Raw genomic sequence first — 217375 nt, forward strand, 5'->3', positions numbered from 1 at the left:
TGCGCTGCTGGATCTTTCAGTCGTTTATCTCTGAGGCAGCAGAGTCTCGCCGTGCAGAGATAAAGCTCTCAGCATCTCTGTCTCTGCAGTACCGGCTTTTCACTGCGTGATTTTGACTTTCATGTACTTCAACTTATCCCCTCTGTCTGAGCTGTGTGTGCTCAACCTCAGGAGGTATGTAGATGATAAACACTGGAGAGATTTGATGTTTGACTGTAGGTTCCCCCGGTTGTGCAACAAGAATTTAATTTTAACATTTTATTCTTTCACAACAGGAACGGTACATGTAAGAGCTGCCTGGCATATTTCTGAACACTGAGCACTTCTTGTATGAGAACATCATTTTTATCATTAAAAAGAGCTGCTGTGCAAATTTCTGTTCGAAAACCATCTCTAGGCGTTTCATTACACCTCCTGCCTCTTCCTATTTAAAATCACGCACATGTCATCATGCTTATCACCCACTTTACCAGGTGACTGATAACCACTGTATTGCTATTTGCACCCAGAGCAAGCCATTTCCATTGAGACACTTCTAGTAATAATGGTGTATCATATTCTCTCCTTAGGCATGAATTATATGTATGAAGTCTTGCCAAACTTAAATTGGACTGACTGAAGCGATTGTTGAAATGTCTCTCCATTTCAGTCAGTAGTCTTATTGGTGGAAGATAATTATGTCTATGTAATGGGTCTATATGCAAAGCAAAAAACAAGCTGTTGGAAGTTACAAGAAATCCTCACATAGTATTTTCTTGTATCTTCTTCACAGATAGTCATATAGATCATTTCATAAGTTCTGGCCTCAAGGTGGAAACTGGAGATTCAGGTTCTTGCGCCTGCTGAGCATGATACTGAGCCCCTGCCAACTTTTCATTATTAGATACCCTTTGGCTCTCACGTCATGCTTCGGTAAACACAACAATGAGCCGATAATACTTGAAAAACAAACATGATTACAAAAGGTTTGATGAAACTGTTGAGTTGGAATAATGTCTTCAGGTGTCTTATTCAACGCAACTCTTGAAATGCCAACGTGAAACTCAAGATAAGTAGCTAAACCTTAATTTTATGAGCTTATAGAAAGTGGAATTAATCTAATTTATGTTATTTTGTTGCATAAACTCTGCAGCCTGTTCTGTTTACTTGACGTTCCTCATTACAAGAAAAAGGAAGTTGAAAGAAATAAACAGTCAGTGTCTTAATAATGTGGTTAAAATTTATTCATCATCATTTTACACATTAATCACAGATACATTGTCCCAGTACAACCTGCATTCGCTGCACTATTGCAAAGGATATATTTATTATTAACAGAACACATTTATATTACAGCACAGCTTGAGGATCACAGTTGAAAAATAAATGTCCTGAATAATTTAATTTGTCAGAACTCATATACCTTGGAAAGGTTGATATAATGGGATGCATCAGCCTTTGGGAAAAGGTCTCGACCGAATATTAACAATGTCATATGATATCATTTCATGTTAAAGGGTTTAGACAAGCTTCGCCCTTGCCTTCTAAAGACATTGGTCAGTGGACATAAGTAAAAAAAACCAAACACTTTAAATATAAAACTCAACAGGCCTTGTGAATAATTTCCATTTGTTGTCTTTGTCAGGTGTGGCATCGGCCACCCGACATAATCTAAAAATGATTAAAAAGTTATATTAAAGGTGCAGTATGTAAGAATTTTACTTTAATTATCAACAGAACATGAAGACACAACAGTTTTGACGTCTATGTATTTTGTTGCAGAAGTATCTACTGAAGTAGCATGCTAACCAGCTAGACCTGTGCCTTGGTCCGAAGCTCTTGTGCAAGTGGTGTAAAACACCAATACTCCCCAGGTAGTCTGGCTAACTACACTGCTAACTGCGCTACATGTAACTTGTTAGCAGTTACTCTGGTGATATGCTGCCCTTATTTATTGGCAGTATTAATTCAACAGGAAGCCACTTTTTACATATTGCAACTTTAAGTCACCATTACCGCTTCGAATCAGAGAGCAAGAAGCAGAAGGAGCCTGAGGTGCAGCACCACTCTGTCGGCATATTAATTCAGACTCCCTGAGGTGAAGTTCTGGTCTCTTCCTAAATCTCTTTATTCATCCGCATCTAATTACTGTTAAAACATTTCCAAGAAAAATAAGGACAGTTTAAATTTAGATGTTTGGACACGTGACAAAGACAACATACGGCACACCCTTATTTTTGCGCTCTGAAGACGGTGTAATTGGACGGGCATGACTTACAAAGAAACGTCGTCATGCGGCCGAATGCCGAGCAATCTAGATAGAAATCAGCTTTGATTGCTGGGTGATGACATCTGCACTAGTCATGCAGCTCATTTCTCACTTGAGATGCAGCAGCAAGATACAAATGGAGTTTATGGAAACACTGCATGTCTTTTCACTTCATTAGGATCATAAATGTTGATTCAGAGTTGATCATTAATGATAGAGTATTTACAGAAGTCACATTAGCAATTCAGTCAAAGTAAAGAAAAGATCCCACTCCACCAAGAATCTTTGATATTAGTTCTACTCTATTTTATGTGCATTTAAATTGTCGATACAATTTGATTATTAGTGTAAACACCACAGTTGTTAAATAGTCTATATACAGTAGATTTTTGCACACAGCGTCTTGCACAATTTCATTTTATTTAATCAATCAGGCGGTATGAGGAAAAATGTTTCCGTAAAACATTCGCCGCTTGCTTCCTCCTAGAGACAACTTTTGAGAACAAACATCTTATCTACAGTAAACACAACACACAATGAGCTAAAGATATCATGACTCATGCTCTGTAAAAACAGCAAGTCATTGTATACACAAGGAGCGCTTTGCAGCTCAAATGCATTTGAACTGTGAGTCACTGTGTGAGATTAAATATCCTTCATTTGCACTTTGGGCTCTACTAGGCTTTAAATAGACTAAAGTAGAAGAGTGACAGATTAGTAAGAACTGGCCACAGCCCTAGGAAAATACTGCCAGTTGTCTGAAGTGTCGATACATGGTACAAACCACCATCCACAGAAAGGAAGTCTCGTCCCTAACGGTCAGTTCGCAGTCAGTCGCTGCAGAGACCGTTTGGCGAGTGCAGAGGCCGACATCCACGTTGACGCAGGATGGTCACTTTCACCTGAAAAGAGAGATCGTTTACCTCTCATGATTTCATCACGTATTCATCAATGCATGCAAACAGCTGTATAATATCACAGACGCCGACGTCGTGAGCGTACCTCATTCTTGAGAGACTTGCTGAGATACATGTTGAACTCGTCCACGCTGCCGGTGTGCAAGTCATTGATTGCCAGCATCTGGTCTCCTTTGTGGAACAGGCACACTGACTGTGGCTGGCCGGTCCAACCAGACACACTGTAACACACCCACACACACAGATACACTTTATAATGACCATCATTAACAAATTGTCCATTTCTAGTTAATTAAACTTTAGTTAATAGTTATTATAGTAACAAGCAATTACATGTTTCTAAACCATTTATTAAACAATTTTAAAGTTTTATAACCATCAGTGAAACTTAAATAATGCCCATCAAAATAATGTTTATAGATTAACTACACAGTATTTATTAACCATTTACAATTAGTTGTAACTTTAAAATAAACAACTGCTTGATAAATGATTCATTCTGTGGCTCTCTCTCACATACTATTTGATATTTGCATATGTTGGGTAAAGTTTGGATCTAGTGTGGATCCAATATTATTCCTGTGAAGACACAGACAGTCTCAGTCATCCAGGTGTTGTATATAGTAAGTCAGAGGCAGCTGTGCTTGAATGCGTCCTGTGTAGATGCTGACGAAGGACTTAAGCTGCTGCTCTTGTTACCTTCACTACACAGCCTGTGTTTATAACAACTTAAAGACTAGTTTTCTATAAAAAGGTGTGTGTATCATAGCAACAAAGACGTGAACCAGTGTTTTTTCAACGTCTTAGGATGAGAATTTGGACTTTTTGCCAAATTAAACCAATAAATGCAAAGCGCATTAACCAAATCTCAGTATGAACCAGTGCAACTTATTGCTTAATGGATGCAATCAAGCACTCCAATATGTAAGACTTTTAACAGCGAGGTAGATATGTGGTCCTATTTCATAGACAGACTCACCATGGCTTCCCCTCCACTTCTGTTAATGTCAGGTGTTTTTTCAAATCTGCCTGCTTGACCTCAATATCTCTCTCCTCTGGGATGATGGTGTCAAGGCTGAGAAAGAAAAACAAACAACAGCAAACGCTTTATTGAATGGTGTTGTGTTTATTTTGACGTGCTGCAGAGAACCACATCTCAATCTTGACAGCTGAACTTGAAGGATCGTCCTAAAAAAAGTTATTGTTTGTTTCTCATATTGATTTCAGGAAATCTTGTGTTTATTTAAGAAACCACCCTCCGTGATTCAAAGGTGTGAAATGCCAGCAAATGGCGAAAACGATAGAAAGCTTTTGTTCTACAGATGAAATTTCATCCGCTTGGAATGTGGCGAACAAGCACACAAACAACAAAGCAGAGGTTTATGGTTATTAAGGCCTCCTTCCTCCATTATAGTGGGCTGAGTGTCTGCATAGATAAGGACTTCTAATTTTCTCTGAACAACTCATTTAAATTCTGGTGGGAAAGTCACCTGAGTTACTGATGTTTCATGTCGAGTATTGCTCATCATTATTCAGCTATCATTGCACCACCGACTGCTGGCAGAAACCTCCAGAAACCACTCTAACCAGTCCAGCAACATGTCAGCGCCGGTACCGGCATTCTTTTATGGCTATTTATTTGACTTAGTCACCTTTCTTTTTTTATTTGCTCTGTGTAACCAAAGCTGTTTCTGACTATTTGATTTGACAGCACAGGAGGTGCCACAGTGTGTGTTTTACATCACATTACAAACAATAGGGCCAAGTCGTCTGGATTCAGGGTCAGCTTCTATCACCTTTCAGTGGAGCTTTGTTTGTCCGGTCTGAGCCCGTTCGCTCTCGCCAGCATCTTAACAGGAGAGCTGGCGCCGTTGTCACTGGAGCTGCTGCTGAAGTCTGAAGTCGGACGCTTTTCCTTCCTGCAAGAACAAGAAACAGCATGAGGGATCATAACGTCAGATCTCTGCGCATGTGTCGAATGTCTTGTTTAAACACTCTCGTGCAGCAGGAGCCAAGGTCAGTGCTTTAATTATGAAAGAATGCCCTCTGAATGTGCCTGCACAGTGGAGGGGCGTGACCCACATACAGATTTTTGGCACTGTATAAGAAGCCTTGGATGCCAAACAGTCCGCATTGGGCCATTTACCAGATGATCATGACAGTTAAAGGTGCAACATGTAAGATTTTTTGTTTAATATGAAACTAAATTATCAACAGACTGTGAAAAAAAAGGTTTTGATGCATTTCTAAGACTTCTTGTGTTAAGGAGATTTCCACTGCCTGTCCCGACCCATCTCATAATACAACAGCTATCTGCGCTAGCTAGCTAACGTCATCTTAAGTTGGAGTATGGATTCAAGAGGTGGCCAATTCTAACATATTGCACCTTTAAAGGAAGACTTGGTTGATAAAGGGTAAAAGGGCGTTGTAGAATCCAAAAACAGAAAGAGGTTTCTCTCAGTTATACAGAAAGGGGACCAGATGTCTTGAGATTTTTTAAAAATAGCTCATAAAAACAGCATGGGAGAAGCAAATAGTTCCCAAATCACTGCAGAGGCTCGAGAGGAATCCTAATTAAGAAGCACTTAAGAGACGAGCCTCTTGACCCATATGCCAAATGCAGTAGAGAGGATGTTCTTCTGTGTGGCGGCACAGCAGTTGGCCACTTAGAAAGAAATCAGTGTGAGAGGCAGAATTCACAAACATTTCGCAGACTAACTGCAGACAGGAAGATTTTACGCATGAACCAGCTGGAAGAGGCACGATTTTAGGTGACCGCCTGCTGTATTAGTGATCAACACAATGATCTTGGCAAACAAGAAGGTCAAACCGGCTCTCCTTCAGACGCTGTAGGAATAAGAAGGTCGAACATGCAACAGAGATCGAAAGCCCAGTTCAAACGTTTAACATTGTGAGCATTGTGAGGGCTTGCTAGGCTGACTTTTTGTCATTTCTTTGATTGCAAATATCATCCAAGCTTAGATGTAAGCGTGATGTAATTTTTGATGCATGTATGCACCAAACGTGAGTAATCAGACGTGTAGTGCATTGTTCTAAATGCCGCAACCTTGTAGCAAGACAGTGTCGGCTCTGAAAGAGGAAACAGGACACAATGAAGACTTCATTCCTCAGAAATAAAACACACCCAGTCTACTACACACAGGGATTTTCCATCTACAGCTTGACTTGGTCTGGTATCACTGTTAGCTTATGGTGGCTAATGTTAGCTAACATCAGCTACTATCAACCAATATTTGTTAAGTGAACAAACAAAGATAATGTTTTATATCATTACCATTATCAATTTTACCATTATCACATAATCTGCTGTTTTAGCACAAGGGCACATCATTTTACTTTCAATAATTAAAGGGAATGTTCACCCCAAAATCAAAAATACATATTTTTCCTCTTTCCTGTAGTGCTATTTATTCTGCCAGGTTGTTTTGTTGTGAGATGCTGAGTTTTGGAGATATCAACTGTATAGATGTGTGCCTTCTTTCTATAGACGATTAAAATACAGTTACATGTCTATCAACCTGCAAAAATAAGCATGCATCTGCTTGTGGACAAAAACTCATGCAAGTGACAGCGCAGGATGTAAACATTAATAGTGTCCTTCTTGGCTGAGCTGTAACAGACCTGTCCTCTTCCTACCAAACTACAGCAGCTAACGTTTCAGTTCATCCAAGTATTTATGTTCATTTATGTTTACATCCTGTGCTGTCACTTGAGAAAATAGTTCTGTGGGTTATCTTGAGTAACCGGGTCATGATTTCTGGATAGAGACTGTTGAGTTTTTCAAATGTATTTGTTTGGCACTTTGAGCGGCACAAACCATCTAAGTGCCATCTTGTTCCATTATATTCAGGAGAAAGCACACATCTTTTGGGCAGATATCTCCAAAACTCTGCATTTCACACCAACAAAAACTACTTGGATAAATACCACTACAGGTGAGAGGAAAAATATGAATTTGTCATGAACTGTCCCTTTAACATAGCACACATGCGTTACAATCAAATCAAATCAAATGTGCCTGCATGAGCAACATATATTTTTTTACTTACTGTACAGCTAATCATTTTAAGATCATAAGCAGTCATACCTGAACTGTAAAACCAAGTTCAGTTTATACAAGGTCTGAATAATCTGTCACCCCATGCATTTTAAACTGTATATAAATCTGGAGAGATGATCAGTGCCATCTTGCACGGGTATAACATCGCACATGAGATGTGTCATCAAGTCAAGCGCACAAGTAGCTGAACCGGTTCTGAGGGGCTGCCCGTCTTAGATTCCTGACTGGTCCTGGAGTGTCAACAGTTTCTTAAAAATAACACCCTCTTTGTTGCCAGTGTAGATGTTTGAGCCACACGCAGTTGCAGTTGCGTCTGATGAGTGAACTATTTTGGTATCTAGGGCACTGACAAAACACGCTACACAGAGGGCATAGGGCAGTGACGCCAAAGACTAAGTGAAAAGTCAAAAACACGCACATGGCACACAAAAACAGAAAACGACCCTGCATTTAATCTGAGATCTTTACCTGTCTTCACCTATCTCCTCACTGAATGTAGGGAGTGGAGAAATCCGTGTCTTCAGCCGGTCATACACCTGAGTGACAGACCTCATCAGGGTAGCCTGGTCAACTTCACAGTCCCTGAAAGGATGTGGCACAATGAGCTTCTTTCAATTTGAACAATAATTAGTGATTATTTATGCTTACTAAATTTTTTTTAAAGGGGCAATATGTAGTTTGGGAAAAGAAACTCAAACTCTATGATATTAATGAGGTAATAATACAAACTCAGAAATATTTATGTTTCCCATAACTGAATAAACAAGCTGTTCTCAGAGGAAATTAAGGTCCCCGCAACACTGTTTGAAGCTAGAAAGGTGGCAGGGTCTGCCAATATAAACAAAGTAAAACAGTATGAAGTTGTGTCGTACTTTAAGGTCAGTTTGTTTATTCAGTCATGAAAACAAATAAAGATCGTTTATTTAGTTATATAAAAATCAAACTTACGCTGCCTGAGACACCTGTTCATTAATTCTCAGTTGAATTTCCGTCATCGATTCATATCTACAAGAGACGGACAAACAAATAATATGAAGTAGAAATTAGGGGCAAAAATTCCAGCATGTGCTATTTGAAAAAAAGTTAAAATAAAGCCAGTGAGGATCAATTTAGCAAATAGATGCATCAGATCAATACATTGTCACTCACACTGAGTCCAAGCTTTTGCGACGAGTGTCACCATTTTCTCCAGTCTTTTTCCACATTATTTATGAAGAAAAAAAAAACTATTATTATTATTTTTTGTTGCAGTACATCACAATTTAGAAGCTAAGATAGATACATTCAACAAATTATTTCATTTTTCTCTATTTTTTAAATATTTAATAGACACAATTATTTGTTGAATAATGAATCAATATTGAAGATGATTGTAAGTCGTAGCCCTACTTGTATTTGTCTTTGGTAGGATCTTGGATAGTCGTAGATCGGCTCTGATGCTCGTCTTTTGGCATCTTCTTCCTGCTGGCCAATCAGAAAGCAATAAGACACTCTAAAAGTAAAGTCACGTCCAATCACCCAAACTAAATGTTTGAATCATATTTGTGTTTACTAATCACAAACTGTCAAATCAAGAAGTTGCACCTTTGATTTCTTAATATTATCCAAAGCGTTTGAGGACGGATCAGACATGGACCGACCTTTGAACTCTTGCTGAAAAAGAAAAAAAAATCCCACACAACAAAATTAGACAGTCTCAGTGAAAATGTACAATGTTTATGTTGCTTTCAGCCCCTTCAGCTCAATGTCCCTGGGTTGGATGCACTGTCCATGTTATTTATGCGTATAAATAATAAAGTTGGGTGTATTGGCATATGAAGATACACAAAAGTGTCATTTAACAGTGAGTATATAAAGGACACTATTTGACATTTTATATACAGATAAAAAGTGAGGATACAGGCATTCACATGCACAAAAAGAACACACGGAGCAATTAGAAACACAGATTGAACTAATCCATGCAGAGCTTTACGGACCAACCTTTTCAGCCATAATGGAGGAAGTCCTTCTCCACAGAACGGGTTTTGATACCTGGTCAAGCAGGAAGAGATGAAGAGTTGACTGATAAGAATGGTTAAAGCATCTGTACAGTGGTCGGGACGCTGTGGGAACTATGACTGAGAATTTGAAGTGTAATAATGGAGGCAGATGATTATTATTATTATTCGATGATAAACGGATTATAAAATACTTGCTTTCTTTCCAAGAGTCAGATAAGAGGACTGATATCGCTCTGATGTTTGTGCGGTAAATAGGCCTATGTAGCCACAACCAGCAGTCTGTTAGCTTAGCTTAGTTTAGCTTATCACGATGACTAGAAACAAGGGGGAATAGCTAGCCTAGCTCTGTTTAAAGATAACAAAATCTTGTGACAGCTCACTGACACAGTGAATAAATTAATTTTCCAAAATGTTGAACTATCTCTTTAAAGTGCCTTGTGGTCAACAGATGAGGAAAAGACATATGTATTATTATACAAATATTTACCTCAGTTGCTGACGGCCCATTAGACATTTCCTTTAGCAGAAAAAAGAGATTGTCAGTGACAGCGACAAAGCAAGTCAACAAATATGATGGATTGATGGAAAACTCAAATCTAAATGTACCTCTGAGGTCATCACTGTATATGGCCTGTTTTTCAGGGCTTCAAACAAGTCAGAGAACCAGCCGTCTGCATCCTCGCTAAAGACAAGAGGAGCATATGAAAGACTTAAAAAAAAAACACTAATCTTACACAAATTACAGCCATTACATTTACTTTAAAATTCAATTCCAAAATCCAAATATCAAGTGGAAATAGTGACGTGCAGCGACAGATTGGTGCGAGCAGAGTGGGGTGAAAAAAAGCCATTTCTCAGCTGATTGACCGTTATTAACAAACTGGAGAACAACATCATCATTTCTTCCTGATTGATACATCTCCAAAAATAGCAGGTGTTGTAAAGGGTGGAGGGAAGTGTTTTATGAGGCACCGTGAAAGTGTCAGTGGGGCCTTGAGAGGACTGACAACCCAGCTGTGAACTGTAATCACAGGCTTTCAAATTTGAATGTAATAAATGTATCTGCGACTGTTTATCTTCTCATTGCCGTTACTGAAGAAATCCACAACCAAACTCTTTTGAAAACTATATATACTGATTTAAATGGCTGCATTTATGTCACGGTTTTGGGTTTTAAATTAGTTGTTTGCTCCTCGAGCCTACGTTTGTTGCTTCTGTGCCTCGTGCTGTCCTGGTTTGTATTTAGTTTAGTCTGTTGCTTCTTGCTTTTTTTGCCTGCCTTTTGTTTTTTGGATTCAGCTTGTTGTTTTACCTCGTTTTTCGAACTACTGCCTGGCCAGAGCGTTGTATTTGGGTCAATTTTTACTAAACAAAATAATTTATGCAGAATAAACTAGTTTTAGTGACAGAAAAATGGTTCGCGATTGAACTTTATTTTGAAAAATACACTGCTTACTGTGATCAGATATGCAGAGAACTGATTACAGGCCAACCAGTTTGGGGAGTTATGGTGGAATGTATCCAAATGACAAAATAATTGTAATGTATTATTCAATTACAGTTACTTATCAAAAGATAGGTGCTTGCAAAGGGTTACACCTGATTATATTCTTTTCAGTAAAAGAGCTTATATAGAATATAACATTCATTCAGTTCCTTTGCATATTTTTGTCTCAGAGGAACACCTTTTTTTCATACTTCCAGAAAAGGTGGGTCAGCAAAGCCATTGGGACAATTTCGAATGCCACGTTATCAGGGGGAAGGCTTACAATGAGCTGTCTCTACATCAAGTGGCTTGGTCTCAAGACCGCTTTTTGAAGGTCTCTGTCTTATCTCTGAATCGACCCCATTTTTACTCGGTCTCAGACAAAGAGGACTCTGGAATTTATTTCAAGAGCAGTTAAGACCACCACTGCAGAGATGTCACTGTATTGAATTATAGTTTGATTCAAAAATGTACTTAATGATGGTTTCTATGGGAAGACAAGCAACCTGATGCCTGCACAAACAATTGTATTCTGTTATAGGCTGAAGATAAAACATCCCACACATAAAATTCACCTCTGCAATACTTTTATAATCTTATCTTATCAGTTTGTCTTCCAGAGGATTTGTCTCCTGTGGGTGTTTTAAGGGTTGATTGTTTTTTTTATTTTTTATTGGTCGTTAGAATTTGCATCTTCTCTTGTCTGACAACCAAACAAATGCGCATTGCTCCAGGCAACCTTAGTCGGCCATTACTGCACCCCGGCCGACTACATCGAGGAAATCAGGAAAGGGCTCTAACATCACCGTCCAGTGTAAAGCTTGGTTATCAGCGCTGAAAATGCTTTCAACACCAACATGACTTACTGCTGATCAAACATTTGTTAGAAAAGTTATCAAATGTACAGCTCCTCTTATTTAACACTCATTTCAGTCTTTTTGTACAGTAAAAAGACATTCTTGTGTATCTATCCTGAGGGCGATATGTCAGGAGTTTTTATAGTACAGTGTAGTAAAATGCATGGAAGTCAATGAGAAGCTGTAAATTCCATCTCAGTGCTTTATATCTCCTGTAAATACCAGCTGCCTCACCTGCTCTCCCCGAGGAGGAAGTAGTCCCGGTTGGAAACCTTGATGAAGAGCACAGAGGACGGAGAGCACTTGAAGCTCTTCTGGATCCATCCCCATTTCTGGTGTTGTTGAGGGCTCACGTACAAAAGTGAGACCCTGACGATGGGACACAAATGACACAACATTTAGTGATAGAGGGCATCTACGCTAAAAAACAAAGCTGGTATAACTGAAGAGCTATTGATTATATATTCATAGGCTCATAAAGAGACATTGGGAAAGTTAAAAAATGTTGCTTCATGTGCTTTGTGGGGACATACTGTGCTAAGTCTATCCCTCCGAGCGGCCTGTCCTTCGTCTCTGGACTCCTGAAGTACTTCAGTTGGTGTTCTTCTTCACTGATTTTGAACAGCACAAAATACCGCTTCTTCCACGATTTCTGCAAGAGAAACATGATAAAATAAAAAAAATGAACTGTGATTTACAACATAAAAAGCTGAAAATATATTGCCCACACTGAATATAGTGCAAAGTCTGTTACCTCTGACTTAAACCGTTTCGGTGGAGGAGACTTGAACAGGTATCCTGATCTGATCTCTGTCGCAACTGCAGCTGGTGTGTAGAACACCGCACTTCCACCTGTGTGCAAAAGAAAAGCCTATTGTTCTGTAATTGTTTACTTAAACCATCTTTGTTTACATAAATCTCCATTCTATGTCCCTGGAGCTGCTCTTTGGGAAACTAGCAAAGGATTAAAAATGCGAGAATGAACAAGTTATGAGGAACTGTGGTTTAAACAAAGGATTTAAACTCCCCAAAGTACTTATCGGATCAGATAAGCAGATTGCAGGTTTCTTCGAATCTTTTATCATTTAACAGGTTTTTTTCCATAAGCTGCACCAAACTACTGGTAAACAACGACAAACACCTTCATCAAACCATAAATCAGATTTCCAGATGTGAAACTCTACCTGTGTTCTTCATGGTCTTATGCATCGTGACACCACACCTAAACAAAAACCAACGCAGGACAATAATCAATCAATCAATCTCTGGCCAACCAAACAGCATAAAAACATCTAGATGGCAATAGTTTACCTTTTAGACAAACAATTTAGGATTTTTAAAAAAAGGGTTCATGCCTCAAAGCAGAGCATGAAATACAGCTGTTACATACAAACAAAAGCCACATGAAGAAAAGAATTCAGATTTTATTTTCATACTTATTACTGGTTTAAAGAGCTGTAAAGGCATGTGTGCAGTGATGAAAAAATAATAAACCTGCAGCATCTCAGCAATGTTAAAACTCATTGTTCTCTTCGTACCGTGCCATTGTTAACACTCACTAAGACAGAGCCAAACATGTGTCAGCTCGAGGAATGAGCATTACATTTTGTATCGAATCAAAAGTAAAAGACTAATAATCAAACTAATAAACGAGTCACTAAATACACTAGATCCAAACAGAAGAATAATCTTACCTGTGGAGCACCTGTTCAGAGACTCTGTTCACCTCTGTCTCTCTTACAATGAGGGTTGCTTTGTGAGAAAGCGGGAAGTTACGCTGCACAATAACAAGACAATCACACTGCGAACTGGTGTTTCTGGTTCCATGGTTCAATTGCTCTTAAGGTCTACCTGATGTGTTGTGTAGCTGCAGAATTCCCCACAGCTTCTCCGGGAAAGTGATGCACCTGGAAAACACCGGAAAATATTCACTCTTTCATTGACTTAAAAAAATAATAATAAAAAAATAAGTAATATGGCATGATCGGGTTGAATACACAATACAGTGTTGTGTATAAAGTCCCAGTTCTGAGAGGTTTGGAGTTGTGAGCTTATAAAATATTTTGAAATCACATTAAAAAAACTCACATTAATGCACACATGACTGTTTTCTTTTCAGTTTTACAAGAGAAAATGTGTGTAAGGTTGGCCGGGGTCCAATTTAGTGCACCACTTTCGAAAAGCTCTGGAGACAAAAGAAAAGACTGATGCCAACTTTTGACAGATGATTTATAGGTTGATGAAGACTGATGAGGGAAGCTGAGCTTTAAATGTGCAATATGTAAGAATTGGTCAACTGTCAATTCATACTCAAAAACCCAAAGAGGACTGCATATCGCCAGAGTAACCACTAACTACTAACTGTGGCTGCCCTTAGCTAGTTAGCTCAGTTAGCCATGCAGCTAGTAGTTCTGACTGGGAGCTCCGGTAACAGGGTGTGCTAGTGTTTATGGTTACAGGACCTTTGGACCGGGATGGGGATAGCTATGTTTTCAACTAAAATTCTTACATATTGCCCCTTTTGATACTTTAGCACCATATGACCATTGAATAAGTGGTTTATAACACACTATAATGTAATTACAAGCAGGGATAAGGGTATTTTTTAATTTATTTTTTGTTTATTAATGTCCCATGTTTGTCAACAGTTATAACTTATCTTTTGAGGAAATTCACAGCATTGCAAGTCCCCATCTACTTCAGTTGTTTAGGAGAATGCCACAACGCTTTATTGCAGTGAAGCTCCAGAAATGTTTTGTGGACTATGACGTCAATGGAGGTGAGTCAGCCGCCTTTGTTGCATTTCACTTCTCTCTCCTTGCACATATGCACCTGCCGTTTGTGCTGCGCATGGAAAAGGTCACCTGGGTCGGAGTAAACATTTTGAACAGGCATCAGCTGGGACAAATTTAACTGCCTCAGGGACAAAGATGCGACACACTCTTAAATCACTCTGTGCACTTGGCATTTTTGTGAAAAAGCACTGAGTCTGAATTGTCTATGAGCTTCAAAAGTGCCATCAGTGTCTCATAAACTTCCTCAAATGTGCATGTAGGCCACGAGCACACACACACACACACACACACGTACATCAAGGCCAGTGTCAGGTGGGTATAAATAGATCTCTTGTTTAGTAGGACGTGGAATAACTCTTCCTCAGGTCTGACAACTTGCCCATCCATTTGCCCTTCTCTGCCTCGTTCATGTCTTCAAAGTTCACATTCATGTTCACTCCTTAATAAAACAAGGCACGTGCTTCCAAGAGCACCAGGACAGATATAACAAGGCCGCTGTGCTCTCCCCCTCCCTCCTACGACAAAGCCTTCACATCTGACACAGGCCTATAAAAGCCCCTCGTGGTCGTGTTGACACCGGTTAGTGGAGTTTAATCTACACAGCTCTACAGAAAATGTATGGTAAGGTAGGAGGGAAGGCCACAAATGAAGTAAGCACTTCCACTTTGTTTTATTGAGAAGAAAAGCCAATGACACTATTGATCCACCACCTTTAGCTTTTGTTCCTTTTACCTGCGGTTCGTGATCTGTTTCTTTTGATTCTCTTCATGTTTTCTGCCCGTTTCAAAGGAAATGCTCTTGAAACATCAGCAGCACCTGCAGAGACAAAGAGATGCCGTCGCCTACAGGATGAAAAAGCTGGCAGCTAAGCAGGTGGATATAACAGTAAGTCCATCACAAAGTGTTCTGCTGTGTATACAGATTGTCCTCTGGCATCTGTCATTCTTCTGAAAAAGCTACATGGTGGGACCACATGCTGGAAATCTTGATGATCAGGAGTCTGTATGCCTTGTAAAACTCAGGGTCATGATGAAATTGAATAAATGTTGGCAGGGACAGTCTGAATTTGAGTGTATTAAATAAACAAACAGGATACTTGGTCCACGTTGTTCCATCAGTGTCTGTTGTTCATTTCAGCCGACAGTGGTGGAACACAGAGTATGTCCTTGTGCCGCTGTGGCACATTTACCTCAAGGTTAAATGAGTTATGAATTCCTGAAACGCACTTTTGAACAGCTCTTATTCTGCCCATCCCTCCTGCACTGCTGTGGCTTGCCGTTTTCTGTGCTCTCCCATCAAAAAAAGCATTTTCTGTGCTCCACATAAAATGGGCTTGTTTTTGTTTTTTATGTAGAATTAGTGCTCTCAACTCATTTTGTCGATATTTTAACTGTTGAGTATTGGCCTAACATAATGTTCTCGAGTCCTGAAACAATACAATTTCAATCGATTCGTTTCTTGGCAGGAAATTAATCTGCAAGGCAATTCACCTGAAAATCAAAAACAGATTCCATGCCACAGCTTCAAAGCGAGACTATGTCCGTTTTGAAAGAGGAAATAGGACATCAATCCCTTTTTCAATTGAAGAGCTCTCTCCGTAAAACACACCCTTTCTCGGTTGATTACACGCAGGGATTTTCCGTCTACAGCCTGACTTGGTCAGTAGCTTATGGTGGCTAATGTTAGCTCACATTAGCTAATACTAAATAATGTTTGCTAAAGTTACAAAGACAGATTGTTTTTTTTTAATAATGGACATCAGTGAGTTAGTTTGCTGACTTTATAACTTTGCCTTACATGTGTTATTGTGACGCTGCGTTTTAGCGTTTACCATCATCATGTTTTGATGTGAGTTGCAGAGTTTTGGAGGTATCAGCTGTAGAGATGTCTGCTCTTTTCGCCAGTATAATGGAACTAGATAGCACCCGGCCTGTGGTACTCTAAGCACCAAAAAATAGGCTGCAACAGCAATGTCTCTTTCCAGAAATCTTGACCCTCAAGATAATCCACAAACCTAATTTAAACAGTTTAATGTAGGATCTATTTTCTTTCTGTATCACTGTGCAGAAAGTCATTTTTTAAGCAAAAAATTTCACACATTTCCTAGTGCCAATTTTTTTATTGAGAGGATTTACTGTTTTAGTCAATAGTTGTCAGTGGATTATAGTTTGACTGCTGTATTTGTTGCCCATGACATTGTAACAACACCTGTTCCTCAACTTTTCATCTGGCCATATGCCGTAGCATGCTCTTACAAATTAATTTTTAACCCCCATGATCCTTCAACCTCAGCAAAAAACCAACGCAGTGAAGGAAAAAATCACAAAGAAGTATGAGGACATGAAGCGGGTTCTAGATGAGGATCTTCGGATCACACTGACTCAGCTGGACGCGGAGCACGAGGCCATAGAGAAGTTGGTGGAGGAGAGGATAGAGGACTGCTACCACCTCACACAGGAGCTGGACCAGGAGCTGTCCAACATCGGTGCCCAGGTGAAAAAACAGGAAACTGACATTCAGGTAAACATGAGGATATTCAAAAGTTCTGATTTCAACCTACAGTAGGGCATTTAATCAATATTTCTGTTTGTCTAAATCTGTTCTCTCAGTGGTACTAATCAGTTGTTATGTGTTCTTGTCATGTCTTCTACAGAATGTTGACACAGAAAAAAGGTATGAACATATTGCAGCTTTCTACGTGTGCGTGAGGTTCCACAAATAAACTTACAACAGATCTGAGGGCATTAAGAGATACAAGACATACCAAACATTCTTCTCAAGTCGCGTCGTTTGTCTCGAACACCTCATTTACCGCTCGTAGTCTGTTTCTCATTTACGGATATCTACTGATATGTTGTTTTGATAAGCAATACTTCCTTGTCCATCAGAAGGACAAAATGAAAACAGGTTATTACGCTTAAAGCACGGGTTTTTATGGTTAACTAAAACTGGCTAACATAAAAACTTGACTTTAGACAAAAATGAAAACTGAAACTATATTGTGGATTATTTAACCGAAATAAAATAAAAATGTTGTTGTCTATTAGGTCAAATTTGTCAACACAACAGGCATCATATGTTTATCGAGACTGGGATGTCTACATGACTGTGATTGTGTTTGTATTGCAATACTGTTCCTATTTCCTATTCTCTGAAAAATACCCCCATCTAAATATTATTTTCATTGTTGAATAATCTGTTGATTATTTTCAAAATGTCAGAAAATGGTTAAAAAGTCTGTAAGTGATTCCTGAAGTTCAAGATGACATCCTCAAATGTCTTATCTTGTCAACAACCTGAAGATATTCAGTTTACAGAAACCAGAAAACATATTTTTAGAAGCTGGAATCAGAGGATTTAAACTTTTTTTCCTAAAAAAAGAACTCATATCAATAAATCAATTATCAAAATAGTTGCCAATTAATGTAATAGTTGACATCTAATCGATTAGTCAATGAATCATTGCAGCTCTAACTAAAACTAATGAAGAATTTAAAAAAATAAATGAACATTAACAGTTAACTAAACTGAAGTGAGATGTATAATAGCTCTGTTTCATACATATTTTCCTAATATAATGTGTTGTTAGGACATTTATATAATGTGTAGCACTGTCATTTTCATTTGAATATAGTGTATAGATTAGTACTTATTAATACTACTGAAATCTGTCACAACATGGGTTATTGTTGCTTAAAAAACATTCTTTCAGTCTGAGGTATCAACTGTTCGTTGTGTCTGAAATCAGAATATCTGAGACTCTGAAGGTGACCGACCCTGACCTGATTCAGGTGGATGACTTCAAGAACAAACAACTGCTGAGTCTCACCATCAACCTCTTGCTGTTCATCAGATCCCAGGTCCCTGTCACCAAGAAACTGTTTCAGAGCTGTGAGTTCACCCAAAATGACAGGTAGATTGACATGTGCTCCTAGCTGTGTCAAGGGTTGTAATCACTGCCAACTAGGGCATGACATTTACGTCAAGTGTCTGTAAACTCATCTGTAAAATCTCTCACACAAGACACTGAATGTTTCTGATGTCTCTCACACAGATGCTGCAGATGTTGTCCTTGATGCCAACACTGCCCACCCCAAGCTGATCATCTCTCCCAAAGGTGACTCAGCCACCTACACAGACACCTGGCAGGATGTACCAGAGACTCCCTCCCGCTTTGACACCACCCTAAATGTAGTCAGCCAGCAAGGCTTCAGCGAGGGCCACCAGTACTGGGAGGTGGAGGTGGGTGGGAAGACCTACTGGGAGCTGGGGCTCACCTACCCGAGCATCCCACGCAAGGGCCGCGAGGAGGACTCCTGGCTGGGCCGGGGCAAAGAGTCTTGGTGTGTGGAATACTTTAATGGAGACTACACAGCCTGGCACGGTGGCGTCCAGCATGCGCTGCCTCTGCTGGCAGGAAAGTCGTTCACTCGTATTGGGGTGTTCTGCAGCTTCCCCGGGGGTTTGGTGTGCTTTGTAGGAGCTGATACTATGACCCCCCTCCATTGCTTCTGCACTGGGACCTTCACTGACAACCTGCATCAAGCATTGTGTCCTGGTCATGACAATGAAGGCACAAACTGGAAGTCCCTTAAGATCTGCGATGCCTCCCGATCGGCTCCTGTTCTCTGAGGTGGGGCGGGAATGCCTCAGGGGTGGGAAGGATGGGGCAGAAACGATCAGGAATGTGCTGCGCTGAGGGGCATGCGCATCGCCTGATCTGACATTCTTAACTCGTAACACAACATCAGCTCTGGGTGCTTTGCGTGTCAGGCTAAATTTGCCTGAAGGAATTTTTAGTGTTTCTATTTTAGATCAACAGGTCATGCATCTTATTTTCAGTCCACGTTGTCTTTATAGTCAACACACAAAAGGTAACATGACCTTCATACTGTAGCATAGCATTTATTTTTACAAGGTTGTTTATTTGTAATGCTCTGATTAATCAGAATACCCAGATGAGGGGTTGCAAAAGAGAGTAGATGAGTGGGTGGAGAAAGTAAGTGGCAACATACCCCGGCCCCCCTCTTTATGATTTACATCATAATGATATCCTGAAGCAGAAAACTTGTCTATTGCCAGTTTAATTAAAAAATAATAAGTAATTATCTTTAATTTGGGAAGATAAATCTGTCAACCATTTATTAGAAAATTGAACCTTTACCTGTATGATTAATTCATTGTTGGTCTTTGTCGTTTTCTTGATATTTGCTAAACATAACAAAATATAGAATATAGCCAACCTAATCCTTAAAGGGTTGACAGAAAGCTGAAGATATTAGCCTGGATGATCAAACCTGACAGCGACTATATTAGGTATGTTTTTACAAAAAATTCTAAAGAGCGAAGGTTTCTGTGTTCCTAAAAGGTAACACCTTACAGTAAGGATACATTATTTAACATTAGTTAATGCAGCAATACACATTACCTAACAATTAAGTAACAAACATTTGTTAACAGTTGCTTAAGGGATGCTTATTACTACATTAACTGTTAATAACATCTATATAATGCATTGAATGTATAATTAATATTGTAGTTAACATACATTAACACCATTAGTAAATTATTACGACAGTAGTCATCTGTTACTTAACTTTTAGTGAATGCTTATTACAGCATTAACTAATGTTAATCAATGTACCCATATTGTAAAGCTGATCAAAGTGTTTTCATTACCATGTTACAAACGTCTTCCTTGTCTTAAAAAAACAGCAGTGTTTCAATCTGTGTTTACAAATGTGCAAGAAAAATGACACACAACTCGTTACACAATAAATTCTTCATGTTTAATACAATAAAATGTTTACAATAAGCATTCCTCTGTTTTTGTTAAGTTATTTAAACAAGGTATTGCCCCAAATAAAAAATAAAAAATTGGGCCAGATTATACTTTCAATGTAATTCATTCATTCATTCATTTTTCCAAATCTTTTCAAATATATTCCTGAGGACAACAGCATTTAACACCGGAAAGCATTTAAAATTTTACCCATAAAAATAAAATTTTCCCTTCTTCAATTCCATTCCAAAACAAGTGGAGCAAACACTCCTTTCAGCACAGGTTGGGCACCACATCACTGATCAGAGATCCATGTGTCGACAGGATTCAAGAGTTGTGGCTGTATTGAACAAGTGCACTGGTTGTAGAATGGGACATGTCTTTAACTTAAGCCAGTATTGATTACACTTTGGCATTTATAAATAATATGAAAGAGTGTAATTAAAAAAAAAAAAAACTGATAAAAAGAAATACAAGGAGTGAAACGGGAAAAATAGAGTGACAAATTAAAGCTATTGCTGAACCTTTCCCCTAAGTTACTGACACATGCAATCATGTGAACAATGTAAAAACATTGCAGCAACAGTGAGAGTGTATTGCGGACATGTGGATTGTGTATGTTCAGACTTGTCACCACCAGTAATAGCTGCCTCTGTGATTGACAGACTTTAGGACCATAACACAGCGAAATTGCAGAAACAGACTTAGTGTAAGTTGTAATGACCTTCAGCAAATGTCTATCATATTCAAAATATGTATCTTAGATTTCACCATATAACTCAATGATATGATCTATAACCTAAATTATTACATTATTGTTTTTAAAAAACTAAGTGCTTAAAATAATGTATAAAAGCAATCAATATGTTTTTTATTTTGAAATTTGGGATTTTAAATCTTTCTAAATCAAAAATCTATTTTAAAAAAAAAACAATAGGAAGACTTTGCTGGGTAGTTCTTACAGTGTAGTGTATGTAATGACAATATACAACACTAATATACAGTGAAAGGATGTGGCATTTGTGCTTTGGGCCCTCGTCCAGCTTTACAATATGATATTTCCCAAATTTATGACACAGTTTTTGACATTCTTCAGTTCTTTCTGGTGTAAAAATCCTACAGCATGTATCCTATTATCTATCAAAGGTATCAAAGTGGAATGTCTAACTTTAAAGATTAAAAAAGGGAAATTCATAAACTGATTTGTTGGACCCTGACTAATAAGACGAGTGCGTAATTTTGATCATGTGCAAATACATGAACTTCACTCGCTCTCGGTTGAACAACGTGCAAGTGAAGTCTCCAACATCACACTGAGAAATCTGGCAAATTGCAAATAATCCTTGGTGGACTATATACTACGCATTTGACCTGAAATCTCATATAACTAAGCACTACACAGCAAAAGATCACACCTTCCTAGCCTTACGTATATGACAGTCTTTAACATTACATTTACCCACTTCATGGGACATTAAAGAACCTGAGGATGCCAGCGTGCTGCTACCAACTTAAACTTGCTAGGAAGGCTGAGACACTGAGCCTTTGGCAAAAAGCACCGTCACATGTCTCTGCTCAGAGGAGTGTTGTCTTTTTGTTTAGTCGCTTATTTTGGACAATTGACAGCTGAAAACATTAAAACACAGATAGCTGAAAATGATCTGATCCATTTTCCAGATGTTGTTTTTCCCATCTCACCATACGTCTCTCCTATAGCAATCGCAATCACTCTATTCAGGATTTCTATTGACTGACTAGTGCATCTCGAAAGACCCCTCACTTGCGCCGTTTTTGCAAAATCATATAAAACAAATCAAAGGATAGGATTGATTCAAGAAGGCTATTAAAAAAATTCAATTTATTTTACTGTGTAATAGTGAGTATTGTATACTGTCTGAATGTATTAGAGTGTGTTTGACTGGTTTATCTGTTCCTGGAGAGACTTCTCTCAGAACATCGAATGTCAATTATTTTAGTCAGCCATGCAATATATCCAAGAACCAAGTTTAGCCTGAAGACTTCTGTCCACTCTAATCAGTTCCTTTCAACGTCTACTGCAAATGCTGGGAAAATGGAGGGACACATATTCAGATATGATTCCCCGAGCCCACAAAAACTGGCAGCAAATTTTCCGGGCTGGTAGAATAACATGGATATTTCACAATGCCTGTCAAAAAAATAGAGATCAGATCAAATGTGACGCCATTATTCTGAAGAATAACCTGAAGAAGAAGAAGTTTCACCATCAACACATGAACGAGGAGTGCCACTGTAAATATTTTAACGGAGTTGCTTGTTTTCGGGCCCAACTACACATGCAAAATGTCATATGTGCTCCAAATGTGCAGTGTCCTGCTGGGCCTGAGTCATCCCTGAAGGCTTTGACCGCATCGTCGCTACCTGAAACAGTCCAGTCAGTCAGTCAGTCAGTCAGTCAGTCAGTCTGTGGTCTCATATAGTACGGTCAGTTAGGCTGGCGGTCAGTTGAAATAAAGTTCTTTCGTCAGCATAGAGACCACGCAGGGAATCTGCTTCTTCTCACTGAAGCGGGGGTCTTCAGACCAGGACTCAAAGCTGGTGGCCACCATGTAGTTGACCCGCGTAAGGATCTGCATTATCTCCAGTTGCTTGCCAAACTCATTGAGGACGTTGCAGAGCGCCTGGACAAACCAGGAGCCACGCCCAGGGTTCCTCCATGAGTAATATCCTGAAAATCAGCATGAGTCAGCAGTGAAACTGACCTGTCTTATCACTGATGCATCCTGCACAGGTTACAGATACCAAAAATGCTTTCACTTCATTTATGTCAATGATATGCACCAATCAGCCACAACATTTAAACCACTGATGGGTGAAGGGAGTAACATTGATCGTCTCGTTACAATGCAACATTCAGCTGGAAAACCTTGGGTCCTGGCACTCATGGTGAAGCCACAATGAATCAGAATTGACTCTAACGATTTGAGGCATGCCAACAGGACCTTTTGGAGGTGTCCTGTGGTGTCCATTGATGGGATTGTGGTCTGGGAAATTTGGCAGCCAGCGCCTTGCCCTTTGTCCTTTTCCTTGGGCCCTTTCTGAGCAGTTTTTGCAGTATAGTCTTGCTAGGGTGGGCACTGCCACTGGGGAGTACAGTTGTCATGAGGAGGTATTTTTGGGCCCAAATCCAATTTCTATATAGCACACAGAAAACAATCGCCACTAGTTTGCTGATGTCATGGCAGCTAATTAGCTAACTAACTAACCTTGCATTGTTATTGATGATTTGTGCATGACAGCCCTGCATGTTTGATGTATTTCCCCCCTTTGATGGCATTCTGTTTACAGAAATGCCACCAATGACAACTGATGACATATGAGGGTCTTGAAGGGTTTTCCTATTCCATAAGGAGAGATTTCAACTACTACCTCTTGTTACTCTGTTCTGAGGGGCAAGGGTGCACTCAAAAAAGAGGGGTAGGGGTAAAGATTGGAAATGGTACTGTGCCTTGGTTTGCAACAATGTTTGGTTGCATCGTACGTGTCAAAGTGCAGAACATTGCTTTGTAACAAGATGATTGATGTTATTGACTTCACCTGTCTGTGGTTTTAATGTTGTGGCTGATACTTTTAAATGAAAACTGTGGTTTACCTGGCACAGTGGAGTAGGCAAACAGGAAATCTGCCTCTACAGGGATCTTATGTCTTGGATTAGCATCTGTCTCCAGGGTATCGTTTGGCGGACCTGAATCTGTCTGTATACCATCATCAAATTCGGAACCCCGACAAGCCTGGTGAAGTAAATGAAATGACATTTCATTGTGATCCTGAGTAGCTTTCTCAACGATGACCTGGTGAAGCAATTAAAAATTAACTTTTTTTAAAAGCTGAGATGGGCAAAATTTTACACAATAACTATCATCTGTCCGTGGGGAGCTACTGAAAGCTATTTTAATCCATCTTCTCAACAAAGACAACCCTCAATGTTACATTTTTTGGGGTCCATTTGGGTCCCAAGTGGTGAACTTGACAAAAATCTAAAAGTTAACTAACAACTATAACATTGTTGCTACAGTTTTCATACCACACTGTCATGAAAAATGAATGTCTTTAGGACTTCGTACCTGGATGAAGAAGAGTTTTGGCTTTCCAACTAAGCTTTTGCACATGTCCCCCCTGAACATTGAGGTCATGGTCTTGATGGGCATGGCTCCGTCTGTTCCGTAGATCATGCCCTCCTCGCCATGGCTTAGCAGGATACAGGCGAAACACGAGCTGTCACTATGGTCTTCCTCCGAGGCTGACCCATACACACACAAACAAAACTCAACTCTTAGCTCGGCTCAGGCCTCAATAAATTTCTAAATTACTGAGCAATATCAGCAACTGGTCCAGTCTGGAGCTGATTTTAGTCCTTCGGATTCTTGAGGTTGCAGCTGAATTATAAACTTAATTTTGAGTAACTGAGAATTAATTACGGTTAATTCTAAATCTTAAAATATTACAGTAATAGTTTAAAATATGCAGTTTCTTGATAGTTTCCTCAGAGGAATACTCAGAGGAATAACTATAACCCTCAGCATGTCGCTTGACACAATCACACAGCGATGTTCATCCCTTTAGGAGTGTAAATTTGCTAAGGAATTTCAATGGCAAGTTGCCAATGACATATATTTTGTGTGTCAACTTGACATGTTAGCCGGAGGGTTGCACTGGGGAAAGTGCTGACGTGCTGATTAAGCTACATGCCAATTTGTTTGTCAGATTTTGATATCTCTTGTGTAATAATGGGAAATTCTAGCCTGATACTGATACCAAAATAATTATGATTTATCCGAAGGGGACCATAAATAGCTGTACCAAATTCCATGGCATCTACAGTGTAGTTGTAAGGGAATCCTTCTTTGGGTGCAATGTTGAATCAAGATGTGTGCAAACTACACAGAGAAGCAGCCTTTAAAATGTTGTATCATATCTTCCGCAGGGCATATGACCTGAGAAGTGACTTGTACATCTTGTAAGGAAATCCAGCCAGTGGACCTGCACGTTCCTGGATCAGTGGCACCACAAATATGAACTGGTGGCCACTTGAGTAGGGTTAATGTAATTACTTTTACAACAGCACCTCCTGCTGTCTCACCTGGCAGTTTCAAGAAACAAGCATAGTCATGAAGAACCTTGAATGTAACTTCACCATGTACATCACGCAAGTTAACGGGGAATCAATTTCACATAACACTTCTGTACATGTATGAACTTGATAGCTAATCTACAGTAAAACAATCTTTCCGTCGGGCAATGAGATTCTTACCTTTAAATCAAAGAACACATTCCCTCCATCAATAAAATAGTGTAACAGATTACTATTCCAAAAACTACACTATTATTACACTCAGTTGCCCGTTTATAAGATACACCTGACTTAAATTAAAGAAGTCAAATCCAAAAGCCTGACTACAAATCTTACCTAGACATATAAAAAGTCTGCAATTGTGGTGATGCTGAATTGTATTGTGTTATACTGAGAGGTGTTTATCCATGTCTAGACAAAGACTAGACTGTGTTTCCATCTTATTGTCAAGTGAGTTTGAAGCACACTTTTGAAATTTCACAAAAAGGCAAAAACCACCTCAAGCAAGCTCGAAAATTTGTTTTAGTAATCAAAATATTGCCATTTCCATTAACCTTCTTATGTCATGCTTCAAAATAATCATAGAAATATGTTGAGGAAACCACAGACAAAGTGGTTAGTTACACAATCCAACTGAACAGCACCACAAACTAAAGCCTCTTTCATGACCACAAGTCTAAAATAAGTTTAACAAAAGCTAAAGGTAGGATTAATTGCAGGACAGTTGGATTAGACTGCATTCGTTTTGGCTTTGTGTACCTTGGCCAATAAATGTTTATGGCGTGACTAGACGCGAGGATGAGTGTATGAGAAAAGAAACCTGGCATTCAGAAAAATCTTCCATGGTGTTTCCAAAAGGTTTCCCTATATATAAATAGTTTAACAGTCTTACGTCCCTCCAAGATAGAACAATAAAACTGTGGGTGTTTTTAGCATCGACACAGTATGAAGAAGGATTTCACTACTTACCCTCTCTGAGAAGACGCTCCATCTTCTCACATGTCTGATCATTGTAGATGAAGACATCGAAGCCCAGGCTCTTGAAGCATTTGAACAGCTCACCAGCGTCTCGGTCTGTGCCGTTGCGTACATTCATCCCTGCCAAGACAATCTGTTTAGAATACACTCTACTTGTATAGTAAATTGAATTAGGTACACAATGTGCTTGTAACACAACCGCCTTACCTGTCTTCTCATCAAAGTTTTTGTTGTTGATGATGATACACTTGCCCACTCGCTGGTGGCTCATCTTATACTGGAATGTTGGTGAAACAATTCTGTAATGGCTTTCAGAAGAGTAGTCCTGCTCCCGCGTCTGTCCATCCTTATTCTTCTTACTAACAAAATAAGAAAGAAACAGAATATCAAGGATAGTTAACACCTCATGGTAGCATTGTTTAGAATTCAACCTTTCCCCCAAACACCTGAAAGACTATCAACTTTTAAGCTGTACCTAATGCAGAATGTTTTAAGTTTAGTTGATCAATTGAACAACTGCTACCTGTGTGCTACTTGTACTGTTATAAAGGCTGGAATCACCTGCCACAAAAGCTTGATGAGAGAGAACCATTTAGTTGTATTTAAGGCTTTTAGGTTGTAGTAATTCCTATTTACAAATGTTATTTATAGATGTCATTCCAATGTTAATTGGTAAGAGGGGTTTGCAAAAAAGAAGTAACAAAATGCTGTACAATAGTTCAACCAGACAGACAATTAAAAGGGCAGAAAGAGACAAAGAAACCTATGAGCAAAAGTTAAATAGGGATATGAATATGGTAAGCTTTGCATCAAAATCTGTGCATATTTCAATTGAAATAGGTTCCTGTTTCAGGTTCAAGTACACAGTAATGCCTATAACAAACTGGATTTAACACACGTGTTACTAGCAAAGCTATTCTTAAAACTTGAAACAGAGGGTCAGTCTAGGGTTAGCACTGTTGGAAGTGGATCTTGGAATCTCAGTTGATCATACTATAGACTGACAAATCTCATTTGAAACTCCTTTAACCAAACCCATTGAGTAGACGACAAAAGGCCCAAAGAAAAATGGTATTCCAAAATATTTAGAGCCCAGCGGCACTGTTGGGGTTTTGTGGAGCAGAAAACAAATTCAAAATTGTAGGTTATTTGGAGGAAAAATGGTTACAACAGTAAAACACAGACTGAAAGGTAGTTTTAATCATTTCATTATTCTTCAAAACTATTCCAAAGGTAAATAATACATTTGGTGTCTAAATTAAACTGTTTTTATCTATGTCAAAATAACCATTGTTAAAGGAAAGGAAAAAAGCATCAATAAAAAAGGCAATTCCAAACATTTGAACAGGATTGCAAACAATACAGACAAATCACATCTAAAACAATATTCCTACAATACTGTCTTTTAGACCCAACAACACACATAAACATAATAATAATAATAATAATAATAATAATAATAATAATAATAATAAGACCAAGCCAAACGTAACCCCTTTGATGTAAAAATAAAAACCTTCTTATCTTCAAGTCAGCCCATAAGCGCAGTTGAAACTTCAGCAATACAAACTCTTACCTTACACGGCCGTGTCTTGTAGGCAAAAAGTTTTCAAGAAAATATTCTTGAATCTTACACAACATGACAGTATCTTTTAAGCCAAAACGTTCCTACAAATAGCAGTTCCCTCAATGTCAAGGAAAACTTACATTAAACTGAAAACACTCGGAACCACTTACTCATCAATCAAAGAGTACATACATTCTCAAATAAGGCATTAATGTCACAGCCAAATTTGGTCGCAGTAATCCACCGTCTGGTCAAAGAAGAAACTAGAACATTTTTGCTTAACGTGGGTATTAAAAAATCGTAACCGCATCAATGTAGATTGAGCGAGAGGAAAACTTCCAACCGTGCCAATTCTCACAGACCTGTCATATTTCCATTCTTCAAAAGATCCATCCAGATAGCTAAGCCAACAGTTGCCCATTGGGGCTTCGAAAATCCAGGCTTGTTCCAGAAGAGCCTAGTCATCAACTTACTCAAGCACAGGAACAATACACAGCAATGCGCACTAACAGTCTCATACACTCACAGGCAGCCCAGCCATATTCTAATAAACATGTGATCCAGAACTTTTTGAGCCCCCCTCCCACCTCCAAATTGTGCCAACATACCGTACCAAACAATTGCGCGAGGGTGGGCAAAGAGCTGCAACTCTGTTTTCCTGTGGGCTGGGCATGGCAGAAAGAGGAGCAGGCAGGATGACGGATGAAGAGGAATATGAGGCGGCTGTGTCCGTCTTACCTGGGTTCGTCATTAAGCGCTACGCCACTCTGCATCTGAAATGCGTTGGTTTTGTCTCGTTTCTTTTCTTTTCCCCCAAAAGAGTACGTTTCTCCAGACCTGGCAGCTTATTTTTTGGCTGTGTGCTAGGATACTGACATGCTCTCTGTACTGGATGGACACCTGACTGGGCTGAGGTGCTGAGGACAGGGGCGGCGCACTGTGAGCCCCCTGAGTCAGCAGCCTCGCCACCACACCAGTGCTTTCTAAAGGCCTATTCACACATGGCCCCAGCGCCTCGCTCCCTGCTGAGGTCAGACAGGGCAACAAGTTGCTCCTCTGCTGACAGGCACATAATCCACCTGTACCGACATACATACTGTGAGTGCCTCATCACCTCAACTTAGAAGGGGTACAACTGAAAAACACTGATCATTAAGAAATAACCGCTTTGCTCAACATCTTAACATACTACAAATAACCAAAGGGATATTAATCATTCTAATTTCTGCCTTTAGGGCTTCAACTAACAATATTTTTTCTTGTTGTAATCTGTCGATTATTTTCTTGATTAATCAATAAGAAATTGTTATTTTTAGCCTGTAAATTGTCAGGAAATGGTGAAAAATGTCAGTGTTCACCAATGTCAAAGACGAAATCTTCATTCTTCATCAAAACATTCACAATTAGGAAGTTGAAATCAAAGAATTTTGACTTTTTTTTTTTCTCTTAAAAAAAAATCACTCAAACTGATTTCAGGGCTGCAACTAAAGATTATTTTCATTATCGATAAATCTGACGATTTTCACGTTTAACTGACTAATTGATTAGTCTTTAAAATGTCAAAAATTGTGAAAAATGCAGATCACAATTTCGAAGAGCCCAAAGTGACATCTATAAATGTAATGCTTTGTCCAACCAACAGTCCAAAACCCAAAAGACTCTTAATTTTCATAATTGACAATATCAATAACAACTTTATCACATTATACGCAATTCCTTTACAGCCGACAAGGCATGAAAGGCCTGACTTAAGCGGCAGCACCACAGTTGTTTGCCAATGCTTTCTTCCAATGAAAAAGACATACATCCAAGTACTGTAGATAAGGTGGTGTCAGTTTTACATAACACTTCTAAAAATGGTGGTTATGTTTGCTATCAAGCAGCCATGACAAAGTGGCAAAACACATAGCATTCAGCAGATTAAGCATACAGCAACATTAAATGCTTACTACACTGTTAGGTTTTGTCTTGAAACAAATCAGCCTGCTTTAAAAATCACTTTAATTGGTTTAAAATGTGAAATCGAGGAAAGTTACTTTTCTTATATTATGTTCTTTTTAAAATAACAAAAAACATTAAAAACTGTCCATTGTTATCCTGACAGTTTGGGGTAAAAATTCTAAATGCCACACAGGCATTTTGTTCGATCACCAGTGTCTGGGAGAAACACAGCTGACACATGTTTTCCCCCTCTACAAAGGCTCGCAGTGCCACCTTGTGCATCAGACTGGAATAAACAGAGGCTACTCCCTCATGTGAGTCAGTGTCACACTTTTAAAAGACACAGTGAGATACTGTATAAGACACTGTCAAAGGGCCCATATTCAACGATGTCATGCTGAATATCCCTGATTTAAGTCTCTGCTGGAGTACAACCTAATTGTGAGCAGCCACTTGAGGAACGACTTCAGAACCAAAATTGAGTTTAAGATTGCTTTCACATGCCTCGACTTATTACAGTAAGTAGGCTATCCAAAACTGGGCTGCAGTGTCAAATCAAGGGGAATACATTTTATCATTGTAAAAGTTTTGATTGGTTGAGATATAAGCGGAACCAGTGCCACAATCTCTTCTCACTGTAACGTATATCGTCACACAAGGTCATGCTCATTTAGTTTATTTTGAGCACAGCATTAGTTTTACTGCAAGCTTTAGCTGCAAAACACATACGCCATGTGTATCTGGTTATAAGGATGCACAATAGGAAATTCTCAGCTGATACGATTAGATAATTTCACATTTTTGTCTTTTAGAAAGAAGTTTATAACCTGTAGTTGTAGTGTATGCACACCTGATGGTAAGAAAGGCTAAGATGTAGCACTGAGAGACAGATGATTTAATATATGTTAGCACCAATAAGATTTGTTGTGCTTGTTCTTCTTGCCGTTCTTTTTCTTCTGTGTGTTTCATCTCTATTTATATTTATATTTGTATTATATCTTTCAACTATTTTCAGTATTGTTTACTGTTTTGCACAGCAAATTCCTTGTATGTGAAAACTTACTTGTCAATAAAAACGATTCTGATTCTGAGTGTGTAGATGCAATGCTTGCTAAGTCTATGAAAGCAATTAGGCTTCATATTCTCGTCTGTATTTATCTGATATCATTTCACTGCTGCCGATAAATAGCCGATTATAAGAAATTCCCAATTTCTTGCATGCGTAACTGGTTGCGCACAGATTTTTCAATACCCCACAAATGAATTAGAACAAATGGAAAAATGGCATCAGCAGCAAAGTATGAACAACAAAAACACAACAGTTTTAATAGGAGCCCTTTCTTGTTGTGATGAACCTTCTGTAGTGAGATGACACAGTTCTCATAAACTAGGTTGAGTGGGGAGGGAATAATAATGAAACTGAAAGTTATAGTAAAATATGAACATTCTTACACAGGATCTACTAAAGTGAACTTGAACACGAATTCAATTATGGCCCACATATATGATTTTCACCTCATGGATTTAAGGGATTTCCCTCTGCAGATACAGTACAGTAAATAATGTAACAATGAAAGGAAATCACCTCCCAAAAAGCAGAAATCTTCCTCTGCGGTCAGGTTTGGCGTCTGTTTCGTCTCCAGACAGCTTCCCTTCATCAACTTCACCTCCAAGTTCAGCTGGTCCAACAGGTTCTCCAGCCATCTGTAGTTAAAACACACATTTAGCACTTTAGCTTTACTTTACGTTACATTATACTGTTGCTACGTTACTGCTATGGCTAACGTGAACATTACTATTTCCTTATCCTCCATCACTGATACGTCAACACTACTCGGTTTTAAACCAGTATAAACATTAATTTACCATTAAGAGCTAGTTTAGTCGCCAGTTTAATACTTTAAATTATTAAATCAAACGCGTAAGCTAGCTACATGTCCAATTAGCATACAAATTAGTTAGCCAAAACTCGTCAGCGAAAAAGTTACTATTTTCAACTTACTGTCGTGCGGTTACTTCAGCGTGAACTTACACTCTGTTGTTCGTGTGTTTTGCAATGACAGCTTCGCTACTCCACACAAGTTTCCTGCAGTTTGTTTCTCTTTCTCCACAGTTTTCACCGAGTTTCTGTTCCGCAGAAAACTTGAGAAAGCGAAAGTATCTTCAGATTGAAGTGTTGACAGTAAGGAGCGTAACTACGTCACAGCGCTGCGTCACTCAGGTCTGCCACGTTTAATATTCATGTAGGACCATTACAGTCACATTTAAGTCAGTCCCCACTTCTTATCTTGACACAACCTGTGACTTGACTTGAAAAATGAGTTTATACTTGCTTGTGACTTGGACCAAATGAGTTGAGTCACATCTCTGGTACATATTACCATAATGTTAATCTATAAGCAGACTGTATAATGTCCAAGCCATACACTATTTACTCCAGGATCACTCATTCTAATGGATCTGACAGTGTTGTGACACACAAAGATGCAACTGACGCAAATGTAGACAATCCGTATCCATAAAATGTAATTAATTCCCCAAGAAGTCAAGGCACATTGCTTTGTCAAGGTACAAAAGTTAAAAAGGTCTTTGTTATAGTGGCTGCATGATTTAAAAACAAGACAAGCATGTGATGAACGCACACTGTTCTTCCTTAGGCTCGATACAGCTTTAATCCTGAGGAACGTTTTTTAGGATTTTATATATGCCTTTTTAGAGGATGAAGCTGTAACTCCCATATCTAAATATTTCTTCCTGCTCACTTGTCCTCAGCTCTTTTCTGTGATTATACGGAGAGTGACTAAAAACCAATGTCAGCGTACTTAGATGATGACGCTAATTAAGACCAAGTAAAACTATTACTCAGTGAAATGTTTTACGCTTTTATGTCAGAGCGTCATGGCGAGATGCCCAAAGTTGAACCAGCTGTCCAACTCAGGATCATGACACATATACAGTGACATCTGAACTCTCTGTCTCTCTCTCTCCTCCTGCAGACAGACAGCTGGTCTCAACCAGTCCTCTAGCGTGATACAGGAAAGGGGGTTGGTCCATCATGGGACATGGTGTCAAGTAAGAGAGAGTTTCAAAGTTGGACAGACACAGAGCTAAGTTTACCACCAACAGAGACGCACTATCACGGCTGTCTGGGAGTCACTGACAGTTCCTCCACTAAACTGTTAACTGCCTGACCGACCTGACTCTTCTGACCATTTTCACATCAGTTCACGTCTTCTGATATTTTTTCCTGAAGGTTTTTTGGCCTTTTGTCCTTTGACAAGGATTCATCATGCAGTCCTGTGCCAGGTGTGGGTTTGTGGTCTACCCAGCCGAGAAGATCAACTGCATTGACCAGGTAACACAGAAACAATGTGATCCAAAGACAGTTTCTACTAAGTTTAATCTGAAACGTGTTTTAACAGCTGTGAAAGTAACAAAAAAAGTCAGTATTCACATCAATGTGAATACAAACTTTCAAAATATTGGTGGTATTTTGTATTTTTCAATCAACACATTAGTCAAAGGAGGAAATTGTAGGTGAATTGAGGCATGTGTAGATGTTTTATAATAACAATCAACCTAAGTGCATGAGATTTATCACAGAAAAACACAAACAACCTACATATGGCAACCCATTCCAAGTGTCAGCATTACCAGTAACCCATGGTTCAGTGGGCAAAGAGGTTACTTTAATGAAATGCAGCATCTGCCAGAAACTACACTTTAGAAAATACAAAAACTGTATGTAAAATTACATGTCTTAATGTTAAGTTTTGAGTATGCTGTGGATCTGAGTTCAGACTCGTAACAATGCGTTCCCACAGAAAGATCACTGTTGTAGCATGTTTTACTGATTGCTGCGTTATGGCAAACATCCCTCTGACTGGTTGCTTCATGTTAGACAGAAAACAAGACGTCTACAGTTTAAGAGTCACATAAAAGCTATATTTGAGAACAAGTCAACGAGTCCAGTTAGAAGATCACGTTGTGATTCCTGTCTTTATTTTGGGCCTTATCTTATTAATTTAATTTTCTTTTTCTGTCTTCACGTGATAACCTGTCGTGAATTTCGAGTTTAATTGTAAGAGCCCTATAAAATAATGTGATTTCAATTTTTCTCTGACAGAACTGGCATAAGGCATGTTTTCACTGTGACGTCTGTAAGATGGTCCTCACTGCCAACAACTTTGTCAGCCACAAGAAGAGGCCATACTGCTCCGTGTAAGTGCTGCAAAATCCCAGAAACTGCTCAAAAACCTATATTCAGCGGCCGTTTTCCCTTTTTTCCCATGTGTTTCCCAGAAATTGGTGTAATTGTAAAATTGTTTCCCATCCCTCCAGACACAATCCAAGAAACAACACATTCACAAGTGTCTACGAGACGCCCGTCAACATCAATGCAAAGAAGCAGAGCAAGGCGAGCAGTGAGGTAAGATGATGCAAAAACATGCAAGCAGCAACACGAGACAAAGTATTCAGCCTTGATCTGAGTGAAGGTGTATTGTTGACAGGCTGACATAAGTCACCATCTATGCCATGAGTTATGTGACCATTTATCACTGGCTTTGTCATGACTGGGTTTACTATGGAGATTACTATTCATAGTGATCATTGTGTTGGTTTAGATCATCTCTAAAGGGACTGATGCATGCATTACAACTCAATTTAAATAGACCTACAAGTATTGCTGGTATCCCCACGGATGACTCAGATCTATTAACCTACAAACACACATACAGTCAGAAAGCTCCAAATCTGACTCTAAACAGACGTATCCATCCCACTGTTGGATCAAAAATGTCTCATTCCCTCTCTTACGCGTGGAAGAGAGAGAAAAGGTGGACGACGGCTGCTTTGAGTCCCGGGTGACGGCAGCGGTGAGGAATGGAAAGCGCTGTTCAGGTTATTTCTATCCTGTGACAGAGGCAAGAGACACCCTCTCTGCTTAGCCCACTTTATGCTCCAGGGGGCTAAAATTATACGTAAGGAAAAACAGCCCCACATCCCTTCCTCTCCTCTGCCCCGCCACCTGCTCCTGTCTGTCTGTGTCCGTCTGTGTCTACGAGTTCATGCAATGCTCTGATGCTTATATCAGCAGTGGGCTAGCAAGCTCATCAGCTACTGCTTTATGCCACTAGAAAGCCATAGAGACTTTACTTGTTGATATTTGATATGAGGGCTCAGACCAGGCAGAGTGACCCTCAACCCCATCCACTGGACATTTTGACAACATGCAGAGTTTTTGTTTTGATAAGTTTCTTGATGATACTTGTTGCGTTATTACATGTTGCTAATGCTAACAGTTTACCCTGAAAAAGTTGTTTCATATGTGTATTATTAGCCCTTTACACTGTTAACTAAAGTAAAATGTCACAATAAGAAATGTTCAAGAATAGCTGAAATATAATGAAAAATCAATTTCAATTACAGTGTGATTCAAGTTTTTTTAAAAAGAAGAAAAGTATATTATCTGTATTATATAATCCATATTGCTTATTTTTTTAAAAACTTGAATCTTAAAAATATTTTTCATTATTTGGTTGCTTGAAACTCAAATGGTTGCAATTGAAAATATCAAATGATTAAATGCTAGTCACAATGATAAGTGTTCTCAAGAATTCTTTAAATACAGAAACTTTTGTTTGTAAAGATTCACAGTTTTCTAAAGAAGAAAAATAAATCATCTCAGTTTGACTTGAGACACTTGCCTTTTTGTTATGTTTTTTGAACAGTGGCAACCATGATCCTCCGTAGGTCACTCTTCCCCCTGCAACACAGCTATTCTTATATTAGTTTTAAATGTTTCTACGCCTTAAAGGATGATTAGCAAACAGCTCAGAGTTTCATCACTCAGTGCTCCATTCTGGATCTTTCTTGGCAGGTCCAGCTTCATCTTGATTGGAACATATTAATAATAGCTCTCTAATATTACCCCTCCATTTTCATGCGTGCAAGCTCAGGTTATTGGGTTTGACAGTATAAGAATAGAGTGCTGTTTGGCTCTGTGGAAATGAAGTCGCATCTGGCTACCAAAGTGTTCATGTCTAGTGTGCGCATGTGCAAATGTGTGCTGGCCTTGGCTTAATGCTTGTCGTCTATGTGCACTTGTAGCTGAAGTATCGCGAAGATGGCGAGCGCTTTTTGTCCACCTTCCACCAGGACATGCGGTCCATGGAGCTGGAGAGGGTTCGCCTAGCCAATCAGATGGCCAGCCAGGTGAGCTCCCGGTAGAGCAACTGGCCAGTGTACCCAGTTAAAGGGAGTTCCAGCCCAAACTCTGATCTCTTCTCCAATAACATGAAACAATCCCACTTTACCGTTTCATTCCTGGTACCCTTGACCCTGAAGTTATCGGACGCAGTGATCCCAGGTCTATCTACAGTCATGGAAAAAATTATTAGACCACCCTTGTTTTCTTCAATTTCTTGTTCATTTTAATGCCTGGTTCAACTAAAGGTACATTTGTTTGGACAAATATAATGATAACAACAAAAATAGCTCGTAAGAGTTTAATTTAAGAGCTGATATCTAGCCATTTTCCATGGTTTTCTTGATAGTAACCAAAATCACTTAAGTTCTTACATCAATAGCTATGGCACTGTACTGCCAAAAACACTGCTTTTAAGCATTCCATGTTTTCTTTTCTGTTTGCTTTAAACACATGATACACACAGGAGTTAGTACTTGATTGCGTAACCATTGTTTTTGATGACTGAAGCCATGCGTCTTGGCATGCTCTCCACCAGCTTCTGACATTGTTCTGCTGTCACAGCAGCCCATTCCTGTTGCACAAATTCAAACAAATTTGCTTTGTTTTTGGGCTTGTGGTTCTCCATTTTGAGTTTGATGATTTTCCATAGGTTTTCAACTGGATTCAGATCTGGTGATTGAGCAGGCCAAGGCATGGTGCGAATGTTGTGGTTCTCCATCCAGGCTTTAACTGACCTTGCTGTGTGGCAAGGGGCATTGTCTTGTTGGAAAATCCAGTCATTCGAGGCAGGAAAGAGTTTTCCAGCTGATGGAAGAAGACTGTTTTCAAGAGTAGCCCTGTACATGACCTGGTTCATTCGCCCTTCACACAATTGCATTTGCCCTGTTCCACTCATACTGAAACAACCCCAGATCATCACTGATCCACCCCCATGTTTTACTGTAGGGGCAAGACAGTCTGGTTTGTAGGCTTCTCCAGGCCTCCTCCTAACCAGTGAGTTAGCTGGAGTGGGCATCAACTCAAAATTGGATTCATCACTGAAGAGAACCTTAGCCCAATCATCAACAGTCCAATCCTTGTGATCCCTAGCAAAGAGTAACCGGGCCTTCCTGTGCCTTTCGTTGATGAAGGGCTTCTTCCGTGCTCTGTGTGACTTCAGACCAGCTTCAACAAGTCGGTTTCGAACTGTCCTTGCCGAACAAGTCACATTTCTCGACAGTGCCCACTCATTTTTAAGGTCCCTGGAGGTCTGACGACGATTCCTGACACGGGAACGGACGAGTGCACGGTCATCTCGTGGGGTAGAGAGATGTTTCCTGCCGCGGCCAGGTAGCAATTTGGTAGTGCCGTGTTCGGCTTGTTTTTTCTTGTTGTAATGAACAGCTGTCTTGGAGATCTTTAGTTTTTTTGCTACCTGTCTCTCACTCATGCCAATTTCCAGCAGTGCCAAGATGGCTGCCTTTGTGGCTTCACATAATTCTTTTGTTTTAGGCATTATGTGAGAGCTGACAACTTCTGAGTTGTGCTATGGCTTGAATGTAAGCAGGAAACCACTCTAAGCCTTTGCATGTGCAGTGCTGCTTATGACATGAAATGGCCTCTTATATACCCTGGGAATACAATTAAGCTTAAGAATGTCAAATAGGACATAAAGTATTATGTGATCAGCTGCATTTTTTGTCGTGTTCATTGTATTATACCTTTAGTGGTACCAGGTATTAAAATGAACAAGAAATTGAAGAAAACAAGGGTGGTCTAATAATTTTTTCCATGACTGTACAAATAATTAGAGGTTCAGTGTGTAAGATTTAGGGAAATTTAGAAAGATGAGTTGGCAGAAATGGAACATAATATTCAAAATTATGTTTTCATTGGTGTATAATCACCTGAAACTAAGCCTCGTTGTGTTTTTGTGACCTTAGAATGAGCCCTTTATATCTACAGAGGGAGTCATCTTCCAAGGAGTCCGTCTGGTTTCTACAGTAGCCCAGAATGGACAAACCAAACACCAGCTCTAGAGTTCAACCATATTTGGTGTTTTTTTGCCTTTTTAGCAGAAACCTCTTGATGCCACTAAATCCTACACACTGGACCTTTAATATAAAGATGTATATGTGGAAATGATGGAGACTGTGAGATTTCAGTGATCATGGAGGAGAGTAGTAAAGTAACTTATCTGCTGCCACAACACCACTTCATAGACTCTAAGTAAAGCAGGGAAGAACTATTTTACAATGTCCTAAAGCCATGAAAGGTCAAGTATTAACTGCGTTGTGAATGTTTGTAAACTAGATTTGTCTTCCATATTCCAAACAGGCCTTTCAGTCTAAGTCTGAGTTCTCACAGCAGCAGACTTTTTACTCAAACATGGTGACCAACCAGCAGATAACGACAATGTCTCAGGCCCAGCAGAATATCAGCGATGTGAGTATACATCCCTCTCTTATTTAATAAAACCAAAATGTGGGATGATTGAACTGAAGGCTTATAATAAATGAAAATTAAACTCTGATTGGTTTTGTGTTTTGTGACAGGTGAAGTACACAGAGGAATATGAGCAGTCAAAAGGAAAAGGCAGCTTCCCTGCCATGATCACTCCAGGTTACCAGGCAGCTAAACAAGCCAATACTTTGGCCAGTAGTGTAAGTTCTTTTTTTCTTGTACCAAAATTGCAACTTGAATAATTCACATCAGCCAATTCCTTTAAAATTGTTTTCTTTCTCTCCAGCTGGAATATAAAAAAGGACACGAGGAAAGAGTTTCAAAGTACACCACGTTTGTCGACCCCCCAGAGGTGCTTCTGGCCAAGAAACAAGGACAAATTGTCAGCGATGTAAGCTTTAAGCCTTCAGTGATGATTTCACGTTATTTCATTTATCTGAAGAGAATTAAGCATTAAGCTGACTTTTTCATTTAACTCTATTTACTTAAAAATCATATTTTTTCTTCCTCCAGTACGCCTACACAGAAGAGTATGAGCAGCAGAGAGGTAAAGGCAGTTTTCCTGCACATCTTACACCTGGATACAAGATGTCAAAGAAGGCCAGTGAGCAGGCCAGTGAGGTAAGTAGACAATATAAAAAAAATACACATACATTCATACAAAGACTGTTGCAGACCCCTGATCTTTGGTTGCTTTTCATGCTTTACCAGATTAAGTATCGTCAGATGTATGAACAGGAGATGAAGGGTAAAGCCAGCACTGAGGCAGCGGTGGCTGAAGCTGTGCACGCCAGAGAAAATGCAGGGAACTTCAGCCAGGTAAGGAATTTATTCTCACAGCTTTATTAACAAGTTTTAATGCAACTACAACTACAACAATTCCAACTACATATACGATGTCAAAATGCTTATATGCTGTCTAAAGTTTTTTTTTATTTAATCAATAGAAGAATTATAAAAAAAAATTATACCTTGTCACCTGGACACATCTTTTATTTGGAAGATTTTCATAGTTTCATGGTCATGAAGATAGATTTACACCTAGCAGCAGAATTTACATGCCCTGTGTTAAGGAAACTGTTGTAGATGAATGGAGAGCAATGTAAATGTTGAATACTTAGGAATTGTAAATGCAGCTATGGTATGGTGTGTTTTGTTCCTTTTGTGAATTTATGTTTGAGAGCAACAGCAGCTAACATTAGGACAACAGAGCCCCTTTAATATGCATTTATCTTCCTATATATCATGTATATGTTTATATTATCATGCTGGATATTTGTAAGTATGCAAACATGATTTTTTTTCTTTTCTTTTGCTTTTTTTTTATAAAAAGTTGAAAACTCAATAACAATTTGTTGAAAAATAAAAGGATTTTCATAGTTTTAGATTCAGACCCAGGATGTTTCCAATCCAGGAAAAGCTTTTAGAATAATAGAAAAGGTTCACAGCACTATATGAATTATTTGTATTACTTAAGTTATAGTTAGCATTAAATAAGTTATCCTCTGTTTGCAGATTGCCTATACTGAGGAGTATGAGCAGCAACGAGGCAAAGGAAGTTTCCCCGCCATGATCACTCCTGGTTATTATCTTGCAAAGAAGGCTCAGGAAAACGCCAGTGATGTGAGTATAACTCTTGAGTCTGACATTAAAGTAGTTGAAAGGTCATTCTCTTTGTTTTGCAGTTAAAAACAGAGCCTGTGTCAGTTGTGAACCCTTTTGTGAACTGGTTGTAAATGCTGTCCAAACAATACAAAGTGTAGAGTGTAAGATCTTTGGCTTTCATCCATCATCTGTCCCTGTCATCACCGGGCAGAATGACAAAGCCTCACCATGTTGTCATTGTTTAAACTCTCCACCCTGACTAAATTAGACTGTGTGTGTGTGTGTGTGTGTGTGTGTGTGTGTGTGTGTGTGTGCATGTGTGTACATACCGCTAATCTCCTGATCCTACAGAAATACAACATGTGCTCCTCCTATATACTCTCAATCATCTTTCATCCCTTTGCAGCTAAAATACAAGAAGGACTTAGGCAAGATGAAGGGCACCTCACACTTCCACAGTCTGACATCCGAGGACAATCTGGCTCTAAAGAACGCCCGAAAGATCAACAAGCTTGTCAGCGAGGTGAGACAAGACCTCCATGTAGGACATTTGCCTCAATTTATTTCTTTATTTCTTTTTTTAATTGTTTTGAAAGGGACAGAGAACGTTCACATAAGTATTTAAATACAAGATGTACACATGCCTTATTTTAGCAAAAATGCTACTCAGTAAGTTGTTATTCATAAATACTATTCAATGTACGCTTAAGTCTATGACAAAGAATTTTCAGATACAGTGTTGCTGCTCAGTGTGCGTGTGTGTGTGTGTGTGTGTGTGTGTGTGTGTGTGTGTGTTCAAGTGCTGGAAATATGGGGCATACTGTGTCAGTTTCCAGCAGACACGCAGCCACCCAACTTGCATTTTCAACATCCCTGACATGCCTGTCCGCTGGGGTTATAGCTTACCTCCAAGGCCACGGGACATCCCGTCAGACTAATGTTACCTCACACAGTGCTTCCCTATTCTGAGCCTCAGGAATATGACTTATAAATGTTCACTATTAGCATCTATTCTGAGCCCTGCCTTCACCCCAAACCCATGCTGAGACATTATTCACACATAATAGCTTTTGGGTGTCTGTGAGCAATGTTGCGATGTAGCTTGAATGTGTAAAGGTGACAAAATTCCCCATGTGTGGCATTTCAGTGGCAAAGTTAAATGGTGCCATGCTGTCATTGGTAAGCTCAGCGACGCATATTTAAGATTAAAGGTTAGCCTCGGGGTGTCAGTGATGGTGACTGATTAGTTGCAGGCACTTTATATTTAGCACATAACAAGGTGCCACAAAGGATCAACTCTGACTGTTCAAGAGCAAAAAAAAAAAGCGGTTTGAAATGAAAAATGTTGCAGAGCAGCTGCTGTGATTGTCCATATTTTCTAACAGGTGGAGTACAAGAAGGACTTGGAGAACACCAAAGGTCACAGCATCAATTTCTGTGAGACGCCACAGTTTCAAAATGCTGCTAAAGTCGCCAAGTTCACAAGTGATGTAAGTATGAGGAGCAGCGTTTTCTGTGGGAGAGAGGAGCTTCTGTTGGTGCAGACTTTGACCTTTTAAACTTTCAAGATCTATTGCATGCAGAAGAACCTGTATAAAACACTGAAGGAAAGGAAAAAAACCCGAAAAAGGATAACATGTCTCCTTTCAGGGCAAATTTGTGGATGTCATTGTTTTATTTATGTTTCCTGCATTCTGATTTTTCTTTATCTTTCTATATTTTTAAAAGAACAAGTACAAAGAGAAGTACACCAGCAATATGAAGGGCCACTATGAAGACTCGGGCATCGATAAGAAGACCATGCACGCAATGAAAGCCAGGAAACTGGCCAGTGATGTAAGTCTTAGAAAGAGAGAAATGACATTTGTTCATGCAAATTCTTAACGTCCCACATTGGTGATGATGAATAAGTTATAAAACATGTTGTGCCTGTAATATTACTAATATAGTCTTGTAAATTCCAGATTTCTTATAAACAAGGCTGTGAGATGGAGCAGGGTGAATACAACTACCCAGCCACCCTCACACCAGGCTACCAAAGCCAAAGGAAACTGGACCCACTGAAAGATGTGAGTTCTTTCAAACCAAATCCGAGCCTCAAGTGTTACAGTACTAAGTCAATAAGTAAAACAAATATTCATGTAGAGAGCCATTCATTAATTGTAATAATTGTTTCCTGTATGAGTGCAGAAGAACTACAGACAACACATTGACCAGGTGAAGTACCATCCAGTGACAGACACACCTGAGATTATTTTAGCGAAGAAGAACGCCCAGCTTGTTAGCAAAGTAAGTAAACTTCAAGCATTGACAATGATCACACCGAGTTTATCAGCTGCAAACTGTGTGAGCGCTGAGTTTCAATGTGTTGTCATGTGTGTTTTAGCAAAACTACAAAGCCGACTATGAGAAGACCAAACACCAGTACACACTATCCCAGGACCTGCCCCAAATCAAGAAGGCCAAAGCCAACGCTGAATTGTGCAGTGACGTGAGTTCACACACAGACACTTTCTCTCATTTTCAGCTCACACAGTCACAGGTGATCACTTCTCATTCCTCGTTTGAATTTATCGCTGCAGATCAAATATAAGGAGGAGTGGCAGAAAACCAAGTCTAAAGCCTGCGACATCGGCGTGGACGACCTGAGTGTCAGAGCAGCTAAGGCTTCCCGGGACCTCGCCAGTGATGTAAGCAAACACACGCTCTTCCCTGCTACGAGGGGATACAGCACTAATGTCTGACAGAAAACCTAAGTGGGCTTCGTGGAATATGATAATTAAATCAGATGGGCATGTGTTTCAGATTAAATACAAAGAAACCTACATGAAGGACAAGGAAAAGGCAGTGGGGATCAACATGAGCGACTCTAAGACTCTGCACTCTCTTCAGGTGGCCAAGATGAGCAGTGATGTAAGCAGAAGTCATTTTGATCAGTAATAACAGGCATTAAAATACTTTTTTTTCACTCATTAACAATGAAGTCAACAACTCCCATGATTCCACGCTACCTAAAGGAAAAGTTCACCCAAAGCTCCAGGAATGTTTTGTGGACTACAAAACATCCCTTGACTTTCCTTTGGCATGGGTTTGAGTAGATAATGACTGAATTTATCATTAACTGTTTTTATTTAACGTCACCGCTTCAGATTGCGTACAAGAAGGGCTCCAAGGAGAGCCAGGCCAACTTCACCCTTTCTCATGACATGATCAACCTGAGTCACGCCAAAAAGGCCCAGGCCCTCGCAAGTGACCTGGAATATCGCACAAAGCTGCACGACTACACCGTCATGCCTGACGACATCAAGGTCCAGCAGGCCAAAAAGGCTTATTCCCTGCAAAGCGAGGTGAGAGATCTAAGGAAAGGTTAAGCCCTGCTATGTTGTTTAAATGGTAATGAAAGTATATCACCTGGTTTTGAATTTTCCCCTTTTGTTGCTCCACAGAACCAGTATCGCTCGGACCTGAACTGGATGAAAGGAGTGGGCTGGGAGGCAGAAGGATGTATGAACATCACACAGGCCAAGAAAGCTGGAGAGCTGCTGAGTGATGTCAGTACAATGATGTGTTTGTGTCTACATATTTAAGTTTTTCAATGAGCTTTACATCATACAAGGCACACTGTTTATCTACCGCCCTTTTTCTCACAGACTAAATACCGTCAGAAGGCAGACAGCATCAGGTTCACCCAGGTGGCGGACGATCTATCCATCAAACACGCCAAGAAGAGCCAGGAACTGCAGAGCGACGTAAGGCCTTCACTCTGAAGCTGTAATCCTGTACATTTGAATTATTTTGTGCACTCTCACATCATGTGTCTGCCTGATTCTGATTTTCAGCTGGCGTACAAAGCAAACACCGAGCAGATGATACACCAGTACACCATGACAAAAGACGAGCCCCTTTTCAGACAAGCGAAGGCTAACGCTGACCTTCTCAGTGGGGTAAGTTCACTGAATTTCACACTGGTGTTTACAACAGCTTCATAATGTATCTTATATTTATAACAATATGAACCAGGATATTAAATTAAATATTCTACAAATAATAAATGTTGGTCACCTCTTGTAGAGCAATTTATTTGCACTATAATCTAGCCCACATTTTCATCTATGCCATATAATCGCCGATGTTTCAGAGGAAACGTGAATGCTGAATGCTCGCCTTTACATTAAAATAGAGGCTATACGGTATGTGTACACTCTTCAGCTCTTTCCTGTCAGTGAAGGACATGTTGTTCAGGTCTGCTGCATTATATGTGGTGTTCCTCGGGGCTCAGTGTTAAATCCGCTAATGTGTTTGTTTGAGTTTATCTATGAAGAGAATACAGTCAGGAATTTCATCAGTGAAGCCTAACGTAATGTACATCCTATAAAGAACAGTAGCAGTAGTAGTAAAGCACACTCACTGCTGGTTCAACACGGTCCATTCTCAGAAAGATTAAGTGGACATCGTCCATTAAATAGACATTAGGAAAATTAGATTAGTATTACAAATCAATCAATCGTTTAGAGGTTTAATTGGCATTAGGCCCTCGACGTTTAATTGGCATTAGGCCCCCGACGTTTGAAACAAAAAGGTCATTCATGGCCAGTTTCCTTTGCATGCAGCATGTGGTGCCCTCAAGAAGTAGTGTGCAACTTTATATTCTGTTTTCAGAGGAGCACAGCATGTCATGTTGCAACATGTCAAGTCATGTCATGTCTTGTGACTTGAGAAGCAAAAATACTCATATTCATTAACTGATATCCCTTGTGTTTATGATAGCTGTGTTTAAGAATATGTCATCCTTACATCTTTTTTTTTTTCCAGAAAAAAATTAAAAGCAAAAATGATGAATTAAACCTATTTTTGAGATATGTCTTAGTTGAGGAGGTTTCTGTCTGGAGGTAAAAACAGATTAAAATTTGTTTTTTAGAAAGTGTACAAGAGCAACTGGGAGAAGCAGAGGGAAAAGGGCTTCGAGCTGAGCCTGGACTCTCTCTCCATACTCACCGCTAAAGCCAAAAGAGACCTGGCCAGTGATGTGAGTTTCACTAAAATCAGTGTTAATGTATATTTTATTTTAATTTGAATATTTATGTGAGTACATACCTGCAGAAAAGTTGTTGTTATTATGCAATAAACTAACGCAGATTGCTGTAATTTCTTGTCTTATGGCAGGTCAAATACAAGGAGAAGTATGAGAAGAACAAAGGAAAGGTGATTGGCATCAAGTCGGTCAGTGATGACTCTCAGATGGCCCACTCTGCTCTGGCCACCAAACTACAGAGTGGCCGCCACTACAAGAAGGACTATGAGGACACTAAGACCAAATACAGGTGAGGTTTGTAACCTTGATGAGGCCTTTTTAACACTTCAGACAAGATCCAAATTGAGTGGGTACAACTACCTGCAATTATAAAGCTGTTAAGATAAACAGTCAATCACTGAATGTCTGATTTAAAGCTAGTTTAATGTCAAAGCAGACAAAAGTGTGAAACTTTAATTTGCTATTGATTTTACTGATTTCCATGTCACATTGCCTTCTTTAGCAAATTAATAAAAGATGCCATGTTTTATGAGCTTTAAAATATCAAAATAGGATTTTATTCAACATTCAGGCTCATTTTCGGAGTGTAAACAGTGACTTAAAATCATGGATATCTTCTTAAAACATGGATGGTTACATGCTACAGGTTATATCTGCATTCCTAGCAAATTCTTCACCACATTGTGACCAATAACCTGCTTCACTCTCATGCCAGCAGTCATTTTAAAAGGTTACAAGCACATAGATAGAAAATCCAAGGCATGGGCGATGATTTTTGGGTTGATGCCGGGGACGCATCCCTCCCCAACAATGAAAACATGAATGAAAGAAGTGAAGGACTTTTCTTTTGAAAAAATATATAGGACCCACACTTGTGCCACACCGCCAATGTTGAAACATACCTACGCCTTTGGTCCAAAGTGAGATAAAGTGTGTTAGTATCCTTTTTTAGTGGGAATGACCCAAATACCCAAAGAGCACTGATTCATCATAATACAACGAGAACTGGCTGTACATCTTCTGTCATACTGGAACAAAACGCTTCATTAACTGCATGAAAATGAATCTCGTCCCCAGTCTTAATCTGGACATGATAAACATCAGCCACGCCAAGAAGGCTCAAGACCTGGCAACCGAGACCAACTACAGGACTTTCCTCCACGAGTATACGACTCTGCCAACCGACATGAACGTTGCCCAGGCTAAGAAGGCCTACGGACTGCAGAGCGATGTAAGTCTTGTTGTCAGGCATCAGAATAACATCTTGTTTCATGTGAGAGAAAAAGGAATTTGAAAGATAATTCTGTGTGTTTCCGTATTCAGAAACAGTACAGGTCTGATCTGAACTGGATGAAGGGCGTCGGCTGGGAGGCCTCAAAATCTCTGGATGTCCAGCAGGCGAAGAAAGCCGGAGAGCTCGTCAGTGAGGTAACCTAGGACCCAGAATGCATTGCTGCAGGCTAAGGGATGAAATAGTCGGGGAAATTGAATTAGAAAAGAGAAACATCTAAAAGCTTACCCACATCAGCAGTGTGTTTCCATCTTTAAACTTCATTAGCATTTCCCTCGTTAATAGTAATTGTATTGGAACTCAAATGTAATTTTAACCAATTATAATGCATGCATGATTAACCACACTTGAGTGCTATTAATAACTACAGAAATATGTGGGTGAATTAGCACGGAGAGCATGAGAAAGCGATAAGCACGACTGTGTTACATGTGGCTGGAAGGCACACATCTAGGTTTACGGCTCAGGTCAGGATGTATTTAGAGAGCCGGGGACCATTCCTGTTCTCTAGAAACTGGGTTAAGTACGCAGACTGCACCCGGCTGCAACAAGAGAGCAGGTTATAGTAACTGAAGCTGTCACATATTAATACGACTCAACTTCACTAATTAGGGCTCCCCAATTTCTTTCTCTTCACCTGATTAATTAGGTTTGTGGGGCCGGATTGCTTACTTTGAAATATAATATCACAGATTTTAAGAACGGTAGATCAGGAAACAGGATGCACTGACGTATGTCATTTGTGCCATTCAGACCTTCTAAGGGAAAGATGTGAAGCATCCAGGGGCGCCCCAAGAAATCTTTTATGGGGGGGGGGGTAAATCATTGTTGATTTACTGTAAATAAGTAGTACCCAATGTAAAACATCAGGTACTATTTAGCACATTATGCATACAGTACTCATTATTGAGAAGAATATTACACATATGCAACTCACTTGAGGAGGAGGGGCTCTCACAAGTGGGATGGCCAACATTTGTATCAAGGGAACCATGGCCCCCCCTGGCCCCCTTTTCGGGACGCCACTGGAAGCATCCCTCGTTAACAACAAGTGTCGAGTTTCTTAAAAGCTCCTTGGTGCTCAGATCTTATTTCGGTGTGTGCATGATTTGGAGACTGACTTCTAGATAACTGATGACTTACAAGTCTGTTAAATCTCTACAGCTAACTTAAAACAAGAGTGAAACACCCGTCTTATCCATAGACACTTTTTACACTTTATTTCTGTGATCTAATGCAGACTGGCTCTTCCAGACTCTAAACATAACCTCTTCATAAGCAGCCACTTATTTAAAGTGTCGTTCCAGTCAGCGTTACCAACATTAGACCATGAAATGATTGACTGTACATAAATAGAACAGAGTTCCTCCTGAGCAGACTTCTATCTATCCACGTGTCAGTTATGTATTTGTCTATCTTACAAAAAATGTTTTTAAAAAAAACCACCAGTTTCACTTTGTTTCACTTTGCCAGGCAAGTTATATGTCCGCACAATTAGTTATGTTGTATTGCGCCCTCTACTGTTCATCACATGCACATGCACTAGTTTGTTTATGGCATTTTAATGTGTTTTGTTTCCTTTAATCTAGAAAAAGTACCGTCAGAATGTGAGTAATCTGAGGTTTACAAGTGTTGAAGACACTCCAGAGATGGTTCAGGCCAAAGTCAGCAACAAACTGGCCGTTGATGTAAGTTCAGACTTTGCAACTACAATGAACAAAACTGATATATTAGGATTTTTACATCTTGCTAAACTGTCTGCTTGTGATTTTTTGGGGGGCTGAAATCTCCACTGATGGCCTCTCATAAATACTGTAAATATTAGGTGTATAAAATAGACATCAGAAGCTTACAATGCCTTGCTTTCGTCTCTACAGAGGTTGTACAGGGAGAAGGGTGAGAACATGAAGCACAACTACACACTGACTGGAGAGCTGCCTGAGATGGTTCAGGCCAAGATCAATGCTGTGAACATCAGCGAGGTAAAACCACTCACACATGTAATCCATCACACAGCCAATCAATCCATCCAGTCAGCCGCCTCTGTGAGTGAGCCTGAACATCTGCCGTGTGCATTTTCAGAGCTCTTACAAGCAATCTTGGACGAAGATACGTGATGGCGGTTACAAGCTGCGTCTGGACGCCATTCCTTTCCAGTCTGCCAAAGTATCTGGAGAGATCCTCAGCGATGTGAGCTTGCAACTTGCGCTTCTTGTTATCATGTCATGTCATTTTCACTGAGGGGAAGAAATTTTCAGTTCCTCAGTTACTTCAGTAAAAGTACTAATTCCACAGTCTAAAACTACTCCTACTACTCCTACATTTAAAATCTCACCAAAATAAAAGTACAGGAATAATCATACTTAACGTAATAAAGGCAGAATTTATGCAGCAACATGTTCTCTGTGCCTGATATATATTATTATGTATAACATTATTAGAGACTTAGTGTAACAGAGTAAGATATATGTTATTTTCTTCCAAAACTTAGTGGAGAAGTATAAAGTAGCATAAGATATTCAAGTAAAGAACAAGTACCTCAGAAGTTCATTTCACACAGCATCTCACTTTTCTTATCCTGCTGCAGCGTCTTGAAAGTGACTGATTTGTCATTTCAGCAAAAGTACAGAGCAGATTTTGAGAAGACTAAAGGGAAGATGATCGGACTGAAGGGACTGCAGGACGACATGAACATCGCTCACTCTGTCCAGGCCAGCAGGCTACAGAGTGATGTAAGTTCTCCTTTAGTGTAACACAGCTGACAAAAAATAAACCTTAATATTAAATATCTAATACTTTCTCCCTCTTCCCATTGTTTCTCTCCAGCTTAAGTACAAGCAGGACTCGGCGATGCAGCTCTCGAAGTTCAACCTCCCCATGGACATGATGGAGGTCGCTCACGCTAAAAAGGCCCAGTCACTGGTCAGTGATCAGGACTACAGGCTCACCCTGCATCAGTACACCTCACTGGCTGATGACATGACGGTGCAGGCGGCCAAGAAAGCGTACGCTCTGCAGAGCGAGGTGAGATAGACAGCAGGCTGCTGCAGACAGCTTCTCTCATAATTACTCAGCACTGCTAAGATTTTTGATATAATACATACAGTATTTCTCATTAGTAAATTGTTGTGAATTATAGTTTTTGTTGTGTTTATTACTGAAAGATTTGAGAAGCAATTACTCCAACTAGATATTTGAAGTTGAAAAGAAAAAAATATTTCATTAAAAATATGTATTTCCATGTGTGTGTTTGTTACAGAACGTATATCGTGCCGACCTGAATTACCTGCGTGGTGCAGCCTGGATCGCCACGGGGGCTCTGCAGATTGAAGGCTCCAAGAGGGCCACGGACCTCATCAGTGATGTAGGACATCTTCTTTTCTTTTGTTTTTTATTCCTTTTTCTGTGTATAGTGTTAATACAATGCTTAAAGTTCCTTAATTTCTTTTATCACACAAACACATGAAAAAAATGTGTTTCATGAGTGAAAAAGTGTAAAAAAAAATGTCACTTGGCTTCCACATATAGAAAAAAAATTCTCTCCTTTGTTTTTTTCTCCGCAACAGAAAAAGTACCGTCAGCAGCCGTACAACTTCAAGCACACCTCTGTCACTGACTCTCCAGATATCATCCATGCCAAAACCAGTGGACAGATCACAAATGAGGTGAGATGATGAGCTTGTTCAAGTAACGTTCAACCATTTTTCTAATTGGCTGCATTTCGTTTTCTCCATTAAGACCTTAAATTATGTGTTTTATCCTTCTCTACCAGCGCTTGTACAAAGAGAAAGGGGTGAATGACCAGCACAACTACACCATAACATCTGAGAGACCGGAGATTACACAAGCAAAGATCAACGCAGCCAACTTTAGTGAGGTAGTGACCTGTACACCATGCAACATACTGTAAACATCTGTGACTGTTACTTTAAGGTTAATGATCGTTGGTTGCTTGTCTCTCTGCTCCAGATCAAGTACAGAGAGTCCTGGCACACTCTGAGGGCTCAGGGCTACAAACTCACCATGCAGGACATCCCCTTCCAGGCTGCCAAGAGCTCCACAGGCATCGCCAGTGATGTAAATTCATAGTAGACTTAAAATATATTGTTACTGTCTGTTGTAGATGATATTCATCAGAAATATCCACCTGAATAGAGACAGCATGAACATATTGTAATATAAGAAAATAATGCAACCAAAAAAGTAGGATTTGTTGCAGGGCAATTACATTGAATTGAATAAAAACGTATACATGCTACATGCTATTGAGAATATAGAGTAGGGTTTGCCTTACATAATGTCCAGATACACTAAACTACAGCTATTACTTGTGTGTTTCTGCAGATCAACTACAAACACAACCACCTGATGGAAAAAGGGAAGCACATCGGCGCCAAAACCGTCATGGACGACCCGCGTCTCATGCACTGCCTGCAGGCCGGCCGGCTGGCCAGCGACCAGGAGTACCGCAAGGACGCTCTGACGACCAGCGGGCAGTACCACCTCACCCCAGACATGATTCACCTGGTGACTGCTAAGAACGCCCAGGCCCTCGCCAGCGAGCAGGACTACAGGAAGAAACTGCACGAGTACACAGTGCTTCCCGACGACATGAAGGTCAAGTGGGCCAAAACGGCTTACAACCTGCAGAGTGAGGTGAGAGATGAGGAAAGGATGGAAGCAAATAAAAAACATTACTTTATAATTCAGCTTGACTGATGTGTTTTATTTCCTTGTGTCTAGAAACTCTACAAGGCAGACCTCAATTTCATGAAAGGAGTGGCCTGGGACGGTGTGGGTGCACCTCAGCTGGAGTCGGCTAAGAAGGCTGGAGAACTTATAAGTGATGTGAGTACATGTGGCACATGGTTTTAGTTAAGACCAGGGTTTTATTTAAGGAAATACTAATTTTACTGTTTACTGCCGCTGATATCTTTGTTGACTTATTACTTTGTTGGCCTAAAAATTGTTCAGTCAACAGCTGCTGCATCATTTTCCACCAACTGTACCTATTTATCCAAGTTCACAAAATAAAAACTTTAGTCCATTTCTCTCTAAACACAACTTCTCTTAACACAAGTCTAACCGATCTGTATTTCCTGCCGTTAAAGTATGTCTGTGTTGCTCCTTCATGCAGAAGAAGTATCGTCAGCCGTCAGACAGGCTGAGGTTCACCTCAGTGGCCGACTCTCCTGATATCGTCCACGCTAAGACAAGCTATCAGCAGTGCAGTGAGGTGAGAATAAAAGACAAACATGCTTCAGAAATGATAGTCTTATTGTGCTTCAAGGAACTTCTGTAAAATCGGTAATAAAACTGATGACGTGCTCTGCCATTGACAACCCTGTTCATGTTATATCACAGAGGCTGTACAAATCTGGAAAGAATGACGACATGCACAAGTACACTTTACACTCAGATGATCCAGACTTTGTCAGAGCCAAAGTCAACGCCCAGCAGATAAGCGATGTAAGTCAGCTTCTCACAATCCCAGATACAAGCAAACGATTCTCAAACCGCATGGGAAAGTATATGAAAGCCACAATCACTTTGTGACATGTTTAAAATTCTTTTCCCATGAAGAAAGTTTACAAAGCGTCTGGGGAGCAAGTGAAGACATCGGGCTATGACCTGAGGCTGGATGCTATTCCCTTCCAAACTGCCAAGGCCTCCAGAGAAATTGCCAGTGATGTGAGTTCATGTGATTCAGTTCAGTTGGTCACAACATTTGAGTCCCTTCAGTTGCATTTTTGATGCATAAGTTAGATTGTATTAGCAGCTCTTCCTGTATATTTTTTTTGAGTGCATAATAATGTGGTGAATAAACAGTTAAGCCTCTTCATGATGAACTTTCACCTCTGACTTAATGCTTAATTTATCTACAGAATGTTATTGCCAACATTTTACGTCTCCCTTTTCATTGCAGCACAAAAACAATTGACTATGGAAAGTTTAGCTCACGTCTTCTGGATGCAAAACACTTGGCACAATCAAAGCATTTCACTCATGAGAATAAGGCAGACCTGCATGTCATTTTAATCCATGGTTAGCCTTAAACCACAAAACTAAATTTAGTCACTGCAACTATTGAAAACAATCTCTGTGCCTCCCACAGTTCCGCTACAAAGAGTCCCATGTGAAGGAGAAGGGCCAGCAGGTGGGGCTGCGCTGCGTGGAGGACGACCCTAAGATGGTGCACTCTCTGGCAGCCAGCAAACTCCAGAGCAACCTGGAGTACAAACGCCAGTCCAAGGAGGACCGGGCCCACTACAAAATCCATGCCGACCAGCCCGAGTTCCTGCAGGCCAAAAAGAGTCAGGCTCAGGCCAGTGACCTCACCTACCGCAGCAAGCTCCATGACTACACCTGTGACCCCGAGCAGCTCAATGTCAAGCATGCCAAGCAGGCCTACAAGCTGCAGAGTGATGTAAGTCACAATTTGGTTTTCAAATGGCTCTTCTGCAGCCAGTGTCATCGTTTAATTGACATTTATTCACTCTATGTACGTCATTTCTGTATATTATTCTATTTATATGGAGGGCTGAAACTGCCAAAATCAGATATTTCTTATTATAATATGGTTAAAATATGTCGAAATTTGATTCCTACAATATTGATGCACCACTCTTTTCTCGCAGGTGAACTACAAGTCTGACCTGAACTGGATGAAAGGAGTGGGCTGGACCCCTCCCGGCTCCCACAAGGCCCAGCTCGCCCGCCGGGCTGCAGAGCTGGGGTTGGCTGAGGGAGTCACCACTGACGAGGCTATCGCAAAGTATCAGCACATGATGATGGTGAGGGAACACTAAAGATCTACAACTCATATATAATATAGTGTACAGCTTCTTTTTAAATGAACTTTCTCTGCATTCCCTTTTTTTAGCTGCACCACCACCAGCAGATGGAGCAGCAGCAGCAGCAGATGGAGCAGCAGCAGCAGCAACAGACTTCAGAGCAGGTGGAGACCAGCGAGGAGATTCAACAAGGCATCAACATGGACGCCATGGAGGTCCTTCATGTCAAGAGGAAGAAGACCATCCAGACCGTCCAGAAAAAGTCCACCACCACCACAACCTCGTTCAAATCAATGGAAAAGAAGTCCAGCACCACCTCCTCCTCCTCCACCTCCTCATCGGCTGCCCTCCAGAACACAGTTAACATGTCTAGTAAAGCTGCTGCGATAGAAAATGCGTAAATTTAAAGTGTGGTTAAAATGATGACGAAAGGAGATGAAGCATGTTGAATCAGGACGGGACTTGACAAGTTAGTTGAAAGGGTTGTCGATGTATGTGATAGGAAAAAGGGAATTCAGAGAGAAACTTTATTTTCAGATTGAATGCAAGATGTGATTGGGTTTAATTGCCTATAAAAGGACCATGTTCAACACTAGTACAAGCAAAAACATCGAGGAAACTGAATGCAGGTTGTTTCAGGACAAAAGTAATATTGTATGAAATATCAAATGGGAAGTTTGCATTTGTCTTTTGTATATTAAGTGTGTTTAGAAGATATGAAGCAGAGGACTTTTTTCATCATTTGTATTTTTAATCTTTAGAGAAAAAAACATGCATCAAATTCAAGAAACAAAACCTTGTTGTTACCGTCTGCTATTCTCGTGCACTTTGAGCAAGGCTCAGTAAGAAGAAGTATAGGCCTACTGAAATGATGTGTGACCTACATTTTGTCTGGCAGGTTCAGCTTTGTGAGTTTGTATCGGTGCTCCTTTTAACTCAAAGCTGGGCTGGGAGTAAATGCTTGGTTTTATCGCTGATGAAATAAACTGTTGTTGTTTTTTTCAAGCCAAGCAAAGATGAAGTCTGTTTTATTTCCACAAACAAAAATTATTTAACATTACAGTGATTAAATTCACTTGACTAGTGTAGTTCAGTTCATCTTGCTTTTGATCCAGTCGGTAAATGCGCTGACGTTGGCGTAGACACCAGGCTTGTCCCTCACACCACAGCCGTGGCCCCAGCTCACCACACCGCTGATATAGTGTACTCCATTATCCTGACACACCAAGGGTCCACCTGAGTCGCCCTGCAGAGTTAGAAAGAGCAGGTTAAGAATATAATACTTTCTGTTGAGGGCCACTGACACGTCTAATACAAATTGATCCCAAAAAATGTATTTTAACATTTGATTCTTCTTTCTCTTCCTCTTATACAAACTGATTGCTTGAAGGCAGATGTGTGGTTGTATCAACAGCACTTGCATGAGCACTTTGCATGCAAATTCTTCACATTCATAAATATACACACCTGACAGGAGTCGGTACCCCCCTGCATGATCCCTGCACAGAACATGCTGCTGTCCAGCACACTTCCATAGACCTCACGAGCTTTGCATCGCGCGTCAGAGATCAGGAACACACGAGCGTTCAACAGCTGGCGGCTGTACCTCTCTGAAAAGTAAGCAAATATGAACAACAGTGAGAAACAAGCTAACAATAAGAACTAAATGAGGGTCTAGTAAAAGATTATTATCATCCCATTGTATTATGGGAAATGTAGGATCCAGTGTCTTTGGAGGTACAAGTTGGGATATCTTGGCCTCTTGACTATTCTGTCTCTTACAACTCCCACAACTTTATGGAAATACTGAATCATTATTTCATCAAAATGTAATCTGTTTGCATGACATGAAAGGGACTTTGATAAATAGTAAATTACGTGTTTCAGTGGCTCCCCATCCAGAGATCACGCACTCCTTGCCAGCTGCGAAGGCCTGGTCTGGTAGACACGCTGACTTCACAAAGCGGGTCTCCTTGGCACAGTAAGGGCTGTCCGTGACTTTGAGTTTAAGTAGAGCTGCACAAGAAATTAACACAAAGTGACGATCATTAGATTGATAGACTAATCAAATCACTTTTCCATTAACAAGTCTATATTGCTAATGCATTATCATAATTAAAAAGTGATATAAACAAAATAAATATTGTAAAATTAATAAATAAATGACTTGAAAGTTTGAATCAAAGTAATATAAGTTTAAAGGTCCCATACTGTACTCATTTCGAGGTTCATACTTTTATTGTGGTCTGCCAGAAAATGTTTACACGCTTTAATATTCTGAAAACACAATATTTTTTCTTATACTGTCCATTGCTGCAGCACCTCTATTCACTCTCTTTTCTCTTTAATGCTCCCCTCCCGAAAACCCCAGTCTGCTCTGATTGGTCAGCTCTCACAGGCCTGAGCAGGCACTGCCCACTGTGTATCTGCATCATTTCTCCCTGGGTTGAGCGTTTTGATACCGTCACAGTATTTATATGGCACTTTATAAATTCGATAAATGTGACAAACCGATGTCGTTGTAAAGAGCGCTTCCAGTGTCCCTGTAGTTCTCATGAACAATCGTTTGTATTACTGGGATGGTCTGATCCATCTCCTCCCGTTTCTCTATGTTCACGCCTCCCAGTACCACTTGGTATTCGCTAGCAGCTGAACTGGACAACAAAAACAAAATAAACATCAGCTTATTTTATAAAAATATAAACATATTTAATTGGAAGTTTCGTACAAGTTAAATACAACACCTACATGCAGTGGGCGGCAGTAAGGACCCAGCAGGACGACAGGAGGATTCCACCACACGTGTGCTGAAACTCAAAGCTTGAGCGTTTGGGTCTGGCCTGCAGGGACACCTGCCAGGGGTGGGCGCCGGGGAAAGACTTGCTGCCCCCAAAAATCCTGCTGGTGCGAGACTGAGATCTGCCACACTGGGAGAACTGGGTAGATTCTGGCACTGTTGTGACTGGTTTGACTGGCGGTGGAGTGGTTGGGACTGAGACGTATCAGATAAGAATGAGCACAGTGCGGACATACAGTACATACTGAATATATATAATGTGTGTGTGTGTATGTGTGTGTGTGTGTGTGTGTGTGTGTTAGATCACCTTGAGAGCACTTCTTGACATTGCAGTAGTCCCATTCCAGTTTGTTTTGTTTTTTAATAAAACACCAGGGCTTGCTATCCCCATCTGGGTTCCTAAAATTTGGAATAAATATTACAACTATTAGACAAGAAAAGAAAGAGAAAGGAATAACCGGAGAGGGGACATAGAGAAGTTTGCTGATATAAAGGGACAGTTAGTTTTATATATTTTAAGCAATTTGTTATCAATAATCATTTTAAAAGGCTGTATAGCCCACACATCCTCATTTGGGAATAAAAACTGGTGGCTGCAGGTGTAGATTGGGAAACTTCTGTCTTTGGTTCCCCCCAGTGGTAAGATTCCCCCTCTCGCACAGGGAATCTACAGAAGCCCTGAGAGGCAAGTGAGAAAAAACAACCAAAAAAATCTGTCTGATCTAAAAAGTCTGCTGTATTTATGACTTAACTTTAGGTTAAGTTACTTAATTTTGTTATATTTGTGAAACCGGTGAACTTGTTTTGAAGCAAACCTTTTTCTTTTCACCAAAAAACTGTTTTTTTCACCTGTTACACAGCTGAAAACAAAAGCTTTAAATTACTTAAATGTTACAAACTTTTTTTTCACCTGTGCTTCAGTCATAAACAGGAGAGAAAAAAATTTAGACTTAGAAAATGATCAGCAGTAGTAGTAGCAGTATTTTTTTAATCATTATTATTATTTTATTTTTGCTTATCAGGGCTTCCGTAGCTCCTCCTTAAACAAACAGGCTGACAACATCTAATCAATATTTTCAGCAAAATTACAATACCAGAATAATTTCAAAGATGCTAAAATTGCATAAATGGTACACATACTGATTTCAAATAACAGAAATGATAGCTAGATAGTGAAATTATAATTTGTTGATACCTGCAGTAGTTATTATCCAGTCCATTAAAGTCTGCGAACACAGAAGAAGGATCGTCCCCATTCAGCATGATGAAATTGGACTTCCAGTCCAGACACTCCAGCCCGTCTTCTGTCGTACTGACAGCACCCCTGTATGTCTCTCCATTTCCGCTATAACAGTCAGTAGGAGCTATAGAGGAAGGATTGTGTCAGAAGACAATTCAAAATGAGCTTAAAATCACACAAGATGCCACTTTTTACATGAGGTTGGTTCTATCAGTCAGGGTGATAAACACAGTATCCTTTTTAAAGTCTTTACCAGCTTCACAGAATTTCCCAGCAAATCCAGCAGGACAAGCGCAGCGGAAACGGCGGTTCCCTTTGATGCAAGAGCCTCCGTTCTGGCAGGGGTTGGGCTCACAGGGCGAGGTTGGCACTGATGCAGACGAGAAATAAACAAGTTATATGTACAATTGTAGGGGTGTAGCAAGGGATTCAAAGAATATTGGCAAACCCAGTTCGTTTGTTTGTTTGTTTGTTTACAACCCAATGTAATATCCCACTTAATTTGTCAAAAGATTAAGTAAAAGATGGGGTATGGGATACTCACAGGTCTTGCAGTCGGGGCCTTGGAAGGGTGGTCTGCACTTGCACTCATAAAATGGAGGTTTGTTTAGGTTGACGACACAGTCACCACGGCCACACTTGATGTTCTGGCAAACGTTTCTCACTAAATAATCAAAGTTATCAAAAGCAAAAGTTAGCACCACGTGAGCCATGTGCATAAACATTAATAGGATATAGAAATAAGCTTTAATAACCTCGAAGGAGACCACTGTAATCGACCAAAACAATGTAGTAACTGAGAGTTAAAACTGAATCCATGCTGGGGATTCCTACCTTTTTGACACCTCTTGCCAACGTAAGGCTCAGGACAAGTGCATGTGAATCTTGTATCAGATGTACTTCGGCACGAGCCACCATTGAAACAAGGGTTTGGATCACAGGAATCTGTAAATAAAGGGACAAAGTGTGAGTGTATGTGCAGAGAGGGGAGATGGAGACACAATGTAGCTCGAATCACACAGAAACTTCTGGTGCCACTTACTGTCCTCCAGGAGGTCAAACAGCCAGTCGTCAAAATTGAAAACTCTGTCAGGAGCGTCGGTGCCTGCGTAATCTCCATAATCTATGTCTGCAAGAAGAGATAGCTGTTCAAACACCGCAGTTGTGTAACAAAAAGCGGTCCGTACAGACATTTATCAGAATGATTGTGCAAATTAAAAAAATGGATTTTCAGCTGAGAAACAATAGAAAAGAACAAAATTCTAAGATGGATGATTAGTTTAAATGATAACCCTCATGATTATATTAAATACATTATTCAATTATAGAGGTGTTGAAAGTATTATAGATATTGTAAGAAATAAAAAGAGCAACAAAACCTTTAAATAATTAACAGAATGAAAGCAGGACTCAAAAGGATTAACTGTGATTGAGGGAAAACGTCTCAAAACTACAATATTTTGCACATTATAATCATCCATATCTCCGTCAATAAGATTAAACTACTTTCTGTGATTGACTACTGTGATTGAGGCAAAACGTCTCAAAACTACAATATTTTGCACATTATAATCATCCATATCTCCGTCAATAAGATTAAACTACTTTCTATACATGTTAAAAAGATTAAATTAAGACACAACATATAAATCAAATGTACATTAGGAAAGATTCTTACAAGAAGCGTCCAGCTGAAATGACAAAATCACAGAAGAGGACAGATCAGCAAGCTTACTAATAATAATAATAATAATAACTAAATCATTTCACCATTTATTCATCGAGATGTTGAGAAACTTACAGTCGGGTCTTGTCCGTGGACACTTAACAGACTCAGGCTTATGAGCAAGGCCGCTGCAGCCAGCATGGTGCTGTGTGTGAGTCTCAGCACAATGTAGACGACTGAAGATCCAGTGATCGACTTTAATCCCCCAGACCTCGCTGACGTCCCCCTCACACATATTAATCTTTAGCCAGATGCATTGATTCTGCGGGAGTTTGTGTGTTTTAGGACATTGTCGTCGTTTCAGTTTTTTGACCTCGTCTTATTTACTGTCATTCTGCACTTGTCGGTTTCAACTTTAACCTCTCTGTCAGCACTTTTTCACGTTGCCTCCACGCAGTCATTCTTTTGTAGATATCAGACCAAGAAAAGCTAAACTAGGGTTGGAATATCATTGATTACGACGCAACATAACCAGATGAAGGAAATGTCAATTAAAAATTGGCCACATGTTGAATTAATAATGAAGAAATGGGCAGCAGCATATCGCCAGAGTAAACTACTGTCAACTGTTGCTGCCGTTAGCTAGTTAGCTGAGTTAGCCATGCAGCTAGCAGTCCAGAATGGGCGCTTGAATGGGGCTAGCTGGTTTGCACGCTAGATATGCTTTAACACACAATACATAAACGTCATTCCTTCACATTTGTTGATCATTTTAGTTCAGTTTTGAGCGTTTTCACCCATAATTGTCTTATCATCTAACATTATAGGATAATACAGCAAGACAGACAGATAAAAGAACCCATGTTACAAAACTCTCAATGAAAATGTACACAACCTGTTGGTTATGTCACAACACAAACAGAGATACTCTTCCAACAGCCCCCTGGGTCCCTGAGCTCCCAGTCCGGACCACTAGCTGCATGGCTACCTGAGCTAACCTGCCAACAGTTAGCAGCAGTTAGCAGCTAGTCCAGTGATATTTGTCTTTTGAGTATGAATTTGACAGATGGCCACTTCTAACATATTGCACCTTTAATATTCTGTATAGATATTATTCCCTATTCTCTATTCCTCAGACAGTTTGGGTTAAAGATAATAAATGTTGGAAACGTAACAAGCCTTTGGATTGTCCCTTGATACTGCCTTTTTGGAGAGATGTGCTAAAACATGTCGAAGAGTGACTTAAACAACCTCTACAAGAATACCCAGAAATGTGTTTGTGTCCGGGATTAACATCACAACCTACCACGGCTGTTTGAGCTGGCACAGGTTTTATCATAGCAGCCAGGGTTATTCTATGTAACCAGAGATACAGAGATATACAGAGGCTGTGTTTTTTCTTAAAACAGAGTCAGAGTCTAAGGATGCATCATCTTATGGAGAGTTTGTGATATTAATTTAAAGAATATGAGACTGTTGGCTGCTTTTCTTTCTTTTCTTATTTGCATCATCTAGATGTTTGTTTTTTCCTGTGATCTTTGGTCTCCAGAGGACTGTGTCCAAATGAAAGATACAAGTTTGTATTGGCAATTGTTGTGCAATGTCAAAACCAGAACAACAAACAGAAAAAAACATATCTTGGTCTGACAATGCATCGCCAATCATCGGAAATTACCACAAAGTATACCTATCGCTTTTAATATGAACCCATACGAGTCACAAATTAGTGATAAACGTCGGTTTAAAGGAGTCACTCAGAAGTATACTTTACAGTTGTCTTTATTAACAGTTGCTCCAAGCATGCTTACAAAAAGTAGGTGGAACCTTAGTATTGTAACATAAAAACAGCGACTTAAAGTTGCAACACAGTATGTGAGAAATTAAGTTCAAAACATTCAAAAATTAACTAATATTATGAACAGAATGTGTAGAAATAACATCTATGTATCCTGTAGTAGAGATAACTACTGAAGCTAGCATGCTAACCAGCTAGCCGAAGGCCTGAAAACCTCTTTCCCTGCAGGTCCAAAGCTCAAAAACACCAACACTCAGCTGGTAGTCCTGCTAGCTGCACAGCTAACTGAACTAATAAGCTAACAGTAGCGACAGTCATGGATGAATAAAAAGAAGTGATTACTCTGGTGATACAGTGGCCAATTCTTACATACTGCACCTTTAAAACACTAATACATATGAGTTAATGTGTCATTCCGGGGATGGAGTGACAACTTTCACAAACTTTTTCTGACAAAAGGAAAGTGTGTTATTGATACAAGAGGACAGTACAGAGTTAGCGGCAGTGTGTCTGGAGGTCACACACACAGCACTTTATGATCACGTGCATCCTCATGAGATTAACTGAGAAGCAATCCAGTCAGTAAATCTGCGGACGTTGGCGTAGACACCAGGCTTGTACTTCTTTCCGCAGCCATCGCCCCAGCTCACCACACCGACAACGTAGTGGGTCCCGTTACGCTCACACACCAGGGGGCCACCAGAGTCACCCTGCAGGGACACAGAAGAGGTGTTTTTATCAGGGTTCTCTCCTTATTTATTCTCATGAATAGAGAAAAATATGTGTCTCACAGACCTGGCAGGAGTCAACGCCTCCTTTCATGTTGCCTGCACAGAACATGCTGTCGTCCAGCGAGCCTCCGTAGACGTGGGGAGCTTTACATTTCTCCTGGGAGATCAGGAGGACGCGAGCATCCAGCAGCTGGTTGGTACCGTACTTCTCTGAGACAGGAAGAGAGTCACTTCAGCTGTAATGTTTAAATTTATTCAGTGGTACATTTAGTCAAGTCTTACAGGATAACTCACAGTGGCTGAGGTGCATTGTGGGTAATGTAGGAACCAGGTTTTGAAAAATAGTCCACTTTCTACACTACCTATTGCAATTTATTTTATTTTACTTTTTGTATTTTGTTTTGTGACATTTAAAAAAATCAATTAAAAAAATCACCTGAAATGACACACTTTGAAATAAGAAATACATTACCCTGTTTTCCGATGTAAATGCGTGCTAGTGGTGAACTGGATGAATATCCATGAGCTGCCAAAGTTCAAAACATTTCCCATTTTATTGGTTTAATCTCAGAACTGTGCTGTTCCTTTTGGTTTTAATGATCTTACAATTACTTGTTCTGCGTAGCTCAGTCGCTTTATCTCAACTCAAATAGAGTTTAAATCCTTTTGACTAATTATGACCATCAATTTGACCCCATTAAAGGTGCAATATGTAAGAGTTGACCACCTGTCGAATTCAAAACAAATAGGGGCCAGCTTATTGCTGGAGTAACTGCTAACTGCTACCCGGGGAGTGTTGGTGTTTACACTGCAAGCACAGGGGCTTTGGACCGGGATGGGTCGGGGCTAGCTGGTTAGCATGCTAACTTCAGTAGGCTATATATCTTTGCGACACAATACATAGGTATAATAATAATAATGTCATAATAATCTCAGAATTGTTATTTTCTACATATTCAGTTGATCATTTTTGAATGTTTTTGACAAAATTCTTACGTACTGCACATTTAACTCGTACTGATCTGAGTGATTTTGACAGTGCAGACTGAAATGATGCTTACGTGTTTCAGTCACGCCCCACCCTGAGATCACACACTCGGTCCCATTGGTGAAGTGCACGTTTGGCAGACAGACTGTCTTTACAAAGCGTGTTTCTTTGGCACAGTACGGTTTGTCCGTCACTTTCAGCTGAAGCATGGCTGCACAGGAGAGACAGGAAGTCAGAAAATTAGACAGAACAGGTTTTCATTCTAATTATATTTCATTGAATAATAGTGAATAAAGCCATTTTTGCACCTCACCGACATCATTATGAAGAGCAAAGGGGCTCTCCCTATATTCCTCATGCACAATGGCCTTCTCCACTTGAATGACCTGATCGTACACTTCATCCTTCTCTATGTCCACTCCCCCCAGCACCACCTGAATTTCCTCTCCGCTTTTTCTGTTACAAACAAACCCCACAAGAGAATTAAATAAAGCCGAGGTGAGCTTGTCCACATCGACCAGTCTGGAAAACACGTACTTACATGCAGTGTGCAGCAGTGAGCACCCAGCAGGACTCGATGAGGACGCCTCCACAGATGTGGCTGAAGGGCCTGGAGGAGCCTTTGGGTCTGGTCTGCAGGGAAACCTGCCACGGATGAGCTCCAGGAAGAGACTTCTTCCCACCGAAGATTCGGGCCGAGCGGCCGGGCTGCGGCTTCCCACACTGGGAGAACTGGGCAGCGGAGGTGTCTGGCTTGGCTGGAGTTGGAACTGTTTGTGGAGCTGGCAGGAAAGGGGAATCAAAATGAGCAAATGAAACTTGTAGCGGCCAGTATCTTTCTGTGTGTGTTTGTGTGTGTGTGTTTTACCTTCAGAACATTTCCTAACTTTACAGTAGTTCCACTTCAGTTTGTTATCTTTGTTAATGAAGCACCAGGGCTGATCGTCTCCATCAGGGTTCCTTGAATACACATGTCAAATCAAGTACTGTAAGGGCAATGTCAACATATTTATAGATCTTTTCTGTGGTTTCAAGTCCATATACTTGTACTGTATGCACGTATGAGCACAAACATGTTTTTGTCAACAGTAACGTGCAATGTTTACACAAGATGGCTCCTCACCTGCAGTAGTTGTGCGGCCCGATTCCATCGAAGCCTGCGTACTCTTGGAAGGGATCGCTGCCTTTCTGCACGATGAAATAGGAATTCCAGTCCAGACACTCTTCTCCTTCCACTGTCTCGCTCACCATGCCAAGGTAAGACTCACCGTTGTCTTGGTAGCAGTCGTTTCGTCCTGGAAAAAAAAAAAAAAAGTTTCTCTTTAACCAGGTAATATGTACAGTATGCGGTTTTTAAGGTCCGGTATTGTCCATTGCTGCAGCACCTCTATTCACCCTCTGTCTGAACACTCTGCTTTAGTGCCTGTGTCTTTAAAGCCTCCCTCCCGAAAGACAGGTCTGCTATGATTGGTCAGCTCTCCCAGGCCTGAGCAGGCACGGCCCACCATGTTTCCGCATCAGCTCTGCCGGTGTTTTTGCCGGAGGTAACTATATAGCTGTGATGTCACAACGTTACAGAAGTCCTGACGCCTCAGTGTCTGAATACAGGCTGGGTGCATTTCTCTGTGGATCGAGCATCTTGATACTTTCAGAATATTTATATGGCACCTTGACTTGCTTTATGATCAAAAAGGCAATATGGAACCTTTACCATGTGGACTTCTATTTTGGACGATGATGTATTTGTATTTACCGACTTCGCAGAACTTTCCGCTGTATCCACCGGGGCAGGAACACTGGACGGAGGAGCGTTTGGGACCCTTCGTGCAAGAGCCTCCATTCTGACAGGGATTGGGCCTGCAGGGAGATGCTGTGAATGCAGGCGAGAAGATCACTGACTGATGTCCAGTGCAAATGAGACAAGAAATTAAGATTGACTAGAAAAAATCAGTAGAATAACATATACATAACAACAGACCCTTCTTGCAGTTGGGTGGCCTGTATGGAGGCTTGCACTTGCACTCGTAGAACGGAGCAGTCGTGGTGACGACACAGCTTCCACGGCCACAGTTCACGTTCTTGCAAACATCTTTCACTGAGAAAACACAAGGTTCATTAATTTTATTTCTTTTCAGTCCATTATAGTATTCTATGTATTTATTGTGGTATTATTCATTAGTAAAATAATTCTATTTTATTTGGTGTGCAATATTTTACTGTGTATTTTCTATGATTTTAGTTTTTATATAATTCTTAGTGTGTACCTTTTCTATATAGTGTCTATGTTCCTACTTTTTTGTGTTTTCCGCTCCTCTTACTGCCTTTCTTTGCCTTTTCTTATTTTAAGCTGACTCCCAGAGACACGCACAAGAATTCCAGCGTACCTGTACTGACCTGTTTCTGTGCAAAAGGCAATAAAAATCTATTCTAATCTAAAGACCTTAATGTCAACATGCTTATTTGACCTGTGAAACTGCTTTTCCGTTTTTGTGCTGCACACAGCTTGGAACATTTTACGGCGCAGATTAAAACTTAACACGATGGTAATTTAAAACCATGATTACAATTATGTCGCTCTTGAATGTAAATGTTTCTAACTTTCTCATGAATCATTTTTGTGTGTATTTATTCATTTTTAATTGTACTCTCAACATCACTTGGAAATAAGGTCATGCCCTCAATGATTCTTTGACATTTATTTAACTCAAAAACTACATCCAAATTAAGTTTTTGTTCATCAGAGCTACATATATTTGTGTTTCTAGCACTGGGGGGCACCAAAGTTATATTTTTTCCAATCCTACACAAAGTAGTTTTAAATTGAAAACTGAAAAAATGCAAGAACAGTTATTAAGATATATCATATCATTGTACTCTAGGAATTATAATGCCTTTACTGAGCCTTTGAAAAAACATTTGCAACCTCTGAGTAATATAAATAATAGCTTTTTATAATAGCTTTATTTATATAGCACCTTTAAAAACAGGGTTTACAAAGTGCTTTGACAAACAAAGCAGAAGCAGGATACTCAGGAACAATTAAGACAAACAGAGCAATAAAGTGCAATAAAAACATTTCATATAAGAGCAATGGAAACATATAAGAAATGGTAGATCATTAAGTAATTATATAGAGTAAAATACAGAGAATACAAACAAAACTGGGAAGATAAAAATAAATGAATAAATAAAGAAGTGATAAAATGAAACTTAAAATTAAATGAAGCTCTGATTTACCTGATCTTGTAAAACTTAGAAAAATAGGTAGTTTAGGGAAAATACATATTAGCTAGTCATCCCCTATGTCAATTGCTGCAGATTAATGAGCACACTCGTACCTGTCTGACACCTTTTTCCTGTGTAACGCTCGGGGCACACACATAAGAAGCCGCCATCAGCAGCAGTGTCACAGGAGCCCCCGTTCAAACATGGGTTTGGATCACACTCATCTAAATGAAGACAAGAAAAAACAGTCAGGAGCAGAGTGCAATAGATTGTAAGGATGTCTTGATCAATCTTGCATGCATTCACGTATCATAAACCCTCATATGTGCTGTTTTTGCCAGAAGTTGTTTACCTGTCATATCCAGGAGCTCATACAACCAGTCATCTAGAGTCAAATCAGCCTCTTCTGCAGGGATTTCAGTGGGGAAATCGTAATAATAATACTCATATTCTGTGAGGGGAAAAAGAGGTATTTAAGCATTCTAGTCATGAAGGACTGATAAAGTCAAGTTTTAGTTAACTGGAAAGTGAGTGAGTGTTTTTACCAGTAAGGTCATCTGTTTCTGTGATTGCCTGTCACAAAATATATCGATTATTTACCAAGCTTTGCATGTTTTCCAGAATATTAATACAACTTAAGATTCCATGATTCATACTTACATGGAAGTCTTGTCCAAACGCAGTGAGTGCACATAGTTGTATGAGTAAAGCTATCAAGCAGCCCATGTTGCTGTAGACCCTGGCCATGATGGGACCAGTCTAAGGTTTTTTGCTGAGATGCGCGTCCTAAATAACACGGAGACCCCGCAAACACTACACCCCCCTGTTAATCATTAGGACCCTGCATTGATTTGACAGACGTTACATGTGACTCAAAACTTTGTCTTTTTTTGCCCTGTGCCCCTTTATTTCTGTCGAGGTCATCAAAAGTAAAAGCAGCAAGCACGTAGCTCTGTGTAAAGTTCTCCCACAAAATCTTTAAAATCTTTTTGTGCTCGTCAGGTCTTCTTTGTCAACATTCCTGAGTGATCTGAAGTTTCTCAATATTAAAGAGCATTTAACCTTTAGCTCGTTAGCTCATCTGACATTACATTTGACAATACTGTTACAGAAACCTGGGATATGTATTTACGACAGTGGTGTTGTCCTTAGAAACCAAGGAGTGCCAAATCCCACAAAATACCAATTCCTACATAATGTTGCTTTAACAAAATAATGCATAAAAATGAGCTTGCACAGATTTGCAGCGTGTCATAGTTAAACGCCTTGAACGGGCAATAGACACGTTTTTTTGCTTCATCGTGTCATAAAGTAAATGTTGATTGCACAATGTTATGGCTACAGAATAGAGACACCATCACTTCCACTTTGCTATGTTGTCTGTCACCAGGCTTGAAGTCTTCTGGGAAAATGAAGCCAGGCTGGTGATCCAGTCTGGCGGCCTGGCATCATTTTCATGTATTCATGTACTTTCATGTCTCTATTGCAGACTAAATGACAAAAAGAAAACTTGTGTTTTGTCCTGTGTTGTTGATTGTGGCTACAATGAGGCAAACAGAAGCAACCGTCTTTGCAATAGTACCGCTTGGAAATGCATTATTGTTGTATGACGACAGTTTAAAGAAAAGATTGATTTCAAAAGTCTCTCTCTCTATGTGGTGTGTTCATGTGCTGTGGGGAAGTTGTGACATCTAATGATGACAGATTGCATCTTTTTGTGGTCTGTTGTTAGAAACCCTTATGTAGGGGTTTTGCAATGTACAGATATTGGCATGATAACCGTGACATTTAAAAATGAAATACTGACTTTGTGTTAATACAGATTTTATCGTAAAAATAACATGCCTTTAAATTATTTCTTTCCGCTCTTGCTTTGTCATGGCGGTAAGCATATTTGTTCCTTTTGTACATTTATGGTTACAGACTCTCTCTCCACCTCCTTACACATGCATTTTGTGTGCAGTTCATTTGGATAAAAAAAAAATTCTTCAGGTCGTGATAATCATGTAGTCCAAATCTGATATTGTGACCAGCCCTAATGTAACACGATGATGATCTTACACCACAAAGGAAAAACGAAAAAAGGACACTGTCATTATTTGTCAGCTGAGCTGTTTTTTATTCAAACAGTGATCACTTTACAGTGGGAGCAATATCATATACTCAATATACAGCTCTATATATAATGTACATGGGGAGTATGTGGAGAAATCAGAGTAAAGATCAGACCACTATCTCTCTCTCCCTGTTCGTTAACCTCTGACAGGTTAAAGGGTCATCACCTGTTTGCACAGTGTCAACCCAGTTCAAAAGTGTATTCAGGTTACTGACGAGGGGGAGTGCTTGTAAACCATATATATAATATGCCATTCAACTTTGTCCATGCTTTTAATTCATTTCATACAACACTCCACATTCTTGTTGATGGCTCCACAGACACTTCAAAACCAGCAACCAGTGGATAATCATCCTAAGTGCCTCAATCCTTGATTGTTGAACAGTACGGCGTAAATGCATCTAATGTTCATGCATAATTCTAGTGGTGTAATAAACCACATGCAGAATACAATTCATTAACACAGTGTTTAGGCCAGTCTGTCTCTATACCACTTGATGTTTGCTTAGAAGAACCAGTCTGAACCCAAATTATTCACATTTCCATTGCAATCTCCCAATGTGCTAACCTTTAAGACTGTTATCTTAAAAACGTACAATTCATTGTCTTCAGCTCCAGAGAATATGGCAAAAATCTGGTGCAATTCACAGGTTTTCTGCTGGAAACAACAGAATGTAAAAATAATATAAAAAGTCTATAAATATAGGCATATAATGCTAACTTTAAGGAGCAGAGTCAGCAGCAACAGTCAGTCCTTCTCACTACCAAACTCCATGAAAACAGATCAAAAATAAGTCACAGCGTGTCCAGATGGTCGTTTGTCTATTTGTTCTGTCCGCTCGCAGCCTTCTCCGGTCCAAATACAGTCTCAGGTATCATCCGCTTGTTCATGTGTATTCTGATTTGCGGATGTAGTTGGAAGGCACATAGCCCCGCCGGCCTCCTGCTTCTCCCAGCCACCAGTCGCTGTTGCCGTTCATGTCCTGGAACTCCAGAATCCGCAGCTGCTGGTTGGCTGAGATGCTCAGTTCATTGGCACAACGGGCATCGAAGGAGTAGAGAGCGTAGTAAATCTAAAGACAAATACAGATCAAAAAGTTAAAACAATGTCATAGTTAGTTTGTGTTTTTTCCAGCTTTAAAGCAGTTTTTATTCAAGATTTTGACCCTTTGATGGCAGCGGAAGAAGCCGTAATCATAACATTGACATAAAATCACCTTGTAAGGTTGTTATGGTTGACATCTTAACAAACAAGAGTCCTGTTTCTAGCCCCCAACGAATTTATAGCCAATTTTCACTCTCATTTTAGCTCCGTTTTTGGTCTCCACCATCTCTTTAGCTGCTAAAAACTCCACTTATTCCCCAGATAGCTGCTGACTTTTCTTGTTGTGTGGTGCTGTACAGGTAGTGCACAGAGTTTATGAGAAATTGCCATCAGAATAACTGAAACACTTTGTTTTATCACGTAATGATGTCTTAAAGTCTCATAACAGTGAAACAAAGTCTCACCTGATGACCATCTCCTTCACTCTCGTCTACTGGTTCTGGTTCTGGTTCTGGTTCTGGTTCTGGCTCTGGCTCTGGTTCTGGCTCTGGTTCTGGCTCTGGCTCGATGTACTCATCTCTGGAGTACGCAGACCTCTTCTGGCCGCCATTATCTCCATTTCTCCACTGGTATGAACTGTAGCTTTTGTCTGTGTGTCCATACCGCTGTGAGCGGTTGTTTCTGAGTGAAGAATACGACTCCGTCTCCGAGAGGTCTGACATCTCCTTCTGGCTGCTCCTACTTCCATAACTCGTATCGTACATGTCTCTGTGATTGCCCGAATGCCGGTAAGAAGGCTCTGTGTCTCTGTGACCGTGAGAGTTTCGGTGTGGTGGGTCTGAGAACTCCCTGCGGTTTGAGAGATTTCGGGGCGAGGAGTTTATGGAGTTGCTCTGACTGGCACAGTCAGGGTTGGGTGCATCTCTGTGGTGACTCCTACGGGATGAAGCAGAGTCCAGAGATGGGTGTGGCGATGAATGACTCGGTGGCTGCGATGTGGAGAAGCTGACGGTGGCTGTTTCCTGGTTAAAGGTCAGCGTGCTGTTGCTGTTTTGGCGGGAGAAAACAGGGGAGGAGCCGCCGTACCCTGACTCATTGGAGGACTGGCTCTCGATGGACACATCTGACTGGCTCCTGCGTGGGTTGTAGGGTTTGAGGAAGGAGCTGTACACAAAACCCTTGGTGACTGCAAATAAAGAAACACAAGAAAAGAAATGGAATAACATTATATTGCTTGCACTCCAAAATATGTGGCTGGTTTGTTTAACTACTGGCATACTTGGCTGTCATTCAATACAAACTGGAATAAATAAGCAGAATCTGAACACAGAAGTACAAAAATACTTACCTCCATTATCAATTAGCCAGCGGTTGTTGCTTCCCATGGGGTCCTGCTGCTTGATCACACCCACAAGGTCTCCCTCTTGTATAGACACGTCCAGATCCTGAGCTGCATTAAAGTTTCTCTCTGCCTGGAAAAGTTTCTCAGGACCGTAGCGTACCAGAAGTCCTGCACGGTGCTCATCCGTCTGTGTGGTGGACGTGGGCTGAAAGGAACCAGGACAAGACTCGTCGTCAGATCATGTTACAGCATGTTTTAAAATATGTTATGGCAAAAATGGGTTGAGTTAAACTCACAGCTCCGGGCAGTTGTTTTTTAGAGGTCGGTTTCTCCAGAGTCTTCTTCTCGAAGGGCTTTTTTGCAGTGGTGGCTGGAGGCAGGTTCTCCGGGCAGAAGCTGAAGCCCTGCAGAAGCTGGAGAACTCGTCCGTACTCTTCTTGGAACTGTGCGATCAGGTTACCCTCCGTGCCAACTTTGCTAGAAAACTGGAGACAAAGAAAAAGTCTGAGTTAATAAAAGAAACAAGCACAACTACATTGTGATTTGTTTTCTGTAATTGTCCCGCTTCCTTCAACACTCACAACCTGTAGGAGGGGCTTCAGCTCTCCCATTGTCGTCTTCATGAAGTGCTTCTGAGCTTGAGCGAAAGCCTTCACGCAGCCAGTAAACAGCTCCTGCGCTGCGATGTGGAACTTGGGGAGCTCGTCCAGAAGTTGGGCGTTGAGCGCCTCGTAGTTGTTGCGTGCCGCCTGCAGCTCGTCCTGGACGCGGCGGTCCTTGAGGCGGTCGGCGCGCTCCTTGCAGTTGTCGTAGTCCAGCAGCTTGTCGAAGCGCTTCTGGATGAGTTTGTGCGGCCCGGCAAACATGAGGAGGAGCTGGGTGAGAGGGTTGATGACTAAGGCCTCTGTGCGCTCCTTCTGCTCAGGGAATGAGGGAATGGGGTTGAAAGATGATAGGATGCGATCAGAGGTCAATCCCAATGTACTTTTACAGTGACTAAGTGAGGCTAAAGAGAGGTAGAGGACTTACAAACTGTGTGAACTGCTTGTCACTGATGCAGCGGTGAGCTCTCTGGAAGCGCTCTGGATCGAGGATGCTGCGCTCGGTGTAGATGTCACAGAAACTGATGGCTGCCAAAACCTTCACAGATGCTGATTCCTAAAGAAATTGTTACACTATATTAATATAATAATACTGAATGTATAAAATATGATGTTATTTTAACATCTTTAAGCTCAAGCACATACAGGGGTTTATTTTATCCCTGTGCTTTGGGAATTACACAGTTTCATTTTGTCTTATTTGTGCTGGCTGTGCAATCGCTCAGCTTGTGTTTCATGTGATTTTGGTAAGTGGTTCATACCCTTATATGTTGCAGGTACAAGGAAATGTCCCTGATAAAAGACTTGATGAGTCTCTCCTGTAGCCTGAACCTCTTCTCCGCCTCGTCAAATGCTTCATCTTTAATCTGGCAAAAAGACAGTAAAATGAAGAGCGATCAGAACAAACACGATTTTATTGACAAGATACAGCAGTTTTCCCTCCACTTAGTTTAGGAAACTTGGCTCAGCGCAGTGATGTACCTGGGGTGAAATTCCTGTGAGGTGTTTGAGGTGGCTGCTGACTCGGTTGGACTTCTTGATAATGGAGTGCATGCTCAGCTTGGAGATCTTGTCAATGAACGTGTCCTCGTCACCTTTCCTGTACTTCACCACTGTGGAAGTCAGAGGGACAACAGTTTAAATGGTGTTCTGGATAAAAGTAACAAAAGAAGACTAAACTCAAACTGGCTTTAAGCGATTTTTACCAAGATCTTTCCTGCGCTTGTACTCGTTGATGTTCACGTTGATCTCTTTGACGGCCTGCAGAGCCTGAGTCAGGTGGAGCCGGTCGTGGTGGCTCTCCGGTGTGGCCCCCAGCAGCTCCATCAGCAGCAGAGGGTAACGCATCACCCGCTGCACCGGCTTGATTAAGAAAGAGCCGAGGTTGATGTAGTTTGTTTTCCCCCTGAAAGAGTGACAGAGAGAGCAGACAGGGTTTGGTCGAAGGGAAAATGACAGTGTCGTAGCGTTACACCCACCATCACAGCCACAGCTATTGCATTATGTTGACAAGAAATGTTTCTTCCCATGTTCATGTAGCACATGTCTCTGTATCATGTGGATTGTATGATCCAATGATATGCAACCATCGTCACATATACTGAAGGTATATTCTGATGATGACCAATGCAAGTTTTGGGAGACATGAATGAACAGGGAAGGCAGAGGAAAAAAATACATCAACAAATATTGATTTGCTTGATTTTAATGCGATCTAGAGGACAAATTCATTCAGGAACTGCAACCAGTATAACTGCATGATTAGTCTTTTTGTTGGAAGCCAATCACTTGAATCTAAAAACAAAAATCTTTCCTCATTATTATATTATTTCCTGTTACTGAACAAAAAAAATATTATGTAAAACAAGATAATCTCATATTTTCAAATCTTTTATTTATAATGATGACTTACAATTGGAATATTTTTTTAATCAAGCTTAATCTTCACTTTATTTTATTTTCTTTGCTGTAAATGGACCATAGTTTTTGGTTACAAAAGAGATAAAAACAAAAAACAACCTCATAATATTGAGAAAAGATCTTATAACTGTTGTTTTTTAAAACAATATTGACTGAATCTGTTAACTGTAAATTGCAGTTGCTGTTTTTGTCCAGAAGATGGCATTAGATGCATTTCCCACGATCAACAATGACATCGTTTATCCACAGAAGAGGAGAACAGGAGGAATCATGGACATGTTGAATATTTCTCCTCAGAACAATATCACAGTATTCACATGCACATGCAAACACCAACAATAAAAGATGAATTAATCCATCTCAGTCCAGGAAAGGAAATTGAAACGCAAGCACAGATGTTTTTAGAGCCTTCCACACTGAGCGCACAACTTTTTTTAAAAATTTGTTTTCTGCTATCACACAGGGTCAGCAAGCACATACACACACACACAGTCCGGGGGGGTTAGAGAGCAAAACGCATGCGGTCAAGATGATTTCATGCTGGAAATCATGGCGTTCTGGAGACTTACCACTCGCGATATATGGCCCTGTTGAGAGGAAGGTTGGAAAGAGATAGAAAGTGACAAAAACAGGATTTATAAACCTATGAGCTCATGATAACTTACATGAAAGTTAAATATATACAGTACTCAAAGTACACATTTGCCTCTGCATAGAGTAAATCCACACAGTTTCACTTCAACTTTAAAAAAGTCAATAAAACATTCAAGCTGACTGCACCGGCGGTTGTTATGGTTTTGTTTCGTGAATTCTCTTAAAGTTGGACAGAGACCAAGGTTGGCTGTAAAACTTGGCAGTTTCTAGAAGGTGGCAGAACATGTGACCTTTTTAAAAGCTGAATAGGTTACCAAAGACACACACACACTTTAGAAAAGAGTATTTTTTTCCTGACAAGGCAGTCAGCTTTACAGTAAACTTAGAAAAATGACAAGAAAAACTGTAATTCGGAGGATAAACAACTGTATGTCAACAAGGGATTGGCAGCGTGCACTTTCTTCTTGGAAACAGCGCCCTTTTCTTTTTTAAAGCTTCCGGTCTGATAAAAACCCGTGTTTATCTTCAAACACAGATGGATGACTGTATTTTACAGCAGTGCCAACTCAAGTGTCTGAGTCACTGATGGTGAAACCAGACAGGTGAAACCAGGTAGGCAGCATTTCTTTGACTGCGCAACACATGACTGAGCAACAGGAACACTCTCAGGTGGTGTATTCACACAGCAGGAGTGGGGTAAGGTAAAGGGACAGTTCACCTCGCTCACTGAAATCAAAAATATATACATCTTTGCTCTTATCTCTAGTAATATTTATCCAGCTAGATTGTTTTCTGTGTGAGTTGCCAAGTTTTGGAGATAGATGTCTGCCTTTTCTTGAATATAACTGAACTACATGGCACTCAACTTGTGGTTCTCAAAGCACAAAAAAAATAATAAAAAAAATACATTTGAAGAACTCAACATCAACGTCTCTTCCCAGAAATCATGACCTGGTTACTCAAGATAATCTACAGACCTTGATGTGAGCAGATGTAAACATCACAACAAGATCTGTGCATTACTTTGAGTAATCGGGTCATGATTTCTGGAGACAGCCTTTTCTGATGAGCTTTTCAAATTCATTTTTTGGCTTTGAGCACCACAAGCTCAGTGCCATCTTGCTTCATTATATTGGAGAGATATACATCTTCGGCTGGCATCTCCAAAACTCGGCAAGAGGAAAAATATGTATTTTTAATTTGGGGTGAACTGGCCCTTTAAGTGCAGTTATCTGTCACTTATAAAGTTTTTCTTCTGTTTAAAGATTTACTGCTCTCCTTTGTCACAACTCACCCATGAGTCAAAGTTCAAAGTCTGCTAACGAAACCCTATCATAAATTAATTCCATTACAGGAAACCTTGCTGCAGCTTTGAACTTTTTCAAAACATACACTATGACAACAGAAAATCTGAACCCCGTAGGTGTCTACACTCCATTTTGAAATTATCATTCTACTGGAAAACCTACTGAAGTTTAATGTGTGCTGATCCAGTTATATTTTCACTTACTGGCCTCTACAAACAATAAATGATCAACAAACATTTACAGTTAATGTTTTACTCAAACTGTACATTTCTATTAGTGGTCACTCTTGTTTCCATGTTTTCATGCTTTTACACACGTACATGCACATTTTTGGCCACACCCGTGCAACATTTTTTTAAAAAGTCAAACACGCAGGTCAAAGCTGAAATCTGAAACTTTGATGACTCCATTTTCAGATGTTTTTTTCCTCCTTTCGGTGACTCACCTCAGTCTCTCCAGACACTCCAGCACATGGCGCTGGATGTGTTCGTCTTTCTCGTAGCTCTCCAGCAGAGAGATGGCATCGTCGTGGTTCTGGCAGTAGATCTTGTACACCTCCTCCAGCTCAGCTTTGAAGTCCAGAAATACCTTTCCTGAGAGAACAGAGGGTACAGAAACATATGGTCATGTGTTCATTGAAAATTGGAAACAGGAAAGGAAGAAGGAGGAAATGTTTTACTCACATGGAAAATTACACCAAAACACACAAAAAGTTGGAAAGACAGAAATGTGAGCTGTAACCGATAACTTAAAAAAGGATCTCTGTAATGATTTGTTTCAACTTTCGACTCAACACAACAATAAAATCAATCATTACTTCACATTTGCATCCTTTAGTTTACGTCCTCTAACAGTAGCTATTTTCAAACTGTGTTCAAAGTCTTACTCAGCCAATAACATTTGATCAGGTGACGGTTTATGGTTGAAACATAAATAGAGTACAGAGTATACGTGCAGATGGAAGCTGCCTGATTGGATACTAAGATGTGCATCTTTTAAAAACTGGCTTCTTACCAATAGAGTCCGTGTCCTGTAGGGTATCAAGCAGGCGCTGTGACAGGTCGATCACAGAGCTGATGTTGCCAAAGAGCCCATCAAAGTCCACGTTTTTAACCTGCAGAAAATACAGAGAGGAAGTGTTAAAACAAGGTAAAAATTCATGTTGGGTTTTAACTGAATTACACAGAGCAAAAACACTAATCTAATGGTTATGATTGTTTTTCGTTTTTGGAGTATTTCCAATTATGGTTATGGTATCAATATTCTTGATCCAGAAACCTAGAAAAAAATGTAGTCGGCATCATCGAAACTAGCCGGAGCACTCGGATATGAACAATGATACTGTGTAAGCACCTTATCCAAGTTTCTGATCTTTCTCTGCTATCTTCTTCACTCAAGTTATATGGGAGTTCACCGATAAAACAAACATTAATTTTAATTAATAAAAGTTTAACACAGACAAAAGATTATATGATGAAGGTACGTTAAACCCAGCAAAGAGGTAGAAGCAGTGGTGTACACTCAGGTATACAGAAAGGTGAATAACCAGGCTTCTCTGCAGCATGTTCCTATCCACGATATGATCAAAATGTACTAAAAGACTCTGCCTCCATTCTCTGTAAAACTCAGAATTGTTCCATTAAAGCTGAATAATGTTTTTAATGTTTCCTGCAGGCACCCACACTTGCCAACCCTCCTGATTTTCCTCTGGAGACTCCCATTCCTCACTGCTCTCTCCCAGTTTCCTCTCAGGGTCACAATACCACCGATTTTTCTGGTTTCCACTCCACCTCCTCTCCTACTGACATCCATTTTGTCTTCTGTTTGCTTGTAAGTGCTTCGGTCTCTGTCGATTTCAGCTGCAAAACGCTTACCTGCTTCTTCTGCAGCGGCTCGATGATCTCCTCCACACACATCCGCAGGTCTTTGTTGTAGTCCTTCTCCGTCTGCAGCAGCTCCTCGATGACCTTTGACCTTTTTTCCAGCATCCTCAGCTCGGGATCCTCGGTGCCAGTGCCGGCTGTGGCAGGCGAGTCCCCGGTCGGGGTGGATTCCAGGGACTTGGGTTGGGATGACAGGAGTGTCATCTCTGCAAAGACGGGGGAGAAGATTTAGTTTAGATCTCATTCATACTGCCACTTCTCTTTTATTAAGAACTATTCATTGGAATAGTTTTGAGTGAACAGTTTTTAAGCCCAAGCTATGAATTTCTTCTCATAAATGATTCATTTTCTGCTCATTATTTTCCATGAAATTGGCATGAACCCAAAGCTTGTTGTAGCAAAAACGTGACACAAAGGGGTTATTCGAGATGACAAAGTCCAAAAAGGGAAAGAGCAAAGAGGAAAACGTTCCCAGCCCATGTCTCCATTCACTGAATCCAAACATCCTCCTGCCCACCCACCCATTCGCTCCACCCTTTACTCTTCGTCTTGTCTGAGCAGCTTTTGATCAATGTCTCTGCTATCACTACCAGAGGGATGATCTCTAGGGGGGCCTGGGACTGGAGGGAGAGCCTGGTTCATGCACCACTGCTTTTTATGAATGGACCCAAAACTGGAGTGGACTCAGGCTCTTTGTGTGTGGCACAATGGTCTGTGACAGCAACTACAGACATACAGTCTCTCAGGGACGGGGCAGATATTAAAGAAGAGGCAGTTAGAGGGGGACTGAGGGAAGAGCGATAACTGTACTGGAGACTGATGATACTTGTTGGACAAAATTTTCTAAATCTGACAAAGAGAATTGGAATTTTCCTTCAAATATCTTTAACCACACGATTACTTTTATTCTCGATTAATTTGCAGATTATTCTCATGATCAATCGATAGATCATTTAGCCTAAAGTGATGTCTTCAAATTGCTTCTTTTGTCCAACAAACAGCCCAAAACCCAAAGACTCTTCATTTGCTGACAAATGACAAAGAAAAGCAACAAATCCTCACATTTAAGAAGCTCGAACTGGCAAATGTTTGACATTTCTGCTTCATAAATGATGAATCAATTCTCAATATAGTTAAGACAGTTATTCTTCTTAAATGTGAGGATTTGCTTCTTCTATTTGTCATTTATGATAGTAAATGAAGAGACTTTGGGTTTTAGACTATTGGCTGGATAAAAGACGCAACCTGAAGACATCATTTTGGGTTCTGGGAAATTGGGATGAGCATTTTTTTTTAGTTGCAGCCGGATTATTACCAGCATTATCCTGTAAGTGTGACTCTGAGATGTTGTGCAGGAAAAGCATTTATTATTATTATTATTATTATTATTATTATTATTATTATTATTATTATTATAAACCTCAGGGGAAACACTGCTGTCTTTGGAGGTGGTGTGTATTTTAAAGACATACCAGTGGGGGGAAGATGTAGCATGTGTTGCGCTGTGTTGAGGGATGAGGGTGACGTCACCCTCGCTCCTCGAACAGATGCTGTCAGAGGCTAATGAAGTTAACTCTGCTTACCCTCATGTCACCCCATGCACTTGAGAATAGTTTGTGCCACACACACACACACACACACACACACACACACACACACACACACACACACACACACACACACACACACACACACACACACACACACACACACACACACACACACAGAGCCAGACTTCTGCAGCATCACAGTTTTGTTTAAATCACACAAAAGCAGTAACAACAAAAAGTTTATCCAAATTGTGACTGCTTTCATGATAAACACACACTTTTCAACTGAGTATTGATTCACAAGCTTTCTAAATGAACATTTAATAAAATATTAAAACTTGTTGAACCTTGTGTGATCCTCGGCCACCTGCCTTTTGTCTTCCTCCCTCCCTGACCTCATTCCTCTCTCTCTTCACGTGACTTGGCTAAAGCTCGACTCAAGGAGCTTTTCTCATCGCTTTGCACTGCATCTCCCCTCTATCATCCGCCACGGCTGCTCTGCCAACTGCCACAGCAGCCGGGCATTTCCCCGCTGATGAGAAAGCACCTCGCTAATGGGTTTGAAAAGTCATGCAGCAACATAATACACAAGAGAGACTGAAAACAAAAGACTGCGAGTTTTAATTGGAATCAATCGGCTTATTCCCACGTTTGATCCTCCACGCACACACACACACACACGCGCGCGCACTCTCAACAACAACATCATATGCTCCACTTCACAGGGTTAAATACGAAGCTATTTCCACCATAAGCAACCTGTGAAACGGCATTAGCAGATTTTGACCCACTTCTGTGGAATTCCACTTTGCTTTGTTCTGAGAAGTGTTGAGGGTGAAGAGAGTGCAGGCATTGTACAGTTGTTTGCACGATTGCACAAACACACAGCATTTATTCTAAAAACTTCTATATCTGGCTATTTTATTCAACAATTAAAAAATTGCATGGATTGTCAAACACACAATCAGAGGTGTAACGTGGGTTAGGGTTAGCACATCAGCATGTGGAACAGGACTTGCCTGTGTCACGCAGTCTGCAGGTATGTCCAGGAAACACCCACATAACAATCACTTAGTATCTACTCAATCACACACCTGTTGAAGAGACTACAACCTGCTGCTGAAAACAACAATATGGCATCAAGCCAGTCAGATCAAAGAGTTTTCTTGCTGTTGTCTGACTGTAAACACCTGTTGATTGTCAATTCAATATCTGTAATATGGCAACCAATAGCAGACCTGCTGTATCTGTAAGATAGATGCTAAATAATTATACAAAACACAGCCCATATTATACTTAATTAAACCTATGTAGAGCACTTTAGGGGGGTGACACAGGTTTAGGAAAAAGACAAAAAGTACGCCTTGGGTGTAGACAGTATATCTTAACACTCTTTGTGGGAAGCAAACATCTAGACAGCTCTGCAGGGAGCCGGGGGTCTCTGTACAGAAACCCAGCAGCATGAGGGTTTGTAAATGAGTTGTATTCAAACCATGACCTGGTTGCACATATTAGAGGGTATGGGAAATAAAACAAAGACTGCCTATGTAATCTCTTGAACTATATAGGCTTATTATGGGTTATTTGGGCTAATGAAGGCAGAGGAACTGTTCTCCTTTGATTCCATCTCTCCGCTATAAATGTCTCCTGATCCGCCTGGACAAGAACTGATAAAGGATTTTAATTCTTTGTTCTCATCAAAAGTTTGGTGGAAAAATGACAAGTCTGATAGACTAGTTTTGTTTTTTTGCTCTTTTTGGAGTAAAAACTGAGCTGCCTTTTTGAAAAGAACGCCAAAAGCATGTTACAGGAAAGAGCAGAAGAAGAAGAACCTAAATAAAAATAAATTTGACAACATTTGTCACAGGAAAAAAGAAATTCAGAAGGACACCAGTGAGGCTCTGATGTTAAAAAATGCAACGAACAAGAGCTTTGAGTCAGTCTTCGTAATGCCCAGGCATCAACAGGTGGAATCGATAGTGTCTGACAGAGCTGGGCCTGTTTCCAAAAAGCAGGTTCGCTGATTCATCTGGACATCTTCGCACAGTAAAACCTGGAACAGATCTTACAGCAAATGTTTCAGATTTGAGAAAAGATTTGAAGATTTACTCAGCAAGAACTCAGTGAACCCGCATCTTCAGTAGCCTGAACGCTTCACAGGAATCAGACAATTTGTCAAGTCGGAAACGAGCTCTTGATTTCCATTTCAACACCTTATGAATCACGTTCAGCGCTGAGCTTACAGTTATAAATACACCGCAGACTGGATTTCTGTGGCAACAGGGAGTGTCCTTCAGAGTCAGACTAGATCTCTCAGTAAACCACACCTTCTATCTTCAGACAGTCACAGCAGCGATCACAGCTGATACATGAGCACAGGCAATCAAGGATTTAACAAAAACAGTAGCAGCAGTAGATATCAGGTGGCAATGCCCAAAGATGACAGGAGTGAATTCCTGAGGATCACACTATGATTCATGGTTAATATGCATTCGCTCGTGTATAAAATCTGGTGTTTTTCCAACTTTTTTGTTTGTTTGTCTTTTGAAAGTTTCACCTCAACCAAAGAGTAAGAAGATTCAAATTTACAGAAAAACTGATTTAGTGCAACAATGTCCATCTGGGAATGCTTTCAGTTTTGGATAGGCAAAAATAGGTCAAATGCACAATAATGTTTTTTGAACGACTTATCAATGCTTTGCCAATAAATTAAGTAAAAAATATTAAAGGTCCCACTTAAATCTCAGCTGTAACAAACACAAAACAAACAAGTTCAGTGATTCATTCTCTCCATTGCACTATATTTTGGCTGCCTCGTCCACAGACGAAAAAGAGAGCAAGAGGGAGAAAGGAGAAGAGGCTTCACCCACCTGCTGCTCGCAACTTTCTTCGAACCACTTCAAAAACAAGCACACACACCCCCCCGCTTCGCACACGAACACACACACACTGGTTCAAACAACGCCACCCATTCTACGATAGTCCATTGTCAATCTGAAGTCCAGCTCCTGAGCCCCGTAGAGGACTGCGCGTCCCGCTGCAAAAACTCCATTCCAGACCTCCAATTACCATGAGAATGGATGGGAACCCACCATCATTAAACACAAACACAGACACACACACACACACACACACCAGGGAGGACGACCACTCTGGCAGATAATAAAACCCGGAGCTGGACTCAAGCCGTTTGCTGCTGAGAATGAAGTGTCCTGCTTCAATAACTCTTACTAATCATTATGATTTACTGTGCTAGCAGTACACAAAAATATCAACATATGTACAATACATGTGTCAAATGTGAGTCAGGAACTTTGGCAAGCTACTTTTAATTAACTCAACTTGACAGAGACAACAAAGATTTAATACTTTGCTCTTTCAGCACCACCCTCAATCTGTTTAATTATTATCCAGCTGTTAACAGCTGACTAGAGGAGAGTTCATCAGCAGCGTGCTTAAAATTTAGTTTGATATTGTGTTGAGTGAACTTTATTTTGTCACTTCTCTTGTGTGAATACACTGCATACTCTTAGCTTCAGTCTTTTGTGTGGTGTTTTTACCTTTATAACTCTTTTCACGGCAGACATTTTGACTTGTCAAAGCAGGACAAGTACAGCTGTGTCCAATAACATTAATGTTGACTCCTTTCCATTAAGTGTCCCAGTAAGCCGTGCCAGTCAGTGAGCATGCGCAAGTCAAAATGTCCGCCATGATAAGGGTCTGTTTGGGCAGTCTGAGAGCTACAGTTACAGCAGTGTTTTTCAATCCTGGTCCTGTTGGCCCCTCTGCCCTGCATGTTTTAGATGTTTCCCTGCTCCAACACACCTGATTCAAATGATGAGCTTGTCATCATGCTCTGCTGAAGCCTGACAACAACCCATTCACTTGAATCATGTGTGTTGGGACAGGGGGCAAGCAGGATCAGGATTAAGAAAAACACTGGCTGAGAGGGAGACAAGAAATCGGCAAAGTTGCGATTATGTGGCCTGTGCAGTAACCGTTCAGCTCCCAAAGTGCTCTGATGACAAATGTTTTTGCTGGGGTTAACTTTCTATTCTGAATGCACTTGATTTCTGTCCTTCACATGTTTATTAAGTCAGATGTCACATGACATTCATTAAGATTATTGAGCTTTATTTGTACTTTCTTAAAAAACATCTGACTGAATTTTATATATATTCATATATTTTATATGTTATATGACCTTATTTATACCCCCTCTTTATCTGGTCATGTCTCCTTTAAATTTTAATGCTGCTTTTTAAGTTTTTACACCTCATGAACTCATAGTTGTGTACTGCAACATTTATTAGGAAGTCTGCAATGTAGGATGGGGTCAAGTCCAGTGAAGTGTGGTCCAGTTCTGTGATGAGTCTGGTTCATGTTTCACGGTCTGCCGACACCTGACCGGGCTCCTCCTCTGACAGGCTGAATTCTATCAAAATGATGAAGCCTTGATTCGCAATCTCCCCCCTTCAGTCCTCCAAAGTGATCTTACACTTAGGGATATTTTTAACTCTTTTACACAATCTACAAATCCATCCAAGTAAACTCGAAGAATATTCTTTCTTTGTGTCTCTTAAACAAATCACTCTGTTTTGCAGATCCGTAACTTTGTGACACAACTGCAGCAAATTCAGTTTTCAAGTAATACTTCTCTGAATACATGCTCTGTTGTCCCTGTGCCGCACTAATAGCTGTGCAAAGTCAAAAGTTTGCCCTGCACACAGCAGCTCTAAGGTCAGACACAATCGGCGCTGTGTGTGTTCACAGCAGATTGCACGGTCGCCGTGGCAACGAGAATAGCGGGGGCCCTCCTAATATCAAGCCAAGTTTTGGAGAGCCGGGAGTGGCTTTGCTGAAATGATCACATGGGAAACTCTGCATGTGTGTGCGTGTGTTTGTGTTCAGTCGGGACATGAAGCCTACTTGAGAATAAGTTCACACAAGCAAGCAGACTCTTGGAAATGCCAACACTAGCAACAGTATTTACCTAACAACCTGCGAGCCGTGACTTGCAATTGATACTGGATGTATTTAAAAAAATCCATGACGCTGGTACCTGGCTTAAAGATATCCATGTTAGCACAGGCAGGGTAAATATTACCAAGACTCTGTGGCTCTTTCACACATTAACTTTGAGTGTTTGGTGTTAATTTCTCTGCAGAAACAAACAAAATTGCTAATTTTAAGCATCTTTTTGAAACATCCAACTGAGGAAGCACACCAGGGCTTTTTTTTGGCTATATCCCCGGCCTTTTGTCCTAACTCGTCCCACCAACTGTCGCACCAGGTAGAAGGTCACTTAAAAAATGGAGAAAGGAGAGTTTATTCAGTGACATACCATCCTGTTTATCTCTTTGAGGGGTCAAATGTCAGAGAGGTCACATTCCAGCTCCTGCCCGAATCTCACAGCAAACCTTTATGTACCATTGTTGGGAATTCCTGGTAATTACAGCCCTCTATTCAAATCACACGAGCCATTTTAAAAGCAGGGCATGTACTGATACATGTAGCATCCAGAATGTGATTTTCTCCAGACTTAATCCTGTGTTTGGTGTCTGCTATTGGACACCAAGTGATACAACTCATCTTGTTTCCAGGTGGATAAGGCTACAGTCTAATTAACAAGTTGAATAATAAGTTGCGACAACGCTTCAAGGCAAATTGGACCAAGACTGTGATCTCTGGCTGCCTTGGAATTTCTCATTACGTCTCATGTCTATGATAAACAATGTCCAATTACCTCAAGAGACCATCAGTTTTGCATATGTGCAGAGAGAGCTTTGGGAAAACCATGAAGTGAGGGACCTATTCAACCAAAAAAATCTTCAAGTTAATGGCAAGTAAAGGAGAGGACAATGGGTCTATTGGGTCCAACAGGTGCTTCGGTGATACGCTTTTTTAAATTATTGTGGATCTAAATGCTAAGCAAAAACGGTCTATACAGCGTATACAGCCTGCATGGGAAAATGTTTGTTCTTTCAGTACAACCTGTGTGCGAGAACTACCTGGTGACTGATACGAACGAACTTGCAGCATTAAACATGTTGCTTATTGTCAGACAAGTAAAGACAAAGATCAGCCCTTAGGGCTTTATGAGATTTTCCCACAACCAAATAAGAGAAATGAGTTCAACTGTTCTGTGCACTGCACTGGGTGATGAAACGTTTTCTTTATATAACTTAAAATACAAACCCACATTTAACATCATTGGTAAAGACAAAAAGAAAGCTTCTTCACGTAAACAACCTCTTAGAGTATAAACCAATATTGGTGACAAGATGGTTTTACTAAAACTATGTTTATTGCTCTGTGAAACTGTAATGTCCAATAAACTGAACTGAATGCTTCTATTAAAATCCAATAAAAACCTAATCATATACACACACAGGAGCTCAATTTGCATGGGACCAGTAATAATGTGCTTTCAAATGGGATAAGTCCGTATTTGACTTGCACTTACTGACATTATTCCCTGGATATGATGTGCCACATTAACGATATAGTTAAGAGTTGTTTTGCCCACTCTCTGCCTGTGTTACACACATAAATACACATTTACATCATGTTTAGATCAAGTAATGGATAATTTGTAGTTGGATTTGAGTATGACAACATTTGTTGGCCCTTACCTTCTTTGTCCTCACTTTTAAACTTCAATATAGCCGATCTTACAGCACAGATGATGACTGCTGTGCTACAAAGTATAAGCCGTGATCAAATTGTATACATTTTTAGTCACCTGACAACAGAAATAAAATAAATATAAAAGAGGACGACTCCAAACACAGAGAAGACAACTAATATTATCGTGTGACCTTTGTGAAATACGATTTCAAAAACTTTTAATACCGGTCCAGTGTGAATAGGGATCTGTTCATACAGCCAATGTTTGAGATTGTCTGTAAGACTATATACACAGAGGACAGTCAAATAATCACTGTATGTATGAGCAAATAAATGAATCCACTAAGCTAATGTCATAATAGCAAAGATCAACACCTGTAACCACTGTGACAAATACAGTACGCATCAAATATAACAACTGCGGAAGCCTTGACCACAAATTAACATTCAAACAAGTTAATTTGTTTAAGCTTGTTTATGGAACCGCGACATAACAAAACTGCCAACGATTTTACGGCACTGACAAACAGAGGCTTTTTATGTAAAACAACTCTAAGGAAATGACTGTCTATGAGTTAATGGAGGTCACTGACAACACAGTGATCCGACAGGCAAAACATGTTCAGAAGCGAGTGGTGTGATGACAAACTAGTTGTCCTGTTGAAGGCAATAACTCTAGTTTCCAAATACGCCTCTCATTTGTAGTTAAACTGCTTCTGTCCATGACTCACACATGACGAAGACATCTATAAAGACTGACTTTATGACCATTCCCGTATCACTACTCCTGAAGGAAAAGGGAATGTCCACAAGGTCAGATATTTAGTCGACTGTCTTTTCCCACACTTCTGTCTAAAAGGTACAGATAATATCAGCCATCTTCCTTCTGCAGCTACCAGTAACATGCAGAGACGTCAACACAGTTCAGTTCATTATTATGATAATGAAGATTACTATGTTTCCCTGGTACAGAACAGGGACTAAATAACAAAAACAACAAAAAATCAGCACCGGCTGTTGGCCAAATGGTTCTTTCAGAATTGTACCAGGATTTCACAATCGCTGCTTCACTTGAATATAAAGCTCCTTATGAAGCAACTCTAAGCTTCTTCCAGTATGACAAGACAACCATTGTTGTGAAACTCAACATTAACCAAAGAAATGTTAATCAAAACTAATTGCACTGGAAATTTTAACAGCCTCAAATAATAAATCTAGATGACACTTACACAACTATAAGTAATGACTTAACTAGGCTCTAATGAGATAATCTAGCTACAAAACACTTTAAGGAGGACTGATGTTTAAACCAAAAACCTCCACTCATGGAGACTTTTTGACTGGTGAACCAAGTCATTTTTTGCCAACTGACTTTTTCGCTTGCCAACAGTGAGATAAGACCTCTTTAGAGCGATGTTGTCAGACAATTTGGAGATCTTGTCCAAAGATTTCCTGTCTTAACTCCTTACTCCCCCCCCTACCTCCTACCCGCTGCCCACCAATGGCAGCAACTCCTCAAGGATTACAGAAGACAACAGAGCATACGCTGCCAGATCATAGCTGGATGACGACACATTACTCACACACAGACGCTCAAACACTGCCCATACAGCAGGAGACGTAATCTAAAAGTTCAAAAGTGCGACCATAGACAGAAATCTAAGTGCATACTACAGGAGCGCGATTATTCGAGTTGAAATCACAATATGGCAAGTGCAATACCAACCAGACCTTCAACAGTAATAGTGGCATGTATGTCAGATAAAACATCTATTAGTTACTGATGTTTACTAGACTATAGATTTTTCATACCAAGGGAGAGGTCTTATATCTACTACTGGATTACGGAGAACAAAGGCCCTTCTAAATGCTTAAGGCCCATCTCAAAAAGCCTCGGCCATCACCTCAATGTCACCAAGTCACAGCGTAAACCAATAAGCGCTGCAACAATATGGTCTAATGTTTTTAGCCATGCAATCAAATGCTTTACCCGGGGCAAACCCCTGACAGAGCTGAAACAGTTTAACAAGATTAAAGGATGACAGGACACTGCAGAAGCAAGAGTGCATGTGTGTGTTTTGAAAAATGGCGTCATCTCTCAAATAAGCTTCAACGCACACACACACATGCACACACACTAAGTATCAGTCTCGTCTTGCAGTGAAGGAGTCAGCCCAGTGCTGGCCACCGCCTGGCACCAGACAGACCCCCGCCATCCACTCACCATGCTGACGCTAGGGATTAATACCCGGACTCCCGAAAGGGATGTGAGGTGGGGGCCGATGTGGATGCTGAGTGTGTGTGGGGTCGTGCGTGTGCGTGTGTTTCTAGGTGGCTGGGGGAGGGGTCATGGGGCGCCACCTGCTTCTTCTCAGACACAATGAAGTTAGTCCAGAGAGTGCTCCATCTTTCTTCGATTCCTCATGAAACACACTGGCACACGCACACATGCACACCTACTGTTGTATTAGTTGTCTTCTTTGTGTTTACAGACTATGACTATACCAAGGGAAACCTATTTCTCCCAACACTCCATGTTCACAACTATCCCTTAAGGTCCAATACTCCATATTGTACTTTTGAACCATTCCCAGTGTCAACAGGTGATAACAACGTCATTGGGCTGTGTTTTTAACCTCTAAACTTTGAGTGCTGACCAGAGCTGCACAATCAGTCGATTAATTGACTAGTTCAGATAGTCTCAGTCATTTTTTAAAACAAAAATGTCAGATGTTTTGCTGGTTCTATCTTCTTAAATGTAAGGATTTGCTGTTTTTCTTTGTAATTTATGATAGTAAGTGAAAAGTCTTTGGGTTTTGGACCGTTGTAGCAATTTGAGGACATCACATTAGACTCTGGGAAATTGTGACGGCCATTTTTCACAGTTTTTTGACAGTTAATAGACTGAACAATTAATCGATTAATTGTGAAAATAATCTGTAGATTAATAGATAATGAAAATAATTGGAGGTTGTTGGTTGAATTCTCGGGCATGTTAACTTATTCTTTGGCAGATCTTTTTTTACTGTACTTTATGTTATTGCCCCCTATAGACCTAGATTTTACATTTTGGTCAGGGTTTGTCTTTCTATTTTCAATACATGACTCACAAAGTCCAAAGTTTGGTTAAAATAACTACTGTAAGCTAAGCTGACAGTCTGCAGATTTTGGTAAATTGGTGGGTTTTGTAACATTTAAAGAAAGATATGGTTTGCATGTACACCAACCATTGTTGAAATTACCAGGGATGCTTCAAGATGAATTTTACGCCTTTATAGAGTGAGATTTTTAGTGTATCCCTATCTGAAGAAAACATCCAAGACAATGAGACACTGACTCAGTCATTCAAGAAGTGAAGAGACTACATATGTGTGCACATAGCATTAGTGATGCAAAGTATGTCAGAAAACTTCAGACAGGGAGAATGACAGCAACAAAAACCCAAGAGCCCACAAAACCTGTTCTCCAGGTTCCTACGCCTACAAATACCTGACAGTTCACTTTCCTGTGAGATAGATGATACTGATACAGACACACACACACACACACACAGGTTCCAACACACACTTTCTAAGGAGGTGAGTCTGACTAGTCAGCACTTTGAAGCCCCCAGCATTGATTAGAAGAGCACCTTTGGAGGTCACCAATGATAAGAATTGTGACACCAAAGAATTACGACCTCTCCACCCTGTTTTATCTGCAGGGGTTGGGAATGACAAGAATACCTTCAATGTGTCCTCTTTTGTTTTTTAAGATCTGATTAGTGAAGTACCTGAGCCTTTCATCTCACTGTTGATGAACTATAGACAAATTGCTCTGAGCCCTTGCAAAAGTAGATCAAGAAATGATCACACTAACACAGTTTAAGTACCTCATATTATGTACCTGAGTACCTTCTCTCACATGACAGTGTCCTTGTGTTTACCTTGCTTTTGTTTCCTGATGGTGGCAAACTGGGACTTTCGCAGGGAGCTTGGAGCTGTCTTCCTGTAGAAGCTGTTACGATCTAGCGAGCCCACATAAACAGGCTTGCGACCCCGTTTCGACCCAGTACTCCCAGCACTCGACTCATATCCCTTTTCCTGCTCGTCATTGTGCTGGTATATAACGGGATCCTCAAAAGAGTGCATTTCCCTGAGTGCCAACTTCTGGTTCTGCTGCTCAACCCATTCCTCACAGTGAGTCTTGCGGTCTTTTTTAGGGTATTCCTCATAAGGCGAATCCATTGATATCGAGCGTAAATCTCGGTATCTGTCTCTGGACTTGTAGTTGGAATCTCTGGATTCATAGTGGTCTTGGTTCTCATGGTCATAATGGTCCACCGGCCTCCGGTCATAGTGGTCCACCGGCCTCTGGTCATAGTGGTCCGCCGGCCTCCGGTCATAGTGGTCCGCCGGCCTCCGCTCATAGTGGTCCGCTGGCCTCCGCTCATAATGCTCCCTTTCTTTGTAGTGGTCCCTCCTTCTGTGGTCCTCATCTCTCCGGTCACCACCTATTTCCTTGTACCTGTTGTAGTGGTCCTTCTCCCTATAACCAGAAGGCTCGTCCAGTTCAGAGTCATACTGGCCCCTTCCTTTACTGGTGTAAGTTTCCTCACCCCTTCGATTATAGACATCTCTGTCTTTGTAGTTATCTTCTCTACGATCCTCTGCATAGTGGTCCTTGCGTTTTCGCTCATCACAGAAGCGTTCTTCCTCTCTTCGCTGGTAGTATTCCTTTTCTCTATAGCGATGACTCTCTTTGGAGTCATAATAATCTCTGTCACGGTCATAGTAGGGATCACTGTCCCTATAATTGTCTCTGCGAGCATACCTGTCTTTATTATCATAGTAGTCTTCATACTCACTGTTGTAACTGTCGTGTTCTCTGGGATCGGGTTTACGGTTCTTCCTGGTGTCGTAATATTGCTGCTCTCTGCTGTCATAGCGCTCATTGTGTTTCCTGTCATAATGATCCCTGTACCTGTATTTGTCCCTATGATCATACTCCTCCAAGTCTTTGGGACTCCTATGGTCATACCGTTCAGCATTATGGTCATTTTCTCTGAGCTGATTGTCCCTTCTTCTTCTGTCCTCGTCCGCTTTACCATACCCTTCTTGAGTTCTGTAGTCACCACTGTCTTTTTCTTGTGGCACTCTGTTGTAGTCCTGGTGGCTGTTATCCTCAGGGCCCTGGTAAAAACAATGTTTGCCTTTCCATTCAGATATCCTCACATCTATGTGACCATCCTGTGAACCAGGGTGGAAGTAAACGTTCTGGCCTTGAGGCCTCTTCTCGTCGAAAGCTGCCTTGTTCCGGTCATCATATTCCCAACCAGGTTGGTGGCACACATTGGCCTGTCTAATTTGGGCTTGATTCTCCCATTGTACTGGCCATGGAGCAGGCACATGCACCGGAGGTGGCATTGGCCCACCCACAGGCACCATCATACCTCCATGTACTGGCATAGGGAAGCCTTGAGGTGGAACTGGGTCAACAGGGCTTGCTACCATGACCGGTCCATGTGGCTGTCCTGGAGGAGCTACTCCATACCCAGGATATCCAACCTGTTGCTGCTGAAGCTGCAGTTGGTGTAGTTGTTGTAAATGTTGCAGATGGGCCATCCTCTCCCTCTCTTTGGCCCAGCCAGCATCCCCCAGCTCCTCCACACTCTTCCCTCTCCTTACCAGAGCACCAGCTGGATGGTTCCAATCCACTGGACCAAACATGACTGGGTTGCCATAAACCACCGGGCTCTTCATGGCTCTTGCTGTTTATATCAGCCTACCCGGTGCTGATACAGTTTCTTGCTCAACGTGGCTGATTTCCTCTTTCCAAAGTCCTGCATTCCATAACAAAGCGCTGTGGGAGACTCCACCTGTCAGGCATATTGTCTGTAACTCTCCCACTTGTTTTCTCTGTCTTCTCTCCACTGCCTCAGCAGGACTGCCTGGCCCAAGCACCTCCCAGCCGTCAGTGTAACCGAATCGCACCCTCCCCGCAGCTATCTCAGCGAATCGTGGAAGGAGGTGGGGGTGGGGTTACTGAAGGAGGGGCCTCCTTGGGTTAATGATTCAGTGGAGTCACATGAGTGGAGGATTAGCCCAACAGCCCCTCCCATTGTGTCAATTGGCTAGTACCTCTGTTTGCAGCAAAACAGACTGCCTGGAGATTTTTTTCTGATGGAAGATGTAGACAAACTTCAGTCTGCCTTTGAGGGGCTGCAGACTTTGGCACTAACTGTTTTGTTTATCACTGCCATGAACAATCCTCCATCCTTCCTTGTATCCTGTTTTCATTGTTTTTGCTATTTCCTGTGAGTTTCACTGGTATGGTCATTAATACAGCCTGTAGTGACAAAACCTAATATGCAACTCATTCCTGCATGCTTTCAACCAGCTCTAACATTCAACACTGATATTTGTTGGTAAACTGAAACTGAGTGAGAAACTGACCTCAGTCTGTCAGTTTGACTTTGACCCTACATTTCACGGAGGTGCAATTACTTACACATGAAGTCAGCCACGTGAGTGCAAAGTTGAAAACAAGTGAAAGGAAAGATCTAAGAGAAAGAGAGTTATTATATTCAGATATTTGGAGTAATTCAACGAGTGTGGAGAGGGGCAGATTTTTGAGAGTGTACAGCCTGATTAGGCCAGAGCAGCTACTGAAAAAGTAGCTGCTGGTGTGTACAATGAGCTATTGTTGAGGACTGTCCCCACTCGCAGTAGAGACACGATCCTTTAGTGTGAGAAAAAACTCAAGCCTATTCATAAAGCTGGAGTATAATATATCCCTCCCCCCCTTAGCTCTCCATGAAAGAGGCAGGTTTAAAGGACTTGCATACACTCAAGTGCACGTGGTACACACAGACACACACATGTGGGGTAGTGTCAATTTACCATCAATTCAAACAAACTAAAATGTAATTAGAAGCTACTAGAACTTGTGTGTTCTTTCAATACCAAAGCTTTTTTCCCCTGGTTTGATTAAACTGGTGTCAAGCAAGCCCGATTGCGATAAACCTTTTCACAAACCAGGACATAAAATGTACTTAACTTGGATGAAACGCTTTACAAACGTTACATATAAAGAGCCAAAATAAGCCAAAATAACAGATTTGACACAAGTAGGGATACATGTAAACAAAGCCTTTAGATTCTGTGTATACACTACAAAATACACTCTTACTGGATGATTTTATCTTCCAATCTTTTTGCATCTTGTTTACAACAAAATAAGTGAAAATCTGCAAGTAATCTTGCTTGATCCAGGGAAATTTACTACAAAACAATTTAAAATTGCGACAAGAATCTCTGTTTTGTAAAGAAAAAGAATCGTTAGGATGAACAGCAGGCCAAAACCCATATTTCAGACACACAGTTTCACAAGGCAAGGCTGAGCTTGGAAATCTTACTTTGACATTGTTCTCCTCTTACATAAGGCTGTTTAATTATCAGTGTTCAACATCTCAGCTTTCAGTAGCAGTACACAACCGAAACTGTGTGTTTGTGTACATGTGTCAACTGCAGGAATGTCAAATACAACATTCCTCTCTGTGGCTGTGTGAGCTTATGTAGCTGAAAGTGTCAAGGACTTCGACATTCAACACTTCTACAAAAAGTGGTTGCGATGTCCAGAAATAAGGTCATAGTCTCCGAGTTTGTGGAGAAAGGAAAGGAGAGGAAACCTGAAGCTGAAACAGATCCTCAAAACAGTAGATCAGATCACAGATCAGGCTGTGGAGTCATGGAAGCTGATGGGGGGTGTTTTAATGATGGGTTTGAAGAATTAAAAGAGGCTGAAGGTCAAAGAGCTTAAACAAGAAAAGAGGATGCACAAAGAGGTGGTGGGGACAGAAAAAACTGCACTAGTGTGAGAGAAAAAGGACGACCAGCTCCAAGCACACTGTAAACTGCTTTACACAGGCCTCATCATATTATAGTACCCAATTAATGTCAGTCATGATATAATGCATTCTTGGGGAAAGGATACCTGACAAACTAATACAATGCACGTGCAGCATAATATGTTCAGTAATTCCATTTGGATGCACAGATGAATATATTTTGCAACTTTGTGCCAAAGAATATTACACATAAACACTATATTTTTTGGTCCCAAATCATCATCACATATACAGGCATGTAGGGCTGGACAACAAGCCAGTATTATTATACACTGACAGCAGAAGTGTATCTTGATTTAAAGATCTGATCGAGTTATAATTTTTCAAAATGTGGTTGTCCAAAATAATGATTCTGAACAATTTTGATACAAATATAACACAACATGTACACTTGTGTAAAGATTGTTCAGATGTAATGAGAAACAGTTCAATGCAGCTTATAATCAGACAGAAAGCCGTCACTTTGATTCTCTTTTGCATGTACAGAAAACGTCTTGAACAAAAAGGTGTCCAGAGATATCCAACACACTCTGTAAGCATATAATCGATTCTTTCTGTTTTCAGTTTCAGTCTACGCCTCTTTCAGCTTCTCTGAGGACTTTGAACTGGCCTCTGCACAGTAAAGTGCAGGCAGAGCCCAGTGTTGAAATTACTCCCTGCCTTACAACAATAAGCCGCCATTGTCTTTCAAACGTCACACTCAGGAACACACCCTGTAAAAGCACGGAAAACACTCACTCCTGGGCAAGTGTGTGTGTTCATGTGTGTGTGGACACATAGCAATAGGATGACAACACGTTTTTTGCAACAAAAGCCATGAGACTTTGCTTGATGTCGGTAAGATAAGGATTAAATGGGAAAACAAAGGGAAACATAATATCCTATTAACAAATCCTACTATAAGCTTTAGTATCAGACTAATGTGTTGATAATTAGCATATCATACATTATGCAAAGGGGGTGTGTGCTTGCTATTTCTTTCCACGAGCTGAATTTCAACTCTTGCAAATCATGTCACCATCTTAGTCCATTTCCACATCTAAGAGTGTGACAAATAACAAAGGAAAAACAGAGATTGAAAATCAGATTTTATTACTGTGAAAGGAAGGTGTGAGAACTCCTGTAATATGAAGAGTGAATGGAAACTATGTGATTGCATGACCCTTAGAGGCACCTGTAGCCAGTGGAACGTGTTCCTGCCCTCAGGCTGATTCTTCTCATTGGCAGACATAAAGATCACCAATTCACTCATTGAAGAGGTATTGAAGAATGATAGACACAATCAAACAGGATGTGAATCATTTCAATACAACAAAAATAGAAACAATTAACAGGCATTTACCGATTCTGAGCTTGCAGGTATAAATACAAACAGGATTAAAGCTGGTATTCAATTAGAATTCAATGAAATCATGAACGTTTATCAGTTTTTGATCAATGATCATTAAGAAACTTCATCTATAAGAATGAAATAGAACTGAAACTTTTTTGACTTCAGTGGAAAATGAGACACATTAACATTACAAAGAAGCCTGGTTGTTGGCAGTAATTACAGAGAAACCCCAAATTTTACAGAGGAATTTATCATTGCCGTGAATTGTTAGATAAGCATCACCAAACACATTCATCACTCAGGTGTCGTCTGCATGATTTAGGGTAATTTTACTCTCAGGCTGGACCAATCAGAGCAGAGCTAGATAATGCTGTCTGATACTCCCTAATAGGGGGCAAAACATACCCCTATGTCTCAAGGGGACATTTTGAATCCAATCAGTGACTTTAAACTGATAGCTACAAATTTATATCATGGTAAACATTGTAATATCACCCTCAGAATGATCATTCCTTTTCTGTTTTTATTACCAAGTTTTAATAATTAACAACAACACATCATGTTTCTAACACAATCATAAATAAAAAATACAGAACAGTTTACGACTCACTCATCTTAACACCCTGCTTCATAAGAAGTTGAATCCATGCCAGTGAGTAATGTGGAAACATTCTCAACAACTACTGCCATTTCCCTCGAGCAAGGCACTAACACAGAACCCCTAACTGCTGCACTGACTCAATGACCACTGCGTAGAATACTGCAGCTGTAACAAGGGCTATTCGCATAAGTGATGTAGAAAAACAGCAGCAATGTTCTGTCCACACAACACCGTCTGTCAAACAGCACAGCAGTCTGACTGATAACCTGTTGAGTTCAAGCCTACCTGCTACTCTGTTGGACCTGGCCTGCCGAGCGAGTCCAAACAGTGTGGAGAAGTGTGCCACGGGCCATGTCACAGCTCGCCACAACCACACTCCGGGTCCCGCTCTAAAGTGGGCCATGCTGTCTCCACTACCTCAAAAAATCCCCAAAACCACATCCAATGTATTCCCACTGCTCCCTCGTTTTTAAAAGGAACAGATGATGGAGGAAAAAGGATGAAAGGTGTGGAGTGAGGAAACTGTGAGGACATTTGGATAGAGAGACAGAGAGGGGACTAAAAGAAAGAGAAGGGGTGGAAAAAGAGACAGAGGCCCATGTGCCTTGCTTGCCCTCTCACTATGTGCAGGAATGCACCTCGTACCTATGTGAAAAAGTGCTGGGCTGCCAAAGACAGCACCGTGCACTCAGACAGTATGAGATGGCAAATCTAGTATATAACTATTGTTTTTGAAATATGTAAACATACTAGAGAATACTGTGTTACATTTGATACCTCACTTTCAGGTTAATCAGACTTTAAAAATGCAGTTGTAACGATTAACTGTGGTTTCAAAAGGATAAGTCATGCCAAATAAGATGTGAAAGCCATTAACTATATACACTTTTTAAACCTAATTACACTCAAACAGCACCAGACAAAACTTACTTAAAAACCAGACAAATTAATTTCCCTTTACTCCACATAAACCCTGCAGAGACATCCTTGTTCTGCCACATTTGCTTTATTTTTCCAAACGAACAGCGCAGTGGGACAAAGCAAATTCCCACAATATGCACACACACATGGACGCACACACATTGTTATGATAACTCTTAATTTAAATACACAATCCTCCTTCCGCTGATCGTTGTGGACGGTAAATAGGGATGTCTTGTTTGCATAGTTCACAGCGGAATTTAAATAACTAGTGTTCGTGTGTGTGTGTGTGTGTGTGTGTGTGTGTGTGTGTGTGTGTGTGTCGGGAGAGGAAATCTGGTAAGCACCGACGGCTCGTTTTTAGATTCCTGCTATATTACATTTTGTCTTCAGTGAATTGGTATTACTTTATGAGCTAACCTGCAGGCGACAGGGCCTCAGAAGAGAACTATGACATCAAGCAAAAGAAATTCTGCTTTATTTGTCTTCTCTTTCTCTTTCTCTTTCTCTGTCTTCTGTCTTCACTCTCTGCTACAGTAGCTAACTGACTTGTAAATTGAAGGAAAAAAACAGGAAAACCAAAGGAAAATATTAAGGCTGCAACACTACAGCGTTCATAGTGAAAAAAGTGTCACACACTCTGGCTCTATATGCAGTTTACTTTAATTAGATAACGTTTCGACCCTCGGGCCTTCTTTAAGATCAAACAGAGTCTTGACTTTCTCTCTGGCAGTGATCAGCACCTCATTAAAGACATTGCTGAATGTTACCTCTGTATGAACTGCAAGCAGTGAATGTTTGGCATTTCTTCTGTGAAAAATTACTAAAATTTTAAATTGATGAAGACAGTTACAGATTAATATCCTGTTGATCGAGGAATTTGTTAAATCGACAAACTACTGCAGCTGTAGTCAGCTCAGATTTTTTTGGGGGGGAATTTCTTGAGCTACTTGTTAGCATAAACTCTGGCACTTATGACGCCAAAAACTACTCAACCAGGGTTGAGTGAGGAATCAAACCGACCTTGTCTCAAATTCCCATCAGTTCTATGATGTTATCATCTAGAGCATCCAAGTTTGGGTTTAACCAAAGACTCCCAATCCCAGAGGTCCCTGGTGGTTTTTGGTTCTAAGGCCATTGATCACAACAACTACACAGTTGATTCCTGACTGGAATCTTTGCTGCAAGTTAATCCAATGTCTCTACTGTTGTGTATCTAATAAAAGCATAAAATGCCCCAAAATACTCAATCCAATGTCTGATAGTCTTACCTTGTAGCTGCTGCTGCTCCAGGGCCAGTGTCTCCAGCGTGTAGTTGCAGAACTCCAGATTCTCCATGGCTTGCATGCGGGCCGTCTCATCTTCCTCCTCCTCCAACATGGTCCTGAGTTCCTCCGCTGTGTGCGCGTATGCCTCCATGTCATGCTCTACCTCTTGTAGACGTAGCAGCAGCTGATACCTTTCCTCCTCTTCCTGCTGTCTCTGACTCTCCAACTCCATCTCTCTCTCCAGCTCTTTCTCGGCTTCCAGTTGCCGCTGGATTTCATGTTCCTGGGCAGCTGCGAGGTCACCAAACTCATCCTGGTCGTGGATGTTTATAGCCGGTTCGTCAGGGGTGTAGAAGATCTGGCTGCTGGATGGAGGAGCAGTATTTTGTCTCGGGCAACGAGGAGGAGGACGTGGAGCAGGGCGGGCCGGTTTGTATGCAGCTGGGGCCGGCGGACGATGAGCTCTAGGACGAGGAGGAGGAGGGCGAAGGGTCCTGCGCCTCTCAAGTGAGGAAGAGGCCGAGTTCGACTGCAAGTGTTGGGACACTGGTGAGTGTATGGAGCCTCGGATAATATCGCTTTCATCACTGAAGTCCAGGATGGAAAAGTGGCGTGAGATACGGGAATCCTGGCTCAGGTCACCTACAGGCGACATGTCCCTGGTAGCATCTGAACTCATGTCAGTATCACTGTATGAAGTAGTCAAACTTTTCTCAAATTCGAAAAGCTGCTGGGTCAGCTTGGCCTCCAGGTCACTGGCTGAGGTTGCCAGGGCATCTAAGGTGATGGATGTTGGCGTTAAACCATTGGAGCCACGCATCGTCTGGGAACGCCGTGTCTCAGCGCTGCCCATCATCATATCCGCATCACTGACACTTGCGTGGCGCGTTAGCTTCTTCTGTTTATGGGCCTGAGCAAGTTTAAATAATGCCTGACCAAGACTGGGACCTCTGGTATTGGTGGTGGCACCATCCGTTGGTGAACTCTGGTAGTATCTGCTGTCTTTAGACCAACCAGAGTGAGTGCTAGGGAGGGTTAGGCTATGGCTTAGTTTGGACTGTAAAGATCGAGAGCTACCATTCGTATACTTAGACTGATTGGTGCCAGTTGATGGGCTATGGTGTCTATGGCTACGTGCAGGCAGGCTAGGCCGAGATGGGAGTCTGGGCCTCGCGGGAGGAGTGGATTTGGGTCTCTCAGGCCTTCTCTGTGCTGGGGCGACAGGTCTACGTGGCTGAGAGTCAGGCCTGTTACCTTCATGTCCTCGTCCTCTATTGGTAGTTTGAGTTTCAGTTCTGTTGTTTTCATTTTGACACCTCTGCTGCTCAGTCTTTTCAAAGTAGTCCAAGTCCCATACTGTATGATCCTCATATGTCCTCCATTCGGGCTCATTCTCTGGCCCATTGGGACATACCTGGTCTGAGCTGTATTCAGAGGTACAGCTGTTCTCTTTGTCTCCTTCTGGTTCGACAACATGTGATTCATCTGAAGCCTTTTGTCCGTCATCGTCTATTTTGACAAAACGATGAGGAAAAATACCACGTCGCCCTCGCAGCTGACCCTCCAGCCAACCATCTTCCAAAGTGCTTATAACACGTATGCGATCTCCCATATCAAAGTCCAACTCACCTGGTTCCATGGCCCGAAACTCATACAGTGCCACTGCATACACACCACCCTCCTCCTCCTCTTCTTCTTCTACTACAACAACCTCCTTCTGCTCCTCTTCCTCTCTCCCAAAAATCTCTCCTTCTTCTACACCTTCCTCCTCGGTCCCCTCTCCTGCATCGTATGGGTCCTCGTAGCTAAATTCAGAATCATTGTTCAAATACTGGCAGTCCACAGGTTCTTGAGGTGATCGAAGGGGACCAAGGAGCTCCACAAACCCCTCCGGGAAGATGCCCCTGCGGCCCTCCAGCTCCCCCTGGAACCAGCCCGGCTCAGGCAGGCCGGTGATGATGATCAAATCCCCCTCGCGGAAGTCCAGCTCCTCATTGAGCTGCGCATGGAGGCTCATAAGGGCTCGAGCCTGGCCGAGGGCGTAAGGTGGGAGCTCTGAAGCCTGGGCTTGAGCTGAGCGTTCAGACAGCTGCCTGGAGCGTCCGGAGAGGTTCAGCTCCTTTACACATGAAGTGGGGAAGAGACCACGGACGCCCAAAGCATTACAACCACGCTGCCAGATTTCTCCGAGGTTCATGGACCCTCCTGCCTCTCCAATTACCACATCACCTAGAGAGACAAAGAATAAAGAAATGCTTTAAGTCACAGTTAAATGCTAAATAAAAAGTGACACCTGTTCTTGTCCTTAGGTGTTATGTTAAGAGGGGAATTGTAAGCACTGCGATACTAAGAATGTGCTAAGAGACAAAACGGGAAAGTTTCAGGGTATAAAGGTAAGGAGAGCAAACAAGGGCTGTCCTGCCTGTTGCTCTAATCAATCTACAGTCTTTGCAGGTTTTTCCCTACCATTATAAGGTTTAGGTGTAGCACCCAAGCCATTTTGGGCACCGTCTATGCGGGCAGAATGTAAAGATTTGGAGATCATCGAAACAAACTGACTTGTTCCAGATCTCATGGTTGTAGCTAGTCCTCAGTCCCTCAGAGATTGATTTACTTGAGAAAGTTGAGGTGTTTTAATGTTGACAAATCACTCTTAAAAATGTTTTATTTATCTTTTATTAGGCTAATTTTAACTTTCACAATGATCTGTTGTTTATCAAGTCAGAGCCACTCGGAGAGTGAAGGCAATTTTGGCAGACCCTCATCACCATCTCCTGCCAGAGTTTTCACTCCTGCCATCAGGGAGGAGGTATACTTTCCCTAACAGGGCCAAATCAAACGGATAGTTGAGATAATTTGTTTCATCAGGTGTTGGGTTTTTAAACAAGCTGTAGGCCTTGTTGCTATTGCTACAAACAAAGGACTGATGTACTCTTAGAGCTTTATTTTTTATTTACCACATCAATATTATTATGATGACCTCCTGCATGTTATATGTATTATGTCTCCATTATTTTTTTAGGCCTTTCAAATTCAATACAATCCAATCAGTGGGCTTTATTAGCAGGTTTTATCATTAAGTTTCTTGGGTGTTGTTCATTTATAATCTGCTTTTCCAACTTTGTGTACACAGATATGTTAAAATATTGGTCCAAAATGATGTGAAATCGCATATATATTTTATCAAAAAATGTAAAACATCCTTTTAGAGGAGGACCCACAAATCCCCCACCAAATACATGCATGCAAGTCTTCCACAAATCTACGGAAAACACGGATATGTACATTGTTTATATTCCTTTGGTTCTCTAATCCTGTAATTAGACAATTAATTACACAAGAACAACCCTATATTTGCTGCTTGTGAGACAGAGAACTCGTGGGCCTGGCAGAGAGTTTGGTAGCTGATTTGTTTTTTTTATTGGTCCGTTTTGCAATGTTTGTGAGAAATACTTTAATTGAATCAAACTGAACTGAGCAGAATTGAACTGACTGCACCTGACATGAATGGAATTAGAAGAACTGTGTATTTTAGACATTTTTGTCCAGTTTTTTGACAGCATTCAGGTAGCCCTGATCACATTACATCTTTATTATATACACTTCATTATTGCATTCCTAATAACTGTACTGGGATCAGCCCTGCTGTTAATATATCTGGAGAATCAGGGATAACAGGAATGTTGACTGGTCAGTCATAAGTCACGGGGGTCACATTCCAAAGACCTGCGGCTCCACCTCCCATTGTGTCTGCGACCATAACTGGCACACCGCCAATAGGGACCATGGAAATTCATACTGGAAATGAACATTTCAACTCTCAGACGGCCAGATTGTTTCCTCTGATCCGGGAAGTGTTATTTATCTCTGACAATACAAAAATATCTTGTAATACTGTTGTTGATTAAATGTGGGTTATGAGTTTAAACAAAATCAGATTAAAACAAAGTAATAAATATGTAATTATGGTAATGAGACACAGTGAAATGATGATTAATTATTTTACATAGTTTATAGTGACTTCTCATTGTATATTTTACAAACTTAAACGTAATCTAGTGTCCAACTGGATTAATTTTAAAGTTTTAATTTATCAAAATTAACTTTTCCATTAAAGTCCAACTACTACTATGACTACAACTACCACTAGCAATTCTACTGATATTAAAAAAATAACATATAAAAAAGTTTTACCAATGTAAAAGACCTCTGCAAACATCTGTGAGAGTGTTGTGAATGACAGATGAGAAAAAAAACAGCAAAACAATGAATGTAATCATGTAAGGCAATTCAGGAATGTAATAAGAGAACAAAAAAAGCCTGTGGCAGTCAGTCTCTGTGGGTTTCAGGTGGACTCTGGGGACATCTAGTGGGGAGTTTTAGTAAAAGACGTTGTGTGTTTAATGTGTCTACACTGGCTGTGTTTCTGTCAGATAGCTGCTATACAATAAAATCCCATGGAGGAATCCACCATGGTTATTTATCAAATTATTATTAGGTTAGGTATCATATCATCAGGCTATATTATCAACCAGGTAGAGAGGCCTTCATGCTTTGCTCAAGAGAACACAACAATCAGGAATTACAGTAGAAAATCCCCAAATTTTAATAATTTGCAGATAAATATCTATCATCTTATAGCTCTTTTGGATGTATGGACCATGTATATCACAGAACAGGAAATCAGAGGACAAAACAGACATGTTCTTACTTTGAAAATGAATCTCTTTCTTTATCTAAATACCATTCATCCATTTAAAAGATCAATAAAGGACCCCATCAATAAAGAGCTGATCAATTTGATTTCACAAAATGAATATAGGAGAATAACAAATAAAATGAATTAATACATATTGGGTTAATAGGATAGCATTGGCATTGAACTAAACAGTTCTTATGAATGTAAGCGCTTTTCCAAACTAGAAAACAATCATTACACAATCAGATGCAAACCTGTGTCTGTAATTGACTGTGTACAGTATATGAGACTTGGTGTGTAGGGTTTCTTTACTTTTTATTCCTTCATGGAGGTATCAGTTCTAACTTGTCTTTAGAAAGTCCCTTACGCTGTAGTGTGATCTTTTACTTTCGTTCTGAACCAAATTTCTAGAGAGGCTCCACCAGACATTGCAGCAGAGTGACACCACAGGTTTGAGCCATGGCTTCTTTCCATGAAAAAAACAGCGCCTTGTCTCCATTCCATATAGTCAATCTTTTTATTACATTACGATTTGTAGAAAGAATTAAGCTTTTTACTAATTTTCTTTTACAGTTATTCGTATATAAAATCGAATGCTGCACAAAAACCATAGTTTGATTTTTGCAACATTCAATTTCCCGGTTTGTGGCAGTGGAGACAAGACGTCAGGTCACAACATTCAACACGACACAGCCACACTACAACACAACACAATTTACCTGAGCACAGCGACATCAACACGTTAAGCTAAGTGAGAAAACCATCAGAGTTAATGGAAGCACTTTTCAAAACCACAGTTTGGCTCGTGTTACACCCAGTATCCTGTTCAAAACATCTACTCACACATAACATATAACAAAGCCCTTGTGTGTGCTGAAGTCTTCATGTTTTATGACTAAGAGTCATAAAGACAAGGAGGGATTCATACTACAATCATTACTGGAAATGTATGTGTGTATTCAGTGTGTCTGTACCTCTCTTTAGTGACAGGTTGCCCGACTCTGCTGAGCTGTAATCATTGATGCACACATACAGTCTGTCTCCAGGCTTGGTGCTGGGAATGGTGACCTCTTCCACAAAGGTGCTGGGAAACTGACCTGAAGACGGGAGACAGAACAAGAACACGACTGAATAACTGCAGTAAAGGCAGTGAAAAACAGCCCCTACATAAGTCTGATTTCCTCAAGACAATGACAACAATGACTGCTGTAACTCACAGACATGTACATTGTTGTCCAGGTGTAGTATCTTCATCCTAATATCAATGCAAACTGACAAAAAAGTTGTATCGTATCGTATCGTATCGTATCATATCGTATCATATCGTATCGTCTCGTATCGTATCATGCCGTATCGTGTTGAATCGTATTGTATAGTATCGTATTGCATCATATCATATCATATTTTATTGTATCATGGGGGGCCAACTCTGGCATTAAATCTGCTAAATCCTAGCTAGAGAACATGTAACAACTGCTAGCTTGTTTATGTTCGTGCTGTTAGCAACCAGGTTATGGTCCGTGTTAACTTGCCTTTTACAGCGTAAAGTTTGCTACCTAGGAGGTTGTTTCCCATAGAGAAGTGGATTTTCGCACAGTTAGCGGAGGGTGAAGACTGAAATAGTCAGCCAATCACAGACCAAACCACAGTCTACATCCAGTGATTCAGACTGTACCAGTATAGGGAGAGGGAAGTGTCATTTTCATGAACTTTAAAATGTGCAGATTTAAGTTGCTGAATAAAACAATTTGTTTTTATAGGCTGAACTAACAAGCCTACTGTTTTACTGTAGTTTGCAATTAAAATCTATGTGGAAATAATGATATGTGTACTATCAACAGATTAAGAACCTTTGATTGTTATTTAGTGTAAATGAAGAGAGCGAGACAGAGAGCCCTTACTGTAATCCATATGTGCATTTCTTTGAACTTCACTTCTGTAAGTGTACGTCACTAAGGCAGTTTTTATCTTTCCAAGGAAGTCATGTCGTCAAAATACTGATATCATCTGTGTTTTCATGGAGCAAGCCACTACACTGACTTCCTATCTGCACTTCCCCTCTGAAGGAATCCCCTTTCTCATCTTATCCCTTCGACTCTTGGAAAACTTAAGTGGATTTCTGTGCGCTCGACCCTTCAAGGGCAGAGAAAGCGAGGGGACAGTGATATGCTTTTCAAGGGCAAATCTTTGGTTCCTCTGCAAAATACAGGGATTTGATACACAACACATATAATGTGTAAGAGCTTATTTATGAAAAATAGTTATCATTGATTTTTCCCAATTATCAAACCTGCTTATGAACAAGAATGTTTGATTTTTAATCCTCTGAACCCCTCAAACCGATACTCCTTATTCCACAATATCCTATCTTGCACATATGATGTAATGCATTACAAAACTCCTAGAGGATTGCTTGGCTGTATATATTGACTGTAATCTGTCTTGGTTTGTCCAGTTCTTCTGTATGCACTGGGATTCAACAGTGACCCTTCCTCTTGCACGAACTCAGAGTGTTTGGGGTAAGACAGAGAATGATGATGTTATTTTATCACAAGTTTATTTCATTAAGGAATATAAGCTTGGTTCAGTGACACATCAGTCAAGTTAAAATCACAAATAAACAGACTGGTCCACACAGCAATGAAATTGATGGGGGTGGGGGAACATCGCTCCCTCTCTGCTCTTTGCAAAGAATATAGTTAAACCTGCTAAGGAAATTATAGCTGACCCCTTGCGTGCCCTGTATTCAGAGGGTGTGAAGTGAGCTGTGTTGCATGTATTTGAATGCACTTGTCTGTGCTATGCACTTAATGTCTGTAACTGCACTATAACCACATGTATCTTTATGTGGCAGCCATTATGTCCATGACAAATTTCCCTCAAGCGATATAAAGTTATATTTAATCTTCAACCAGAGCATGTCAACAATTATTTGTGGAAAGACAAACCAAGACTTTGTTGGTGAGTTTTATTTAGTTGATGTCAATTTTGGATGAGGTGTGTTTTACGAGGAGTTGACACCTTACCTGTGACGCCATCTTTGTTACCAAGCAACCAGAACTCATCCAGGACGCTGAGCACCTCGATAACATCACCAGTGAAGAGTGGCAGCTCCTCAGAGACGCTGGGGAGAAACTCGAACACGGCACGCACCACCGATCCTGCTTCCATTACTCATAACCTGCAGAGGTTAAAATAAAAAAAGAGAGAGACAGAGAGATTAAGAGATAATTCCCACACTGTTTTATATCAAAATGCATGAAAAGAATCACAACGAAATGCTGAAAGTGCAAAACTTTAATAAGATATTGAGAGATTGAAGATGCAGAAGGCTAAGTTTTCTTGAACAGGCACACTGGCGCTATTCAAAATGCTCACCATGCAAATCAACAAATGCCTCATTCGAGTTTGTGAAACAACACCAGCTGAAAGGGGAAGCGAGAGCATGAGAAAAGCCACAATAAAAAGGAGAGAGAAAAGAACGAGAAAAGCAAAAGAGAGAGGGCTGTACTTAAGAAGGCTGAAGGACATTCCTCAACACTCTTCGATCCTTCTCCTGTTTCTCTGCCACCTCATGAGGTAGGGATGTACACTCCTTTGTGTTATTCTGACCACTGAGCCTCTCAATCTTACACTGTCTTAACATTTCTCGTCACTTGTTTCACATGATGAAAATCCAATTCAGTGGTCGATCATATTTCTTACATGAGCATACAGCTCATCCAATTGTAGTTAAATCCTCTAATTTCTGGATTTTTCTTGGAAACAGATAAGATATTTGGATGAATGGGTGTGATTTCACACTATGTTCTTCTGTGCATGTGTTTGCAATTGCTGATAACCGGCATGCAAGACATTAAAATGTGCAGGAATGTGATCAAAATATAATTAAGTGTGCAAGGGAAGCCATATATTTGGAAACCAACTGCTTTAAGGCGCATGAAACAAAAGAAATGTCTAAGTCAATTATAAGCAAAATAAGAAAACACACATACAAAGATTGGTTTTGATTAGTATTTTACAGGCCCTTGTGTATCATTATCTGGAGACAGACTAACCACAGGTGGGGATGGACACGCTCAAAGAGAGGGGAAACGAGAGAAGAGGGCTGTAGTTTGCCTCAGTCAATGGGGCCTCTGTTAAGTTGGCCGAGGGGGAGAGGAACAGGACTGTAGCCTAGTTCAGTGACACTGTCTCTGGGGAGAGACTCAGGTTATCCTGGACGTGGTGGTGGTGGAGGTAGATACGGTGGACAGATGATCAGCATTAACAGAAAGAAAGAGCATCGAATGTGTGTGTGTTTGGGCGGCTGCCTGTGGTAAAGGTTAAGCAGAACTGTTTTGCTTAACAAAAGCAGTTAGTGGTCACTTTTCAGTGAAGTACGGGAAGGTTGTGAAGTACCGGAGGTTGGGAACTCAACACCACATAGTGTTGGAGCCACAGTGAAACCAGAGCCACCACATTAACTAATGCAAACCAACAGGAGGTGTCCAAGAAGAGGGAAAGAGCACAGACAGGCTGTGTATCCATTCATTCAATGGAACGGAAGCCATGTTGTTTATTTTGTTCATTTTTATGTTCTGTTGTCATCAGTGGATCTGATCCCTCCATAAAAAATGAATAAAATGTGATGGATTATTAATGTCCTTTGGATTAGAGCAGGATGAACAACATGAAGCACACTGTTAATCACATTTCTGCTTATCCTCAGTTCAAAGGAAACAATGGCTGCCTGTTAGACACCAATAGCAAATTAATCAAGTCCTGACACGCACACAGGTGAACTCATATCATCCATCTTTGAGGACCGGTTTCCATGAAACAGTGATCTGATAATGATCTACCCAACAACTTACAGCCTGACCTGACGTGTCTTAGTTTATTTAACAGTTTCCTGTAAACAGACACACATTTCAGAAGGAGACAGGTTGAACCAGAACACTTGAACTTGCAGGTGTGCTAATAAATTGTACTTGAAGCTACAGTGTGGAGCACTTTTTCCATGTTTGTCTTTTTGACAACTAATCACAAATAAAAGTAAAGTGCACCAAAACTGGACAGATTTGTGTGATTTTGGAAAGAACTTCTTCTCAGCATCAAACAAATAATGTCTTGCTCTCCAACCTTATACAGTGAGAAAGGGTTCTGCCAGAAAATGTTGTGCAAAGAATTAAAAAGAGCTTGAAAAACAGCAGAAAAGCACAACAAACCACCAGCCCAAATTAAAACAGAAATATCTATTTGTCACATTTTCTGAATTAATCAATGCCTTTTTATTTTTACATTATTTTAGGTAAATTTCAAGGTCCAATTTAAAGGATTTCAGGGGATCCATTTACAAAAATGTCATATTAATATTCGTAATGTGTTCATTAGTGTCTATCCTCTGAAACTGTACCTTAGAATGAGCCTTTAATATCTACAGAGGGAGTGAGTCCTGTTCCACAGTCTGCCATGTAGCACCAACATTTTTCTACAGTAGCCCAGAATGGACAAACCAAAAACTGGCTCAAGAGAGGTCCTTTCACATTGCAACCTCACAGCTAGATGCCACTAAATTCTATACACTGCACCTTTACTGGCATATCCATTTATTTATTATTATTATTATCATTAATCATTTACTTTTGGCAGTTCTGGTCCCGCATAAATCTAGTAGTAAAAATATCACTTCTGGTGTACAACTGGGCTTTACAAAGCTCTGCGATTTTGAATTGTGTTTTTTAAGTGATCTAAATAAATATTGACCCTTATTGGATGACCGTGGTTTTGTTTCCTCGAACGTCAACTGCTCTCTGCTAAATAGTGTTGTAAGAAATATTTCATTAGGACTCCATCTTGTCTTCCTGTGTGATGTGGTAACACAATGTCTACTTCACTGTATGTGAAATCCATGCGTAGATTACAGTCTTCTCTGCATAGGCATCATTTGTTCAGATTGATAATATTAATGTCAACTAATGTCTCAAACTTAATTCTGAAAAATCTACAGTACATGAATTCATTTAACCACTTTCCACCTCTTGACTGAGCATTTCCGGCCTGCCTCCCACAGCTGAGCTTATGTTCAACACCCAGGAAAATAAACCTCTTTCCACACCTGACCACGCTGCCAGGACCTGTGAAGTGTCACTGGGCGGCTGCAGCTTTCTTCATGTTAATCCTCAGATCTGCATACAGCCAGACAAGCTCCTTAGTGTTATTTATGGTCCTGTCAGTGTGTCAATGGCCCCTGTGCTCGGTGACTTTTACACCCTGCTCTGGCAGATGATGACACAAGCTGCCTGGCAAAAACACTGTTTAGTTTTCCAGTGAGGCCGAGGTCCCGTACAGTAGTTGAACATGGTTGGCACAAATTTTTACAGGACAGCTGACATAAAAATAGGCCCATATCATTTATATGGTCAACATAATAGCTGCAGTTAAGCGCTGAATCATTCTAGTTCTCAAAATAAATAAACTCATGGTGGGCGGATGAACTGTAATAACTCTGGTGATAATTTCTTTTCAACACGAGAATAACATTTCTGACGCAAAGTGAAATATGTCAACAACTCCTGGATGTTATGACGAGAAATTGCCACAGATGTTCAAATGACTTCAGTGATACTTTGACATTTTCTCTAGCGCCGCTATCGGATCAGAATTTATGACCAAATACCTGAAAAGCTAATGAAATTAACATCAGCCTTAGCTTTATCACATGCACCATCACATAATTTATGTCACCTAAATGCATGTTTTTCTTCATTTTAAAAAGGTGCAATATGGAAGAATTTCAGTTGAAAACATTTAAAAAGTAACTAAAATTATCAACATAATGTGAAGAAATAACAGTTATGACATCTATATATTGTGCTGCAGAGATATCTACTGAAGTTAGCATGCTAAGCAGCTAGCAACAGCCTGTTCTGCTTCCAACATTCCTGTGCTAGTGGTGTAAACACCACTCTTCTGATGCTCCGAGTTCCCTGTCTGGACCACTAGATGCACGGCTAATAGAGCTAACTAGCTAATGGCAGCCACAGTTAGCAGCAGTTAGCGGTTACTCAGGTGAAACGTTTCCCCTTGTTTGTTTGGAGTATGAATATGAAGGTGTCCATTTCTTATATATTGCACCTTTAAATAACAGGAAGAAAGGAACTGCGATAATCTCAATTGTTTAGTAAACAATAGTTGCAGCCTGGAGCCCTGATAACATCACATAAGGCCCAGATCTATTTCAGAAATGAATCGGCCTATTTAATTGACAAGATTAATTAGTTTGAATTTCTATTCAGCTAACTGTGTTCATTTCACTCATGTAGGCCAATATCACATTTCCACTTTATAAATTAAATTATGTAGCAGCTGGCATTAATTAGGGTTCTTGTGGATGCATAATACAAAACAAATGTGCGCATTCTCCCAAATTATGCCAGCAGAGTTGGTGTTATTGGATCATCCCCATCGGTTACAAATACCCAGAGCTAAAACAGCAGTTTCACATTGCCAGAACTGATTTGAATGACTAAAACGTACGTAAAAAAAGGTCTTCTTATCTTCCTCTCATCGTGCAAGCATACCGTGCAAGTTTCAGTGTGTGAGTGGCTCATTCTGACTCATAACTTCACCAGCGGAGGGCCTTTTTGTTTGGATTTGAAAAAAAAAAGGAGAGGGAAAAATGGGATCACATAAGGAGGAGCAGGCGTGTCTGGAGGAAACAACGCCGGCAGTTTACCATTGCCACATTGTAACCAAATTACTTTTGAACAGCCGATGGAAGGTATCATTTCAAGAAAAGCACACACAAAAAAAATTTACGATTAAGTTCATAAATCAAATGGTCTGTGAAGCTGCACTGGAGAACATGTCTTGGGAAAGTACAAGGGGCATTTTACACACTGCGAGGGCTTCATTACAAGACTCCAACAGGTGTGTCTCTTCTCTTAGGCTTTATGAGGTCTTGATAAGCGATGGGACTGATAATAATGGCGTGTCCTGGAACAAACTTCTGACTACAAAACTACTGAAAACTACAGTAGAGGCAGACAGTAAAGAAAGAATAGGACATTATTCTGCATTTTCAGAGTTCAGTTGTTATCTAAAGGTAATTTCAAATTAGTCCCTCAATAATGAGTCCTAAATGCAAGATTTTAGACAAAAATGAAAGTGCACTGATGACATAATTTAAGATCAGTGGGTACTAAGAAGGTCTTTTAAAGAAAGAGAGGGTGAATGAGACGGTGTTTGACTGGGACTAGTGTGTGCCACTTGGCAGCGTCCTGGAGAAAGTAACAGGATTACGACAGACAGCTAAATCAACAGCTGACACACTCTCTCTCACACACACACGCACACACACACACACACACTGTATACTCACACAACTGACCGTGGGACAAAGCACCAACTGTCTGACCTGAGAAGTGGCCTTGGAACTATCATCACTTATTACTAAACTATCTCTGCACGTGCGTTTGTGTGCATTTTCCAACATAAGTAATCAGCTTCAGATGCACTTAAAGGATTACCATGTGATGGGAAGTCTGCTGTAAATTGTTTGCATTTCACATGAGTAGCAGTGAGTTAAGTTTCCATGATGTCTCAGTGTCTCAATGAAAATATCCATCTTTTTAATCCAGGTACTGCAAATTGATATTGCAAAACAATCTACATGAAAATTATTACATCTAATCAATTTATGAAGGTCATCTGAAAAGAAAGGAATCACAGTAAGCCTGACTAGGGTACCAACTCATTAACTACAACAGCTGCATGCAAAAAAAACCAAGATGAAACTGAGAGCAACTGAGAAACATTTTGAGAATACTTAATTACATTCAGATAAAATAGTGCCCTCAGGAGCTAGCAGGAGCTGTAGCTGATAGTGACTGGCAGCAAATTAATTGACAACAATATTTCTAATCAATTCATCTTTAAAATATATATCCTTTTCTTAAATATGATGATGTGCTGCTGTTCTCTCTGTTATATAATTTTAAATGCAATATGTTTTGGTTTTGGACTATAAGTTGGGACAAAAAAATGATTTTTTCACGAAAATGTCACCTTGGTCTCTGAGATCCGGCATGTTTCACTTTTTTCTGACATGTTTAGATGAAAAGATGAATCAGCTACTTGAGAATAATCAGCAGGCGATTTGACGTTGGGGGCCATTTAATCAGTTTCATGTGAAAACTGCAATTTAAAAGAGCCACAATTTAAGGTTGTTAGTTACATAACAGTGTCTCGAAAGGCTGCAGCATGTGAGAGTTAAAAATGGTGACTGCTGATTTTACTCTTGGCAAAAAAACAAAGACTACATTTTATCTACTGTCTGTCTAATATGCTCTCTGTTTGCTAGTATTAGTTCTTTTTAAGCTTGAACAAAGATGCTTTTGTACCTTTAATGTAATATCTTAATAAACGTGCGCTAAATTGATTGTAGGAACGTATATTTAGAAGTTGACCTTTCAGTATCGGACCTTTTCAAGAAGAACTTTATTATTTTATGTAGAACTTTTCATGTAGAAAAGGAAAAATGAATTGATTAACTGTTTATTGATCGACCATTTAAGTAATTTTCTAAGAAGAAAAAGTCAAAATTCTCTGGTTTCTTTAGTCCTCTTTGACAGTAAACTGAATATCGTTGGGTTGTGGACAAAACAAGACATTTGAGGACATCATTGTGGACATTTTTTTTTTGCCATTTTCTGACATTTTATAGACTAAACAACTGATCGATTAATCCAGAAAATAATCAACAGAATAATCAACAATGAAATAATCATGAGTCACAGCCATACGTAATAACGCTTGGTACAATCATATTTCTTATAAGACTATGCCAATCAAAAACACACCTTAATTTATAGAAAATAACAGCTATTTAAATCGCAACTGCAATATCAGAGTCCACCTTTGCCTTTGCCTTTGCTGAAAGGCATCTCATCTCTGTCTCTACAGGTACATCAGCCTGAGTGCTGAAACACTGTGTTAGTGTGAGTACAGGGTGGGTGGAGGAAGTGGGATCTGCTGACTGCCAGTACCTTCTATTGAACAGGGTCATCTGATGCCAACAATGAAGCCGCTGCCTCATTATCTAGGTCCGCCTGCCAGGACGAGGCTTGCGCTGATGCACCACCAATGTGCCATTCAACCTATTCAGATACACTGAAGTGGCAGACTGGCACGTGCCTGTGTGTGGATGTCAACACACACACACACACAGACTGGTAGAAGCCTCTGGAGTGGGCCGGGTGACAGCTGATGTCTTTTGATACCGATTGTATGCCGGGGAGTGCTGAGTCCACTGAAATGCATTCACCTCGAAACAACATCACCAAAAACAGGTGACCGGCCAGTGGATGGTTCTGGATATTAAAAACTGTGGGACATCTGTTGCTTTGCTTTCCACCGTCTAGTCTTTCAGCACATGCAATGGGGGACGAGGAGGGGGGAGAATGAGAAGGCTCTGTGTGGCTGACAGTTGTCAACACAAGTCATGTGGTTTTCTAACCATCTGTTTGGAGAGTCAGTGCCTCACAGACCCCCTGTGGCATGATGACATAACCTTTTTACATATGAGGTTTTTTTTAAAGTAATTAGCAACAGCAGTCATTCATGAATGTCATAATTGGCTGAGGTGATTGAGGTCTGAACCAACATAAAACTTTATGCTCTGTGACTGGTGAATACTTTGTCAAACAGTACACACACATGAAAACCATATAAAATGATTTAGTTGAGGGTGTCTACTGGCTTGGTGGTCTAAGCCACTGGAAGCTGATGATATGATGTTAAATATCACATACAGCCAGAGTTTGTGTCTTAAAATTGCTTACTTTGTTGGACAAACTGTTCTCAAAACAAAGATATTCAGTTCATACAAAGAAAAGTAAGAACTCCTCACAATTGAGAAGCTGAAACTTGGAAATGTTTTTCATTTTTGCCTAGAATTGTACTTAAATTGCCAATGGTTTATCAAAATTGTTGCAGATGAATTTTCTGTCAAGTGATTAATTGATTCATTGACTAATTGACTAAATGTTTCAGTTCAGACCCACAAAGCATGTTTTTTTCTGGGTCCAAATCAGAGATCAACCTAACAATCAAATAGGCTGATTAATCAATGGCAACAGGTATCTGTATCCACGTAACTTGGCTTTGATAGTGGCCGATGGCTGCGCAGCCTCCACCAGTCACATGGGGATGTACAACACTGATTTTTAGGTATTTATTAATTTGAGTTTAATGTTCAGTGATCTAGATTGATTTATGTGTTTATTTATGTATTTATGACTTTGACTTAGAAATTGAGAAACTGTTGAACATCTAATAAAGTACATTTCTGACAGTGTTGCTTTTTTTTTTTTACCATGTTGCTCAGTCAGTGAATCGGTTAAGGCCTTTTTCCTGCTCCAAACTATTGTTAATAGGGAGTTTAAGCAGCAACAGTTGAGGGAGCGGCTACGGCGTTCAAGAAAAAAAAAGCCTCACGTGTGCACGATTCTATCTCGACACTTCCTGACATTGTAGCCCAACAGTTTATTATAGGAAAACGTATGGTTTGCCATACCCAAGAGTCATCAAAAAGTGTTGGAAGGTAGCTCTAGAAGTAGCCGTTGTAAGAGTTAACTGTTGCTTAGTGATACCATGGCAGCCTACTGGACATTTTGGCAGATGCTGTAGCTGTTCCTCCACCATCACTGCTTTAAGTCCCTATTATATCAGCCAGTTAAAATCCACTATCGGCCTACTGATACTTCAAATGCAGCCCTGGGCCTCTGCTGCATGCAAGTTACCCCAAACACCCAGTTCCCGCAGTTCATTTCATCTGTTACTGACTTGTAAAGGCCTCCTCATAAAAACTCTAAAAGTCAACACATAGTATGATACCACATTGCGTGTATTGCTACTGCTCCAAACAACAAGTAAAGGGCAGGACAGTGAAGGAAGCAGCCTGGCTTTAAAAGTGCATTTCAACCAGATGAGGCAGCACTACGTGGCCTCAGCCAGCTGGATAAAAAGAACACATCTGGCAAGCTGAGTCAAATGCCGAAAGACGCCAAACTCTGTCGAAATATTTGGCAAAGCCAACTCGTGCCGTTCAAACATGCGAACAGAAAAGCAAACACATACACAGACAAAAAAGAAAGCACGCAGACATACTGTACTGTACACAAACATGCCAACTCTGCATTTCAATACAAACAATAACTGCAGTGGAGACAAAGGCTATTTTGACACAAGGCCACCATCAATTCAAATTGTTTACATCAAGAGACAGGAAGGACTGTTCTCTTTATTTACAATAGTCTGGAGAGAATGCTGACTTCTGTGGTTAGGACACATCAGTTTGAGAATGAATTTGACCCACATCCCCTAAATACTGGCATTTCAGTCTAAGTGTTGTCCATCTCAAGACATAAGTCCTCTCTGAATGCACTTTTTATTTATTTTTATTTCACTGTGGTCTTTATTTTGCTTTTTCTACTTTAAAATAATGTGGTTCAGACAGCACAATTAAAGGAATAGTTTGACATTTTACTAATCTATGTATACCTGCATATGAATGATGAATCTGTAGTCCACTACTGTACTGTAATTCCCTTGTAGTCCGAGAGGTATTGACGAATCACATTTGAGGCGTCTTTGATTGCATGCAGATAAACAGACTCTTGGAGAGCAAATGAGGTGGAACGCATTTGCCAAAATACATAAACCATCGGCTATCGTCTGACAACAATTTAGCCTTTTTAACTTTATTTTAAACTGGCTTCTTGTGAGACAATCCAGTTTTAGACGTTGTAAACTCCAATGCCATTCTTGCATCTCATACCGTACACTAATATGTTTCTTGCCAATAGTTAGATGAGAGTGCTATGAATACACAGCTAGCAGCCAGTTAGTTTAGCCAAGCTTAGCATTAAGACTGTAAACCAAGCACCCAGGAAGAGCGCCAGGCTTTGAAGACAGTTTCTGGTTCGGCCAAACCGTGTAATTACATCATTACGTGATGCACTGTGGCCCTAACAGACTTTTCCCCATAAGCTTACATTGTGAAAGAAGCATCTGGAAAAGGCTGAATCCTTTTTTTTTTTTTAGTCTCACAGCCCCGAGAAAAAAATACTTATTTCACTGTCATAATTTGATCCATTGGGTCCAATAAAATCTGAATAGTCTAAAAGAGCCGCACCATTAAATCATGTATCCCTACTCAAGTTAGCCGGCTGGGTCACTATGTGCCAGAATATTTCATAGTCCAGAATGACTTTGTGTTGTCAGGTTAACACTTCAGTTTTTGTACAAATTAAACACATAAGACATTATGTGTTAATGAGTGAAATTTAGAGCTGCTCCTGGGCGGTTTTTGTTACCTTTAGGCAGAGCCGGGCTACCCGTTTCCTTCATTCCAGTCTTTATGCTAAGCTAGGCTAACTGAGAGCTGGTGGTAGCCTCAGATTGGATTGGACAGATACATGAGTGGTCTAACTAATCTGTTGTCTGAGCACATGTCTGTTGTGTTGCTACCTGAACCTCAAGGATGAGTTAGGCTCAAACTCGCTGCGGTATTTCTGACTCCTCTGGCCCCAAGTGAAACACATGGCAGGATGGGAGGGTTGTCCAAATACAGTACCACTATAAAATGATCCTTTGTCGGCCAAGTCAGGTCTTGCAACGCAGCGATTACTTTCCTTCTTGGCCAACAATGAGCTGAGTCAGGGCAGGACATGCCTAGCAAATCATCTTCCACACCTCTTTACTTCGACAAACTTTGCTTTAAAAAACAGCTAAATGGGTTTCTATTGCAAATTGAGGATTCTACTCTTTTTGCGAGTTAAAATTAAAAAGATGTAAAGAAATACTGATGGTCTGTGACTTTTCTAACTGTAGAGAGAACATTGCAAGATGTGTTGCTGCATGAGTGTAGGGGAAAACCCTGGGTGGTTCCTTGGAAAAAGACTGCAAATACTCTTTTTGGCTCATCCAAAGCTCTAAATCCACCATCGTCTTCACATTTTCATTCACTTCACTTTCCTGCATCTCTGCATTTTGGCGAGTGCACATGCATTCCCTCAAGCCGGCTCTATTTCTTCCTTTTCTTTCTTTCTTTGACTCTTTTCACTCACATATTTGTTTCTCCATTCCTGTCTCAAGCGCGCACGTGTTGAATATTAATGCCTTTGATGACACACACACACACATATACACACACACCGGGTAGATCTGGTCTTTTGCATAAACATTTCCAGAGCGAGGAGGACAGCTCAGACGTCTGTGCTCAGAGGGCAGAGGCCGCGTTGTCACGAATACAGAGATCTGTTTGGACGGTGGAGGGTTTTCCCTGGGAGGACCCCAGAGGTGCCCGAGGAGATGCCGCACCCTTAAAACATGGCTGAGCCCTAATAGTTTGCATATGAGCTGTTACATAACTGATCTCTCCGTTGGAATCACATCATGACATGCCTGCAGGAAAGAGATCAATTTATGGAGGGTGAAATAAGTGTGCTCTTTTCAGAAAAATTCACACAGACACAACGTTCTCACATCGTGTTCCCTAACTTTTAGAAAATTGAGGGTGAATTGAGGACATTAACAAAAGACTGCCAAGATGGCAGAACATAGCATGCCTTAATGAGTTTTGTGAATCAACTCTTGGGACAACTCATTGGAATAATCGAGGCAGAGGTTGGTTAATACCAGCTGCATTGGAATTCAGATCTTGAAATGTCACTTTACAAGCAAAGATGTCCGTTTCAAAAATAATTGCACATCATTAAACAAAACTTATGCGGGCGCAAAAGCTCAACAAAATTCTCTAAGAACCATAAAACCAGTCCACAGAGATTAGAAATATTACTGCCATTAACTTTTTTGTAGAAGGATGGCAGCAAGAGCAAACCAAATGTTGCTGCTTCTGTTACTAATTTGTCATCTACCCAGTACTATGTTGCCTCAGAAAGTTCTTGCTAACTAACTGGACAGATTTCTCAGCCTTGACGGTGATCTTTCCTTGTTTTGTCTGTCCTCTAGCAAGCATGTACAGCTTCTCTCAGTCTTCATGTTTATTTTTCCCAGTCGGTCTTGTCTAATCCAATCCGTAGACTGTATGAAACATGGACTCCATGACGTCACCCACAGGTTTCTGAAGAGCCATTGTAAAGCTCAGTGTGGTGGCTCCACATCGACGTTGTTTAGGCTGCAGCAGCGCGGGCAGCAGGGGTGCAGAACCAGAATGCTAAATTACGAATCCTACTCTGGTGAGGGCATGAGCACAGATCACAGGCAACGTAGGACGGGGAAGTCGCGGGTGCACTCGTAGCATGGATCAATGCGACACGGCAACACGACAGACGTTTTTTTGCAACATTATGTTTCACTTGTATTCACTCAATTTGGTCTTGTGCACCAGTTTAAAACCCACCATAATGATGTGCCTTGCATGATTGCTCATTATTATTTCTTAATCTGACGATGGACAAACAGTCACTCAGGACCGGCAAACTGATTTGCATTTAAGTACCACCAACCTCTGGGTCTGGGGGTTACGTTCACAACATTACAAATGGGAAAGAGGCGGAGCATGGGCGGAGCTGAGACAGGCAGAGTTAAGCATAATTGCTGGCAGGTAGCTAGACAGCTAGCTCCTGGCAAGTTGAATTCATCCCTTTACAGTTGTCATCAATGGGGAAAATTAGCTATAAGGACCAGAACCAGTTTTTGCAACAAGCTGTAAACATGTTTATTTCTGCTGTACAGATGACCATTTTAACATGGCGGTCTATGGACTGTATTTGTACTTCATACGTTACTTTTGGAGCCAGCCTCATGCTTCACCCCTTTCTTTGCAGCCGCTGCTCATACTAGCGCTAAACTCTTCCTCCCCCTTTTCACATCCAGTTCAAATCAAATTAATTCTCCAGCGTTTCCCTGCCTGTTCAGCCGAGCTAACTTATACTGTGCTGCCAGCGAGGAACGTAAGGAATGTCATTTTTTTAATGTCTGAGAAATGCCTCACTCTGAAGTGACAGCATATTACATAATAGGAAGAAAAATTGAATTTTCCTTTTTTACCCATGCACCATCAAGTCTTTTTTTCACTACTTTGCTCTGCTTGACATTATTTACTGTCGCTGTAGCTTGGAGTGCCTTTGGTTGGTTGCAATTATAATCACATCACAATTACATGTTTAACTGGGTTCATGGGGACAGCTTCTGCATAGCGTTTGTGACACGTAACACAGGCAAACTGACACAAACATCTCAAGTTTCTTTGTGCTGATATAGGAGCCTGTTGCAAGTGCTGAATAATTCAGTGTGTAGGATGTTTGTGTGCATCCACAGTCCTGACTAGGCACTAAACACAAAGGCTGGACAGCAGAGGAGAAAAAGATACTCTTGATTAAGACTGATAGTAGTTAAAGAAGAAGACCTCAGGTGGTTTGCCAGGTATAACTCAGAGGAAGCAAAAGGTAAAATACACTGTCATGCACAGTCCTGGGACACGTGCATGGACAAGTTATTGACTCTTTTATTTTCATAAAAAGACTGGTGAATGGTTCCCTGCAGGCTAAGAAAACTGAAAGGGAATTTATGGTGTGTGAGCCAGCGCCAAAGCACTGTAACTCCTAATAATGACACTGCAGCAGGAGAGTAGAAAGCTGGTGTTGGTCGAGTAGAAATACTGATATCCTGACTTCAGTGTGGATGGTTGGAAGACATGCATTTAATGATCAATGCAGGTGAAATGTATGGATTTCATATTCAGCGATTTTGTCAGAATCACTTACATATCTGTGTCTATATATTTGATGTGTTTAAAGGGGTTAAACTAGGATAAAAGGTGCCTGTATGAAACTACACATTCACTTCCTTTGTTTATAGAGCATGAAAACAAATGTGGAGGATGATGATAAACTGCTGTGATTTGGATAAGCAACATGGTACAGGTTGAATCTGGTATATGGTACAGTTCTGTCACTATGTTTGAACTTCTTACTTAACTTCAGCTGTGTGTAAATGCTGTTATGGCAAAAAAACATACTGTATTGTGCGAACAGAACAAACGCATATTTAGCTTTTGCTCTTTGTGTTTGGGAGACTCCTCTTGATATAATGAAGGCTATAATCTATCTCTCGCAGAGCTGTTTGGCCCAAACAATGGTCCATAGTGTGACTAGAGCCTGTTCGACTAAATCTGGACTCAGTTCAAATGGCCGAGTCAACTACATAACTAAAAAAAAAACAGACCCTATAATGTGGTATGTTTCTCTGTTTCTGTAATACATTACACAGTTGCTGTAATCTTTGCATCCTTGCATGCAATGATTATGAGCATCAGCACACTGCTCCAGTTCAACATCAGACTGTCCCGATCCAACTCAAACAAAACTAATGATCTCTGGGATATGGTTGAGTAGAATAGAATAGAACAGAACTGCCAAAAAAACGCATGAACAGAGATGTCAAATCAGGGTACGAACTGACAGCAAGAGTCCTAAAAGAGTAGAATGAACTGAGAATGTCATACACTGATATCAAAAACTATAGAATGTGATTAAATAGAAGGAGTGAACACATCAAACCATGTCTGGTCTGAAAATTAAGCAATATTACTGAATGTAGGGGTGGGAGAGGTGCAGGCGCATGCTTTATTTTTCTGTATCGGTAACTGTCCTTGTCATAAAGGTAGGGCTGTACTACAATTAAAATGTTAAGTCATGAATTTGTTAAGAGAGGGTAAAAGTATTTATCAAATGTTGTCATCATAGTTTATATATTTTTGTTTTGTTTATACACCTGTCTTTTATTGCCCTGATACGTCTACATGTCAAGATATTGACACAACACAACTGGTCACAAAAAAAAGGAAAAAAGAAAAATGGAAGAGAGCAGAACCGCACAGAACAGAACAGAACAGAATAGAATAGAATAGAAAAGAATAGAATAGAATAGAAGATAATATAATATAATATAATAGAAACAGTGGACTGGAAGAGAAGAGAACAGAACAGAACAGAATAGAACTAAACTGATCTGAACAGAATTTATAAAATAGAATATAATCAAACAGAACAGACTGCGACAGGACAGAACAGAACTGGAAAGAACAGAACCGGCATCGACTGAACTGAGTAAAATATCATAGGATAGAATAGAGCATGATAGAATTCAGCAGAACTGAACAGAACAGAACAGAACAGAACAGTTGAGTGGACAGTAAATTAGAAAAACATCAGAGTGCTTGTGACCTGACCACAGTCATTAAGTTATTAAGTGTGCACGTGCTTGTGGCCACAATATTTCCTCAGTGTGTGTGTGTGTGTGTGTGTGTGTGTGTGTTGGTAGTCCTCTCTCTCACATGGTGGAACAACTGACAGCAGTGGCCACAGGTGACAGACAGACAGATACACAGACAGACAGGGGGGGAGGGAGGGAGGATTATTTGGTCTGTAGCAGTTGTGCTCACTGCCATCAGTCATTCAGCTCACGTCATTAGCCTGATAGCTGTGTCTGTATCCACACTGAGGCTGTCTGTGGAGGACAAGTCCTGTTCAAAGCACGCCCCAAACCACTGACACCTTCCGACCATCACGGTTAAACAATTTTAAACAGGAGTATAAGAGAGAAACATGCCACATTATTACCCTCAGGTCCACCAGAGAGGAGCTAATAGCACCCTTCCTGTGGTGTTACAAACTTATATGCATCTCTACTCATCCTCCTTTCAATAACAGGCGTTTCTCTAGTTCCTCCAGCGCAGGATAAACAACAAAAAATCAAAAGTGTTTTTTTTCTGTGTGCTTTTCTTACCTGTAAAGAGTCTGAACGGGAAAATGTGGGATCAAGTCAGACAAGATATCCAACTTCTTCAGCCTGCTGATGTGGTGGTTGTGGTGGTGGTGGTGGTGGTGGAGCTTCTTTTCTCCGCGACACAACTTTTTGAAGCAGCTACACCTCCACGAGTCGCAGAGTCATTATTCCCGAGAGGACCAGCTTTGTTTTTGTCGTGAGGGTCACAGAAGACATGCTGTCAGTTTTTTCAAAGTGACACGGTGGTCCCGGCTCTGAGTGTCGGAACAGTCAGCTGTCATCACGTTAGGAACAGGAGCAGCCGTGTCGCGCTGCGCCTCTCTCCATGCCTACATACAACAACGCCACCCACTTTTTCCGAAGAGACCCGTAGCTGGCCCGCCTGGTGCCTGACTGAAAAGAAAAGAAAGCGTGCGCAGAAGTTAAAGGGGCACTATGTTGGTTTTGGAGAAGTAATTCAAACTCAGAGTTGTAATATTTACAATGTAAATGAAGTAATAAAACAATATCAGAAATATTTCTCTTTTCCATAACTGAATAAACAAGCTGTCCTCAGAGGAAAATAAAGTCCCCCAGAACACTGCTTGAAGCTAGAAAGGTGGCAGGGTCCGCCACATATTAACAAAGTGAAACAGTATGAAGTTGTGTCGTCCTTTAAGGTCAGTTTGTTTATTCAGTTTATTCAGCCAAGAGTTTGTTTAGGCATAAAAAAAAACCTCTTCTGATTAAAATGTCAGAATAGTGCACCTTTAAAAGAGGCTAATTTTACTCCAGCTTAATTTCAGCTAAATCGCACAAAACGCCTATTTCTACATAATGTTGCTTTAAAATGTGAAACGTTTCTTGCTATCTGTTGAAATCACATGCAAAATATATTTTCACATTATTATGATAATGATAAAAAAAATGTGCCATTTTCTGACTTGGCAAAAAATACGCTTGCGTACATTATACACTACAGTTTACAGGAACATATGGTAAGTTTTACTAAACTTAAGCTATGGTACAACTAGAGCTGTCAGATGATTTTACCTACGAGAATGTAAATCAGTTCAAATTTCACCAGCAACAATGTTAAAATACCACCTAAACCTGTTTAATATATCACTTATATTAACTTGTTAATATATAATATGGCACTCACAGGGGCCATATGTGTGACTAATGAGCATTTTTTCTCTTAATTAGGGCTGCAACTGGTTATTTCATTATCAATTAATCTGGCATTTGTTTACTTGATTAATAGTTTGGTTTATAAAATGTGAGAAAATGGTTAAAAACTAATTTAATCAAGTAAATTAGGGTTTTTTCATCACTGCTGATAATAAATAAATTCAAAGAAATCAAACTCTCGTAAAAGTCTGGTTGGGTGGCCAAGAGTGCATCAGCTGAATGAGTTTCAGGAACCCTTGATGCAGCAGAGTCACTCAATCTCTTTTCTCAATAAGTTTAAAGACTTCTAACTTTGACCTCATCATGGTACCAGTAAACCAACTTGTTCAGCAGATATAGGACCTAGTTTGAAATCATGTAACTGTATTTTAAGATGTTTTTTAACCCCCAACAAACCACAGTGAACCTACAGTAAAGGGAATTGTATCTTAAAATGTCAATACATCTTTAAATGACTCACATTGGCAGCAGATATATATATATATAACATGAACTGTACAGTAAAGCTACATTTTGCAATATTTCTGCCTTCCTTTTTAACTTCCTTTACATCCAACTGATGCCAAAAGATTACAAAATTGACATTCATGTCAGCTCTAAAAGATTGGAACATATTATTACAAAACATACAGTTCGTCAGATATTTCAAGGACTTCCACATTCACATTGTTCTGTAGCTTACCAAGATCTGCATATTCTACTGTGGTTATTACTTGTGTAAAACACGTGACGAGAAGACGACTCACCCTTTTTGCGGCAAAGAATGAAGCAAAAATCAACACGAATGTTTCCTCTATTCATTACCTCATTCCTGTGCAGGACAGCACATGTTGTGGCTGTCCACTCCACCCAGACCAAATACTGTTCACAGCAGTTTCAGGAAGTAACATCATCTATGTTTGGAACTGAATGATTTCTCTGAAATGTGTTATTCAGAGTCACTAACTGAGTCATTCAACTGTTTTGAATTTTATCTATGTAGGCTAATACATGAATTACCTTTTGATCAAACAGTTTTTTTAATTGGGTAAAGAAAGTCACAGATATCATTAACATGGTGTAGAAAAGTTGAGGTTTCCCTGTAATAAAGCCCTCTGAAGGTGTAACCTGTATTCTGCAGCTCCTTCATTTGGAGCCATTAAAACAATGAGAACCTTTTTTTAGAGAGAGAAAATCACAGTCATTACACGAGGGATTATACGTTTGCTAACTCCTCTCTCAGCCGTGGCCCCTGCGTGTTGTGGTGTGAGCCGAGTTTTTGCTGCGTCTGCAGTAATGACAGCTTCCTCATATGTGATCTTGTATGTGCAGAACAATAGCAGGAAACGGAGTCAGTCGGACGCTTTTTCCTTCAAGTGTCGGCACGGGAAAGGAAAAGACACAGCAGAGGTCATCAAAACACAAAACAGGCCCACTCACATATACACATACCTGCACACTCTACTGTACACAGATCAGCTGGTGTCAGTATTTTAATGTGTTGGGCGTGTAGTCATAACATATTATTTACAATAAAAGGAGTAAAACTTACTTATAGAAAGTCTTCTTGTCAACCATCAAATTCTCTTTAAATACCAATTTTGCTCCAGTTAACCCACAAAAACACAAAAACAATACACAATCTATCAACCAACCAATCTATTGAGGTTTGAATATACATTTTATAGCATGTAATGAATAATATAATGACTAATGCGCTCCCACTTTAGACGGGATGTGTGCTAACACATAATTCATTCTAACAGTGGTTGATCTGTCACTTCCGATAAGCTCCATCAGTGTCGTAGAGTATCCCCATAAACTCTGAGTCAATGACTGTGGGTTAGTAAGTGACTGAGATGTCTGGCACTGTAGGTCCACTGGTGGGCTTCATTGACGCCACATTTGGCCACCTAATGGTACACAAATACAAGTGCAAACCCTCACACGCACACACACACACACATTCACACACCCATACCACCGCTGAGAACCCTCCAGATCAGTGACCCTGTATGAAACACTGGCTTTGTCTCCTCTCACAGTGGCCACTTTCATTCAGGGTCAGTATGTGGGTCTGTTGTTGTCTTTCCGTATTTGCAGCCAGTTGATCGGCACTATAACGCTCCGTAGGCAGAGAATACATTGGCTGCGGTACAATCAGCCTATTGTGTCTGCTCTGAGAAACATCAGCCGCCGTGACAGAGAGTCAGAGTAGGCAGAAAATGGAAATTATTCCACTCATCTTTTGTAGTTTCTGGACTGATAGTCGAAGTGATGTCGGTAACTGGGTGAGGGTCGTGACAGTGGGTTTGAGGTCACATGACGAATGTCAACTTGCTCACAGTTCATATTTGGTTATTGGCCTTTTTGTTTGTCATTCTGATGCAATCAATATACCTTTTTCCATTTTCATTTGCTTGCATCCATTTCCACCCCACCACATTTGGAGGTAAATGTTGTACTTTTTACTCTACTACATTTATTTGATAACTTTAGTAACTAGTTTCTTTGCAGATTATGTACCCACTAATTTAAATTGGGAGGTTTAATAGATTAGAAGGCAAAAAAATGTTTTAAAATCCAGATGTAATATCAGTATCAATAGCAAAGAAGTGACAGTGGCACAGCAGTTGTATTCAGTCTGGAAATGGAGGTAGATTTTCTTGTGTAAATTGTGTAAAAAGATTTGTTTAAACTCATCTTCAGTGTGAGCACCTGGCATTTTATTATTTGTGCGACTCCACGTGTCGTCAGGGAACCTCTGTGTCGCTCTCATAAATTCAGAGTGCCAGGTGAAGTGCGTTTTTCCTCTTTCCTGTTCGTCAGAGAGAAGCGATTGTTGCTTTTCCTGTGCCACACAAACACTACAGAATACAAGTTGAGAGAGTCAAGTCCAGTCTAACCAGAGTCCAGTTCTTGGTTTTAGTTTTCAGTCTTCAATAATTAAACATTTTCCATCAATTTTCAGCCTTAATTTTAAAGGTTAGATCAAATGAAACCTTTAAAATACCTGTAGTGGGATCTTCAACATGAGAATAGCACAGAACATCTACCTTGGATTTTACATATTAACTAACTATGTTTATACTACAGAAATACATTTAAAAATTAGGACAAATATGTATTTTTTCATTTATGTTATTGTGCATTGTTGTAACAGACGTCATCTTATCCTTTGCTGCCACCTCCAGGAAGCTGAGGCTCGGTCTTGTGATGTAGCAGAACGTCAGCCTTCACCTCAGCTTGCTCTGTCTGTGTCATCTGCCCTCCCACCTCATAACAGAAGGCAGCAGTGCTGTGATCGACAGTACACAGTGCAATTTATTGTTTGCTCGTGGGGTGAGCTCCAAGAAGTTGTAGGTTTGCATCACCAGGAAAGTGGGTTGGTGTTCCCAGATCTTTGGATAATGGAACTGGCTAAGCATTTAAAGAAAAGTCAAAATGTAGTCTCATTTGACGGTAGTGATGATGCACAACAGATAAAAACTCAATCCAGTAATGTGAAATTAAAGTACTGTAATCCTCTCCGTTTGCAACAATGCACAAGCACTTTCCTTGGAACTTGCACAGACAGTTAATAGAGTTAAAACATGACAAAAGAGCATTGCCTGAAGTTAAATAGTCAGTTCAACATATAACATTAGTACGGAAGCCCTAAAGGGCCATGCATTCATACATTCTATTTCCTCCATTTTCCCGTGATAACGAGTTAATTTCCTTTGTTTTCTCGAGATCTCGAGTTATTATCTCGAAATAACAACTGCCGTTTTCCCGAGATAACGGGATAATTTTCTCGAGATTTCGAGATAATGAAACTTTGTTTTCCCGAGATAACGATATAATTAATTCGAGATCATCATTATTAATCAATCATTTGCCAATGAATTATCAGAGAACAGCAAGACATGGCTGATAAAATCTCCTATACATCCTGAAATGTCTTGTTTTGTCTGCTCAACTATCCAAAATTAAAGAATATTAGATTTACTTTAATGTAAACCAGAGAACTTTTTGCATTTTTATCAGAAAAAACAACTTATCAACATATTTACTTTTTAATTTTCTGTAAATTGACTCATGAATTAATCATCTAAATGCTGCAGCTCTGGTACAAGGCTAATATTGAACAGGGTTTCATAGTATTTAAGCTGGTCAAGTAATTGCCAGTGGGTTTGATGAATAGTGGAAAGGTTTCAGAATCAGATCTTCACCTGTTTGGACAGCATTCTTTCTCATATTGCTGCTTTTTTTGTCAGGAAATTCAACTTAAAGCACAGGAACAGCCGTGCTTTGCTTAGTTCCTTGTGCAGCAGTGACACCTGCTGTTTGAAGAACACGGTCTGAGAGGTCGGCAGGAAAAAGTTCATTTTTCCACTCAGACATGCATTTTTTCAACCTGACCAGAAGAGATCTGAAACATCCCACTGACTTTATTTATAGTGAGTTCAATACTCTCATTTACCATAAACATTGAAGTAACATCAGAGTTTGAAACAGTTAATACTTTATCAAACTGCATCCATTGTGCTATTTATTGATGTATTCTTCAATGAAATTCTTTGTACTTCATGTTTGTTTGTTGATTTGCTTTTTGTCCCGTCCTTTAGTTTATGTATGTGTGTTTAGGAGGGATTGGAAAGTTAGGAAATAAAGACATATTACTCATTCAATTGCATTAAAGAACAAAAAACGGGGTGAATTAAGCAGGGACACAATATCCAGCGATGATAATTAATGACAGCAAAAACATTCCTTTATTTTCACTTTCAATTTTCATCAAATTAGAGTAATCAAAATCAAAAAAGTCCTTTACAAATACAGGATAGCTGTGTTCATACAAATCAACACTGTTACATAAATACACAACATTTCCTTAATACAGACACACAGTTTATATTTATCAACAAAAAACACAAACAAAAACACAAAGGTTTGAAATACATAATCGTGGGACTACAAAGGTAAAATTACATACATATATTATGGTCAATTATCATTTCCATAATTTGCATGTGTGCGTGGTGTGTATGTTTTTACGTGGGACTGTCAGTATGTGTGTATATAAATGTTTGTGTGTTGTCTGAATTATTGTCCATGTCTCATCTGGGGCCGAGTTTTAAGGGGGACTTGGGAGATGAGAGGTTCTTCTTGCCGTTGTGGGGCTTCACTTTCAGGTTTTGTTTTGGTGCCGGTTTCAAGTAAAAATGAAGCTGTCGGGGTAGAGATGAAGAACAAGGTGTGAGCGGTCGAGAACACACAAAAATGAATCACAGCTGCTTACGATACATGCTTTTTCCACTAAAAAAGAGGTAAACTAGTGGGTCAAACTGTTGGATTCTTGTTTTATGCACCCATGTATGACATACAGATAGAAACACACCTGTATGGCCTCAGCTGGTCCCACTGTGACAGTGCTGGTGGAAGGGACGTAACCTGGGGCAGATGCTGTCACAGTGTAGGTACCTGGTAACAGGAGTCTGAAATAGTCGCCATCCACTCCTGGAGGAGCACACATGGGAAATAAATGAGAGGTGGAAACATCCAACTAGTATTTAAAATTTTAATTTACACAGTGGTAGAAGAAGTATTCATATCTTTTTAATTAAAGCTACAACAAGGAACTTTAAACACGCTGGGAGACTCCTTAATTTCCAATTTTCCACATTAAAGTGAGTTAACAGGTCTTGGGAGTACTACTGCATATGTGAAAAAGTAGTATAAAGCCTTTTGTGGCTCCAGAGGAAGCTGCTTGTAGGTTTTTAAAAGAAAGTAGAATATATGGAATAAGAACATTTCCGAGAACAGTGTTATAGGAGTGCAATGCGATACCAGTGGACTGCTTCTCAAAGCCTGAAGCCTACATTACCCACAATGCAATTTAGCCACTGAGTGACACCACTGGAGGCAATTTATCAGCTTTATGCAGCGTCCTCTGGAGCCACAAAATACGTTATACTATTTGTTTCACATGTGCAGTACTCGGACCTGTAAACACACTTTAATGTGTAAAACCGGTGGTGCAGTTAAAAGTTCCTTGTAGTATGTTAAGTAAAAGTTACAAAACCCAAAGTACTTTATTTACATCAAGTGAGACTATTTAACTTTGGAAAGTAGACAACACAGTCTTCATCTTGTAAATCAAAAGTTGAATTTAAAACAAATAAAATGCATTGTTCTATATCATACTATTAGATAATATTACTAATATTACTAATATGTTAATATGTACGTGATATTTATATGTTGTGGTCAACCAAGGTGGGTCCAATTCTATCTGTTTTGGGTGAGTTTATTTTAGTATTTAATAATTCATCAGATTGAATACGCTTCTCATCACAGGATTTTCAATTCTTATGTAATTATTAACTAAAGCTGTAAATTAAAACATAAAGTAAAGAAGTACAATATGTCCCTCTTAAATGCAGTATAGTATAAAGTTGCATAAAATAACAGAAGTACTTCAGAATGTAAAAACAGTGCAGATACTCTAGTTTGAATTATTTTCAAAGTGCATTTCCAGCATTGGCCACTAGAGGGCAGCATGTTCATTCCAGTGTGAGGGTTGAGTGCACCTATTTATTTTATTTTGATGATGATTTTTAATTTCTCAGCTATAAAAACAGACTTTTTTCCTACATTGCTGAGTGACCTTTGTGTTTCTTTGACTTCTTCCCAAGAAACACAAAGATCTCATTCTGTCTCCACTTTCTGTCTGTGATGAATATTTTTACAACGAGGTTTGAACACTTACCCGGGACATTAGCAGATCATTCACCACAAACCTCACACAGTCACTCACTTTTCTTCAGTGCTGCAGTTAAAGAGTAAAACATCTCCCAGCAAATAACAACCACACGTGTGTAACAATGAACTGACACCCCCCTAACACCAACCCCCTCCTCACCGCTGGTCACATCGTGGTTGACGCCGGCCACTGAGACCTCAGCATTGCCGACTGGGTTGCTGTTTTCATCATACACCATGCCTTTTATCCCATGATGCACCTGAGAAAAGAGAAACAAATGTGCATTGCTTTTTCATTTATTTCGTCTTTTGCAGCGTGGAATATGTGTTAAAAAAAGCAAATGGGGTATGAGTGACCGTAGATAGGTTTGTGTTTGAATGCTGCATTGATTGCAGGTCGTATCAGGCCAAACTGTATTTCCCAAAGCAACTTTCCAAAGCCTCATTAACCTTCTTTCCTCAACATCCCTGTGGATTGCAACAGGCCTTTTCAGTATGGTCTGTTTGATCAGCGCTGCAGAAACAGGTAAGCATTTCCCAGCTCCCCCTCAGGGCTTCAGAAACACTATTATTGGCACTACATCACTGTATTTTACCTCAGCAATCTGATAATCTGGGGATAAAAGACATTCTGTCCTCAAACCAAGGCCTCTTTTCATGCTTGGACGGAAGGTAAAAGTCAGCTTACTTGAATTACACTGAATTTCATGCGACTCACTTTATCCAGGGAATCCCAGCCAATATTTACAAGGAGCCAGAAGAAGCAAGACGTTTGTGTCTGTGGCTGTGTTCGCGTGTCTCGAGTCAAATGACATAACTGTGCTTTGTCGCATAGCGAGTGTGTGTATGTGTGTTCTCACCTGTTCAAGGTATGAAACCAGTGCCTCGCGGTTGCCCAGCCATTCTCTGGGCAGTGCTGATGCTGGAGGAAACTTATCACAGCTCAGCTCCAAGGTGATCTCGAAACAGTTGGTGTACAGGTAGTTGAAATCCTGCATGCCTGAAACACACAGAGATATGTTTTACTTAAAGGTCCTAGTTGTAGAAAGTGAGACTCCGATGTCTTTTTGATTATAAGAGCACGTCTACGTGCAATGTAAATACTGTAAATGTTTCAAAACTCTCCAAGGAGAAACTGTGCCTTTAAACAAGCCGTCAGGACTTCTGTAACATTGTGATGTCACAACTATACAGTCACCGCCCTCAACCACGTCCTCAGCATGGCCAATGTTACAAAAACATTGACGGAGCTGATGCAGATACCTGGTTGGCAGTGCCTCCTCAGGCCTGTGAGAGCTGACCAATCAAAGCAGGCCAGGCTTTTCGAGAGGGGGTCTTAAAGAGACAGGCACTAAAACGGAGCGTTCAGACAGATGAAGGGTGAATAGATGTGTCGCAGCAGTAAATGATATGAGAAGAATAAGGTGTTTTCTGCACAATAAAGTATGTAAACATTTTTTAGTAGAAAATAAAAGTATGAACTTGAATATGAGCTGAATATGAATGTGACCTTTAAGCTTTCAAGAGAATAGCTTTAAAACAGAACAAATGTATTTGTACAAATACATTTGTCTGGTCTGTGGTTTATGAAGTCGTTTAAATAGAGCCTTGGTTTGCCTCTAGAAGAGCTTGTTCAGATTTGTAAGGAGCTGATGTGACTTATCATGTCAGCACTTCTAAAAACCACTGTTACACATTTTTGGTCATGTTGGAGTCCAAAGCTTTCACTTCTTTTTTTCATGGTCAAGCATATTTAACCACATATAACCACTGCATTCTAGTATTTTGACAAACCTTTAAGAACATCTTTGAGATTGACTCAGATTCACACAACAACAGAATGGCTTGAAGTTTTGAAGTCTTTGGCTTTGCAACTATGCAACACAGCACCACTTTTCATAGAAACCTAATGCATGTGATGCCAGGAATTGGGAGGGAAAGTTCAAAACTAACCACACAGACCATGACATAACACTTGGAGCAAAAGGAGTTGTTAAAATAAACATAACGTGCTCCCACTAAATACGACTTGTGGGCGTTTTCGTCCAATTCAAAAGCTTGCATGACTCAACCGAAAAAGCTCAACAGATTCACATTCCAAGAAATAATCCAGACCAGCCCAGACCCGGATTTAAAGATCAAAGTAGTGGGTACTGTTATTGTTGCAGTTACAGATTAACTGAGCTGAGATCAAATACATGCCCAGACAATTGGAAGAACTTGGTGTACTGTAGCTTCCAACAGCTCTACAGCAAAACATTACCATAAGTATTCATCAAACCCAAGTTTCCCCTAAATCATAAACCAGAAAATGGGAGGATCAAGACTTGCATGCTTGTGCCTATACTCATATAACTCCTAATGGCCTGTAGGTGACTAATGCCAGTGAATAATAGAGTATTAAACCGATCCCTAACAACAGATTCAGTACACACAAAAATTTAATTAATATTAATTTGATTTTATAGGAGCAAAATGAGGACAGTAAATCTGATTTGATTTATGTATACAATTGGCAGTAGATACAGAATAGAACATATTAATAGCACCAAGAATAGACATACTGGATGACACTTTACCAAAAATAAATTCAACACACCGAGAGTTAGGGCTGCGCGATTAATCAAAATACTATGAAAATCGCAATAAGTGCAGTATCCAAATCGGAAAGTGTGCAATTTTTTTGATAAAGGTAAAATGTGAGAATATAATATTAATTAATTATGCTTTCATTGGTGTATAATCACCAGAAACTAAGAATCCTGCCACTAAATCCCACACACTGGATCTTTAAGGGACTGAATAATTTTCATACAGCCCCTAAGTTTGCATGTTGCGTCTTCCACACTTGAGCAGATAAGCTGAGGGGTCAGTGGAAGTGCAGCTGTTGGTGTGCAGGGGGTGAGGAGGTTAAAGGGAAGAGGAGAGCACTGAGGCCTCAGAAAGTGTCACAGAGTTCATGACGACACCGGGACAGCTCGCCTTGTAAGCCACTCGAGGCATGTCATTCATGCTGAAGGCTCTGCCAGTGCCTGCCGTCGTTCGTGTAGGTGGCCTTGTCTTTTTTTGGAAAGGGAAGGATCAATGGACATTATCCAACACATTGGAATTTTGCATGTAAACAGGGAACTGCTTTGCATATGGAGGTAGTGAGTCATTGCTGTGCTTCACGGCGCTGATAGAGAAATTCAGCGTGATTCTTTCCAACAGGTAGTCCTGACCTGCCTTCGCCTGTCGTGGCTGTTAAAGTTCATCACTGTGTCTGAGGTGATTTATGCTTGACGCATCCACAGGTGTCACGGGGATGTCAGCAAGGCCAAAGTAACGTCACACCATCAGACGTGCCTGCGCATAATTTTTTTTTTTCCTCAGGACGATGACGGCATGACCCTGAACCTGATATTCTTACTAGTCAATCAGAGGTAATGATTTCATCACCCTGGGAAAAAAAAAAATAATGTGTTTGCATTGTGTTTTTCAGCCTGTCCGTGCTGTGATAGGCCCACACACTTTCTTTTGTTTCCTCCCAGTTCACTGTTCTCAGGAAGAGTATCTCTAAAATTGATCATGATGTGATTCCAGTGGAGTTAAAAGTGTTTTTAAATGCCAGTTTTAATGTCAGGTTTTTGCTTACCTTTGGACAGAGAGTACCAGCTGGCCCCGTTTGTGATCCCCTCATCAAAGAAGTCCCCACAGTTCCAACCTTTGTGCATCCAGCTGTGAGCGTACGAGTAGGTCCTCGCCAACTGACATCACAGACAAATGCGCCCGATCATTCAAATGTTTTCATGCACGCACACACACACACACACAGCAGACAGCGATGAGGTCAGATGTGTCTAATGTCTGGAAGGAATTTCTTTAATCTGCTGCACACCTTTCTGAAGATTTTGTCATCTGGAGTGGCTGCGTATGTTGTCCTCCCTCGAATGCGAGGATCTCTCGACTTGTCGAAGGGGTAATTGGCCACCACGGCTCCTCCGTGGAGATTTGCTGACAGGATGAAGTTGTAGTTTTGCATCCATTTTATGACTGCCATCGTCTCTGGTTCGACCTGTGGAGGATATCCAACGAGAAACTTAACCGATATACAGGACTTCATAATTGGCATAATTTGCTCAAATTTAGTCTTTACGTACTTTCCGAGACCTTAGATTAAACTCTCCAATGCACTCTTTCCCAAAGCCTGTGAGACCTACTGTATATTGTCTGGTTACTGATATTATGACGCATCACCTTCACTTCAACCCCCACTTTTCCCAAACAACAGTGAACTGAAGACATCTGGTTTTCTTTTCACCCAGAACCTCTGGCCTCTGCCTGGCTGATTAACTAGGCAAATCCTCATTTTCTCTTCTTAAGCACATGCAAGTGTTTTCTCTGTGATTTTGTTTTCTTCTTTAAGCTCTTTAGGAAACCATAGTTAGTGTTGTAAAAGGTACCCAAACGTCATACTTGAGTAAAAGTAAAGGTATCATGTAAAAATATTACTTAATATAACTCACCCATATGAATAGTATTTGAATAGAAGTCTTAGAAGTATTTGATATCAAATGTACTGTGTTTGATTTTCATATCATAATACGTTTTAAACGGCTCCATATTCCAACAGTCACTGTTATACAGTTACTACTCTAGCAGTAAAAGAGAAAAATATATTTTCTGGTATCCCTGCCTACTTTATCCAATCAGGATAGAGAACTCCATAATGAGGTGGTCCTGTCTGCTTGGATAACATGCAGAAAGCAGGATCCTCCTGTTCTGGTAGCTACCACCAGCAATGGAGGAACAGGGAAAGCTACAGTACCAGTTCAAGTGCTCCAGCAAAAGAAAAAAAAAAAAAACACTTGTAGAAAAGAGAGACAAAGAGAGCTGCCTGGAAAAAGGAAAGGAGTCGAGCAAGTGTGGAGGGAAGGGATTGCTAATTGCTAAATGGACAGGTATTTAGTAATAAATGTAGTGGAGTGAAAAGTACAATATTTGCTTCTCAAGTGTAGTGAAGCGGAGGTATGCAGGAGCAGAAAAGGAAATAATCGGGTACAAGCACAGTACAGTACAGTACTTGAGTAAATGTACTTGGTTACGTTCCATCACTGCATAGTTAATTAGTTAGGATAGTTAAGTATCCTCTGCCTTTCTCAAGCCCATACAATAATTCCTCGTGGTGCACTTCAGTATATGCTTCAACATATTTCATTTTACCTTAAAGGGGCTCTATGTAACCATTTGTAGCAGTTCACATGTATTAATCACTATTTTATTGGCCATGTGTGAGTGGATTGGAACACGACGTGAAAAATGAGACCTTCCCCGTCTCGCTCGGTTGTCCATTCCAGCCTGTAGACGGTTTGTTGACGTTATTTAATGCTGCTGGACTGTGGATTTCTTTGGATTTCTGTGACAGTTTTCTGCAGTTCTGCAGTAGATGTAACAAAACGCACGTTCCCGAGTGCCTCGTCTCAGTGCGTCCTTCTGTACAGAGCAAAAGTAGCAAATGTTAGTTTAGAAATAGAGTCTGCTAAGGTATACGGATGACTGGCTTCCAGCACAGAGATCCACAGAGCCCCTTAAATTCAAATAATAATGATTTCTGTGTTTGAGCCTGAAATTCATGGTTAAAGAAGCTGTAAGGTGTTACTTCTACTGCAAATGTACAGTATGCACTTTATCTAACATAGTGATCTGTAAGTCCCAATGCCTTTAATGTCAACATATTGATAATGAATGCATCTCATTCTGCACGCACAGGGCCCTGCCACACACCTAACCCGACAGCATCTCTCGTGCAATCCTACAAACCTTTAAATTCCACTTTTAGGCTGCCATTTATCTTCTCTGTCAGAGCCAACTATCCTCACACACTCCCCGCCATATATCATGCACGGAGACAAGGAGCAATACCTCTCCTTGAATAAGGTATGCGGGACAATAAACACAGGCCGGCTCAGCTGCAGGATAATCAGGCCTAGCAGAGACTGCCGGCCTTGAACGCAGCAGTCGTAGCCAAGAAGTGGGACTTCTGTTTGAAAGGACTGGCAGGTGTTTATTGACTGTGGATCTTTATATACACTCGTGCATGCTTTGAAGTCAGAGCTGTCACCGTGGTGTAGGGTTACATTACGAAGGACACACTGCAATCATACCTCAGACAGGAAGAGTAGCGTGACGGCTCGAATGTACTCATTCTGGATCAATCAGCGGTTCAATGACAGACAATTCAAGGTTAGAATTCATGATTATAAAGGAATGTCTGATGGTTCCTCACTGTCCTTCACACTTGGTAAACTTATGTGAACAGACTCTGGGAGTCTGGAGGTACAGATAAGACGAGCCTTGACCAGACTCCAGACTCCCATAATAATAATCAGCTAAGAGACGACATTGATCGAGAGTCATACACAAACATTGTCTGGCGCCTGTCGGGGGACACGATTACATGAGAATCTGTGTGACGGTATGAGAATGTATCTTCTCTGTTGACAGATCTGTGTTTGCATTAAAGGGGTTTGATGTAACAATTTGCAGCAGTTTACTGTGAATGTATCAATCACTTCTTTATTGGCCGTATGTGAGTGGATTGTAATGTGAAAAATGAGACCTTCTCAGTCTTTCGGTCGCCTATATAAACCTGTGGACGATTTGTTGAAGGATGTGGCTGTATGTTCTCAAGTGCCTCCCTCCGCTCCGCTAACGGAGAGCTACAGTAGCTGACGTTATTTCAGAAATGGAGTCCGCCAACATAAACCAATGACCGGATTCCAGCAGAAGTTCCACAGAGCCATTTTAAACTCATATATTCAAGTGACGCAAAGTACATGTTTTCCTCATTATTTGATGGTATGAGCCGCCTGTCCTCATCAGAAAAACAACCACATATGTCTACTGTGAAAGCAGCTTATTACGACCTTTATTTATGTTTCTTGTTCGGCAGTGACCTCTAGCAGCTGTAGTAATTATTACAGCAGCAAAGGAGGGAGTCAGGTGAAGTAGTGTAAAGAGGAAAAAAAGGTCTGCTTAGGGGGGAGGTTGGTGATGGCTGGTTGGGTTGAACAAGGACAGGACTTAAACCCAGGATATCGCTATTCGTCTCCAGGGTGAAACCAATAGTGTTTTCAACTTAATTTACTAATCTAGTTAAGTTACGTCACGAACATAACGTAACTTAAGTTACGTATGTAACATAGGTATGTTTGTAACTGAAGTTACAGCAGTAACGTAGTTATTTGAACCCAAACCATGATGTTTTCCTAAACCTAACCAAGCAGTTTCTTTGCTTGAACCTGACAAAACTGTGATTGTATGAAGAAGATCCAGTACAGCAGTCTCTGTTACGCTGTAAAGGTAATGTTGTTTTGGGGACGATGGTATAGGCTTTGGGAGTCACTGGCAATCAACATATTCAGTCGTTTTTGAATGAGGATGCAATGTCTCCTGTTGCAAAGTCGGCTTTTCTTCGAGGCTGTGTACATTTCTTAGAAAAGATCCTGCTGACAACCTGTGGTCAGTGGAAAACTTAAAAAAAAAATTATTCTTGAGGAGAATTAACCATGAACAACTACAAGTACACTGAGAGACTCTGAGACCAAAACAAGCATGTATCATCTTGACTAGTTTATTACAAGATTTGATCATTAAAGTTATGTTTTTTAATCTACAGGAATTAAAATAGACCCGTGTAGTTTCTTAAAATAGTTTTTCCACCTTTGCATTATTTTGTTGAACAGACTGAGATTTTGTCTTTTATTAAACTCATTCCTCATCAGCTGGCTAATTAAAATGTAGCATGGTTGAGCCTGCAGGCGAGCACAGGGGCCTGTGGCTTCACGTAGCCCGTGAGAATGTAATCCTGAGCGCCATGAATGAAGTATCTGTAACAGTGGCACAGTTACTCTTTTGTGTTTGCCTTTCAGGAAGCAGTCATGTGGGTAGACGGCCAGCCTGCGACTGGGAGGACCAGTGTTTTAGTTTTCTCTACACATTTGCAGCCCAAGAACTGGGAAACAGAAAAACGTAAAAAAAAAAAAATAATAAAAAAAAATCAAAGGCTGCCTCTTGCTTGGGAATGAAACTACTGTAATCATATGTAATAGAAAACATATGATGGTGTCACAACTTCTCTATAATGTCATACCTTGTCAAACTCTGTTTACAAGAGCTAGAGAGGAAAAAGACCATCCTCCCCTGTCTGTCTTGAAAAGTATCTCAATGATACGTTTTCTAAATGCAAATGTGTGAAGATTTGTGATTCCTTATAGCTGCAACTTCACATTGATAACAGTGATTCATGCAGTAATGGACACTGGGGTGTATCGCAGCATGGACATTTATTATTATAATATAATACATATAATAAATATCTCTAGTATATATCATATTATTTTACATATACATACATTCATATAAAGGGAATTAATATATAAATAACTGAATAAATAAATAAATAAATAAAACCTTTAATATCAAATATTTTGCTCTAGAAAGGGTTTATTATTTCTTGTAATTTTAATGACTTTACAATGTGTATGACATCATCAATATATAACAATATAAGATTGTAAATAAATAAATAAATAAATAAATAATACCTTTAAGACCTAATTTCTACTCTACAAAAGTTTGATTATTTCTTGACAGTTTGGTTGCGTAACAAAGTGTATGACATCATTTATTTTGACTGATGATGTAATTTAATAACATTGTCTGTTAACATTGTCATTGCATAATTAAATAATATTAACCACACTCGTATATGTTTAATATGCAGTGATGGAGTGCAACTAAGTACATTTACTCAAGTACTGTACTTTAGTACAATTTTGAGGTACTGTGGTGTTTTTTACTTGAATATTTAAATTTTTTGTTGCTTCATACACTCATTGTACTTTTTACTCCACTACATTTATCGGAGAACTTTAGCAACTAGTTACTCTGCAGACTGCATGCTGCATCAGTTAAATTTATCTATTTTTTATCGGCAATTGGATAAAACAAAAAAAATCAGAATCAGAAAAATACTGATTATTGAATCCAGTAATCAATCGACCCCTGCTATACAGTATACATGTATATATAAGTATAACGTACTTATATAGTTTTGATACTATAGTACATTTAATATCTTGTATGAGTGACTTTCACTTTTACCAGAGTAATATTTTAACACGATATCTTTACATAACTATGACTTTTGGGTACTTTTTACAACGCTGTTCATCTGGTTAATATTGTTGCAATGTGATGGAAACAAACTGTCATATATATTTTACACTATTTTACTTCGAATGCTTAGAGGGGTGTTTCATTATATTTTCATGGTTATTATCCACCCGTGGTTTAAAGCAGCACTAAAGGGCAGACCAATTTAGAGAGAAACCTCAAACAGCAGCCCTTTTAGTGTCTGTTGAAGATGAGTGCAGACGAGACGCCCCCCGAGGATCTGACCTTATTACTTAAAATGTACTTTTCAGCCGACTATTAGCAATAGTGTGACAGCACACTCTCTCATCCTTCCCTTCTTTCTACATTTCACACTGCAGTGAGCTCAAATAATGAGTGCTGGTGAACTGCAGTAGAGTCACCCAGAGCAGAAGTGTGTCTCCACTACAGCCAATCTGAGCTCAATGCATAACAATAGCATACTTTTAATAAATGGTACAGTCTATCCCCTCAAGGGTCTGCTTGTTATCATTTTTAATCTACAGGATATGCAATTGCATGTATGTAACTTTAGCAATATTTTGATGCACTTGAACGTAACTTTTGCACGATACTGCGCTACATTTATTCGACAAATATAGTTACTAGTTATCAAGTTACTTTTACAGATTAAGATTCTACGTTTTGCTTTTAATAGCCTTCTCTGGGTTAATTTAGCTGATAATACTTAAGTAATGGAGTATTTTTATATTGTAGTATTGACATTTTTTATATGTTATTATAGGGGCAGGGTTAGGGTTGGGGAATAACAAAAGCAGAGCCTGTCGTCATCAGAAAAATGACCATAGAGGTTGAAATGAAAGAAGCTGATTAGGCAACATATTTACGTTTGTTGGTAGGTGGCGACCTCTAGCGGCTGTAGTTATTATTACAACTGCAAAGGAGGAAGTGAGGAGAGACGTTACAGAAGTAATGTAGTTTTTTAACATCGTGTATTAACCCAAACCACAATGTTTTCCTGAACCTAACCAATTACTTTTCTTGACCTAACCAATCAATTGTGTTCCTTCTCATATATCCAAACTTATTTATTAAGTCTTTAACAGATTAATTGTTTTTTATGGCACTCTTGAGACTCCATACTTCTACCTACCTAAAAGATCTGAGAGTACTTCTTCACTACTGTGTTATACAGAATTGGCAATGAGCATGAGAATTCGAGTGAAATCACAGGTTTGTCAGCTATGTGGCGAGTCAGGCAGCACCTCAAGGTAGCAGGTAACATCTAAGCTCTGAGGCCGCAGAGTAGGTCAGTTCGTATTTGTCACTGTGGTGACGAAAAGACAAAAATGTTTAGCTGAAGCTGAAGTCTTCATATACAGTACGTATATCTTCTCAGGTCGTTAGGATTGCGAGAGCTGACTGTATGACTGATTTATTAAATACTCTGATGTCCTTTTAAATCGTCAAAGCTTGTTCTGAGCCTGAGATTAATCTCCTATGCTCCGCAAAGTTTCATATTATGCGTGAAGGTTGTACTGGATATTTTCAGTAATGCTTTTGTCCCTGAGTTCGAACGACTAAGGCTGCCATTTTGCCCGCCTGTTTTATATTGCAGAGACAAAGGAGAGCGGCCTCTTTCTGACCCAGAGGAAGAAAAACACAGTTTATATGAGGAGGTATAGGTTTTAGCGTAAGATAAGCAAACACGGCCATCCAAACGGGTCAGACTATACATTCACGCATAAACATACACAACACAGACGGCCTACCGAGCGATTTACTGGGTCTACGTGATGTTTCAATTTAAAGGCCAGTTTCTTTTTATTTCTCAAAAAGCTCAGCTGGCAGTGGAATCTGATCCAGAACAAATCTCACGCGTTCGTTTATGTCAACATAACTTAAAGCCAAGATAACTCAGCTATGTTACAGTTGCTCATTATTCAAGTCCATATTCAAACACTGCACACGCACTCACACCAGCATGAGAAACGTATTCATCCATCTTCCTGTCCGCCTCTCTCTCTCTCGCCCACACAAGCACATACATGTATTTTCACACGCTGATAAATGGTGTCTTGTGTCTCCTGTGCCGTTTATCCGGTAGCACTGACCTGTTGCTCCCAGTTGTCTGGCAGGGGCAGGTGGTGGTTACGTCCGTTGGTCTTCTCGTAGTAGTACATGAGTGCGTTCAGGTCTGGAAAGTTCCGGTTCAAATCGATTTCCCTGGAGTTCCCTCGACCCACCAAGTAGCCGTTGAACTCTGGACCCTGTTGACCCGCACACAAAACGTCACGCTCTGTTAAGTCACCTTGTTTTTTCCCTGTAGAGCGAGTGAATCATTTTGGCTTCTATTCAAGCTAAGAGTTCAAATTGCTTGGAAGCAGCAAAGGAGAGCTGGTTTGAGTATTACACAAACTGCCCAGGCAATCTGCGGTGCAACATCCGTTAATCATTTTCCTTTTTTTTTTTTTTCTGGATATGACATTAAATTCACAATGACTTCTTTGTTTTCCTCGTAATCCGAGCTCCATTCCTGCCCAACAACCTTTAAGGGATGTCAAGACTACACAAACAGAGACAACTATTGGATGGATTGCCATCAAATTTGGCGAAGGTGTCGTTTATGTTCCCCAAAGGATGAATTCTAATGACTTTGGTGAACGCTCGACTTTTTCCACATACCGGAATAAATATTACTTACTCATCAGTTCTCACCCGCACTTTAATTTTATCGTGCTAACACGCTAAACTCACATGCCGAATAACAGTAAACATTATACCTGCTATACATGTGTTATAGCATTGTTGTTGTGAGCATGTTAGCAGGCTGACGTTAGCATTTAGCTAAGCACAGTGTATCTCATATCGCAGTGTTAGTGTTGTTTCTTGTTCCATCATAATTCATGTTGTTCCGGCACCATAATTGCAACTGTGAGGTCATAACTTTGCATCTTGTGTTGGTGTTGTTCCTGGTTTTGACTTACGAAACAGGGACAAAGTCCTAATTTGCTACGTTCAGAACTCTCACTCACAGGGTTTATATCCCCAATTGGAACATATTATATTGTTCACTTATTCTTTTTACACCAAGTTTACTTATTATTTTCCATTTCTTTTCAGTTTTCTGTTGCTGTTTGGTTAGTTTTAGGCTTAGAATTGACTCCTTTACAACATTTAACATGTGTTTTGAAGGACAACTTCTCCCATGTGCATATTTTTCTGGTCTTTTTCCCCGTGTCGCAATGCAATGACGTTCCAAAAACACAACTGGTCGATTGCAATGATGGTTACAGTTCACCCAAAAAGGAAAATTCAATCATTTTGCTGTGAAGCTCCAGGAACAACACCAACATGAGATTGTGTGCCTAATTACAGCCTCACATAGCCGGTAGCACGGCTGTAGACTCTTTATTATACTCAGAGTTAGTTGGAATTTTCTTCCTCTTTCCCCACCTGACTCCAAATAGCACCTTTTACAAGTTTCGCTTTTACAAATGACTTTTTCTTTACTGACTATAAAGCCAACATGCGCTCCAGCTTTCTCTTTCTTTTTGACATCGGGAGCCTTTCCAAAAGATGATTTGTTCCTAAATAGGGAGGCTCTTCTTGGATTTGCTCAGTATTTCCATGCAGGCTTATACACAACTCTGACAAAAAAGAAAAGAGCTGAAAAGAACTGAAAGAACTCTATATGGAAGCACTTAAATCTTAGACTTTGTGACAACATGGACATGAAAAACAATATTTTTGTTGTTTTTCCTCAAAAGCGCAGTCTGTACCCCGAATCAACACAATGCCGGTTAGGATGCTGGAAAATGAAGCAGCCTTTCCATTGTTCTCCAGATGCTGCAACATCTGTTGATGCAGCAGCAAATTATAGTGTGGCGTGCATGGGCTGTCTGAGTGGCAAAAAGACAGACTGTCATGCGCGACTGCCCTCCTCAGGACATGTAATTAGTCTCAGAGAGATTGTGTGGCTACACATGTGGGTGTGTTTGTGGTAAAGGGGGCAAGCATGTGTGTCTGTTGTTTCACAGCCCATATAATTACCCCCAGCAGAGAGGTAGGGGCACGCTCAAGGAGCTGATAGATGGGATTATTACAGATATTAGCAAACAGTAGAAGATTTAATAAGTGTTTTTGGCTTGTTGCTTTAATTTAATGGATATAAACACAAACACATACCTGATGGGGTTGTGTGTTTGCCCTGATTTAATTTGCAGGTGGCAAGTTTTCCTGAGAGACCTTAAAATTTCTAACATTTCCACTGGCAAGAACACAATCTAGAAAAAATGTGGAAACTTTTTCTCCACAAGTGGCAAATGATTGCTGAAGAAAAACAGACAAAGGCTTCCCGGTGGGAGAATATCCCTGGTTTTCTTTGTGCACATGGAGCTCACATACATGTCAGGGTGTACATTACCTGTCTGGCAGCCACCTCGTAGCCATCCGGGTTCATGGAGGGCAGGATGTGAATGCGGGTGTCATGGATCAGCCTCATGATCCGCTGGTTTCCAGCTCGATACTCCTCGCAGAGGAACTGGGCGAGCTTAATGAGCAGCTCACGGCCGAGCACTTCGTTGCCGTGCATGTTGCCCACGTACTTGAACTCCGGCTCCACTGGGGAGGAAGTGGAGAGGTGAAGGGGGACATGAGGTCAAAAAGCCGCACAGAGCTGCCAAGCGTGACATTTAAAATGACTGCCTGAGCATGCTCACGCATACATATATGAGCACACTCACTACATGAAAACACGGAGAAATTTAATAGGTAGGCTGTTTTTTTATGTTTTTAATTCAACCTGAGAGTTTTTATGAGTCTTTGTCCCAGCACGTTGAGTCTCTAAATGTTACAGGTTGTAAATTTGAATTTATCACTCCATCACCTGATTAAAAAAGCAAGACTCCACTCCACTGTAGTCATAAATGGCACTTAGCGGATAATGGCAGATTCAATTTCACTTCATTTACCAAGATACTCTTGAGTCAGCTGCTTTAAAGACATCATCATTAGGCTGCCTGAGTGAGAGCGAGGGGAATGAGATCGTAAACAGGAAACAATGGAAGTCTCTTAGTGAGGTACACTGTGTTGACTTTTCATTGTACTTTTGTGATAAAACTATTCAAATATTTATCTGTGGGTTCTCAAGATGGCGGCTCAAAGAGAGGTTGGGTTTAGCTAAGCTGGTGCGCCACAATTTTCTAAATTATAACCTACCAATGTCACATTTCGCAAACTATTGCAAGTGTAAAACACGTAATGAGTATTAAGAAGTACTTTTTCAGGCAGTCCGACAACATGTCGCAGAGGAGAAACCCAAAATCTGAGAGGATCTTAGCTAACACGCTAGTGAGGAAGCTAACGCAGGAGCTAACGTTAGCACACTTGAACCAGCGCTTCAGGGGGCAGTCTCTGAGATTACAGTTAAAATCGGCGAAGTCACCAATGAGAGACTTGGGCCTCCGTCAGACAAATGCAACGTGAAGAGCTTGACAGTCTTTTTTAGCTTGGTGGCTTCTAGACGCCGTTACCTTGCAGCGGTGTTGCTCATCGCTTAACCACTTGAACTTAAACGACTTCCCGTGTCGTAATCTGGAGCCTACGAGTTGTATTTGAAGGCAGCAATAGATGAGGAGTGAGCTACAGTTGTCTGGCAGGCTCACTTTTTAAACTCCACAATCCACAGACCGACTCATCTGACATCACTTGAGGCAATAAAGCTACTTTTTCAGATTTCCAGTTGTACTCCCTAAACAATCACTGTCAGCCCCCTGTTGTGCATGTTCTAGATATTTGCCTGCTCCAACACACCTGATTCGAATGATCAGCTCATCATCAGGCTCTGCTGAAGCCTGATAACGACTCATTCATCTGGAGCAGGGAAACATCTAAAACATGCACAGCAGGGAGCCCCAAGACCGGGATCATGTGTTAAATTAAGCAGGGGTGCTGGGTTTTGTTGCACACGAATTCAACTTTTCATTTGACAAAGGAAGATTGTGTCTTTAAAAATGCACTCACCTTAAACTAATTACCTTAATGTTTTGACATTATGGTCTTGATAGCACAAAGGTGAGGAGAGTGAGTGTGATTACGACTGATTGGATTATTTGGATAAGATCATCTTGCATTCCTCTGGGTATCTGTCACTGATTGGGTGAGCCACCTATCCAAACAGTCTCCCTCTCTGTGAAGGGTTCCCTCCTCTCAGGGGTCCCTTCATTAATCACTGCAGCAGCATTGATAGAAGCCCCAAACACTACAGCTAGACACAGCTACTGACCGGAAGCTAAAATAATGCCGTCTTAAGCCCTTACCATTCAATTTAAAACTGAATATGCTGCATTATTGTATTCTTTTGCATTTCTGTTGTTCATGAGAAGAAGTAAGTGTAGGTTTTTTGGGGGGTGGGGAATCGTAGGGGTGAGCAGATACTTCCAAATTTATGAACACCCTTCACTAATTGCTTCAGGCACCCAAATGGCAGCTAGGCTCCTGCAATTCACCTCCTTTTCTTTAACACGGGGCCAACTGGCCTCAGGTTCAGAGAACAGTGTTGGCTCTAAAGCGTGCAGCTTTGAAAAAAAAAAACACACACACACACACTCAGCAGCATGTAAAAGACATGAACTTCCTAAAGAGTGCAGGAGGGTTGACCCAGACTAGACCTCAGGTCACTCCCTACCGTGAAGTGCACGGTTCCTGTTTTTCACCATCGGTCATCTTGCAACAGAACAGGCACACATCCTTCTATTCTACTGAAGGAAGCCCCTACGTGTGCGAATGTAGATAAAAATGCAAGCTCAGCCATGGCCAAAAAAGCATTCCCCTGCAGTTGTCAAGCTTTTTATTTCCCCAAAGAGCTGCCGTTAATAATGCAAGGATGGAAAAATCTTCATGACCCCTTGGCCGGCCACGGCGAGGTTATGATTTTCCAATTTGCAACCGATATGCAAAATAAACACCTGGAGAGCTGATTCAGTAGTCGAGAGTAGGAGGGGGGAAACAAGCAGAGCTTTCGCAAGAGTGGGTTCAGGGTTAGAGCCTTGTTGACTCAAAGTGAACTTCTGTGTCATCAGCTCAGCTTTGAATAACACCGCACACTTTGTCAGCGGTTGGATGTCAAAAATTGAAATGAATCACAGATGTTCTTTCACTTTTGCCTTTTGTTTTCCACAGATTACCGTCTCTGATGTTTATCAAAGAAGCCAGCTTGGAATAGCTCCTCATTTTCCTCTTCAATGTTAAAGCCACACAGTAAATCAGCTAAATCGAAAGCTTGCATTTCATCTCCTTGGGAAAAAAAAAAAAAAAGTAGAAACAGAGCCCCCACAGACTGCTCTGTCTCCTGCCAGCTATGCTCTCACTCCCCACAGAAAGAAGTGCAAAACAAATGGGCAGCCAGTGACAGGGCCTGTGCATTGAGATCCATTCAACTTCAGAGAACTGTTGCAAAAAGCCGAAAAGTTTCAAAAAAGGAAAAAAATCTGAACTCACATGAACTGACTCTCACATGGAATTTGCTGTACTTGCTCCACTACTCTGGATCTCAACACAACATGCCCATCCACACTGAATCAGGTGTTACTCACATGTTTCATGGATGCCCGGGTTATCACTGAGCTCCAGCACATAGAGGTGGCGCCCCTCCACGCTGCGCCCGATGCTGTAAATGCGCGTGATGTAGGGGCATTCGCTCTGCACTGCAAACATCGCTCGCACCATGTCCTCGTAGCGGTGATGCTGGAAGTCCGAGCCGCGCGCCGGGAGCCCCATCAGCCCCAGCAGGAGAGCGGCGAGCCAGGGGAGAGTCCACGCCTGCTGCATGGTCCCTCAGCCCGGAGACGTAGAGAGGAGAAGAGACTGCCTGCAACTATGCAAAACACTCACACACTTCCAGTTTATCTCCTCACACACCAAACATACTGCTTGCTCTTTTTCCTTTCTTGCCCTCTTCTTTCTCTCCCTCTGCCTCCTCCCACATAACAGTCCTCCTCACACTGAAGAGCAAGTAAGGACAGCCCCCTGCTCCTTCTTTGTCTCACTCTCCTCCTCCAACAGCTGCTTCTCTCCCTCTCTCTTTCCCTTTGGGTCCTTGTCAAGTACATGCTACTTGCTTTATTGGCGCTTAGAAAGCTTCTGCTTCAAGGAGTTTCGCCCCACAGCCCCCTCGGCTCTCGGCACACACAATCTGAATTTCATTCTGTCTCTGAGACACTCGTTTTTCTGTCCCTTTCTTTGTCTCCAACTCTTGTTGTATACTCCCTCCCTGGGAAAGAGGGGTTGTTTCCACGGCACTGCTCTCCCCAACCCCTGCAGCCCTCAATCATCCATTCATTAACTCTTAAGTCAACACACAACCCCTGTGTGTGCGTCGGTGTGTGTGAGAGTGCGTGTGCGTGCATGCACGTGTGCCTGCACTCCTCTGATGAATCAGTGTGAGGGCTCTTTCGCAACCTTTGCACTGGTTTTGTTGCTCTGTTTCCTCAAAGCAGCATTCACACACACACACACACACACACATTCGAAAAACGTGCAAGTGTATGAATGCACACACATGCAAGAAGCGACCAAATGCTGCAATTAAACTTCTAAAAGACGCAGGTTGATGCCAAGACACATGCACCCCCCTCACAAACACACACACACACACACACACACACACACACACACACTGCAGAGTGTGCAAGGGGTGCTGTCAATCAAACCTGCAGGATAAAAAGAGGAGCTTTTCCTTCGCAGAAAATTGTGCAATTGCATGTGGAAGTTTCATGAAAGAGAGAAGGAAAGGCAAACGTGAAGCAAGAGAAAGAGTTGCAGATGGAAAATTGAGCAATAGAGGGCTGGAGGGGAAGGAGAAATGTCATAAAAAGGTACAAAGATGGAGAAGGAAGCAGGAGATGAAAGAGGCTGCCTCTCTGTTATTGATTTTTCCTCAAAATGTAAAGCTGAAACTGCTCCTCACATTTACACATCACATGCCATCAATGCCCTTTAAACTGACAAGCCAAAGTCAACCAGGGACCGCTTGGGTCCTCATTGTGTTTCTTCTTCTTCATTGTTTACATCTGGTGCGCCTCAAGGCCCCGCTCGCCAGTCCCGTTCACATCTCACTGCCATGCCAACATGCAACCTTCAGTTCAGTGGAACGATCCTGGCAAGATGCAAAATAAAACATGATTGTTGAGCAAAAACTAAACGTCCCAAAGAAAAATATCCCTCAGCGAGCCATTTAAAAAGGATGTTTCTCGTCACCGGCCCTGAACTGTTGAGAATAGAGACAAAACACCACGCGTACAGTGGAATTTTAACCTCGAGTGACTTCGTAACCAGACGGGAACGCTGAGGATTAGCAATGTTTTCTATTTAACTTGGAGAGTTTTGCAGGAATCTTTTATATCGCCCTGTTCTCATGTCTAACTTGCTAAAAAATCTCTACTACTTTTACATGTGGTTTTCCAGCAGCAGTCTCACGCACCAGCTATTAATGTGTCAGTGTCCATAATCATTCCTGACAAAAGCAAAAGAGTCAGGTTTAAGGATTATGTGATCCACACTCATGCAGATGCATTATTGTTATGCTTTCAAAGACTCTGGAGGGCCACATATTGTAGGAAAATGCCATCTGGTGGATGTAAATGGTGCTGCAGACACAGACACAGTAGCCACGCCGGGTGATTTGTATTATCACATGTAAACCTGTAAAATCAGCCACTGTGATCCAGAAAAGTTAGCTTTTACAGGACATAAACAAAAAAAGTTTATACCTTGGTTGAAGAGTTCAGCTGATGCGATTCATGTCACAAATCCCATGTGTGCATGAATCAGACGTGTCTTTCTCCTGTAGTGCAGAGGGAGAACAAAGAGGTAGAAGAGCGTTATTGTTAAATTGTGAATGAAAAAAAGAAGCCTATGGGAAAATGTACGATGACAACTGTAATTGGTCTACATTTGCTCAAGGCAACTTCTTCGCCAATTTATTTTAAGTCAGCGATGTTCCTCGTTGTTGACAGTAACTAAGTGCATTGACTCTAATACTGTACTTACAATTTTCTGAGTATTTCTATTTTAGGCTACCTTATACTTGTACGGCTGCAGGCTGCAGTCAAGTAACGTGATATAATATCCTGAACTTACCAGACTGTTCTACTTGCTCTAAAACTTGCCTTAAGTACCAATAGTCATCTCTGCAATATTTTTGCATTATCAATATAGACATATTCGGTCAAAAATATTGTGATATTTGATTTTTGTCGCCCTGTCCTAGCATTTATGAAGCGCTTATAGGTCGGCCTATATATCATGTATCACGCTATAGCTCAAACAGATCTTTCTAATATCTTTTCAATGGCAAATTGTCGTTTGCAGTTAGCTTTCCCCTCCCTCTTCTCTATGACAAGCAGGCAGGACCGCCTTTTTATGGTGGTCTCTGTCCTGATTGGATAAAGTGGGCAGGGATACCAGAAAATGTCTTTCCTTTTTTATTGCATGAGCAGGAGGAGAAGACACATGGGCCACCGACAAAACACTCTATAACAGTGATGACTGTTGGAATATGGAGCTACTTAACACTTATTTTAATAATATAAAAATAAAAAAATCACTTACAGCAGCTTTAAGGAACATTTTCACTTGCAATATAGTATTTTAATAACGTGTCATTTCTACTTATATCTAAGTGAAGTCTCTCTGAATACTTCTTCCACCTCTGGCAGAGAGAAATAAGACAAAAATCTGGCCGACAGAGAGTCTGCATGCCTCCAAAAGCAACCAATTGTATCACAAATAACAACCAGATGTAGGCCCAGGTTTAATGAGAACAATCAATGCGATCTGTTCAACTATTAAACTGTTGAAATACCCCACAAAAGCTTCACCTTTCAACACATTTTTGCACATCATTTGTTGCATAGATAAAAAAAATACAAATGCATTTGGTGGAGCTCACCCTGCAGCTAAGTGTGCAGACACTCGTCCTTACTGCTTACGTCCACTAGTGGGCAGTGTATACTCACACACACCTCATACAGACTTGATTGCAGTTAATTATTACTTCATATTAATCATAGTGATTATTTGCATCATACAACAAAGCCTGCACACTTTAATGGAGTGTTACAGCTATAAAAACTACATTTTTTCACTGTGTAGATTCAGTTTTTACCCAAATCTGTTCTTTTCTTCTAATTAACATGTCTTTGCACATATTTCTCATACAAAGGAGCAATATTTTGACAAGATATCTAACGTAATGTTCAGTAAAACAAACTTTAAAACAGACTACAGTGAGTGAACTTACCAGCTGGTACAATAGGTCACATGTCTGATGCTTTGGATGCTGCACTTTTCCCGCCCCCTCCCTCCAACACTATGATAATGAGACGTGTGGAGTGAGGAGTAAAGAAAGGAGGTGGTGGCTTTAAGGCATTTGACTGTATTTGGAGTCGATTTCACATGCAGAAACTTTTTTCTTGTCTCTTCTTTTCTTGTGTGCTCATAGCGGAGCTCGTCGGTCCTCCTCACAGAGAGCCCGCACCAGGATGGGTGCTCTCCCGGCCACAAGGATTTTATGGATCCTGATCTTTACTGGAATAACAGGAGTTGGTGGTAGGTCATCTCTCTGCTTGTTTTCATGTTTTGCCCGTGTAGCCAGGATTATGTTGACGAGGAAGACACAGGGTGCATTTTTTTAGGGACTCTTTGAGGAAAGTTTTGAACTCCTAAAATGTGTTCTCAATGTGTTTTTCCAGTAATTTTCAAGTTTTTTTTTCTTGTGTTTTAGTAATAGTTTTGGAAGTTGTGACAGTGAGGAAATGCACATGGACATATCATGTGTATAGAATAAAAAGCTTTAAAAAAAAACCAAATGGGCTTCATTGGGCAAAGACGATCTAATTTTTAGATTAAACTCTGTAGATTTAACATTTTTCTCTTTGGTCTTTTTGCTGAAAAATTCACCAAAATTCTGATATCACACATTATCAGCATTTTTCTGACAATCAAGTTTCTTAAAAAAGTGCTAATTTGGCTCTGATGCAACATCCTCTCAAATAATATCCCGCCCACAACAATATCTAAATTGGTAACACATCACTGAATAATCTGAATCTGGAAAGTACCTAGTAACTAAATGTGTTATGTAGTGGAGAGGAAGTATTAAGTAGCAGGAAATCAAATTATTCAGGTAAAGTACATGGAAATTGTACTTAAGAACAGTACTTGAGTAAATTGTACACAAGTTTCATTTTTAATGCAAATGAATATCGGTACTGAATATCAGTTTGCAGTCTGTTTGATTTCTAATAATCAGTATCGGCCCTGAAAAAGTATCAGTCAACCCCTGTAATTCACAACCACCACCTACTCCACCACCTGTTCACTGCTTGTATGTGTTTTATGTTCGTATCTGACAGGATTTTGGTTAAAATTAAAATGGCCTCTTCTCAGCTAACGCAGTTTGACAATTCATTTCCCATTTCTGCATTTTCAGCAGACTCAGTAATCAGTATATTCGCAGGGAATACATTTTCCATGTCACAGGTAACCCCTCATATAAACTGAACCTCATCAATAATGAATAACTGTACTTCCACAGGTTCAAACGTCTGCACCTCCAGAGGGGCCAGCACATGTAAGCAGTGTCTGGCTGTGCACCCCAGCTGTGTGTGGTGCTTCCAGGAGGTGGGTTCCTTTTTCCACTTCACTTCATTCAGGCAGTGAGCTTTCTGCCAGGTGCAGGGTGGTACTGTACAGATCCCCTCATTAGCCGAGTAATCTGGTGGTGAAGAATGCATGTAGACACATCCCCTGGTTATTAAATGGGTTCAGGTGTGAATGAATGTTTAGTACTTTTTGTGTTCTGTTTGGGGTGGATTCCTGGCACTTTAGACACAGCGAGTGAGCTTGTGTGACTGCATGAGGATGTAGTCATATTTTCTGGTTCAGACTAAAGAGCTGATGATTTAATATCCTTAAACTCTGGGTGTCAACATCCTCAATATTTCACTCAAGTGCAAAATTTTCCCAGGGTGACTTCAGCCTGTGAGACTTCCAACACGTTCAGGAGCACTCTTCCTCAGATTTTCTCAAAAATGTGGTATCTGCCTTCATGCACAGAGTTTGTTGGGATGAAAAAATCTTCAAGCAGATTTTTTTAATAGAAGTCATAAAGTTCTGGACCATTTTCTGGTCATCCCTGCTACGATTCAGCCTTCAAATGAATCCAACATGCCCTTTTCTCTCGACACAGCTTCGTTCCAGATGGGAGTTCTGTAAATAAACATCCACTTCACTACATTTTTTAACAAGTTTAAGTGTTTCCAAACTAGCGAAGAGGATGCTGGAAACTGCTCTTCTTTATCGAATATCCTGCCTCTTCTGTCAGGACTTTGGCCAGGGTGTTGCCACGTCTTCCCGCTGTGATCTAAAGAATAACTTGTTGACAGCGGGCTGTGCTCCGTCGGGTTTAGAGTCTCCGTCAAGCAAACTGCAGGTGATCGAGGACCGGCCCCTCAGCAACAAGGCAGCGGGGGCCACGCAAGACATCACTCAGATCAAGCCCCAGAAACTACAAATCACCCTCAGGCCAGGTAGGGTTTACCATGAGTTTAATATGAGCACCGTCTCAGTGAAGATAATCATACCATTGATCTAAAAACACCTTATTTTTTTGTATCCCATTTCCCAGATGATGCTAAGCGCTTCACAGTGAAGGTGCGTCAGGTAGAGGGCTACCCAGTGGATCTCTACTACCTCATGGATCTCTCCTACTCCATGAACGATGACCTCACCCGCCTGAGGACACTGGGCAAAGGCCTGGCTGAAGCGATGACCGAGACCACCAGCAACCTCCGTATGGGCTTTGGAGCTTTTGTGGACAAGCCGGTCTCACCTTACATGTACATCTCCCCTGAAGAGGCTGTGAGGAACCCCTGCTACAGGTAAAAGAAAGGTGCTTCATACAGTATTTGCACCCTCGTGGATGGATCAACTGTTGCAGTAATAAAACAGTGTATTATTCAACCATTATTGGACAATATTATGCAGAGCTGCAACGATTAGTCGATTAATCAATGGAGAGAAAATTAATTTCCAACTATTCTGATAAATTAATAATTGTTTCCGTCATTTTTCAGGATTTTTTTTTTTTAATTATTTGCTGGTTACGGCTTCTTAAATGTGAGGATTTACTGCTTTTCTTAATCATCTATGATAATAAATGAAGAGTTTGGGGGTTTTGGACTGTTGGGTGGACAAAAGAAGCAATTTAAAGACGTCTCCTTGAGCTCGGGAAAATAATCAGCAGAATAATCAATAATGAAAACAACTGAACAAGATGAAACAACAATTTATTATGACAATTACGACCTGTTTGAAGTGTAACTTCTTCTGTCAGATGATAATCTAATGCCTCCTCAATAAGTATGGACTAATGGAAAAATGAAACACAGGTGTACACAAAAAAAGGGGCGGGAAAAAGACAAAGACAGGAAATGGAAAGTTACATCAAGACATGTGAGGATATAATCTACAAAATAAAACAGGAAATGACAAACAAAAACCCAAACCACGACAAAGGCATCAAGAACGACTATATAGAAATCACCAGTCTTCTTGTTTCAGCTCTTGTTTGCTTGAGTAGCTCATATAGAGGCATCAGTATTAAAATGAGACTGTTTAATCACATACGAATACAAGAGGCATGTTAATCTTCTCATCTACTTCATAGTAAGAATGTAAAGACGTTTGTTCAAAACAAATGTGGGACTATTCCTTTAAAATCAAAAGTTAGTAGCACTGAATGACGACAGGAACTTCCAGATTGGCCGACATTTCCTTGACTGTTAATAAGTTCCTAAACTCAGTCCAGACCTGTATGTCATGGAAAGTTTTTAGAGGCTGCATTCTGACAATGTTTTACGTTCCTAATACGCACCTACGGGTGTTGATTTCAGCGGTTGTTTGTGTCTGCATGTGGGAAGTAGCTTCATTACGCGGATGATGTCATTTTTGTTAGGACACCATTAAACACAGCGTTGCACAGTAAAAATGCAAGCAGACTCAGAGTCACAGCACTTGTTAAAGGCTTACAGTGGCTCCCCAGTGCTTGGTCAGCTGCTCTGAATCAGCTGCAGGTAATCTACCCGGGGAGTCCCAATGCAAACGGCCCCAACCCCACCCAAAGGCTCCAAAAAAAGCTAATTTGGTGGTTTAAGGTCTCTCGGGGTCATTTTTACTTTCCCGCGTACACACAGTCTGCTGAGGTCCAGCCTGCAGGAATGTTTGGATAAAAGATAAGACAAGGGGAGAATTTCAGTCCAGCAATGTGCAGCAGTGAGAGAGACGGGTCCACTGGCAGCACAGGAGAGCCTTTTAGTTCCCCTCTAGAGGTGCAACAATTAGTCGATTGCGGGGAAGATTATTCTCCCGACTATTTTGAAAATCGATTAATTGATTCAGTCATTTTTCGGCAAAAATGTCAAAGAATTGCTGGTTCTGGCTACTTCAAGGTAAGGATATGCTGCTCTTGTGCAGCACAGTTAGAAGAACAACCCAGTGATATAAAGAGCTGTTGTGTCAAGATGTCACCTTGCACGTAACTTAAAAATCCAAAATAACTACAAAAAAAAACTTGAAAATACACTTAACTGAATGTATTTATGTAGCTTTGCACAGCATCTTTACATTTCAATACATTTTTAACAATTTACACCCAAAGCTTCCCTTCACTAATGTATATTACCAATTGGAAAGCGTCAGATCATTTGTGGAGGTCACATGGTTTCCACAATATAAACAGATCTTCAGATGATTGATCAGCTGATCTGTGTTTCATTGACAGCATTAACACCACCTGCCTGCCACAGTTTGGCTACAAACACGTTCTGTCCCTGACGGAGGAGGTGAGTCGCTTCACAGAGGAGGTGAAGAAGCAGATGGTGTCCAGGAACCGAGATGCCCCGGAGGGAGGCTTTGATGCCATCATCCAGGCTGCTGTGTGCAAGGTGGAGACATATACATTGTTTTACAGTCTTCTGTCTTACACAATATATTTCAAGATGTCCAAAGGAAGAGGGTTTGGCTGATGCAATTCAAAACACTGTTTAAATGAACCTTCTTTCCTTTCACTGTTACGCGGTTTGATGGACTCAGGAGCAGATCGGTTGGCGCCCCGGTGCTTCCCACCTTCTGATCTTCACCTCCGATGCTAAGACTCACGTGGCTCTGGATGGTCGTCTTGCCGGGATTGTGCAGCCCAACGATGGGATGTGCCACCTGAACTCTGAAAATATGTACAGCATGTCTACCACCTTGGTAAGTGTGTGCTGCAAGGGTGTGTTCGGTGGGCTGCAGCCAGTAGACAGTAACACTGTGAGAGAGAAACAGAGAGAATGAAAAACTTTGTTTAAATATGCAGGACTGTGAAACGGAACGTTTCAGTGTTTATGTTAGCATGTGCTAACCACATTGTCTGGTTTGACCCCACAGGATTACCCATCTCTAGCCCTGATCACAGAGAAGATGTCGGAGAATAACATCAATCTCATCTTTGCTGTCACCAACCCTGTGTTGCGTCTGTACCAGGTCAGCAGCTCTGCAGCTCAGCATTTTATTCTGTTTAATAAAGAGTAAATGTTCTTTAAGTGAAACTGAGAAGACGGCAAATCCCAGTGGGTAATCATCTCAGCTTGAACATACTGTAGCGTTTTCGCTCAAGTCCTCCAAACCTCATTGGTTTCAAACAGAGATTCTTGGATACTGCACTGGAAGAATGCAAACTTGAAATTAATCACTGCTATACACTGTTCAGACACAGCAAAATACAAGCTCAGTTTTTCCAAAACCAGAAACGCTCTTACAACTAACTGTTACAGGGAATTTTCACTAGAAATTGAGAAATACATTTCAAATGGTTATTGTTCATAAACATAAACAGGTCAAACATTTAGAAACAGTGAGTAGGCATGAGGTAGGGTGTGACACACTTCTGCTTTTTTAGGGTGTTTCCACACAACTTTTTATGGATCATCTGACATTAAACATTTGGAACAACTCTCAGAACTATCTCATACCATGAAACCAATGAAACCAGTATGACCAGTGTTGATGAAATACCAAAAAATCATACTTGAGTAAAAGTAGTACCAGTACAGTTACATTACTGAAATATTACTCAATTACAAGTAAAACTGGTATTAAAATAAAGTATTCAAAATACTTACAAGTACAAGTGCCCACAAAAATGACTTAATTGGAGTAATTTGAGTAGTTATAATTAGTAACTTCCATCCCTGTGTAAAAATAAATATATTTTGTTAATTACTTGTTTATAGCTTACTTACTTATGTGTTAATTGATATTGTGTTAAAATATTCCTTTGGTAAAAGTGAAGTCACTCGATCATTCGCTAGCTGCACGGCTAACTGAGCTCACGAGATGACAGCAGCAAGTGGCTAATTCTTACATAAAGCACCTTTAAGTACAGTACTTGAGTAAATGCACTTAGTTACAGTCCATCAATGAGTACAACATAATGGTCTTTTTTTATATTTTTCCAGTCATTGACTGTTCTTTTTAACTGGATAACAAAGAAAAACATGTGGACATTTTCCAACGAAAAGGCCGAATTTATTAAATCTATTAATGCTATAAATCACTGGATAGTGTAATGACACATTATTATATCATCTGGAACTAATGACGTAATATGTTGTACACCATTTCATTGACAAAAACCTGCATAGTTTATTTATAATCAGCAAAAAAAATCATTTATTTGGCTAATAATGATAATAATACGACCAATTTCATGACATTTTAACAATGTTGGCAGGTATTTAGGGGTGTATTTTTATATAATTTAGCAACTAATGAGCCATTTTTTGATTATTAATGGTTTATAAATAGTTTCCCTGTGTGTGTAGGATGACAACAGTCTTCCAGTCTCTCTCTCTGTGTTTTGTAGAACTACAGTGACTTGATTCCTGGCACCGCGGTAGGCGTGCTGTCCAACGACTCGGGCAATGTTATTCAGCTCATAAAGAAGGCATACGAGGCAAGTGTTGCACACACACACACACACACACACACACACACACACACACACATCTCAGACTAGACAGTGTTTCAGGGGATGACATGTGTTTGCTGACACACACCCACAGCGTCTGAGTCACAAGCAGCAGTCGAGCCAAAGTCTCAGTAGAAATTCCACAGTGGCCGACGTGTGAAGCTGACCAAATGTGGACGACTGCTGGCTGAGTTTCACTGTTTATTATGTTGAGAGCAGGTGAATGAGCTGAAAACTACTGTTAGCTTTAATTCCTGGTTGTAACTTTATGATGATGTGCATTCAAGCTTGTGTGTTAATGTGTGCACTTGTGTGTCTGCACACCCAAGTTAATCTACAGACTTACCTGTAATTAGGTTTTAGGAAATTGAGTGTCATTAACACAGACTGGCAACGGGAAATTATTTAAATGCACTTGTAAAAAACCTTTATAATCCCTCGTGTTGAAGTTTTCTAACAGCCAAGTAGTCAGATTCGATTTTACTGATCTGACCATGGGATTTGGCTCGGCAACAACCAAATTTGAAACCTGACATACAACTTTTTCCTCGTGAACAGTGTCCATACACTTGTCTCTCCATGCTTATGTGTTGCAATGTTCTTCCTCATTGGTGTTGCCAGAAAATCCGTTCCAAGGTGGAGCTGGAGCTTCAAGGCGTCCCAGAGGAGCTGTCTTTGTCCTTCAACGCCACCTGTCTGAAGGGAGAGATCATCCCTGGACTCAAGTCCTGCTCTGGGCTCAACATAGGAGACACGGTCAGTCAATGTCCTCCTTTGTTTGGCTTGTAATGTCTACTTTTGTCTCTCTCAGGTCAGGTTATGTGGAAATAACTTGGAAGCAGTTAAACCAAACATTTCCTGTGGCTTGAATCAAGTATTTCACAAGAAAAAGGCAAAATATTGGACAAAACTTTAAAGAAAATTATTAATTTATGTCCCTTTTCACTTGTCAGAGATAAAATGTATGAACCATTTGTCCCAATAGCACATCCCACATTCAGCCTTATGAATTATTTCCCTATGATAAGAAAGAAAAATCCTTGATGCGATAAGTCATCTTGTTCCCAGTTTAGTTTCTTTGTTACATTCATTTTCAAGAAACTGTTGTGAAAGAAGGCTGATTGCTGCACAAGTATGAAGAACATGTGAATAGGTGCAACAACAGCATCTCATTGAGCAGATGCAGTGCTTCAAGAGATTGAGTTTAAAGGACACAACAGGCTAAATGAGTTATTGCAAGAAAACAATGTTATCAACTCAATATTATCAACTCATACCAAATTTTTCACCCTAAACCAACATGTCCTGTCTCTTGGGAACACATGTATCGAGGAACTAATGTCCATAATCATGTCTTCACTGTAAAAATAACATGTAAGTTCCATATGCTATTTTTCAACTTCTTTTTGGTCTCTTTCCATTTCCCTTCTTGCTACTATCTTCACGTCTTTAAAGTGGGATTTCCCCCATTTATCTTATGGCATCAAAAAGCAGATGTTGGAAAATAGTGAATCAGATCTTAGTTAATGTTTCTTGTCCTTCTATGCTTCAAAATCGCCTGCCTCAAGAGTTCTCTTTGTTTCTTTATTTGCATATTTTCTTTATCACAGCTTCTTTGGCTCTTTTCCCGCTCTCTCCTCACTCCAGGTGACATTTCTTGGCCTCCACACATTTCTTTCTTTCTCTCTCGCTCAGCTCCTCTTATTTTTGCCATATATGGCTGTCTCTCCAGATGTGGTAACAGCCCACTTTTGGACAATTACCAGATTTAGATGCAATGCCGAATGAACAATTACTTTGACTAAGTGCATATGTGGACATTCCCCGTGTCATGTCTTTGTGCTGTTTCCACTGACAGTGATTAGACAGTGCCCACAACTTGAGCTTGAACATTAACTGAGCCATTAAAGGGCTCTTATATAACATGTAATCTACACCAGGGTGATATAGGAACTTGATCGGTTTGACAAAGTGTGGCTGCATGCCTGTGAGTATGTAGAGATTATCACAAACATCTGGTACAGTTAGAGAGTCTCGGCCAAACCAGGTATTTGGTTACATCTGGATAAAGACATTCTTCACCTTAAAAAAAAACAAAAACATTTAAAAAGACAGGGCCAAACATGTTTGAGACAAAATTTGACATGGTACTGTTGAAATTCCCTTCTCTCATCCAGGTCTCCTTCAGCGTGGAGGCCAGAGCTCGCGGTTGCCCCAAAGAAAAGAAGAAAACCTTCATCATTAAACCTGTGGGCTTCAAGGACTCCCTCTCCATCACCGTCACCTTCGAGTGCGACTGCAGGTGCCAGAACAAAGCCCAGCCCGATAGCCCCAAATGTCACCATGGTAACGGCACCTACGAGTGTGGCATCTGCCAGTGCCACCCAGGTCGCTTAGGGTCACACTGTGAGTGTGCCGAGGGCGACTACAACCCCACAGAGCAGGACCGCTGCAGCGGACCTGCGGGCTCTGGAGGACCTCAGTCTGCGATCTGCAGCGGCCGTGGAGAGTGTGTGTGCGGCCAGTGTGTGTGCCACAGCAGTGACTTTGGAAAAGTGTGGGGAAAGCTGTGTGAGTGTGATGACTTCAACTGCCTGCGCTACAAGGGGGAGCTGTGCTCAGGTAAGACCTTATTAGCTTAAAGATATGATATGAAACCTGCCTTATGTATTTTGTTTAAAAAATACTAATGTTTATGTTTCCAACGATGTTCAAACCAGAGATATTCTTCATCTTACTCGAGGTAGTGCGTTTTATTTCCAGGAGAGAGTCAGAGAGTGAGGGAGGAAGTAAATATAACGTGAATAAACATTACCTCATCCATGAACATTTATGCCTGAGGCACATCAAATAGATTTTCATCGGCACCTGTGGTTGTTTAATGCAGTGGACTGCTGCAGTCAGGTTGATAAACAGGAGTGAAGATCCCAAAAGTTAATGAGAAATGAGAAAGACCCACAATTTGTTGCGTAATTAATTTGCCTGGGCACCTAAAGATGAATGAGTGGGACCCATCAGTCGTGGGTCAAGGCTTTTAAATCACTTTACATTGAATATATTTGTCTTGGGGAATATTTCAATGGGCATTTTTCTGTCAAAAACATTGTGTAATGAAATTGCTTGTTTGTTTCCATGCTAAGAGTATGATAAGAAGATCGATACGACTGTTAAACACACTACTGATGCCAGTTAGCTCAGCTTAGTTTAACTTAGCGTGGCGGAAATGACTTGTCTGCTCCTGTAAAGGTTCAATCAACATCTACATCTCTAAAGTGCACTTATTAAATCATTATATCTTATTTGTTTAAAAGAAGTGAAGTGTAAAAATGAGACATTGTGGTTCAGTGGGAGTTGAACCAGACTATGTTTTGCCTGGATGCAGTGACTTCCTGGACTCTTATCATCAATGCGAGGTTGCCACACAGTATGGGTACTATTCAGATCCGAGTGAGGTTAAAATGGCCCACTGACTATCATGATCATTGTGCATGTCTGCGGTAGAGTTTCAGAGAACGTATGTACGTTTGCCGTTGGGTTGGCCGTCCTCTTCACCACACTGACTTGCCACCCACCTCATCTGGGAAGAATTACCTACAATAACAACTCTCCCCTCTGCCCAGGACATGGGCTCCATTCACAATAAACACAGGGTGTGCTGTGTGCACATTTTGTGTGAGCGTAAGCTCAGGTTGTATGTTTGTGTCAGTCAGGTCAAGCTTTTGTACGACCGAGTTCAAGAGGATTCGTGCACAAAGAAAGCTTTTTCAGGTTTTGATGGGAGCTTTCTCCGGTCAGAGGGGACTCTCGCTTTTTCTGAAAGTCTCTCAGTTGTGGTTGAGATTTTTAAACAGTCGTAATGAGTGTGTGTTTGGTAATTGTTAAGGGCTTTAACTCCTTACGGTGCTTCTCTCCTGGTAGTGTTTTAAAAGAGACAGTATGTCATCAACTAAAAACACATGACGTTAACCTACGGATGTTTATAAGTGACATCTTATGAGCCACTTTTCAGTCTGGGATTACCTGTGTGAAGTAGGTGTTCGACCATTCATAACAATGCTGTCAGTCTGTTTCTAATCACAGTTAATTTGCTGTCAGTACTGGCAGAAGTATTATCAAGACTACTAAAGCAGAACATCAGGAGGATTACTTGTCCTTGGATTCAGCGTGCCATAAAAAAGACTTTCATAAGATCAAGAAATGACTCAAGCAAGTCAGTTTTTCTTCCCAATCTCATTTAATACCTGAGGTTCAAGAGGAATAGTTGGACATTTTGGGGACGGTTTACCGGCCTCATATCATTCAGACCCCAATTACGAGCCACAGAGTGTGAAAAGCTGTTGAGTTGTGAAAAAGTATCGAGTTTTGACAGCTGCAATATCTCCTACTTGGCAAAAAGAACAACAGAAGTCTTCACAAACTGCTACTAACATAATCTATCTTTAAAAGTCTGATATTAACAATATTAGCAATGTCTGCCTTCTGTTGAACATAATGGAACTAGATAGCACTCAGCTTGTGGTGCTCAAAAGAAGAAAAAAACACAACAGCAATGTCCAGAAATCATGACCCGGTCACTCAAGATAATCCACAGATGTTGTTGTGAGAAGTTTCACTATTTTCTTTCTACCAACAGTCCAACAAGTGCAGAAGGAAGCAACTACTCATGGACGAAAGGATAGCTAGCTAAGCTAACTAACTAGCTAAAGATACAGCTCAACCACACTACACCCATCAACCGTATCACCGTGCAGAAGGATTCCTTCATTTATTCGTGATTTCTGGAAAGAGACATGTTTGGAAAGCTGTTGTGCTTTCCAAATGTATTTTTTTGGGGCCTTGAGCACCACAAGCTGAGTGCCATCGAGCTCCATTATATTCGAGAGAAGGCCGATATCTCCAAAACTCACACCAAAACAATCTACTTGGATAAATAGCACTAATGTAAGAGAGAAGACAGAATAGGAAGAAAAAGACAAAACTGCTTCCATAAAGTGCAAAGAGTCCATAATCTTGGAGTCACAATTTACAGAATGAACTGCTATTGAGACTGTTTGATTTCTATTTTTAACAGAGCATTGTTGATTAGCCTACATAACGCACCGTTTTGGCACAGGCTGCTCTCGTGCTTCCAGCACCATCACATCACCCAATGTTATATATTGCTCAACCCCCTGCCCGCACCCCACTACTCTCACAAAGAAATGTTTTGCTGTATTCCCCAGAGCCCATAGATTAACATGAAAATACCTTTGTGCTTACTCATTGGCTAGTGTGGTGTAATGAGGCTAAAAATAAACCCATGTTTGGTCAGAAAAGAGAAGAGCTGGAAATGTTCTGCATGCTCGTGTGTGTAAAACATGGTCTGCTGTTGTCTTGAAATACCTTATTCAGAGTGGGGACCACAGTCTTATGTTTTTCCCCCTCAGTATGGTTAAATTAAAAGGCAGCGCTCCTGTGGTCAAGCAGTCATGACAGTTTGTTCATGGCTCATCCTTTATCCAGAGAGACTGTAACGAGCAGCTTCCTGTCGCATTGTTTATCTGGGCATTGTTTTGCAGCGATAGACCGCAGTGTTTTCTGCATTGTCACTCTCTTCGTGGTATGCACCCACACACATCACACATCTGTACATGGGGTGACAACAAACCAATGCGCTCAAATTCACACACACACACACACACACACACACACACACACACACACACACACACACACACACACACACACAATGAATCATGCAGCAGAAAATAAAATAAAAGCCCAGACACCACAGAGCACACAATGAAATGGGTTTTTAAGTCTCGAACAGTTGCAGAAACGTGACTTATCACTGTTGCTTTCCAGACTTCCAGCACTACAAAATGTCTTAGCAGCCCATAACACACATTTTTCATGTTGAGGAAGTGTAGGCTACACATAAATTGATATATACATTTGGAATAAACGTGAAAACATTGTTGTTTGGAAAAAAACCTGATGCCTTGTCATACCTTGATTTTAGCCAGCGTGGTTGCTGAAAATGTAAGGCTTTAAAGGCAAAGCAAAGGTGCTAGATAGATAAGATAGAGAGGAGTTCCGCAAATAAAGTTAAAGGACAAGTCCACCCAAAAATGAAAATTGAGTCATTATGTACTCACCCTCATGCCGACGGAAAGTCGGGTGAAGTTTTGTGGTCTACAAAACATTTCTGGAGCTTCAAAGCACAACAGCATTCCAGCATTCTCCTAAACAACTGAAGTAGATGGGGACTTGTTTTAAGCCCAAATCCTCACTGTAGCTGCTAAGCTAAAAGTGTTAGCGCGCAAGCCATCTCTCAAATCAATTTAGGATCTCTCAGCTTCCAAACACTTCGATTACGCCATACAAGCTACATGGAGCCATTTTATGTTTGTGTTTTGTTTTGTTTTTTGCGGTTTTTCCTTTACTTTTTAAAACAAGTCCCCATCTAGTTCAGTTTTTTTGGAGAATGCTGCAATGCTGCAACACTGTTAAGCTCCAGAAATGTTTTGTGGATGAGGAAACTTGACCCCACTTTTCGTCGTCATAGGGGTGAGTAGATTGTGAGTGAAATATAATTTTTGGGTGAACTTTTCCTTTAAAATACATCATGGCAACAGAAAAATACAGCAAGTCCCATGACACACGCTTGTGGTAAATCACTCATAACCTCTTAACAAGCCACGGTCAGTCATTACAAGCTCATGCTGACCAACAGAGCATTGATCAATCCCACAGAACTTTGATTTAAACTCTAGTGGAGTTCCCAAAATTTCTAAAGATACCTTATGTGTCAGGCTGCTGTTCATGATGGTACATAATGTCAATTTTTGGAATCATGAAGCCCTAAATATATGATACTGAATATGATGGTGTTTGTGTCGAATAAGATAAAGACTCAGGGTTTAATGTCTGCCGCAAAACAAAACAAATGATGTAAGTAGCATGGGATCATGGGAGTTTCCCAAATCTAACCTTCTACTGTGGTTATGAAGTCAGCTTCAATTGAGGCTTAATGCTTGTATTGTTGTTCTACTACTCAGTTTCCCCTTGGGGGATTAATATGAGTATTTAGTATCGTATCATATTGTATCGTATCGTATCGTGATACATAATGATGGATGTTGGCCCTTGTTGAGAAAGCAGTCCAAAGTGAATTGGTTAGCACATTGCCTTCAAGAGTTTTCCAGTTGTTGTGGGGATATTTCTATCACAAATAAAGTTACTCCACGGGGTCTTCACTTCCTTGGATGATGGTAGTAGAAAATGAAGACGATTGTGTTGGCTCTTGCAGATGACAGCAGAGAAATTTGGGTGCTTTGCTTACCTCCCACCTGTTTGTGTTACCGAAGTCGGCGTTAGCGAGGAAAACAATAGTTACTGGATGTAACTCCAGTTCTATGAGTAGGTGTTTAGCCCTCTAGCTGCATGTTATCGCAGCCACTATAAAGCACATTATTTTTATTATGCAAAAACATTTATGACAGTGTTGTAAAATCATGACAACAAATATAGAACAAAAAAGGGAAAACCTTATGTTAAGGAGTTCACACTTGCTTATCATGTTATTATAAACCAAATTTTAACTCATATCAGCCTGTCAAACTCAAGCACAACAATTAAAATTACAATCATGTCAACCACTAAGCACTGCAGCCCATTCCCTCCCTCTTTGCCAGCTACCACCACACCCTTGTTTCCACAGAGGCACAGAGTCCTCCTCCTTTATTGTTTGTTCACTTCCTATGTTGCTATTTTATTTCATATTACAGTCATCAGTGTTCAAGTTATGAATAGTTGCTTTCTCCCCTCACTATTTTTTCCCCCTCTCGCAGGTCATGGCGTCTGTAACTGTGGCTTCTGTCAGTGTGCGCCAGACTGGCAGGGTGAGAACTGTAACTGCTCCAGACGCACTGACACCTGCATGTCCAACCTGGGCTTGTTGTGCAGTGGGAGGGGCCAGTGTGTGTGCGGGGCCTGTGAGTGCACCCAGCCCGGCGCCTATGGGGCCACATGTGACAAGTGTCCCACCTGCCCTGACGCCTGCACCATGAAGAAGTGAGTCCGCACAAAGAGTCGTCATATTTGGTGACGAGAAAACGCTTCTGAATGTGCTGATGGCCTGACTGGTGTTTTTTCTCTTCTTAAAGGGAGTGTGTGGAGTGTAAGCACTTCAAGAGGGGCAGACTGTTTGACGACAACACCTGCTCTCGCATCTGCAAGGATGAGATTGTGCTGGTGGATGAAATAGGTGAGACAGGCAGCTGACCAAAACCACTTTCTTAAAAGGCACCCAGTTGTAAGTAATGGCGTTATTAACGGATGATTAATAATTCACCATGCTTAACAGATTTGTGAGAAGCCATTCATGAGAAGTTTTGGGTTGTTGAAAAATGCCTTTGATCCTTCTTCTACCATATTATGTGGTTATAAATGCTGGTAAACCATGCAATTATAAATGGTATTAAGTTTACCAAGGGTATGGAGTTACTGACCAACTCAGTCTGTACTTCAATTATGTTATTAAGCTGTTAACAAATGGAAGGACCAGATGCTCTGTTAATGTTTTTGAGGAGGTAAGAGGTGGATCGATTCACTGGAAGACAATCCTGTGTCCGAAGTGTTCCTGAACAGCAACAACTGTGTCAACTTGTGACAGTAAAAAGATGATGAATCATGCTATAAAACAGTGTAAGAGAAGCATAACGAGAGAAGTAAAAGAAAAAAAACAGCAAAATGACTCAGTAATTACATAATATCTACCCTGATGTTTGCTCATTTTATCCATAAGCTGCTGGTCCTACCAGACCAAGTAAGACTGTCACAGCAAAACCCCTATAGAGTCGATCAATGGTGCATATAAATCTTTACTGTCACACAAAAAACAACAAGAGATAAATGTCTTCACTCATTGATGAACCATTTTCTCTTCATTTTCACGCAGGGCTCCATGATACAAATGCTGTGAACTGCACTTACAAAGACGAGAATGATTGCGTGGAGCGTTTCCAGTACTTTGAGGACGCCAGCGGCAAGTCCATCTTGTTTGTCATCAAGGAGCCAGGTAAGAGAGATCCATCCTACATGAAAACGTGACCTAACAAGCAAACAAATATTTAAAGCGGCACTAATCAATATTTTAGATTTTAACAATGGATCAAATAACTACATGGTAATGTGAAAGCGGTGTGTAGCCATGAGAAACAAGCCCACAGAGGATTAGCACCAAATTCTACAGTTTTCATAAGCTATACGGAGCGTTCTAGAGTCTTTCAGCTCATTGTTTTGGTTTTACTGCCTGTTTCCGCACTCATGAACCTCATTTTCAGGCAACTGTTTGCTTACATGTAACAATTTTATACAAGCATATGACATTGTTGTGTTTACAGCTTGTTTCACTGCCCACATGTAGTTAGAAAATCAGTAAATGCCGCTTTAAGAGCAGCAACTTACAAATATGGTTAAAGTTGTAAGTGGTAGAGATTAACAGTAAATGCAAGTACTGAGCAGAAAACAGGGATAAAATCTACAACCCCAAAATGCATCTGTCAACCTTTATTATTTCTAGAAAACATCCTAGCCTTGTGAAATCAGTGTGTTTTTTCTTCACCCGAGTACAAGTTGTCACTTCCCTGCTGCATGCCCTTCATCTGCTTGTTAAGTGGCCAAATAGAAAGAGTGTGGGGCGGTAAAACAGCCTTTAATGACCACGAGTGCCCGCAGAGAAAGTCTGTTCCTGGGCCTGCCTTTAATGAATGTGTGCGTTTAATTTAGGCACAACTGGGTAGCAGAGGAGCAAACTGAAATTTGCCTTGAACACAGTGCGCCCCGCGGTGTCAAAGAGGGTCGTAAACAGCTGCCCAGGTCCTCTAGGAACCCGCTGACTCTACATATCCTCCAGAGGAAAGCAGGAGAGGGAGAGAGGGGAGACTAAGTAAGCAAAAGACAGGGATAGAGAAGACATGAAGCTGTGTTACAAAGGAGAAAGAGAGGGGAGGAGAGCAAGATGGGAAACAGCCAAAGCTGACTGCATTTTTGTAATTTAGAAGTTTGTAGCACCAACCTGACATGATTTATATATAAGCCATACTGACAGCAGCTATAGGGATCACACAGGTCAGCTGAAGAGCAGGAAATGGAGGAAAAGTAGGAACGAGGAGAGAGGAAGAGGAGTGAAGCTTTGATGTCGGCTGTAAAAGTTCACCTTGGTTGCACCGCCATGTTATCCAACGCTACTATCCGCATACGTATGTGCATACAAACACACACATATGGACCAGATGGCTCTTGGTTGTTAGAGGTGTAAAGGTAGGACGTTTTTCCCCAACAATAAGGAAATTGTTGCCAGACTGTGCACGCAAATAAGAAAGTGGAGCAATGATTTTAAACGCCACTAAAGCTCCACTCAAGTCTATGTCAGCTATGATGAATATTTTTATATTTTGTTATATTAAGAACGATCAGATGAGTGCTTGTTTGTAAGATTTCACTCATAGAGAAAATGATCACCCCTCTCAGCTCTACAGTGTAAAAATCGCAACTTTCAGCTAATTGTTTTGGTTTCCCGGCCCACATTTGTACTGTTTTGCTTCGCTGTTGGCACAGTTAGCAACTAGCAAGAGGACATAGTGGAGCATTTAGCTGCTAAGTGGCTAGATATTCCTCTCAGGAGTGGGTAGAGACCAAAAACAGAGCTAAAAGGAAAGTACATATTGAAGTTAAACTCATCAGGTGTCCCTACAGATGACTCCCAAGTAGCTCAAGTGGTAGAGCAGGTCTTTTAGTAATCGGAAGGTCGCTGGTTCAAATCTCCAGCTCCCCCAGCTGCATTTCAAAGTATCCTTGAGCAAGATACTGAACCCCAAATTGCTCCTGATGAGCAGTTGGCACCTTGCATGACAGCCTCTGCCATCAGCGTACCCTTCTTCAAACCAGTAAGGAGCAGAGACAAAACCATACACTAAAAAATCTCTCAAATTAAATAATCCAAATTGCTAGCACTAGAGCAGACCCAATTATTCAGAGAAAAAATAATGTCCCCATCTAACTTTTTGCAAGAAAACATCCGTTTAGAATCCATCAAGCCTCGAAACTAAAGACCAAAACAATCAGCGAACTAATGAGAGTGTTGAGAAGTGATTTGCTTTAACTTAAAACCTCCTGAACCTCACAAACAACTATTTAAACTAGATGTTGGAGACATAAAATGAAGAGTGATTCAGCTGTGCACGGCCTCCTGAAACATATTTGGTGGTTCATTTAGGAGAAAGTTTTCCGGAACAACTAATGATGGGAAATATGACGAGGAGGAGGGCGCAGCAAGCAATTTGTTATTTTAGTCTGGTGTAGGAGGGCTTCATCTTTAATGACTCTGTGAAAGAGAACACTGTCAGTCATTTATTGTACGGCTTTCTTGAAACTGTGCAAATCAAATTCCTATTGAGTTTTCCAGACCACAGTGAGGAACGGGAGATTCGTGGCCTGGCTGTGAGAGGTTACTATTTTCCACTTCAGCCCATCCTACTCTCTGCTCTTAAAAGTCCCATTGGCCTCTGTTCACCAGCCTCATTCTCTTGCATCACTTTACAAATCTGATTTAATGCCATATTACGAGCGTGACAGTGTCTTCTGCTTCTGAGAAGTCATGGCATTTAGCAAAGGATTGAATTGCAACAAAAGCAATATCATATCTATGTGAGTGAAGGAGGAGACAGGGAGGAAGCAGCGATATGAAATCAGACTTCCTCTGGCCTACGTCCAGTCTTATCTTCTTCTCTGTGTGCACTTTACTCAACCTTTATCTCTTCCTCCTGCCATCCAGACTGCCCCAAGGGTCCTGACGTGTTGGTGGTGCTTCTGTCGGTGGCGGGAGCGATCTTGTTCCTCGGCTTGGCGGCTCTGCTTATCTGGAAACTGCTGGTCACCATCCACGACAGACGGGAGTTCGCCAAATTTGAGGAAGAACGAGCTCGTGCCAAGTGGGACACGGTCAGTGGATGTGTTCAACGCTACACTGTAAAGAATGTAATAGTAAAGAAGGGTAATATTCAAGCAGCAGGGGGCGCCGTAAAAATAATAATAACAGACAATAAATGTCGTAAAGGCAGTCATTTTATATAGATGAAATACAAATTTTAGCTTTAATTTTACATGAGATCTTTTTATTTTTTGGCCTTTAATGTTTAATTAAGGATATTAACACATATAAAAACAATGAAATTACCTTTAAATATGGTCAAACGCTGTAATAATACACATAACCAGGCCTCATATTCCATAAATATACAAGATAATGATGATTGTCACCTATTTTATCTAATTTAGTTAATGTTATCACGGTATTAATTGAATTTAACATTTTCAATGATAAAAAAAAGCCTTATGAAAGTATTGTTTAAGTGAAAAAAATGTATTTCTGTAATTAAATGGAAATCCATAAAATGACATGACTTTTTTTTACAGTGTAAAAACCAAGGCGCAGACTTGGACCCGAGTCATGCCTCCACCTTCACACACATACAAAAGGCCACACACGCAGCCTCTCGCTCGCGTTTTCTGAAGATGTTTTTTATTATTTGTGTGGCATGCTGTTGCTCCCAGCAGAACAAAAGGCAGCCAACGGAAGGGCTGGGTTTGAATTAGCTAACGCTAATTAGCCTTTACTGGTAATAGGCCTCTTTGTGGCCTCAAAAGCACACCCAAATCCCCTAGGTCTGAAACCGCAAAGTATCACAGTAGTTTTAAGATGCTCTGTGAGTAACGGGAGTGATAATATAGGCCACACATTCAGGTGAATACGTATGTCTAAAATCTAAGGTTAGACAGGATGAGTTTCATGTGTAGGCGCTGAAATGAAGTAGATATTTAATTTATCTGTTATGCAGTTTCCCTGATCTTTAATGTGTCTTTATTTTCCACAAACTGGCAACTACCAAGACTCTTGACGCTGAGGAAACAAGGATGCCACGTGATACCAACGGTGTTATGCTATTGGCTCACAAACCTCGTGAGAAGCTTTTAACTTATTGTCTCTTTTTGTGTATTTGCGTAACAGGGACACAATCCTCTCTACAAAGGAGCCACATCTACCTTCACGAACATCACATACAGAGGAAAAGACTGATGCTACTGAACAAGGATGAAGTAATGGACTCTTACTGTCCTTTGCGGGAAGGCACCGAATCATGTGCAGGCCTCTACTGTCACAAGGCAATAATTAATAATTATTTGTGTTTGTAAATATGTAGAAATGATTCTGAGGACACGTTTTATCAGGGATTTGTCATAAACATCCATGTATACTACACTGATAAATGAGATATTGTTTTTATGTTGTGTGATGGACAAAGAACTTTTGTGTTGTGTAGGTTTACCCAAATCACAAAAAAAAAAAAAAACACTTACTGATTTACCCCTATGCACAATATCCGGCCACTTATATAGTTTTTTTAATGTATTTTCCCACATGCTGTTCCTTGAAAACTCAACTGTAACATTCCTTTTATTTCGCCAATAGTCTGGATAACCAACAGACTTTGCTGTGGGTAGTTCCTGAAAGTCAGTCGAAGAACAAAATGTCATTTCCTGAATACAATGTTGGGATTTCCTGTTTGTGGTTACTGTGTTCTGGCTAAGATAAACTGTCTAAGTCAGTCGAGTGACGTGCTCGAGATGTGGTTTGGAGTAAACTGTTAATTTACTGAAAACTGCTATGTCATATCTGAGTCATTCCTTTCTGATAACTTTGCAACCATATGCAGGGCTTGCAGTTTGGAGGTGTGAAAGACAAAGGCTGAACTAAAACAACATTTAAGACCCAGACAAGGAGCTTTGTATCACGTGGATGATCTCAGATATGAGATCTCAAGACATTTTTTTAAGAATTACTGACACTTTAGGGAGTTTTGTTCATATAATAAGCAAATGTGAAAGTATTCTGTTCTATTATTATGTTTTAAAGGTACAAGTGACCAATGTCTGTTGTGTCTTTGTTTTAAGCGTTGAAAACATGTTTCATTTTTTAAATTGGAACATCATGAAACTCGTGACAGACAACCAGGGTTGTGGTTTCTTACATTGTGTTTACAGTCTCTGGTGACGTTGTAGCCTTTAATTAGCTTCAATTACAGCCTGTAAATATTTTGTGCTGGTTGTTGATTTTGTTAAACAATTGGGAGACGTATCAATAAACATGGAGGGCTAAAATAATTTCTGGTAGTGCAAGTATTTTATTAAAGTGATGGCAACACAGACGTTTAAGTTAAAAACCAACCTGAATCATCACAGAATTAAACCAAAGACACTGATAGATTATGATTGCTTGTTTAAAATGATTACAGTAAGATATGTGACTAATAAATTATAGAGCTGCTTTCAGATGACAGCTACTTAAACGTGCAAACGCCTCCGGTCTGCAACACTCTGCCTCCATCTCCTGGATGTAACCTGCACAGCATGCCGTGGAAAATAGTAACACAAAACCAAATTTGGTTCAATAAAATCTACTTTTAGAAATTCACACAATTGCTTGAGATGACCTTAGCCTCTTGAACTCTGCTTAAGTCGAGTCAAGTTTAAGTCAAACCTCAGAAACTGAGACTTTATGTGATTTCTGAAGGACACGGCACTTTCAACAGTGATCAGAGATTTACCACGGTGACTGACACAAATAATTGATGCATGAAGTAACTATGGGTTATAAATCATTAATTGATGATCAATTAAACTCACTGTGAATTTCTTAATAGTGAGCTAACAGAATTCATGATACACACTGCATTAAGTCATCAGTTCTGTATTAATTGTGTATTTAGTACAGGTCACCTGATACAAGCAAGTGTGTTGTAACCTTATTATTGTCCCCACTAAACTGTAGGGCCCAACTGAGTTGACTTAAAGAGCTCTTGTTGGTTGGACAAATGAGCGCTGTACACACTTTGCCACCCATTTAACACCAACTAAATGGTGAACGGCACACTTTAAATCAGGGGTACCCAAACTTTTTTCCTTGGAGGGCCAAAACCGAAACTTAGTGGGCCGCAAAAGCAAACACTCTGGGCAGCCCTCCTTTAAATGATTTTGCTCAGACACACAGACCAAACCAGTGTAGAAGCACTCACAAGTCATACTTCAGTGAAAGCAAAGACATCATGTTGAAATACTACTTTGGTAAAAGTCAAAGTCACCCATTCCAATAATACTTGAGTAAAAGTCCTTACGTATCTGATATTAAATGTACGTAAGTATCAAAAGTACAAGTAAAAGAAAAAAATACACATTTACATGAATGTATAAACTGTATAGTGGGTCGGCCGATTAAGCCCCTGGCAGATTATTGGATCGGGTATTGATCTTTTCCCTCCCTGATTGTCAGAATCAGTGTTTTTTTTATTAATGTGATTGCCGGTAAAAATAATTTAATGATGTGCTGCTTTGGCTCTGAAACAGCGTGCAACCTACAAAGTTAGTAGTAACTAAAGTAATCAAATAAATGTAATACTTGCCTGTAGATTCAATCGCTGCCAGTAATCTCCTGAATATACTGAAATCGTACTTGGCCTCAGGTTAACTGCGTGGAGTTGGAGCTCATTTAAGATTACATTTAAGCGCGTAAGATTTATCATACATGCGCAATCTAATATAATCGGCTTGAACACTGTTCATCCAAATAAGATGATATAATATAATAATAATGATTTAATTAGCCTTCCTAATATTGTGGCCCTAGAAGACAGGGCCAACAAATGTATAATGAAAGACCTAGTTTATGTTGCAGCCTACATTAGTGGTGAACATATCTCAAACAAATAAGATTAAAAGTCAAATGACCAAATATAAAGAAAGAAAAACAAGTGGCACACAGTGAACCTGTGACTCCTGGAGCCCCTGGAGGTCTGGGGCCCTGCCAGGCTCCATCTCCTACAGTACCCTGCCTGTTTCGGGTGGTTCTGACCTGAGGAGCTTTCATTATCTGTTAAACAAGCGCATGGGAAGCATCACATAAAGCTCTCCCTGGAGCCCTGTGCGGCCTTGCTGCAGGGGGTAATGATCTTTTATTAACAGTTACAGAATGGACTCTAACAAGGTGGCTGAACTTCTCCTGCCGGTGTAAAGGTTACACCGCTCGATAATGACAATAGAAAGACCGAGTGAAGCAGAAATGTGACAACACTTGTAAAAGAGGCTTCAGTGCATTGACAGCTCCAGGTTCGCCCGTGCAGGGGCACCAAGACGGACGAGGAAACCCCGAGGATCAGGGCCTCCTGTCCGGATGACACCGGCAGGAGCCAGCCGCACCGCTCTCCTTAGCTAGCATTAGCTAAGCTAACAAATGTCTTCCTTGCATTTGAAATAACTGTAAATGGATAACTTGATTCAATCGACTTTATTTGAGGTGTGTGGGACTGGGAGTCGTTAAGGAGTTTGCTGTCTCTGGATGGACGGACAACACCCTTTCTAGGAGTGTGAGTGACTGTGATAACTGCGAAAGGTTCTCCAGGTGAGTCCGACCGCAGCCAGTGTTAACGTTAGCCTGCTGGCTAGATAGCTTGACGCTAGCTAGTAGCGTTAGCTTGTTATTCAGTCACCAGTAACAGCCTATATACTGGTAACACTGCTTAAACTTCTGATGTGAATTGATACGTAATAACTTGGAAATTCATGACAGCGTTTCGCCTTTCTTTCCTAAAATGTTCGCAAGATTTTGACAAGCAAATTAGCATTTGCTAACTAGGAAGCTAGTTAGCATTAGCCGAGCTTGCCATTAGTCAACGTCTTCTTGTCAGTCAGCATCGTAATGGTTGTTCCACAAAATGTCATAAAATGACCTTTATCTGAAAAATCTTTTAACTTCAATAAAGTTGAGTGTATGGATTGATATTACAGTTGAGATGAAGCTAACTTGTATATTCCTATGAGGTGGGTCAGCATTGTTTTGACAGGCTTGTTGGGCAAAATGATTAACGTTGCTGCCTTGGCAAAACTGAAATGTTAATTATTGATTTTTGCTTGTTTATTTGTTTGTTTTAGAGTGACTGTCATCACCATGAATCATTGCTTTAGTTGACAGCCACCCTGTTTGGTAGGAGTTCCCAGTGGCCAAAGGAAGTGGTGCCCTGCCCTTTCAGATGGTTATGATAACCATTTATATGAGTGGGGATTTGATTAGAGATTATTCTTGGTCCATCTGCCTTAATGTCTCTCTGACTTAAATTAGTAATGTAATGACAGTGGGGCATTACTTCCCTCACGAGTAATGTCCAGATTCAGATTCACTTGCTTCTAGGATCTGCTTTGCATAGCATTTCAGCACCAGCAGCTGAAGTTTTGTTAACTGGTGCGATTAAGAATAGGTATCATTGACCTACATATGCACCAAAGTCTTATAGAATCCCCCCCCCCTTCGTTATCAGTGCAAGTAGATCACAAAACGTATACTGCAAAGATGCAAAATCATGCTGGCTGCCCATTTCTCCTGTCAACTCTTGTTATTTCAGACGCAAAGCAGGCAGGGGGCTTTTCCTGTTAGCTTTCTTCTAAAGAATTTTTTTAATTGAAGCGGTTTTCTCTGGAAAGGGCAGCAACCTAGCAAACACAGTCAGCAAACAGAGTTTACTTTGTGTCAGGTTTGGACAGTGGGTTGTCAGATTAACTGATCCAACATTAGGCTCCCGGGCAGCTGTGTTACAGGCGTTGGATTTTGCTGGTCAAACCTCAGGATTAACAGGATTGTTATGACCAAGTCAAAGCGGTTTTGTCAAATGCAGTTTCCCTGTACAACGAAAATCTTCCTTTGCCTTCCACGCTTACAATGAAACACGAGATGTATAGTTAAAAATATAAGATATACAAGAATAGAAGAAGAAGATGTAGCTGGTTCCAATTCATATTTTACATGCATGGTATTGGTAGCTAATGTGCTTCTGCCTTCCTGTTCATGTGTGTCAGTCTTCTCTTGTATGACAATAACCCAACCAGTTTCATTCACTGTTCGTATCTCCTCTCCAGGCATGATGGAAGGACTTCATAGCCAGGCTTTAGGCCTGGACCCACGCAGGCAGGAACTGCTTGAGGCTCGCTTCACTGGAGTAGGTGTGACCAAGGTTGGCATCTCTTAATAGCTTAATGGATATGTTGTATGAGCACTAAGAGTACAGTAGGGCTGCAATGATATGAGATTTTAACTAAACTTCAAATACTTTTTATTAACAATAATACGGTAGAATAAATACCATAGATGTAATGTACACAGTATGATAATCGTCAACTTCAATACCACTGACGGTATACCTTTGAACTGGTATATTGCTGCAACCCAAGTACAGGTTGTTTGTGCAGATGTTACACTTTATGATGTAATACATTTTTGAGATACAAAAGAGTAGCTCCCAGTTTTCCTGCAGGCAAACATCCCACAACCCCTCTGTCGTTTGTGTGTGAATGCAAACATGAGCAGTCGGTTAGCTCCCTCACGTCAGTCCTTCAGTTTAGTGAAGCTTGGAAGTCTTCTCTGTTTCCAGTATTGACTGATGCTCTGTGTTCAGGGCTTTTCTCAGCGGAATGATCCTGCCTCCCTGAGCTAAAGCTAAAACAAGACCAGCTCTGTCTTGGCTGACATGGGAGCCGGCCAGCAGCTCTTTGTTTCAGTGGAGCCTAGTGACACAGAAATGGCATCGCAGCTCAAGCTCACAGCATAGGCTGCGTGCTATGCTGCAACCCTGCTGTTGAACTGGGTATTACTGTGTGTGGGTGCGCATTTGAGAAAATGGCAACCCCTGAGAAAGCAATCACTCTCATTCATGCTCCGGCCTATAGTGTGCTCTGAAATGAATTGTGCGGCCTGCTCACTGTGGTATTAGATTGCAAATGATTTAAGGTCAGATTTTAAAGTGCCATTCAAGACATTATGAGGAAAATGTGTCGTGTACATGTTAAGAGAAAAATGAGAACATTTCTTGGCTGTATGTTTGACCTTGAGCAGTAGAAAACCAGCAGGCCTTAAAAGCATTAGCCTCCTGCTCCAATTAGCCTGCTGTTTCTTCTTAGCCTCATCAGGCTGTGCAGCTGGCCATGAATAGTATGAATGACAACGAGCGAGTCTACCAAGTGGATGGGAACTGAAGATTTGCAGATTTGCAAGTGGATGTGTATTACACTTCCACTGTAGCATCCTAGCTTAGAGATTGTATCTTAATGACAGTAAGATATACCTGTGAGCTGCATGTGCTAAAAAATCCTTATAAAAGTAAGATACAAGGAATGGAAAAACGCTACCACAAAGGTGAGTTATTAAAGGTGGAAGCCAATTAGTATCTTTTGTCAGATGGGAAATGCATGTGGAAATCTATACTTTGAATTTTTCGTGGCAGCATACAATGTTTTTGCTAGAAATTGTCATGTTAATATTTTACGTGTCAAGTTTCCAGTTCTACTTGCAAGAGAAGCACATGACTAATAAATCAGGTCTAATGTGTTTTTTTCTGCAGAGCTCAGCCAACAGTGAATCTTCCAACCAGTCACTGTGCAGCGCGGGATCACTCAGTGACAAGGAACTGGAGGTTGGTCCAAGAAAGAGTCGATCAAAATAATAAGTCTGCACCTTCTGACCTTCAGTGGTATCCCTATTGATTATTTGTGAAGTCTGACTTACAGGATGTAGACCGTTAGTATAAAGCCTGTCACCGGCCTGTCAGTGGCAAGTGACTCTCACACTAATAAACATGAACAAGCTAGCAGCTTTTACCTGTTCATTTGCGGGGATTCAGCCATTTTAATGTCGGGCTCGCCTCCCCACGTGCAAACCAAGTTTCCTCCAACACTGTTTTGCAGGGGCGCTGTCGATGCATCCTGGGTTAAACGCCACCCAAGACAATTGTGATTAGTTTAAAGACATGAAAACAAGTCTGAGCAATTCCCCCCCTATACCAGAATGACGATTGGTGTAGCCAGACCTTTCTCCTTTCTGTGGTGGCAAAGTAATTAGTGTACAGTGGTGCATGCTAACTTTTCATTCATTGATCTAATTTATGTTCCCACTGACTGGTGCAGTGGTTTTCCAACTGGGGTCCGGGGACCAACATGGGTGGATGTAAAGGGCTCTCAACAGAAGGAGGAATAGAAAATGTTACCTTTATCACATTTTAGGAGAGTTGGAACTACAAGGAAGTAAATTTGATTGAATTGATTGAGCTTGGTCATTGATTGACTATGAATGGGTCACTTGGCTTTTAACGGATAGATATAGAAAAATAGTTCACTAAATACTGGACACATAAAAGAAGCTGCTATTAATCAGATTACACTGTAGTCAAACGTTTCTGTTTAGCAAGGAGTGCAATCATACCCTTATGAATTCACGGTGCAAGGCTTCATTTTGTCAATTAAGTCTGTCTGCCATTATGTTAATGGGGTTAATGTAATAAACTTGATGGAGTCACATTTAAATCTAATCTGTGCTGCTTTTCTGCTCGTCAGACACCAGAGAAGAAGGCCAGTGATCAGAGAAGCAGGAAGAGAAAAGGAGACATCTATGACAGCAACAGCCAGGGTAAATCCAGGCTCAACTGTTCTGGGTTTCACTTTAGTCACTGCTTTCCTCTTGGTTTCTAAATTTAAAAATGCAATTTGGTGTGCATTTAATATGCTAAATTGCATTTTGTGTTAGCTACTGTGTACTACATTAAATGTATATGTTTCAGAATATAGTAAAGGATCAGTTAAGTGGGTTTTCTTACTTCTTATACGTGTCCTGTTTTTGTAGGAAAAGGAAGAGGGCACAAAATAAGTGACTATTTTGAGGTGAGTACAAACTACAGACTTCTGCGTTCTAGCCACTTTCACTCTCAAACTTTAGTGTGATGTCCTCACCCTCACGTTCCAACTGTGCTGGTATGGTCCTTCATCATATTCCTCCTAAATAACAACTCTGTCTTCTTTCTTTTCTGTCTTTGTTTATACACTCTTGTCAACTTGCCCTGTGGCCAGTTTGCTGGTAGCAGTGGCTCTGGCACCAGTCCTGCCCGGGGCATCCCCATGCTGGTGCGCTCCTCTCCACAGCACTCACTGTCTAATCCTCTGGTGAGCACCAGCATCCATCTCCATAGCTCTCTCCCGCTTTGTCTCTCTTTCCTCAGTTGTTTCACTGTTGGTTTACCAGCTGTTTAATCTTTTAGCCAGAGTCAAATCCATCTGTTGGATATGTGGGTCTTTGTCTGTTTTCCTTTAGCATCAATTTCCTCTTAATTGGAAAGGGTTGGTGGGGCATGCATTGCTACGATTTAGTTTCTTTTACCAAAGTCTAATCCGTTTTGGGGCTAATAGACATGTCTCTGGTTTGTCTGGATCCATTCGACCAGTGGAAGTAACAAAACATTCCTTCACCGAGTGAGTTTATAAGATTTATTTAATTAAATGTTTTCCTTTTGATGGAAATTGAATACAATGGAGTGAGTGACAGTGTTTGTTAGTTATATTTCAGGCAGAACAGCTGAACGTGTGACATCTTTTAACTGGATGGATCAAGTGCAGGATAAAATTGAACAACTGGCCAGAGAAGCTGTGGCTAATGTTGTTGTAACACAGTGAGCTGGCATGTAAAACAGGAAGACCATGTCTACATGTAAAATTTCTGGCTGCAGTTTCAAATTCTTAGTGGTTGTCGATGACCGTGTCGTGTATTTAGACTCTCTTGTAGTACAAGACTCATCAAACTACAGTGTTCACTACCTTGTGAACAGTATGTAAACAGCTTCCTACAGCAGCAGAGCTCAAGTAAAAGGTATGATGAATGACTTCTGGTGTCCCATGACACAAAAGGACTGTACAAAATGTTTAAGTGTGGGAGGTGTGCAGGGTTGTTGATCAGTACCTCTGACTTCAGGATTAGGTGGGATCTTCAGAACTCACTTTCTGGTTAAGACTTTGTTTTACCATCGTTACTGGGCACCCAGACCAAAAGCAGCGCTGTTGTTTAAAATAAAAGAAGCAACATGCTGGTTTTGTGGTGATGTTTTGCTTTAACTACTAACGAGACAGAAATGTGGTTTAAGTTGAACCCTCCATCGAAGTGAATGAGGCGCCTGTGTGTTTGTGTGTCTGAACGAAGCCTTAACAAACACTGTCTGTTACACATTTTGTTCCTAAGTACTCTCAAATTTTATTGCCATAAAGAAGATGTTATTGGTGGTAATTGACGGTGATTTTTGCCACTGATTGATTGATTATTAATGTTGGTGTGTGGATGTTGTAGTAACTTATAGTCCCTTAGTTGCAGGTACAGTAGTTTCTCAAGATTTCTACTGGGAAACAGCAGGGTTGATTTTGGTTTATGAAAGACCTGTATTGTGAAAGCTATATGGAAACGTTTATTTCAAAATCACTATATCCTGTTAACATGCTGGCAACAGTATACAAGATATTCACTAAAAAGGAGAGATTTTACAGCACCCTGTAATTGACTGCCATTTCCGAATCACTCGGGTCATGTCGTTCCTTTTTGTTGTTGTCCTGAAATCTTTCTGGAAATATCAACTATTGAATGCAATTTGTTTGAATTGCTAATATTTCTTTATCTCTTTAAAATTTACTGGAATGCAGCTTTTTCTTCCTCTTGTTTTTTATCCCTTTCACCTATTTTATAATCTCTCTATAGTGTCTGTATTACACATTTGTAATATTTTGGCTCCCGTGTCTTTCTGCCTCTCTCTTCTTCTGTCTCTTAGTTTCAGCACGGCAGTCCTTCGTCCACAGGCTCAGCCCACACAGACTCGTCATCTTGCAGCTCTGTTAAGACGGCCCCTACACACTCCTGCTCACACAAAGCCATCCAGGTGACTCACTACCAGACCTACATGCATCTCCACTTAACACCGACCTTTCCTGGTTAGAAAAAGTGTTACCTCAGCCACCATAAGTTCAGTTCTGTCCAAACTTTTATTGAAGACGTAACTTTGCACTTTGTTGTGCTGTTTAAAACAAAAAAATGCCACTAGTTGGCCAAGATGTGGGTGCTTGAATTAAAGGTCAGACTGTGAAAGGCCCTGCCACCCACACCGCAGTTCATCAGCTATCATTGCAAATTACACTAATTGGGCTAGTTAAAGGTCAACATTTTAAATTTACATCTAAAATCCAAGACACCAACGACTGATTTTGATACCTTTTAAAGTGATGGTGTGTTTTGTTACTGACTGGCCTGAGGGGTGTCTGCATCATTTGAGTGGGATGAGATGTTAACTGTCAGCTTGTTGTTTATGTTTGCCCTCGTTCTTCAGTCAGAACTGACACTGCTGAAATTGACAGCCCTGGAGAAGAACAAGAACTCTGACCTGGAGAAGAAAGAGGGGAGGATAGACGACCTGCTGAGGGTAAGACGAGAAAAAATCTTTCTCAAAAATCTGATGAGTCGAATTTACTTCGGGACATCTGGAACATCTGACAGAACTTCAGAGTATGGATGGAAAGTGGAAACAAGTTATTATTTCTGAAAACATTTTTACAAATTGATGATGGATGTCACATAAATGTTTATGCAAGGCCCATTCACAAATGTCTAATAATCCCTTCACAAACTAGACAAATGTCCTCCCACTTGTCAAGACAACCCCAGTAATTGACCTGCACCAGGCTGGTGGCAGCTCGTCATGAATTATGCGCTCATTAACTTTCAAATGCCATTGTTGTTTAATTTACATTTGGTGTGAATGCCAGCAAACCAAGCTGACACACTGATACTTGTTGCATCATGTCCGCCTCAAATCCTTCTTGCAATAAGTATTAGATGTCAGAGTGGTGATGTATGTTTCGGCAGGCAAACTGTGACTTGAGGCGGCAGGTGGACGAGCAGCAGAAGATGCTGGAGCGCTTCAAAGAACGGCTTAACAAGTGTGTGACCATGAGCAAGAAGCTGCTCATCGAGAAGGTGTGTGTACATACATCTTAGCACTCGACTTGTCGAACTTTTAACTGGTTAAGTGTTTAATTATGGTTGATTTGGTTCCCCTTAGTGGTAGAGTTAAGCTGTTTTGTGTGTCAATTCCTCTTTTTATCTAGTCAAAGCAGGAGAAGATGGCCTGCAGGGACAAGAGCATGCAGGACCGCCTGCGTCTGGGCCACTTCACCACTGTCCGGCACGGAGCATCCTTCACCGAGCAGTGGACAGACGGATACGCCTTCCAGAACCTCATCAAGTCAGCATGCATATAGGCACAAACGCTTGTTGCATTTTGTCCGTTCTGTATATGAGAATGCTGACAGTAGATTGTTCTTACATGTTCTAGGCAGCAAGAGCGAGTCAACTCGCAGCGGGAGGACATTGAGAGGCAGAGGAAGCTGCTGGGGAAGCGGAAACCGCCCTCCATGGCCCAGACGCCGCCACCCAGCCTCGAACAGAACAGACGCAAGAGCCGGAACAATGGCCAGGAGAATGAAGCGTAAGATTATAAACAATGGCTCAATTACTTCACACACTAAGGCAGTCATTCCTGAACTGCTGATAGATTTTCCAGATGATATTGGGGTGTTTGTTTGTTTTTTTGTTTATATTTGTATTATAGATTTTTTTCATTGTTTATTTCTAAAGCAGTTATTCTTTAAATAGATTGCGATAGTAATACATATCAATAAAATGGTGATTTAGACATGAACCCGTTTCTTCTGTTGAGACAAGTAGTAAGAACATTGAGTCAGACTTCTTTCATAATGAGTCTTTTTCACCTTGTTTCTATCATTTTATCTGAAGTAAGTGTGTAGCTCACTAACTTTCTGGTTATTAAGGTATTCAGGTATTGTTATAGATTACAAACTGTTGCTTCTTTGCCCAACACAGGTTGTCACTAGCAGAATATCATGAGCAAGAGGAAATTTTCAAACTTCGAATCGGTCATCTAAAAAAGGTACCAACTCACTTCTTAAAGCAGCTTCTTCCTCATTTCTCTTATTTTGAAACTTGCTACTACCTACTCACCTAGAGACCTAGTTCTACTGTTGTTCCTGTTTATTAAGATTTGAAGTAGATAATAGATTGATGTCTGTGTGCAGGAAGAAGCAGAGATCCAGTCCGAGCTTGAGCATTTGGAGCGAGTGAGAAACCTGCACATTCGGGAGCTGAAGAGAATCCATAACGAGGACAACTCGCAGTACGTATCATCTCCGTGTAATATACCTTACACATGTTCTGTTGTGTATTTTAAACTTGAAAAAGTATTTTTTAAAAAGCCAAATAATCCAATAAAGTCTTCTTCTTTAGATTTAAAGACCACCCTACACTGAACGACCGATATCTGCTATTATATTTACTTGGAAGAGGCGGCTTTAGTGAAGTTTTCAAGGTAAGCATCAGTTGACTTTCATTATTAGAGTACCACTTCATAATCTTTAAGCTGTGCTGGGTCTTTCTGAAAAACATACAGCAAGGGCACTTCACTTACCTGGTTTGTGCGTTGATGTTTTTCTTTTCCAGGCTTTTGATTTGACAGAGCAAAGGTATGTGGCCATTAAGATCCATCAACTCAACAAGAACTGGAGGGAGGAGAAGAAGCAAAACTACCACAAGTGAGTCTAGAACCTTTTTTCTTTCTTTTTTTTCTTTTACTGCGCCTGCTGTAAAAAGCCTTCTTGCTTTTCATTATTGGAAATGTTTTGACCTTTTAATGAAATTTCCAGCTGAAACCATCTGAATGTGTGATTGTAAATGTCTCCTCAGACACGCCTGTAGAGAGTACAGAATCCACAAAGAACTTGACCACCCGAGGATAGTCAAACTCTACGACTATTTCTCAATTGACACAGACTCGTAAGTGAATCATTCTGCATAAAGCTCATAAAGGTGCACCAATACAACTATAATAAATGTATTTAAGGACAAAACCTTGTATATAAGATGATGTGAAAACAGTGTGGAAGCTGTCACTTAGTGAATTACTTCTTAAAACTTCCCCAATGATGTGTTGCGCTTCCTGTGGCAGGTTCTGCACAGTGCTGGAGTACTGTGAAGGCAATGATCTGGACTTCTACTTGAAGCAGAATAAGCTGACGACCGAGAAGGAGGGCCGCTCTATTGTCATGCAGATCGTCAACGCCCTCAAGTACCTCAACCAGATTCGGCCGCCCATCATCCACTACGACCTCAAGCCCGGTATTCTTAAAGTTTTAGCATTTTGTAATCACCCTTGGTTGGTAAAAACAGAACTACTATACTGAATTTGGTACCTCTGAAAAATTTCTCTGTTAGGAAACATCTTGTTGGTTAACGGCACAGCCTGTGGAGAGATAAGGATCACTGACTTCGGCCTGTCCAAGATCATGGATGATGACAGCTACAGCTCTGCAGATGGCATCGAGCTGACCTCACAAGGAGCGGGGACCTACTGGTACATAGAGACACATTTTCACAGCATGTAGTAACCAACCAACACCAATGGCTTCACACGTTTGTAGCTGAGGTGTCGACTTTTGATGGAAGTCACACCCCCGCTACATTCAGAAAATTGTGTACAAGGTCAGAGAGAACTTGTTGAGGGAAACTCATTTAAATCTCAGGTTGTGATCATGTGGTTTACAGGTATCTGCCTCCTGAATGCTTTGTGGTGGGTAAAGAGCCCCCCAAAATATCCAACAAGGTGGATGTTTGGTCAGTAGGAGTCATCTTCTACCAGTGCTTATATGGACGCAAGGTAAGCGCTGAACTTTGTTGTTATATTTGTGAAAAAATGAAAGTAATCTGTCTGTTAACAGACTCCCTTTCTTTGTCCACTTCCAGCCGTTTGGTCACAACCAGTCCCAGCAGGATATCCTTCAAGAAAACACCATATTAAAAGCCACTGAGGTGCAGTTTCCCCCCAAACCTGTGGTCACCACAGAAGCAAAGGTATGGTAGTCACTTCTCTGTTCTCACAACACTGTTTCCACCAAACTGTCTTACAGACATCACTCATTCAGTTTCCTTCAGATTTTAATTAAATATTTAGCTCTGAGTGTGATACAATTCCTGATCAAACAGGATGTTGGGTCTGAACACAACCGTAAAGGATCCTTCTTGATTGTAAACCTATGGGCAGTTTAGATTTAAAGGGACAGTTCAACCCAAAATAAAAAAAGCATATATTTCCTCTTACCTGTAGTGTTATTTATCCATCTAGATGATTTTGGTGTGAGTTTAAGATTTTTGGCCTTTGGAAGGACTTTGTCTCAGTTGTAATGGGCACAAAGATATATGAAATGTTATTATGGAAAAAGTGTGAAGAAAAAACAGTATCAGCAGAACAGAAAGAAAGTTGGTTTGGAAATAATGAGTCCCCTCTTTCCCAATATAGGCCTTCATTCGACGTTGCCTGGCTTATCACAAGGAGGACCGTGTGGATGTGCTGCAGCTGGCTAACGACCCCTTCCTAATGCCCCATATCCGAAAAGCCCTGGGCAGCAACAGCACACCCATGGCACCTCCTCTCCCCTCCACCTCCAGCTGCTACAGCAGCAGTGCCTCCGACTGAAGCAAACTGAAAGATCCTAAAAGAAAATCCCCAGCGAGGACAAAGCCACACGGAGACGTTACACACTTGATGAAACTCCTTCTTTGCTCTCTCTCAAGAGCGGAGAGCATGATGGGATGTAGGGATACTAAAAGTGTGAATGGAACCAAAATGATGGATGATGTGGTGATGTAGTAGCACCCACCACCATCGTCCAAGTGGTAAAACATGAAGGGCCGTTTTCTGGCTGTGGGCTCTATAGAACCCAAAGATTTGCCCATATGCATGCACTAACACAACAAACTTTGGCTCATTTCAAAAAGGGGCTTTCTACATGATAAATAGTAAAAGCACCCGAAAAATTGCACAACTGACAGGCGGAGAGGTATGCCACCTGTGGAAGATCACCTGCCTGTGCTCTGTGGACGGTTTAGAAGAAGAAGCATTAATGAAATTTCATCGCATTCAGCTTGAAATGTATCATCTATTAAACTATTTTTCAGAACGACAGTGGTCATTTTCACATATGTATCCCTATAGGTTTGAACCTGGGACTTTAAGGAAGGGCTCCTACAAGTAATAAGGAATGACTGATGACCAAAGTTCAAGGCCTGCCTTGTTGACATGGAGGTTCAGAAGATGACACAGAAGAGGGCTGATTCTGGGAAAGAGTAACTGGTTTTGACCTATTTTAAATATTTTCTGGATAACTGGAAGTCAGCTTATAATTTTAATTGTTAAGTCCATATTTTTCCAAGAAATGTACCCCCTCTAATGTTTTTGTTAACCTTAAAGGGGGGCTGACTATGAGTGAGTGTTGTGATGAGAGTTAAAATTGAACTGAAATAATTATGAAATCATTAAAACTACATTTGGTTAACATGTTGTGTCGTACTTGATTTGGGAAAATCAGAGGGTAGCTAATATGCATTCATTGTGAGAGCAAGCATGGGTTGTTATTAGGCTTCGGTGGAGCCTGATGATGAGCTGATCATTTGAATCAGGTGTGTTGGAGCAGGGTAACATCTAAATAAAACGGTGCATTAAAGGACAAGTTCACCCAAAAGTGAAATTCAGTCATTATCTACTCACCCCGTGCCGATGAAAGGTGTAGTGGTAACGCTTCAGGCTTAGCAGCTACAGTCAAGATTTTGACCTTTTAAAAAGGTGCAAATAGCATCTTTTTAAAATGAATTGAGCTCTCGGGGCTTCCAGACACTGAGATTGAGCTGGATGAGCTGTATGCAGCCATTTTAAGTTATTTTTTTTTTACATTTTAAAACAAGTCCCCATCTAATTCAGTTGTTTAGGAGGATGCTGCAACACTGTTTTGCTGCTAAAGATCCAGAAATGTTTTAAGGACTACGAAACTTCACCTGACTTGCCATCAGCACAGAGGTGGGTAGACAACTGAATTTTCATTTTTTGGGGTGAACTTGTCCTTTAATGTGTTGAAACGTTTACGATTGATGCACATGTAAAGAAAGAAAGAATAATTTATAAGAAAATCTCCACCCCAGACATTGTTTTTCACAGCATGAAATGTTTATTAAAAGTATCCATCGTATTTAAAACAGGATTCATATGATGGTGCAGAGTGTGAACTTAAAGAAGCTGTCAGTGCATCTAAATACAACGGTTTACCTGTAAAGTATGTGGCAAATGTGATGACTGCAGAAATACTGACACACTCCTGTTTTATACTAAATCGTGAGACTATTAAAAACCCTACCTTGAACTCGACTATGACATCATACTCTTACAGCTTCTTTAACTGGGACAGAAAAACTTTCTCTCACAGTGATTTCAAAGGTGCAGCGCAACGGGACAGCAAGGACACCTTGAACTTCATAAAGTGGTTAGAAGTGAATTTGGCGAAGATTTCTTTCAAGTTACATTCTAGTCTGAGGACATGTGAAATTGTCTTAATGCGATGTCAGCTCTTCAGAAAGAAGCCAGATATTAATTAGTGAAGCAGACGATAAAAAGGAACTAAAAGACACGCGCGTGGTTATCTTATCCTGCTGGCTCTGACGTCAACCTGCGCCCGTCTTCAGTGCTTCCACGGCGGGCCCACAATTGATCATTTCCACTTTGCAGCAAAATAGAAACAAATTGCCCCCTCTATGATGTAACATGTAAAAACACACAATCTGGACTAAAGATCTAGACTTGCTCCATGCTTTTTTTTGTGTACTGGAAATCCTAAAAAACACTTGCAAAATGGTGCCGACAGAACCATTTATTTTCCTTTGGCTGAGAGTCCGAAAATCCATTTATCGGAGGGGCGAATTACTTTGCGGAACTCAATACAACAATGTCCAGAAGGTTTATCTGTTGTAGAACTGTGAGGTGACCCAGGCAAGTCCCCACTTCAGGTTGGTGAGCATGAACTTGAGCGCCTTGGTCCACTGCTCCTCAGAGTTGAACTGGGTTTTGATGGAGTAGGAGCCGCCGCTGCCGCCCGTGTCCTCGATCTTGCCCTTCTCCACGTCCATCCTGAGGAATGAAACATTGATTACAGTCAGTACATCAGGCCTCGTGGATGTACTGGTATCAATATTGTAATCTGGCAATTCATATAGATAGTAGGCATATGGCGTACGTGCTAACTCCCTCTCCCTGACCGACGGCATTGTTTTTTCTTCTGTTTGATTGATCTTTTGCTACGTTGGTTGATTTATGTTTTCAGTAAATAAGTAACTTTTTTCTTAATTGCCAACTCGTCCGGTCTCCCACCTTTGTCACAGACTTTGGGCTGAGCTGTGACAGAAGATAATGACGGAATTGTCATTTTTAAGTGAACTGTTCCTTCAGGTTTCTTCATTTTCTCTCAATCTGGTTTGCGGCTGTGTTAGATCCGACATCAACCCCTTTTTATGGTTTGTGCAATACATCTTAGCTGGCATGAGACCCTGCAGGACTAATAACACTACTGCATGAGTGAGCAGTGTTGCTAAGCCTTTATGGCAGCTATCTAGATCAGACATCCCTCTAACCGATAACTATATGTTATCAGTCAACCAACCTTTATTTATTCTCAAGAGATTATTGAGGGGGATAACCAAGAAGGAGAAAAAATAAATAACCAGGAGGTATACAGACAAAGAAAAGAAAGTCCCCCAATTGGCTGGTGAAAAAATTACTTTTGTTTTACATCAGATAATCTGATAAAAAATTAAAATAATTAACAGTTATATAAAAGCCCTAAAACATAGCTATTATGGCAGATAATTTAATAAATCCATTTAAATAATTAAATATAAAACACCAATACAGTTTTATAAAGTAGTTGTGATTAAAATAATTGAATGTTGATAAAAATAAAATAAACAACAGTTACTGAAAACAATTACAAGTAAAGATTTAGAGAAGGTGCTGTGTTCCAGAGTCAGGTGCACTAAAATTAAACTGAACTGATATGATTAGTATATCAAGCCTTAAAGTCTGCGGTACGTACTGTATGAGACGGTTTAACTGGCCATACGTGGTATCAGCAAAGTTAAACATAATATTATTGTGCCATACAAAACTTAACATTAACTCTGTTGGACATCTTAAAGTGTGAGGTTGTGCTGTCAGCAGTGAAAGTTGAAGGCACGGTGACCTTTATAAGGCTGATTACAGTAAGTGCATTAGTAAAAGTTGTACTGGTGGCCATGTTTTAATAATTTAAAGGGTTATAAAGCCAAAGCTTTCCCAAATGTCCTTTATTTGCCTCAATAGCATAATCATGGCAGACAATTCCCCAGCCCCTCAGGATTGAGAAGATAATTGTTTAAAATTTGCATTTAAACTTCATGAATATTAACAGCTTCATCTTAAATGGCTGCAGTGTAGCCCTGGTTAATGAGAATGAGGACAAATGTTCACATCGTGCTGCTCTGCGGGTATCTGACCTGTATGGAAGGCAGAAGCCAGTGTCTCCTTTTTCCACCTCCTCTTTGAACTGCTGGACACAGTCCAGGAAGGCCACCATGGCGTGGTCGAATTTATTGTCCCAGAAGAACCTCAGGCCACCTGAGCAGTAGAGAGGAAGCTCCTGGACAAACAAGAGACACAGAGAAAGGGCAGGATTGGAGCCTTGAGGAGTTGAAATAGTGACAGGAGAGCTGGGTGTGAGAATACTGCATGTATTACCTTAGACTTGTCTGTCAGGGACTCTAAGTATGAGTGGTTTCCATACGGGACAAGACGATATCTGAAGAGAGAGAGAGAAATGGTGTTAACTTAATTTTTTGTTGACTTACAAGATATAAAAAAAGGAATAAGAGAGAAATAATAAGAGACTACAGATGTATATTCTGAACAATGAAGGTAAAATGAAGCAACAAACAAACAAGAAAGCAACAGAATGCAAATCAAGATAATGTACTAAGATACAATAGCACTGAATAATTGAATGTAAATAACAAAAAACAATGTGGTTAAGAGCAAAGGAACAAATACAAGCCTGGTAAACAGACTTAAAATAGCCCTTATTTAGTAGGAGGCTTTACATGTGTAAGAGCACAAAATACAAATTAAAGATGACATCAAATATTTTTCTGATTTAATATTAATTATTAAAGAGATTCAACAGTGTGTGTGTGTGTGTATGTACCTCTGGAAGCGCAGCCCCATCTTGTTGGCCAGAGCGTGCAGCAGCAGCACCGTCTGCCCCCAGGCTGCGTTGATCTCATTCCACTCCACCGGGACGCTTGGGAGTCGACCGAGTCGGAAGTTGTTGATGGTACCGAACTGGCCGCTGTGCCTGAGCACAAACAAAACAAACGAGTCTCAGTCAATAGGGCATTGATTACTTTTTGTCCCGGAGGCCTCTATCAAGTAGTTGCTAAGTCACGCTTGATTGGTTGACAGAAAACAAATGATTTTCTCTCAAAATGCAAAACAACATTTCTTTGTGAGAATGGGTTTGTACCAGATGTGAAATGTGGCATTGAACACGTTGGTCTTTTTCAGGCGATCCAGCTGAATCTGGCAGTAACGCATCTGGTTGTCGACACTCTTCAGCTCATCGTCGAGCTCCAGCTGTTGCCGTTTAAACTCGCTGTACTCTTTTTGGTACCTTTTAGCAAAAAGCAGTGGAAAGAAACGGAGCTGTTAGCTGCTGTTTCATTCAGTATACAGCAGTATAATCTGTTTATTCTCAGATCACTCACTGTAGCTCCTCCGTGTCCAGCTGCTGAGAGTGGACCCTGCTCTGGGTCAGGTCCTGGGCCACAGCGGCCCTCTGCTCCTCCACAGCCTCCAGCTCCTGGACCAGAGCCTCCTCCTCCTCCTTCAGCTGCTGCAGCTCTGCCAGCAGGGTCTCCTCTTCCTCCACCTGCAGGTGTGACAGCAGCTCCAGACACTGCCTGAAAATACAGCATATGTTATTACATGCATACTCATTTTATTTGAAATCAGGACTTAACCAAACCAGGTTACAGTATTTTTTGTCTCTCGTAAATGTTTTTGAAAATCTGACACATAGAGGAATTTAACCCACTTGTAATTCTGGCACTCGTTCTCTGTGATGTTCAGCTGGGTGTCCAGGTGGTCCAGCAGGGTGTCAGTACATTCTTCACACAGTGGGTGGTCCACATCTGTCTGGCCTGACATGATGTCAAACAGGTCGCTGGTCACCTGGATAGGGTGGGATCGGAGGCAAAATTGTCACTTGGTATGGTCACGTCACTATCACACTGTCAGATAAGAACATTACGGTTCAAAGACTTTACCTTAAGCCTACGACTAAGATTTTCCATGGTTCCACCATCGGATGCTTCTCCGATCAGCGTGAAGCTGTTGGCGCTCTCTGTGGACATCATCCTGCAGGGAAAGATTCAGCAGCTCAGTCAACTTTGTCCATCGTCCATAACTCATTTGACAGATTGATTTCTGCAGCACTGCGAGGTCTTTATGGCGGTCACATACAGGTGGCTCTTTGGATACTTCAGGTGTACACTGCTTATTCCATCTTGTGACGGGCTCATTGCATAAGGGAAATATTGTCTATGCTAATATATATTGCCATGTAAAATAAAGGCATTTTAATTTTGCCCAAACTCCTACACAGTACCTTTGATTGTTTTTGAATAAATTGTATTCTGTTCCAGGTCCTGAATAAAAACACTTGAGTGCTCACCGTGCAGGGGGGATGTACTTTCTTGACACTCCATCTTGCTTGTTTTCTACAAAATTCTCCTGGAAGGAAAATAAATGTTATTCTGAGACTCAAGTATTCTTGTTTTAGTTGTTTTAGTCTTATAGTCTTCTAAAAGTCTTGCAGATAACATTGAAATTTTCACAACAGAAACAAAATACAGAAACATGACATGCAGTAGATCAGAATTTTATTTACATATGCTTTTGCTAACTAGCTAAATAATCCAACATTCCCAAATCATCAGTTGACATAATTTCTGAAGGAAACAAAAGTCTGATTGAAACAAAAGTCTTGTGCATCCTGCACAGACCAGTCACATCTTCAGATACACTGCATGTTTTCTGCTGTACGTACCTCTGGTGCTGTCTCCCCTTCAGAGCTGTCAGCCTGTTTACTTGGGGTCACTGTGACTAACGGAGCTGAGGAGGACAGAGGGACGCACAGGGGTCAAAGCATGACCGATGAAGCAGTGTGAACGCCAATAGACTACATCTCCTTTTACAGGTGTGCATACATACCGATAAGTTCGTGGATTGTGACCCGGTCGAGCACATTGAAGGATGTGTCCAGTTTGAGCGGCTGACAGCACCGCTGACACACGAAGCTGACCTGCATGGTTGTGCTCGACGACTTGGAGCCCTCCATCGCTAGCTACAAGAGGACATGTAAAGAAATTGTTTGAGTTATTAACACTAATGATAGCTCGGTAGCATTTTCGTAGTAAGTGTAGTAGAAGTTAACGCTACACTGTCTAGCTCGCTAGCTACATAGCTAGCTGGACAGTTCATTAACATTAGCTTTACCGCTAGCTTGACATACATTGACGGTTTATAAACATAACATAGACTCACTGTCGCTTGTGAAGATAAAAACTATTGCATAATAATCCTGAATTGCACACGACGGTAAGAAATCACGTCCAATATATTTAGCGTGACTGCTCCATTTTGCACCTCGGGATTTCTCTTCCCACTTCCGTATTGTTGTTTACGCCGGATGTGACGTCAAACTTAAAGTGTGAACGTCACGTGGGAAATAGTTTATAATAGGAAACATATTGTGACAATACTACAGGTAGTTTTTAACTTCACCTGACAATTTTTGGTCAATACTTTAATCGTTTTACATATAGTTTAGTTCGTTATTTATATACATATAATTTGGCAAATATCATATTCACAAATGCACATCTTATTTAAAAAAAAAAAAAGCCAAAGTATGCCAAACTAACAAAAAGGAGTCATTAGAAAAAATATAATCCTTTTTTTTCAAAATGGTACAGTTCAGTAAGGGCCTTTTTTATAGTTCAAGAAGGATTATCTTGAGCATATAACACACTACTACCATACACACACTATTCTGTTAATATCCTTCTCTAAATCTGATGTTATTACTTGCCACCCATTTCCACTTACAGTTGTGTAGTCTCTACAATTTGGACACAGCAAACCTTGTAATCACTGTATAAACTTATATTCCCCTGGTTGGTAATAAATATTAAACAAACAGAATTTAATGGGCCCTTTTAACCTGAAAACATTAAAAAATGTTGACTTTTCAGCTGACATTTCTGCACTATACACAAGCTAAAATCCACAGGCTAATAAAACTGTGGTTGCCTATGAAACATACATTCAATTTAAAATAACTTGCTAAATGACAAAACACCTGTACTGTTTTAAAATATACTTTACACTCTACTCTAATTTACTCTTGATCTTTATTTTCTTGTATTTTCTGCCCATCTTACATTTAAACGTATTGTTACTTCAGTGCAAAACTCAATAACCAAAACAATAAACAGAAATGAAGTATATTTGGTCCAAATGTGCAGACTGTGTACAGACCCCGGCCTGTAGGGGGCGCTGTGACATTAGATCCAAACCGCCGTTAAACAACAACAGAAGAAGACGATATTGCGGGAAAACTGAAGCGGATGGTGCCTGTGTTGATGCCTCCCAACTGGAAGAAAACAAGGTAAATTAAGGTGGAAATATTTCCTTTTTACAATTACCGAATGGAATTGAAGGAACTTTTATTCACTCTGTAGCTTACGTGTCGTTAAATCGACGTATTTGTGTCGATTGTCTGAATCTCAGAAGGAGTCAGAAAGTCAGGGGGTGCCATGTTAGTTAGCTGTGTAACCTCCCACAACAAATCCTAGCAGCTAGCTAGCAAACAAGCTCGATATTTAACAAACTAACACCAAACACGAACACTGAACTGTGTTTTACGACTTTACAATATACTTTGCCAATATTGCCACTGACTGTTAATTCTGTCTTGATATTGCATATATGTTTCATCACGTGTTTACTGTTTGTGAGTTTACTGTTATTGTATTTCCAGTGACTGTCAGAAGACACAGCTGATGTTATAACGTTATCCACAGATACGCTTATATGCTGCTGTCCAGTTAAATGGGCACTTTGTAGTTTTGGGATCAGAATTTTAATATTTTTCAATATTAATGAGATAATTATACAAACTCAGAAATATTATTTTTTTCCATAACTGAATAAACAAGCTGTTCTGAGAGGAAAATAAGGTCCCCACAACACTGTTGGAAGCTAGAAAGGTGGCAGTGTCCTCCAAATATAAAAAAAGTAAAACAGTGTGAAAGTGTGTTGTCCTTTCAAGCTTAGTTCGTTTGTGAGTTTGTTTATTTAGTTGTTTAAGCATAAATAAAATGAGGCTCTTTCTCTTCTGATTTAAATTTCAGCCCCAAAACTACATAGTGCACCTTTAATGCCTGTAACATTAGAGTCCTGTGTGTGATAACTGAAGTGTAACTTTGTAATTTTCAGCTGCCATTTAATTTTAGAAATTTTGGAGAAATCTGACCGAGTAAATATTTTGTTTTGTCAGCTTAGACACAACACAGGTATCGAAAAAAGACTAAGTAAAGATGCAGTTAGCATTTTAACTTTGGATGAAAAACAGTTTACCTCTCCATCAGCCAATTAAGTTTTATTACCTATAAGCTAGATAGCATCCAAAACCCAGTTTCCCCAGTAACACATGTAGTAACACTGTATTTATACTGTATAGGTTTGTCTAATATTGGCAGTTAGTCTTGAAAACATGTGTTGTTTACAGCCTCGGTGTGTTCTTTGATTTTTCATTTGCAGCTTTTAAAAATCACCATGAAAACCCCAATAGCCACAGATGTTAAAAAGGGGATTTCAGTCCTTTGGGAGACTCTACAGTGTCCAATATGGTAGGTGTTAGTTAAATAAGCAAAATCTACTAAAAGTTTTTAAAAAACTGCCGTGCTCTGTACTTACTACATAATTTCTTTCACCTGTAGCTTGGATTTAATGGAGACACCTGTATCTACTAAGTGTGACCATCAGTTTTGCAAGTAAGTAACATTTAATAACTCCTCATTTAGTTAAATAAATAGATATTTTAATATCTTTTTACGGGGAAAAAACAATATGTGTGTTTTCCTTTTTCAACAGATTTTGTATGATGAAACTTTTGGAAAACACCAAACAAAACAGGGCTAACTGTCCTGTGTGTAAAGCCAAGATAACCAAAAGGTAGGACAAAATCAATGATAAGACAGTGATCAACGTACAGTTATACAGTTGTCACTCCATTAACATTACACATGTGTATTACTTGTACTTATACAGGAGCTTACAGGAGAGTCCTGGGTTTCAGAGACTTGTTGGAGGACTGCAGGACATGATACAGGCATATGAACATGACACTGGGACAAACTGTAAGACTACATCATGGACTTTTTAAATGGCTTTGTAAAATGTACTGTATCTAATAACATTACCTTTATGTTTTCAGTCTTAACTGGACTGGCACAGCAAAAACGACAATCAGAGTAAGACATTTGAGCATTAACAAATAACTTTTCTGTTATTAAAAAATAACCCAAATGCTAATTTACTCTCAGTATTAGCTCATCTTTTATTTTCACCTGTCCTTTTCTGTATTAAGAGTTTTAGATGCGGAAGCTACTAAACATTGTGATGAGATGTCATCTGGAGATAAACCTTTCACTGACCATGACAACGTGGAAGATGTTGACGATGATGATCTTCCGAAGTCTTGTTCCTCGACTGTAGCAGGTAAAATCTTAAGGCCTTGTATGGTGTCTGTTTTCACCTCTAATTAATTGTCAGATTTGCTTTTGTTTAAGAAGTTTGTAGAAGTTTGCAGTGATAGATGGCACAAGAGGTAATAGCCGATGGTACACATTATGCATTTCAAAGGTGTCTTGTCTCCCAAAAGGTTAATTATTTCTCATTTGCCCGTTCCTTTTTTAGCCCAGAATGGATTTGCAAGACTTATGGGGCTTGAAGACACAAGTCCTTTGACGACAGAAAATGAAGGCCTGGACAGTGGCCTCGGGGAGGCTCCACCAACATCTGACAAGAAAATGCCCAGCTCTACAGATAATTTTAAACCACTGGAAACAGAAATGTCAGATATTGTGGAAAAGGCTACATCAACACGCAAAACTAGAAGCAAAATGAGAGTTTCCAAATTGGATGAATCCTCCCTTCATCCATTATTAATTCCAGACGAGACCGAGCACCACCCTTTAAGAGTGTCCTCAAGGAAGAAACGGAAAAAGGATTTGGAGCCTGACAAGATTCTTGACCAAAAACAGAAGAAAAGTCTAGAGAAAGTTGCTGAGTGGCTCATGAAAGTTCCAACTGAAGGAAGTCTCGAGTTGGAGAAACACGACGAAGACACAGAAGACTCTGACAGCTGTTCTTCTGATTCAACAATAGATGTCAGGCAAAACAATAGCATTGTGTATCCTAGAAGGGAGGATCGCGCTAAAGCCCTTGAAGAGCAGGTGTTTGGAGCCGTCTACAAACGAGAGCGAAGAAAGAACAGGAGCGTCTCTCCTGTTGATGTTTTTGTCAAACCAGTAAAAACTAAAGCAAGAACAACAACACCGGATTTTAGCATGAAAACAAGCTCTGAAGATAAAAGTGACAGCGATGTAGAGGAAGAGCAACAAATGACAGAAGAAGTAAAGGACACCAGCAGTGACATTTTGAAAGAAGCAGAACAGATGGAGGTCATGGGGGAAAATGATGTCGACAAATATGAGGAAGACTTGACCAACTTGCCAGAAAGTGACAAAAATAATGACAAAGAGGAGGTTCCCTGTCCTGTGTCTGATATTGGACAGCCAGAAAGAAAGTCAATGCAAAGGATGCGAAACACTCAGCAACAGGTTGACAGTGATCTTCTGGAGCAAACTAAGGCAAAGTCAGAAAGCACTGAACAAAAGAAAATTGACAAAAGGAAAGGTAAAAACACAAGGTCGGAAAAAGGCAAGCCTGCGAGAGTGACAAAACCCCTTGTTCTGGTTGAAGTTCAAAATGGAGAAACCAGTCCTAAGACCCGACCAAGGTCAGAAGAGGTTCAAGTTCATATTGAGAATTACCCTAGCAGCGAAGACCAAGATATAAATGTCAAAAGGAGCACCAGGAGAAGTAGACGACTTCAGATCTTCACTGAGGAAGTCCAGGAAGGTCACAAGAAAGCAAACTTGAAAACCAGCGTACCCAAAAAAGTCAGCAAGGTTGCAAAGCAATCTGAGGGCACTAAGGGTCGAACACTGGTTAATACGGCATCACCAAAGGATGAAAACGTGCCAAAGGTGCCAGAAAGAAATGGATGTATTTATGATGAAGATTTAGGAGGAATAGAAAACATGGAGTCTAGTGAGAGAACATCTTATTTGGGACCAAAAGAAAATGCAAAAGAGTCCATTGCTGAAGTGCCAAATCCTGACACTTTGTCTGAAGCGAGTCCTGCGTCTTATGTCCCTGTGGTCCCGAGCTCTATAAGCCCAGCTGAAGCAGCTGCAGTAGATCCAACACCTGAAAGTGACAATCCAAACGATATCCAGTTGGAGACTTCAGCTTGCGAGACTAAATGTGCTGGAATAGAAAATGAGGAGGATAAGAACGACAGTGAGCTGGACACTGAGCAACTGCTCAGGAGCTTCAAAGCCACTAAAAGGAAATCCTTCCATCTTGGCGGCCCAAATGTGAAAAGAAGCCGTAGTTCAGACCAAGAAAACTTTCAGCGTACTGAATCAGAGGAGAACAAGCAAGTTGAATTGGGAAAAAATCAGATGCACACAAAGATGTCTGAAATCACTAACAAAGAGGCATTAAGAGACCATGAAAACTTGTCTGGCAGTGATTTCATCTCCCCTTCTATCTCACCCATACTGAGAAGAAAAACAGATCAAGTTGTCGTAGAGGCTTCGATCCCCGAAAGCAGTTGTTCAGGTCAGGACAACACTGGTGGTAACGGTGTCTCCAGGAGAAGCATTAGTAGTCCCCTTACTCCTAATAAAGCGTCAAAACGTGAAATAGAAAGCCCTTACCTTTCTGTTGTGCCTCAAGTGGTAGATTCTGGGCTCCATTTCACGGCTGTTGAACACGAGGAGCTAAATGAACCGAAACGGCTTTATTGTCCAATGAGCGAGGAGGAACGAGAGAGCATTACAGCGGCCAATGCCAGCGTGAAGCATTCAGTCAACAATACTGAACAAATTTTGAACACGGAATCCTCTTTAACTCCTGATGGTCTTGGAATACCAGTCATACAGATTGTTGATGAAGCAAAGTCATCCAGCCATGGTAGCGGAGAGCTCAGCGCCCAATCCTCCATCAAGACCATGCCCAGGAAGAGGACGAGGGCGCAGAGGCTTGAGTCTTCATCAGATTCGTCAGCTTGCAGCGGAGAGGACTTACCAACTCTGACTGAAATTTTCGGCACATCAGCTCCTCCTGCTGCAATGGCCCAGGATAAGGGAAAGTCAAATGAAGCGCACAGATGTAAGGGTCTTGGAGCTGGTGGAGGAGCGCAGTTGAGTCGCCCACCAGCATGTCCCAGCCCTGACTTTGTTAATTCCAGCCAAGCGTCTGTGGACTTGTTCGGCACACCAGATGAATGTAAGTTGATTCTCAGTTATGGAAATAAACAACTAACAATTATTTTTATTATTGATTCGTCTGTTGATCATTTTCGTGATTAATTGTTTGTTCCGTGAATGTCAGAAAATTGATAAAAATGTTGATTATTGTTTCCTAACGCCTGAGGTGATGTCCTCAAATGTCTTGTTTTGTTCACAACCCAAAGAAAATCATTGTACTGTGTTAGAAGACATAAAATATTTACATTTTAGGAGCTGAAATCTTGACACCTTGAGGAATTTCTTCAAAAATAGCACAAATGTCCACCTGGACTCAAGGATTAACTGAATCCACTGACACTGATTTTGGTGTGGAAAGGTCACTGTGACCTTAAAAAAACACTAATTCTGGGCCATTACTCGACTATTCATATGATAATTATGACCATTACTGCTCATTATTCAATGCTATAACTCAGGAACAGCAACTTGATTGGTGCATGGAGGCATACAACTGCAAGGCGGTAATGATTAATCAATTTTTGAAATAGTTGGCTATTAATTTAATGGCTGACGACTATTCATTTTTAGGTTTGCAGCCTGCTGAGATTAAGCAAAACAACAAGTCTTTTGTTAGTAATGTTGCATAGATGTGCTCACTCTCTTGTTTCCAGCTGTTAAGATTTGGGTGTCTGTGTGAGGAAAAAAATGCATTTTTCTTTGATTATTTCGTCTCTGTAGGTGATGTCGCAGTAAATGACCCAGGCATTTCTTTGGAATCGTCACAATTTTCTAGTGAAGTCCTTGTTACCCAGGTAAAGATCACTATGTTTGCAAGTACTTGTTGTTTATACACACCTGGATAAATACTCCCTCTCTTTTAGAAAATAACATCTAATCCAGTGCATCAACATCCTGAAGTTCTTGACAGAGTGATATAGATTTTCCATTAATTCGAACACAGAAATATTTATTTCTGTCTATTTACTTCAGCATCACCTGGCTGCATTGTACTCCCAGTGATGCACTGTCACATTACGCCCCAGAGAGGGCAGCCAACACACTCTCCCAAACCAAACTGTCAGCTCCTAGATGACAGACTACCTCGCTCGGTAAAAAATGTCCCCCTCAGCAGCTTTCTAAATTGCATTTCATTTACGTTAGAGGAAATGCCGCCTAGGAGATGATTCTTGTTTTCTACCTCATCCATCTTCCAGCGCACTCACTTTTATCTGTCGACTGTATTTGACTGCCGAGTTCAAGTTTCACACCCTGGGGTTTAGAAAGGGGCCTGGGATTACACACATCTGAGGTTTGGTGTTATTGTGCTGCCTAGTTTGTGGGTCTGTATACATAATCAATGCTCTTGCGCAGATAAAAGGATGACATTTAAAGTACTAGTCCAGTGAAGCATTGAAACACACAGCTAAACCAATTGACTCTCTTCTTCCAAATCAGCACCAGTTGAAAAAGCTGCTGTCACTTATTAAATATTATATAATCACATTCTTAGTCAACCATGTAGTCTCCTCACTAAGTGCTGTCTGGCTGAAAAAGTGCCCATTCCCTTCCAATAATGACTATCGTAGTCTGGGTTCCTCCTCACTTATTGACAATTGTTATTGTTTTCATACATCAGTACAGGACACCAAATGTGCAGCTAGTGTCTGTCACTTTATTGTTTTTGCTGCGCAAATGTTGCATTGCATCTTTCCTTTTCCTCTCATCTGCCTAATATTTTGTTAAACACCTGTGTAAATCTAAGATGTTCTACTTAATTTGTTTTATTCTCTTTCAGCAAAAGATAGAGATGCAGAAGGAGCTGGTGAGGTTGGAGAAGTTGATGGCTCTGGTGACAGAGGTGCTCCAGGAAAAAGAGGGGAGTCCAGCAAAAGAAGTCCCCTCAAAAACAAACCAGAGCAGCAAAATCACGGGTGAGCAGACACGATTAGTCGATGAATAGATCTTTATGGGCAAAAATGCCAAAAATCCATTGGTTTCAGCTTCTCTAAAGTGAATATTGCTGATTTTATTATCTGAGTATTTTTGGGCTTTTGGACAAAATAAGCAATTTGCAGACGTGCAGATCAAAGCAAAGATACTCTTTCTACCTTTATCTTCTTTTCTAAGTATCATAAATCACATCTCAGTGACCCCAAACTGAAGTCTTTGTTTTTAGTCAAGCTATTTAGAGCTGGTGATTGTTTTGTATCCTCAGGCCCAGACGCTCACCGACCCCTCCAGTGTGAACAGGACACAGGTTCAGACAGGTAAGTAATCTATGGTAGTGTGGACTTTTATTGGACTTTTAGTACATTTTTCTCTCCCCTGATATGATATAGTGAAAGAAAATATATGAAATAATCATCAAGTTATTACTCATCTTTTCATGGACTGTATATATTGATTTATGGTCATGATTTATTTATTATTATGGCAAAGAAGTCATTTATTACTACTTGAACCACAGTTTTTATTGAGGAAAGAGTTGATGGTCTGTGAATGAATTTTGAGTAGGTGATAAACACTGAAGAACAGTAATTTTTAGCAGGAAAAAAGTGTGAAATAGCACACATTGAAAAAAGACCACTTCAAAAATAAGTAAAAAAAACAAAACAACAAAAATACACAAGGTGTTTCATGTTTGTCATAAGTAAAAACAAAAATCTGCCAATGGAGCAAGTGAAAATAGTCTAAAAACAAGTCTCTATATCTCACTGAAATGTTACTTTCTCAGTGAGTGCGTCTTATATTAAGTGTAATGAGATATTTTTTCTGAAAATCAGACAAATATACTTGTTAAGATTTTGAGTTCTGCAGAGATGCCCCTGTACACATGTGTGCTTTAGCTTAGCTTCAGTGCTTAAACCTCTGTTACGGAAATACCGACTAAACTGTCAGGCGTAATATACAAGCATGGTCAAACCAGGAATATACACAGCCTGTCTAACATGAAAGCTTGTGCCGAAACATTAAGTCACTGTTTGCAGCTTGCAGGAAATAATTAGAGGCGCTGATGATATCACAGATAAATGATTCTCAGGAACTGGTTCTAAGTGGCAACTCTTCATTATTGAAATTGACTTTTCTGTGTATTTATAAATCTGATAATATGGTCTCTGATGGGCATTGGTTTTGTATTCGTGGTAATTGTCAGTGCCCATAAAAAAACATGTAACTAAAGCCATGTCATTAGAAGGCTTAGGCACAGCACTCAAGCAATTCTAGTCACCACAAAATGAATGAAAAATCAATGTGGAGAGCATCAAAACAAACCAGAAGATTTTTTCCCAGATTTAATGGTTGTAGCTGTTCCCCAGCGGACTTATTTAGCAAAATCAGAAACACACAGTGTATCTGAATTTGAGGTAGTTTGAGGTAGCGTGTGCTCATTAGCAAACCACAGCAATAATAAACAGGACATAAAGGCCTAAATTTAGTGCATTGAGCAGCATGAAACTATTTAATTTTCTCTTCCACATGTCACCAAAGCCAGCAACTCTGAGGGGACACCTCCTTTTAAATCACAATGGTACACAACATTGTAGTCGACTGTTAGCCAGCGTCCATCAGCCCAACCCTGTTGTCTTTATGTTATTTGTTTATTTATTATCTGCACTAGCTTTTCCATCTTTTTATACACAGATTTGTAATAATGATTGTCCAAAATGATGGAAAGTTGCATGGTTTTCCCAAAACACGAACTAAAGCAATATAAAGACATTTTGGGAAATATACTTCACTTTCAGAGTGATGAAAAGATTGATAACAATTTCAAATCTGGCCATCATACAGGAACCTACACCCATAAAGATTAAAAAGGGAAGATAACAGCCAGTCTGGCTTGCAGAACTTTTTTTTTTTTAACTAACCCATTATCTGCTGTGAGAATCCTGAAAGTCCAACCTGACTTCAATAACAAAGCTAATGAAATAATATCTGCCTCGGTGCATTGTATTTCTCCCCTCGGAGGCTTGTATACATTTTTAATATATTTTAAATGGAGGTATATTTCAATACAGCCATATTAGGCAGAACAATAACTGGAGCAAATGGCATGTAATTGGTCTCTTTCAGTCTGTAACTGAAGGAGAAAGTTAGCGTGTGTCTCTGTCTCTGTCTTTGTGTTTGTGTGTGTGTTGCTAGTGTGGTTCTCAGAGGGTGATGCATCTCAAGAGGACAGGCGGATAATCTCACTAATGAACCCAGAATCTGCTTATGCTGTGTAGAATAAAAAAGTCATTACCGACTGCATCTTATATGTCATTTAGAGCACTTAGAGGGAAACTTGTGTTGCCACAGTAATTTATCTCCACCGCTTGACTGCTTCCCCCCAACCTCTCGCCTCGCAGGGTTCTAAGTGCCGTCCTCCAGGCAAGAGAGAGGGAGAGATGGAAAAAGACAGTAGATGAAAACACAGAATGCCTTAGCTATACAAGTTCTAAATTAAAAAAGCTCCACAAGCGCACTGGTGAAATGGGGAAAAATGGTTGGCATTGGAATAGATATGACAAGTTTTCAGTAAGCTATTATCGCTTTGGTGAAGGTAATTTAAATGTAGGCTCGCTGCCAGTTGTCAGTATTTCAGGAGTTTTTGAGTGAAGAATTGAGCCCAAAAGGAAACAAAGGAAGAGACCTTCCCAAACTTTATGAGGTATAAAATAGCTTGTAATATACTGATAACAAAGCACATGAGTAATTGGATATTGAACCTCTGTCAATACTGAGGTCTGATGCAACATTTACATCTTCCTACTTTATACAACTTCAAAGCGCAGTCAGAGTAATGAAACAGTGACCATCAAAGTGCCGCGATTCATCTTTAGGAGCATAGAGCAGTGTAATGACCCTAAACATACAGACGAGACAGCCCAGGTTCTTAACGCCACACAGTGTAATATTCTCGATTATCTCAGTCGGTCACAAGGGAAGAAGCAACAAGTGAGTATGGCCGCAGTACAGACCAATCAGAACACCACAGAGCATACTAAGTATCTGCTAATGTTTGTGGATCAATTTAAGTACAATCTTTGCAGGTACTGTCCTTTACTTGAGTGTCCCAATCACATATTATTTAGACTTAACGACATTTTAGAGAGAGAACCGCTTAAAGCAGCATTATGTAACTCATTTACCTTAAACTAACAGCTTCAAAATCATATGATGGTTCAGTGTCTTATAATAGGGTGAATGGTGCCTCTGTCTCAGCCACTCTGCCCCCCATCACCTGTTTCTGCACTATGTAACTTCAGTGAGAGAGTAGGATCACAGAGTTACATACATCTTTACTTCAACATGCAAGTTTTCAATGTTTGTTGTTAGCGCCTACATTACGTCTGACAAATTGTTACAGACCTGGGATTTGTATTTACAACAGTGGTGTTGCACTCAGAAACTGTGGGGGGCGCCAAATCACACAAAATGCCGATTACTACATAACGTTGCTTTATTGTTAACTTGAAATAAAATATAGTAGATTGTCATAAAAATAAACTACCAAACTTTATATAGAATAGTTCAATTAAATTCTAACTCAACTAATGCAAAAATAATATGCTTAAGTTTCAGTAATACAATACAGAATAATAAAACACTGATGGGGTAATTCTCCTGCAAACTGAGTAGTGTTACCTGTCATACTTTGAGTACATTTTGCGCCATTACAATTATGAATGCAGGACTTTTACTTGTAATTGAGTAGTTTACATTGTGATATTGCTACTTTCACCAAAGTAAAAGATCGAAATACTTCATCCCCCACTGTACTGGAGGGAATCAACACTCCAGTCAGTGAAGACAAACCAGTTTGACACCTGATTACCTTACCATTTAGTAACCCTTTTATTTGCTGGGTTCAAGGAATTCTTTTTTTTTTACTGCTGGGAATTATTCTGTGCAATATTTTTTAAGAGAGGAGTGTCCTATTTGTTGGTTAGATGAAACAAATTCACAAATAGGACTTCCATCATCTCCAGCATGAACAAAATACTAAAGACAACAGGGGCACTTCATAGCAATTGTGCACCTGCAAAAAAAATCCCCTGATCTTTCCCAATAATTATAGCGATGTCCTGCAGAACAGCATGTTGTCTCATTACCATCAGTGTTTTTCAAAAGTTATCGTCTGTTTTGCAGGAAAGCTGTTCCAGAAGAGCCCAACATGAAACCATCTGACAGAAATGCGGTCACACAGCCTGGTGCGTCAAAGCACGGCAGCATGGCAGAGATGGGTAAGGCTGCTGGTGCCGAGTTGGAAAGAATGTGACACATGCAGGAAAAACATTTTGAGACATTATTTTTTATAAACATAATCTGGTTATTTCACATTTTTCCAGAAGGATTCTGATATGGGCGCCTATATTGCAACTGTCAACACTGGATAATAGCTCTTTATTGAAGAATTTAAGTGTTTTGTTTTGTGCTTGGAAGCCTGAATGTGCAGTAAATGAAGGTTGAGCTCTGTGTGACGGGTAACCAAAAAATGTCTCTGTTTTCAAAGACATTTGGCTCAGATCAGATTAAGTTCTGTCTAACTGTTGATGACTTTCTCTTCCTTTGTTTGTTTTCTCTTCCTCTCTCTTCAGCAGCACAGCACTCCACACACACGGGGCCAAGTGTAAAAGGCACAGCAGCCTCCAAGACACTTAGTTCAAGTTCAGCAGCCAAGACATTAAAGAGTAATGTTTCACCGTCAGATGGGCAAGAAGACAAAGAAAATAACACTCCTCCGAGAGAGAGAAGTAAAGCAATGATGGTGCTGGTGTCATCTGGATTAGGACCCAATGAACAGGTGCCCATTCAGCCAATTAACGCGTTTATCTTGCGCTTTTCTTTGTAGGATACATTAACCAATCAGATTTTGTCCACCATAGATACTTGTGAAGAAGTTTGCCAAGCGAGTTGGTGCCCGTGTGGTCTCCCAGGTGACGGCAGAGGTCACCCATGTCATAATGCACACAGGTAAGCATGCAGACTCTGATGAGTGTAAGTGTTGAGTTGATCCTGTGGACTTTAATTAATATTTGATACACAGAAGAGCAATTAAACCAGCAATTGAAAAGTCCACTTTGAATCTTTCTAAGCCCTGTTTTTCAAATATTTTCTTCAGCAGGAACATTTGCATTTCCAGAAGTACATTTTCCTTTTCACACGTACTTACAGCTTGTTTTGTGCGTCTTTTTAAAGCGCTCGTCAGAGATAAGCTCTCTCTGTCTCTCTCCTCACCCACTCACTCTCTCCTCCATTCATCCGCTTGTTGCTAATTACCCTCTCTGATAGATTATTTTTAATTTCAGAGCTCGCCGTCTCCAAAGCACCATATTAACTGTCACTGTTTAAAGAAGCCTTTTTTTTACGGCCGCTGTTTCCCAGGTAACGGAAAAATGGGAACGCTGAGCCTCTTCATCTTTTAAGGTGAAAGGTTAGAATAGGGAGCAGGAGGTGTCCCATTCTAACCATTAGCAGAAAATAATAATCATATGAAATGGAGTTATGTCTGAGGGTCGTCAATAACGCGCACTTGACTTTTGCCTGGTATGCAAATCAATGGATAATTTACTTTTTGAAGGAAGAATGACCCCTGACCCTGCTGATCAACCATGATTGTGCCTGTGAAGGTATTCACTGTTCTAGTGTTTGCTACTAAACCTTTTTCTGCACTTTAATAGAATTATTCAGTCATTTTGAGTGGTGAAAATGCTGTTATTCAAAAATCGTTTTCTACAGAGACATTCTTGACATTTTATCGGCTATTCTTTGTATTCATCCGTCTGATAAAATGGTAATTTAAATGTAACTCAGCGTGTTTCTTTTGATCTTTCTTGTCATATCATGAGCATCAATTTTATCATTTGTGGTACATGCAACTTTAAAGCAACTGTTCTAACATTTGGGGAGACACTCACATCATCACAGTAAAGGTTGTTGGTGTAATACAGCATACAGCTCCCCGCCACGGCCACTCCTTTGAATGAAAACTCAAGTCTTTGATAACCTTTACTCACAGAGGTTTTAAGATTGCCCTGACAAAATTTTAAATAAATTGGGTTAAAGCTAGGAGGAGTTCATTAAAGCACAACGCTTGAAAATCACCAACAAGTAGGTGCGATACACGTGTACAAAATTTCAAATGTCTAGGTAAAACTATCTATAGGGGCTTCCCTTTAGGGGGCGCTAGCGAGCCATTTTGCCCTGCTTATTGCCAACAACCATAAAATACGTTTTAATAAGCAGTTACCCCCAAGGATTGCATTGCAGCCATTGTAGCCTAAAGCAATCCACTGGACCAGTTCCACAACTTTTTGTCCCCATTAGTCATTAAGACATAAAAATATGTCAAAAATAGGGCCCAGGTTTAAAAATGCCAGAATTGTCCTCTATCATCTGGATAAACCTGTAAAATTAAAATTTAAGTAGCATAAATGATAACATAGTAAAACAAGTAATTTCTGGGAAGAGTGAGCCGTGGTTATAGCCATACATTGTGTTTTATTTTGCATCACATTAAAGCTTTCAGCATCATCTAATAGCATACAGCTGTTCTTTTCTTACACATGTTCCCTGTTTGCTTCTACATGCCATAGTACCATGTGTTAACGTGCACATCTTACACATCTTTTCACACATCTTCATTCCTTCTTTCTTCTCCGTCAGATGAACAACTGGTGTGTGAGCGCACGCTGAAGTACTTCCTCGGCATCGCAGGCAGAAAGTGGGTTGTGAGCTCCCAGTGTAAGTCCCGACTTACTTAATTGTCAACCTCCGTCACTGACAAGTTCTCACCAATTACTCTAAACACAAAGCAGCATGATGAGGGGGGAATAAAAGGAGTGTTACATAATCCAGTGGCCACCAGAACAGTTTGTTTGTTCTTTTGACAATAAGCTCATAAGTTGTTTTTTTGTTGTTCTTATTTCCTCTCCGCAGGGATTTCAGAGTGCTTCAAACAAAAGAAAGTCTTAGATGAGGTATGCTTGCCCGTGGGCTCTTTGAATTTGCGCGCTGGTGATTTTCTCTTACTTCTCTGGATGTCTCAATGTTGAATTAAGGCTGCATGATGAATATCTCCATGTGGTTCGCTGGGGTACCTCATAAATTATTTGTCATCCATTTGCTTTAACAATCCCCGCATCTGGTTTGATGCAATGCATGTATGATCCTTTGCCAAGTTTTGTTTAATATCCCCATTAATTTCAAACTATTTCTCCATCACCCACACTAGTTTATGAGTATATCTTATGCATCACATAGTGTAGGTAGAGATGGACTCCAAACAATTATTAAAATGAACTCTGTCAAACTGAAGAATGTGCAGTAAACTCTTTAGAGCCATTTGACCCTTGAAATAAATCAAATAATGGTAGCTGTCTGTCAGCAGTCCTTTTATCAGATGAGAGTGAACAATTGCTTCACTTAATTAAAAGCTAATAGCGACAGGAACGGCTTTATACCATTGGGATTGAGGTTAATGCACTTAATACACATATACTGGAGTCATTTTGCGTTGTTTTCCAACAGAGTCTCTTTGAGGTAAGAGGTGACGTGGTGAATGGATCCAGCCACCAGGGCCCCATGAGAGCTCGGACCACTGAAGACAATGATGTGAGTCTCTTTCACGCTGAATAGGATAGTTGTTCACATTTATTTGATCTAAATGAACTTCTCTTACCGGTAGCTATAATGTTTTATCTGCTATCTGTGTTTTTCCTGTTGCAAGTTAGTGATATACCTTGAAGGTTGAATTTTAGCTACAAGATTTTACCTTACAAGCCCGTGAAAAATTTGCTAGATACTTTTTTATTAATTATAAATATAGCCAAGTGAAATAAATTGTTGTTTTTTCAAGTATATATCTATAATTTTGAATATCCATGGGTAAGTTGTCAAAAAAATTAAGTTTAAGTTCAGAAAAATATCATCCTTAAGCACTGTTTTTATAACTTTAAACAAAAAGCATCACTCAATAATTTATTCAGTCAAGTGAAGTACTGAACCGATCAGCAAACACTAACATGACGATGTGGTTCACAGCTTCTCCGAAATACAAGAAATAGTTTCTGAATCTTTGTAGCTATTCATTTCATTTTATTTTATTTTCAAATGCATAAAACTTGTTTGTCAGGGACCTTGTACAAACCAACTTCATGTGTTATTTTTCTAGATTTATCTGCTTGGTCTTACCATCTGCAGTGCTTCCCAACTCAATCAGACACAGAAAGAGTTCATGGCTGCGTCTGAGCGGTAACCTTAATAAGCTCAGAAAATAAATTGTGGGATGGCATTGCTAGGCAAGGCTAGCCATGGACTCTGATAGGAGAGATGGCTGTGACATTGAAAAAACATCAGCAGCATTTGTTAAAATCACATCAGGAAAGCTACAATTGAAAAATACTAAAACTTTTATAACAAGATACAGATCACCTCAACTGTTGGCCGATGATGTGCTGGATTTGTAAAACACAGAACTTAAAAGTTCCTTTTAACTTTTCTTTCCTGTATTAGATGGGACATAAGAGGCAGCAGATATTGGGAGATTAACATCAAAGATCTTTGGCGAGAAGCAAACCGGGGTCAATGCAGTTACATAGTTTCCGTCTTAGAAAACGGCACCACCAGTACGCCCCTCTTAAACAGTCATCTGACAGTTGGTGGAGCACACTGAAAGCAGTGCTGTCAGTCAGAAACAGAGCAGAACATGCAGTGTCTAGTGAAGAGATCCCACTCTGTCTCACAGTATAAATGCATTCAAGCTGCTCACTCTCATCTCCTGAGATGGGTCTGATTTCTTTGAAATGTAATGAGTTACTGAATACAAATTACATGACAATTTCTGTATTTAGTGACGTAATTCATTGTGTGACCAAAAAATGTAATCTAAAAAATGGACGTAGCAACAAAAAATTAAATCCAAAATGTAATAATTGACATATATTACAGACATAGTGAAACATTTAATTAAGTAATCCCTGCCAATGTAACAACAAACTAATTACACACTTTTTCAAATGTTATCTGGGCTGATTATAGTTATTTTTTGTAATCTCCTTACATAATCCCGATAACATTAAATCAGTTATTACCCAACCCTTTTCATTCTTCCTTTGGCCCACAAAGGCTTTTATCAGAACATCAGTCCAATCGAACAGCTTATTAAAACCAATGTCAACACCTGATACACAGTCAACACCAGACATCTGTGTTCCTAAATAAATGAAAGATTTAAACCCGTTTGTAAAGCAGCCAACACAAAAACCTTTCAGGAGAAAGAAGGAAAGAAAAACACAAATCACCACATTAACTGTTTCTATTATTGGCAATTATCGCCATCCGTTTTGTTAGTGAAAGCACAATGTCCGACCGAAAAGAATAGTCTGAGTCTGTAAAAAAAAAAAATCAAAGTTTTCCAACAACAATGTGAAGAAAATCAAATACATTTTTGCAACAACAAACAGCACTTGAACCTGTTTCTTCCTATTGCAGCAGCCTCTTAGCCGAGGCCCTGTTGTAAAAAGCTAATTGTAATTTTCCCCTTGGTGTAAGGCCAGCAGGACCGGCTCTGTTGCCAGTGAGGGGGAAAATTAGAAACGGCTCGATGTCATGTTGGCCGTATCGCTGCCTTTGAAGAACCTCCGCTAATTGAATTAGCTAGTAATTTCAGGCTTATTTAAGAGGCTTCAACACATCGCCGGCACTTTGATGGAGCCAGACAGATTGTCCTGTTCATACTCGCTTTCTGTCACCTGCACCGCTGTGACAAACACACTAACAGATGAAACGAAGTGCCAAGACTCGCAGTCTGTCACCAGAATGTTGATGCCCAGGAGGTCAGTCAGTGTATATGTGTGTGTGTGTGTGTAGGGTTTGCACGTTATCACATCACACACTTTAATACCTCCTGAAGGACATTAGGTGTTGTCTAAATTAAAAATCTGTAACAGAAACACTTTTTCATCTCACCAAGCACCTCTGGCTAATGATCATTATGGACGGACAGGGAGGAGTGAGAAATTAGTATTTCTCTCTCCAGCAGCTCGGACATTTATCTTCCCAACACTACCATCCAATCCACACACAGTATATGGGACCTCTGATGTGAGTTTCCATAGTTCAAGGAAACAATTTTACATTCCCATTTCAAGCAAGCTTATTGACTCAGAGTGCAATAAAACAATGTGTCCCTGGCGTCGGGCACGTCGTTTTTCTTTGTGTGCTTAAAGCATGGTATTACCTCGGTGAAGGTGGCTCTCTTTGCTTTTTTTCGCTTCGACTCATCTCTGAATTACAGTATTACAGCGAGAGCAAAAAATGAGCCAGGTAGGTTTTTTTTCACACAGTAAGTGAGGAATGCCTGTTATAAAGTGCGAGATGTGCTCGGTGAAATGTTTCAGCCTCACCAGTGTAACCTTTCAGACAGAGGAGTTCAGATTGATACTCAGCTAATACAGTATTATTGAACACTGTCCAAAAGTTAAATTCACTGATTAAATTAATTTGCTCGACTGTAGAGAATGTGCAGACATCTCTCAGTAGATTATTTTATCTTCGCTTTTTCTCTATCTTTTCTCTTCAGCTGCTCATGAAGGGCTACAAGATCTGCTTCCAAGGAACTTTTACAGACATGACTACAGGTAAATCACATCAGCAGCATGACATGTGCAAGTAGAACTCATGAAAAATCGTTTTCTTTGTACTACGAAACCAAGTAACATGCAAAGTGGTTCAGGGAACTACTGAGAAGTGGAACTAATAGTTAAGGTATGACAGTGTTTTGTCAGCATCTCTACCTGTATTCTCTCTCTTTAGCACTATCCAGGACAGTCCACCCAATACTGAAGCTTCGAGGGTGATGTCATTAATATCTGAGAGTTAAATGGAAGGAAATTGAAAATGAAATCAAAAAGAAATTGTTTGACATTTGGCAAAATCTGCTTATTTGCTTTCTTGTTGCGAGTCATCTCGCACTGGTCATCTCACACTGATGCAGAGTGGAGTCTAGCCGTCATCGTGAGGTTGCCAGGCAACCAGTGGAAAATCCAGGAAGTCAGTGTGCCAAGAAATCAAAGTTCAAAGTTCAAAGTCGACTTTATTGTCAAAAACTGCAATATGTACAAGACATACAGAGAATTGAAATTGTGTTTCCCTCTATCCAGACAATATAAGTGAATATGTAAAAAAAAAAAAGCAGAAATAAGAAATATAAGAATATAAAATAAAATAGAAATATAGATCTAAAAATAAAAATAAAAATAAATTATGTACAAAATATGTACACTTCAAGTACATAAAGTAAAACTGTAACTTGACGTTTTTATATTTTCAAGAGGTCCCAAAAGACAGATTGTGTAACCCTTTTAGGCAGAGCAAGGCTAGCTTTTGTACAGACAGATCCTCTGTCTAACTGCAAAAAAGCTAAAGATTTTGAACTTTTCCTTTAAAAAGTTGTGACCAAAATATGTGCTTCATGAGACATTTAGAGCTTGATTCGGTTTCTATCACTCTCCCTCTTCACCTTCTTTGCCTCCTCCATCAGCGGGCATCACCTTTGCCTGTGGAAAGCAACCGGGGAGAACATCGCCTCTTCCTGTTTTGGTTGTGCAACAGACGCGCTTCCTTTCTGTAATGGAGTAATTCAGCCTTCATTTTTCCAGGAGAAATCCAGCCCATGTTGCAGACCAAAGAGTATAGTGAAAGCAAGGCTGATGGGGAACCAATCTATCCATCTTATTCCTGACCCCATGATACCTTGCGGGAATTATGGGTGCACTTAGCAAACACTTCTAAAGTCCTCAAAGTCCTGCCGGTATGTTAGTTTTTATGATACTTTTTTTATGATGTGACTTAAGGCTAGTTCCGCCTATCACCAGAAGCATCACCCATAATAATTTCCACAGTAACCATCCCAGAAAATTTGCAGATAAGTGAATGGTGTCATTTTTCTACAGCCATTATGCTGTGCAGCCACTATTTACTTCACAATGAGAAGAATCAGAAAATCCTAGTCCACTTTGCAAATGCATTGCAATACCTGTACATTACTCCCTTGTGCACTGAAGTCACCATGTAGTAAAGATATTGATCTCACACACTGTGCTCATCTTTACATTCTTAGCAGAGAGCTTATATGCAGTGAGTTGAGTCAATTAAATTAGTTGTTTTTTGCCCCTCTGTTTCAATTGTCTGCCAGCACGTGGCATATGCTATTTGTTGAGCTCTGCAAATGGCAACACCGAGATGTCTAGGGAGGTGTGTGAAATGCAGACTTTTGACAAGGTGATGAGTAACTTGCAACTTTCAATATTTCTTTTTCTTTTAGTTAAAAGAAAATTGCCGTCTAGTTCTTCTGAAGTTTCACTGTCGGAAAGAAAACATAATATAAAGTTTGCAATGAGAAACTAGCCAAGACCGCTCATTAGGCTTCGATATAGTCAGATATAAAGAATCTGTCGTCCACTTTGTATCTGTAATTACTTACATTTTCTGTCTACCAGAAGCTCAGTCCAGCTTGTTTTTTTGTTTGTCTGTGAAACACAGCACTCAAACACCACAGGAATTGCACCACCTCAGTAATGGCATGATTACGGACAGATTTTTACACTTTCATTTGCACATGCTCCCAAAGAAAAGGCTGCAAAAAAAGCCCCCTAAGTTGTTATTTCACTGGAAATGTTGCTTTTTTCCAGCTGCCATCATGCTGTTTGCACTGTTCTGTCCTCTCAGTCAAAAATGACTTTTCTCAACCCCACTTATTCGGTTTTATTGATGTCAGTGTCCTGCTGGACTCTGATAGACACCCGCCTTGCTTTAAAGAGAGAACAATAACAATAAAAAGGTGAAGTTAAAGTAGCTCACGCAGGTTTTGACTGACACAGTTGGAAACCCGTGCTGTTTTTTAACCCCTGTCATTTCAGCACCGGAGAACAATGACAAGTGGCTCCAGAGTGTGGGTGGATTGAACACGGACTGAAGAGATGTGTGATATTTTTGGTGTGGTGTTGTCATATTGCACAGCAGTTGCTATGGCGTCAGTTTGCTGCCTGAATGAAAAAAAGGGCTGAAGTGCTTTTCTTGCTGTCAGCCTATAGAAATGGAGCAAATATGGCTTTAATGGTTTAATGACCTCCAAGATCAAGTCCGAGAGGAGTCTGGCTGCCATTCTTACAACATACCTTTTTGCTTTACCCTTTCCAACATGAATGAACTGACAGATAGATCATGGGTGAAGGTCTCAGGGGTCATATTGCTCAAAAACCCACAAGGCAGCATTCTTTGGTTTCCTTCTTCCTGGGGCTCTTAAAGTGCTCCTGCAGCATCCTCCCGCTGTCTGCTGGATCGATGGAGCTTTGCTAATGGGTCGACATCTGCTAGCTAGCGTGAGGAGTTTTAAAGACTTTCTTGTACGTGGCACAAACATGAGGATGCAGTCTGTTTTCTTCAGCCCGACCATCCATTATTTAATTGCTCACGTTTGTGTATGTTAAACGATGAGGTTGTCTACAGCAAACACGGCACGTTGTTTTCCTGACGTATCATGTTTAAGGCAACAAGCAGTGGAAGCTGTTGATTCAGATTTTCTGAAGGTGAGTTTGGTGTCTGATATGAAATGTAAAAATATGAACAGTTGAATGTGTGCTGACTGATTGAGTGAGATGCACGTATTGATCGGAGTGGAGACTTAAGTATTGACCTGTTTTCCATCCCTACGATCAAAGGAAGTCTGAGCTTGAAATGAGTCTGCTCAGTATCCCCCCGGGGTCAAAGGAGTGAAGGTAGAGAGAATTACATTAGGTGTGACCGAGGAGACTTTATCAAACATTTTTCCAAAAAACAGTCAACACTCACAGCCAACTTTTCTGTGTGTGTTTATTTTAGATGAAATGGAGTGGATGGTGGAGCTCTGCGGAGCAGCTGTAGTCAAAGATCCTCTTCTGCTCGACAGTAAACAGGTAAGAGTGTCCTGACTCTCCCACTTGAAAAAATAATTGAAAAAAAGGGGCAGTTATTGTGTCGTGATGTATCCACATTAGTCAGAGTCGTTTTTAAAATGCTGTCATACAGGGATAATTGTTTTAAAATCAGATCAGTGATGTTTGAGAGTGTGCAGGTGAGGGATTAACAAAATAGGATTTTTTTTTTTTATTTATTTATTTTTTTTTACTGATTATGGTTTTGTTTTGTTGTGTCACCCCACTCTCCCACACAACATGCTAAACTAAGATAGTGAACATTGCGAACATTATGCCTCCTCCAAACATTGTTAGCACTGTTTGTTTGAGCATTTAACTCAAAGTACATTCCCTTTTTATAATATCTTTTAGTTTTAATGATTGTGATTCACATCAGATTTCTGTGACTCAAGAGCAAAATAGTTAAACTGTTACCTGCTGGGATTATGCGGCAGTCAGTAAAGTGCCTGGCTCCCCACTGATCAGTTCTTTGACTCACAGGCTCACTTTACAGCCCCCATAACAGTCGATGCCTGTCATTTGTCTCCTGGGTTTAATTTTATTTTTGAAAATGGTATATGAATGCAGTGTTTAACAAATGTCACATTTCAACCACAGCTTACTCAACCATCCTAAAGCCATCAAGTTTGCAATGTTAATAATTGATATAATTGATAATCTGACAGACAGGGGTGAAAATATAATTTCTTTCCAGTTTGGCTGTCCATAAGTATATATAAGCTACTTGTTGCTAATTTTGTAATTATAATTGGGCATAATTTATATGTTTTTGTTGCACAGAAGTCTCATCAGCTGGTCATTGTTCAGCCTGGATCAGAGTCGTCATCGTCCACGTACAGCAGTGAGTCTTATTTGAAAATAAATACAATTTTCACCTGTTACTTTATAACACGTTCTGTCCTGTAGTTACTCTAATTCAATCTCTCCCGCATTCACACACACACACACAAAGTGATTACACAATTGCTACTTGGCTTCCCCTGTGGGATCAGGTCTGGCACAAGCATAGGCATGTGGAGTCAAACAGGAATTGTGTGTGAAGTCATTTAATTTGTTACATAACAGGTAAACCAAATAACAGTTTATAGTATCAGTGACTGAAATATTGTTTAAAGTCAAATTTCCATCTGAACACGCTGCAGTGAACGGATGCACAAGCGTACACATCCCTGCTGGTGCGCCTGACCGTGCACCTACCTGCCCATTAGTACCTGGACTTGAATGCGTTCGCACCTGTGGGAGGACCTATCGGACAGTGACAGCGCGGTGAAATGGCAGCCGCTGCCACTGAAATGAGACAGGTTCCCAACAAGAGTGAGGGGAGTGACTCGCTGGGAAAGCGAGTGTGAAAGAAGTTAAGCAGCAGAGAAATGGCCAAGAGAAAATGTCAGATTGGAGCGAATGGGGAAATGTCAAAACAAGTTGGCCACAGAAGAGAGAAGCTGCCATTGTGAGAGGAGAGCTGACAGTTAGAAACAGAGAGAGAGCAAGTGACTCTGAGCACCCCCTTTCCCTCGCTCTCCTGGCATCCTAATTTGCACCACTACATATTTAATGCAGCTTTTCCTCTTCCTCGTCCTCTGGCACTTATAGCCCAGGTAATCGAGTAGCCCATCACCCTCCTTTTTCTTTATCCTCTACTATTGCACCATTGATTGAAATCACACACATCTCTCACTTTATCTCAGCCATCCCTCTGATGTAATGGAAAGTGTGAGTGTAAGCGCACGCTCTCCAGATTGTGTGTTACAAGACTGATATTCTGGACATGTCAGTTCAGGTTATTACTTAAAGGAACATGCTGCTTATTTTACAAAATGTGCCTGATCTGTGATGAAAAGCAAAGTTTAAGACCGGTATTTTTTGCACATTTGCAGATACAGGATACATTTATTATTAGTATTATACTGTTTGTAGAATTAGATTCTAGTTGTGGCTGCGTAGGATTGTTTCCGACTCGTGTGATCCGAATAATTCTAATAACTCCAGAGTGCTGTAAAGTTCAAGTCATAATTTATTGTTTTTATCTAACAAAATAGTCTGCTGCAATCCATATTTGTTGGTGTTTAACCTTTCAAAAACAACATTGTCACTGCATTCAAGAAAAAAAAGCAGCAATCTGACAGCGCCATAAATTACATTTTTATATAACCACAAACACAGGATAAGAAAAGTGTGAGACACAAAAGTAATGCAGCATTAATGAGCTGATGAATAATAAATTACAAAAGGAAAGACTAATTTAAGGTAGAAAAGTGAGAATTTCTTTAAAACTTTTGGGAATTAAAGCCAAGTTCTTGATAATATGTAGGTAGGAATTTAATATCTGTGCACAATGATGTTTCAGAGAACACTGGTCGTGCCTTGTGTTATAATAATTAATTTTACAACATCACAGGGTAAAAGGGGAAAGAACATATACATTCAAACCAGGGCCAATGTTTGCCTGCCATAAGGTTTGATTTGGCCCACCAGATGTTTCTAGCAGAATAAAAACAGAAATTAATGAAAAGAAAATGATAATATGAGTTACTGTTTATGCTGTTTTTTGTTTTTGTTTTGTTTTTGTTTTGTTTTTACCTTTAGGCCTATGTAGGTTCCCAAATTAATATATTTCTTCATAATCTGAGCATGGCAGGCAGAGTGAAACTTTAGGGCTTTTAGATTAATTATCTTATAATTAGAGGAACTTGGGGTCCTAGTAACACGGAAACCCCTGACAGTGAAAACATTTTTAAAAAAAAAGTTAATTAAGGAACTTCGAAAGATTTTCCCGGCAAAACCTTTGTTTCACCTGTTCCGGAGTCATAAACACAGGATCAGGATGTGGATCAGACTTAGAACAGGTATCACCCTTTTTTCTTTTTCTTTTTCTTTTTTTTTCTCACTTGCCTCTATGGGCTTCAATACAATACAATGAATGCTTGCTTTTGGTCCACCATTAAGTTTCAGTTTTTAAACTTGTGTGATGAATCTTAATCATTCTCAGTTCTCTTTCAACCACTGAGTATCAGAGAACTGAAAAAAACTGAGGTCAAAGGTTAAGGTCACTGTGATCTTGTGAGGACAATATTTCAAGAAAACATTGAGGGATTTTTGTCAGATGTAGCACAAACCTACACTTCACCTCGAGGGTGAACTGATTAGATTTTGGAGGTCAAAGGTCACTGCTACCTTCCATATTTTGAGGTTGCAGTGACCTTGAACCATGATTTAGCTTCTTAGGAGCTTTACCTTCTTTTAAGTGTTGTCTTTTGAAGTGGCTATACATTTGTCTTTTACCAAAAAATGTGTTTAATAGGTTTTGTTAAGCATGTGAACTACTTTCACTGGTTGCAAATGTATGCTTTCATTGCCCCATCTGTGATTGGATAGCCTAATTGGCTACAAAAATGCACATTAAAGGTTTAGTTATTAATTCAAATTGTACTCAGCACTCAATTATGATGTAGATTACGTGGTGTAATGCATACTTAATCAAAGTAATTTGAGTAGATTTAGATTTTGTAATTAGTAACTTCCACCTCTGCTTATACTGATATAGTTTAAAACTGTAAACAGACAACTTCCCATTTGTTGCTTGTTAAGGGCCTCAGCTGTCCTTAGCGTACTTGCATGTGATTTTGTAATTTGTGGACTACCTTTAAAAGCCCTTTATTATCTCCTCCACAGGTCTCTCTAGACGAGCTACAGTGCTGACGCGTGGTTGGCTGTTAGACACCGTGGCAACCTACACACTCCAAAACTACAACAAGTACACAACATGAGCTGAAGAACTGCATCATCTCCTCACGACCCGTTTTACAACCTCTTCTTTTTAAATGTCCAATATTGTTATTAAACTTTCATCCATCTGTTGTTGATAACCTGACAGCTCTTTGTATTGAGTGTGCGTGACATGATGTACATAAAGTTTAATCAACAGAAGGTGCTTGAATGAGTTGTTTATGTTATTGCCCATATCTTAAATGTTAGTTGACCAATTTTGCAGTTTTGAGTGTCTAATACTTTCAAATACAACACCTTATACAGTCAAACATGGATGAAATTGTATAATTTAATGAAATGAAATGAAATGAAATGGCCTTGGGGCCAAGGAAAATATGTAGAACCGCCCACACACGGATCACATTGAACACCAATACATATTTTTAAATTTAGGTCAAGAGCAAACATCTCCGTGAAGAACTGGAGTACAGAGTATTTAAGCCTCTAATCATCTAAATTATGCAGAAATGGTTAGATAACTTTCCAACTCACCAGGAAGCTAATTGTCGACATGATTATTCTTTAAAAGGAAATAAAAGAAACTCCTTCGTGGTTGAGGATATATATTGGAGGTAAACTGCCTTTAACACCAAGCTAAGGAAATGTTTGACCCTCTCACCATGCTCAACATCATCCTTGGGGTTTCACAAATAACTATTTACAGTATTTAGTGCAAAACGTCTTTTGTCAGGTCGAATGTATTTTAATAAGCTCTTGTCACCCCTGTTTTCTTGATGCTCCCACTCTTGTTTCATGTTTCTGCGACTGTTGTTTCGCAAATCCCTGGTGTACGCCAGCTTTCTGATCATGGCGGAAAAGCCTGTAGCGTTCCCTGAACAGGGCATGTACACTACAACATGTTCCTGAATTATTGAGCAGTTCATTGTGAAAATAAAATGAGAGCGAGAGAAGAGATTTACAGGAAGAGGCCACATAAATGACCCCTCTCTGTGTGTACTCAACAAGCTTTCGTGTGACCTTGAGGAGATGAAATATGCATTAGATTAGATTATTAAAATATTGCTGTAGCATTTGTTTGTGCAGTCGTTTGTAAAGAAAAAGATATTTTAGAAAGATACAATCTAAATCTCTTTGATAAAATGGATTGAAATCCCTCTCCATGAATAAAATGTGATGGAGCTGAACTTGGAGCTGCAAATCGAATAATTATTGTCCTTGTCGAGTGTTCGTTTGGTCAATAAATCTCCTAAACCCAAAAGATATTCAGTTTGCTATCACAAAAGCTGAAACTAGGTAAAATCTATCACATTTGTGTGAAAACTGACCTGAAAACTGTAGCCATCCATTTCTCTGCTGATGGACTAATTAAATACTGGACTAATTGTTTCAGATCTAGTTGACGTTTTAGGCAGCACTCGGCACCAATTACACAGTCTGGTTTTCATGTGCTCACAGTAGGTGGATGGTGTGTTTGCAGTGTCTTAAATGCAAATTAAATTGGGCCACCACTTTGTAGAAAAGTACTACCACATGACACACATTTCCCTCCAGAGGCCAGTCAATGTGAAATATAACTATCTGCTGGAAATGTGCTGGAAGATGATAAACTCTAAAAACACCTTGTTAGTTTTCCATGTCAAAGCCAATTTTAACTGATGAGATAGTTGGCTGTCCTTCATCAGACCTGGCCTACTAACAACATTAGCTGAATGTTGTTATCGCGTAACAGAACTTGGATGTACAAACTAAATTTCACTGTAGATAATGTAGTCAATTAAACTTCTTCACCTGACCTCATTTTAAAGACCACATTCTCATCTTTTAGTTTGCCACTGTAGTTTTCAATAAGGTGGATTTCCATGGCAAATTGCCACTAAAGTACTTCTGGCCTTGTTTTTATTTCAAATGTAATTAAATTATTGTGTTGAGCCAGTAATTCACTAATGAGTGTG

General features: G+C 40.3%; 12 protein-coding genes across 21 annotated transcripts; 5 read left to right on the plus strand and 7 right to left on the minus strand.

Moving 5' to 3' along the window:
* Nucleotides 1-1206: 1206 nt before the first annotated feature.
* LOC141015197 (pleckstrin homology domain-containing family S member 1-like) lies at nt 1207-12801 on the minus strand. Its single transcript, XM_073489151.1, has 12 exons — nt 12777-12801; nt 12347-12444; nt 12126-12244; nt 11827-11961; nt 9856-9931; nt 8831-8899; nt 8636-8707; nt 7715-7782; nt 4962-5084; nt 4145-4240; nt 3251-3386; nt 1207-3150 (listed from the first exon to the last, which is right to left on the minus strand). Exons 1-12 carry the CDS (start codon nt 12799-12801, stop codon nt 3079-3081), a joined length of 1089 nt encoding a protein of 362 aa, XP_073345252.1. The 3' UTR covers nt 1207-3078.
* Nucleotides 12802-14356: 1555 nt separating this feature from the next.
* Nucleotides 14357-19019, plus strand: LOC141015198 (E3 ubiquitin-protein ligase TRIM21). Its single transcript, XM_073489152.1, has 5 exons — nt 14357-14371; nt 15177-15272; nt 16680-16948; nt 18136-18278; nt 18442-19019. The coding sequence occupies exons 1-5, from the start codon at nt 14357-14359 to the stop codon at nt 19017-19019; spliced, it is 1101 nt and encodes a 366-aa protein (XP_073345253.1).
* Nucleotides 19020-20154: 1135 nt separating this feature from the next.
* On the minus strand, nt 20155-31935 carry casp7 (caspase 7, apoptosis-related cysteine peptidase). Of its 3 annotated transcripts, none has more exons than XM_073489681.1 (7): nt 31768-31935; nt 31351-31469; nt 26465-26616; nt 26249-26377; nt 24273-24448; nt 23801-23939; nt 20155-22876 (listed from the first exon to the last, which is right to left on the minus strand). In XM_073489681.1, the coding sequence occupies exons 2-7, from the start codon at nt 31467-31469 to the stop codon at nt 22650-22652; spliced, it is 942 nt and encodes a 313-aa protein (XP_073345782.1). In that variant the 5' UTR covers nt 31768-31935; the 3' UTR covers nt 20155-22649. The 3 variants fall into 3 exon arrangements, with proteins under 3 accessions (XP_073345782.1, XP_073345781.1, XP_073345780.1); XM_073489680.1 differs by having other exon boundaries at nt 23801-23999; nt 31798-31908; XM_073489679.1 differs by having other exon boundaries at nt 23801-23999; nt 31768-31908.
* A 1119-nt stretch (nt 31936-33054) lies between these two features.
* Nucleotides 33055-53968, plus strand: nrap (nebulin-related anchoring protein). Of its 3 annotated transcripts, none has more exons than XM_073489022.1 (43): nt 33055-33120; nt 33892-33986; nt 34107-34194; nt 35877-35981; nt 38269-38400; nt 38511-38618; nt 38705-38809; nt 38932-39039; nt 39130-39237; nt 39934-40041; nt 40430-40546; nt 41409-41513; nt 41752-41859; nt 41988-42092; nt 42214-42312; nt 42410-42514; nt 42606-42713; nt 42829-42936; nt 43173-43370; nt 43470-43574; nt 43674-43772; nt 43863-43967; nt 44942-45049; nt 45187-45344; nt 46133-46286; nt 46379-46483; nt 47936-48034; nt 48224-48328; nt 48429-48536; nt 48965-49078; nt 49173-49370; nt 49606-49710; nt 49913-50011; nt 50119-50223; nt 50316-50423; nt 50691-51002; nt 51090-51194; nt 51484-51582; nt 51711-51815; nt 51930-52037; nt 52462-52773; nt 52985-53140; nt 53230-53968. In XM_073489022.1, exons 1-43 carry the CDS (start codon nt 33055-33057, stop codon nt 53539-53541), a joined length of 5460 nt encoding a protein of 1819 aa, XP_073345123.1. In that variant the 3' UTR covers nt 53542-53968. The 3 variants fall into 3 exon arrangements, with proteins under 3 accessions (XP_073345123.1, XP_073345124.1, XP_073345125.1); XM_073489023.1 differs by having other exon boundaries at nt 38293-38400; XM_073489024.1 differs by having other exon boundaries at nt 38293-38400; nt 53305-53968.
* A 184-nt stretch (nt 53969-54152) lies between these two features.
* LOC141015105 (hyaluronan-binding protein 2-like) lies at nt 54153-59091 on the minus strand. Its single transcript, XM_073489025.1, has 12 exons — nt 58979-59091; nt 58220-58322; nt 58012-58122; nt 57722-57841; nt 57431-57547; nt 57133-57301; nt 56245-56336; nt 55889-56132; nt 55652-55794; nt 55019-55156; nt 54608-54750; nt 54153-54386 (listed from the first exon to the last, which is right to left on the minus strand). The coding sequence occupies exons 1-12, from the start codon at nt 59042-59044 to the stop codon at nt 54231-54233; spliced, it is 1602 nt and encodes a 533-aa protein (XP_073345126.1). The 5' UTR covers nt 59045-59091; the 3' UTR covers nt 54153-54230.
* A 1593-nt stretch (nt 59092-60684) lies between these two features.
* On the minus strand, nt 60685-66329 carry LOC141015199 (hyaluronan-binding protein 2-like). The gene is made up of 12 exons (XM_073489153.1): nt 66239-66329; nt 65935-66033; nt 65696-65806; nt 64336-64506; nt 64111-64227; nt 63481-63652; nt 63226-63317; nt 62899-63139; nt 62671-62813; nt 62431-62568; nt 61434-61579; nt 60685-61348 (listed from the first exon to the last, which is right to left on the minus strand). Exons 1-12 carry the CDS (start codon nt 66327-66329, stop codon nt 61190-61192), a joined length of 1680 nt encoding a protein of 559 aa, XP_073345254.1. The 3' UTR covers nt 60685-61189.
* A 1348-nt stretch (nt 66330-67677) lies between these two features.
* Nucleotides 67678-120361, minus strand: dnmbp (dynamin binding protein). Of its 4 annotated transcripts, none has more exons than XM_073489355.1 (17): nt 120080-120361; nt 104308-104462; nt 102256-102378; nt 96586-98811; nt 76383-76597; nt 75523-75622; nt 74954-75101; nt 73177-73194; nt 71893-72092; nt 71669-71799; nt 71449-71553; nt 71115-71243; nt 70670-71002; nt 70382-70570; nt 70092-70290; nt 69208-69929; nt 67678-68771 (listed from the first exon to the last, which is right to left on the minus strand). In XM_073489355.1, exons 2-17 carry the CDS (start codon nt 104450-104452, stop codon nt 68586-68588), a joined length of 5169 nt encoding a protein of 1722 aa, XP_073345456.1. In that variant the 5' UTR covers nt 104453-104462; nt 120080-120361; the 3' UTR covers nt 67678-68585. The 4 variants fall into 4 exon arrangements, with proteins under 4 accessions (XP_073345456.1, XP_073345455.1, XP_073345457.1 ...); XM_073489354.1 differs by having other exon boundaries at nt 70667-71002; XM_073489356.1 differs by lacking the exon at nt 73177-73194 and having other exon boundaries at nt 70667-71002.
* A 5604-nt stretch (nt 120362-125965) lies between these two features.
* On the minus strand, nt 125966-145139 carry cpn1 (carboxypeptidase N, polypeptide 1). The gene is made up of 9 exons (XM_073489213.1): nt 144730-145139; nt 141561-141757; nt 139249-139404; nt 131856-132032; nt 131613-131724; nt 128839-128978; nt 128139-128238; nt 126615-126733; nt 125966-126444 (listed from the first exon to the last, which is right to left on the minus strand). Exons 1-9 carry the CDS (start codon nt 144962-144964, stop codon nt 126334-126336), a joined length of 1347 nt encoding a protein of 448 aa, XP_073345314.1. The 5' UTR covers nt 144965-145139; the 3' UTR covers nt 125966-126333.
* Nucleotides 145140-148536: 3397 nt separating this feature from the next.
* Nucleotides 148537-169172, plus strand: LOC141016025 (integrin beta-3-like). The gene is made up of 15 exons (XM_073490265.1): nt 148537-148744; nt 149733-149818; nt 150522-150726; nt 150825-151077; nt 152979-153141; nt 153290-153451; nt 153626-153721; nt 155103-155192; nt 155829-155963; nt 157385-157829; nt 163040-163262; nt 163355-163455; nt 164149-164268; nt 167026-167192; nt 168259-169172. Exons 1-15 carry the CDS (start codon nt 148678-148680, stop codon nt 168325-168327), a joined length of 2382 nt encoding a protein of 793 aa, XP_073346366.1. The 5' UTR covers nt 148537-148677; the 3' UTR covers nt 168328-169172.
* Nucleotides 169173-171172: 2000 nt separating this feature from the next.
* LOC141015144 (serine/threonine-protein kinase tousled-like 2) lies at nt 171173-183548 on the plus strand. Of its 2 annotated transcripts, XM_073489081.1 has the most exons (21): nt 171614-171702; nt 173211-173305; nt 174689-174760; nt 175677-175749; nt 175963-176000; nt 176187-176279; nt 177923-178030; nt 178475-178567; nt 179011-179121; nt 179253-179389; nt 179480-179632; nt 180028-180094; nt 180240-180337; nt 180448-180529; nt 180661-180752; nt 180904-180993; nt 181166-181335; nt 181432-181570; nt 181762-181873; nt 181960-182067; nt 182513-182776. In XM_073489081.1, the coding sequence occupies exons 2-21, from the start codon at nt 173213-173215 to the stop codon at nt 182687-182689; spliced, it is 2106 nt and encodes a 701-aa protein (XP_073345182.1). In that variant the 5' UTR covers nt 171614-171702; nt 173211-173212; the 3' UTR covers nt 182690-182776. The 2 variants fall into 2 exon arrangements, with proteins under 2 accessions (XP_073345183.1, XP_073345182.1); XM_073489082.1 differs by lacking the exon at nt 176187-176279 and having other exon boundaries at nt 171173-171702; nt 182513-183548.
* Nucleotides 183549-184191: 643 nt separating this feature from the next.
* becn1 (beclin 1, autophagy related) lies at nt 184192-189808 on the minus strand. The gene is made up of 12 exons (XM_073489083.1): nt 189671-189808; nt 189338-189470; nt 189174-189238; nt 188799-188857; nt 188392-188482; nt 188160-188296; nt 187831-188025; nt 187590-187736; nt 187272-187421; nt 186809-186869; nt 186568-186710; nt 184192-185167 (listed from the first exon to the last, which is right to left on the minus strand). Exons 2-12 carry the CDS (start codon nt 189462-189464, stop codon nt 184999-185001), a joined length of 1344 nt encoding a protein of 447 aa, XP_073345184.1. The 5' UTR covers nt 189465-189470; nt 189671-189808; the 3' UTR covers nt 184192-184998.
* Nucleotides 189809-190746: 938 nt separating this feature from the next.
* Nucleotides 190747-215621, plus strand: LOC141015087 (uncharacterized). Of its 2 annotated transcripts, none has more exons than XM_073488996.1 (21): nt 190747-190796; nt 191951-192039; nt 192130-192183; nt 192284-192364; nt 192461-192549; nt 192627-192663; nt 192780-192910; nt 193109-195772; nt 196474-196547; nt 197531-197666; nt 197951-198002; nt 201868-201962; nt 202317-202522; nt 202605-202692; nt 204385-204462; nt 204658-204698; nt 205249-205332; nt 208301-208358; nt 211600-211673; nt 212475-212535; nt 215367-215621. In XM_073488996.1, exons 2-21 carry the CDS (start codon nt 191966-191968, stop codon nt 215459-215461), a joined length of 4272 nt encoding a protein of 1423 aa, XP_073345097.1. In that variant the 5' UTR covers nt 190747-190796; nt 191951-191965; the 3' UTR covers nt 215462-215621. The 2 variants fall into 2 exon arrangements, with proteins under 2 accessions (XP_073345097.1, XP_073345098.1); XM_073488997.1 differs by having other exon boundaries at nt 202320-202522.
* The last annotated feature ends 1754 nt before the right edge of the window (nt 215622-217375 follow it).

Source organism: Pagrus major, chromosome 20, assembly GCF_040436345.1.
Source record: "Pagrus major chromosome 20, Pma_NU_1.0".
Classification (NCBI taxonomy): Eukaryota; Metazoa; Chordata; class Actinopteri; order Spariformes; family Sparidae; genus Pagrus; species Pagrus major.

Coding starts and splice junctions, on each gene's coding strand:
- becn1 (XM_073489083.1), bottom strand. CDS start 189,464: ATGGAGGGCTCCAAGTCGTCGAGCACAACCATGCAGGTCAGCTTCGTG. Junction 189,239..189,337: donor CACAATCCACGAACTTATCG/GTATGTATGCAC, acceptor TGTCCTCCTCAG/CTCCGTTAGTCACAGTGACC. Junction 185,168..186,567: donor GGCTTCTGCCTTCCATACAG/GTCAGATACCCG, acceptor TTCATTCCTCAG/GATGGACGTGGAGAAGGGCA.
- LOC141016025 (XM_073490265.1), top strand. CDS start 148,678: ATGGGTGCTCTCCCGGCCACAAGGATTTTATGGATCCTGATCTTTACT. Junction 153,452..153,625: donor ACAGCATGTCTACCACCTTG/GTAAGTGTGTGC, acceptor TTGACCCCACAG/GATTACCCATCTCTAGCCCT. Junction 163,263..163,354: donor GACGCCTGCACCATGAAGAA/GTGAGTCCGCAC, acceptor CTCTTCTTAAAG/GGAGTGTGTGGAGTGTAAGC.
- LOC141015144 (XM_073489081.1), top strand. CDS start 173,213: ATGATGGAAGGACTTCATAGCCAGGCTTTAGGCCTGGACCCACGCAGG. Junction 176,280..177,922: donor ACTCACTGTCTAATCCTCTG/GTGAGCACCAGC, acceptor TCTGTCTCTTAG/TTTCAGCACGGCAGTCCTTC. Junction 179,633..180,027: donor AATGGCCAGGAGAATGAAGC/GTAAGATTATAA, acceptor TGCCCAACACAG/GTTGTCACTAGCAGAATATC.
- LOC141015105 (XM_073489025.1), bottom strand. CDS start 59,044: ATGCTGGCTGCAGCGGCCTTGCTCATAAGCCTGAGTCTGTTAAGTGTC. Junction 57,302..57,430: donor TGGGAAATTCTGTGAAGCTG/GTAAAGACTTTA, acceptor CTTCCTCTATAG/CTCCTACTGACTGTTATAGC. Junction 56,337..57,132: donor CTGGATAATAACTACTGCAG/GTATCAACAAAT, acceptor TCCAAATTTTAG/GAACCCAGATGGGGATAGCA.
- LOC141015087 (XM_073488996.1), top strand. CDS start 191,966: ATGAAAACCCCAATAGCCACAGATGTTAAAAAGGGGATTTCAGTCCTT. Junction 192,040..192,129: donor ACTCTACAGTGTCCAATATG/GTAGGTGTTAGT, acceptor TTTCACCTGTAG/CTTGGATTTAATGGAGACAC. Junction 201,963..202,316: donor CGGCAGCATGGCAGAGATGG/GTAAGGCTGCTG, acceptor CTCTCTCTTCAG/CAGCACAGCACTCCACACAC.
- LOC141015198 (XM_073489152.1), top strand. Junction 16,949..18,135: donor AGTTCTGATTTCAACCTACA/GTAGGGCATTTA, acceptor GTCTGAAATCAG/AATATCTGAGACTCTGAAGG. Junction 18,279..18,441: donor CAAGAAACTGTTTCAGAGCT/GTGAGTTCACCC, acceptor TCTCTCACACAG/ATGCTGCAGATGTTGTCCTT.
- cpn1 (XM_073489213.1), bottom strand. CDS start 144,964: ATGCAGCAGGCGTGGACTCTCCCCTGGCTCGCCGCTCTCCTGCTGGGG. Junction 139,405..141,560: donor ACGAGGTGGCTGCCAGACAG/GTAATGTACACC, acceptor GCGGGTCAACAG/GGTCCAGAGTTCAACGGCTA. Junction 126,734..128,138: donor CAACCACGATGTGACCAGCG/GTGAGGAGGGGG, acceptor GTGCTCCTCCAG/GAGTGGATGGCGACTATTTC.
- LOC141015197 (XM_073489151.1), bottom strand. CDS start 12,801: ATGCATAAGACCATGAAGAACACAG. Junction 12,445..12,776: donor TAAGACCATGAAGAACACAG/GTAGAGTTTCAC, acceptor TTTTGCACACAG/GTGGAAGTGCGGTGTTCTAC. Junction 9,932..11,826: donor TTCCTCCTCGGGGAGAGCAG/GTGAGGCAGCTG, acceptor TCTTGTCTTTAG/CGAGGATGCAGACGGCTGGT.
- LOC141015199 (XM_073489153.1), bottom strand. CDS start 66,329: ATGGCCAGGGTCTACAGCAACATGGGCTGCTTGATAGCTTTACTCATA. Junction 66,034..66,238: donor TGGACAAGACTTCCATGTAA/GTATGAATCATG, acceptor TTCCCCTCACAG/AATATGAGTATTATTATTAC. Junction 62,569..62,670: donor TGCTCTTCATAATGATGTCG/GTGAGGTGCAAA, acceptor TCTCCTGTGCAG/CCATGCTTCAGCTGAAAGTG.
- nrap (XM_073489022.1), top strand. CDS start 33,055: ATGCAGTCCTGTGCCAGGTGTGGGTTTGTGGTCTACCCAGCCGAGAAG. Junction 50,224..50,315: donor ACGCAGCCAACTTTAGTGAG/GTAGTGACCTGT, acceptor TCTCTGCTCCAG/ATCAAGTACAGAGAGTCCTG. Junction 50,424..50,690: donor CCACAGGCATCGCCAGTGAT/GTAAATTCATAG, acceptor GTGTTTCTGCAG/ATCAACTACAAACACAACCA.
- casp7 (XM_073489680.1), bottom strand. CDS start 31,469: ATGGCTGGAGAACCTGTTGGACCAGCTGAACTTGGAGGTGAAGTTGAT. Junction 24,449..26,248: donor GGAGCGTCTTCTCAGAGAGG/GTAAGTAGTGAA, acceptor TGTATGGGTCAG/CCTCGGAGGAAGACCATAGT. Junction 24,000..24,272: donor CAAAACTCTTCTTCATCCAG/GTACGAAGTCCT, acceptor TTGCTTCACCAG/GTCATCGTTGAGAAAGCTAC.
- dnmbp (XM_073489354.1), bottom strand. CDS start 104,452: ATGGAAGCAGGATCGGTGGTGCGTGCCGTGTTCGAGTTTCTCCCCAGC. Junction 102,379..104,307: donor TAACAAAGATGGCGTCACAG/GTAAGGTGTCAA, acceptor TCCCGTCTTCAG/GTCAGTTTCCCAGCACCTTT. Junction 70,291..70,381: donor AAAAACAACTGCCCGGAGCT/GTGAGTTTAACT, acceptor GGTTCCTTTCAG/CCCACGTCCACCACACAGAC.